The 243,287-nt window shown below is 39.8% G+C and overlaps 18 protein-coding genes, 1 long non-coding RNA gene and 1 other non-coding gene across 26 annotated transcripts; 10 read left to right on the top strand and 10 right to left on the bottom strand.

The window, feature by feature from the left end:
* The first annotated feature begins 3,112 nt into the window (after positions 1 to 3,112).
* LOC117303747 lies at positions 3,113 to 6,398 on the top strand. The gene is made up of 3 exons (XR_004520540.1): positions 3,113 to 3,150; positions 5,559 to 5,779; positions 6,363 to 6,398. It is a non-coding gene; the product is annotated as an uncharacterized LOC117303747 (long non-coding RNA).
* A 15,789-nt stretch (positions 6,399 to 22,187) lies between these two features.
* LOC117303746 (ankyrin repeat domain-containing protein 17-like) lies at positions 22,188 to 51,662 on the bottom strand. Of its 2 annotated transcripts, none has more exons than XM_033788066.1 (30): positions 51,342 to 51,662; positions 45,083 to 45,191; positions 44,306 to 44,471; positions 43,669 to 43,789; positions 42,473 to 42,620; positions 41,876 to 42,109; positions 41,179 to 41,321; positions 40,549 to 40,738; positions 39,631 to 39,822; positions 39,141 to 39,250; positions 38,394 to 38,481; positions 37,764 to 37,891; positions 36,888 to 37,125; positions 35,452 to 36,459; positions 34,596 to 34,934; positions 34,005 to 34,150; positions 33,388 to 33,530; positions 32,681 to 32,894; positions 31,741 to 31,978; positions 31,010 to 31,110; positions 30,281 to 30,493; positions 29,683 to 29,842; positions 29,034 to 29,327; positions 28,084 to 28,315; positions 27,621 to 27,770; positions 26,807 to 26,971; positions 24,342 to 26,062; positions 23,812 to 23,933; positions 23,094 to 23,246; positions 22,188 to 22,303 (listed from the first exon to the last, which is right to left on the bottom strand). In XM_033788066.1, exons 1-30 carry the CDS (start codon positions 51,525 to 51,527, stop codon positions 22,271 to 22,273), a joined length of 7,485 nt encoding a protein of 2,494 aa, XP_033643957.1. In that variant the 5' UTR covers positions 51,528 to 51,662; the 3' UTR covers positions 22,188 to 22,270. The 2 variants fall into 2 exon arrangements, with proteins under 2 accessions (XP_033643957.1, XP_033643958.1); XM_033788067.1 differs by having other exon boundaries at positions 44,306 to 44,468.
* Positions 51,663 to 52,154: 492 nt separating this feature from the next.
* Positions 52,155 to 52,227, bottom strand: Trnat-ugu. Its single transcript has one exon. It is a non-coding gene; the product is annotated as a tRNA-Thr (tRNA).
* A 3,291-nt stretch (positions 52,228 to 55,518) lies between these two features.
* LOC117304078 (eukaryotic translation initiation factor 4E-binding protein 2-like) lies at positions 55,519 to 58,096 on the bottom strand. The gene is made up of 3 exons (XM_033788572.1): positions 57,823 to 58,096; positions 56,659 to 56,832; positions 55,519 to 56,303 (listed from the first exon to the last, which is right to left on the bottom strand). The coding sequence occupies exons 1-3, from the start codon at positions 57,962 to 57,964 to the stop codon at positions 56,266 to 56,268; spliced, it is 354 nt and encodes a 117-aa protein (XP_033644463.1). The 5' UTR covers positions 57,965 to 58,096; the 3' UTR covers positions 55,519 to 56,265.
* A 3,319-nt stretch (positions 58,097 to 61,415) lies between these two features.
* Positions 61,416 to 74,635, bottom strand: LOC117303752 (wings apart-like protein homolog). The gene is made up of 16 exons (XM_033788078.1): positions 74,545 to 74,635; positions 72,223 to 73,450; positions 71,497 to 71,562; positions 70,328 to 70,549; positions 69,595 to 69,731; positions 68,958 to 69,069; positions 68,056 to 68,304; positions 67,457 to 67,568; positions 67,072 to 67,252; positions 66,537 to 66,685; positions 66,133 to 66,248; positions 65,359 to 65,514; positions 64,647 to 64,839; positions 63,844 to 63,932; positions 63,247 to 63,342; positions 61,416 to 62,669 (listed from the first exon to the last, which is right to left on the bottom strand). Exons 2-16 carry the CDS (start codon positions 73,366 to 73,368, stop codon positions 62,604 to 62,606), a joined length of 3,090 nt encoding a protein of 1,029 aa, XP_033643969.1. The 5' UTR covers positions 73,369 to 73,450; positions 74,545 to 74,635; the 3' UTR covers positions 61,416 to 62,603.
* A 3,135-nt stretch (positions 74,636 to 77,770) lies between these two features.
* On the top strand, positions 77,771 to 90,380 carry LOC117303625. Its single transcript, XM_033787841.1, has 14 exons — positions 77,771 to 77,813; positions 78,767 to 78,825; positions 82,276 to 82,402; positions 82,783 to 82,857; positions 82,969 to 83,057; positions 83,485 to 83,558; positions 83,866 to 84,038; positions 85,246 to 85,313; positions 87,092 to 87,169; positions 87,907 to 87,967; positions 88,290 to 88,404; positions 88,862 to 88,950; positions 89,433 to 89,498; positions 90,093 to 90,380. The coding sequence occupies exons 1-14, from the start codon at positions 77,796 to 77,798 to the stop codon at positions 90,378 to 90,380; spliced, it is 1,380 nt and encodes a 459-aa protein (XP_033643732.1). The 5' UTR covers positions 77,771 to 77,795.
* A 2,887-nt stretch (positions 90,381 to 93,267) lies between these two features.
* LOC117303872 (germ cell-less protein-like 1) lies at positions 93,268 to 103,071 on the bottom strand. 2 transcript variants are annotated; one of them, XM_033788273.1, is made up of 16 exons: positions 102,791 to 103,071; positions 101,616 to 101,739; positions 100,884 to 100,980; positions 100,305 to 100,402; positions 99,561 to 99,607; positions 99,161 to 99,226; positions 98,883 to 98,966; positions 98,496 to 98,580; positions 98,241 to 98,325; positions 97,976 to 98,107; positions 97,199 to 97,268; positions 96,365 to 96,446; positions 96,184 to 96,245; positions 95,580 to 95,663; positions 94,376 to 94,463; positions 93,268 to 93,625 (listed from the first exon to the last, which is right to left on the bottom strand). In XM_033788273.1, the coding sequence occupies exons 1-16, from the start codon at positions 102,919 to 102,921 to the stop codon at positions 93,473 to 93,475; spliced, it is 1,488 nt and encodes a 495-aa protein (XP_033644164.1). In that variant the 5' UTR covers positions 102,922 to 103,071; the 3' UTR covers positions 93,268 to 93,472. The 2 variants fall into 2 exon arrangements, with proteins under 2 accessions (XP_033644164.1, XP_033644165.1); XM_033788274.1 differs by having other exon boundaries at positions 98,883 to 98,948.
* Positions 103,072 to 105,630: 2,559 nt separating this feature from the next.
* On the top strand, positions 105,631 to 109,198 carry LOC117303939 (nodal homolog). Its single transcript, XM_033788405.1, has 2 exons — positions 105,631 to 106,027; positions 108,079 to 109,198. Exons 1-2 carry the CDS (start codon positions 105,631 to 105,633, stop codon positions 109,146 to 109,148), a joined length of 1,467 nt encoding a protein of 488 aa, XP_033644296.1. The 3' UTR covers positions 109,149 to 109,198.
* Positions 109,199 to 111,160: 1,962 nt separating this feature from the next.
* Positions 111,161 to 114,559, top strand: LOC117303728. Its single transcript, XM_033788030.1, has 5 exons — positions 111,161 to 111,230; positions 111,679 to 111,856; positions 112,103 to 112,394; positions 112,837 to 113,218; positions 113,977 to 114,559. The coding sequence occupies exons 2-5, from the start codon at positions 111,686 to 111,688 to the stop codon at positions 114,134 to 114,136; spliced, it is 1,005 nt and encodes a 334-aa protein (XP_033643921.1). The 5' UTR covers positions 111,161 to 111,230; positions 111,679 to 111,685; the 3' UTR covers positions 114,137 to 114,559.
* Positions 114,560 to 115,237: 678 nt separating this feature from the next.
* LOC117303729 lies at positions 115,238 to 116,549 on the top strand. Its single transcript, XM_033788031.1, has 2 exons — positions 115,238 to 115,460; positions 115,605 to 116,549. The coding sequence occupies exons 1-2, from the start codon at positions 115,388 to 115,390 to the stop codon at positions 115,988 to 115,990; spliced, it is 459 nt and encodes a 152-aa protein (XP_033643922.1). The 5' UTR covers positions 115,238 to 115,387; the 3' UTR covers positions 115,991 to 116,549.
* Positions 116,550 to 116,605: 56 nt separating this feature from the next.
* LOC117303727 (monocarboxylate transporter 5-like) lies at positions 116,606 to 129,798 on the top strand. The gene is made up of 6 exons (XM_033788029.1): positions 116,606 to 118,664; positions 120,710 to 121,015; positions 125,592 to 125,735; positions 125,866 to 126,726; positions 127,115 to 127,420; positions 127,800 to 129,798. Exons 2-6 carry the CDS (start codon positions 120,730 to 120,732, stop codon positions 127,976 to 127,978), a joined length of 1,776 nt encoding a protein of 591 aa, XP_033643920.1. The 5' UTR covers positions 116,606 to 118,664; positions 120,710 to 120,729; the 3' UTR covers positions 127,979 to 129,798.
* Positions 129,799 to 130,525: 727 nt separating this feature from the next.
* Positions 130,526 to 140,766, bottom strand: LOC117303866 (monocarboxylate transporter 12-like). Of its 5 annotated transcripts, none has more exons than XM_033788260.1 (6): positions 140,360 to 140,766; positions 136,359 to 136,495; positions 135,641 to 136,030; positions 132,914 to 133,057; positions 131,354 to 132,307; positions 130,526 to 131,013 (listed from the first exon to the last, which is right to left on the bottom strand). In XM_033788260.1, the coding sequence occupies exons 3-6, from the start codon at positions 135,924 to 135,926 to the stop codon at positions 130,853 to 130,855; spliced, it is 1,545 nt and encodes a 514-aa protein (XP_033644151.1). In that variant the 5' UTR covers positions 135,927 to 136,030; positions 136,359 to 136,495; positions 140,360 to 140,766; the 3' UTR covers positions 130,526 to 130,852. The 5 variants fall into 5 exon arrangements, with proteins under 5 accessions (XP_033644151.1, XP_033644154.1, XP_033644152.1 ...); XM_033788263.1 differs by lacking the exon at positions 140,360 to 140,766 and adding an exon at positions 137,045 to 137,060; XM_033788261.1 differs by lacking the exon at positions 136,359 to 136,495.
* Positions 140,767 to 143,594: 2,828 nt separating this feature from the next.
* On the bottom strand, positions 143,595 to 151,667 carry LOC117303697 (ubiquitin-conjugating enzyme E2-17 kDa). Its single transcript, XM_033787967.1, has 6 exons — positions 151,528 to 151,667; positions 149,078 to 149,141; positions 147,203 to 147,234; positions 146,663 to 146,740; positions 145,855 to 145,960; positions 143,595 to 145,162 (listed from the first exon to the last, which is right to left on the bottom strand). Exons 1-6 carry the CDS (start codon positions 151,549 to 151,551, stop codon positions 145,023 to 145,025), a joined length of 444 nt encoding a protein of 147 aa, XP_033643858.1. The 5' UTR covers positions 151,552 to 151,667; the 3' UTR covers positions 143,595 to 145,022.
* A 1,768-nt stretch (positions 151,668 to 153,435) lies between these two features.
* LOC117303938 (carbohydrate sulfotransferase 3-like) lies at positions 153,436 to 154,468 on the bottom strand. The gene is made up of 2 exons (XM_033788404.1): positions 153,617 to 154,468; positions 153,436 to 153,489 (listed from the first exon to the last, which is right to left on the bottom strand). The coding sequence occupies exons 1-2, from the start codon at positions 154,466 to 154,468 to the stop codon at positions 153,436 to 153,438; spliced, it is 906 nt and encodes a 301-aa protein (XP_033644295.1).
* Positions 154,469 to 160,457: 5,989 nt separating this feature from the next.
* On the top strand, positions 160,458 to 174,162 carry LOC117303937 (cadherin EGF LAG seven-pass G-type receptor 2-like). Its single transcript, XM_033788403.1, has 23 exons — positions 160,458 to 160,570; positions 161,100 to 161,224; positions 162,084 to 162,152; positions 163,018 to 163,113; positions 163,622 to 163,723; positions 164,167 to 164,304; positions 164,722 to 164,938; positions 165,462 to 165,571; positions 165,869 to 166,057; positions 166,516 to 166,662; positions 167,095 to 167,238; positions 167,745 to 167,941; positions 168,297 to 168,423; positions 169,018 to 169,094; positions 169,536 to 169,632; positions 169,863 to 169,985; positions 170,354 to 170,443; positions 171,183 to 171,284; positions 171,539 to 171,722; positions 172,192 to 172,292; positions 172,654 to 172,791; positions 173,376 to 173,475; positions 173,831 to 174,162. Exons 2-23 carry the CDS (start codon positions 161,207 to 161,209, stop codon positions 174,160 to 174,162), a joined length of 2,898 nt encoding a protein of 965 aa, XP_033644294.1. The 5' UTR covers positions 160,458 to 160,570; positions 161,100 to 161,206.
* Positions 174,163 to 174,429: 267 nt separating this feature from the next.
* On the top strand, positions 174,430 to 189,906 carry LOC117304055 (protocadherin Fat 4-like). The gene is made up of 21 exons (XM_033788541.1): positions 174,430 to 174,578; positions 175,079 to 175,292; positions 175,691 to 175,896; positions 176,350 to 176,526; positions 176,859 to 176,960; positions 177,809 to 177,947; positions 178,679 to 178,962; positions 179,443 to 179,601; positions 179,900 to 180,027; positions 180,513 to 180,628; positions 181,194 to 181,394; positions 181,799 to 181,965; positions 182,101 to 182,346; positions 182,759 to 182,847; positions 183,402 to 183,515; positions 183,922 to 183,993; positions 184,686 to 184,880; positions 185,937 to 186,080; positions 186,727 to 186,818; positions 187,018 to 187,100; positions 187,752 to 189,906. Exons 1-21 carry the CDS (start codon positions 174,462 to 174,464, stop codon positions 188,457 to 188,459), a joined length of 3,753 nt encoding a protein of 1,250 aa, XP_033644432.1. The 5' UTR covers positions 174,430 to 174,461; the 3' UTR covers positions 188,460 to 189,906.
* Positions 189,907 to 194,046: 4,140 nt separating this feature from the next.
* Positions 194,047 to 201,439, bottom strand: LOC117304080 (cytochrome P450 2C15-like). Its single transcript, XM_033788577.1, has 3 exons — positions 200,845 to 201,439; positions 196,376 to 197,323; positions 194,047 to 195,228 (listed from the first exon to the last, which is right to left on the bottom strand). Exons 1-3 carry the CDS (start codon positions 201,227 to 201,229, stop codon positions 195,047 to 195,049), a joined length of 1,515 nt encoding a protein of 504 aa, XP_033644468.1. The 5' UTR covers positions 201,230 to 201,439; the 3' UTR covers positions 194,047 to 195,046.
* Positions 201,440 to 203,700: 2,261 nt separating this feature from the next.
* Positions 203,701 to 224,113, bottom strand: LOC117303672 (protein transport protein Sec24A-like). The gene is made up of 22 exons (XM_033787929.1): positions 223,703 to 224,113; positions 222,497 to 223,111; positions 217,768 to 217,869; positions 216,806 to 217,446; positions 216,192 to 216,367; positions 215,662 to 215,764; positions 215,041 to 215,167; positions 214,328 to 214,437; positions 213,924 to 214,155; positions 213,390 to 213,445; positions 213,128 to 213,229; positions 212,409 to 212,513; positions 211,874 to 211,997; positions 211,481 to 211,639; positions 211,116 to 211,289; positions 210,544 to 210,654; positions 209,998 to 210,176; positions 209,194 to 209,331; positions 208,438 to 208,635; positions 207,778 to 207,881; positions 207,051 to 207,197; positions 203,701 to 206,960 (listed from the first exon to the last, which is right to left on the bottom strand). Exons 1-21 carry the CDS (start codon positions 223,812 to 223,814, stop codon positions 207,086 to 207,088), a joined length of 3,780 nt encoding a protein of 1,259 aa, XP_033643820.1. The 5' UTR covers positions 223,815 to 224,113; the 3' UTR covers positions 203,701 to 206,960; positions 207,051 to 207,085.
* Positions 224,114 to 224,984: 871 nt separating this feature from the next.
* Positions 224,985 to 232,133, top strand: LOC117303847 (GTP-binding protein SAR1b-like). The gene is made up of 6 exons (XM_033788236.1): positions 224,985 to 225,122; positions 225,802 to 225,867; positions 226,534 to 226,653; positions 227,050 to 227,219; positions 228,676 to 228,807; positions 229,875 to 232,133. Exons 2-6 carry the CDS (start codon positions 225,825 to 225,827, stop codon positions 229,986 to 229,988), a joined length of 579 nt encoding a protein of 192 aa, XP_033644127.1. The 5' UTR covers positions 224,985 to 225,122; positions 225,802 to 225,824; the 3' UTR covers positions 229,989 to 232,133.
* Positions 232,134 to 233,209: 1,076 nt separating this feature from the next.
* Positions 233,210 to 242,520, top strand: LOC117303886 (DNA polymerase beta-like). The gene is made up of 9 exons (XM_033788325.1): positions 233,210 to 233,385; positions 234,272 to 234,396; positions 234,794 to 234,927; positions 235,230 to 235,279; positions 235,774 to 235,825; positions 236,543 to 236,741; positions 239,021 to 239,107; positions 239,588 to 239,795; positions 240,115 to 242,520. The coding sequence occupies exons 1-9, from the start codon at positions 233,322 to 233,324 to the stop codon at positions 240,207 to 240,209; spliced, it is 1,014 nt and encodes a 337-aa protein (XP_033644216.1). The 5' UTR covers positions 233,210 to 233,321; the 3' UTR covers positions 240,210 to 242,520.
* Positions 242,521 to 243,287: the final 767 nt, after the last annotated feature.

The raw sequence follows: 243,287 nt of genomic DNA, 5'->3' as shown, positions 1-243,287 counted from the left end.
ATGGCCCCCTGGACTTGTGCGTTATTTATAAAATGGGTAGGCGGGGTCGGAACGTATCTAGGGGGGGGGGGGCTGATGCATGATCGCAACATACTTTGAATATTATATTAAATACATTAATGCAAATTCAGCTCAATGACTTTGACTCTGATGATGTAAATGACATGTGACTGATAATTTGTAGTTTACAAAAAAAGTTGAATATTTTTTTTAGTATAAAGAAAAATATTTATAAATAAAATAGTAGACATAGTTTTCAATATTAATTTTGTAATTTACATTATAATCGGCCTACTACTAGGCCTGTCTGTAAGATTAATGATTACCTTTTATATCATCCTTTGTAATGATTGCATCCCGGTGGCTCATCCGCTGTTGTTTAGTAATGTTATAATTTATAAAAAATATATACAAAATAAATAAAATTATCTTTTTTAATTGTGGTAAAAAAAACTAAAAGAAATACCCTTGGTACAACCACTTTTTCATTCGATATGAAATATTATAGTATCTAATTTACCTCAATGAGATATCCCTTTGTTTGTAAAAATGAGTGAAAAAGTGATGGCGCCATACGGAAAGTCATCCCCATTGACTGTCTGACTTACTTTTTTGGAAATGAATGTTTCAGATTTTCAAATCTTATGATGAGGCATGGTCTGTGCTGTGCAACCTGCCGCTGCCGGGTACTCATGATTTCAAAATCGACCAACACAATTTAAAATAACCTTCCTTTCATTCACAGATTTTCAACAAAATGTAACACTTGTGTAAAGTTGTGTTTATTAATATATTATCAGTGAATATTTTGATCTTTGTATCACTCAGTGGTGACCGCATATATCACTATCATTAGCACAGACAGCATATTTTTGAATGAATGAAAAGTCACTTTTTGTCTTCCTTCTCATTACAGAGCTGCATTACATGGTGTGGTCTATCATTCATACCTGTGTCTCAACTCTCGCAAGAATGTTGAAGGTCGTTACATGGTTACAGCCAGAAAGACCTAGGACCACTGGTGAGTGAAACACTGGACTTTTAGGCCAAGTTAAAAAAAGAAACATGTTTTTAGCGTCCCCGCCCGCTTCCTTTTTACATGCCGCCTCCTTTTTAATTTGTTACATTTTTTTATATATTTTTTTATGCACCTTAAAAAAAAATTACGCAATTTTTTTTTAAATGGTATTTTTAAACGTTCTCAGCTAAAACAATCTGAATGTCTTGACCAATACGTTTCATTTATGTATTGTGTGTTTGAGCAGTAGAAAAAACAATGGATATTTGACACTTTAAAAAGAATGGTGCCCATCTTGAAATAAAAAATAAAAAGCCCCTCCTCCTTCCCTTTTTTTGAGAAACCCGGATGCTAAACATGTTTCTTTTTTTACTCGGCCTTATCTTAGGAAATGTCCAAATTGTTTAGGTTTATATCTTGATGTTTACATACAGAAATGTTCGTACTTTATGTTGTTTATTTGTCTATACTACAACCACCAAAACATTTTGTTTGTATTTTTTTCTGTCAGAGGTTTCATTATTTATATTTAACTGTGAATTAATAAAAAAGAAGATGTACAAATAAAATCTGTGAAAAGGGTTCACCACCCACAGCGAAACCTCTGGCAATTTCTAAAATTGGTTTATGAAAAAGATGCACAATAGATGAAATTTATCTGGTGGTTTATTTCATATGGTTTCTTTTGAAGAATATAAGCCCCAAAATATTTAGGTTTACCATTTTATTTTATTTCAGGAAAGAAACAAAAACAAATCAGTTTAAAGTGTTTGCTACCTGTAGGGGAACCTCTGGTCAATATTATGAAATTGTTTGAAAGATAAATGCACAATTTTGGTTTGAATAAAAGGTGGTTTATCATTTCGTAAATTTTGAGAAAAAAAAGCAACCCTAAATTTCTTTGTTTGTACTTGTTATTTTATTTCAGAGGTTTTTTCCCTCTGAAAAAAGCAAAAATCAGTGATAAAGGTTTGCAAACCGTAGGGAAAGCTCTGGCCAATGTTTTAACTGCGTTTAATTGAAAAAAGGAACCAACACTTCATTTTAACTGGCGATTTGTTTTATAATTTGGTAATTTTTGAAAATTACCCTCCCCCCTCCCCAAATATTTGGCTAGAAATAGTTTTGTTTTATTTCAGAGGTTTTATATTTAACACTGAAGAGCAAACTTCAGTGATATGGGTTCGCAACCCATAGGGAAACCTCTGGCCAATTTTTTAACTGTTAATTGAAATTTTTGCCACTTCATATTTATTAGGTAATTTATCATTTGGTAAGTTTTGAAAAACAAGCCCCCAAATATTTGGTTTTGTATTTTTAACTCTGCACACAGAAGAGCAAAAATTCAGTGACAAAGGGTTCGCCACCCGTGTGGAAACCCCTGGCCAATTTTTTAACTGTGTTTGATTGAAAATTGCGCCACTTCAAATTGAAAGTTGACATTTGGTAAATTTTGAAAAATAACGTAAGCCCCCCAAATATTTTGATATACTTTGTTTCGTTTCAGAGGTTTTATATTTTACCTGTGGAAAAAATCAGTGACAAAGGGTTCGCCACCCGTAAGGAAACCCCTGGCCAATTTTTTAACTGTGTTTGATTGAAAATTGCGCCACTTCAAATTGAAAGTTGACATTTGGTAAATTTTTGAAAAATAACGTAAGCCCCCCAAATATTTTGATATACTTTGTTTCGTTTCAGAGGTTTTATATTTTACCTGTGGAAAAAATCAGTGACAAAGGGTTCGCCACCCGTAAGGAAACCCCTGGCCAATTTTTTTGAAATGTTTTGGAAAAAGCAAACCTTATTGATGTATCGAAATCTTTACCTCGGATGGATTCATCGCTACTGTGACAGTGTTTTGCTTCTTTCTGTTTTCTCAGCAAGTAGAACCAGTAGACCTATTTTGCTGAAACTTTCACAGTTTTATTTCATCTTAGGCGCTTTATCACAAATTTGTTTTTTCAATGCTTGGTTATTTTTCATCACTTCTTAATTTCATTTTTGTATCTGGTCTGGTTTCAGATTGACAGGGCATGTGCCAAGCGCGATCACGATGGGCTTCATTTCCACACCAGGCAAACACGATCAGCTGATGAAGGACAAACCGTCTTCTATTTCTGCCCATCATGCAAGTAAGTTAATCACTACTTAAGCCTGGTTCCTTTTTCCTGCATATGAAAAGTGAATTTTGGCGACACAGCCCTGTTTTCTTAGGGAATGTTTCGAAGGGGTTGAACACAGTTCAAAATTTGCTTCGCATTCGCAGGAAGTATGAACCGGGCTTTAGGCTTGTAGACCCTTTTAGGTTTAACATACAGTTTCCATAGATTGCACAGGGGTTAGTAGGTACCTGTGAGGGCTGAGATGGTTCTTGTGATTTATTTAGCTTGGTCACTACATATTTGGCTGCACAGGCAGTTTATTCCCAAGGGAGCTGAGTTGGTTTGATGATTGAAATAAATGGCCTAGTGATCAGGGGTAACACTGTTGATGAGCCACGAGCGTCACTGAATTACGGATTTCAGTGCTACATGAGGATTAGTACAAGCAGAAATTCACTGTTTACATGACATGTGTGTAAAGCACAATATGGTTACAAGTGTAGCATTCAGCAAATCTGTGGTGGACTTCACAAAGAGTTAAGACTAGTCTTATCATGAGTTAAGACAAGTTACTCGTCCAACTTAGGACTAGCATTAAGTTTTTAATATCCCCTGGGACTAGTCCTAAGTTAGGCTTTGTGAAATTGACCCCAGGATGGTTAGGGTAAAAATTCATTTTTTATGTAAAAGCAATTTTTTATTTATTTACAGGCATCAAGAGATTGAGAACTCCTGAAGAGAATCAACATCTTTGGATCGGCCTACACTGAGAGGAACTCAAGGCAATAGCTCACTGGAACAAGGAGATGAAATCGACGACGGCGACAACAAAGACGACCACCTGATGCCAGAGAGATGTCTTACTGATGAGGAGGCCGATGTTTTAACTGTGTTTATTAATTGAAAAATGCGCCACTTCAAATTAGGTGATTTATCATTTGGTAAGTTTTGCACAAGTCCCCAAATATTTGGTTTTATATATTTAACTCTGAAAACAGAAGAGCAAAAATTCAGTGACAAAGGGTTCGCCACCCGTAGGGAAACCCCTGGACAATTTTTTAACTGTGTTTGATTGAAAATTGCGCCACTTCAAACTTGAAGTTGACATTTGGTAAATTTTGAAAAATAACGTACGCCCCCAAAATATTTTGATGTACAAATAGGCTCGTTTTATTTCAGAGGTTTTATATTTTACCTGTGAAAACAGAGGAGCAAAAATCAGTGACAAAGGGTTCGCCACCCGTAAGGAAACCCCTGGCCATTTTTTTTTAAATGTTCGGAAAAATCAAACGTAATTTGTTGATGTATCAAAATCTTTACCTCGGAGGGATTCATCGCTACTGTGACAAGGTTTTGCTTCTTTCTGTTTTTTCAGCAAGTAGAACCAGTAGACCTTTTTTTTGCTGAAACTTTCAAAGTTTTATTTCATCTTTCTATATTTTGTCCATTAATCATTGACAAAAAACAACAACTTATGGCCCAACCTTTTAGGCGTATTATCACACTTTTGTTTTTTTCAGTGCTTGGTTATTTTTCAACCACTTCTTAATTTCATTTTTGTATCTGGTCTGGTTTCAGATTGACAGGGCATGTGCCAAGTGCGGTCACGATGGACTTCATTTCCACACCAGACAAACACGATCAGCTGATGAAGGACAAACCGTTTTCTTTTTCTGCCCATCATGCAAGTAAGTTAAGGCCTACTTAAGCCTGGTTCATTCTTCCTGCAAATGCACAGTGAATTTTGGCGACACAGCCCTGTTTTCTTAGGGAATGTTTCGAAGGGGTTGTGACACAGTTCAACTGTTGCAAGTTAGTGACAACAAAATTTGCTTCGCATTCGCAGGAAGTATGAACCGGGCTTTAGGCTTGTAGACCCTTTTAGGTTTAACATACAGTTTCCATAGATTGTACAGGGGTTAGTAGGTACCTGTGAGGGCAGAGATGGTTCTTGTGATTTATTTAGCTTGGTCACTACATATTTGGCTGCACAGGCAGTTTATTCCCAAGGGAGCTGAGTTGGTTTGATGAATGAAATAAATGGCCTAGTGATCAGGGGTAACATTGTTGAAGAGCCATGAGCGTCACTGAATTGCGGATTTCAGTGCTACATGAGGATTAGTACAAGCAGAAATTCACTGTTTACATGACATGTGTGTAAGCACAATATGGTTACAAGTGTAGCATTCAGCAAAACAGAAACAAACAAAACATGCAATTGGATCTTGAAGGATCTGCGGTGGACTTCACAAAGAGTTAAGACTAGTCTTATCTTAAGTTAAGACAAGTTACTCGTCCAACTTGGGACTAGCATTAAGTTTGTCCTAAGTTAGGACCAGTCCTAACTCTTTGTGAAATTGACCCAAGGATGGTTAGGGTCAAAGGTTCATTTTTTATGTAAAAGTAATTTTTTATTTTTTTTTATATTTTATTTACAGGCATCAAGAGATTGAGTACTCCTGAAGAGAATCAACATCTTTTGATCGGTATACACTGAGAAGAACTCGAGGCAATAGCTCACTGGAACAAGGAGATGAAATCGACAACAAAGACTACCACCTGATGCCAGAGAGATGTCTTACTGATGAGGAAGCCGATGTTTTAACTGTGTGTATTAATTGAAAAATGCGCCACTTCATATTAGGTGATTTATCATTTGGTAAGTTTTGGACAAGCCCCCAAATATTTGGTTTTATATTTTTAACTTTGAAAACAGAAGAGCAAAAATTCAGTGACAAAGGGTTCGCCACCCGTAAGGAAACCCCTGGACAATTTTTTAACTGTGTTTGATTGAAAATTGCGCCACTTCAAACTTAAAGTTGACATTTGGTAAATTTTTAAAAATAACGTACGCCCCCAAAATATTTTGATGTACAAATAGGCTCGTTTTATTTCAGAGGTTTTATATTTTACCTGTGAAAACAGGAGCAAAAATCAGTGACAAAGGGTTCGCCACCCGTAAGGAAACCCCTGGCCATTTTTCTTTTTAAATGTTTGGACAAAAACGAACGTAATTTGTTGATGTATCAAAATCTTTACCTCGGATGAATTCATAGCTACTGTGACAGGGTTTGCTTCTTTCTGTTTTCTCAGCAAGTAGAACCAGTAGACCCATTTTGCTGAAACTTTCACTGTTTTATTTGATCTTTCTAACTCTTTGTGAAATTGACCCCAGGATGATTAGGGTCAAAGGTTCATTTTTAATGTAAAAGTAAATTTTTATTAATTTTTTTGATTTACAGGCATCAAGAGATTGAGTACTCTTGAAGAGAATCAACATCTTCGGATCGTTCTACACTGAGAGGAACTCAAGGCAAGAGCTCACTGGAACAAGGAGATGAAATCATCACCGAAGACGACAACAACGACGACCACCTGATGCCAGAGAGATATCTTACTGATGAGGAGGCCGAGCGTCCATCCCAGTATGGGTACTTAAATAAGATAAGGATCCTTTATCAATGACAGTGCCATCAGGATTGTCTCAAGAAACAAAATGAGGCTTGACATCCAAATTTAGTCTGGTTCCTTTTTTCAAACTTTGAGAGTTTCAAGCGGGTTTTGATCGGTACACAGGAACCAGACGAAATGGCCGAACTGTGGTAAAAGTGTTTTTAAACTGTCAGTGTTTGCTTACATTAGTTTGTGTTAGATAACACCTAAGCAGATCCTTGCCATTTGATTGGAGGAGTGTCCGTCATGTGTTGGCAAATAAAAGTACTATTGCACGCTACGGTCACTCAGCGTGCATTTTTGTTCCATCCGAAAAGTACTATTGCACGCTGAGGAGCAAAAAACATCACCGCGTGCGCGTGTCTTTGGTAACGCAGCAGTGTTACTGCAAGGCACATTACTAGCATTCGGTTTCTGCGTGTCCCAAAACAGCTGTACAGAACGCATTGTCAAACAGGCCGACCCAAAAGAAACGGGTGTAATTTCACAATTAGAAATTGTAGGCCTACGCTTTGTTTATGAAAGTTGTATCTTCCAATCAAAATGACAAAGATCTACTTGGACAATATATTAAACAAATAATGAATGTTTTTCATTCGTGCAAGGGTGCAAATACTCATGCTGTATAGCTTGTTTCAAAAAACGAGTATCTAAAATTTAATTGTTTACCTTCATGAATTGTTGTTATTGATCGATCCTCCCCTTACCCCTGGGGTGGGTTGATCGATTGAAAGAACGAACGAGGCATAATATTTGTGTATTTTACATAAATTGTCTTAAAGGCAGTGGACACTATTGGTAATTACTCAAAGTTAATTATTATCATAAAACCTTTCTTGGTAATAACGAGTTATCGGGAGAGGTTGATAGTATAAAACATTTTGAGAAACGGCTCTCTCTGAAGTGACTTAGTTTTCGAGAAAGAAGTAATTTTCCACGAATTTGATTTCGAGACCTCAGATTTAGAATTTGAAGTCTCGAAATCAAGCATCTGAAAGCACACAACTTCGTGTGACCATGGTGCGAGAAGGGCGTTTTTTTCTCTTTTGTTAATATCTCACAATTTTGACAATCGATTGAGCTCAAATTTTCACAGATTTGTTATTTTATGCATATGTTGAGATACATCAACTGTGAAGACTAGTCTTTGACAGGTACCAATAGTGTCCAGTGTTTTTGATACATTTTATCGAAACATTCCCACGAAACGAGTTCACAATACTTCGTACAAAATGCATACATTTTTCATATAGACCTTTCACTTTACTTTCCAAAATACGGAATTTTTTTCTTTTTTTTCTTTTTTCAAAACTCTCTTGGCAAATGTTTTTTCCCCTCATACTTTTAAAACTTTGCTTGCTTTAAAAACTCTTCTTTTCTAGATTTTCCCAGAGTTGGAATATCTTAAATCGGTTTAGGAAAACAAAAAATTCTGTAAAATTTGCTTGTGACTCAAATTGTGGGAGTGCTTCTGGTTCTATATATCTATAATTTGATGATTGTAAAGCCAAGTACAACTTGCACGCACTCAAGACAATTAATGCAACCAAAACACATCCTAAAGTTGTATTCTTCTTGGGACCAATCTTCATGACATACGAGTACGTCATCAATTTAACCAAATTTACTCATTTTAAGCACGACATGTTTGGATAAATGTGATGCACACCTGTCCAAACTTAAAATGAAATTAATTGAAAGTACAATATCTTTTACGAAACAGTCACATTTGAAAATGTTGTTTTTTCTTCTTTGCATTGCTGTGACAGTAATAATTAACAGTTCTAAATTTCATTGATTTTTTTTTGGCATCAGCTGATGAAAAAAAAAATCTTATTTCAGAGATAAATTTTATTTCAACTCAAGGATGGTAAATGTTGTACATGTACTTGGCTGTTTTTATAATTTGAAAAATTATGTCTTAAATTATTTGGTGACCATTCATTAAATGCTGTAGAAAGCACCACTGAACTGTAGAAGCAGCAGAGTTGTGCAAACGTGTGTGCCGGTTGGTGTGGCCAACTACTATCTGGAATGTGTGGCGACCTAATGATCCAAGAGTTAATGGTTGGGTAAGCATTTTATTAAGTGAAATCTTGTTAATGTGGCACTGGTAGTCTGTCTTACCGGTGTCCTACCTTACATGATTGACAAACTATTTCAACTTTCTCGATCTCCGACAAAAATACAAAACCTAAGAAAGAAAGGATTTGGTTGCCTGTTGAAGTCTTTGGGGGCCTGTATCAAAAGTGTCAAGGACTGAGGACCATAGCACTTTTTTTCACATTTTTTACCTGATCATTTTGTTATCCTAAGTTGGTACCCGTCTCTCTATACTGTTCCTGTGTAAATGGGTCTACTTTTTGATCAACCTTTTCTGCAACCGGACATCCTCTTCTGATCTGAGGGAGACTCTGGACCTGACGGATGACGGAGACTTCTACCCAGATGTTGGTGCGAGGGTCGGAGAAACGAGATTCTGAACATGGCTATTCACATTTCAATCAGGTACTCAGGCTTTTACATTGGTTTCACTTGTGTTAAGAAGTTTTGACTGTATCAAAAGGAGATATCAAAGATGACAATGGGATTGTGTAGGAAGTAAACAGGGTGCTTTATTGTAGAAGAAACATCGTTGCTTAGAAAGATGCTGTTGTGCATTATGTTATTGTAGGTTTTACTTACACTCCTTCGTAAGTTAGAATAGTGTTAAGATTTCCGAGTTAGTTAAAACCCCTGTTGAACTGGTTGACGTTAGTTATTCAGTCTATGACGTTAACAATTGGTCTATTTCAGCGACCAATTAACTAGGTTGTGCGTTGTAGGTTTTGAGTGGTCAGCTCTATGACAGATTCTACAGTAGGTATGTTAACGACAATCAGTTGAGGAAATGATTTACAAATGATGTTGACCAATGGACATTGCTTTTTTTAATACATTTTTCATAACCGTAGTAATTTAGCTGCAGTAGTTGTTTTCAATCCTTTAGGGTATTAATTATTGATAATTGTGAACAATTTCTACAACTAGTTAACCCTTTTCCAGCTGAACATGGTGACGACACACAAGTTTTCTACAAAAACTCACAAAATTTGTAAAGTTCAGCCGCAATGTTGGAATCTTGTTTCTCTGATCAGCACATCATCATCTGGGTTGAAGTCTTAGTTATTCAGGCTGTTAAAGTGACAAAGACACTTGGTCATTAATTATTTTGACAGGTTCTGAAAAGAGTAGGCAAGTTTATGATATTAAACCCGTAGAACTGTTGGGAACAAATGCAAGCTACTAGTTTTTGTCAGTATAACAATTGTATTTTGTGTTTGTTAAGATCTCTTTGAAACAAAACAAATTTTGTGCGATGTCCATCAATTATTTTAATTCTTTTATGGTAAACATGAGAATGTCTCAACATGTACAACAGCAAAGTGCACAATGGATCAAACTAGGTGTTTATTAGCGTATTAGCAGTATTAGTGTAGACTTATTCAGTTAAATAACCTCAGAACAAACATAGTAATTTGTCACATGGCTAGGTAGTTTAAGGAAAAGGGAGCATACACACTAGTCCAATATTAGTGTAGAATTATTAAACATATAACTTCAAAACGTTTAGTTATTTCTCAATTCGCTTGTTAGATTGATTTTGTTATGAATATTATGCCAAAAAGAAACAGCAGGAATAGGTTTTCTAAATAAGACGTCGCTTTGTTACTTTACTCATGCACTGTTTGCAGAATCACAGGTGTCTTACTAGATGGAAATACACCAAGTTATCAGTGATTTTCCGACACCGACGTCCGACTAATTTTTATGCAAAAAATTGTAATTTATAATTGGTACGAAATCATTAGCATGCAGTGGTTGGTTTGCAGATTTACATGAAGTTAATCAGTAGGAGTAGTTGTTGATCCTAGATTTTCAATACTTAATTGGGACTTCATCAGCAATTTGTAGTTCCGTAGGATTTGAAACTTTGTTGTACTTAGGAGTTTAGAATTTGTTTAGAGATAGGTTAGGTTTATTTAAGAGGTTTTTTTTCTCAGTCTAGTTATCCTCCATAAACCCAATGTCATCTACAATATCTCCTGTTATGATACTCAATGCAATGAAAATGCAAATCTGATGTTTTCGTACAACCTCACTTTTGACTTTGAAATTTGACTTTATTTATTTGACTGCGTTTGAACATGTAATCACACACACTGTTAAAATGTTGCGATGTTTTAACAAATCCAAAACTTATGATTGATTTGAAACAAAATTTATGCAGAAGTGTAGTACTTCTAATGCAAGTGAAACCAATACATTCCTGAGTATGCTGTTAATATTGAAAAGAACATGCGTATTTTAGTGTTGTTTTTTGTGCTCGTCACAAAAATTAACAAAATTGTTCAAGTTCAGCCGCCATGTTGGAATCTTGTTTCTCTGATCAGCGCATCATCATCTGGGTTGAAGTCTTCGTTATTCTGATGGTACAGGACTCAATCGGTGACGGAGTGGAAACGTCCTTTTACACTTCAACCAAAATTCAAACTTGAAACTTGACTCCAAGAACTTAGCGACGTGTTTGCCCGAACAGGGGGAGACGTCCGATGGTACACTTGATACAGATTCATCAAACACTTTAACGGGCAACAGAATCCTTTCGACTTATGTTTTGGACTTTGAAAAAAAATCTTTAGTTTGTTTTTGGCTTCGGACTTTAAAAAAACCCAATCTTTTTAGTTTGTCAATCATGTAAGGCAGGACTTTGGTAAAACAGACTATCAATGAAACATTAACTTGATTTAACTTAATAAAATGCTTTCCTTCCATTAATACTTAGATCATTAAGTCGCTTCACTTTCTAGATAGTAGTTGGCCACACCAACTGGTACACACGTTTGCGCAACTCTGCTGCTTCTACAGTTCAGTGGTGCTTAAAAAATCAAAAAAATGCCTTAAAAATTGCCTTTTTTATATAGACTAAGTCAGCCAAAAATATTTCTCGTGCCGTTGTACGGTTCGAAATTAACTGCGTAAAAAGTTTGGCCCTACCCCCCCTATTATTAAAATCATGATCAACCAAATGCACCCCCTATAGGGGTGCAGAAGAGACTGTATCCCATAGTAATGTACACCAACATGTAATCAACTAGAAATTTGCACATGACACTTATACAAGGCGTCAAATTCAAATTACCATTAGATTATATAGCTAGGTACATCAAAATGGAATGCAGCCCCTTATTAAAGGTATCGTCTTATAGCTTGTTGTGACTTTAAATAACAATAAAATGGAGTTCCATTGTGGACTTAGTCATTTTTTGACCAAAACACTAGCCATTGTTTGTACTTAGTAATTTTTTGAGCAGAAACTCATAGTCAATGTTTGTACTTAGTCTTTTTTTGTACTTAGTCATTTTTTGACAAAAACACTTAGTAATTATTGACTTTCTGTGTCCTTTTGTGGACTTAGTCATTTTTTGACCAAAAACACTAGCCATTGTTTGTACTTAGTAATTTTTTGAGCAGAAACTCATAGTCAATGTTTGGACTTATTTTTTTTTTGGACTTAGTCATTTTTTGACAAAAACACTTAGTAATTATTGACCTTTTGTGGACTTAGTCATTTTTTGACCAAAAACACTAGCCATTGATTGTACTTAGTAATTTTTTGAGCAGAAACTCATAGTCAATGTTTGTACTTAGTCTTTTTTTGACTTCAAAAACTTTCCAAGATTTAGATTATAAAGTCACGGAACAAGCTATAAGATGCGGCCTTTACAGAAGATACAACATTGGTAGTTACGCTATTGTAAATTTTGGTAAGCATGCAAGTAAACATTCATCTAATGTCCACTTGATGTAAAAACTGTTTTGAGATAAACAATTAATAAAGAAATTTGTTTTGAAACCTGCAAGTTTTAGATAATGTTTTTTGTGTCCAAATTTGTGCACTCTATATGCAGTATATGACTACCAATGTTGTACCTTCTTTATAAGTAAGAAATGCAACCTGTAAACCATAAAGGAGTCAAATTTAATTAGATTTGTTTGAAAATAAACAAACAAAAACGCTTTGATTCTTGGAATATTCTGAAAAAGCACAAACAATTATTTTACAAGTTTGTGGAAACCAAATAGTTTATGTTTTCATGAGACTATTTTTTGTTTTGCCATGTGGACTCCTTTTGGAAAAACAGGTTACATTTCTTCCTTGGTTGATCATTTATATTTCTTAGCTATGGTTGTCATTTGCCAGCTGATGTTTCTTCTCGGATAAATTCTTAACTGGTTAGGGGGGGTTTAAGTTTAATTTTGGAACTATACACATTTTCAATACTTTTAATAAAGACAAGTATGAATTGAAAGCTGTATTTGATTTTACAAATACAATTTTTGAATTGTGGCACTTGACAAGTGCATTAAAAAAAAATGACATTTTGAAATAATTTCAATGAGGTTTAAGTAATTTTACATCAACTGGCACATTTCTAACCATCAATTTAAGCAACTATCAAAATGAATAGTAAGGAAGCAACAGGAGTGCAAAAGCACCCCTAAAACAAAAATTGTTTTAATTAAAACATTCCGGAAACATAACATACATCTTAGTCATAATCAAGCTCTTGAGGTAGGGGTGGGTGGGGGTTAATGTCTAACAGTGTGGATGCACTAACTGCTGTTTTTGTTTTCTTTCTTTTGAAAACATGAGTTTGTTCAAATAAAGTCTTGAAAATTCAAATAAACAGTCTAGTCTGGTTTGCTTATTATTTTCTGATGAATCATAATATTTGGACAATTATTGGTTCTATGAATGACTTTGGTGATCCCCTATTCCTCTTCTAGGCGTTGATGAACTAATTAAAAGTAACTTTTAGAAAATAATAAAGATTGGGGATACTTTTGGTAGTTATCAAACACCCGTCTCATCACTTGGTGTGCCTCAATAAATGCATAAATAACAAACCAGAGAAAGTTTTGGCTCAAATGGTCATCAAAGTTGAAAACAAAATATGAAAGGAAATCTACATTCCATGCATAAAATTGTGTGCTTTCAGATGCATGAGAAAGGCTTCATGCCTGAAGCCTTTCTCAGATTAAACTTTTTGAAAAAAATTACCACTACTAAAACTACATTTTACTTTAAAGGGTGTTTTTCCGACAGTTTTTCCGACAACATTGTTTTAACATCAACATGGCCAGTGCTCTATCGTTTTCATGGTAATTAATGTTTGGAGTAACTACCAAGTACACCTAGTTAATAGGATGCATTCAAAATTATAAAGCTAATTTTTTTCTCAACATCCTGGGGGGGGGGGGGGGGGGCTTAGAGTTACATATTATTCATGAACAGTAATTCCATGTTTGCAAGTACAGAAATACAGTGTAATCGTTCCTTTTGGTGAACTAGAATCAGTTGCAAAACTCAAAAAAATGCTCATTCACAATATTAGGTAATGACCTCAAGGGTAGTTTAGTATCGAATTGACGATGCTTGGCCTGTAATACAGGCATTATGTTTGGCTCTTTAGGGAAAAGTATGAACATTTCATCGAGAAGAAGGGCTCACCTAAATGAAAGTGTTTAATAGAAATTTAACGGATTCTTCGGAGGCCCCACAAAAAAGGAGAAGTCATAAATAATGTGGGTCTTAGGAGAAAAAAAAATACGAGATAATTTTGGGCAAATGTGTTGGTATAAATTATTTTGGCCCTACAGCTAGTAATAGAAATATACATTTTGGTTTCCTTACAGAACGGTTGAGGCTCGTACCTCAGTGACTGCTGTTGTGGCTGGAAAGACTGCTGAGATGTAGGGAGAGGCAGCATACACTTCTGATGAAAGGGAAACATTCAGATTCCACGAACTCTGAAAAAGAACAAAATTATAGTTAGGGTATGGATGTAAATTAGTGTTCATACATAATGAGGGGATATAGAAAGTATAAGGCATTGGGAAATTTTACTTCAGGACAGCATGTTCAGGGGGCCTTTAAATTGTCTCAACATATACATGACATGTACAGTACCTCATGTCATCAAATCTAATTCCCAACACACAAGAAAACAATTCAAAGAAAAATATGTGCGCCCTGTGAAGCTACTCTAAACACTTGCATTGAACTTGAAGGAATTGGAGAAACAAAAAACGTGTAGTGCAAAGTGTTAGAATTCATCAGCAAAATCGATGTGGGTCAATGTTTCAACAAAAATATCCGTCCCTAACAATATTTTCCTCACTTGTATTGAGCGAGAATTCAGTGGTTTAATCAATTTTAACACAATCTACGTTTCTTCGATTTGTCTTGGGTTATATCATTGACATTTAGCTGACAATAGTTTGACTGTATTGCCCGAGACAATCTTGTCTTATAACCCCCTCAAATTTCCTCTTTTGCATCAACACATGAATCACTTACCTGATTAAGAAGATTCTATGAACATCCGTGCGGTTATCATCGTGGAAGTTGTTAAATTTTGATGTGTAAAATGTGACAGAAAATCTGCTTTTCCTCCACACACACGTCGAGCAATCGCCTTTGAACACACGATGCCCGCGCTCAGAACCAAAATGGCCGCGAGGAGTTAAGGGGTGCATCAACCTCGTTCCAAGGGGTGATCGATATCGCCATCTTTTCCCAGCATGCCTTGCTCGATGTGCATGCGCGTGACCGTAGTACGAACGGCATCCTTTTATTGGCCGAAATTTGAAAGGATCATAGGGGGTGAGGCCAGCACTTTTATCAATTGCCTATTTTTTTGTTAAGGTGCGATGTTGTGCTCTTCATGATGCAGTAGGCTTTTTTGAAGCCTTTTTTTTATTGAATAGAAGCCAATAATAATATTTCAAGCAATAATTTCAGAAGTTGCTATTTTGTTTTTTACTTGAAAGAAAAACAAAACCCACACAAAATTCAAAAATACAATCTGCCCCTGCCTCCTGCAGATCTTAGCTGCGAGTAAGGGGATAACTTTCCGTATGGCGCCACCACCTTTTCACTCATTTTTACCGAAAAGGATATCTCAATGAGGTAAATTAGATACTATATTATTTCATATCAAATGAAAAAGTGGTGGCGCCATACGGAAACTTTTCCGAGTAAGGCCGTGGATGTTTATTTTCCCAAATTATTATTATTATAGCCTTGTGTAATTGTTCAGTTTTGGTCTAGAAATGTGTACAAGCCTTTAAGAGTCAGTTCAGGTAAATAATTGACATAGTTGCTCACGGTCAAAAAATTAATTTTTTTTTATACTTTGTGGGTGGAAGGGCCTTGGGGTGCAAGTAAACAAAATTGCATTTTCAATTCTATATATAGCCCGTTGCCATGGTTACGGCTCATTTTGTTTTTTGGCCATTTTAGGCCGATTTTGGGGTCTGAAAAACTGGTTTTTAGCTCATATTTACAACTCCACCCCACCAAAATGCAAAATTATTTCAAAAAACCTTTTATATCACTACAAAGTATCATCCTTGGCCTTCCTTGAAAAAAAAAATTATTGCTTTAAATATCACCCTTGTGCTATTTTTGCATCATGCATTACAGTATGTTTTTAGAACTTGCAAAATCGACATTTTTACCCTATTTTTGGACCCCAAAATGTCAACTTGCCAGGGGTCTCAGAAAATTTTCCTTTCGGCTGTGATTAGGGCCAACATTGGTCTTTCCCTATCTGGTGTCAAAAACTTGGGCAATTGTATCCTGTTGTGACAGTACTGCCTCAAAACTAGACTTTTTTCCAAAAAACGTGAAAAGGGTCTTTTCACATAATATCGACATACGTGTCCATGGTAAAAAAAAAGGAATATTTTTCTTATACTTTGTGGATGGTAGGGACTTGGGGTCCAAATAAAATGCATTTACATTTCAAATCATAATATAACACGTTGCCATGGTAACAGTTCATTTGTGTTTAGGCCACTTTAGGCCGATTTTGGGGTCTGAAAAACTTTTTTTTTAAGTTAATATTTACAACTCCACCCCACCAAAAAACAAAAATATTTCATAAAACCTTTTACATCACTACAAAGTATCATCCTTGGCTTTACTTGAGACAAAAAAATATTGCTATAAATTTTACCCTTGTGCTATTTTTAGAACGTGCATTAGAATATGTTTTTTTGAACTTGCAAAATCAACATTTTTACCATATTTTTTGCCCTCAAAATTTCAGGGGTCTCAGAATATTTTCCTTTCGGTTTTGATCAGGGCCACAATTTGTCTTTTTATTTCTGGTAAGAAAAACTCGGGCAATTGTATCCTGATGTAACAGAACTGTCTCAAAAATAAACCCTTTTCCCCGAAAACATAGAGAAATGCATTTTGAAATATTTGCTTCATTTTGAATTTATAACATGAAGAAGTTAGAAATAATTCCATCAATCTGGCAGCTTTTCATAAGCACTCTGTAGGCTTAGTGCATTACCAAACATTGATCAGGACTTGTTGATGACCTAAATCTTAGAATTTGCCCCGCCCCGACTCGGCCCAATCATATTTCTTGACATTGCATAAAAAAAACAAAGTTCTGTGAACAGCGCCTCTTTTTTGAAAGTCACATTTTTTAATTCCCCTTGCACATAAAGAAAGTTTGTATTGTCTTAATTGTTTATTGGTTCTCAGAATATTTCCCTTTTGGTTGTGATTGGGCTATCATTATGGTTTGCATGTCTGCTGGGGAGAAACAGTTTCGTTTATTGTATCCTGTTGTGACACTTCTGCCTCAAACATGGTAATTTTTCCAAAAACAATAAAAATGCATTTTGAAGTTATCCCTTAGTTTGAATTGATAAAAAACAAAAACGAGCATGCTTGTTAAAAAAATATGGCACTGTTTCCATGCTCTTTAAGTAACATATAAAAAGTTCATAACCATGCGTTGCCACTGAGAGTTCTTGTTTTGTCATGACTACTTTACCTAGTTGTACAGGTATGATTCACATTGCAAGATGAGAAGTAGTGCGATGAGCATTCTTTACTATTCTTGTCTATAGATGGCCTTATAATATTCTTCTTGGTCCCCTGCCCGCTACCAAACTAAACATTTTCATCCCTATCAGAACAAAGAGGCTCTAAAAGTGAGCAAGTACTGTGTCCAAAGTATCTAAATGGCCATTCACCTGCTTTGGCCTTCTGTAAGCAGTTCCCCCATCCATGGTGGGGTTCCTTTCAATTGTACTGTTGCAAACAATAAAAGAGTTGGTTTATTTAACGTGATAAACAATTCAGCAGGTAATGTTTGACAATGTTTTTTGTTGATCGTTCTCTCAGAGACATATATAATAATTATGAACTAGTAAGATAGTGAATGGAACAAATAATCAAACTAGCCTGAATAAACTTTTGTCACTGCAAATGCATCTTACTTATTTATGTTGAGCAGGTGCAAGTATTTACAACTTCTTTCAATGTTGTTCCATTAAAGGAACACGTTGCCTTGGATCGGTCGAGTTGGTCTTTGAAAAGCGTTTGTAAACGTTTATTACAAAATGCATATGATTAGAAAGATATTTTAAAAGTAGAATATAATGCTCCACACAAGTATCACTCAAAAACATCTTTCTAACCATGCATTTTATAACAAACGGTTACAAACGCATTTCAAATACCAACTTGACCGATCCCAGGCAACGTGTTCCTTTTAAATGATCTCTTACGCTCATCTTGCAAATCGTTAGAATCATTGTTTTTAATAAGATCTTGGCAAACTTTTCCAACACTTTTAAGCGGGCTTTTCAATTTCCCACATTTGTGTTGGACATGATTGGATGCTCAAAACCATCTGCCTCAAGCACAGAAACTACATTGTTTATGATCTCTATCTCTATGAAAAGTTTTACATTTGGTAGCAGGCAGGGACCAAGGAGAGTAGGCCCTGTATTACAGACAACTTGTAAAGAATGCTCATCGTACTCTACTTGCAATGGGAATCATACCTGTAAAATAGGTAAAGTAGCCAAATCAAGAACTCTCAGTGGCAAAGCATTGGTTATGGTTTGGTTGGATACCATTATGTTTAAATAAAAACTTTGTATTCATTACTCAAAGGGCATGGAAACAGTGCCAGATTTTTAACAAGCATGCATTGTTTTTGGAAAAATTACTATACTTAAGGCATGATCAGTCACAACAAGATACAATAAACACAGTGTTTCTACACAGAAGAAATGAAAATACCAATAACAACCGAAAGGGAACACTTTCAAAAAAAGAGGCGCTATTCACAAAACATTGTTTTATGCAATGTCAAGAAATATGATTGGGGCTGGGCCGGGCAAATTCTAAAATTAAGGTCATCAACAGTTCCTGATCAATGTTGGGTAATCCACTAAGCCTATAGAGTGCTTAGGAAAAGCTGCAAGATTGATAGAATTATTACTTTTTAATGTTATAAATTCAATATGAAGAAAAAACAATTCAAAATGCATTGTTCTGTTTGGGGAAAAAAGTCTATTTTGGAGACAGTACTGTTAACATCAGGATATACTTGCCCAAGTTTTTCTTACCAGAAATAAAAAGACAAATTTTGGCCCTGATCAAACCCGAAAGGAAAATATTCTGAGACCCCTGAAAAAATGAAATTTTGAGGGCAAAAAATATGGTAAAAATGTTGATTTTGCAAGTTCAAAAAAACATATTCTAATGCACGTTCTAAAAATAGCACAAGGGTAAAATTTATAGCAATATTTTTTTGTCTCAAGTAAAGCCAAGGATGATACTTTGTACTAAAAGGTTTTATGAAATATTTTAGTTTTTTGGTGGGGTGGAGTTGTAAATATTAACTTAAAAAAAAAGTTGTTCAGACCCCAAAATCGGCCTAAAGTGGCCTAAACACAAATGAACTGTTACCATGGCAACGTGTTATACTATGATTTGAAATGTAAATGCTGTTTATTTGGACCCCAAGTCCCTACCATCCACAAAGTATAAGAAAAATATTCCTTTTTTTTTTTACCATGGACACGTATGTCGATATTATGTGAAAAGACCCTTAAAAAGGCATTTTTCACGTTTTTTGGAAAAAAGTCTAGTTTTGAGGTAGTACTGTCACAACAGGATACAATTGCCCAAGTTTTTGACACCAGATATGGAAAGACCAATGTTGGCCCTAATCACAGCCGAAAGGAAAATTTTCTGAGACCCCTGGCAAGTTGACATTTTGGGGTCCAAAAATAGGGTAAAAATGTCGATTTTGCAAGTTCCAAAAACATACTGTAATGCATGATGCAAAAATAGCACAAGGGTGATATTTAAAGCAATTATTTTTTTTCTCAAGGAAGGCCAAGGATGATACTTTGTAGTGATATAAAAGTTTTTTTGAAATAATTATGCATTTTGGTGGGATGGAGTCGTAAATATGAGCTAAAAACCAGTTTTTCAGACCCCAAAATCGGCCTAAAATGGCCAAAAAACAAAATGAGCCGTAACCATGGCAACGGGCTATATATAGAATTGAAAATGCAATTTTGTTTACTTGCACCCCAAGGCCCTTCCACCCACAAAGTATAAAACAAAATCATTTTTTGACCGTGAGCAACTATGTCAATTATTTACCTGAACTGACTCTTAACAATTGTCTGTAGGCTTTAGCCTTGTGTACTTTTTGTTGCCTGAAAATGTGTACACGGCCTTGTGTACTTAAATTACAAGGCTGAAAATAAGTACAAGGCTGAAAATAATTACAAGGCTGTTGTGTACTTAGCAAATTTTGCCTAAAAATGTGTACCTACAAGGCTTATAATTATAATTATGGACTTGTGTACTTCTTGAATTTTACCTAAAAATCTGACGAGGCTAAAACCTTGTGTACAAGGCCTTGTGTCAAATTTTGCAATTCTTAATTAAAACACAACACTGAAATGGTAAAGAAAATAAGCACAAGGTCAAACATGGGTCATAGGTCAAACAGGCTCACTGACCTCAATTTAATGCTGTGCCTTCTTGAAAAGCATAATACATGCCAACATCGAAGCGGGGAGTCTCGCTTTGTTATACAATGTAATTCACGAACCAATCACAACGCTAGTATCCCAAGAATGCTCTCGTACTAGTGACGTACATATTCAAAAGCATCTCTTGACATTTTTCTTTAAAGTCCACAAAAAATTTTAACAGAAAAAGACAAAATCTTACCACAGTGAAACGGATTAAACCTTTTACTGTGGTTTTTGTCAAGAATTGTCCTCTTTTTCTTCTTCCTGCTTTACTTCTGTATTGCATCAAAACAATAAAGTAAATTGACACATAAATGGCATCTCTTCAATCGAGATGATATTAATTTTTTTGGAATCACAGTGGCTTGCGTCTCACTATAACAATACCATCAATCAACAAAATTACTCTAACTTGCCTCGCGTCAAAAACAAACCCCTACAACATACATTATGGAATGCCTCTCCTTCAATATGCTTTCAAGCAATTATAGGATGGTCTCATTCACATAATAAGGGGGTTGACATTTTACAAGAAGGCAGTCTTTTATATTATCCTTTCGATAGTCTAATTCAGAAACGGAAATCCAAGTCACATTTAATATTTGCCCCCGATACTCAAACTCTCTCTCTCTCTCGCTCTCCCGGGGGACAAAGGTCAACATTGATCAAAACTCCTTAATAATAGAAGCAAAACAAAATGATTTCTACAGATACTGGTTCTACATTTTTGGGAGGGGGGAGGGGAGTAAAGACTATTAAAGATTTCTGATTCTAGAAAGATCTCAATTGTGAAAATTACTTTAACTTGTTAAATGGTGTCACGTTCAATTAAAACCTGTCCGCTAAAAGTTTACTCACTGAATCAGTAGTAAATTAGGGGGTCTTTAAGGTTGGATGGCATGTCGGGTACCCTGTCTCAGATGGTCCTGTGGACTACATTTTAAGATTAGGGTACCTGTCTAATGCCAAAGGTCAGTACACCCTGTATTGCAAAAAAACATCTTCACCGCAGTTAAACCAAATATAATGTATAGGCTAGTTGGAAAAAAACAGTCTGATAACCTACGTTGTTCTGAGAAGCAATGTTTCTTTACTGCATAGGTATACCAGGAACCAGACAAAAATGGCTGCTTTATAGGAAAGTCTACATGGTCATTTAAAATCCATGGGAATTGTGTGGGATTTAAAATAAAAGAGTAAAAAATAAACATCACAAAAGGCGTTGGCTCATTAATTTGGGCATCACTGAAATTCCAAATATTTCCCAAAGAGAGATATTGTTTTAGTTGCCGACATCTACGAAACGTAAAAAATACAAGAAGAAATAACAAAAAGGTTAACTGTATTCCAGATAAGAGTTTGATTAAAATTGAGACTGATTACAGATTTAACGTTAAAAAAATGATAAACATTACCACGTATGGGGGGAAAAGTTTTTGCCACGATTCCAAACTGATCATACTTTAGGGTATAAACATAATAATTCCTACGATTTTTGTGTGGCTTCTACCATTTTAATCCAACATACTTAGATTTATGTTATTTAGAAAAAAATACACCGAAATTTGTCCCGAATTTGTTTTCAAAACCTTGCTTTGAAATTAATTTTATTTTGAAATTGGGGGGGGGGAGACCTACACTACACTACAGCAATACAGGGTGACTGAAGATTTGAAAATGGGGGGGGGGGGGGGGGGGGGGTTTACCGCACTCGTACACCCGGGCTTAATAATGAAACAGCGCCCTCGGTGGCGGCAGATGGTGATGGTGCCTCATGTCACATAGCAGACTGGCTCCAAGCTCCCCAAACCTACGAGAATAAAACGGGAAACCAAACCAGGGGTTGAAAATTTATACAAGAAATACCTGATCCATTAATTTCACCAAAACTTAAAAATCTAATCCAGATCCAGAATACAAACTGTAAATGTTACCCCAGGTTTTGTTTAACAACACAACTAGGTAGGCAAAGAGTATCTATCTAAAAACAGTAGTGGACTATATTGAATGGTCAGACAACAGGAGGGTTGTACCTGGACTGTGTGGTTGCATTCACTGCATTATATTATAATTTGGCAGGCTGGCATGGTTATTTAATGATTAAAACCACAATGATGGTCAGACAGTAGGAAAGTTGACTGTGTACTGTTAAGATGCATTCACCACACAATACCACATTGCAGGCAAGTGTAGTTTATCAGTTAAAACCAGTGGATGATATTGAATGGTCAGACAGTAAGAGGGTTGACTGTGTACTGTGTTATCATCCGCCAGCACATGATAATGCTGGCTGGCATAGTTTATCTACCATTTAAAACCAGTGGATGACATTGAATGGTCAGACAGTAAGAGGGTTGACTGTGTACTGTGTTCCACCAGCACATGATAATGCTGGCTGGCATAGTTTATCTACCATTTAAAACCACAGTAGATGATATTGAATGGTCAGACAGTAGGAGGGTTGACTGTGTCCTGTGTAGATGCATTCACCACATGATATCATATAGCAGGTTGGCGTAGTTATCATACGAAACACATTGGATGAAATTGAATGGTCACACAGTAGGAGGGTTAACAAAGCAGCATGAAACTAAACCCACCTTAGGATTGGTTCCATCCAGCTGTAGATTAGAGCTGGGATTCCATAATGCCTCGTCCATCCCGCGACCCCTGACCCCACCTCCGACATCCCCCATGGCCATGTTGTGGTGTAACCCTCGCTGCATAGGCTCTTCAAATGGACTCACAGGTGCCTGAAAAAAAAAAAGACAAACAAATTACACCCAGGTCTCGACTGACAGCCGAAACCAAATTTGCAATCCACACCAAACCCCAAACTGTTGGACTTTGATGGTCAGTTGACCTTGTGGTTTATTATTTGATATCTGAAATATAAAAGTTGCATTCCCTTTATGGTGATCCTCTGGCTGCCGCTTCCAAGGTTGTATCGTAAACTTGGGTGATCCCTATATGGCTTCGACTGGCAACCCCCCCAAAAAGATGTTGACAGAATAGGGAGACTTTGAAAAATGTGGTTTATTATTTGAAAATTTTTCCTTTTCAATTACTTTTATTATATTTTCACTAAATTTAACTTAAAAAGGTGACATTTGACCTTGTTAAATTTGCATAAAGGTTGCATGGGTTAGGGGTTAGTTTTGATTCATTCTGTTGGACTCTAATTACTTCAGAGGGTGTTGCGGCCTGCTCCATTGACTTGTTTTACTAGTGCAGTCCCGAGTCAAACAGAAACAAACAAGAGCATGCAGTTGGATTTTGATGGGTTGGGGGTTTAGTTTGATGATAAAGACCACATACCATGTGCATCTGGTAGGCGTCATCTCTTTGGTTTCCTTCATGGGGGAAGTTGGGCATTCCGTTGGCCGTGGCACCAGGGAGGTCCTCAAGGTTCGGGCTTTGTATCCAGTCACCGCCACTCCCTGTAAAAAAAAAAAAGCATTTAGAATAATCAGAGCGTGTGTATATCTAGCAGGCCTTGAACGCCACTCTTGAAGGGGCTCATTAATTTTCCCTCGGGTCAGGGCACTGTTTTATTTTTTTCAGGTTTTCAGATACAGTTTTCTTGAATATGACTTGATTTCAGAGGAACAAACTTCACATGATTTCAAATTACATACACATTTTGCTTAATCGCAAAAAATAGATTGCTAGCAAGTATGGTTGTTCAAATCTACTTCAGTAATTATCAAGTTGAAGCCAGCTCAGTAAGTTTAATCGAGCTGATACCTTACTTACTTCTAGACCACTGAGCTAGCAGTTTGAAGGAAGTTTTGTCGTGATAAGAAAGGTGATTTTGTTTTTTTCATTTGAAATGAAAGCAAACTCACCAGGTGTGTAAGCCCAGATGCTGTTTCCTGCAGGACCCACAGCATTGCCAAGATCACCAACAGGTACCCCGACAAAGTTCACCGGTGTCTTGCGTTGGCCTCGACTCCGCTCGTTGCCGATGGGGATTGGAAGCCGCCGATCCTGGCCAATGGCTGCCGGTGGTTGCTGCTGCTGCGGCTGATCAGTTGCCATGGTAACAGGGCTTGGCGTGGTGGCTGCAGAACGTGGCGACGCCCCGGGTGAGATCGGAGAGCTGCTGCTGGACATCATGGTGTTAGGCGGTGTCGGGGAGGGGGCAGGATTGGCGATTGGGGTAAACTGACGTGCGTTGGCGTTCAGAGTTGAACCAATAGGAGAAGGGTAGTCGGACTGCTCCGGGGGTAGGTTCTGGTTGATGTTGACCCCAAACTGCTGGCCGGAGGTGAAGTTGGAATTACTTGGGTTGGTGGTTGGGTAGTTGTGAGGGAAAAACGGGTTGGGGATTGATGAGGAGGGTTGCTGCTGCTGTTGGAGTGGAGGGGTTGGGTTGACGTGGGAGTTTCGGTTGTACCCAGGCGCTTTGGACATCTCAACATTGGGTGGGGACGGGGGGCGAAATTCACCGTTTGCTTCAGACCTGTTGGGGTGCTGAGTCACCCCGGTGCCCCAGAACCCGGTGCTGTGTGACTGGGTGAAGAAGTTATAGTTGGTGTGGGACTGGGAGGAGGTGGCGGTTGAGGCCGAGGATGAAGGAGTCACAGGACGGGGTCCCTGGGTCATCTGCTGCTGTTGTTGCTGCTGCTGCAGCTGCTGCTGCTGTTGTTGTTGAACTTGCTGCTGGTAGGATGCCTGGGTGGGGTTAGGCTGTCGCAGTTGCTGTGGTCTTACTGTCCCTCCCGACTTAGTTGTCGTAGTAGTGAAAGAAGACTGTGTCTGAGAGGCGACTGTGACTAACCCCTGTGGTCGGGTACTTGCCATCTTGCTGTCGGAAATCTTTGAGGCGAACGAGGCTGAAGACGGGGGCGTAGTCGAGTAGCTATTCGGCTGTCTAGCATTAGGGATCTGGGGGTACTCCGCATTAGTTACCGGCGCAGGGGTCGCTGCACTAGTAGATGGTACAGGAGGGAAAAGCTGCCTTGCTGCTGATCGAGGGGACGCACCAGCCGTGTTGGTTGTCGTCACCGACCCCGCAGAAGGGCTTCCCCCGCCAGTGGTGGTGGCTGTTGGGAAGCGCTGCCCTGGTAGACTCGGACGCCTTGGTACACCGACCCCAGGCACCACATTCCGGACATGGATTGCACCCCAGCCTGAGATAGTACCTGCAGCTTGGGCGAGTGGGAACCCGCCCTGGAACTGGGCTAAGGAGGGCCCCGGCGCTCGAAACTGCAAAGGCTGCTGCAGGGCGTTTGCAAAGACTGCCTGGGAGAACTGGGCGTGGTGGGCAGCACTGTTCTGGATGGACAGCGTTGGACGGACAACCCCTGCGGAACCTTTGGGATCGATGGCTATACCCTTGAGGCTAGTCACCGACACCTTGACCGAGGTGGTGGTGGACACTGTGGCCACCGTCTTGGTCGCTGAGTGGGAATTGGAGACGCTGAAGGTCACCGAGTTGACTGAAGACTGATGGGAAGAGGTGACCTTTTTGACCTTAGGGAGGATGTCGGCGATGTCACGGTCGGGGTCTTTGATTAGAGCGGCGATGAGCTGGTGGGCTTGACGAGTGGCATCAGCAGAACCCCTAAGATACAAGATAGAATCACATAATCAGAAAACTTGCATATAATGTTTGGGAAAGGTACATTATTGGTATTTTTTTTACAAGGAAGACAAGACAGAACATCAGAAAAATTCCACATATTAAACATCCAAGAGGGAAGGTACATCATTCGTCTTAAATGCAATATACCTCTGGTTTTTGGAACCGTTCGACTGTTTTATTCCTTTATAAATGTAGATGTATACAATTAAAGTAACATGTGAAAAATTCAATTCAAAAGGTGGTCACTTTTAAGATATCGCTGAAAATCTGGAATGAATATGTCCTTGAAGAAAGAATAATCCCTACTAGAAATAAAACAATCTGAGAAAAGTAACTGACAGTAATGCTTCTCAGATTCACAGCATCTTGTAAACACTTATACAAGGTGCTACATAAATGGTCTCATAATTCAAGACATAGCTCTGCTTATCCTGTTGAAAAACAAATAATGAGAGCTCTGATACGGCCTTATAGACCATATTGGATTTGATGTCACCGTTTAAATATCTGCCCTACAACATGGCGTCTGTGCACAAGTGCGTGTGTGTGTGCGTGCATGTGTTGTAGAAATCAAACCGGGAATGTTGGGTGCTGTGCGCTTCATTGATGTACGGGTTTGGACGTGCATACGATTTGCCCTACAAGATGGCGACTTTCATAGCAAAAAGGGGGTTATTCAATACGGTCTATAGATGAGATATGAGAATCCAGAATCATAATTACTTGATATTGATCGTCCTCTCTCCACCCTTATTCTGCCGGTCTACGTCAATATGCGCTCCAGTCACCTCCCTTATGGCGTTGATGTTACAACCTCCTCGACCAATCAGGCGACTGATCGCTGAGGCAGGAACGTTGACCTTCTTGGACCTGAACGACGAGAAGGACCTGCAAGAGTGATAGGAAAGAAGACGAAATAAGAACAAGGACACTTAACAACTTGAAGGTAATGGACACTAGTGGTAATTACTCAAAGTAAAAACTTTAAGCATAACAAAATTACTTGGTAACGAGCAATGGAGAGCTGTGTAGTAAAAAACATTGTGAGAAACGGCTCCCTTTGAAGTAACATAGTTTTTTAGAAAGAGATAATTTCTCACTCAAATAATAAAATACTTCAGGCCCAAAGCATCTTTTAGGCATCTATTAAAGCAAACAAAATTCTGCAACAAGTGTTTTTTTTCTTCTTTCATTATTCTCTTGCAACTTCGATGACCAATCGAGTCCCCATTTTCACAGATTTGTAATTTTATGCACCAAAGGTTTCCATCGTTTCAAAGGTACGGTCATAGAATGGTATTAGGACCTTGTCAAAATAAGTCCTGCCGTCGATTACACAAAGAGTTAGGACTCGTCTTATCTCGAGTTAGGACGACTAACTCGTCCTAACTTAGGATTAATCTTAAGGTCTGCATGCTACAGTGCAGGGTTGGGAACGCGTCGTAAGTCAGAAGATTAATCCCAAGTTAGGAAGAGTTTTGTGACATCGACGGCAGGACAGTTGAGGGGGTTGGCGGAGAGGGGGTCTTTGTTTTACCTTCTAACAACTTCCTTCCATCCTTCGTCTCTTTTCTGTCCCCTCTTTGGGCTAGCTCCAGTTCCCGATGGATTCTTCAGACCTGACTGTGAGCCTCCGGTATCTCCACTGCCGCCCCTTGGTGAGTTCTTGGTGCTATTGCTGTGGTCGCTGCAGAGAAAGGGCAGAGAATAATAATAATTTTATAATACTTGGGGAGGTAGTGCTTTCTGCTCTACCGACCAGGCTACGGACTGATGATACCCAAGCCTACATCCGTATGGACTGTAAAAGGGGTAACCCTGTTTCAAACACACCAGGGCTTAAGTCTGGTGCTCTTATCCACTAGGCAACAACACGCCAACCATTTTTAAACAAATTTTTCACATTAGGCTGCCTTGACACTATATAGTTCAGATTGAAGAGGTCTACTCATTCCAATCCGCAGACAATGCCCATAGTTTGAGTAGCAGATAATACTTACGATGGGTGGTCAGCATGCTTGCTGTCCTTTCCCCCCTTCTTCCGTCTCTCCTTGTCACGCCCCTTATCTCTCTCTCTCTCCTTCTTGGGTGCTCCGCCCTCCTTCCCGTCGAAGTCGTCCAGCTCCCCCATGTTCCGCACTCTCTTACGACTCTCCAGCTCGCTGCCATCCTGGCCTCGGGACTTTGCACGGGCTCGGACTCGCTCCTTCCTGGAATCACTGGCGCTTGAAACTAAAAAAAAAATTTAAAAGACGAGAGAGGAGTTTACAAATTGGAAAGTCGTGGCGACACCCGACAACAATCTGAACTGGACGATAATCATTCTCTCAATAAACACTATAGTTTGCAGTGCGGCCTTCCATGGCAAAACAGCCTGCCTCAAATATTTTGGTTTCTTATATAAGATTATTTCTTGGTAAATTAAGGGGCGTTTTTCCATTTCAAGTTTTCATAGGCATACAATGTGTCCTATCTCAATTTTTTTGTTTACACTTTCCCCCCGTTTTATGGCAAAACAGATTATCTCTGTACTTGCTTTTCTAAAACATTTCAATCAGTATGCTCTAATTGTCCTCAGGAGAATGTAACAATACATTGTTTTCTTCTTTTTATCAAATAAAGAATGAATTAATAATAATAATAATAATAAAAATCTATATAGCGACCATCCATATAAACATGATCCTGGGCCCTGAACAATTAAAACTATTAAAATCTATACAGTTAAAACACCCAAGAGAAAATACAGTAAACATGTTATAAATGCAGATTTTTTACAAAACAATCAATATTTAAAAACAATGAGAATAAACCCTAGTTAAAAGCTGGAATTGCTACAGAGAATATAAAAAATATGCACATGTACTTGTACTTAGTGGTTTAAAAAAGCATGCTTTAAAAGATTCCTCTTTGAATTGAAATTGAACTGAATTGAAAATTTAAATTGTACCTGGTTCTTTAGGTACCATCGACGCTGCAGCCAGCGAAGCGATCGCCTTCGACGCGGCGTCCAACACCATCGCCGGAGACGCCTTGCTAACAATGTTGCTGCTGCTACTGCTGTTGTTGCTGTTGCCTGTATTGCTGCTGCTGTTGCTGACGATACTGCTGCAGGTGGTCTTGGTGTTCTTGCCCTTCTTGGGTCCGGCCATGGTGGTGATGGCCGGGGTGTCGGTGGTGCGGACTTTACCGATGGTAGTAGTAGTGGTGGCTGAAGGGGGATCCAAAGGTACTGGCTCGTCAACTACAACAGAAAAAGAGATTGTTTTCAGTTTCATCAGGTGAAAATCTATTGGTAAATTATCCCTCTGTCCCAATGCTCTTCCCGTCCCGGCAAACTCCAACAAGGGAATATAAACCCCAAGCTGGCAACAGCCAATTTCTCTCATACAAACAAAGGGATATGATTATGAATTGCACAAATCCCCAAAATTGTTATTCAGTAACTAAGCTTTTTTTCAGTCAGTGTATACAGTTGTATCCGCAAGTTTGCTATTATTTATAGCTTATTATTACTACATGTCTAGTTATTGTTCTTCTTTTCTCACTATGGAGCGTTGGAATACTTAATGCCTAGTTATTGTTCTTCTTATACTCACTATCGAGCGTTGGACTGGGTGTACTGTCTTCTCTCTCCTGGTCTTGATCCATATCTGGATCGGGGTCGTCAGGAAGATCCTTCTGCTGCTTCTCCTTGCGCTTCTTCTTCTTCTTCTCACGGCGCTTAGCAGCCTGGGCCTTGCGACTCTCCTCTCGGGACTAGACAAAGAACAAACAAGTCAATCAGTTAAACTTTTCAATCCCTTTAAGTAACCCCTGGTTCTTACCGAAATTGCATATTGAACACTTGAATATATCAAAATTACACACGCTTTAGTACTCAAATTTAGAAGAGACTTTGTTGAAGACAAATGTTGGTCTTTTTTCTCTTTGGCCGTCTGTCTTGTCCTAGGGCTGATTTCTACAAGTAACGACTCCATACTCCTCTTTGTACTATACTGTTTGAATTGACTCCAGAAATTGGTTATTTTACATTATTTTTAATTGCTACATTATTTTCTCATGTATTAGAGTATGGAAACGTTTTGAGTCAACATAGTTAGGAAGAATGAAAAACACAGAGACACGATCACAATATGTTGATTATGTACTCAGGACCAATTAGAGGAACCAAGAAAGAAATCAATGAAATCGTACCTTTTCCGACTCTAACTCCTCCAGGAGGTTGTTGGCGTTCTTGTTGGCCTCGGCGGCTTGGCGATCTTTGGCAGCCACGATGATCTCCATACACTGGTGACACTTCTTCAGGAGCTCCTTGTCCGAGATGGTGGCGATGTACCTCATGCATTCGGCATCGGACGGGAACTGGTTGACGTGGCGGACCATCCAGCGTACAACCTTCACGTGACCCTGTTGAGAAGAGATAATAATACAAGGTTCTTATGAAGCACTTTATCACCCCTTAGGGGCGCATCAAAGCTCTCAATATTTTGTCCAGCAAAGTATATGGGACTACTTTTTGAAGTATGAGGCCTATTCCTTTAAAGTACCATGTACTGGTTAACAAGGTGCTGTTGCGCAATAGGCTGATGATCAAAACAGGAACACCAGGGCGAACCTGTTCTCTTTTCAATAAGTGCACCGTTTTTTCATGATTGCTTGGTCATAAAACTTGTATCCTTAAGCTTCGTCCTTCAGAAGGGCAGAGAGCCGTAGGTCTTGTGTTTTGTGTAATAAGGCTTGTAAAAGAACCCAGTTACACCTAACGCTAAGAAAAGGGGTTGGACCTGGTGTTTTGGCAGCACCGTCTATACAATTTTAAGGTACTAAATACATTGGGGATTTTTGGCTAGTACAGTGACTTAGTTCGCTATTTCCTGGCTTCACAACCAGAATGACTCGATGAAATCGAAATGAAAGATTTACCTTTCTGAATGCAGCCATCAAGCAGGACACCTTGCGGTTGTCTTGGCTGTCAATGTCTGCTCCAGCGTGGACCAGTCGTTGCACAACGTCTAGATGCCCGCCTGGTGATAAAAAAAATAACCATCAGCACTCAGGGCTCGCAATTGAAGGAAAAATTCGAAGGAAAAATTCGCAGGACTTGCAGCTCAGAAACTTTACTGGACCGGGATTTAGTTACCATGACCAGAATCAACATCAGAAGAGACTAGAATCAAAATGAGCACTCGGTTTTATCATCGAAACTGTTTCATTTGAACCCTTTGTAAAAATCCTTTCAGATCATGGTATTCCGTGTGTAAAAACACCAATGTGTTTATCGCGAAACAGAAGGTCGCCTTTACTGTGTACATGTGCGCATGGTATGTGGTACGTACGATACAGTCTGTCCCACACAGTGAAAAGGCACCTACTCGCACACGCATTGGTGAAAGGACTTCCGACCTTTTTAACCATTAAAGGTGGACAGGGTAATTTTTCTCATAGGGGGAGCATAAGCTATTTTTAAACTTTCGCAGCTTGAGGTCATGCCCAAACTTTGGCTGTTTGGTGCATTTTAATCGCGTGCTTTGAGCTCTTGTCAAACTATGAGGGTTGTTGCGTGCGATATGTGGGGCAATAGGCAGGGAGTCTGCGTGCGGTATGAGTGCTAAAGGATTAAAGACTTTCAGAAGGCATCCATGACAGGAACTTACCATTACATGCCAGCCAGAGAGGCGAGTTACCCTTCTTGTTTTTCACATCCACAGCAGCCATGTGCTCCAGAAGGAGCTCCACAAAGCGGTAGTGGCCCTTGTCAGCTGCGATGGTCAGGGCTGTGTCTCGGGACGACGGTACAGGGGCTGCGTTGACGTCTGCCCCCTTGTCGATGAGGACCGCTCCTACGTCTGCGTAGCCGCCCGACGCTGCCTCCATGAGAGGTGTCAAGCCGGTCTGGGGGGGTTTAGAAACAATTTGGTTTTGAGTTTCAAGACATGGAATAAGTGTAAAGACATCACCTTAGGGTTGTGACTTGGATCACTGGTTTGGTACCTCATAGGTATTGTACACTAGTCAAACTATCTTCCAAGGAGGCCCAGCGGGCAACTTAAAAAACTCAGCAAGTTTTGTTTTACTTGTGAAAATATCCAACAAAATTCACTTGTACAACTCATACTGCTCATCAAATATAAATCTGAATGGAAATTTATGCTTGTCAGGGGAAACACTATACATGTAGCACAAGGGCTTAAAGGCAGTGGACACTATTGGTAATTACTCAAAATAATTATTAGCATAAAACCTTACTTGGTAATGAGTAATGGGGAGAGGTTGATAGTATAAAACATTGTGAGAAACGGCTCCCTCTGAAGTGACGTAGTTTTCGAGAAAGAAGTAATTTTCCACGAATTTGATTTCGAGACCTCAAGTTTAGAATTTGAGGTCTCGAAATCAAGCATCTGAAAGCACACAACTTCGTGTGACAAGGGTGTTTTTTTCTTTCATTATTATCTCGCAACTTCGATGACCAATTGAGCCCAAATTTCCACAGGTTTGTTATTTTATGCATATGTTAAGATTTACACCAAGTGAGAAGACTTGTCTTTGACAATTACCAAACGTGTACCTTCCCTTTAAAAACTGCTGCCTATTTACCTTAGCCCTATGCTCTACATTGGCCTTCCGATCCACCAGTAGGCTAACGACCTCGGTGCGGCCCTGGAAGCACGCTAGCGTCAGCGCCGTGTTGCGATTGGTCTCGATCTGAGCGTTGATGTCACTGCCCATGTCCAGTAGCAGTTTGACCGCTGCCGTGTGGCCGTTCATTGCCGCCAACATTAGAGGTGAAATGCCAAGTTTACTTCCAGTTCTGAAATTGTGAAAAACGCTCATTTAGTCAGAAATGTTTACCTATGAATAAATGGTTCAGACCTAGGTTCAATTTTACTGTTAAAGGTAGGGTCATATCATTGGCAAGTGCTAAAAAAATCAAGAACTTGAAAGACGTAAAAAAGACTTGAAAACTGGGTATTGCAGATTCAAAATAATACACTTGAATCTGAGAAACCATTAATACATGAATCTTTTCTCAGATATCTGATGGTTGGTGTCCATTCAGGAATGGTGCAGCCACAGATGGGGTTGGTACCCGCTGTCACCTCGCTAAACGTGGATGGATACAACATTCTTGTGAAACTACAGTGACAGTTTTTTTGCTGTTTCCCAAAAAGTAGGCACTCTGTTCAGCTGAAACTTTCACATGTGACTTCTATCCTTCTTGATTAAACTAAATGTTTCAAAATTCTTGTGAGAAGACAGAGTTTGTTTGGTTTGATTCAGGGAAGAAGTATCTGAAGATTTACCTTGAATTTATTTCGGCTCCGTATCTCAGGAGGAGTTTGATGATGCTGACGAAACCACCAGAAGCAGCCAGACTGAGAGGGGTGTAGTCAGAGACGTTACGATGCTCCTTGTTGGCTCCTCGGGCTAGCAACAGGTCCACCACCTGAAAACAAAACCACCGCTCACAAATTACTCACAGTTACGAAAAATGTATCTGACAAACTTTTTATGTCACTTTCTCTTGACTGACTCACAGGACAACTCAACCTGTATGAAATTTTCTAAGTGGAGGCGGAGACTCTGCAGTGCACTCGCAGTATACAATGAATGCAGCCGCAAGTGGAGGAGACTTTGGTAGTGCACAAACAGTACACATTGAACGCAGCCATATGTGATATTAAATTTTTCACTCAATGTGGTGTTACTGAAAACCAAATAAAACTATACCTTTGTTTTTGTGGGGCGAACTGTCTGATTTGTGCGCAAATCAGCATGAAATGCTACATGTAGTTTGTGCATAGGGAGAGCCCTGGGTTCACATACTGGCAAGTGTTTTGCCAACTGTATAATTATTGCGGCTCTGGAAGAGTGTGGGATGAGGGATGACTGTCAGCATCCCCGAAGTATCTTGGCTTACCTCATAGCGACCTCCAGAGCAGGCAAGAGACAACGGGGTATCCTTGGTCCGTTCAGACTGGGCTTCGATGTCACAGCCTTGGTTGATCAGGATCTCTACCGTCTTGCAGTGACCAGCCGTTGCAGCTAAGATGAGTGGGGTGAAACCTGGTGGGAGAGAGAGAAGGGCAGGACAGTCGGTTTTAAAATACTGCTAGAAACTGATGAGTCATGGCCGAGATTTCAAGAAACAATTCCCTTCAAAGAAATATGGTTTCAAAGACAAATCAGCATGAAAGTGATGAACTATTAAAATTACATTTTTAAAATGATAAACAAAGTTTAACCCTTTCATGCACCCTTTACTTTAGTGATATTGGTCATATGTACACATTAATTGTTAACTTGTTTTTTGCAAGTGGCGACCCAACAAAAAAAAAAGTTCACAACAGGACCCTCAAGTGAACTCTTTCCCATTCTAAAGACTAGCTGACTGTTTGATCTACTTTTCTGAAAGGATTTTTAAAGCCAGTCGCTAGCCACCAGTAAACACATGAAAGAGTTAACCTTCCTTTTTGCTCAAGTAGCCGTTTTGAGATCTGTCTCGGCTCACCTTTCTTGTCCCGGTGTTCCATGTTAGCGCTCTTCTCCAAGAGCATCTGGACAAGCTCATCGTGACCGCCGGCACAGGCCACCGTCAACGCCGTGTCGTGGTTGCTCTCCGTCTGGGCGTCAACCTCGACTGGGGGGTGGGGCGTGAAGGGGGGCGTATAGTAGATGTGGGGCGAAGAGGGCGATGGGTGGTGGACTGCGTCCGGGTTGGGGACAGCGGCAGTGGTGGTGAGAGTAAGGGGCGAGGTGACACGGCAGGAGAGGGAAGAGGAGCCACACTGGGTGCCGACTGACTGGGTCTGCGGTGGGGCCTTCCAGGGCTTCGGGGGTAGCTCCGGTCCTGAAAAGGTTCAAGGCAAGGTCTCGTTAAAGTCAAGCTTTTAAAAACTCATGACTGGTATAGGCAGTAACTTGGTTCAATACTCAAGACACTTTAGAAACTGAAATATTCCTGAAAGGGGCTGCAAGGTTAAATTGTCTTGAGATGCACTCACTTTTCAATGGATAGGTTACTCATGAAGATAGGCACAACATTACAAGTGTCTTAACCTATTAACCTCATACTAAAATGGTGTCAAGTCAAATGTCTTCTTTATCTAAAATTCTTAGCAAAATTTGAAACATGACGTCATCATACTTCAAAAACAAATTGGTCTTTACAAATCAAAATGGAACTTTTTTTGTGTCAGTCAACAGGTCAAATCACATACTATTTTGATTGAAAAATCGGTGAGAAAAAAAGATTTAGGTGTTAAATGTATTCAAATTTCAGGCATACACTAAAACTTTAAACAACCAGAGATGAGAAATTAGTAATTACAAATAGGACTAAAGAGAGCAAGGGGGTTAGAACGTACGTGCTGGTGTTTCTGAGGTTTCAGCGAGTGCACACATCGGGGACGCTACGAACAACCCATCTTGGGCTTCCTCACCAACGCCACTCTCTCGTTCCTGAGAGAGAACATCAGCGCTAGCTAGCCTGTCGACAGCCGCGGTGGTAGACCCTGTGACAGAGGCACCGACAGTCGAGAATGGACAATCCTCTCCGGAGATTAGAAGACTTTGGACATCGGGTAAGGAGGCTGTGGACAAAGGAGCCATCTGGCTGCTTGCATCTTTAGTGAGGGGTGCTGCATGAGAGTGATTTTTGGCATCGAAGGGGGAGGATGCTTCTAGCTTCGGGGAATGTCCTTCCTGCGGGTCTCTGGGAGAGGTTTGGTCGCGACGACCGAGAGGAGGGGAACCTGATAAGCGACTCGCTGAGGGTAGGCTTGGAGTTGGGGTTTGAGACTCGGCTTCCATACCCTGGGCGGACAATCTCTGCTCAGGGAGGTTGGGACTTCGGATGGGGACCTCCTCATTACACTGGTTGAGTTTGATCTCCCGGAGATCAAGAGCTGAATCATCGATGTCCGTTGCTAAGACTTCCTCGCCCAGAGAGCCGGGAGTCTCGTCCCGTAGCCCTTTGGGAGACTTGTTATTGTTGGCTTCACCACTCAGGCGAGACGCGACGTCGTCGGGAGTTGCTTCGGGATGCGGTACGGCGACCCACTCGCCAGAAGCTTCGCCAGGGTCCGCCGTGGTGGAGTCGACCGCCTCCGCCGTGCCGTCCTTCTGGATGAAGTCCCACTCGATCTTCTGCAACTCTCGGAACTGCTTCTGCTTCTCCAGGAGCTGCTCCTTGGCGATTTGGACGTCGGGATGAGGCTTCTGCCCGGAGTTTGGGAGCTGGTTGGTTGGCGAGGCACCTGGGAGGATCCCCATCCCTGAGTCATCGTCCAGGGATGCATTGCTTGGGATTCTTTGGTGCGTGGGATCTCGAGATAGTGCCGAGGGATCAGTTACTTGCGCAAGTAAAAGGGAACCTGCAAGCATGACCAGCAAACAATTTATAAGTGACTATGTTGTGCTGTTTGTTTTGTGTGCTACGGATTAGACAATTCAAATCAATTCAAAGTGCAGGAGATCCATTTTATATTATCATCATCGTATTGATTTTACTGAAGTATTTTAGTGAATGCAATAAGACATCTGCTCTAGCAATGCAACAGTCATGAGTTCGAAACCCAACCAAGTGATTTGCCTGTGTTTTATTTGTTCACAGAACTCAGGAACTAAGTATACAGTGCTTTATGAACATCAATGTAAGGGTACAAACAAATTATAATAGAAGACCTCTTCATTTGTTATTCTATTTTTTTGGTGTGGGGGTCGTTGATGTGAAGGGTTGGGTATAAGAGTGGGAGTGGGTGACTCTGCTTTGGGGGAAGTGGACAGACACAGCAATACATACCCTGGGGTTGAGACATCAACACCTCGTCCGGGTGCTTATCGGGCTTCTGAGGTGGCACCACCGTCGGGAGAGCCTGCGTGGGTACCCTGGACACCTCTCCCTGCTCGGGCGTAGGGGGCGTCACCGTACCCTCCAGGGGTACAGGCGGGGTGTGCATATTATTGGGGTAGTTGAGGATGAGGGACATGACCCCGGAGTGGCCCCCTTTGGCAGCTTCAATCAGACAGGTTGAGTTGTCCTGCGAGAAAGTCAAGAAACAAAATTACGTTAACAATTGAAAAAAAAAAACTTAAACAATTATGACAGTTGTGCACACATGTTTTCTCAAGTGTCCTCTCGAAGGAAGACAAAGCAACAAAAGTGATTGTCAATAATCACAACATACCTTTGGAAATTAAAATAAATGCCTCATGTTACCAACATGTCTTTTCTACCTAAATCCCTTTGTAAAACCTGGTATTTCAGGTTTAAAAACACCAATAAGTTTATCTTGAAACAAGGGAAGGCCAGTGCACAGGATGAGCCAACCGGCCACTAGCCTCAACGTCTGACGTCATTCTTCGAGGCTCGTGAATAACGCGGGAGACCGGGCTCAAAACCGGCGTGTAGTTTGACCTCTGACCTCTGTCGTTTCACATATAGATACGCAGTCAAATTCCATTGCGGACTTGAGAGCAGTGACTATTTGGGCATCTATGTCACTGCACGTGCATTGTATCCAATGGGAATCACTGGATCTAGCGGCAGGGACCTGTCTTTATCCTTGCGGATAAAGACAAGGGCCCAGTCTAACCGGCCACCTCCTTTGACCTCTACGCGAGGGCGCCCTACTCATATGTGAATAAGGTTAATTTATGAAATGAAAACTGTTCTCACCTTCAGCTTATGAGAGGGGTTGGAGCCATGTTCCAGGAGTAGCTCTACCACGTTGAGGTGTCCACCGGCGCATGCCAGGGATAATACTGTGTGGTCATTGTTTGACGTCGCACGATTTACCTCAGCTCCTGTTGACAGGTGAAAAAGACAATATGTTTAAAGGTTTTATACATGATTTGTATCAATTAAAAACACTATTGTTTACTTTTGGAATGACAGCTTGCACTGATTATGAAGTTCATACTGTATTAAATGTGGTAGCATTTTCCATAGAATAATATAATTGTGATTTTTTGTTTAAAACTTTTGAAACAAGGACATACGTTAATTTCCATCTATTAAAAGATCATAAGTGCGTCAACACATTTCTGTTAAGTGAGAAGTGATTCTTTAGAAAAAATTTCATTGCCTTTCTCAGTTATTCCTATAATGTTAAGGTGTGGGATACAATCTTTGGAAACGTTTTCATAAAGTCGTATCTTTATAAATTATTCCAAAAAGTACAAAAAGTAAATTTTAAAAAAAAATATTTGAAGTAGTGGCTGTATTTCTCTGATCGACAAAACACCATCTTGATTGTAAGATATTCTAGATGTGGCAACGGGATGATGTGGATTGACCTTTACTGACCTTTGCTGATGAGATACTGCACAGTGCAAAAGTGGCCGGCCCTGGCTGCCTTCATTAAGGGTGTACGACCCCCTTCAGATTCATGCTCCTGCGGATTTAAAGACAAGAGTTTGTTTAGTTCCTTGAATTCTTAATCAAGAATTACCAGTAGAATAAGATTGTTGAAAACCAGCAGACTAATTTACTTTGATCTCATAACAAAGTTGTAAGACATTGGGTGCATATTGGCAGCCATAACCAAATAACTGTTAAGGTCATTGACCAGTGATTAACCAGTGGCCAATTCAACCGAAACAGTAATTGGTTATAACCACCAAAACTCACACATATAGGCCATTTTCTTTTAACATCTTCCTTGTCCTCGACAAGTCTTGTGCATGGTGGTCACTAAGGCACCTTATCAAAACTTTCCCCGGACAACTTGTGGAAGGGTTTTCCCAAAACCATTTGGGAACAACTGCTGGCTCCCAGTAGATAGCAAATCTAAGTGCGTGCGGTTTAACCAACATTTAAACAAATGGTACATAGAACTTTCCTGAAAACTTTCCTGGAGTTTATACAGAATGCACAATACTTTGTTGAGGGACAACAAATTAGCTCCGGTAAAACTTTTCCGCAAGTTATCCGGGAAAAGTTTAGATAAAGTGCCTAAAATATAACGTCACGTCAAAAGCAGGGTTCACTTCATTTCAAATAAATTTTAGTTTTAAGGATTATAAGACTATACCATGTGTTTTTAAAACTCACCAAGTCTGCCCATGCAGCCAGAAGCACATCAGCAACATCAGTGTGGCCATTCTCGCATGCGTAGGTGAGAGCAGTGTCCCCAGTGGCTGTGATCGCACGTACGTTAGCATCTGAAAGTAGAGACACAAAGATTTAAGTGTTAATGGTTTAACACAGCAATGGTAGACGAACTGACAAAATAGTCACAAACAGTGTTCATGTTTTGTATGATCAACTACATACATGAAACAACAAACCTGTGGAAATTCGTCGTTTACCGGTTGTGTGAGTCTGGACAAAATAGTGAAAAACCCATGCAAAATTTTCAGCATGTCAACACATTGTATTTAATTTGGGTTGTAATAAACAACATGTCATACAATCGTTAACTGCCGTGTAGCAAGGGATAACAACCTAGGAAGCGGTAGCCAGGGGATCATCTTTAGAGGATGCGACTTTTTATGTCAGATATCAAATAAAAAGGAACTAAATACAACTAAATTTGACGCACTTTTACTGAGCAGGAATTTGACCAGTTCTACGTGTCCTTCTTGGGCAGCTTCCATCAGAGGGGTCGAACAACCTAGCTCGATATCGGCCTCGACGTCAATTAGGAACTTGGCAACGTCCAGAAAGCCACCGCAACAGGCTAGGGTGAGGGCGGTCTCCTGGGTTTCTTCAGTTTGCGCGTTGATGTTGGCACCTGTTGGAGATAATAATAATAATTAGATTAATAATTAGAATAATAATAATAACGATAATAAACTGCACTTATATAACACCTCACACAAATGACCGAAGCACTTTACAAAAGAAATTAGAAAACATTAATTGAAGAGTTGTTTTCATGAGGTGCAGTTTTGATGTCGTTTGCCAAATTGTTTCCAGCGGTCAAAAATGTGAGAATGAGGAAGAATGAGACGTAGAGCTGGAGTGGAGGGTACGGCGAGGATGAAGGAGTTCTTGAAGATAATGGGATGCAGATTGGATGAGGGGTTTGTATGTCTGTAGGAGTTATTTGAATTCTATTCGTCTGGAGACAGGTAACCAATGAAGGGTACAGGGTTTTGGGGTGATATGCCGGCGGGGTGACTTCTACTTGGCCATGACAATAATCAAACTTAAAAGCCAGGCATGCAACTGCCCATTGAAAAAAAAAAAAAGGACAATTTTCGAGGGCACAACGCAAGTGCAGAGCGAGGCAGCCGAAACGCCACGGGACATGAGACCCACAATGGTACCCTAGAAAATGTTGAGGTTTATTATGCTCTAAGGTGTATTGTTAGCATGTACTGGGCTTATTTTACATTATTGTAGTTGTACATTGTTGTTGCCAGGCATATACTAGCGCCGATCATTTTTTTTTGGACTCAGAATTTCGCGGAAACGCAGAAGAGTTTAGCAGGAGTTCGGCAAACATCTTAGTTACCTTTAGCAAGAAGCAGAGCAACCATCTCCTCATGGCCTTCCCTAGCTGCCTCCATGAGCGGCGTGTAACCCTCATCATTCACCTCCTCGATGTTAGCACCTCGCTCAATCAGGAGATCGGCTAGCTTGGTGTGACCTCCGCAGGCTGCGAGGGTCAGGGGGGACTCAAAGCTATCAGCTGGCATGTTCACCTTTGAAGGAATAACAACAATTTTGTATATAATAGTCTTGCAAGGGAGGATCTTTTTTGGAAATGTAAGATCAGGGAAGCCATCGAGATACACACCTAGCCAGTGTCAAGCCAGTTTCTCTGCTTAAGCATCTCAATGAAAATTGCCCTAGAGAAAAATTTCATAGAGCTGCTTAAACAGAAAATATTGCCTAAAAATTTTCTGCTAAGCAGAAACGAGCAGGAGACCAGTCATAAATTGTACACGCAACATTGTAGTTTGGCTGGTAACCTTATTCTAGTAAGCAAAATTGTGCTGCGCTTAGCGACTTTTTCTGCTTAATCAGCTCCATGAAATTGGGCCCTAATCACAGCTGAGGTTTTTCTTCGAAGCCAACAACCATCTACAGAGCTGAAATAATTTCATTGCGCTGTTCAAAACTACCAGACAAACAAACAAACCTGCGCGCCGTGGTCGAGCAGAAGGCGCGCCACCTCTACGTGGCCGTCCATGGAGGCCTCCATGAGGGCGGTGTGCATCTCGTCCGTCTTGTGTTCGTGGTCGGCACCAGCTTCAAGTAGAAACTGCACCATCTGAAGATGCCCTGTGAAGTAAGAAAAGCGGAATTTAAGTCAACAGCACAACTAAGATCAGCGAGCAACTGTAACTTCACCAAAAAAGAGAAAATTACAAAATTTCAAACGATTTTGTATAGTATCTTTCAATTTCGAATGGTAAAACTGAGAACAAAAAAAGAGAGAAAATCAGCTGATCCGAGGAAAACTTGCATGCCTGTAAGACTTTTATAAGCTTTGCTTGGTTTAAAAGATGCCAAGAATCTAGTTAGCATTCTGTTCTGTGTGATAAGCCAAGGACTCCAAGGAAAGTGAACTTAATCACTATACTACATGTAGCCAAGAACCAAATGGAGAAAAGACAAGGAAGGAAGTTTCAGACTTAGGTGTGGGACAAAAAAAACAAGACCTTTTCCAGGGGAATCCCATGCAATCATCTAGTGCCCCAACAGGATTCGAACCAGGGTCCCAGAGGTGGAAAGATACCAACACACCAACCCAACCACCCAAACTATTGCTTATCGAGCAAAAATACATTAACATAAATTTATTTTCACTTGTTACCCAAAACCCACAAACATACCTTTATAACATGCCAGCGTCAGCGCGCTTTCTTTAAACTCATTAGAATGGGTGTTGATCCCGGCGCCCCGTTCCAGGAGGACCTTCGCGATGCCAACGTGTCCGCTACTAGCCGCCTCCATCAACGGCGTGTGCCCGTTCTCGTTATGGTCTTCGATGTTGGCGGCGGTGTCCAGGAGAACTTTGACGGCTTCTTCGTGTCCACCGCTGCAGGCGTACATCAAGGGGGTGTTTCCTGTTTGACGAAAAAAGTAATTATTATTTCCAAAATACCAGGCCTGATACTTCATGGAGGCAACGAAGGCGATATCCCTGCCCCCTGGTCATTGCCTTGGTGCCCTTAAAATGCTCAAGTAAAAATATACAATTTTCTCTTAGGAAGCCTTTTTACCAAGGAGAAAATGCCTAAAAATGTTGGGTTTTTTTTGCTGTCAGAAACGGGCATCAAATTTTGTCTTCGTTGGATACTGTTGGAAAGTTCTTTTTCTACTATATTTCCACATGTATTACAAATAAGAGTTGCTTTATTTTGTGTATGCAGGTTATACATAGGACATGTTTCTCATTTGTGGCAAAATTGTCTTTTGTGAGTTTCTACCTGCTGAGGATTGAGCGTTGACATCAGCCCCGTAGTCAATCAACAACTTGACGATGTCTACGTGACCAGCACTAGCAGCTTCCATGAGTGGTGTGCAGTCGCCCTTACTGCCTCGGTCCTCCACGTTGGCGTTCATCTTCAGCAAAACCTTAATAAATACAAACAAAATTTACAATTGTCACAGGATCTGGTTGAGCATGAAACGGAATAACCCCAGTGTTCATGTAATTGTAAAATAAACACTTCTTTACCATGTCTATCGGTGGCGCTCATCTTCAGAAAAACCCAAACGAATATAAACAAAATCATCGACTGTCGAAGGATCTTGGCCCAAATTCATGGCTGTGCTTTTAGTGAGGGAAACATTGGCAGAGAGTTCTGCACTTACGTTAAGTGTATTTCACGGGTTAGCAGGGAACTTTTGCTTGTTACTAGGCATACTTCAGTTGTGTTCGCAGTAACTGAGCAAATGCTTGCCCCTAATCATAACTGTCTCTATAGTCTGAGTATTTTAAAATTAAGAAGTGTGAGTAAGCAAGTCATTGTGTCTGACGTCAATCAAAAGACGATGTGACTTCTGACGTCACTCAATAACCATAACATGATTCGCGGGCATACCGCCGGGCAAAACCTTTGTGTTTTGGCTGCCAGCTAGAAAGTACATGCAATCTTACCATGTACATGTGACTACGATCAGAAGGCGAAACATGACGTATACGGTGTTTTGCCCGGCGAAACATGATGTATACGGTGTTTTGTCAACAGAGGGCAGTTTGAATGTAAACGTAGGTCACATCGTCTATACTAAATGGCAGATGGCTGAAAGTCGTTGCTGTGAGCTTATGAGAGCAATGGAACAATGGTCCCACACAGAAATTCTGTGTTCAACGTGTACCCTCCAAAAGGGAACTTTTTACCATAAAAAATGATAGAGCAACAATAGACCGTATTGAATAACCCCTTTTTTGCTATGAAAGTCGCCATCTTGTAGGGCAAACCGTATGCGCGTCCAAATACAGACATCAATAAAGCACGCAGCATTCCCAGTTTGATTTCTTAGGCCCCTGCACGCACACACGCATGCACACGCGTACAGACGCCATGTTGTAGGGCAGTTATTTGAACTGTGACGTCATATTCAATACGGCCTATAGCAGGTCCCCATAATCCAGACCCGTAAGGTTGTCTGGACGTACCTGTGCTAGCTCAAAGTATCCCCCTGAGCAGGCCAAGGAGAGTAGACTCTCCCCTTCCTCCGTCGTCTCATTGATGCTCTTGAGAGCTGCAGGATCATCTTCCGCATCGGCGTACGCTTGTCTGCAAGAAAGAAAAAAAGACGAGAACATTTAAACAAGTGTCTTCCAGAAGTGGTTCTGTAGTGAAAATAGTAGCGACATATATTGGTGTTGTAACTGTTTTGGTTTTGTATTTGTGCCCCACCAGAAACAATTCATGCAGGAATCGCTTCTCAGATTTCTAAAGGATCTGTTTCCGAATGCTGCGACAAGAGTTTCTGTTCCCGAATGCTGCGACAAGGGTTGCGGTTAGAACCCGCTGTCTCACCTTGAAAAACATGGATGGTTTGACGTTTGAAATACAGTTTGTTTCTGTTTTCTCAGCAAGTGGGCACTGACACCTGACTTTTATTGTTTCTTTCCTTATAATGTTACCAATAAATCAGCATTCAATGACAAAAACTTATCTCTGACCCAACCTTTAGGCCTATCTCCTGATTTCTGAAATCTAATCAATTGAGTTTTTAAATTTTTTTTAACTTTTAATCTGATGTAGTCCTCATTGCTTTCTTTCACGCATCGCGTCCTTCAAACTTACCCATCTGCGCCCTGGTTGGCCAAGTTGCCCGCATTCTCCGACCGCATACGATAGAGGGCAGCCTCCGCCTCATCCAAGGCGGAGCTGACCGATGACGTTAGTTTCCCCAGGATTTCAGGGTCAGTGAAGGCTTTGCCATCGGCGGTGGTCAGTTTGTCTATCCCTGCTGGAGAAAGAGGTGGCAACGAGAAAGAAACAAGTGAATTTGGGAAAATATAAAAAAATTAATAATACACTGTTTTTTTTGCCCAGGCATAGTTTCATAGAGCTGCTTAAGTAAACTTGTCAAGCACCAAAATAAGCTTAGCACAACAGAACCATGCTAACCAGATTAAGGCTATCAGCCAAACATGTACACATGTACAACTTGTACAACTGTTATCCTGCTAATTTCCGCTTAGCTGACAACTTTTAAGCAATATTTTGCACTTAAAGCAACTCTATGAAATTAGGCTTGGTGCCCCATTAAAACATTCCCATATACGTTAAGATTTTAATCATGCAAGTGCCCTTTCTACAATGAAAGACCCCTCTCAGCCCCGGGCCCAATTTCATAAAGCATGAAAGCACAAAAACTTGCTAAGCACAGAAAAATATTAATGCTCAGCAGAAACTGGTTACCAGCCAAAAGTCCATAGAGTTTACATTGTTGTGACTGGTGACCCATCCATTTCTCGCTTAGCATAGAAATTTGCTAAGCAGTATTTTCTGCATAACAACCTGATAAAATTGGCCCTTATCATCGTGTTGGTCTGGAATACTTTGTTAATAACTCACCCGCAGCCTCTAGCAGCGCTTCCAATGTTTCTGGATCCACTGCCCTCAGGTCCGGGTTCCCGGAGCTGTCAAAGTGTAGCTCTTCTTGATCCAGAATGAAGGATTCAACCTGAAAAAGATTAGAAGGGTGAAGAAAAAGAAGATTAATCTAAACTTCTATGCACTTTTATTCATCCCGGCTCCGAAACTTCTCAAGTTAGCTGGCGGCCACAGGGCTCGGGATTAGGGGGAAAGTTTGGTGTGTGCAATTTTATCAGCAAAATGGTGATTGCATGTCAAATGATGTTTTCAATATTTTGCAATTATTTCAAGGTTTCTGTTCGATTTTTTTTTCTTTCTTAAGTATCCCTACATAAATAAATAATTTGTTTAATGTCAATTTTTAATGTTATCTTTATACCACCAAAACAAGATGGATAGGATTTTGAGATGTAACTTGATTTTACACAGTTTGCCAAGGTAATACATGTTCATTTACACTATGGGGCCAATGGCCAGGCAAACATGCATACATAAAAAGGCTGTCCAGCTGCAGCATGCCAGAGTCAAGGTCCAACAAGTTCAGGCATGTGTCATTAAAGGGCCTTCACAAGTTAGCAGTCACCCCCCCCCTCCATTTTTGTTAAGGTTGTTTAAAAACGTGTGTAAAGCTTCCAGTGGTAGGGTCCAGGGCTTGAATTTGGGTAGAAAATTGACATGTATTCAATTGAAAAAGACAAAACTACAAGGCTACTGGCTTGTCTAGTTTTGAGCTAACTGGGTTTAATTTTAAGACCTGGGGTCATCCTTTGGTTTTTGTATAAGAAAATTTTCAAGAAAGACCAAGCATGACATGTCGGGAAAAGTAGGAATTTTCTATTGAGTACGAAGGCTGACCTACATGAACACGCATAAATTAACCGTTCTTAAAAACCAACCTGAACCTGTTTTTCAATCGAGTACAAACAATGTGGGATTCAGAGATATTTAATATAATGACATAAATTCTATTCTATCTTTCTTGACAATTTTACCAATAAATCAGCACTATAATGACCAACACAAAACAATGCCCCCTTCTTTTAGAAAACTAAGCAAGACTAGGGTTGTCTTCAATCAATTTAAACACCAAAATAAGCTATTAAGAAACCTTTTAAAACAAATTGTAATTTCACTTCAATGAATTTTGGATCTTGTCACTGACCAAAGGTCAACACTCCCTTGAGCCATGTGTTGTTGGTTGATAAGTTCATGGTCAATAATCCCAATGCCTATGGTCAACAGATTGCTGGTGCAGAGAGCATTGTTTATTATAATGCCATGTGCAGCACAGAGCAGGAAGTCAACATGACTGGTAAACATAGCTAGCCAGGAGTACATGACTCATACTGCTAGCATTCATTCATGAATACTACATGATTGTTACTGCAACACCCCAGCCATGCATCTGTGCATACAGCAATTATCACCCCTAAACTGGTACAACATGTAAATCTTAAAGGATTTGGTTACCTTTTCAAAATGTTCATAGATTTACATCAAACTTAAAGGGTTTGAAGATAATGATAGTGGAAAGCTTCCCTTCAAACATTACTTACTGAGGTGCTGTAGTTTTTGAGAAACGAGTTTAACAATGTCATGAAAATACGTTTGTAAATGCTTAAAATAATGTTCGTCTCATGAGACAAAAATTATTTTCATGACATTGTTTGGCTCATTTCTCAAAAACTACAGCACCTCAGCAAGTAATATTTTCGGGGAAGCTTTCTACTATCATTATCTTCAAACTGAGTAAGTTTAATGTAAATCTGTGGACATTGTGTTTTTTGTCCTACAAAAAGTACATAGACCCTTTAAAGGCAAAGTATACCTTTGGTTTTTGAACTGTTTGATTGTTTTAATCCTATATAAATACGTATGTAGTTCTTACATTGCGTGTACAAAATAAAACTAACATCTGAAAATTGACGTCACATTTTTTAGATAATCGCAAAACAAAAAAACTGAAGAGAAAATTTCCATGCAGGAGAAATAATCCCATAAATCTATCGTGTTTAATTTACGAATAACTTAAAATTCATTGAACAAAACAAACATTTCGACATATTTGATCCTACATGTACCAAGCTTTTACACAGTGGCTTAAAAGCTTGGTGCGTGCATGGAGGTAGAATAGATTCATAGAGTGAGAAATACTCAAAAATTCATGCACAATTTGTTTCTTTGCATTTGTTCTTCTTCAGTGTTGTGAGGGTTGGTGTCTATTCACAACGGCTGCGGCCAGAGATGTGATTGGTACCCGCTGTCACCTCCCTTAATACCATGGATGGATTCCACATTGTTCAGAAAACACCTCAACAGTTTGTCTCTGTTTTCTCAGCAACTGGACACTGAATGTAGCTGAAGAAAGCTTCACAGGTGACTTTTACCATGCTTTTACTAAGTATCTGGATCTATTAACTTGCCTATAAATCAGCATTACATTGACAGTCTGACCTTTGACTGAGGACACTGGACAGGAATATTTGGAAAACGATCACAAACGTCCGGTGGAAGCTGTTGGAATGAATTAATGACATTGAAAAAACACAATCTACAAGCCCCCCCCCCCTTTAAAATGGCCTTTAGCGTTATACACTTGGCTGCAAGATGAGCAGTAGTGAATGTTTATTTTGTACGACCAACGGTTTTGGTATAACAAGCACATGTGGGTGACTGGTGTGTTTATTGTCCACATAATCAACCGTGGGTATGTAAAGTGTGCCAGAGAGTAGAGACCTTCCACCTTGCTCTATGGGAACAGGAAGTGTGCTTGGGAAGGCTTATAACCTCTCGCAGAGATCATGCAGAGACTGGTGCCAGCAATTACGCTCTTAATTCACACATTTTTTAATTGTTGGTGGGTGTCAAAGGTTAGTGCACCCCAATGAAAACAGGAGGACCCAATTTTATAGAGTTGCTCAAGTAAACAAATATTACAAATTGTCTGCTGAGCAGAAATAAGCAGGATACCAGTCACAAATTGTACATGTGGCATGGTAGTTTGGCTGGTAACCTTATTCTGGTAAGCATAATTTTGATGTACTTGGCTACCTTTTGTAGTTTTTGTATGTAATTGGGCCCAGATTTAGTTTCATGACTGACTTCATGTTAAGGGTCAAAGACCTTGCTCTATTATGTAACATTTTCAGAAGTTCGCCCTGGTTTAAAACTGGAGCTCTATGTCTCCCCCCCCCCCCCCCACGCCCCTATTTCACTCTTAAGATGACTGGGAAAATGTTGGAAACTGTAAATGACCCAATGCAAGTTTTGTATCATGTATGTACTGTACATCAGGCCTGGAATTAGGCACAGGTCATGTAGGCCATGGCCTCCGTTCCCCCCTGGTCTTGGCCTTGGTGCCCCTTCAAACGTTTCCCATTGACATTAAAATTTTACAATGGAAGTGCCAATTGCCAAAATAAAATAGCCTTGTCCTTTTTGAAGATGAAACTCCAGGGCTGACATGTAGTCAAGGGGCCGATTTAACGAAACTTTACGCAACTGCGTAAGTCCAAGTGCTCCAAGTGGACAAGGCGCAAGTGGACAAGGCGCAAGTGGACTTACGCAGTTGCGTAAAGTTTCGTGAAATCGGCTGCAGGACTTCTAGTCATGGCCTTGTTGTCTTCATCGATTGTCGCGTACATTTATGGTTTCCAAAGCGTGTCTCCCTTTAACCGGAAAAGTGGCATCACCCATGGACTGTGATTGAGAGCCTACGCTTTCTACTGTAAATACACTGTTCAGGATGTGCATCTAGGTGGACTTCAGTACAGTGCGAGACATTCACCATGTACTTCACAAAATGTACAAGAAGATACTTGCACCTGCACAAACAAAAATCCCTGCCCTGACTTCAATGCTATGCCATTTAAAAGCGTGTATATTGTACAGTACGCAGGGGGCCCACTGTACGACACATTTTGTTGTATTTCCTCAGACAGTGCGCATGATGATACAAATAAATAATTCACAAACCATAACAGGAGTGCCTCTTATGTGTAAATGACATCTTATTGTAGTAATTATTATTTGGATCAGCTTGACTACAGACAGTTGGGATCAGCTCGACTAGAGTTGGGATCGGCCCAACTATAGTTGGGATCAGCTCAGCTATAGTTGGGATCGACCCAACTATAGATTGGATCAGCTCTCCTATAATCTGTACTATAGTTTGGATCCACCCAACTATTGTTTGAATCAGCTAAACTATAGTTGGGATTGGCCCAACTATAGATTGGATCAGCACTACTAGGGCCTAGAGTTGGGATCGGCCCAACTATAGTTGGGATCAGCTCCACTATAGTTTGGATCAACCCAACTATTGTTGGGATCAGCTAAACTATAGTTGGAATTGGCCCAACTAGATTGGGTCAGCTCTACTATAGTTTGGATCAGCCTAACTATTGTTGGGATCAGCTCAATCATAGTTGTGAGTAGCTCACTTAAATGGGATATGGGGAGGTATCAATGTATTTGGTTTGTAGTAACACTACAAGTAAGTGATGAGGCTACTGGTTGGTTCCAGGCTCCTCTAAATCTCCTAGTCAAGCTTTTTAACCTGCACCCAAGTTTTTGTTGGATTTTGTCAACTTATTGTGCTTTTATCTGCACTTTGTCTATTTTCTTTCTTCACTTGCACCTTACGGCTGTGACGCCACGCTGCACCCATCCCAGTTTAGCCAAATTTACGTTGCAAAGGGATCACACTACTCAAGACTCATGTGAATAGTTGTTATCAGCTCAACTATAGTTGGGATCAGCTCAAGTGGGATGAGTCTTTATTTTGTGAGGAATATGAGTGTGTTTAACATTCAAGAGAACAATTAAAGGTTTCCTAACTGCCTGTGCGGTGCTGAGTTGCTTGTAAATGAGCTATTTTGAAGAAGTTTATGTCTCCAGGATTGCCTGTAATGTCAAATTATAAAACAGTCGTGTGCGTTGAAGGAGACCCTAACAAAAAGTTATCCTAGAAAGGACAAGCAATGAATATGCAACAATGTGTTTCAAGACGACCGGGTGTGAAAGTTTGATCGGTTTTCTGCCATCCGAAAGTCATCATAGGAAGATTACATTCTGCATGGGAACGGAAAACATGTCCTTGGGGCAATTCCTTTTGTTCTTGGAGAAAAGTACTTTGTTCGCCCCTAAGAAGGGCGTAACCTTACACCTTTTTTTCTGGCACATTGCGAAAGATACCTACAGATAGTGAAAATGAAGCAAATCTTTCATGAACAGTATAAAAATTTAACATCCATTCAGGTATTAATATCAACTGAATCAGAACATTATTTTAGAAAATCTTGTGTACCATTTCCCATCATATATTTTTTTCTGTAAATGGCTAATGAATGGCAAAAAAAAGGATTAAACTTTCACACACAGTTATCTTGAAACATAATCGTCTTAAGGTCGACCACCACTTCTTCACTCATTATGATTCAACCAAAACAAAGACATATCGTTGTCAAAGTCGCACTAGCACCGAGTGTGTTACTACATTTCTATCCGAGTAAAAAACATGGCACTGCGGCTTATTGCTGAGTAATTATTGATGACATGTTTTTAAAGGTTTATTCAAAAATTACCACGTAAGTCTCATCAAAATCAGATACTCGTACAGTTGACTCTACTAGCTAGTCTCATTACTCATCAGAGGTTGCAGGGGGGACTCACCCAAGCAATGGCCGGCCAAGTCACTTAAGTTAAGTTCTAACAAGGAATAAGTACATCAAAACAACGAAACGGGGTAGTAGAAAATGAGATTTGGGACTTCCGAATGTACCCTTTATTTAATAAACAGAACTACAGTTTTCTCTATATCAAGTGTCGACTGTAATAAAGAATCCCATCATTTGATTAGGTCTTTAGGAACAAAATACTACTAGGAGTAGGATAGTATGAATTTTGTGTCAATTTGTTGTCGAAGAATTTAAAAGTAAAAATGCAGAAATATACGTGCGTTCAATTGTAAACGCTCCTAGTGTAAAGAAACTGACTCTTTTAGAACACCACTATATACATGTAACTTTTTTTAAACTCAGATTTTAGACTCGGTAATTGCAGTGTGATCTGTGTTTTGTTGAGTGTGACTGAGAGCATGCAGAAACGAATTCAATTTTCAAAGTTAAAATATTCACAGATAAAATATCACATTTTCGTCTCGAAAAGGGACATAAATTTATTTGTTAAAGAGCACAATATCCTGACCACACTGTGTTCTAAATATTCGTTCACTTACTTCTGAAACTTCTCCTTCTTCGCTCCCAGATAAATCAGAAATTAAATCCTGCTGAAATGGTGCGAGCAACTGCGCCTTTTCTAATCTCTCCAGTGCAGTCACTGGGGCTGGATGGACCTTCGGAGTCTCGCCAATTTTACCATCTTTTCGGATGACTGCAACCTTTTTCTGCCCACCATTCTGCATTTTCTGTTAGTCAACTTACATGAGTACTCTTCTAGAAATTTATAGCGAGACATAAACTGCAAAAGATGGTATATTTGCGGTGTCTTTTGATGGTAACAATTGTAATTAGTACTACACGTCGCCCGCCATACTGGATTTTAGTTGAACATGTCCCGGATGTTACCTTTCATTACATATCAGCGCATGCATGTGGTGTATGGCCTATGCGCAGACCGAATATATTGGCACTAGTCGATACTGTAAATATTCATTATCGATTTATTTTTAATCTGCATGGAAATCGTCTTTTTAATGAACTCTTCTTTTTTTAATAAGCATTCCAGTCTTTTAGCTATTGCTTGAGGTTGATATTTCTTCAGTTCTGATACAACTGTCCCCAAAATTCCTACATTTTACTGGATCAAATAATTCGATAGTATAATTTCAATATCGAGGGGATAAACAGTACCAGCAGATCACTTAGCTACCGGCGGCTGGGGTGGCTATGAAAAAGGCCTTCTGATTGAATAATTTACATTTTTGTGGGAAAGAAGTCTCTTTTATACTCGTCTGTTAGTTCGTGTAATAATCTAGAAAGAAATGCAGTTGAAATGCTATTTCTAAAAAGAAGAAAAAGAAAAAAAAGGTAGCCCCCAGTGAGAGTTGAACTCACGACCCCTGGTTTACAAGACCAGTGCTCTAACCACTGAGCTATGGAGGCTTTCACGTCTACGCAGCAAATTTGTTACAATTTATTTACAAATAATTAAATTCACCACCCTCAACATTCTTCTCGTGTCGTGTAACGTACACAGACACCGACAACCTGCACGAGAGTGTAACACTCGCCCGGCTTCATATTCTAAGGAATAGGCCTACCGAAGTCCAAATCTGATTAAGCGTTTCTGAATACTTTTATGCAGCGCACGCGTTGTCGACTCACGTAAACAACGCCCTCTTTTGGTGGAATTAATTATCATGAAGTTAAAAAGCACATGGTGCATGAGTGGTGTGGTGTGGTTATGTTGCAACAATCGATTTGTGTTATTTTCATTTTGGAATAATGTGTCATTGTTCGTTTTACGGGTGGCCATATTCCCAGTTTGTCCTTGCTCTATGATTGAAGCAAAGCGTACTTTAGTTTATTATTAAGCAAATAGTTTTTATGATAATTTTCGCTGGCCGGCCTCCCAAGAACTGGAATGGAGGTTCTACCTCCATGCATAAACCATGAACTTGGGCAATGACCTCTGTTGCCCTAGTCTTGGCCTCTGTGAACCCCTTCAAAGGATTCCCATAGACTTCAAGATTTACCAACCGCAGTACCCTTTTGAACAGTTAAAAATGCCCTTTTACGCTCAAAGACGACATTGCATGGCAGTATCCTTACCAATGCTTTATGCGCAAACAAAAATTGAGGAACTGCACCAAGAACAAAGATATTTGGTTCAAATCCCTTGTCAAATAATTATTCTCCCCTTGTCAAACTCTACTTTTCACTAGATATTTGATATTTTACCCCCCTCCCCCCACATGGAGGAAGAAAATATATTACAAAATGACTCTCTTCTTTTAACTAGAAGATCTATCTCATTTGTTTGTTATGCTAGTACTCTTTGATACTCAATGTATAAATACCAGACTTAAATTCAACATTATTTTGTCACACATAATTTCAATTAAACAGTGGCTAATAATCAATTGAAAACCACAAGGAAACCACCTGACATGTCAGTCATGAGTTTTGGACTGATCTTCCCCGTGTCATGAGATCTCAGCAAACCCCCGCAAGGGGATCTAAACACCAAGCTGGCAAGAGCCAATCTCTCTCAGACAAACATTGGTTTAACATCCTTGATTAATTGCACAAATCAATACTAAACTCTATTCATTCTGAAATCAGTGGTTAGCTTGCTAGGATTCGAACCCACAACCTAGTGATTGCAAGTCATGCAATATAACCACTGGCCAGAGTCAAGTTTGAGCCCTGGGACCCGCAACAGTACAAACCGAGGTTAAAGAATCTTAGAGGACACTTTGAAAGTTTATGTACCCGTTCTTTCTTTATTGAGTATTTTGGGGATAAAGTGTCACTATCATACAGCAACTTCAGATGAAGAAAAAAAAAAGAGAGAAAGATCTGAAAAAGGGGTGAATCGATGACCAAATAAAAAAACAATGTTATTTACATCAATTAGTAAGTAAATCAACCACAAAATAAAGTACACAAACCATACAATGGTTTTTCAATATTGTTGATGCATTTCAATAGGGGGGGTTTGTTTCCAAGAAAACGGGAATACCTTTTTAACAATATGAATAAATCGGAGCCCTTTTGTAAAAATGTGTTGAATGCAAAATAAATTAATTTATCTAGACATGATTATATTTATTATCATCGATGGAACAAAAAGCCCTCGGGGTCAGGGAGGTCAAGTGTATACATAGCTTTTTCTCTCAAATAACTTCAACAAATGTTGAGAATTAAAAGCAAAGCAAAGACACAATTGTGTTAGACGAGACCGATCAAACAACAATGCATAGATAGTGGACAACGATAACGCAGTGTCCACCACAAGGTGTATTTCTAATTGTAATGCTGAAATGAATACGCCACCTTCCATGGTAGTTAAACAAATTTATGACAAATGTTTTCCACCATTCTGTTTGAGGCAAAATACAACCGTCGATTTCTCAAACCTCTTCCTAACTTAAGACTAATCTTAACCCTGCACTGTAGCATGCAGACCTTAAGATTAATCCTAAGTTGCGACGAGTTATAAGACGAGTCCTAACTCTTTGTGAAATCGACGGCAGTTCTTTAGAACTGCTCTATTGTTTTAATCCTATATAAATCAAGGCATATACAACTAACCTGTGAACCTTTCATTTCAAAAGGTGGTGGCATTTTTGGGATACCTCAAACAGTGGACAGAGAATAATACATTAGTATACACAATCTCTCAGATTGAAATATCTTTGAATCCGTCTCTCTGAAAGCCATATTCCTTTGAAGGGAAATAGTGGAAAACATTTGTCATTATGAACAGTGTTTCTCATTTATAGGTAAGTTTTTATGGTAATTTGTTTATGGGAGCAATTACCAAAGGTATACCCGCCCTATAATAGAGAATTTGAAAACATTTCAAGAGTTTAAGGGACACAAGGTCTGATTTAAAGTGGGTTTTTTTTTTGCAGGGCACACTACTCTCAAGAGTTTTAATTTGTTAAACCTCTGCTAATATTGGCTGGTTCTTTACAGCAATTGCGGGAACCAAAATTAATTTCAGGTTTTTTGTTGCATATTTCCTTGGAGCAAAACAATAATAATTTAAATCCTGAGAATTTTCCAAAGATGGATATATTTTGTATCCTAGTTTAAATATTTCAAAGAGTCGTTCTCGAAGGCCGATAGTTTAGCATTTGAGAAAGACTCTGCTATGGGTTGAGATCTCATGAGACTAACTACTTTCCACATACCTTTTGGTTGGTAAGCAATTTGAAAACAGCTAATTCTTCTTCTAAGTTTTAGCACTTAAGAAGGGATTCCAAAATTATTTAGTTGCCTTTTACTTTTGTGATTTTTCGTAAGGGAAGACACTTTTTGGATCCTCAGTCAAAAGCTTCTCCAAGGTTGTGAATTTGCCACAAAAAAAAAAAAAAAAAAAAAAAAAATCAGCTGTTACAACCTTTGCATGAATTCAAAGTGATTGAGCTTAACTAGCAATAAACATCCCTGGGTCTTAATGACATTTTGTATTTCTAAGACCACAGAAATGTTTGGATTTCTTACGGTTGGATAAGCGACGTAACCACTCCTTTCAGAATTGAATTGAATGGGAGACTTTGCAACGTTAGGTGGCAGCAGGTAAATTACCAGGTAAATTTCCATTGTTTACGTAGTCCTGAGCATGCGCACATTACCAAGAACAATCAATTTTACCTGGTAAGTCTGCTGCCACCAAGCGTCCCAAAAGTCTCCCACTATACTTTGGTTTACTTGGCCTTAATACAAGTGCAATCATCTAGCTGCAATAAACATTTCTTTCTGTTTTGACCCCAAAAATGGCATGCTAGATTATTGCAGTTAAACCCTTCATTTCTTTCCATTTTTCATTGTGACGCATCAAGACTTTTGATCAGAAAAATAGTAATGAATCTTTCCAGAGCTGTCTTGCAAGTGCAGCAAAGGGAGAAATAAAAACAATGCACAAAATATTTAGACCCTTTCTATTTATGAGATTTTGGTTGAATTCTGTTGAAGATTTCACCATCGTGAATGCACATTGCCGTGTCGAAAAATGATGCAACAGAAAATGGAAGAATTCTTTGACTACAAGTTGAGCTGTTATAGTTTCCCTTGTCCTTGGAATTTACCAAGCAAAACAACGACAAATCCGAGACCACAAACATTGTCCGAACATGCCTTAGGACATTAAATCTGTCCAAATGGCAGTCCAAGTTGCTTTGCCAACACTTTTTGAAGAGAGAAAACAAAAAAAAGTAAACAAAACACATCTTGAGTTACTTGAACTTGCTATGCATTCTTGCCGATACAGACGCCGTCTTTTGAGAAGTAACTCGTTGCTTGCGTTATTGCACCATCTTATTTTGGTTTACATGTTCCTGTTCTGCGATTGTTTTTTTGTAATTTTTTTTCTTTTTCTCTAGTTATGGCCAAACCTGACTGGCCATTGATTCCCCCACACGAGGGCGGTAGACTACCTGATGAATTAAACGCACCGGGTCAACGACGGGCTCAGATGTCCATCTCAAACTGGGGCTCTTCTGCATCAGCTGGATAAAAGAAAAAACAAAGTGTTCATCAATATTTGCTCACTCACTCCAACAATTGTAGATCTTTAAATATCAATTTATTTTTCCCTTAAATTTCATATGAACAGAATTTGACTGAAATTATTCACACTAACTGCAGTCCCAGGAGGAAATGCACGACCATGTCCCTGGTCTTGGTTTTGCACCTCTGCCTTCGATCAACTTTAATATTTTCCAATGTAAGTGCCCATTCCCATTTTTATCTTGATTTCTTTTCTACATAGCTCTTTACCATGAGTGGCTTTTAGTGACTGTTTGGGCCAAACTTGCAAACGGAAATAATTTATAAATAAATTTAAAAACAATCAATATTTACCACCAGCTGCTACTTCTTTGTTGTTACTCGGGGCAGCTTGACCGTTAGTCTTGACCCCGGCATCACCTTTGACTGTGACCCCTGGGATGATGGGAAGATTGACCGGAGGTGTCCTGGCCAATGGCGAGTCTCGCAGATTCAGTAGAAACTGACGTTCATAAATTATGCGAGTTCCTGTGGAAAAATGCGAAGAAAAAATATTCAACATTTGCAACATTTTTACTTTGAGCGGCCTTGTTCACCCTCCTTCAATGAGTTTCAACTCATACATGTATTTGAGTTTCAAAATCCAGTTATGATTGCTTCACAAAAGACATAGACCCTACCTAGACCCAAAAACCAAAGCAGTTATAAAAACGAATGGCATTCACAATATAGTTGTATACTACTTCTACCTTAGCAGTGCAGTTGGCTTGCATTATTTGCGCAAAGTTTTTGTTTTTCTCGGGGGGGGGGGAAGTTTTATCACTTTTCATCTAACAGCAATATTTTCTTTATTATTTTAATGGGATAGTTAGTTACAAAGTCTTAATAAATAATAAATAAGCCCTTGGCTTGCCCTTGCAAGTTGCATTTGTAATTATTGCCTAGACTACTTACTAGCACACACAGTGTAGCACTAGCAGACCTGGCTATCTTCATAATTATTAATAATTAAATAAATTGTATATCCCATCATCTATACATTTCAAATTCAAGAAAATTTTAAAAATATAAATTGATATTGTCAAACTCAAAAGTTGATGCTTGCTTTCCCTAATTTGAGGGGATGAAATTGCTTCAGAATCAGCATCTACATACATACATTTATACAACAATATGTGATTTCATCATCATGCCGTGCATTAAACGCTAGAGTACACACTAGACAACCGCCCATAAACCTCCACACACCGACTGTTCAAAATGGGCAATCCACAACGTGCACGCGTGATACACAGACAATATCAAAACATACACACAACAGCACAGCCACAACAAATTTGCCATTTTTAAAAGCACTATTTACGTTTCTTGCGTCAACAGAAAACTGACAGTTTTAACAAGACCTCATAAGAAATGTATTTGTTTCATTGCTAAAGCATGTTCTAGTGTATAAATAAGTAAAAGAAAACGGGGAGGTGCATGACTTTGTTTTGGGGTTTTGTTTGTTTTTAATTTTACCTCCGGGGGTCGTTCCAAAGACCGTGCCGCCTGGCGTTGTGCTGTAATCAGCGGGCATTTGGTTGGGGTCCGCCACCAACACTTTCCTCGTGGGAATTTCCTTCGTTCCGCTCATCTGGCGCGACGGTGCTGGGCCTGACATCGCTCCTGGGTTATTGAAGTGGCTTTTACAGCTTACAAAATTGGCAAACTACATTTATTTTGGGCTTAACCAGGGCAAAATTTGCTATGACGATGTTACGTTTTGTAGCCAGGCCCGCGTCACGAGTGGAAAGCAAGGGGAATCAGGCTATGGAGAGGTCAGAGTTGAATATCGTGACGTACCATGTTTTCCAAGGTGTGTCATAAATATTCATGAGCAAAAGATCACCGTTATAATGTTGCGGTTTGTTTACAAAAATAACCCCATGGACAAACTGTTGACATGATGAACATCGCAACGAAGGGTTAATTTCAGTCAGATGATGTTTATGCAGATAATTGTTGTTGTGTTCAAATTGTCCAAAGTTCACTTCAATAAATTTAATGGTCAATGGTAGTAGCCCTCTTAGCGTACGCCTAAAAAAGAGGGGCATTGTGTCAGAAAGGGCGGGGGGGGTGGGGGGGGGGAGGAGGAGATTGAGTGGTTGGACTTGCTTATGTTTGTACCTCTCAAATTTTGAACTTTTTGTTAAATCTCATATCCCTTTACTAGAGTGCGAAACAGGGGGGAGCGGTCACCAGAATAACAAACTATATACAAACAAACTTTTTTACAATTCCTATATTTGTTTCTTTATTTATCTGGAATTACTTTAGTTCTTAAAAGTTACATTTACAAGAATTTTGTTTAATCTATACATCACAATTACTTCCTTACCCCCCCCCCCCCCCCCCCCCCCCCCGAAGAAAAAAGAAACAAAATGAAACATTAAAAACATTCATAATAGCCACACTATATCTATTTAACCCAAATTTAAACAACTGTACATAAAATGTTTCCCAGTTATAAATAATTAACTTTAAACCAGAAACAACGAAATCCAAGCAACACGCAAGTTATCATTTTATAAACATGTGTGAACCAAATTTTGTTTTGCTGTAAAATTCAAAATGTCGCAAAAAATTACACACATAATTACATGTATTTGGGTTTAATTAACCAGGAATATGCAAACTACCTTAAAGGTGCACTCGTGCGCCTTAACTATTTCAATGACTAGCTAGCAAGAACAGTTAACTTGTCATTTCACTAGTGCATCGGCTTTTTTCTTGTCCATACTTTATATAAAGGGAAAGTATACCTTTGGTTTATAGAACTGTTTGATTGTTTTTAATCCTATATAAATGTAGATACATACAATAAAACTAGTGTGTTAACATTTCATTTCAAAAGGTTGTCATGTATTTGAGATAACGCCGAAAATCAGGAGTGGCTATAGCCATGTGAAAAGAATAATCCATATTTGAAATACAAAACCTCAGGGTACAATACGTTTCTCAGAGTGAGTTAAATGTTTTTGAACCCCCTTCCCCTAAAACCACATTCTTTTCAAGGGATTTATGTTTTTTTATAGATATACATTACTAACAGCTGCAATGCCTCTTAATAAGGAAGTTTTTATGGTCATTAATACTTGTAGTAATTATCAATGGTATACCATCTCTTTATATCTAACTCGCAAATGGCTTATTGTTTATACAGTTAGTTGTAGAATAGGTCAAAGTTCAGAATCACCAATGCACCAACTTGTTTTCCCCCAGCGAAACATCAACATGACAGAACCTTTAGGCAAGATAAATCACAACCACACAGTTGTTGCATTTTCTCTCAGTATATTTAGCCACAAAGTAAAGTCTGTCCCGAGCCAATATGGCTATAAATCAAACTGGTGTTTTTTATCCGGTTTCCTTTGCATTAAACGAGTGAGAATAGTTCTTTTCCCCCTGGACAGGATGCCAGTCCATCCCAGCTTACTCTCCTTTTGTACTCCTGGGTGGAGAGGAGAGAAGCAACTATGATAAAATGCCTTGCTTAAAGGACACAAATGTCATGATTGATCAGGCCAAGATGTGAACCCTGTAAATTACACCACCCTAGACGCTCAACCACAACACCCTCTATTTGGCAGCAAGATTATATTTAAACATTGAGAAACTGTCCTTTAAACTGCATGTTAATCTATATAAAAGGTTTGTTAAATTGCTCCATACTTGAAATTGGTGATGAAAATATAACAGGGCGAACTAACCGTGCAAATTCAAAAACATGAACTCTGAATGACACAAGCACAACAGTTGCTGGGATGCGGGACTCTTGGAACACTAGGTGGCAGCAGACTAACCAGGTAATCCATTGCTTTCGGTAATTTGCGCATTCACAAATTTACGCCAACAATAGAAAATTTAACTGGTAAGTCTGCTGCCACCAAGCATTCCAAAGTTTCCAATTGTATGTAAAGTCAGCGTCGCTACCATTGGCAGTGCGACGTATCGATACCTCTCGTCACTAATACCTGTTAGGGATGTGCTGAAAAATACGCTTAGTAAACGCTTGTAAAGGTATTTTGATGCAATTCGGTTTCAAATGAGTGATTCAGACTGGTGCCTTCAAAACAGTTGTTCCTATAATACATGATTGGAAGTCAGGGATACATTCATTTAATCTAAAAAATCAAATATTTAAAACACAACTAAAATGTACACAAAATATGATTTTAAAACCCCATAATTAGTGATTTGTTTCTTTACAAATATACATGTCAAAAATACTGACGAAAACCCAATTTCTGTTAACACACAAGTTGTAAAAACACAAACTCAATATAAGAGAAAGTTCATTTCTGTGTCGGATATTATGACAAGGCAATCTAAACTGTCTATACTATCATTAATTGTTAAAATTGTTGTCCAATAGTAGTGGAAGTTTATTCTGTGTTTTTTTTTGTGGTTGTTAAAAAACATTGAATTGTCAACTTTAAAACAAGGGTCTATTTTTAAACTTGTGAACGGGGTGAAGAGTTTTCCTGTGATATGTACCACGGCTTAAGCACATAGAGCTGCAGGCTTTTTTAGCTAAGCGTAACAAAATTGTGCTTACCAGAATGAAGTGACCAGCTAAAATACCATACCGCATGCACCATCTATGATGGGTATCCTGGTTATTATTGCTTAGCAGAAAAACATTCAAGCTATAATTTCTGCTTGAGCAGCTGTACGAAATTTGCCCAAGGTGGCATTTTTCAAGGCCTGATATTTGAGGCAAGGTCAGGCAAGGTCTTTACTTGAAGTGACCTCTACTGAAGGTCAAATTGCTGTGCCCTGCAAAGACTGAGGCAGCTGGCCTGGAACTTCATCGATGAGAGGGCAAGGCCATTCTCATTTTGCAAAGGGCACTTTTCACCGCTTGAAAAAACATTAAGTCTATATGGGAAACTTTTGAAGGATCACCAAGGTCAAGACCTGGGCCCAATTTCATTGCTCTGCTTACCGTAAGCACAGATTGGCGCTTAGCATGGAATTCTGTGCTTACGGCAAGCGAACTTCACAGGCTAGCGCGAATTTGAGCTTCTGTGCGTGCGTACTGAAGGTTACTAGGCATTCTACGCTTACAAGGCTAGCGCAGAAATTTGATGCTTGCACGTAAGCGGGGAATATGAGCCATGAAATTGGGCCCTGGGCGACCCTTCCATTGCAGAACAGCGTAACTAAAAAATCTAACTCTTAAAAATCCAGATTAAAACTATTAACAATTTTTAAAACTCATTAAAATTACACATTGCATCATCGAGTACATACAGATTAAATCAAATGAAAACAAAATTAAGAAAAATAAAAATTCATTCACCATAAAATGTTTTCTGTGCACCATGAATTACCATAATATCGCTTCAAATTAAAATTAAATTACTTCATTGTAGATATGTTGTCCAATTGTTCATACATTACTTGATCAACCTGATTTTCAATACTAACAAAACGACGATTTTTGTATAAACTCTCCCGGCAAGTTAAATTTGATAAAATTCCGCTTGCATTTTTTTTTAGACCACCAAAAAATGTTCATTCAAAATCTGCAATATTACCAATGATTTAAAAATAACACCAAAACCTGAAGAAATGCAGGCGTTGAAAGTTTGAAAAGTAAAACTTGCCATATTTGAGTAAATTTGCATACAAGTCCCGCCAACATAATTTTTTCCGCAGTGCAATATTTGAAAGTTGAGATTATTACCAATAGTCAAATCACGACTCCTTAAAAATATTGTTTATTATTTATGACAAGTTATGTACAATGAACGGTGAACTCGTTAAAATTATCAACATTCACTTTAAGCCAATTTACAAAAATAGAAGTTCCCTCCGGTAGAAAGATAATTTGCGACACACAGTATTTGAAACAAGCACACCACAGAGCACCCACTCTTGACAAACAGGCTTATTTCCCCCCTTTTGAGCCACATAGAACAGTCCATGGCTTCAAGAATTTTGCAAATGTGGGTTGAGCCATTTTGCTAAGAGGTTGGCTTCACTCTTCCCTCGATAGATATGGTTTCACCCAAACAGCAAATGGCGTCTTCCAAAACTTGTATCAATACACTACAAGATGGACTTTTTCATTTTGATTAAGGGTAAACAAATATTTCTCCTTTTGCCTCTCTGATGCATTCACTGCCGAAGGATATAAACAAAGTTCAGCTTTGTGCACGCAGATACATGTACATACACACCCCCTTCAACTGAAGTCAAATGATCCACATGACTGCCTAGGTGTTTAATTGAAGAGGAACATACCATTTTAATTAAAGGTGATCCAGTACCTCTATAATCTTTGATATGGATTTACTGCCCGTGTTGCCAGCTGCATTCTGTATGGAGTAAGAATAAAAAGAAGAACAAGTTTTAAAATACTACTAATAAAAACACAACGCTCTGTGCTCTAATCAGGAACGTCCTGCCAAAATTCAAAATTTTATTTAGAAGATTTGAAATTTTCATCAAGGATAAAGCACATTAATTTATTTTATCCCTACATGTTAGGCAAAACAGTGACAATCCTTTAATAGGCTAGATCTAGAGAAGTAGTCCCAGCCGACATTCTACCTTATGCCAAGGAAGTGGTAATAAAGTAAGACAATTCAATTCAGAACTGAGAAAGTTCTTTTCAGAACTGAGAAGTCTCTCAAAAATCCAAAAATCAACTACGCAGTAGTAGAAAATATAGCAAGACACTTCTCCCATGACCAAACTCTAACCGGCAAGTAGACACACACACACATGGTGTTACCACAAACCAAATATATATTGCAGTGCATATTCCCATCATGCGTCACTAAATCCTGAACAATAGTTCGTCAAAGCTTATTAGCCCAAGCCAAAATGGTCTTGGATGAAATTGGTTGGGGGTGAGTGACGTTTTCAAATTAACCATGAATCTCAGCTTACGGTGAGCTCAATGAAGGAGAGAAACTTCTGAAGCATCTGGACCATACAGGAGAACTCGCCCTCAGGAAGGAAGCTACGAACTCTAGTCACGTTCATCTGGGGGAAAAGAACATCAAATCAATTTAATCATTTAACAAACATTTCTTAGAGCAAAGCAAATAAACTTTTTCGAGAACCTTGTTCAAGACTACCTAGAGGACAAAGGTTACCAGCCAAAGTCATATTTGTAACTGGTTCACTGTTTATTTGTCCTTCCTTGGCAAAAAGTTGGAGGAGTTTAAACTCGAGCAGTTATTTGTTCCAAAAATCATGAAATATATTCTCTCTTATTATGAATTTCTCATTTGGATTTGTACGGTGTGTCTGCTTTCAATAGACCGATCCATTAGGCTCCGCCCACGGTGCACGTGTGAGCAAGAACATGTGAGCCTCTCCAATGCCAATCTGCAAAACTCTGTCAAGCATACCCCACCAAGTTTGACTTTATTTGTTGGACTTTTGGTGTGCAACCAGGGGTGTGATTGGTCAATATGCACTGGGGCGGAGCATAATGCATCGGTCTATTGCCAGATAGAAGAAGTGAAGGCTTCGACTCACATGATTGTTTTTGACGAGGCAACCGATGAGAAGCGCTGTGTAGGACGCTACGATGCTGTCCTCCATGTGCTTGCCTGCTGTATGCAGAACTGTAAAGGAGATAAGAAAAGGTGAATATCATCTTAGTAGGAATTCAAGTTTGCTCCAAAATGACACAGTACTTTTAAAAGAACCAGACCTTTCAAAAACAATTATTGTTTATTCTGCCATTTCTTAGAAACAGACATACAATGTATTTGCACTAACAACAACATTTTAAAGTGTGGGGGGGGAGGTGGCCTATATCTAGTTTGCCAGGATTATTTAAAAGTTACCCTGTCATTTTTCCTAAGTGTTAATAACTTGATGGCTCCACAAATAAAGATATTGACACCATAGGGAGACCGCCAACATAGGGCTAGATGGACAGCTCATTTAATAGAGCACAAGCATGTTAATCCGTAGGTCATTGATTAAAGTCCTGCTCTAATCAACAGGCATGCAACTGCCCGTTGAAAAAAAAAAGGTAAATTTTCAAAGGCACAACGCAAGTGCGGAGCGAGGCAGCCATAACGCCACGGGACATGATACCCACAATGGTACCCTAGAAAATATTGAGTTTTACTATGCTCTTAGGTGCATTGAGAGCATGTACTAGGCTTATTTTACATGATTGTAGTTGTACACTGTTGTTGCCAGGCATATTTTAGGCTAAAAAAAAAACCGTTTAAAAACGTGTTTTGAAGTTGTTTTGACGTTGTAGTTTTGACGTTGTAGGATATGGGAACATTGGGTATAACACATAAAAGGACCCTACCACGTACCTTTACTGACGGACCGTTTGATTTCTTCCTCGGTGAGCTCGTTGCTGCCTCCAGTGCCTGACGTCTCAATCTCTACCCACTCCAGGCCCGCCTGGGCCTCGCTAAGATCTTCCTCGTCGTCGTCTGGCTGCTCCTCGCCGGGTTCCGGTTCCCGTTCGGCGCGAGATGCTGCTCGATAGCGTTGCATAAATAACTGCCGAGATGAACAATTGATAAATCGATACATATAACACGTCAACAAGCAAAGAGTAATACATACATCCATATAGGGCATTTATATAGCGCCACTACGTCAAGAACACAGCGCATAAGATAGGATACAGAGAATGTTTGATACACTTCTTAAATGTTCGAAGAGAGTCTAGTAATTTCAGTGCAACAAGGTGCGTTCACACTCATATGGTTCTAGAAACACCAAAATAAAGTATAACCTTCAAAGATGGTTCAAACGTTCACATCTCACACCTTTGATTCAAGGAATAATTGAGAAAGACACAACCAGAATGTTTTAATAGATATTCAAATCCTACCCGAGTAGGGAAAAAAAACGAGTATACAGTGCTAACACACATCAGTGTTAGGGTAAAACCAACAATTAATTACCTTAATGTTGTTTCATTGTAAATGGTTGATCACATTAACAAAAACACTGTCAGCTCTACCAATCGTTTATAACGCCTATTAAATTTAACTTTGAAGTTTATTTTATTACCTGAGTGAGAGCTTCCAGTGAGCAGACTTCCCCAACGGTGGTGAATTTCTTACTGTCATCAGCTTGGACATCGTAGGAATAGTTTGTCTTTGTGTTAGTGAGAATCTTAGCATTGCCCGGACAGTGTTCCACAAGGTTGATCAAGACTCCCAGACTCTGTGGACAAGGTAAGAGAATTTCCAATTCATAAAGCCACAAAAACTTGCTAAGCACAGATCAATATTGCTTTAGCAGGAACAGAGTACCGGCCCACATTTTTTAAAGTTAAGCTTGGGCATTGTAGGAGCAATGTAGCTAATGTATCGGTGACATTTTACAGTATACTTCCAAATTAGCTGAGATGGTTTAAGGAATATGGTTAGCAGCGAAAGATTGCATGAGTTCCATCTCCGCTCAACTCTGTCCATGAATGGGAGCCATTCCACAGAAAAAAACAACGCTAGCAAAATTGTTGCCCATGGAAGCCCAATTGATAATATTTCTTCAAGTTGGAATCATCAAAGCCCAATTTCATATTTCTGCTTACCATAAGCAAAGAATCAGCGCCTACAGACACAGGGAATTCCCGCTTACGTCAAGCGTGTTTCACAGGTTACCAGTGGAATTTCTGCTTGTGTGCGTACATGGTCAAAATTACTAGGCTTTCTTCGCTGACACAGCTTGCGTAGAACTTGAAAGTAAGCAGAGCCATGAATTCCGGCCGAGAAACTTAAACTAAGAAAGGTCAACGATCATGGCTATTACCAGTATGGGAGGTTAAAGATCATGACTTACCAATACAAGGAGGTCAAAGCGTTGGTCGTGGGCGATATGTTGAGCTACTTGGAGTACACAGATGAGGATATTGCTGATCAGACCTGACTGCTCCCCGACTTTCATACTTCCCCATTCTGGTCAAAGTTCAAAGTTCAAAGTTCAAAGTTCAAGTTAATTTTTTGAGGAATGATTTAAAACACAATTTGACTTGGACTCAACAGTTACACGTTGAGTTGGTGTTTAATGAACTAATTGCTGTAAAGCGCATCAAGACTTCTGTGTGATGCGCTATTGTAAGAAGTGTACTGTTATTACTATCATAAGAAGAGATTTGTGCCCAGAATAGACTCTACTTTTTGAAACTCGGTTTTACTTGGGAAAACTTCATGGCATAATAAGAGATGAACCCGGTTTTTGTTTACCGTTGTCGTGGGTAATGTTTAGGAGGACTCTCAACAACGCCAGAAGGCACAATCTCATTTTCCCGCCGGGCGTCTTCTCCTTGCCAATCCGGACTGTCCTCTCTTGTTCACTGAATCTCTCAACTCGCTGGCAACACAAAGGTACCATGCTGTAAGTAAAAGAAGACAAAACAAATTTGTAAGTGCTAGGAAATTGGCCCAATGACCAGGGATGGATTTCAAAAAGAGTTAAGACAAGTTTTATCTCGAGTTAGGATGAGTTACTCACATAGCCTTAAGTTTTTTATATCTCCTAGGGCTAGACCTAAGTTAGGACTAGTCCTAAGTTCTTAGTGAAATCAACCCCACGGCACTATTGTAAAAAAACATTGATACATTATTTGAAAATGGGAGATATAGGAGCTAGTTATTATTATCACACACACAGTAGGACTCCCCATAATGTCGAGACTAAACAATATCTCCACAATCTCCCTGCAGGAAGTCTAGGTTCTTTTGTTCGAAACAGTAGGTAATGCGATCAAATGTTACTCACCATGCGAAGGCCTTGACTAAGCTGCAGTCGTTGAGCTCCAGGAGGTATTGCTGGTTCTCTGTGTTTAAGAAAGTGACGTTCTCCAAGACTCGTAAACATCCACTCAATCTCTCAATTAGGTCTAGGTTAGGGGTGTCTGCTCCAGGCTCCAGAGCAGCGAGTTTCTCATGAACTCCGATGACTTCAGTAAGGGAGGGGAAGGAAATATTAGTGTGGGGGTAATAATAATAATTAATAATTCATTCCCGCACAATATCACAATACAAAGACCTCAAAACCTTCCAAAATGCTCCAAAGGAGAGTTTTGCCAATTTTCCCTTGTTCGGACTCTTTGTATCAGGGTAATGATACAATGAGTAGGAGGGTTAATCAATGAGAATGTTACCTGTGTCTGCTATATGGTCCAGTCCACCAACTAGACGAAGTTCTTCTTTGAACCACTCTCCGGCACGTCTTGAAGTTAACGATAATAAAGATTCCATGGCCAGATATTCACTCTGCAAGATCCAAAACACACAAGTGCAACAATTTTACAAAGTGAAACTTTTTGGTAATCGTGGTCCGCTGCCCAAATCAAAACATCTGAGGACCGTTCAGAATTCACTCCCAGTGGTCCAGCTGAGTAGACTTATATTAGAGAGCACCGCTGTTTCATTTGACAAGTGAAAAGGTTTACAAACTGTTGAAATGACAAGCTAACTGGTCATGCTGGCCAGTCACTAAAAAGCAGTGTTTTAACCAAGTCATTTTTGCTCAAGTCAAGTCAAGTCAAGTCACAAGTAATTTTTCCCCTAGCCAAGTCAAATCGCAATTCAATGAAATTGGCAACTGAAGTCTAAGTCAGCGACTCAAGTCAACAAAATTGCTAAAAAGGTCAGGGGCAAACCCTGCACTCAGGTGGGCCAAACATTTTGGCCATGACTGCGGACCACCACCTCAAGGCAGATGGGTTCTAAAACTCAAGTTAGGATTTAAGTCTCTTACCGATAATCCATCCAAGTCAAGATCCTTCGCCATGCTGCACGTATTCGGGACTTCTTCCAGCACGCTGCGCATCTTCTCCTTCGTCCGGTCGTAGTCCTGCCGCTGCGTTTCGCTCCACTCGTCCGACGCAATCTCTGACTCGACGCTGAGCAGTCTTATGAGGAGGTCCAGACTGTCTCGATCCAGGTCCATGTTAAGGCGATCTCGGCTGAGCATGTACATCAGTCCAGCTGTGCAAAAGGCTAAGCTCTGCAAAAATGACAAGTCGAGAGAAATAACAGCCAAGCATGTAACTGTAGTTCATCAAGAGGTCCGACTGGTTAGTTCAGTTTTAGAAAGCGTTCCTATTTAATATCAAATATGGCCACAGGAAGAGGCTGGTGGACTAGTAAAACAACACGCTACATGTACACGGCCCTGCTGGCTAGTCTACCAAAAAGATAAAACACAAACAAACTTTGGTCGGAGCACAGTTTCAAAATAAAAGTTGGTGATCAAGAACAAAGGCTCATCCGATTGAAACTTATTTATTTACGGATTGGACGGAGTCCATTTTTGATTTAAATAAACTATTATCATGTCTGTTGAGTTGATTTTGTTTTGTTTTAACAAGAGCAGGACTTGGACCTGTGATCTCTAGATTACTGTGTCGTGCTCCACCAACTGAGCTATGTAGCCCTAATGTTGGCATTCTACCTATTTTGTTATTATATCTGTCGGGGCGCCATTCAGAAGCCATCCAACCTGTAAGCACCGTGTAACCAGGAATCACAACTCAGTTTAACGTTACAACCTGGGAAGTGGCAGCCAAGGGATCACCTTATGGGGGATGCAACTTGTCATTTCAAATATCAAAACATAAACCACCAGGCAAACGTTATGTCGTTACGATTGATATTTACCGGGTAGTGATCTGCATCCCTGAGGGCAGCAAACAGCTTGCTGATGGTGCCGTGGGCTCGTAGATGTAGCCGGAATGCTGGAACAGCGCATTTCTCCACCAAACTGATAGTGCTGATGGAACAAAACGGGGAAAGTATAAAACACTAACACGACAGACCCGTTGCATGTGATCGTACAAACTCAAACAGTGCCCACAGTGAAGTCAAGGACGACCTTTGATGTAACGAGCATGTTACAAGGGCCCAATGCTCTAAGCCTGAACAAACAAAAACTACCAAGAACAGAAAAGTATTGCTTAACAGAAACAGATTGCCCGCCAAAAATGACATTAAGTTTACATTGTTATGACTGGTACCCCACTCAATTTTTGCTTAGCAAAGAAATTTTTCAATCCTTTTTTTCTGCCCCAACAGCTTTATTAAGTTGTTTGTTCTTAGTGTTGATGGCATGTATAATGGACAGGAGCTGGCCAAAATCCATCAAAATGGTCCAAACGATTGAATTTTGAATAGAGCCATTACTGACCTCATGCTAAGACTAGGTGGTTTGGGGCTACAGTACCAAATCCATCACTTTAGGCCAAACGAAGCAATGAATTCTGGAGAATTTGGGGGGGCGGTACAGATGTATACATACCTGAGACAACGTGTAGACGTAGATGCGATCGGCTCTAAACCATCACGTAGGTATTCAATATCATCGGAATATTGTTGGCTCTCGCCGGATTCCTGGCACTGTGTAGCTTGCTTGACGTGCTGGACGACTGTGTACAACTATAAATGACGTACAATCGGAAATCAATTTGCAACTTGTCAACCCTCCTACTATGTGGCCATTCAATCTGTTGTTGTTTTGAATGATTGATAGATGCACTGTGCCAGCCTGCATTATGATATGGTGAATGCATTTACACAGTACACAGTCAACCCCTCCTACTGTCTGACCACTCAGTCTCACCCGACATGGAGTGGGTTTGAGGACTGGTTTTGAGAAGTAGGTTTGAGGAATGTATTTGAGGAATGGATTGAGGAATGGGTTAAAGGAATGGGTTTAGAAATGGGTTTAGGAATGGGTTTAAGTGGGTTTGGGTTTGAGCAATTGGTTTAAGGAATGGGTTAGAGTGGGCTTGGGTTTGAGGAATGGGTTTTATTAATGGGTTTAAGTGGGTTTGGGATTGAGGAATGGGTTTAAGGAATGGGTTAGAGTGGGCTTGGATTTGAGGAATGGGTTTTAGGAATGGGTTTAAGTGGGTTTGAGGAATGGGTTTAAGGAATGGGTTTAAGTGGGCTAAGGTTTGAGGAATGGGTTAAAGTCGGCTTGGGTTTGAAGAATGGGTTTAAGGAATTGGCTCTCCATCAGCGTCACTTACCCCTTTCTCCTGCTTGTCACATTTCAAAGAGGTCACAATGGAATGGTTGACCTTCGTAGGGTAGGTGACCTGCCGGGTCAGCCCCTTCGCCCCCTGCTTGATCCCAAATCTGGCACCCTGACTGCCGTAACCACTCGTTGATGCACGATTCGCGGGATCTGACTGGTGTTTTCGCAGCGAAGGCTGAGCTTTTCCAGGCTGGTTTTCCACACTTGCATTTTTCTGTAAAAAAAAAAGAAAATGGTTAAAGGCAAAGTATACAATTTTTTTTTTTAATCGTTTCAGATATTGCGGAAAAATTTGGAGCGTTTTTGTCCTTGCAGGAAGATTAATCCCCGATAGGAACACACAATGTGAGAAATATTACTGACAGTAACACTTCTTTGATTCAAATATTGGGGCATAGAGACTGGTCTTTTTGAATTACTTCAAAGTGAAATGTTTTTCAAAATGAACTTGGTTCACCCCTAGTGATCCTGTTTCGAATGGCTGCATATTGTGCCACAGCATCTTATAAACCATTACATGGTGTCAAATAAAGGACGAAGGTCTCACACTTCATACTGAACTTGTATTATCGAATATCGCGATACTAATTTGGATATGATTTCGATATCGGATCGATTTGGTTTTAATCGAAATATCGCTATATATCGCAATCGATATCGCAATCGCAATCGCAATAACGCGATGTATTTCCTAGCTGAGACATCTTACACCCCATAGGTTTGGAGTAAAACCAGCAGAATAGGTCATTAGAACACCTCTCTTATGCTATGACTGTCTCTTCTACAACTTTCACTGGGAGTTTAAAGACGGATGATGTCAAACTTAATCAATCGCGATTATATCGAATATCACGATATATTGTCGGCGATATATCGTGAATAAAATAAATCGATATCGCCCAAGCTTACTTCATACCTTGCCTGGGCTGATATTTCAGAGAGGCAATGAAGGCGATTGTCTCCACGCCCCCTCATCAATGCCTTCCTGCCTTTGAAATGCCCCTTTGAAATTTACAATTTCCCTTTACCAAAGACAAAATGCCTTGGTGCCCTTGCCCTTGTAAAAACAAAGCACACAGGCCTGCCTGGCAGAAACAAATTACTGAGCGCTTTGATAGGCTGGTCGGGTGTGACAAACACTTGTTTTCATGGTGTACCTACCTGAGCGTCTTCTGGACTCGTTGGTGCATTCCATGAGCGTGCATTGTAACGAGCTTTAGCTGGAGACTACAAAATGGAACAAGCGATAAAATATTAACGAAATTGTGAAATCAAAAATGGCTGAATAATTATGATTTATTTTCTTCAGGCTTTGAGTTTCTAAGGGCCATTGCCTTTAATGCTCTGGTATTGTTGTTGCCCCTTCACAAAATGTTTTTATTTTCTTTCAACCACAACCCGTCAAAATCCAACTTTAAGTAAAAAGCACCTTCACCGCTTGATGTTAAATTCATAATAACACAGAACACAAACATACAAAAACAATTTTTGCTAACCAAGAACCATAAGTATAAACAATTTAACATCTGGACTTTGATAAAATTCAAAGCTGCCATTATCTTGTAATCAGGGAGATTTTGTGCATCAATCAGCAAGACAATTAGAACTGCATCCAACAAAATGGGGACACAATTGAAAGATTGGTTTATTTTCAGGTAATTTTCTGCACAATCAGGGAGAGTTGTCAGATCCTGCCATCTGTGGACATCACCATAGTGTTAGCAAGAGGGGTGTCTGAGTGTCTTTTGGACATGATGTTCTTTATTTTGGCACCCTGTTTTATCTGTCATTTATGTACTGTGAACAATTTAGACACCCAGTTTTTAAATTTCTAGCAAATTTGGACACCCTTTTACCAAATCCTTTTACCTTGGATATAATCATTACCTTTTTTGGGCTGTTGAAAATTTTCTTAACTGCCGGATTTTTGTCTCTCCCCTTGGTGGGATTTAGAACGGGCCGCTCCTCCTCCTCGTCTTCCTCTTCACCGCTGTCCGTGAAGTCAAATTCATCTTTAGAAGAGTTTGTGACTGACGGAGCTTTCTGGTTGCCGGGTTTTGGTGCGCCACCGGTCAGATCTAAGTTGAAGGATTGACTCTGAGGGGTGAAACTGTTCAAGGTGTTGGAGAGAGTCTGGGATCTAGACTGCTGGGGGTTGTCTCCATCCGAGAGCAGCAGAACATTGTCTTCGTCGCTGGAGGCAACGTGCGAGGTTATTGAATTAAGGATATCCCCTGAGGAAAGATCGCTCGAGTGTCCCGTGCTGTTCAGACTATAGAGGGCGCTGCTCGCTTCCGAGGAATTACTGACCTGAGAGAGGTAGTCCACAGAGTTTGTTGAGGCAGGCTTGGTGTGCGGCCTGATCCCCATGCTATTCAAGGCAGCGGATGGCAGCGTTCTAATTGCATCGTGGGGTTTAGGGAGAGTTCCAGTTTGTCTCTGAGCAGGCGTCGAGTCGTTATTGCCCAGTTTCTTTGCGAAACGCAGGATGGAAGATTGCTTCTTTGTTCGATCAACCGCTCCTGCCGCCGTCGTAGACTTCGTCGACCCGGATGATCTGGTTTGAATCTTACTCTCCGCCAGTGCCTGGGCGCTGCTTGCCCTCGTTTGACGGAGAGCGGGCTGCGTGTCCATTCCAGTGAATTTGTTTTGCGCTGCCATCGGAACGGCACGAGTGTCATTTCTCTTGATCGGTGACCGAGAAGCATCATCGTCGCTACTGAAACTAAAGGGGTCGTCACTTCCGCTATCCAAACGCCTCCTCTTCGGGCTGCTCAACGGGTCCGTTTGCTCCGAGTTGTTCCTGGAAGTCCGCACTGTCTGTACTCCGGCAGAGTTTCCCGCCATCTGTTTCCCAACTGCGTTATGGGCCTTCATCGGGGATGCTTTATTGGGTGATGCTTTTGAAGGGGAGGATCTGGTCGAGGGTCGTCGTCGAGTGTTAGAGTCAGTCAAGAGTTCATCGAATTGCTGATTGGAAATCAAGCCTGCACGAAGTGTACGGCTGTATGTTTTTGTACCATACCTGGGCATAGTGGTTTATAACGCACTCTTAAAGAAGTCTCTTGTGCAAACTGGGAGAGAGAACTTAGTAAGATGTTTGCTTTCTGCAATTCTGCACGACAAAAAGGTAAATAATGAAAAGAGTTGTTAAAGTCAGGTTAGCTCAGTGGTTTCCCTCAGTGGTTTCCCTCAGTGGTTTCCCTCAGTGGTTTCCCTCAGCGGTTTCCCTCCGTGGATTCTAATTATCTATTGACAAAATCTCATTTGGAATTTTAAAAAAAAAAAAAAAAAAGAGGGGTAGCTTAACAAATTATTGGTTTTTATTGGCCTAATCAATTAGAATTATAACTTATTAATTTAAACATAAAGGAACCATAAATTAAACAGTAAAAGTAAAATGTATTTTTTGAGACAAATGTTCGGGAGACAGATAATCCCACATGACTTAGCCAACAACAAGCAAGAAAGAGATGTGTTAACATCAAATAATGTCTTTCAATTAAAAAAGCAGAAAAACAAATTACCATTTTGGCCTTTTTTTATATTTTGAATTAATGTTCAAAACTATGTTTTTTTTTATGATGTGTCATAATTTGTTGGACAAGATGGATTAAATAATTTGCTGATGATTGCAGGCCTCAAAATTAAATTACCCATCAATCATTGCCCTTGGCACCCACACATCAATTCATTCACTGTCGTGGTGGTGCTCGGTGCTTGTTCTGTGGTGGTGCCCTTTGCAAGGTTCCAATCAATATATTTGTATACAAAATAATTTTGAATTGTCCTCACCGGGCTCATCTGATTCTGAGAACTAGAGTTGAAATTAGAATAGAAATAAGCGCCAGAGAATGTGTGACTGTGCTGTGAAAGTGTGAGTGTGACTAGTGAGTGAGGCCTGCTGGTCTGTTGATGATGTAATGGATGAACAAAATGTTTAAATTCGCCTTTCTGGTGACAGTTTGTCAGGGTATTTATATTGCTACGGTCAGGTGGTCCATGGTCCACGGAGGGAGGATCCGACGCACTCGGACTACGGTCGGACGGTTTAAAACTCGCACCGTTGAGTGTGGACGAGATCCCTCGCAAGTTTTCCAACAACAATTGCAGTTAAATATACAAATAATTGCACTGTTTCACACGAAATACTAAATCAGGCTCATCTAACAAAGTCCCCTGGAAAAAGTGACTTCAAAAAATGCTTACCTCAGGTTGCAACTACAACATGCAACTCGAAATATACGGAAAAGTTTAACTTCCTTTGTACAAAAAAACATCGGCCGCGATCAACATGCAATCTTCGCCATTTTGAATGAGTTCCATCGAGAACGCATGCGCCGATCTGTTGACGTGGGCACAAAATGACCAACAGAGGGCGCCCTCATTTCTTGACCACGAGAGACGTGTAGCCTGAACATCCTGCGTCCGATCACACTATACGAGGCTACGAGTGACGTAACTTTTCACTAAAGTTCAAATAATGGGCTGATAGGATAACAGTTTCTAGGACTTGGCCAGTGCTTACATATAACAAAACAATAAGCACAAAGCGATTGCGTAGCGTAGAGGAGCTGCTGGACCCTCCTCGTGGTGCGCCAGTGTGCTCCTTAAAGATTAAGTCACGAAATACCGTCAAGGACCCACTTCCCGAGAATGATGGAGGACTTTCTTCTCATAGCCGAAGACACCAACCACTCGAAAGTGATTCTGAGGGATTAAACGATTTCCTTAATCCGTTCTGAGGGTCAGGGATTACGGCTGATTTAAGCTCACCATTTCATTGAAGTTATTAGTGTAGCAGGTCTTTTTGGTGTATCATTGGAGATTATTTATATTTACTGACCGTTGCTAAGCTAAAATTGGGGCCGGGTTTATTCATGCCACAAGTGATCCTCCCCCTTCTACCTCAATCCCAAGTCATTGAGCCCCCCCCCCCCCCCCCCACCACAATCTCAGGGTTGTTGAAACCACCAGTTATTTTCAGAACCCGTACCCCCAAACACTAAATTCATGAGAGTTTATTTCGTCGTGTTGAAACCTTGATACGGAGCTCTGGAAGTGCCATCCAGGTTGTTGGGTTTATGGGATATTAACTACTGAATGGTGACACCACCATCGACGCAAGTTGACGACATCCTGAGAAGTGAGATGGTTTATTTCGGGACGATAGCCTGAAACACTTAATTTTGTGTTATTAAGGTGACAATAATTGGTTTTCCCGGCCAATAAACAACAATCCATTCATGTTAACACCTGCATGCTCGTACTATTTCATTTCAATTTTTTTGTAAATTAAAACATTTATTTTTTGAATGGAAGGCATTCGGTACAGGTGCTTCATCCGTCCACAGTCACACCGAAGGTTGTCCCTTGACCCCAATAATTAATACTCCCACCACGCAAAGTTTCAAATCCTAAACACAGGCAGGCCACAAACTATATGGAAGACCTTATTAGGGCTACCTTCATGTGCCATGGGAGACACGCATTGCCTGTCACCTTAATTGAATTATTTAATTGCATTGTTAAACCGAAACTCAAAGGCAGTAGACACTATTGGTAATTGTCAAAGACTAGCCTTCACAGTTGGTGCATCTCAACATAACAAACCTGTGAAAGTTTGAGCTCAATCGGTCAGCAAAGTTGCGAGATAATAATGAATGAAAAAACTCCCTTGTCACCTGAAGTTGTGTGCGTTTAGATGGTTGATTTCAAGACCTCAAGTTCTAAATCTGAGGTCTCGAAATCAAATTCGTGGAAAATTACTTCTTTCTCGAAAACTATGGCACTTCAGAGGGAGCCGTTTCTCACAATGTTTTATACTACCAACCTCTCCCCATTACTTGTCACCAAGAAATGTTTTATGATAATAATTATTTTGAGTAATTACCAATAGTGTCCACTGCCTTTAAAACTGACAAAGCTGTTGACGTTTGTGATCGATCGGCTATCTGGATCACGAGAACACAAACTACAGAAATATTTCAAGGGATGTCTTCTACTATCATCATCATTAGACTGCGTAAGTTTTATGTAAATCTGCGATCTTAGACGAGTTTTGTTCTTACCAGTTCTGTAATGTTCCTTTAAAGGCACTGGACACCTTTGGTAATTGTCAAAGACCGAACTTCACACTCGGTGTATTACAACATATGCATCGAAAATAACCTGTGAAAATTTGAACTCAATTGGTCATCAAAATTGTGAGAGAACAATTGAAGCAGAAAAAATACACCCTTGTCGCACAAGTTGTCTGCTTTCAAATGCTTGATTTCGAGACCTCGGCTGAGGCCTCGAAATTCAAATATTATTTGAGTGCGAAATTACTTCTTTCCCAAAAACTTCAGAGGGAGCTGTTTCTCACAATGTTTTATACTATCAACAGCTCTTTATATTGCTCGTTACAAAATAAGATTGTATGTTAACAATGTTGAGTTTTACCAAGTGTCAAGGGGTGGATTTCACAAAGGTAGTCCTAACTTAGGACTAGTCCTAGGCAATGCTAAGAGATAGGACTTGTCCTAAGTTAGGACCAGTAATGTATTCTAACTTAGGACTGGTCCTATCTCTTATCATTTGCTAGGACTAGTCCTAAGTTAGGACTACCTTTGTGAAATCCACCCCAGTGCCTTTAATGGAATAGTAATAGCAATGATGTGGTAAAATGTTACAGGGCAACATCCCAAAGGCCCGATGTCTATAAATAAATCATCTCTATCATCTATCAGGGTTTCAATAAACTGTCAGCCCATTAACAAAGAGTACTGATTTAGGCCCCAGGGCATTCTGTTGTGTCCAAACCCGGTTACAGGTTGCGTAATGACGACTGGTCGTCTAAAAACACGGAACAATAATAATACGCCCCGTGAAGACCTTTGTGTTTGCGATGTCCACCAGTTCAATCAATCCTGTTGACCGACAGGAGCGCTTTCGCACCCCGGTCTGAGTTTGTGAGGTGATGGTATAATTGGGATGGTTATCCCTGCGTTCTAGAGGGAAAATTAGGAGGATTTTGTTTCTGTGTGAGAGGAAAATCTTGGATATTTATTGTTCATCTTCAGTGATGGAAAATGTTCAATTTTACGCGTCTATGAGCTCAGTTGAGGAACAAAGCTAATTCCGAAGAGTTGTTCAGTTGCTAGCCTGGCTTAGAGTAAAGAGAACTCCGGACAGTGGCGACGTGCTGATGGTGTCATGCAAACTTTCAGGAAGTACTACAAAATAACTGGAGCAAAACCGGACCTTGTGCTAAGATCTTGGAATACTAAATACTAAATATGAATTGATCAAGAAGCTAGCCCAAATAGTGACTGTTGAAATCTAAGTAGGCCGCGCGAGCCATCGGACGCGACGCCCAAAGGACGACCCCTTGTGGACGAAACTTCTGCTGTGAATTTGTACCAAATCAAAATATCTCTCCATAAAAAACGACTTGCGTTAGAAACCAACAGTGAACGATGATGACGCCTAAACAAGTAAGTTTTCCATGTCAAATTCTTAAAACCATTGAACACTTTCGGTAAACAGTATTGTCCAAGGCCCACACTTCGTGTATCACAACTTATATATTAACAAACGTGTAAAAATTTAGGCTCAATCGGTCATCGGAGTCGGGAGAAAATAACCAGAAAACCCACCCTTGTTTCCGCACGCTTCGCCGTGTCTTGACATGTGTTTAAAATAAATCCGTAATTCTCGATATCGAGAATCGATAATTGTTTTAATGTTTTCCCCAAAAAAGTAAAGCATTTCATGGACTAATATTTTAAGAGAAGTCTTTCACCATTACCTTCTGTAAACCCAGTAGGTTATTAATTTGTAAATCTGTGAACTTTTTGGGGTTCTGTTTCGAAAGTGTCCAATGGCTTTAAAGGGCCCCGTCACACGAGGCAAGTAAGTTTTATAGACAACTTGGAGGCAATCAACTGCAGTGTCATACTGCACGACCACTTCTTGGCATGGTAGACATGAGTCATAATTATGTTTGCAAACAGTGTCTTTACGTTTCCCAGACTAGTGTGAGCATCAAAATTGAATTGCACTTTCTCTAAGGAGATTGTTGCTTGTAAATTGCTTCGTGTGTTACAAGGGGCTATAACGAAACTCAGACCTTGCTCTAAAGGCCCAGACTTTTTAGCGACTCTTGCACGATTTCAACGACTCTTGCACGATTTCAACTCTTGTTAGTTTGTCAAATCATATGCATACTCTCCGGTTGTTTACCTATCACTTTAGTTGTGCTTTTGTGTTTTTTGTTTTTTACTTGAGAATTAATACGCTGCTATAGGGGCCGAGGTATGAGGTCAAAATCGTTTTTCATTGATATGCCCAAAATCGGTAATTAGTTTGGTTGGTAAGCAATTTGCAAACGACCATGGAGCAATAAATCAAAGTTTTTAGACGCATTTTCAACTTGTTTTTCTTTCAGGCACGATGGAAGTTCATCCGAGCAGTGCGTATGATCATCATGCAAATTACCCTCAACAAGTAAGTACACTTTATTGTATTATAAATGAATGGTGACAGTTTTATTTGTTTAAATACAAGCTTTAATTTATGCCTTCACTTTGCATATTTTGTGATTTGATCGGTTGGTGAAGTGCGTTGTATAAGGGGTTCGAAAGAGGACAAGTTGTAGCCGTGGTTCGAAAACGCCATCCAACGAGTTTCAAACCGTCCGTTTGAAAGAATTGCACTGCACGTGCTCTGCATTGCAAATTGCCCTGTGTTTATGGGTTTTGTGTCAAAGCGCTATTTTAGTCTAAAAAAGTCTGTTTCGCTCAACTGACGAGGACATTATTTTGAAGTTGACAATGTGTATACATTCCTAGTTAGTAAATAAATAATAGTGATCTTTCCTCGCCTTCCACGGGACCCTTGAATCCCGCCGGAGCAATACGTGGATTTGGGTTTTCAGTCTCTAACAGCGTTGTTTTTCCCTGGAATAATTCTCTGAGGTTTTCCTCACTAAAACTGAAACTTCATCCAGTGCCTTGTCTCCATTTGCTTCTAAAGTTCAATTAATGATAGGCAGATAACTTGTATTTGGTAGCCATGGTTACTGCGAAGCCACAAAAGTACTCTTTCAACACCATGACATCGGGCTATATTCACACAACAAAATGTTCAGTGTTTCGTGTTAAGTCTTCGTTTGTACTGTCGCAGTCTTTCTTCCTCTGCTTGCCTCTGCACGGAAGAAAATCTTGGAGTGTTATATTCATAGAATTCTAAGGTGGAGTTGGGACGTCATTATACATATTATTGCACCCATTACAAATCGATCAAGCACTCCTCGACAAGCAAGGCAAACAAATCAAAGTTATCGATGGCAGAAACAAGTTTCACATAAGCACAAATAAGACGGGCACCAGTCAAACCAAACGCAGAATACTGTTGGTTTTGGCTGGTATGCGTCGGTGTATATATCCCATCTGGACTGTAAGTACGCTGGAAGGCCACTCGAAAGCCCAAGTAAATACTTCAACATTTTGTTGGCTTCTGGTAAAATCAACATTTTTCATGGACACTCTTGCAAATGTACCTTGTTTAAAAGATTGTGTTCGTGAGTGGGAATGCAGGCATGAGCTTGCCCTAAAACGACTGACTGATGGCTAGTGTTGGTGAGCCATGGTTTATATCGATGGTTTTATACTTTGAAAACAGAAAAGAAAAACAGGGAAGAAAAACAGAGGACTTCATGGGGATGTCAAGGAAGTTCGCGAATCCCTTTTAGGCTACCATCCATTTTTATTTTCAGACGACCTGCTTAAAAGGAAAAACTCTTGTAGCAACCTGGAATGGGCTTTAGGATACTTTTGGTAATTGCCAAAGACCAGTATCCCCACTTGGTGTATCCCATGATGCTTAAAATAACAAACCTGTGAAAATTTGGGCTCAACTGTGGTCATCGTAGTTGCAAGATTTAAAGAAGAAAAAAAAAATTGCAAAAAATTACCTCAGAGTCTGTCTCTAATGCTAAAACTAAGTTGCTTCAAAGGGTGTCACTTCTAAAAATGTTGTTTTTTAATACCAATAGCTTTTCAGTGCTCTTTACCAAGTAAGTTTACATGGTCAAACATTTTTGGAGTAACTACCAAAGGTATACCCCCTTTAAGAACGTCAAACTGTTTGTGTGTGAAAACCCAATCTGACTTTAGAATCTCCAAATCAATTTCGCAGGCCGAATACTTCCGTTTTTCTGAACCAAGTGTGAGATCCAGGCGACAATGACAAGAATGACTTCTCGCAGAGTTTCTTTTTGTGTGTTGTGACTTTTTTGTTGACAACTTTACTTTTGCCACTTGCTTGAGAAAAATTCTAAAGACCGCCAGGTCGATGGAACACATTCTCCTCAGTCCGCAACACTTGTATGTTTTCACCACGGTGTAAGGCATGCTTACTGGCGATAGAGGAGGAATTCTTTGTCCTGTTTTGTAAAATTGTTCTGGTGGTGACTTTAGAGTGCACGCAAGGGTTCGTTAATTCTTTGATAACAGTTAAACAGGGATGGACAAAGGGCGTTAGTTGTGGCTGTTGGTGCGAGGGCTAACGTTTTCAGTTGCGGTACAGAAACTTTGAGGTGACTTTTAGAAAATGACTTCACAGAAGATTATTAGAAAGACTCTTCTTGGGTCGAAACGTCAGGCCATTAACAATTTTTGTGTGTATATTTGTAACAATTTTTTTGTTTGCATTTATACCGTAGGTCATTTTGGTTGTAAAGTTGTTTGCAATATAATTGGCGACAATCTCGCTGTAAAACACAAGCATTGTCCTTCCTTTTGAAGGTCAAAGGACAAAAACACCCGAGATGTTTCCACTCGGAAAAATACATAAAATGATTAGCCTCATAAATAGGGTAAAGTTTCAAGGATACAAAGTAGAATGGCCCTATTTATTGGCCTTATATGAAATAAGGCACCATAATATGGCATGGGTAATATTATGTTTTAATTGTACGCAACACCAGTTCATTTTGTTGTTGCTCCTGAATTGTGGAACAAGCTGCCGTGTGCTATCAGGGAAGTGGCATCTACTGCGCTGCGACCTTCCAGCGCCAGTTTAAAACTCACCCTTTTCCCAGCTTGTGATTTGATGAAATGTGTTTTATTTTGTTATTTCCTGTTTAAAACCTGTTGTTGATTGCTAGGCGCTGTGTTCTTTATAGAGCGCCATTATGTCCCATAGGCCCCCTATAGGTTTTCACGGCTAAGTCTCGAAATCAAATTCGTGCAAAATTACTTCTTTCTCGAAAACTACTTCACTTTAGAGGGAGCAGTTTCTCACAATGTTTTATACTATCAACAGCTCCCCATTACTCATTACCAAGAAAGGTTTTAGGCTAATAATTATTTTGAGTAATTACCAATAGTGTCCACTGCCTTTAACACCGGGGCAATTTCGTTTGAAAATGTATGCTCTGTTGAATCAACATCCAACAGTCAAAAGGAGTAAGTTCTATCATTACAATTTCAACAGTTTGACATTCACTGGTCAAAATAAGATAATTACTTTTAACAAGGCCGTAAGACTCATTCAATTTTGTAAAAGCAGCACCCCAGCAGCAAGAGCTGGTCAACCATTCCATTTTATCAAATGTAAATATCATGCCTGATACTTCACGAAGGCAAAGAAGGCGATTGCCTCCATGCCCTCTGGTCATTGCCTTGGTGCCCTTGAAATGTCATTGCCTTTGTGTACTTGAAATGCTCCAGTAGAAATTTACAATTTCCTAATAAGGGTGCCCTAAACCGAGGAGAAAATGCCTTGGTGCCCTTGCCCTTTCAAAAACAAAGCATGCAGGCCTGAAACAGGTAGTATAAATTCAAGAACTAAAGAAAGGTCACAGTACGGTCTTGAATGTCTACAAATGTAATAGAATGACTGAAATGCCCATTTGCAATACTTTGATTTTTGTTTTGTTTATTTGATTCACAGAGCGACGGCCGATGTCGAAGAGGAAGACCAGATCCTCTCGTTTAACTCCCACTCCTCAGGGACAGATGGCACTGGAACAATCGAACAACTCACTTTCGATAAGAAATACTTCCGAGCCAAACGAGAGGTAAGGAACACTTTGCTATCAAAGATACTTAACCATATATTGCTTCTCTTAACCCAGGTGTCAAATGGGAACATGCGATGGTGTTGTGTTGGATTAACTCCTTACCACTAATAAGCAACAGCGTGAGGTTGTTACTCGGTCCCAGGGAATTCAACCAGTTTGGAACATTTGAGATGCTTATAAAGCACAACAAAACTATGCTTACCAGAATAAGGTTACCAGCCAAAATACCATGTCACACGCACCATCTTTGATTGGTATCCTGCTAGTTTTTGCTTAAAACAAAACTGTTTAGCAAAATTTTCTGTCGCAAATGAGTAGGTCACGCACTTGAATAGTTAACAAAATATCTTCATTAATTGCTTGTCTTAATTTCTCAGACCCGCATCACACAAGACGTGAAGAACTTTCTCAGCATTGAGCCCGAGGACCGCAAGCCATCTCAGCTCAAATTGGTAAGGATGAAGTCTTTTCCATTCAGGCCTTCAATGAGTACGAAAAAACAAACCGCATCTTTTATGCACAATTTCCCTTAAACATGCTATCTGATATTTTCCCCCTCTCAGGCTCTGCACGGTCTCCAGTCAATCTCCTCATTTGCAGAGTACCCTCTTCACATCCAAGAGAAACTTGTCCGCGTTGCGTTCTTCTACAAGTAGGTTACATCCCTATGTTCCGACACCCCTTTAGCCCTCTTCACACCATATTTCTTATCCCCGGTGAATACAGCCCAGGGGAGGTCCTCTTTCACACTGTTCCTGCCTAAGTGCCTATTCCACACAGTTCCGGCTGCACGTTTCAAGAATACCCCAGGGTTTTATCGCTTATTCCTACTACAGAGCAGAGCTATTCCCTGTGGTTTGCCCAGACCGGAGGCAGACCGGAGGTAAAGCCCTCATAGTATGAAAAGGACGTCTGTTAGCCCCCAGTAGTGTGAAAAAGGCCTCATGTTCCGACACCCCTATAATTTGGCACCCCTATAAATTGGCAGTCCCAAAATCCAACACCCCTATGTTCCTGCACCTCTACGTGTTCCAAAACCCCTTGGTTTAACGTTGGTTTGGTTTAATTCTCTCTTACAGCATACCAGCAAAGAGAGTTATTATCCGTCAAGGTCAAAAGGCAGAGATCTTCTATTTCTTGATTACTGGATCGGGTAAGAACTGTTCATTAGATCTGATTAGATCAACCTTAAGCTGCTTTAATATACTAACACACACTAAGGAAACAATCCAACATAAATCCGTCTCAGCCTGCGTAGGTTCCATTTATACACCTGGGTCAAGAGAAGCAATTTATGGTTAATTGCTTTATGAAAGCATGCAGCTATGAAAGGTAATCAAACCCCAACTCTGAAGAGTCCACTGCCCTAGACCGATCAGCCACGACCTGACTCTACCCCTACTCATTACACCATCTTCCCTCTTGGATTGAGATAACCATAAAATATTTGCTTCCTCCAGCTGTTGTGACACGTTCAGATGCAGACCGCATCACCAAGGAGCCATGTACCAAAGTGATACAGATCCTCCGCAAAGGCGAGTGCTTCGGAGAGCCAGAATTGCTCCACAATATCAAACGGACGAGCACCATCACTGCTGAGGTGCCTTGTGAGCTTATTGCTATTGAAATGGAGGTAGGTTGGTGCCTAGACTTGGCAAAAGTCTGAACTTTCTCATCCCTATACTTTAGCAGTCAGAAGTAAAGTGAGATCAATTGAAGAAGAGGTTCTTTTGCACTTCTTCCCTCAGTTGAAAGATTTTCTGGCAACTAATCTGTGCTGTGATTGTTACTTCTGTAGTTTAAAGCCATTGGACCCTTTTGGTTCAGAAAACATTCACAGATTTACAAATAACTTACAGGGTTTACAGAAGGTAGTGGTGAAAGACTTCTCTTGAAATATTATTCTATGAAATGCTTTCCTTTTTGAGAAAACAGTAAAACAATATCAATTCTCGATATCGAGAATTACGGATTTGTTTTAAACACATGTCATGACACGGCGAAAAGTGGGGATACAAGGGTGGGTTTTCCCGTTATTTTCTCCCGACTACGATGACCGATTGAGCCTAAATTTTCACAGGTTTGTTATTTTATATAGAAGTTGTGATACACAAGGTGTGGGCCTTGGACAATACTGTGGCGAAAGGGTCCAACATGTCCAATGGCTTCAAAGTAGCTTCACAAGTATTTTGATTTCATTGATTAATTCCGGTTGTGAAGTCAGGGACTCTCAGAAAATCAAACTTAATCGCTGTACTAGCCAAGAACCCAACGGAGAGAAGACAAGGAAGGAAGTTTCAGTTTTTGATGTGGGTAGATCCAGGGGTAAAGCATCCCAAGTGTGAACGGGTCGGCCGTCATTCCTACGGGGAATGGAGTAGTGTTAAAAGGGCTTAAAGGAACACATTGCCTTAGTTCGGTCGAGTTGGTGTCTGAAAAGCGTTTGTAACCGTTTTTAATAAAATGCGTATGGGTAGAAAGATGTTTTAAAAGTAGAATACAATGATACAGACAAACACGCCTCGAAATTGCACGGTTTTCCTTTTACCTCGTCGACTACCACGGCCTGCCATTTATGGGAGTCAAATTTTTAACTCCCATAAATGGCCGACCGTGTTAGTTCGCTAAGTAAAAGGAAAACCACGCAATTTCAAGGCAAATTTGTGTGGATCATTGTATTCTACTTTTCAAACATCTTTCCAACCATATGCATTTTATAACAAACAGTTACAATCGCTTTTTATAGACCAACTCGTCCGATCCAAGGCAACGTGTTCCTTTAAAAGTATCGAACAAGCAGAACCCTTGATCTTTCATTTCACCTTACTCCTTCATGACAGGATTTCTTTGATATGTTCATGGGAGATGGAGATCATGGCAAGGAAATGGAACACATCAAATTCTTGAGGTAAGAAGCAGAACTTACTTCCAGAGCCATATAAGCTCTGAAAAAGTGTCTCTTATTGCCCTACCCATCAAGGGAACTCGGCAAACACCCACAAGGGGATATAAACACCAAGCTGGGAACAGCCAACTACTCTCATACACACATTGGGTTAACGTCTTTGATTATTATAAGATTCAAACAATCAAGAAATTGTGATTGAGTAACTAGAAGACAATACTTATTCAAGTCATTTTGAAATCAGGGGTTAGCTTGGTAAGGATTCGAACCCACAACTTTCTAAATGCAAGCTCTGCAGTCTAACCACTGGACAACAGTGACACTGTCAAGGCCGGTTTATAATCGGTCGCGCGATGGTCGCGCGGCGGAAATCTTAAGCGCAATCCTGAGGCTGAGGCCTAAAAACCGTGTCTTTTTATGATCGCGTGTCTAGATTTCCGACGCCCGACCATCGCGCGACCGACTATAACTCGACCTTAAGGCCCAGTTCGAAACGGCGATTTCGGCTACAGCTACTGCTGGATCAGCGCGTCTGCCAGAATTGGAAAATAGGCAGACACACCGCTCTCACAACCAATTCTTATACAGCGCATTTTACAATAACCTATCAATGCTCTTTACATTAGTGCCCAGGGGTCGATTTCACAAAGAGTTAGGACTCGTCTTATCTTGAGTTAGGACGAGTAACTCATCTTAACTTAGGATTAATCTTAAGGTCTGCATGCTACAGTGCAGGGTTTTGGACTTGCCCTAAGTCCTAAGATTAGTCTTAAGTTAGGAAGAGTTTTGTGAAATCGACGGCTGGTCATAGGGCCAATAACATCCCTTTTTTTAATGTTTCTCAGCTCCCTTGGGAGTATACAACCTGGGCAACAGTTTATATCGCTCCAAAGGCTTTTTCATTCACAATATCTACCTCTACCCTCGCAGGTACCCATTCATACCCCTGGGTGAAGAGAAGCAATTATAGTAAAGTATCTTGCTCAAGGACACAAGTGTCATGACCGGGATTCGAACCCACACTCCGGTGAATTAGCACCAGAACTTGTGTTCGACGCTCTTAACCACTCGGCCATGACACTCTAGTTGTAGCTGTAGCTGAAGACACCATTTAAGACGCATCCTTACACTGAGGGAACTTACTAAATCGTCTTCATCCTCTTGCCTTGTCTTGTGCCTCTCGCTATGTAATTCCTCTGTCTTCCAGCTCTGTATATCACAGTCATGCTTCAGGTAGTCTTTGGTCTGCAAAATCAATTGATGATAGCAAAGTTATAGTCTTTGAGGTAAATGGGTACCTGTGAGGGCAGAGTTGGTTCTTGTGATTGATTAGCTTTGATTGCGCTACTCATTTGGCGGCACAGGCTATATACTCCCCAGGGAGCTGAAATGGTTTAAGGAATGATTTTAAGGCCCAGTGACCAGGGGTAAGCGCCATGAGCGTCGCTGCATGATGGACAGCGCTATATAAGAAGCCACTATTATTATTATTATTATATCAAATAAATCAATTCAATATAAACCACCAGGGAAACTGACTGTGTAAATTTTTGAAATGATTTTTGGGGTTGAACAAAGAGTTGACTAGAGTGGGATTCGAACCAACGACCTCCGGATTAACGTGCTGGCGCTCTACCAACTGAGCTATCTAGCCCTATGTTGCCTAGTTTGTCCCTATTTTGTCAATATCTTTGTTCAGGGGTGCCAGTCAGAAGCCGTTCAACAGTTAACAGCCAAAATAGGGCTTTAACGCCTTGTGTGAACTTTTCTTGTTGTTTTAGGTTATTGCCTTTGCTAAAGGGATGGCCAGTGCGCAAACTGAATGAACATCCACAAATGGGACTCTTCCACTTTTTCAAGTAGGTATAATTTATTGGCCAATCGAAGGCAATGCTTTCCCTTAAAGGGAAGGTACACATTTGGAAGACCAGTCATCTCACTTGGTGTATCCCATCATAACCATAAAATAACAAGCCTGTGAAAATTTGGGCCCAATCCGTCACCAAAGTTGCGAGAAAACTATGAAAGAAAAAAACACCCTTGTTGGACGAATTTGTGTGCTTTCAGATAAGAATAAAAGACTTCTAGCTAGAAGTCTTTTATTATTTTAGTGAGAAATCACCTCTTTCTCAAAAACTACGTTACTTCAGAGGGAGTCGTTTCCCACAATGTTTTATACTATCAACATCTCTCCAATGGTCATTACCAAGTCAGTTTTTCAGTTAATATTTGTCCTGAGTAATTACCAAACGTGTACCTTCCCTTTAAGACTGCCAGTTTTTTTAAATTTTGTATATTTCTGGTAGTGAAACCAAGGATGCCTCAAAAGTGAACTTAATCACCGTAGCTCGCAAGCCTGAGGAAACCTGTAAACAAAGGTGCTTGCTGTGCGACCCAGAAACATAGCGGTTAACCCTTTACTCTTCCACAAAAAGTGTTCTGGGTTCTTTCCCGTGCAATACCATTCTTTGAACACAAGACCTACGGCTTAACATCCCATCTGATGGACAAAGCATTTACTGTTAAGTATCTTGCTCACAATTAAACTAATTATATTAAAAAACTATTATTCAAATCATCTTAATATAATTCTCAGACGGGGTGCAGTCATAACAAAAGATAGCAACAACTCCGACTGGATCTATATCGTCAAGTCGGTAAGTTCAAACTATTTACACAAAATTATTTGGGGTTAAAAACAGAAAATTGTACTAGAGAGGGATGCATGAACAAGCAACTCCCAGAAAACTCCCCGGTACGTTCGAATAGCTTTGACGGGGCTCACCCGGGTCAGCCCCCAGGGCCCTGCTTGTGGAGTAGGTCACTTAGGGGTGACCTGAGGTGCATGCCGCCACCACGAGAGGGCGAGTGTGATCATTCGATTAGCTCTTGTCAGGGGCTCACCCAAGTGAGCACTGCGGGGTCGACCCAGGGAAGCTTATCGAACGCACCCTAAATCTTACTCATTGCTTTTGCTAGGGGTCTTGTCAGGTTATAAAGGAGTTATCCGAGGCGAGACCCATCCAGCGTCGGAGTAGCACCTGCCTCGATCCAAACATGAACGAGAAATTTGCACCCAATGGACTCAATGTTGGTAAGTAGCCATTAAATATTCAAAGGTGAGGGTCTGAGAGTCATGCAGGGCTTGACAAGGGCCGAGCGAGGCAAGTGATTTTAGCGTTGGGCCAGTACACTCACAACCGGACTGTTGGTCTTATGTTTTTCAATTGAATAATAATAGGCTGCCTCATTCCACAAAATGTTGGCTATGAATCTGATAAATACTTTTCTTTTCCGTTGAGTTGTGGTTAGGGATTAAAAGAATGTTATTGCCCCAGTGACCAGGGCACTACTTATGTGAAGCGCACTGACACGGTTATTGTAAATTGTGCAATAACTTGTTATTAGTGTTAACAAAATGTTAGCTCCAAGCCCTGTAGTCTTGTGAATTTGCCCCCAAATTCAAGCCCTGGCGTTGCTAAGGAATGCACTTGATTCCAATTTAAACTAACCAGGTATTTTTTCGGTTTTTTTCTTCTTCATTGTTACAGCACCAAAGATAGACAATGGAAGGCGTCGATCATCAGTTAATCCACTAGACATGAGCAATATGAAAGTTCCATCATTTGATGACACCAAGGTATTCATTTCACATTTCGTTTTTCAAGTTTAAAGTTCAGTCAAAATCTCAAAATCTAGGCTGTTTTGATTGAATAGCATTGAAGACTACTAGATTTTTGTGACTTTTTTAACCGTTGTGTATTTTTTAAAAACCATATTGCTATTTTTGCTCATTTTTTTAAAATCCTGCATTTTAATGTTTTTCTTGACTGTACAGCGCTTTGAAATAGTGTTAAAGCGCTTTATAAATGCATTTAAGTTAAGTTAGGTTAAGACAGGAATGAACCAAAACATCCCTTTACAAAAATGTAAAGACTATTTTTTCAACTCTTTAGATGTTATGGATGCTGACAAATGTTGCACTGGAAGGGTATTGAATAAAATGGCAATTTACATCATTTTGACGAGAGGACTTTTTTCCATTCACATGCGGACTCTATCTTTTCCTACAGGCCTGCACATATTATCTAGTGTAATCTTTGTGTATCTTTATACCCACAGTCTCAAAATGGTGACAAGAAAGTTGTCTTTGTTCAACTTGACATGCTGCTTTCTAAAGACGTATTTGTAAGTATCTCAAACAGACTGTGCAAGTCTTGGTACAGGGACCAAGGGTTTGATTATTTTGTTTCCTTTGCACAGACAAAAAAATTAATGTGACAACCAGAGATTGGTGTTGGTGTATTGAGTTTGGAATACTTCTTAAGGTTTTGAGAGAGCAGAATTACCTTTTGCAAACTGCTTACCGACCTATGGTATAAATGCACAAAATTGTTGACAACACAAATGATAATACAATTATCAGGTAGACTGGTGTAAACAAACGTAGTCAAGTGGAAAGAGATGAAAACAGAGACAGAAAAAGCACACAGAAAAAGCACACAGAAAAAGCAAAGGATGAACATTGATGAGTGTGACAAAGAGGCAGGGCTGTAATAATTTTTGAAGACCTATTTTTTAATAAAAATAATGTAATTTAACAATAAGTTTCAACTTTTGGTAATTGCAAAGACCAGTGTCCTTCCTTTTTGTATCCAAACATATCTACAAAACAGAAGTTTTTATGGTCATTAACTTGTTGAGTAGTTACCAAAAGTACACACTGACTTTAGGAAGATCAGAAAGAAACTTACTCAGATCTTCTGTTCTCCATGAATTCAGGGACTGCCTTTCCTTTGCTCCGAGGCCGGGATCACCGACGCTAAGCAGCCCAGTCTCAGCTTGGTCAGCCGCGGTGCCGAGGTCGTCATGCTGAGCAAACGTTTCTTCCTGGAGCACGCCAACCAGTTTGTGATCCGCCACCTCAAGGAGATCGTCCGGCCATACCCGATGCAGGAGACGCTACAGAAGCACCTGCAGGCCCACACCGACTGGCAACACTTCAAGCAGAAAACCATGTCCAATGCAGTGACGGGCGTCAGACGCAAGTCGGTCACACAACCGCCATGAGGTTATGTCTATCACCTGTCGAGGGTGCTCTTCACATGGCTCACTTGAGCGTATCACTGATCTGAGTGAGATAGTGGCTAACACCCGGTTCAGACAGATGTTCTAGAGTCGCACCAAACCATTGAATTAAAAAGGACATGTTGCCTTAGATCGGCGAGTTGGTCTATGAAAAGCGTTTGTAACCGCTTGTGATGAAATGCATATAAATATGTTTTAAAAGTAGAATATAATAATCCACACAAAATATGCCTGGAAATTGTGTGATTTTTCTTTTACTTTGCGAACTAACTCAAAAATTTTGAGGCATATTTGTGTGAATTATTATATTCTACTTTTAAAACGTCTTTCTAATCATATGCATTTTATAAAAAGCAGGAACAAATGCTTTTCAAAGACCAACTCGCCCGATCCAAGACAATGTGTCCATTTAAGTACATGAAAAGTTTGACATCTGAAAATAGTTCAGCCGCGACTGGACATGCTTGAAGTCGAAAGATCGACTGTTGTAGTCGTTCGGCGTGACCCTTGAGCGCCTGTCTGAATCCAGTGTTAAATATCACAACTGCTAACAGTCAGCAGTGATGACCATGTATAAAACATTCTTTGAGTTTTTGTACAAAGTTGATTGACGATATTATGATATTATTTTAAGAGCATTCTTTATAACAAATTTGTGAAAAATTGTGACAATCTGATATTTCTTTGTATTATTATTTGTATAGCAGTTTTGATAAATCCTGGATTGGAAAATTTTGCTGAATATGTTAACGAAAATTGCAAGCATGAAGAGGACATTAACTTTCAATTTTTTTTTTTTATCCTAAAAATAAAGTCAGAATTTTTAAAAATGCTTTCTTGCTCCGGAAGAATAATAATACGGACTAGTCTCATTAAAGGGTAACCATATTTTTGGTATTCACTCTTAAAATTAATGGCAATAAAAGTGTTTGGTAATGATAGAAGCCATCAGCAGCTTTCGATAGTATGAGGCTTTTTTTAAAAAACATTTCACTTCAATTTATGTGGTTTTGACAAGTTTTTATGTCTCAAAGTTTGAAACTGAGAAGTGTTACTCTTAATAGCGTTTCTCAACAGCTATACAGTGCTTCTTAATAAGTATGTTTTTAATGGTCGTTAATTTTTTGAGTGATTATCAAAGATCCTTAAAGACACGAGACATTATTGGTAATTGTCAAAGACCAGTCTTCTCACTTGGTGTATCTCAACATAGGCACAAAATAACGAATCTGTGAAAATTTAAGCTCAATTGGTCGTCGAGTTGCGAGATAATAATGAAAGAAAAAAACACCCTTGTCACATGAAGTTTGGTGCTTTCAGATGCTTGATTTCGGGACCTCAAGTTCTAAATCTGAGGTCTCTAAATCAAATTCGTGGAAAATTACTTCTTTCTCGAAAACTACGTTACTTCAGAGGGAGCCGTTTCTCACAATGTTTTATACTATCAACCTCTCCCTATTATTCATTACCAAGAAAGGTTTTATGCTAATAATTATTTTGAGTAATTACCAATAGTGTCTATGCCTTTAAACTCTAAAAGTGTGACCGTCAATTGAATAATGTAACTAACTATTTTTATATCAACAAGATTGTATAAACAAAATTCAGATGTTTTTTTGTTTTGTGGGGAAAAACCTCTGAAATAATTGTTCTTTTTATTCCCATGGAGAAAAAATATTTACAAATTATTTACATGTTATTTTTGTACAAATAAATATTGCATGAACTCCTTACAATAAAACAAAAACACTTTGACAATCAAAATTGAGCTGTCTCGTCATATCAAAACTAGGGTCGGAAGCCTGAAAGAAATCTTAAAAGGTTTAAGTAAATAAAAAAAAACTAATTGTAACAAACCACTTAGGTTCTTTGGCTCTTTAAACAAAAAAGGCTCTTCTTTGGCTCTTTTAAAGGGAAGGTACACATTTGGTAATTGTCAAAGACCAGTCTTCTCACTTGGTGTTTCCCAACATAAGCATAAAATAACAAGCCTGTGAAAATTTGGGCTCAATTGGTCATCAAAGTTGCGAGAAAATAATGAGAGAAACAACACCCTTGTTGGACGAATTTGTATGCTTTCAGATAGGAATAAAAGACTTCTAGCTAGAAGTCTTTTATTATTTTAATGAGAAATTACCTCTTTCTCAAAAACTACGTTACTTCAGAGGGAGTCGTTTCCCACAATATTTTATACTATCAGCAGCTCTCCAATGCTCGTTACCAAGTCAGTTTTTAAGTTAATAGTTGTTTTGAGTAATTACCAAACGTGTACCTTCCCTTTAAAGCAAGTTTCAATCAATTATTTTCTGAAACATTTTTGTGAATATCCTGAACAAACTCCTGATAATCTTCCGTTAAAGAGGAAGGAAAATGACAAATCTACAACCTCACGTAAAAATGGTGTAAATTGCCATTGTATTCACCGGTAACCCATCCAATGCAAAGTTTGTCAATATCCAACACATCTGATGACCTCGTTCTGATAAAATTGGGTCTCTACATTTTTTTACGAGGATGTTTTTGTTCTCGACTGGCTGTCAATAATATTAATTCAAAACAATCAAATTTCTAGTCACTTCTTAATACTTCTTTGTTTATCCGGCCCATAAGAGAAACAAAATTAAATAAATAGATTTTATATCTATCTAAGTTCTTGAGTTGTTCTCATCGCCATTTGTTTGAAACTAGAAAAAATTTCCATGAATTTATTGAAACACAAATATTGAGATGAATTCATTTTGACTCAGGACTATAGCCAGAGAACATTGGAGTAGTAAAAATTGTTTGCAACACATTTGGAAAACTACATCCCCCCCTCTCCCCGCCCCCCCCCCCAAAAAAAAAAAAAAAAAAAAAAAAACACCACCAACATGATGAAGACAAAACCTTGATGAAAAAAAAAAATTAAATTAAAAAATCTTGCCCCAAAAATTCTCCCTTAGTGATGAAAATCCAGGGCCGCACATGACATGACCTGAGAAAGTAAAGGCCCCAGAAATTTCTCCCTAATCGGATGAAAAATTCAGTGCCGTACATAAGCCTAACCTGAGAAAGTAATCTATTACGTCTTACATTTACAATTCCTCTTCTCTGATATTTGGCCCGTCCGGTGCGTTGGGTAGACCCTCCACCGATTCCTCCTTTCCAGGCGGTGTCGCGCATAACATGTTGACGCTTATCCGCATTGGGAAAGGGGCGTGTCTATCCACCGTTAGCACCACTGCTTCCTGATTGGACGGAAACAAAGTTGAAAAGAAATGGTGGTGTTAATATCACTCCAAAAAAAAAAGGGGGAATAGAGGTGTGTTCCCCTCTGTGCATGGAGGTCAATATTGTAAGTGAGTGGCCAGGTCGGTTTTTAGAGGTTGAGATAGTCTGTAAAAATGGAAGTTTGTTTGAGAGCGTACCACATTCACTATCTTACGGAGACCGAGAATTAAACAAAAAAGGGAAAATAAAAGGTCTCCATCGAGGAATTCTAGGGGCTGGCTGGGGGGGGGGAGTGCTCCACAAGAAACTCTGTAAACAAAGTCTATGAGGTACAGTACAGCCCGGTTCATACTTCCTGCCAATGCGAATCCGATACGAATGTTGACATCACAAATTCACAACGAAATTCGCACTAAGTTGAGTTGTGCTCAACTGTCTTGCGAGTATCGCAGCGAAAGAGGGGTTGTGACGTCAAATTCACATCAAAATGGCATCGCATTCACATTCTCAGGAAGTATGAACCGGGCTTGAAGGTATGCGGCAAACCCATGTAATGATAATCTCTAAATGAGTTGGGGTGGTTCTAAAAAAAGAATCGTTGGTTTCAACTCGCGTTTCAATCAGTATGCTCTGATTGTCATCTGGAGAAGGTCTGTGAGGAAATGTTGAGCAAAGGAACAAAAGAAAACTCCACAGTGATGCAAACTATTTAAGAATGTGTACATTGTGACTTTTGTGTATTTTCACAGATGTTTTTTTTTTTTTACCTCGTCTTTATTGAGTTTCAGCACTTTGAGATCACTCTTCTTTAAATACATGACATGCCCCTGTCCATCGTAGGAAACTACACGCACTCTGCAATCAATCAATCAATCAAAGAATACAATCTAGTGTGATTTGCGTTAACACCATGTTCATTCTCTAAATGAGCTGTGGTGGTTCTGAAAAGAACCAGTGGCCAGTTTACCGAATGCAAAAAAATTCTGAATAAAGGCTGGTGGGTCTCGGTCCCCCTTATTCTGACACCCGCAGCTGATTTCACGAAACGCTGGGATTGATCCTATCTCGAGTTAGGATGAGTAACTCGTCCTAACTTAGGATTGATCTTAAGGTCTGCATGCTTACAGTGCAGGGTTGGGACTCGGCCTAAGTCCTAAGATTAATCTTAAGTTAGGAAGAGTTTGGTGAAAGCGATGATCGGTGTCACAGGGAAATCGTTTCCCTCAGAGACTCTGTCCTCCATGAGGGAAATAAGCTATCGGAAGAAGTTTGTACCCAGTTCACCATATGGGGGAACAGAATCTCCTGCCACACCGGAACCCTCCAGATAATGCAATTTAGGTGTGTATTTCACAAAGAGTTAAAGATGCTATGTCAGATTTTTGGCCCCAAACATTAAAAAATAGATTTTTTTGAGTGAATGTTATTTCAAAGAGTATCACCCGCTCTAACGAAAAAAAAGTTTAACTTTTACTTTTAATGGTCAGGAACCATGACAAAAATTTAAAACGTTTCTTATAAAACACATAAGAATTGGTCACGTGATACATTGCCGACAAAAACTAATTTTGAGCACTTTATTTCACTGCTACTAATAATTGGCGGACTTTTTCGAGCAATGGCTCAAATGAAAGTGTGTAACTTTCTCGACCCCCATCAAAATACCTATAGAATTTTAAATCAAAATTTTGGGGTCAAATCGGCCAAAAATCTGACATAGCATCTTTAATCGTAGTCCTATCTCGAGTTAGGACAAGTTTCTCGTCCTCACTTAGTTTTAATATCTCCTAGGACTAGTCCTAAACTGGTCCCAGGAGATTTACAAACTGTGAGCATCACCAGAAACTCTGAAAGCTCATGGAAGTTTTGAAAAAAATCCTGAAATCATGAACAAATCTTGAGAAATCACACGCCCATGTGGTTCAAAAACTCTCAACAGAGATCATCAACTTGATTTGAATGCAGCTTTACCTGAACATAATATTTCTTGAGTTTTGCAGACTGACGCTAGCTACCACTGGGTGTGTGATGGTGTTACGACGAAATATCAGTAATCTGCAATGAAAAACAGAGAAACAAAGTTATATACGGGGTGTTTGGCCAAGCAGATAAAGGTTACCCAAAGTGCCAGTGCCTTACAATGTTTGTAGGGTTCTTGGCTAAATTTTGCTTAGCAGGGATTTTGTCAGGTACATTATCTGGGCCCAATGTCATGGCTCTGCTTACCATTTAAGCAAAGAATCGGCGCTTGCAGAAGCGGCAAATTCTGTGCTTATGTCAAGCTACGCTTACACAGTTAGCGCAGAAATTGGCGCTTGCTTGAAGCGGAGAATGGTGATCGTAAGTGCAGAATTAGGCGAGTAAGCAGAGCAATGAAATTTGGCCCTGCCAAAACAAGCTTGTTTATACACAATTTAATCAGCCAGTCAAACTGCACAGCACCAAGCTGGGTGCACTGGCACAGGGTAGCCTTTAGTAATCAGAGAACTGTGTGCTTTTCAGCAAGTAAAGCCATGTCTCATTTGAAATTGGAAATGACAAGATAGCTGCTATCAATTTGGGGAAAGACACTGACCTGTTGGCAAATGTGAAGAGTACGTCCATTCCGTAGTTGTATCCAGTCCAACGCCAGCAATACTGTTCATGATAGAATCAAATGAATAGTTATAAAAAGAAAATTGGCCTCGTAACCAACTTTAGCTCACATAAGTCAGTGTTGAAATTGTCATTATAGAAAATAAATATCCAAATCTTACATCTGTTTCTCTTGCGATGACCCTACCGCATCGTAACGATTGCTGGTCGAAGACTTCAGGGGACACTGTCTCTTCGGTCGGGCTGATGGTTTTAATTGAAAACGGCATCATCAATCAATCATCCATTAATCAATCAATATTCATTTATTTCCATACTAAAAAAAAGGTAAAAAATATGAAACATTTCAATTGAAAACAGCATCATCAATCATTCATCCATTAATCAATAAATATTCATTTATTTCCATACTAAAAAAAAGGTAAAAAATATGAAACATTTCAATTGAAAACAGCATCATCAATCAATCATCCATTAATCAATCAATATTCATTTATTTCCATACTAAAAAAAAGGTAAAAAATATGAAACATTTCAATTGAAAACAGCATCATCAATCAATCATCCATTAATCAATCAATATTCATTTATTTCCATACTAAAAAAAAGGTAAAAAATATGAAACATTACGTGAGTCACCCTTTAAATGCAGACCCGATTTTGCCTATGACAAACTCGGGTCCGTACTTACTGGTTTGGGAATGCTGAAAAAAAAACGTTCATGAGGCGTAAATATTTGGTTGAGGGTGTCACTGCATTTGAGTTTACTGACACAAACCAAACCTCACAGGTACGTATTTATTATGTGAAGTATTGGGAAAGGATGTAAAATGTTATAATGAACGTGTTTTGTTAATCATAAAAAAATCAATCAAACATCTCTTTAGAAGAGGAGTAAGGCGGCTTGTGGGTCAGAATCGCTTTTTGGTGGGCATTATTTGCTTTTTCAATCAAAATTTAGGAAAATGTTTTTCAATCTCTTTGTGTTAACTTACCCTTGGCTCTGGCCCTGCTCCAGGCACAGCATTGTTTGCCATTGTAGTTGATACACCGGTAGTAACCATTCTGAAAAAGGCATATAACAAAAAGGGTTAATATAATAACATTAAAGATCATAATTAAACAACATAGCAGGAAGATAGTTGCAAGGTGTACTCACCATACCAGGTACATCCATACAAATACTCCTTCTACCCTCGATCCATCCAACTATGGAACCAGCTCCCAGCAGCCACTGTGATGTCTCCTTCAATAGCAGCATTCAAGGAAACTGCCCTACCAGCTATTAGAGGGATGAGTCTACCAGTGGGCTCACATCTCCTCTAAATCATCCGTCAGTTTTTACGCACCCTAAGTTATCGTCTTTTGTTATCAGTCTTTTTGTCTTGTCGACACCTTACCTTCACCTTATTTCTTATGCACTTTGCCTGTGACGTCACTTCTGCACCATCCTAGTACAACTATAGATAGCTGAATAAGGATTCCACCATTGAAGATTGAAGGCATTGTCTCAAACATTATGTGAAGACAAACTGTGGGCCTCCCACCAAAACTTGTGTGTTCTTGAGCAAGGCACTTTATCATAATTGCTTCTCTCCACCCAGTAGTAATAATGGGGGGAATAGAAATAGTCGTTTAATGTCAAGGAAACCTGATGTAAACACCGGCCTAATGAGCTGTATGCCCTTTGGACAGACTTTACGTTTTTAAGATTGATGCTACAACTCCGCACTAAGCGGAAATGTAACACTTTGAGCATGATGTCTTCATACCTTTGTGCATGATGTGATCCTTCTCAATGTGTTTACTCGCTGACAGGTCGTTGATGATGTGCTGAAGACGAACTCCCTGGAATAATGACTCAAACTTCTGTCCTCTCTCCGTTTGTAAGAATGTTCCTGGCTCTGGAAGAAATACCGAAGGGTAGTTCAGGGGTAAAGCAATCAAAGTGTAAAAAGGCTAGCAGTTATTCTCTCAAGGAATAGAGTAGTGTGAAAAGGGGCTTTAGAATCATTGAAAATTACTGGAAACACTTACTGTAAGATCTGAAGAAGACGTCTGCGTCTTTGCTGAGGTTTTTGAAGTTGCCGTTCCAAGATGGCACAAGTTTCAAAAATACAAACTGAAAAAAAAACCAAACAAAAAATTAAATAAATCATTCAATAGTTGCATATTTTTTGTACAAAAGATTCCAAATAATTTCTTTATTTTTTTGGGTCATTTGTGGTCTCCCTTGGAAAGTTGAAACTCGACAGATGTTTTTGATTGGTCAGATTTGTAATTTTTGTTTACCTTTTTCACCATCGAGTAAACATCCATCTCAACTTGGAGTACAAATAGATCCGGTGACCTGATGACTTGCTCAAATAACTCAAGGCTGTCAAAACAGAGTAGGGGGAAAAAGGCAAAATTTAGTACTTTAAAGCCAGCATCACGCCCAAATAATTCAAAAGCCATCTCATGTAACAATCTTTGTGTTGGACAACTAAAAAAATTTACTTGAACCTGCAACTCCAGATTAATATGCTAGTGCTTTACCAACTATATTGGTTGTGAATATCTTTGTTCGGAGGGGCTAGAAATTTTATACACCAGGGTCATGTATTTTGTTTTTCTTTTTGCTAGGTAAAAATGAGCCATGTTTCTTTTCTTGAAACTATGTGACAACTTTACACTAACCTTAACTCTCTAAGCAGTGACGACCTTTGCATGTCCATCAGGTTCTGTTCCAGCCAGGTGACGCAACTGAAAAAAATCAACAAACTTGAAGGGTTCACCTTTAGAGACCATAGCGAACACAGCGGCTTGTACTAAAATGCTAATAGCGGTCGTAAGGTTTGACACTAAAGGGTCTCTTGACTTCCAGCGCATTATGTCGCTCCTAACTGTTTCAAAAAGTTGGTTCAGCGCGATTCCAAAGCGCCTTTCTGAAATGGATGTTGATTATATTTACTTACTTGTTAGTGACTGCTTCCAGGCCATAGGCTGAGGCAGAAGTGTGGTAACAGCAAACAGTCTTAGTGCTACAGGGATGAAAGGAGAACAAACAGCAGATAAAAGTCTTAGTAAACATAAATGTAATATGGGGCCGAAGCTTTTAAAATAGAGCCAGACAGACAGAGAAACAAAACAAACAGACGGACTGACATGCATACAAAAGGACAGAGGCAAATGGGAAGAAAAAAAACAGGGTATATCCCATCGTAATTAGGTAAATGCTGTGAAGTTAAAGGACTGAGGGGTACGATTGTGGTTCAAAGATAGCCTAGTTTGAATGAAAAACATATTCACCACGTGGAGGTGCAGCATGATTATTCATACAAGCTACAAACTACATATTCATGATATGTTAATTACCTTATTGTGTCAGTCATGATGTCAGCACACTGGCAAATAAGTCCATCCTTAAAAGAAACCCAAACAATAACTGTAAATGTTTTGGTTTTAAAGGGTCTGGGTACTTTTTGTAGGACACAAAACACAATGTCCACAGATTTACATTAAACTCACACAGTTTGAAGATAATGATGGTAGAAAGATTCCCTTAAAATATTACTTGCTGAGGTGCTGTAAGATTTGAGAAATAAGTAAAAGAAGCGTGAACACGAAAAATGAGACCAAAGTTATTTTAGCATGTGAAAGGTATTTTCGTGACATTGTTCTACTACCAGTTCAAACTGTGTAAATTTGATGTAAATTTAGGGACAGTGTGTTTTGTGTTACAAAAAGTACCCAAATCCTTTAAAGGGAAGGTAGACATTTGGTTAGAAGCCTGCAGCAGCGTTTTGAGAATCATTTCACTTCAAATTAACGCGGTTATGTAAAAAGATTTCAGTTCATTATTTATGCCCCAAATTTTAATTTGTGATGCGTTACTGTCAGCTTACACTTCTCAGAGTGTGTTTTCCTATTACGGATTATAATTCCTGCGTGGACATCCCACTCTGGATTTTCAGCAATATCTCAAAAACAAAAAAAACATTTGAAAATGAAATGAATTTTTCAAAGGTTAGTTTTAGTGTGTACATCTTCATTGAAAATACGATTTAACAATCGAACGCTTTTAAACACCACAGATTTACTTTGCCTTTAAAGACTTACCAGTTGTAGGAGGGAGGCAGCTGCAAGAATGGGTACCACTTTTGCCGGTTCCAACATCACGTCGTCTCGATACAACGATCCTAAGGCAACCTCTAGAGCTATGGGAAAAAAACAATTATAAAATGAATTTACTATTCCACTTATCTCTCCTTGAGAAACTCATGTGAAAATATTGCTTAACAATTTTCTGCTAAGCAGAAATGAGCAGGATAACAGTCAAAAATTGTCCTTGTGACATAGTAGTTTGGCTGGTAACCTTATTCTGGTAAGCAAAATGTTTTGTGCTTAAGCAGCTCTATGAAATTGGGTCCAGGGCTTAATAGCTGCTCAAGCACAACAAGTAGCTAAGCAAAGCAAAAGTATGCTTTACCAGGATAAGGCTACCAGCCAAAATAGCATATCACATGTACTATCTGTAGTTGGGTATCTTGCTTAACTTTTTCTTTTAACAGAATTTTCTGCTTATAAAAGCAGCTCTATGAAATTGAGCCCTGGGGCCATTTTTGTAGACCTGCATCAAGGAGAAATTAGTGAAACCAAAAATGAGTGAAACCAAAAATGAATTTTGGTCATTCTTACCTCCGATATCAATGGTATTGTCCGGAATATTCATCACAATTTCATTCAGGTTGGACTCCTTCCATGATCCGCTGAACATACTCGCAAAGTAGCTTGACTACACCGGGGAAAAAAAATCACAAACACAAAAATTGTACTTTCTTTCCTTTTCCAACGATGCAAAAGTTTAATCCATCAAGTAATTGTTTAAATCCATCATGGAAGTGTCGTGGCCGAGCGGTGTTTCTGATCAGCAGGGTGTGGGTTCGAATCCCCAGCCGTGACACTTGTGTCCTTGAGCAAGACACTTAGCCATAGATTCGTCCTTCAGATGGACGTAAAGCCGTTGGTCCCATGTGTTGTGTAACGCATGTAAAAGAACCCAGTGCACTTATCGAAAAGAGAAGGGGCTCGCCCCGATGTTCCTGGCTGTGGCTGCTGTATGCGCCGTAGCACCTTGTAAACCCTTATAAGGTGCTAACTAATTGTGTCTCAGAGTTCATCACTGCAATAACCTATCTTTCTGAAAGTTTGTATATACTCAGCGCCTTGAGTACCTTGTTTGGTAGATACGTGCGCTATATAAGACTTCGATATTATTATTATTATTATTATTATTATTATTATTAATTGACCAGATATCGGGTAAGCTGCACTGTGCAGTTTGCACTAATACCATGCATGCATAGAAATGACCCAAGACACCCACATACATTGCTGTGGTTCTCTGTGTTTTTGCGCAATGAGACCAACCTGACATAAGTAGATCTTGTGAAGGTACCATTCCTTTCCTAGAGCAAATATTGTGATATCGGAGTTCTCTCCATTGACGAACAGTGTGTCATAGATGTACTTTGAGGTAGACTTTAGCTTCTTCCTGAATCATACAAGAAAACAGGTTAAAAACATAGTTACTTATAGTTACTTTGCGAGTATGTTCAGCGTCAGTCTCCTGACAATGACTAGAGCAAGCTAGTCGAAACGTTGACCCCAATTCCGTAATACCATTACCAGGGCGGATGGTATTACTAATAGTTATAAAGCGGGACAGTTCTTTTCAGAACTGAGAAGTCTCCTGAACCTCCGATTATCTACTCCGAGGCAGTAGAATAAAACAAGACAGTTCTCTAAGAACAAACTCTACCTGGCAAGTAGATACACACAGGGTGTTACCGCAAACAAAATATACATTGATACCTCACCATGCAATGCCTCAAATCCTATATACTTATTATAGATGGTTTGCAAAATTTCTAAAAGAACAAAGAAGTCACATTTAACTTAAAAGGGACACATTGCCTTTGCATTGGGGTGTTCTGGGCTGTTATTATAGGGAATTTAAAGTAAGTTGGAAAGATACTTTGAAAGTACAATTTAATTATTATTCACACAAATTTTAATTTCAACTAACACTACAGTAGTCTACAGTAGTTACGCTCCATAATTTTGCAGAGTTAAACTTTTGGATGATTTACAAATTTTCATTTGGCATCTCGAAAAGTCAATCAAACAACACTCAATTTTGCTAATTAAATTTACACATATATTTTCGTTTTAACATTTTACATTTTTCCGACCAATTCTCACAACACAAGTAAGTAGTATTCAAGAAGGGAAACAAAGTCCAACATCCATTAAAAAATAAGAAATAAAATAAATCCCTTCAAAATGTGGTGGCAGAAAACGGGAAATTAATTAATAGATAAAAAAATTTAAAAAATGAGTGAGTTGACCCATGGAGGAATAAATAATTTATTCCTCCATGGTAGGCCTAATTCCTCTTTAATTTTTAACTGTTAAAAAAAAAAGTGTGGTTGTTGGGTGCGGATATTTTCCCGAAAGTTAAATAACACAAACATGAGTAACCGAATGGGTTTTTCAATTTGGAAGTTATTTAAATCCCAAATTTAAAACTAAACGGCACAAACCTCTGCGGTGTTCTCATCATTTCGTCTTCTTCACTATCATCATCACTATCATCATCCCGTCCCCTCTTCCGTTTTTTGGGACTAGCTTTTCCTCCACCAAAAAATCTTCCCGTAGACACATATCCACCCATAACCCCTCCTTCTGACCTGACCAACGAGCAAGCGCTTGGCTTTTAATAAAGCAATATAGAAAAATTCAACTACTTCACTCTGTAAACCCGAATTTCTTGCCGATTTTTACGGAGCGGTTTTGTGTTGTTGTTCGTTCCATGTACGCCGCCATGTTGTTTCCGCCCTCCAGTTCAAAAATAAGTGGCAAAACGTTGAGGGCGCGCTCTGCTTGACGAGAAAGGGGGGGGGGGGTGTCCGGGGGGGGGGGACGACGACACACAGAATCTCCTGCAACAACGGCCGTATAGGGCCAGCTATTTATTGATTAGGATGTTTAGCCAAGTCGAATTTTTAATACGATTTAAAATGGTCAAGTAATTAACACATTCTTTCAAATCGTCTTATCAATTGTAGTTCTCTTGCTTAGCACCTTGGGTTTAAAAGTGTGGCGGCAGCTTGTCTTGTGGCCGGATTTAAACTTGATAAAGGCCCCGGATGTCATATCTGAAAGCATTCTGCCATGTTCGATTTCTAACGATCTGTCAGCTCATAATTATTGCGTTAAAGGCAGCGGACACTATTGGTAATTACTCAAAATAAACAAAATTACTTGTTATTATCTCGCAACTTCGACGACCAAAATTAGTTCAAATTTTCACAGGTTTGTTTTTTTGTGCATTTATGTTGAGATACAACAAGTGAGAAGACTGGTCTTTGACAATTACTTATAGTGTCCGGTGTCTTTAAAAGCATGAGATACTTCAGGTAATTGTGGAGACTATAGAGTATCATTACTCGGAGGATTCAAACATAGAGAGAGGGCATGCATAAACCATGCAGTACCCTCCCTAGGTGAATCAACGTTACAAATAAAATAAGAAACCTGTCAATATTTTGGCTCGGCAATTGGCTATCGAAGTTGCAAGAAATTGAACACTCTTGTTTTGCTGAGTTGCTTGCATTCAGATGCACGACACAGGCTGAAACCTGAAGCCTTTTCCATGTTGATTCAATTTGTGGATGATGCTCTCTCTCTCTAAAACTGTAACTACTTTGATTCCATGATACTCTCTAAATGTAAAAGAGTGAAAAACACCACTCTTTACATTTCGAGCTGTCCCTCATATTATATGGCTCTTCAAAAATAGTGGTGGTTGTTTCACTCTTTTAGAGGGGTTTCACTCCAGGGCAGAGTGAAAAATCACTCAAAAAGATGCAAACTTCAATCTAAAAGAGTGGAAGACCACTCCAAAAAGAGTTGTCCTTCGTATGGCTCTTCAAAGAGTGCTTTTTCACTCTTTTACATTCAGAGAGTACGGTCATCCACAGCCCTATTATGACTCTTCCTCTGTGCTGTAGTATAAAACGAAAGTGTAAGGCCGCCTGCCAGGGCTACGGTCATCCAGCGCTTTTCCTGCGAGAAATTAGAACTATTTAGCTCAGTTTCAAACTGTAGTTGCCGTGGCCCGATGTTTTGACGGTTGAACAGCTCAAGTTGATCGGGGAGTCCCTGGACCTGTCGAGTTACTGCCCTCTCATAACATGAGGGGACAAAATTCTCCCTGCATATAGGAAAGTATTTATTTCAGAGTGATATGTCACCCCAAATTCTTCAAAATGGAAGTCATCAACCCCCAGGTCATTAATGCGCAACATTTTTTACAACCGTTTTATTGGGGCTCTCAAGTCGGTCTAATAGAATATTTTGAGGGACACTCCACTGTTTTTCTCTCTATTTAGGGCAGTGCACATTTTAGGCCAAGGTCTTGGCCCAATTTCATAGAGCTGTTAAGCAGAAAATACTGCTTGACAAAATGTATTTGCCAAGCAAACATTGAGAGGGGCACCAGCCACAACAACACAAACTGAATGTAGTTTTGTCTGACAACCTGTTTATACTAAGCAGTACTATTTTTGTGCTGAGCAAGTTTTACAGGCTTAATGAAATTGGGCCCAGGTCGATCCTAACAAGACACGTTGGGATGGGAGGAGAGGCTAGTAGTGGGCAACCACACACCTCAGTGAATTCGTTGAAAGAGCTCCCAGACACTCTAAGTAGGTAGAGCTCCAGTACTGGCCCAGGTCTTGGGCCTCTCCGGGCAAGTGTGTTCTTGTCTGGTTCATCTCCACGGCCTGTGGTCACACCCACTGGTCACCAACAAACACAACAATACCGTGCAAAACCGCGAGCTCCCCAGCAAAGGGGCTACCGGTCACAGTTTGGACGACTCCCAACAAAAGAGTCATCAAGCTGGGCCTCTTTGATTCAATTAGGAGACCATCTCCAACGGTGAAAAGATAGCCCCACTTGTCGTGTTCACTCTAATGTGTATGGCACACGACCCCAATTGGGTTTCCAAAACGGCTTTGTGACAGTTTGAGACAAGTCCAGACACACACTCTTTGCAGCGTGGCCCAGTGAGGAGAAAAACAATGGAAAAAGAAAACACAGTTTTGATAAATAACCAGACAGTATTGTTCCCGCCAAAAACTTGAAAACCAAGATGCCTTTTTTACACGCCCCTTTTGTTAGCACTCTCGATATAAGTCCCCACCCTCAGCCAGAAGTGGTACTTTCCGATTTCTAAATCCGAAGAGAACACCTTCTTGCTATAACCTAATCTCCTCCTGAGGCAATTAACTAAGATTTGTTGTTAAAGTCAACAAGGCTTCTGAGTTGTCAGTATAGTCAGTCCTAGCTCAAAGTATAAGTTCATCGACACCCGGTCATGGCTTACTCCGTGAGGATTCTCAAGGGGGCGTCCGCTCCGCACTGCCCGGTCATCATCTTCCTCCTCACGCTCCTGATGATGACACCCTGCCGGACTTTTGATGCAACGTTTCTGGAGCACCCAGCAGTTGCAGATGCCCTCTCCAACCAGCGCTTCCAGAGGGATGCCCCGATGACCGCGAGGCTGAGAGACTTTGAAGGGGATTTGGAATTCCTGACCTCTTTTGAACTCAAGAATGAACAGCATTTTGCCCAGAATCTCACTTCCCCGGTGTACATGATGGACCTCTACACCTCCATGGAGACAGGGGAGGATCGCGTCCATCCATCAGCAGAGGAAGTTGAGGCGATCGTCGATTCAGACACAGTCCGGAGTTTTGCTGCTGATATTAAAGGTAAGAAACTTTTCTTTCATTCAAACATTTTAGAAGCTTGTTCAGAAATTCAAAATCACTCCTAGCGAACCAGAGCCGAGAGTGAAATTTCAGGGGGCACATAACGTGCACACCTGCAATTAAAACTGTATTTTCTCGATTGCATTTTGAGCCTCTTTTGATGGATACTTTTCGTCACACTGTATTTTACTATTCTTTTAAGAATATACTTAAGGGTATTTTCATTTAACAAATATTGTTACACAACTGGTTCTTTTCAGGACCACCACAACCCCTGCAAAAAGGTTGTTGTCGCAAACCGTCTATTATAAACTTAAGGTGGCAAGAAAAGTGACAAATTCATCAGCCAAATTCATTTTAATTCAAATCAATCACTTGCAAAAAAAATATGTATTATGTACCTTATGACCCAATTGTTAAAATTAAAAACAAACAAATTACTCTAATGAGAGAGCCATCTACTACAACAAAAATATTTTGATTTCATTTTGTTTTATTGTATATACTTTTAAGATAAGATGAGAACAAAAAAACAACAGAATTTTCAAAACTGTTGTCAAAATAATGAATTAACTGAGAGAAAACAATGATTTCTAAATTTGGTTTTATCATTATACCAAAAAAAGTATACCTATTTCATAGCAAGATTGCAAATTCTCAAGCATAATTTTAATTGGTTTTTATACTTTCCAAACTAAGTCAATGCTTTTATAGTTTTTAAGGCATTGCATGGTGAGTTATTCAATTATTTGCCGGTTGGCTGTAAGAAATCGGGCTGTAACACCACGTTTATATGAATAGCTTATTTTGCTGTGTAGATTTTGTTCTTCTGTATTCAACAGTGACAATGTAGCTCTAATTCTAATATCATAAATGGCACCAGGCTGTCTTTTCCTCCAAGCCTCGGTTTGGTTAAATTGAATCAAATAGAACAACATCCAGAATTGCCGCACCATGATATAGGTCAATGGCGTTTTGTGTACATAGTGTATACATACAAACTCGCCCCATTGTCCATGGTGATGTACCGTACATGACCACTTGACGTATATTATGCCAAACTCAAACACCAATTAGGCCGTCTGCAAACTCGCTAAATGATTTCAGCCAATAAGACCCATTAGCAGCAGAGGGCTAATTATCCCTTTGCCGGCACAAACCAAAGGGACCAATCCGTTTTTTGACATCATGTTTTGCAAGGACTTAATCCTAGAGAAACATACCCACTTACCTAGAGTGCATGCTTATACTCTATACATCATTGTTATTTTAAGTAAACGGTATTCAAAAAACCTCTTGAAGAAAGTCAGAAGGGAAATTGATCTAAAATGAAGTCCACTTAGGCACAAGATTATCCTGAAACTTAATTAACAGATTACAAAGTTGTGCCTCTCATGCCTTAGCACTCTAAGTCAGCTTATTCTAAATTTCAAGTGTAAACTCATGAAGTGTTACGGGCTGGTTTTTCTTCGAGTTTTATCGCATAACAAAGTTTTCTTGACGAATGTAAATTACATGAACATTTGGATGGTAGTCTGTTTTTCAGCAGTATTTTTCTGTGCTTTGCGGTATTGGGTAGAAAACCAAGTGCACCCTTTTGTATGCGATAATGTGGAAGCAAAACCAGTCGATTTTGCAAAGCACAGAAAATGACCGCTGAGAAAAAACAGACTACCAGCCAAACGGTCATGTAATAATACACTGGTCATTGCTGGTTCCTTGCTTGGGTTTGCTCACAACTCTCGGGGAAGGACGTGTACTGTAGCTGTCTAAGCAAAACCACTAATTAGTTAGCAACTCTCTAAAAATAAAAATACACCTTTACCGCATCTTTCAATCCATGAGTCCAATTCAATTGCATTTCTCATTCACTTAAAAGGATCAGCCAAAGAAACAGTACTCCCAGTTTTGTTATAATTATTGATATATAGCAAAAATCCAACAATTATTTTTACTACATTGTTGACATTAATTCCATCTGGTATGAAGGATTGATAGTGTACAATGAAATAACTAATGAAATGCTTTTATCTTTTCATTCTACTTTTCAGAATCCAACTCAACCCCAGCAGGCAACTTCACCAGTGTGTGGACAGCCAACTTTCGGGTAACTTCCATCAAGGACACAGAGCGAGTGCGCATGGCCGAACTTCGAGTCGTTATGGGCCGCACCTTGAGCCAGTCAACCCTAGAGGTCGCCCTTCACCACTGGGCTCCCGCTCCCTGCCCACGTGACCCGAGGCTGTTCGAGTGCTTCTCGAAGCAGCTTCTCATCTCCCGGATGTTGCCGACCCATCGCCACGACGACTACGACGGAAGTGAGGTGTTTGACGTCACGGAGGGATTACGTCACTGGTTCCGTGAGGACAATTTTCTGCGCGGGAAATACGAACTTGAGATCCGCACAGTGAGTGATGGTGCGGAGAGCTCGGAGGACTCGGTGAACTCTTTCTCAGACGAAGCAGAGCTCTCTTCGTTTTCATCGCTTTCATCATCTTCATCCTCGTTCTCACTGTTCGACGACGAAGCGACCGGCTCTGGTGAGATCCCACAGAGAGAGGAAACTGTCGACAGCACCGGTGGATTAGAGGATGTCACGCTGGTAGTCTTCTCACGTGCACTGCAGCCGGTCAACATCATCGACGACGCTCAGAGCTCAGTCAAAGTCCGCACTCAACGGGGCGCATCATCACGCAAGAACAAGAAGGAGAAGAAACATCACTACAGCTCAGCAAACAAGGCGGAACAGGAACGACTAATCCAGGAGAAACTACTACGTGAGATCATAGCTCAGAGCCGGGACGCCGGAACCTGTAGGAGAGTCAAGATGGATGTGGACTTCTACACCAGTGGCTGGGCCAGCTGGATCGTCTACCCGAAACGATTCAATGCGTACAGGTGCGCCGGGAGATGTGCCGGACCGCTCGGATCCGCGGATAATCCGAGCAACCACGCCATTATGCAGAACATGGTGCGGTCGACAGGGAGACCGGACATGGCGCCGGAACCGTGCTGTGTTCCGACTAAGTTATCTGCGTTGAGTATGATCTACCTGGAGCACGGGAACATTGTTATGAAACATCACGAGGACATGGTGGTTGAGGAATGTGGTTGCCGTTAAAAAAACTTTTGGTTCATGTTTTCTTAAAGGTGCTATATGAACACGTTTAGTAATTGTCAAAGACCAGTAATGTATTCTCACTTGATGTATCCCAACATGCATGAAATTAAACTTATCTGTGAAAAATGTTGACTCAATAAGTTGCAAGAGAATAATGGAAGAATACAAATTCATAGGAAAAATGTTTCTGGTATTAACTTTAGTTTCTACTAAGCTTTCAGACTAAACATTTTTTAACAATGACGATTATTGTTATCCTTATCCACCCTGTATAATATCTTTAAAAATTCTGCAAAAAACTTTAATAATTTCTCAAGTTGCGAATGTATTCATATAAAAGTGCGCACAAATTTGAAGATCTGACAAATTTATTTAAACTTGAATTTTTAAGAGCAAAAAACAACAATAATAACGATTAATACATTTATTAAATGTAATAAAAAAAACCGATACTAACTTAAAATTTCCAATAAAGATATGATTACTTACATTATTATTCAAAATTGAATTTTGATTATTGCAAATTGAAACATTGATAAGCAAAAGGTTTCCCTTAAATTCTATAAAGTTATACAATTTCTTATCAAATTAGAATGATCTGTCATCACAATATTTCCGATTAAAATCTCTGGGCATGTGCCAACCAATTGTAAAAATGTAATATATCCGAAAAGAGTAATTATGTATGATAAATAATAATGTGATTTTTATTTCTTCAGAATTGATATGTATGCATGATTTGGTTATTAAATAATGTTAACAGTTACAACTTGTGTTGACTTTATTTCATTTAAGCCTTATCGTTTCTGTTACTCGGGGGGGGGGGGGGGTAAGATATCGCGGTTCAGAAGATAGTAAACATTAAGTTGTATGTGGCCGCCCATAAAAATGCAGCGTCTGCGTAATATTTGTCCTCCATTGTTTTGACCGGTACATGTACATGTGAATTTACTAAAAATCTCCATGTGAAATGAATGCGAGGTCAAAGATACATCTGGCAGCATCCGGTCATCCTTTTTTGATACACCGCAACGAGGGGTTTTGCACTGTAACACACCCAATTCCGATCTCGAGTGCAGACTACGTTTCTATAACGCCGTTTTGTACACCTCGCCCCTCGCAACGTAGTCTCCTACTCAAGCAATGAATAGACCGTCATCACGCTGACACCATCTTAGTCGTGTTCCCTGTTTCCATGAATGCTAATATTCATTGCATAAACATGGCACCAGACTATTATTTCGTCCAGCCTCAGTTTGGTAACAATGATATGGAATGGAGTAAAATCAAGATGGCGACACCGTAATGAATGTCTAATGGTAAAAAGTATAAAACCCCTCACTGTTAAAAAAAGAAAAAAAAAAAAAAAAGCATCCCTAGGCTGGTATAATATGGCGTGCCACGAAGTGTGACGCCAGACGTTTAGCCTCTGTTTGTATAAACCGATGTAAAGGTCGTTGTAAGACAATTATGAACTTGTGTAACTGTTTAATTAGTCCGGTTCAAGTGTCTGAATCCAAAGTGCAAGCATTACAATCGGTACCGAGTGTATTAAGTGCAGAGGTTTATTTATGTAGTATTGGATTCACACACGCGGTCTTAACATGGCGTCTACTGTTGCCAGGGTCTCTGTGAGACCGTATTTATCCATTACCCATTATGATGTTTGGAGAGTTTAGAGTGGACTTTAAAAGCTATTAACTCCTGGCAAATATGGGAGGGAATAGACTATGAAGTGGCCACGTGATAGTCAAAGGTAGGAATAGTTTATTTTTTTAGGGAAGGTTGATTTTCAATGTTCAAAATGCGACACGACACGTAGTAGACATTACACTGCGTTGTCTGTTTTTCTCCCCCAGTGTTCTGTTTAACCTTGGTTTAACTCATAAAACTGAAATGTTTACTTTACTTGGAGAGCGTTCGTTTCGTTACAAGTAGTTTATGTGTTGATGATCAACCACTATTTTAAAACGAGCTGTGGAAATCACAGCAACTCCTAAACGTCAGTTGTGCTTTTCGCCTTAAAGCCACAGTCGTCATTTTCGAGTTTTTCCTGCCGGCGAGCGATTTACACATCTAGGGGTGAGTGTTGATACAAAACAGCTTAGAAATTAAGCTGAGAGATTTGAATCTGTGTTCTTTTCTTTGTTACCATTTTTCAGCTGTGAAGTTTCAAATATTGACCTTATTATGAACTAAGTTCCGAAACGTGAATTCTCATCAAACTATAGCGTACTTGCAAACTTGTCCACGTAATTTGGTAATTTCTTTTAATGAAAAGATGACAATTTAATTTCCTCGATGGTGTAAACTTTTGAAGCTAGAAAAAGAGTTGCCGCAAAATGTTTGTTATTTTGGTTTAGGCTGTTATTACGGGACCATACTAGAGTGGTTTAGTTCATTGGTTTCGAAAAGGTGAGAATGTAAACAATGGAAGTTGACCTGGTAAGTCTACTGCCACCTAGCGTTCCAAAGTATCTTAGTTGGTATGCTTCTACCGGCTAACTATCTTTTACTGACTTATTTATAGTAGGACAATGACCAGCGAGGCCTCCCCGTGGGAATTGACTCCCAAAGGTCTGACGTCATTCGTGTCCACCCATCTACGCCACGGGGACCATTTTGCAGACGAGGTTGCACAGGTGCTTCGCAACCTCGTTCTCTACATCACGAAACAGGCATCGTACTCTATTGCCAGGACCTCCGTGGTAAGGAATTATGGTTCTCCAAAGTGTAATGACCCGGGGAGTCATATTCATTGATATCCCAAACTGGACTGTTCCACGTGATCTAAAAGGGGTGTTTAGGTGGCAAAAACTATTAGCACATAAGTATCCCATGTCCATTTATACAGACTTACCTAGATCCAACCCTTTGATAAGTGGAGCCGTCTGTTCGTGCATACAACAGGCTTATTTGACATTGTGTTAATTAAATCATTCCTTCTTCGGCAGAGTGGTGACCTCGTTTCGGGAACGACCTCGACACAAGAGGATGTCGAGTTCCAACTTTCCCTCTACCTGTCAGATTTCCGGAGTATTGGAGACTACCGTAAGGGAATCCAGGCTGTACTGGCTCAAACAAGAGATCTCCTGAAGGCCGGAGGCGTACATGACGCGGTGAGACTGCGGGGGCAGGAGAGCCTAAAGGACGGGGCAGTTCAAGTCAGGATCATGGTAAATAACGAGTGGTATGACGGAACGGTCATGCCGGCTGTGGACCTCATCGGAGCGAATCCAAGTAAATGTGAGTCTGCCTTTATATTGTTTCATTACAGAGACATCATTTCGTACACCAGTAAATAGTTGTTGATTTGGAACAAAGACACATTTTGACTTGAAAGGGATTGGAACCTGCGACGTCCAGACGTCAATGAGCGTCAATCCTGGTTAGTTCTGAACCACTGCAACATGCATGTCATGTTATGCTCCAGCCAAACATGGCGGCTCCTAGCACAGGCTACGTGCGTCACTCATAACAACCAATAAACTTGAGCAAGTCCCACATCATGACAAATGGGGTAAAATTTGAATTAAATATCAACTCCTCCTGAAGACGAGCAGAGTATACTGTCGAGACCACACCGGCTATTTTCAGAGCCAACAATCCCACAAAAAGAGAAACATGGGTGAACCCGAAAGTTTACTATTAATGTCTAGTCTCTTCATATATCCTTTCATTTCAACAGCTGTTAAAGAAACAATGTACCGCCAGTTCATGCAGGACACGGATAAGCTTCCCTACCAGGCAACCTTGGGTGACATCCGCCATCGTTTCAACCAGAGCCTTCCCCAAAATGTAAAAGATTTGATTCTGATGATCAAGTGCTGGAGGTGGAATCGGCTCAGACTCCGAAGGGATAAACCCAACGGTCGGTTCTTTGAGTTGTTCGTTGTCCACTGTTGGGAGGGGAGTGGTGCCGGGGAGGGGTTCGGGCTTGCTGCCGGGCTGAAGGAGGTTCTACTCCTGCTGAGTGACTGGAAGAATATCAAGATCACCTGGGATGAGAGTGAACGGCGGGCCTACCCGAGACGAGTATCAGATGAAAAATGGCGAAAGATTCTTGCAAGGTTTAAAAAACATTTTTTTTAACACAAATTACTATGAGCAGGAAAACTCACATGTTTTTAAGGTGTTGAAAATATTGTTTTCGAAAGCTCACAAGGGTAAGGGGTGAACTCAATAAATCCATGCTAAAAATGTGCATAGTACAAATGAGTTGAAATAGCTGTCTGTCCCTTAAAAAAAACTCTGAGATCTACCCCCTTTTAGATGTGTAGAATGGTCCAAAGTCTAGGATATCAATGAATATGACTCCCCATGTCATTTAACTTTGAGGCATGGCTTAGTCATCAAATTGAGAACAAAATGGTTTATTGGTAAAAAATGTTTTAACCACATCGTTGTGGTACCCGCTGCCAAAACATAGGATTCGAACTGCCTCTAGCAACCGGGCAAACCTCGGTAGTCTAGTTGGTAAAACACTGCTCTAGAATTGCAAGGGTCGTGGGTTCGAATCCCACCCGAGTAACATGCCTGTGATATTTGGTCACATGACTCGGGAAAGTACTGAGTATACAGTGCTAACACACATCGGTGTATGGGTAAAAACCAAAAGATTAATACACATAAACAATAAAAGTAACAATTTGAGACCCGTCCCCTTATGGATATGTGGAGAGGTCCAGTCTAGCATGTAAAGGAATATGACTCTACCAACACAGTACACTTTGGATGAATGGCTTTACTCTATACAGTCCACCCCCATCCCATTTTTCATTTTTTAAGTAACCATAATGGCTGTGTGTCTTGTTTTGATTTTTTATAGCAAAGACTACGACGAGCCGTTTGCTTTGGACCCCATTGACCCCTACCCTGAATACTGTGAAGGGGTCAAGATATTCACGTGGGACGATATTTCACGCACTGTGCGGGAAACGCTCCTGGAGCCCTTATTCCAAGCCCTGCCAGCGGATTCAAAATGGTGACTTCAAGAAGAGACAAATGGGTTTTGATTCAAGGATCGAAATTGGAGGAAAATAAAAGGAGAGGATGCCTTTGGAAATTACTCCTTAGACTTATACATTTTATTGCAAATTTTGTATGCACAGGACCGCTTCTGATTATTTTGTTGAAAAACAACCCCATGAGAACGCCAGTTTTAGAAAAGGATATCATTTTGTTTCATCTCAAAATTCGAATCTGTATCAGACATCTGAAAGCACACAATGTTTAAATGCAACATGATGGTTCTTGTTTTCTTTTATTAATAACTTATTGCAATTTCGATGATCAATTGGGCCCAGAACATCACAGGTTTGCATATTTTATGCATTCAAATGTTGGTATAGGCCAACACCAAGTAAGTATAAAAGTCTTTGACATTTACCAAAATGTCATATCAATTATCAAATATGAATACAAAACAGACCCCGCATGTTCTTCGCCCTTTGAACTCAGCTGGCCCTTCGAGTTATGAATATTCATCATGCATGCATTTTGCTCTGCTATCATTGGCTGTTGAACGACTTGGAGACTCTTTTGTTTTTTAATTGGCCACTCTCCAACAAAGGGGTACTAATTGAGCCTATTGTTCATTAAAATGATGGCTGATTTCTACTTTACGTTTCAACGAGTCCTTTCCAACTCAAGGACTCGATCAACAGCGCAGCGATGAAAACAGATTCCCACAAAGTTCTGATTCAATTTGAATGCACTTGATGATTAAACTGTTCGCTGAAGTACTGTTATGATAAACTGTGTAATATAGTTCACCAATCCTCAATCAGCATTGTACACCATGAAACTACTCGTCGTGTGCCTTGTCTTCGTGTGGAAGATGGTAGGTACTTTACAGTCAGCTCAACTTTCATGCGCAAGGCTGCAGCAACCCCATCTTTGGAAGCAACATGGCGGTTCGTGCTACCTGTTTCTGGACGCGAGGATAGCTCGCGGGCCCGCCATAGGCCCTTTTCGAAACCGCGGCTTCGGCTCCGGATTCGGCTCAGGCTAGATTGGCCCCGCGACTGTTTTGACATTTTGAGCGTGCTTTGCGTGTACGTGATCAGGGCTTCAGACGGCCTGAAGCCGAATCCAAAACCGTGGTTTCGAAAGGGGCCATAGATTTCTGCCGGTCAAAGTGTGCCGAGTTATCAACCTCGACTACTGAACTAGAGAATGAACTAATATGGCACTTGTTTAAAGACGGGGTCGATCCAGATTTTAACTACAGCAAGAGAATGTGGCTTGGGTGTAACAACACCAACGGAGCATGGGTGTGTCTGGGTCATACACCCGGGATGAAATACCGCAATGGGAGACTTTCTGGGACGATAGAGGGCAGCAGACTTACCGGGTAAATCCATTGTTCTCAGAATTATGCGCATGTTCAGAACTACGTAAACAATGGAAACTTACCCGGTATGTCTGCTGCCACCTAGCGTTGGAAAGTCTCCTATTGGTTGGATGGTGTTGAACCCTCTACTGAAAATGCGTGCACGGTAATGAGGCACACGGACGGGACATGGGAAGGGCCGCAATGCGATGTAAAATACCCCAAATTCACACTCTGCAAGACACCGGCTACTGCTGGACCAATCTCACCCATAACTCTTAGATGTACCTCGATGCCTAAACCTAGCGGACTCTGCCCCGACCCGATCCACACCGTGAAAGTAACGAGCCCAATGCAGTGTTGCCTGGCGTGCGCAAAGGAGTGTAGCTGCCGTTCTTTCAGCCTAACTCACTCACTTGACTGCCAGATGAACCCGGGTAAGATCAACGGTGCGATTACTACCTGGAGAAATCAGACGTCGTGTGAATACTACGAGTATGAGATGTGAGGTTAATTCATCAGTTGAAAACATGACTTTAATTGAAACTATTGCCGAATAACTGTATGTATATAAAGACAGTGAGAGTAAACATATTGCGATCGTGGCATTCCGAGCATGTTACTGCACTTGATTGGGAGGCGTTTGGTCGGTCATTTTTGAAAGTTCTTTTCAGTATGCGCGTGCTCAGATGATCTACACGTGCAATACTGAGAATGTGCCGAAAAAAGACAGTTATCATCATTTACTGCAATTGTTATATTAAACTGCGAGTATGATGTCTTTTATCAAAACACTCGACTTCAAGGTTTCTTTTTATGTGATGGAAACATTTTAATGAATCTGCTACATCGTCCGTCTCTAACGAACACTTGAAGACGACTTAAAAGGAGAGTTTGTATCCGATAAAAGTACTCCAAAAGATTCTGGCCATTAAAATTTACTAGGTAAAGAGCATTGGAGAGCTGGTGATAGTATAAAATACACCATTCGAAATTACCCTCGTTAACGTCGTGAACTAACACGATACGCCATTTTGTGGAGTCAAATTTTAGACTCCACGAAAAGGCCGACCTTGTTAGTTCGCAAATAAAACTTAAACCCACGCAATTTCGAGGCATGTGTTATTACTACTGTGATAAACATCTTTCTAACCATAATGCATTTCATAACAAACGGTTTCAAAGTGAATGCTTTTCACAGACAAACTCGCCCGATCCAAGACAGTCCCTTAAATGTATAGTTTTAGAGAAAGGGGTAATGTTTCACCCTCAAATTTGAATTAGAGAACATGAAGCCATTCTCAGACATTTTGTAACCCCCCCCCCCTCCCCTTGCCCTACTCTTGTGATGCACCAAGTTAGGATACTGGTCTTTGACAATTACCAACGGTATACACTGCCTTTAAAATGTAGTCATACTAAATTACAGTCGATAACAACACACGCGCTTCCGTACAATTTGACGGTTGTTTTTCTTCTCTAAGGCAAAATGATTGCTTTGGGTTTTGCTTGTTTGTTTTAGCCCTTTGAATTATGAACCCACATCGTGATTGCAATCAATGTATTTCGCTGTGTTTCCATTGGCTGTTGAACAACATGGAGACTCCTTTACTTTTCATTTCCCAACAATTGGTCACTCTCCAACTCTGATTGCGCCATTAGTTTGGAACGCAAAGGGCAGTCAGAGCTGCTGTTACATCAGAACGATGACTGGTCTTCTACTTGACGTTTCTACGAGTCCTTTCCAATTAATGTACAACACATCACGAATGGTCAACAGCGCAGCGATGCACTGAATCTCCCCAAATTCTGATAACTTGAATATCTTTCAGAATGATGCTGAAACTGTTCACTGAAGAACTGTGATAAACTCTGTAAGATAGTTCCCCAATCCTCAAACAACATTGTACATAATGAAACTACTCGTGTGATTTGTATTCGTATGGAAGATTGTAGATACTTTACAATCAGCTCAACTTTTATGCGCAAGGCTGCAGCAACCCCATCTTTGGAAGCAACGCAGCGGTTCGTGCTACCTGTTTCTGGACTCGAAGCTAGCTCGTGGGCCCGCTGTAGAACTCTGCCGGTCCAAGTGTGCCGAGTTAACAGCCCCGACGACCGACGAAGAGAATGAAATAGCATGGGGTGTGTTCAAAGACGCTGTGGGTGGGAAAGAGCAGGGTGTGACCAAAATGTGGCTTGGGTGTAACAACACCAACGGAGCATGGGTGTGTCTGGGTGATACACCCGGGAAGAAGTACCGCAATTGGTGGAATTGAGTCGACCCCGAAACTGAAAATACGTGTGCGGTAATGAGGCACTCAGACGGGAAATGGTATGGAGCTGTGTGCGATAAAGATAACTTCCCGAAACACACCCTATGCGAGGCACCGGCTACTGTTGGACCATTCGCCCTTTTAGATGTACCTCGATGCCGAAACCCAGTGGACTCTGCCCCGACCCGATCCACACCGTGAAAGTAACGAGTCGGAAGCAGTGTTGCCTGGCGTGCGCAAAGGAGTGTAGCTGCCGTTCTTTCAGCCTTACCAACACCCTGGACTGCCAGATGAACCCGTGTAAGATCAACGATGCGAGTACTACCTTGAAAAATCAGACGTCGTGTGAATACTACGAGTATGAGATGTGAGGTTTATTCATCAGTTGAAAACATGACTTTAGTTTATATGATCAAAGCACAACAGTTAGCCAAATTCACCTCCTCCTCCCGCCGGCTTCCCCGTGATGCAAGCGAACTGTGACCATAGAGCAACTTTGACCGTGTGTCTCAACTTGCTGATCAATTCCGTCACGTGTTTAGAAAGCGATGGCAGGAAAGTGATTGCACAATAAAGCTGGCCTTGGCCCGCAATTGATGACTCCAGTGAACCATGGATGGCGGGGGGCCAGGCGAGGGAAATAAAATCACTTATGCAGTACACCAATTGTCAATAAATAACATGTACAGTGGCGATATTTGCTTGCTGCGTTGGTACGATCCATTGCGTGTAGGACCTTACTATATTCCCATAGTCTTCATGGTATTGTTTTATTGTGGTTCAGACATTACTCAGAGGTAGGCAGACAGAGGGCATTGGGGTTAGCTGCCTTGTGTTTACGGAGGGAGATTGAGCAACATGGTCGCTTGTGCCATTATGCTCTCACTATATTGATTTTCTGTGATGGTAAGTACGTCTGTCTCAGTGGCAGTAGAATAGAAACGAGTCGGCAATTTTGCCTATGGTGTTGGTATAACAGAATAGTATTGTACAGTATCACTTGTTGTTATAGGTACCAGTCACTTTGACTTCTGTTTGCTGATGGGGCGTTAATGTGCTACGGTTAGAGAATTATGTTTTCTGTATTTCCGTTATTATTATTTACAGATGTCAATGTTGTCTATTTATATTGTTAGCTGTTCATGTACAACAGCTACTAACGTAGCAAAATCAGAATTGCAACTATTATTTGGGGTTTTTATGACAAAATGACATAGTTATGACATGTTGTTATGTCTTGCTCTATGGTCATATATACAGTGAAGGACACAGACAAATCTAGCACTGGGATGTTGACATAATGAGGTGTATAAGTGACACAAAATGTTAAAGACAGTGGACACTATTGGTAATTACTCAAAATAATTATTCACATACAACCGTACTTGGTGACGAGTAATGGGGAGAGGTTGATAGTACAAAACATTGTGAGAAACGGCTCCCTCTGACATAGTTTTCGAGAAAGAAGTAATTTTCAACGAATTTGATTTCGAAACCTCAGATTTAGAATTTGAGGTCTCGAAATCAAGCATCAGAAAGCACACAACTTCGTGTGACAAGGGTGTTTTTTCTTTCATTATTATCTCGCAACTTTGACCACCGATTGAGCTCAAATTTTCACAGGTTTGTTATTTTATGCATATGTTCAGATACACCAACTGTAAAGACTGATCTTTGACAATTACCTATAGTGTCCAGTGTCTTTAAACAACCTTTTAGGTTTCAAACCACTGACTTGCCACGGCATGCGTAACTTTCTGTTCAAGGACTGTGTGTGTAAACATGGAGGAAGAATTAATGTGGATTGTAGATTTTACTTCGGTAGAAGTGACGTAAAAAAAAAAAAAGTTGGTAAAGAACTGGCCTGGAAGGGATTGTTTGCTTTTTCTCAAAACGGACACGAACTGCTTTTGTTCATCGGGTTAAGAGGGCGCGGTGGACCAGTGGTGTCGTGAACAAGTCACCGTGTTGTTTAACTGTATTGGAGGAGTATATGCCTACTTCTAATGCACTTGGTTAGTATGAGCTGCTGTATTTTGGTGGTAATTTTGTCAGAGTTAATTAAATTAATTAAGTTTGTTACCAAAGAGCTGCTTTTTTATGGCAATTTGACTTGATTTGGAGCCCGTGGTAAGTTGAATTTCCAAAAGATCTGAAGAGATGTACTTTTTGTGGTATAATCAAACTTATGTGTTTTTAGGGCCCGCAGTAACGTCGATTTTGTGGTAATTTGACTTGCTAAAGCCCGCGGTAAAGTTCTATTTTCAACGATTACTTTACCACGGAGCTGTATTTTTTACTTGAGTTGGAGCCAGTTGTAGGTTGTGTTTTTAACGGCGATTTTACCATAAAACTGTGGTTGACTAGAGTTAGGACTTGCTATTTGCTGTATTTTAAACGCCTTTTACTATAGAGCTTAAAGGCAGTGGACACTTTTGGTAATTACTCAAAATAATTATAAGCATAAAACCTTATTTGGTAACGAGTAATGGGGAGCTGTCTCGAAATCAAGCATCAGAAAGCACACAACTTCATGTGACAAGGGTGTTTTTTTTCCTTCATAGTTATACCGCAACTCCGACGACCAATCGAGCTCAAATTTTAACAGGTTTGTTATTTTATGCATAATGTTGAGATACACCAAGGGAGAAGACTGGTCTTTGACAACTATACCAATAGTGTCCAGTGTCTTTAATTACTATGGTCTTTTGGCTTGAGTAGGGCCCGTGGTAAGTTGTGTTTTCAACGTCTTTGGCCTAAGAGTGTATTTGTTGTGATCTTTTGACATCTGTCAAATTTTGACGAAATAAAGAAAAACTAATTTGAGGCATTTTGGGTGCGGATCATTATTCTACAACGTGTATTCCTTTAAAGGTTGATTCGATGCCCTTCAAAATGGTCATGAAAGAACATTATGTAAATAAAATTAATAACATAAAAATTATACGCAGATCCACTGGCACTTGAGGGGATGGGCGAGATAGCGACACCAAGTCGACACCGTTTGAAGAACCAACAATCTACCCGCCGGACAAAGCACGGCAAAGATGACAGTAGCAACTCCGTGGCTGGTTACTACCCGGAGGGGGGATGGGGCTACGTGGTCGTCGTGGCAGCCTTCTTTGCCCTTATGACCCAGATGGGGATAATCGTCTCCATGGGGGTGTATCTAGAACACATCGAGAAGGAGTTTCACGCTGGGGCTGGGATCGGCGGTTGGATTTCCAGCGGGTGTTTCGCTGTCCTTGCGTTGTCATGTGAGTTTTCATCATTCATTCATTCATTCAAACAACCAGTCAAAAGTTTTTACCCTTTTTTTCTCGAAGGCTATTTTTGCATTTATAAAAACGCGACCATTAAATGTCAACATGTTAGTTGTATTGTACACATCTAGACATGCATTATATCGATTTAACCCCTTAAAGTTTGGTAATTGTAAAATTCCAGTTCCTTTGTCGCACAAGTTAGGTGCTTTCAGATGCCTTAAAATCGAGACCTCAGCTGAGGTCTCGAATTCAATTCAATTATTTTAGTGAGAAATTATTTCTGCCTTTAAAACAATCGAATGGCTCCAAAAACAAAGGTATACACTTTGATGCATTTAAGGGCCCCCTGGTGTGATATTTAGGGCTATTGGCTTTACGGAAACTTGTTTCCTTATGGTGAAAGAAACTACCGGAAATAACACGGGTTGGAAAAATAGTTATTGCATTGAGGCCTGATGGGTGTCACACGATGTCGAGGTGACTCACGTGCGACCCCAGTGTTTTTTTTCCTTGGTTGAGAAAGAAAAACTAAACTGTCACTAATTTGTTCACACTTTCCTTGGAGCGTGGACAGGTAGGAAATGCTTGGAGGTTAACTAGACGCTTTTACAACTATCACCTCTTGCACATGCGTAGTTTTTTTTCTGCATTAGGTGTGCAGTTGGTGATCTCCTACGTAGCTTCCACTGCACTGCAAAAACGTTGGTCAAATCATTTGTTGGGCAAAGTAACTTCAACAATTATTGGTCGATAATTGTCCAACAAAACCAATAATTGGTGTTGTTGGGCAAACATTTTGTTTGCCATTTTTTTTTTTTTAAAGTGGAACAAAAGTTGGGCAAGTGTTGGGCAAATAATTCGTAATCTGAATTTATCATAACTGTTGGTTACACTTTTGCTTATTTATTGGGCAACTTTTTTGGTAATTTTAATTAAATTCGATTGTTGGTAAAAGTGATGCACATTAGTTGGTCAAAATAATCCGATCATGCGCACTACGATTAAAGAGTTGGCCAAAAGTTGGGCAAGGTATGAAAAAACATAACGATATTTTCCAACATGGCGAGTGGAGGAGTGGCTGTGACGAGCGGGGTTTTCCAGTAGATATAGATCAAATTTGAAGGTTAGTTTTTAACTAAATATGAAGTTGTGTTTTCTATTCAGTCGTACATAGTCGTGACAGTTGCAGAGGGGAGCAAGAAAGTGACACTACTGTTGAATTAGTTTCAGTTTTTAGTTTAAGTTTTAACATGCCATTATGTGCAACGACGGTTGTGGCATGTATGCGTGTGCTTGCGCTGCAACTGTCACGACTGTGTACAACAACTGAACAGGAACCAAACTGTTTAGTTAAAAACCAACCTTCCGTAGCATCTACAAACCACTGAGCACCCTCTCGATTTTGAAAGAGATGCCAAGGTCACATCTCACTACCGTTTGCCATCGTGGAAAAGATATCTTCTATGCCTGGTTGTATGACGTATCACAAAAGAAACTGTAAATCAAAGGGTTAAATATATTCACCATTTGTTGGATAACACCGAAAAAGGTTAAATCATTAATAAAATCATCGCCCAATAAGTGGGTTATTGATAATGTATTAAATACCCGAGAAAATGGGTAAACAAAAAAAATTACCCAACTGTTGGTAACCAAAATATACCCAACTATTGATTACCCAACTATTATTATTATTAATTATTTGGCAATCAGAGTGCCTAACTTTGATGGGTAATATTTTGCCCATAAATTGGAGTTCACTATTCGCCCTTAATTGGGTAAAAAGTTGGGTATTTTTTAACCAAATTTCTTTACAGTGTGCCAGTTTCAAAACAACAAAACAATATGCATTACATGTAATAGATGTTATATTTGCATCGGGGATAAAGAATATTAATATTGATATGCTTACTAAGATATGGCTACCAGCCGAAATGCCATTTAACATGTACAACCTGTGACTGGTATACTGCCAATGTTTGCTTAGTAGAAACTTTGTAAGCAATATATTCCTGCTTAACGCAGCTCTATGAAATTGGGCCCGTTGTTACAGTCACCTGTTGCGGTAACGCCTTTTTTTCGAGACAAGATGGATGATCCCTTAATGATGCCTAAACCTTGCGCAAATTATTACCTGTAGCAAAGTAGGCCTTAACATTTAGCAAAGTATTACATTTAGCAAAGTATACCTTTGGCAAAGTATTACCTTTAGCAAAGTAGACCTAAACCTTTAGCAAAGTATACTTTTTAGAAAAATGTATACCTTTGGCAAAGATACCTTTTAGAAAAATGTATACCTTTGGCAAAGTATACCTTTAACAACGTAGGCCTAAACCTTTAGCAAAGTATACCGTTTAGCAAAGTACAGCTTTGGTTGCCCTTTTGGTACTTTTTCGATTGTTTTGATCCCTAAAATGTAGATGCATACAATAAAACTAACATGAAAAATAATCCCTATCTGATATATTTCAACCAAGAAAACTGTAGGCGTCAAACCAACAGTTTTATTGTGGCCATTAATTTTAAGAGTGAATACCAAACTTAAGCCTAATTCCCTTTTACGACTTTTTTAAAATATTGTATTCGAGTATATGCAGTTGTAGTTCGACCTAGCACTGAAACGATGATGTGACGCATTGGTCATTTTCAAAGACCATTTATTCACACTTGATGGAAACGTAATCGGTCTACTGAGCTTGAAATAACAAGCCTGTGGAAGTTTAAAGGCACTATGGACACTATTGGTAATAATTGTTAGCATAAAAAACTTACTTGGTAACGAACACTTGAGAGCTCTTGATAGTATTAAACATTGTGAGAAACGGCTTCCTCTGAAGTAACGTGGTTTTTGAGAGACAAAAATTAATTTCTCACGAAACTGAATTGTAGACCCCATACAGCTGAGGTATCGAATTCAAGCATTATGAAAGCACACATCTTATGCGACCAGGGTATTTTTTTCATCCATCATTCTCTCTCGCATCTTCGACGGCCAAATGAGTTCAAATTTTCACAGGTTTGTTATTTTATGCATATAGTTTGAGATACAAGTGAGAAGATTGGTCTAAGACAATATAACCAAAGGTGTCCAGTGCCTTCAAGTGTCTGTGTACGTTTGGTAATGACTGTTTGAACGGGCTAAAACACCTCTAACCAAGCATCGAGAAAGGACATGCTCCCAGGCAACATTTCATTTTGGTAGGTTGACAACCAAATACACCGAAAATGTGTGTATAAGCACTGTAAACTCAGTACTTTTCGGATTTCTGGATTTTTTTACAGGCATAAACAAAATTATTAGAAATTGCCTGTGTATTCAAGTGGCAGGCAACACAACAATAAAAACCGAAATGGCTGTCTTCAGAAAAGGTCTGATTTTCTAACATTAAGTAGAATAAAAACAAGACCGCACGCTCAACGATTTGTACGTTTATCAAATAATAAGCAGTTTCCGTATTTTAAAAATAATTTGGAACTTACTGAAACTTGCAATGATGCTAGTTGGTTTCGTCGGGCTGTGGCATGGAGCTATGTGTCATTAGATTCGTTGACGGAACATAAGTCAACTAAAAAGTACAAAATAGAACGAAGGATACAAAAAGTCTTGCCGCTGTCGCTTCTTGTGCAGAAATGATTTGGGCCAAGCGCTGCCAATGCAGGATAGCTCAACACCACACCCTTAAACGCCTCAGCGAACTGCAAGTATTCTGTTGAGTCGGTTACTTATAAAGGAAGGAATGCGTAACATGAATGCAAGGGTCGCGGCTTCGAATCCCACCAGTACCCGAGTAATTTGCCTGTGATATTTTTCACAAGAATCGGGAAAGTCTTTACTGAGTATGCTAACACACATCGGTGTATGGGTACAAACCAAATGAATATTCGTTAGCCCCGATGCAAATTTGACATCTAGTATAGTCAATTGACTATAGGTGTTTTCAAGTCAGTGTAGATTTTCGGAATTCAAGAGACCTCTATAAATTTCTTTAAAAAACTCTTCTGCCTAACAACCCTAACCCTAACCCTAACCCTAACCCTAACCAACACGATTCCTTCTCCGGAAGTTGTTAACCACCACTACCTGGGCGTACCATAATATTATACGCCTTTCTTTATATTTATGCATGAGGTACGTCACAATGCTAATCCAAAACGAGGCGCAGCCACTGCAAGTGATGGGGGACGTGAGCCCATAGCGTCATTTTGGGTGAGAATTATGACGTCATGCATAACTATTAAGAGAGGCAGAATGGTAGGAAGCCGTGCCGGGACTACAGCTTTCACTTTTAGTTGATTGAGGGACATCCTACTAACTTTACTTCCGCCGAGTAAGTTCCTAATGGGGGAGCTTGGGACGCTAGGTGGCAGCAGACTTACCAGGTAAATTTCCATTGTTTACGTAGTTCTGAGCGTGCGCATATGCCCGAGAACAATGGATTTTACCTGGTAGGTATGCTGCCACCTACGTCTCAACTCAACTGGGAAGGAACTCCTCTGGCCCCTCGAGTCCTCGCCAATGCAACGGGTCAAATCCCAAACTTGTATTTCTTGTTATTCTCACCCACAGCACCAATTGCTGGACACACCATGCAGCATATCGGATGTAGAGCCACGGCGATGATAGGGGGCGCTATCATGTGTTCAGGGTTCGTCTGTGGGATGTTTGCAAGCTCTGTCCTACAGCTGTTTATGTTTGCCGACGTCGTAGCAGGTAAACAAAAGGCCTAAAGCTAGTTTAAAATTTCATTTGCTTGTTTGTCGCTACTCGGCACCTCTAGCTGAAAGCACTGTTTTGCTGAGACGGTAAAGTTTCTCCGTTTAATACTTGATTTTTCATACAGGTTTTGGTGGCTCGTTGACGCACATCTCGGCAACGGTCGTGGTTGGTCAATACTTCAACAGACACTACGCCTTGGCGAACTGTTTCGCGTACACGGGGCAGGGGATCGGCATTATGATTTTCCCGCCCATTCTCCAAACGTTGATACAGACGTACGGCTGGCGCGGCTGTATGCTTATACAGGGCGCCCTCACTCTGCACATATCAGTAGCAGCGTCTCTGTACAGACCAGTTCGGAAGCCTAGCGATCGTGTCAACAACAACCAGTCGCAACTTCAAAGGCTGAGAGACACGCGAAAAGACGTTGACTGTACAGCAGAAGAAGTATCCGAAAAGAATCGAACCTCAAACAGTCGTCCGTCAGATTATATGTTAGATAAAAGCGACCAGACTACATTCACCGACGAATTTGACGACCCACCGAGGGCTGTTCCAGGAGGAGAGACGCCAACCAGCAGGTTTGCGGACGAGGTTGTACAGACTGATTTTCCTGACGAACCCGTCGAATCAAACACCGTGTCCGATGACACTTCCGGGTCCACCACTGCGTCATCTGTTGACTCGATCGTACATCTAACAGAAGTCGGTGTTCAGACGAAGTTCACCAGTGAGGAAAATCTGGCTAGGTTCCTCGCGAAGGAAGACCAATTCCTGGACGGTGGGAGTCGTGGGCCTTGGCAGTGTCTCCGGAGACTGTGCCGGCAGAAGTGTGGCGGTGTGTCGGCGGCGTCCTTGGTCTTCATCTACGCCGTGTTTGTCTTCGAGACCTTCGGCTACGGTGGGTTCTTCGCTCATATCGTCGCGAAGGGTGGCGAGATTAGCGGGACCGAAGGCCAAGCCACATGGGCTCTGTCAATCTTTGGTATGTTCTTATAAACTTGTTCTCTGTGCTGTTTAGCAAGTTTAACTTGTTCCTTGTCTGTTTGTTTTCAAAGTTATTTGTTAGTCGTAGTTCAAGTCGGTTTTCCAGCAAACATGAATGTACAAGGCCAATGCCGGTGTGGCAGGAGATTCTGCCACCCAATAGGGCGAACTGTGTACAAACTTCTTCTGATAGCGCCCTCTTTTGAATCATTCTCCATCACGTTTTTATCCCACAAGGGGGGGGGGGGGCGGATTCTGTACCCCACATGGGGAAATTAACATGTGCTAAGGAGAAGGATTCAAATGAAGGCGCCATGAGTGATTGTCACACTGATTGGAAACCAATTGGACTAAACTCTGTATGTTCTTGTTATGTTCTTTTACAGGCGTAGGTAGTTTAACTGGCAGAATTACACACGGATGGATTCTAGACCGTAAAATCCTCTCACCGCGAACAGTCAACGCCCTGTCCCTGGTCATCTCCGGGGGTGCGTCCGTTCTAGTCGCCGTCGTAGACACCATGCCCGGAGTTCTAGCCGGAGCGTTCTTTGCCGGTCTCGGCAGTGGGTGGTACCTGCCGCTGCAGCAGGTTCTACTGAGGAATGTCGTGGGGCAGTCCAGGCTACATCTTGCGTATGGTTACGGATTGGTGTTTGAGGGGATCGGGTCGCTTGCTGGGGGCTTTGTTATAGGTAAGCCGATGTTGATAACTAACAGTAAATATTTTTTTGAAGGGCCTTTTTGTCACACGAGGCAACTTTGAGACAACCAACTGCAGTGCATGCACAAGGACCACTTTTGGAGCACACGGGTCATTTTCAAACAATGTATTTCATTCATTCCTCAAAGACAAACATATGCACTTGGAAATGGCTTTTCTTCTTAAAAAAAAACGCCCGTGTTGGTATCACGTGTCCACAAGAAAAAGGTCACGGATGCTACATCCGTATCTTCCTGCTATTGATGAAGACTGTAGTTTCGGCCGAAAATTACAGATACGGAAATATTTCCTTTTATTTTGATCAAAGATTAAAACACTAACTGTATTATATTGGCGATGTTATTTTGAAGGTTATATTCGTGACGTCACCGGAAACTACGTCCTGGCCTACTGCTTTCTTGGTTTCGTCTTCATGCTCGGCGTGGCGGTATTCATAATGGACTGTTTCTTTGAGAAGAAACGATCGTCCGTACAGGACTTGCGCGTCGATCTCAAGTCGGAGCAGCCTACACGTGAAACAGTGGTTTGAGTACACGGCTGTTTCATGTTTTGATATCTACCCAAACACAAAATAATAGGGCAAGTCGGATGGTCGGAGCAACCTGCACGTAGAATAGTGGTTTGAGTGCACGGCTGTTTAATGTTTTGGGAGCAGCCTGTCAATGTAACAGTTGTATAAGTACACGGATGTTTCATGTCTTGGGAGCAGCCTGCCAATGAAACAGTGGTTTGAGTACACGGCTGTTTCATGTTTTGATATATACACCAACACAAAATAATAGGGCAAGTCGGAGCAGCCTGCACATGAAATAGTGGTTTGAGTACACGGCTGTTTCATGTTTTGATATCTACACAAACACAACAAAAGACAAGTTCGAGTAGCGACCATTTTGTCAACCCCGAGTCAGTGAGCATGGTTACTATGCATGCAGTCTGGGCACAAGGCAAAATCGCCCAACGGCGAACAATGGTCAACTATGTCCCGCAATCGAACTTGCTCTATAACTTACAACTACATATAAATCCGGGAGCAGTGACCCCTTGTGTTTATTTTGCGCTATTGAAACCCCTAAGTTGGGGTTTAATAGATGTGCGTGTTTTTAACTTGGCCTTGTCATGTCGCAATATTATTCACTAAGTGCCTTTAAATTTTACAAACTTCACGACCTAACCACAATAATGGTGTTTGAGTTCTATATGCAAGTTTATGTTTCTAAAGCGAGGCTGAACGTTTTATAGGCTCGGATTCTCCTTATAATAATGTTAGTAACTTAACCCCATTTATGCAATGAACTCAAACTGAGGCTGACTATAAATAGGCAGGGTGCAGGGTCCTTTCTTGATAATATTACAAACATTACTCCAATGTTCACGGTGTCGGCCTACGCATTCTTAAAGGTGCAATTCGAAGTTAAGGCCTTCAGTAATCCATTTTAAAAAGGAAATGACTTGAATGAGATTTTCTGAAAAGGCGGCACTAAACAAGTGTACGGTTATTTTTCTCTTTTGATTATTATTTTCTACGTTTTAAGACATCTGTCCAACCGTATTTATTTCGAAGCTTTTAAATGCTTTAAAGCGCTCAAAGCGCACACCTCTTTCTAAAAAAAAACTACGTTACTTCTTTAAAGGGAGCCGTTTCTCATACACATTGCTCCCGACAAAGTAAGTTTGTAATGCAAACAATTATTTTGAGTAATTTCCAATAGTGTCAAGTGCCTTTAACATATTTTCCAATACCTTTTTTAAAATGTCATGTTACCGAGGCTGAATATACCCTTTATTAGGACGTGCCTTAAGTTGTTATTAGTCATCTTTTTTGAGCGATAACAACATCAGGCAAAATAAAATCAAACAGTCTTCGGAGTTTAGTGTAATTATTATTTTTTTAACCATAAAAAGAGCCTCTTAAAAAATAATTTATAAGGAGAATACAATATTAATTTTAACTACATAATGTATTTTAAACGTTAAAAGGCAAACAAGAATTGCTTGCCTGTTATGCACAACTTTATGCACAATTTCTTTTTATGAATTTAATATACACGAAACAGTATCGTCCACCAACACCTGTATATACCTGTATGGACAAGTCACCCACATGTTTATTTTATAAACTCGCATACATTTCAAAATGTTTTTATAGATGTTAGTTCAAAGTTATATATCAGAAAAGTGGTATTTTTTTATATCAGGAAAGTGGTATTTGTTTGATACATAATTACATTATACACCATGTGTAATAGAGATTTATTATTATTGCTGACAAACTTCTCTCACCATGTTTTGTATCTTTCATAAAAAGTGTTTAATAATATACAATATAATAACATATTTAGAAGCCAACTATTTGCTGTGTAAATTTGTTCTTTGTAAAGTTGTCTTGCTATTTATTCCACTGCCACGGAGTAGATTTCTAAATTCGGGAGACTACTAAGTTCTAAAGCAAACTGTCTTGCCTATTAACTGCTACTTGGGCAGGAGGTATGAACTCGGTTAGGATTACTTCTTTAGCTTTTAGTTAGACTTGATTCAAGTCCCGTTCTCGTGCAAGAGGTCCCTAGCATACCCGCAGTCATATAGCTATCAGTAGTCCCGCATGCGGAACAGGTTTGGGGGGGGGGGGGGAATGCAGAGCAGTTTTCTAGCGATGGCACGGAATCGGGATTTTAGTCAAGTCTAGCTTTTTGTGGATCGAGGAGACTTCTCGTTTACATTAACTTTACTGCCGCGGAGTGAGTTCTTAATACATGTATTGGTCTCAATATTTCGACTAGCCTGCTTAAAGGCAGTGGACACTATTGGTAATTACTCAAAATAATTGTCAGCATAAAACCTCACTTGAGAAACGGCTCCCTCTGAAGTGACGTAGTTTTCGAGAGAGAATGATTTTTTTTTCACGAATTTGATTACGAAACTTCAGATTTAGAATTTGAGGTCTCGAAATCAACAATCTAAAAGCACACAACGTCGTGTGACAAGAGTGTTTTTTTCTTTCATAGTTATCTCGCAACACCGACGACCAATCGAGCTAAGGTTTTCACAGGTTTGTTATTTTATGCATAATTATGTTCAGATACACCAAGTGAGAAGACTGGTCTTTGACAATTACCACAATTACCATTAGTGTCCAGTGTCTTTAAGGGAATTCAAGAAGGCATCAGTGTAGAGTCATATAAGGGCGTGGCACTTGGGCCTCGGATGGAGTTATTATGTCCTGAAAACATTAATGACTGCATGGGGCGTGGCACCGGGGCCTTTTGGGAAGTTATTATGTCTGAAAACAATTACTGTCTCGCCAGTAATGTGCAAACACTGAAAAGGGCGTGGCACTTGGGCGTGGTAGGAAGTTCTTATCTTCTGATAAAATTAATAACTGTTATCAACCGTACTGCACACGCCCTCAGATGGGCGTGGCACCTGGACCTGGTAGGTGGCGGTGTCTGTACTCTTGGTGCCAGTAAACGAATGACTGTAAGAGAGAAGATAGAGCAGCTATGGCGAAGAACCCACTGATTAGATAAAACGGTACATCGTAACTTCCCGTTGCATCCCTTAAAGCACCTGACGATAGTACAAAACATACAAGAACAAACCATAGTAAATTTAGTGATTTTTATTTAGGCTAAATTATGTTACTTAAACAAAACAGCCCTGTGTGACGACAGCTTTTGCTAAGCCACGTGGCCCTTCCATGGCAAACAGCCTCTAACTCGAAAAATGAAAAATTTGACAAAGGCATCATCATAAAACGTGAAGTATGTAAAAAAGAAGCCGTGATGGGACATACACACAAAAATACATAGCATGCCTTTGAAACTTTGAAATTGACAAACAAAAAACGCCCTCAATTAATTTACCCAGAAATTATCTTATATCATTTCTTTTTTAAAAGATAACTTACCAGTGACATATCCTCCCATTGTTGAGCCGATGCCCGAGCAGAATAAAGAGAACCCGAACGCAGAGCTCAGGTACGTGATACCAACCAGGTCTCGTAGAATAACGGCTACCAGCGAGAAACAAATACCACAGCACAACCCAACAGTCGTTGCTGATGCCATCATTCCACCAACTGTGGTGTTTTGTGGTATCAGTGCGGCAGTGAGTGCACACACCACAAGGGCCAATGTGAACAACCGCGAGGGCGTGATGGGTTTCCATGTGAGGAACCAACTGTGGGCAACTCGACCCATGAAGCTGCCTATACCAAGGCACGAGAGTAGCAGCGATGCCTGCCAGTCTGTAACACCGGACGAGATGGCCTGATTGACGAGATGAACTGATACGCTGGAGTAACCGGCAGTGTGGAAAAAACAAACACTGTACACGGCAAGGACGGCTGGAGGGTGAGTATGGCTCACGGAAAACCGAAAGCGCCTCCAAAGACTCGGGGCCGACTTGATGGACAAGTCGTCCTGATAGTTTACACTGCCCTTTAAGTAATCCCTCGGTTGAGTCTCACTGCATTCTTCAGCAGTGCTTCTTGTGTCATCAGAATATCCATCACTACTACAGCTTTCTTTACTCTCCCCACCACCGGTAAAACTTGTGAATTTCCTCCCCACGACACCTCCCCGTACGGCAAGGGATTTGCGATGAAGAACGTTCGATTTAAACCTCGACGCTGGCCGCACGAGGGCGCCCAACACTAACACATTTGAGAGGATAGCGGCCTCGATGACTAGACTCCCCCTCCAGCCGTAAGTGTCGTTGAGGTATTGGACCAAAGGTGGGAAGACGAAGACACCGGCCCCGGGACCCGAATACGCCATGCCATTGGCTACCGTGTAATGTCTGCTGTAGTATTTACCGATGACGACAACGGTTGCTACGTGAATCATTGACGCACCGAGACCTGTGTAAAACAAAACACCAAACGTTTTTGACTGATTTTGGCGGGAAAAATTGATCATAGCAGGAAATTATGCAGTGAGAAGAGCTTAACTGAAGTACATTGTACTGTGCCGTTTGTTTTCAGAGCTTGATGAATTACAAAAAACAGGCGTGCCCCTAGACGCGTTTTTGATACCGTCGAAAATCAGGAGCAAAAAAAGTCCACGCCGGAGGAATAATCCCTTATAGGAATACATCTGAGAAGCACAATCTGAGAAGACTTTTTTTGAATGCTGATCCATCGGGGCAATCATTTTCAAACGAAATTTAGTTAGCCGGTTGTTAAATTGAGGAGTTTGTTGTTGTTGTTGTTGTTGTTGTTGTTGTTGTTGTTGTTGCTGACATTCGCCAGAAAAACCTATATTACATAGTGGCAGCGGTGGGCTTCCAACCCAAACCACCAAAACAGAACACATAACATACCTATGGTATTTTTACAGGAACTTTGCTGTAGGTGATCGTTTACATACGACAATAAGTTGTGATTGTTAGCGTTCTGTCGATAAGCAGTACAATTTGGCGTATTTTCTACACTCGTTTTTTTCTCGAAACAATTTATTGTATTTACCTGCCACGAGACCCAGACAGAAGAAGAGATGTAGGACGGTGGTTGCGAACGACGCCGAGACGGTACCACATCCCATGAGAATTCCCCCAAGCATGATGGAACGTCGACACCCAATACGCTTCACCACGAAACTACCAATTGGTCCTTCGAAGAAAAATAATGTTTGCGTTTTCATTGTGTACATTTATTTTGAATCAAACTTTTCATTTCATTTCATTTATTCTGAATGTGAAGGCTGGTGTAGGGACTGAAAACCAATAGTGCCCATCCCACGGCGGGATTCGAACCGGGGTCCAAGACGTGGAAGTCGAGAAAAGGTACCTTTACAGTTCATCCTGGTTTTCACGGAAGCCACAGATGCCTCGGTCTTGGCATTGTGCCTCTTAAAACGTTAAAGACTTTAATATTATTTTTGCAATGGGGATGCCTTTCGCAAAATGAAAATGGCCTTGCCCTCTTAAAGATGAGGTTACAGGCCTGGAATTTCGAGTTTATTCAGGCCTGGGCCACCGATGCCAGTGCCTCTGGTGCCTCTGTTGCCCTTGGTCTCGACCCAGTTGCAAAACTTTGCCATACTGTATTTGAAGATTTTGCAATGGAACTGCTCTTTGCAGAACGAAACATAAAACGGCCTTCCCCCGCAAAGTTAAATTCCGAGGCTAAACAAACATTAACTTAGGTTCCCATATTCGGTCAGGGATAAGCCCAACACAATAATTATCTGTTTATTTTATATTTATTTCTCTGGCCTTGGACAATGGAATGTTGAAGTTCAAAATACGAACAATTGTATCAGTGTTTTGTTTGTGATATACGTTTCATTGTTTAAACAACCTTTTGGGTACAGTGTGGCAAGGGGATTTTTTTTTTATCTTCAACAAAATGTGACCCACACGTACACCATTAGTCTTGTCTAGAAACCCTTTTACGCAAGCACCACGCTTTTAATTCACCATGGTAGCATGAACCGCACGTTTAACGACGAACTGCACTGTACTTCGTGCAGGGGGTACCTAATATACAGTAAATGTATACTGTGGCGGCTTCGTTGTACGAGGTTGAATAAAAAACCTGTTTCGACCCCACGGTATCCTGCATAGGCCTACTGCAGTACCTTCACCTGGACCGCTGGGATGGGCTAATCAATTTGGTCAGATTCTTGCCCAGGATGTACGTCATGCGTGCAGTGTATTTCTATGGTTGCAGCATGAGTGTGATGCGTGATGTGACTAGACTGAGCATTTTCTGGACAGACCAATGAGCGTGCTTGATACGTTTGCCCATCCCCAGCGCATTTAAGGCAAGGCGCTGGGGACGAGCGAATTCAGTGCCGTGCCACTACTGTTGTTCATGCGCGGTGAATTCAAAGCGGGTGCATGCTTAAAAGAGGCTTGAGACAAGGCTAGTATACCATGAACTTAGTCCCCATAAAGCAAACAAATGCAATCAAATTCATCTTTATTACTAACTGTCACCTGTTTCTTGCGGTTTGGGGTCACGTTGAACCCACATTTTCTCTTTTAAATGGAAAACAGCCCAGGGGAGGCCCTGGGAGTTTGTTAACCCCCCACGGTTTATACCCCAACACACTTTGAGTTGACATGTTCAAAATATTTGAACATAAATTGAGAACAGATAATTAATATAACTTTCTGTTTCAACAAATACTAACAAATTCAAAATAATAACAAATACAAATTTGCATGATTTGCGAAACGAAAGTGGTTATTTTGAAGTCTAAAAATACAGAATTCTTTGCTTATGATTCATTCGTTTATTAATTTCACAGGTAAAAATTTAAGAACAGACAATAAGAATAGTAAAGAAAACATTACATGCACATACATTAGGAGAGAGAGAGAAAAAAAGTAAACTAAATTACTATCGAGTTAATCTCCTGATGCCACAATTTAAGAAGAAACAATAAAGGACATAACAGATGGACATTATTAAAACATGGCATACAGTACAAAAATTTAGAACTATATACAAGCAACAAAGTATGCTTGTGATCTTAGCAATGCGTCATGCATGGTTATTCATGGTTTTGGTGCAGTTTTAATATCGTGACGAAGAAAACTGAACAATTCTAAAACCCTTCACCCTGTCCGTCATGCTCTCATCACATACACCTGTTCTTCTTGTGGCTTTGCCCCTCCCCCCCCCCCCAAACAAATTTTTTGCACATTACGTCTCAAACGTTCTACCTTTCAACTATTCTCACTCGACATGTTGATAAATTACACGGCAGTTTAAACGGCGTATGGCTTCTGACTGGAGTGGGACCCCTGAAATTTTACCGAAACGATAGTATAGGAAGACCGGAGGGCTAGATACCTCAGTTTGTAGAGCGCCGCGGTACTTCATATCACCAGGGGTCGTTGGTTCAAATCCCTGGCTACACACGGCAGTTAATGGTTTTATGGCTTCTGAATGACACCCCTGAACAAAGATACTAATGACAAAGTATATAGGGAGACCGCCAACAGGGCTAGATAGCTCTGTTAGAAGAGCGCCGCCACGTTAAATCCGGAGGTCGCACGTTCAACCCCCACTCTTGCAAATTATTTTATTTTGTGCAACCCCAAATCTTCATAAAAATAATATAGAATGCCCTGATTCATTGAGTGCCGATGTTTTGCTAAGAGTTTGCAAAGCTTTGGTCCCCTCTTTCTATAACTTTGATGAAAACCTGACTGGAAGAAGATAAGAAGAAACAAACCTCACCTGCAAAACTCTCCACGCTGACTCCCGAGCTGGCAACCCAGCCAAGCTCCCCGGATCCGAAGCTAAACTCCCGCAGGAATATCGGTACGAACATGCCCAGTGTGCCGAGGACTCCCGTACTCAGAAGTAAGGTCATAAACGAAGCGAAGACCACTACCCGGCCCCATCGCACCGTACCCCGGCCGCTGGTCGAGAGCGAGCCGCACCGCTTTGCGACGGACGGCTTTCTCCCGTACGTCCAGGTCTCGGTGACATTATTTCGCTTCTGAATAACAATTGTTTCCATATTCGGGTATTATAGTCTCTGTTGTTGATCGTCAATAGCCTACATGGAGGTAGATGCGGCACAGGCTGGTGTAGGACCCAGTTATTTTGGCGATCTGTGAGGTTCTAAAGAAGAGAGAAAAATGAATGTTCCAGTGAATTTTAGAGTTAAGACTAGTCTTCTCTCGAGTAAGGCCTTAAGTTTGTAATAGCTCATATGACTAGTCCTGATACATGTAGTCCTAAATATTTGTGAAATCGACCCCTGATTATGGCTTGAGGAATAGTTAAACCAACAGATCAAAGTTGGTGGTGTGTAATGTTTATGTTTAAATTTTTTATCTTCAATGTGTGTTTTACTATTACACAAAGGAGTCGGTCGCGACCGACTCCTTGCTCCGTGGTGCAGCAAATACAATCAAGTGCAATGATGGGTAAAAGAAGACTTGTACACGTATCCACCCTGCTGAGTGTTCAAGGCGCAGAGTGTGATTGGTTACCGGTTAATATTGTATCACACAAACATCCGGCTCTGAAGTAGACTTTCACAGTCCCTCCCAGTCGATGTTGCGCCCTCTAACGGTGATTATACTACAAAAGAAAACAGCGTCTCAAACCATGGAGGAAGAACCCCCTCCATGCTCAAACCAGGGCCCAATTTCACAGAGCTGCTAAGCACAAAAATTTGCTTAGCATGAAATTTCTTCCTTGATAAAAACAGGATTACCAACAAAATTTCCATTTGTTGCATATTTCTTGTTACTGGTATTCAGCTGTTGTTTGCTTATCTTGAAAATCATGTGAAAATTTAGTTGGTAATCCTGTTGTTATCAAGGAAGAAGTTTCGTGCTAAGCAAATTGTTGTGCTTAGCAGCTCTATGAAATTGGGCCCTGGACTATACATGTATACTTCTTGGGTATAAAGTTTGCCACACTCACAAAGGAAAATACATTTACAGCCGTCTATGCACTGCATGCGGTCCTTACACAATAAACTGCTGATAACATGAAAACTGGCAGAGCAATGGGAGATAGTCGAACCATGGTCGAACGCTGGCTGGCGCAGACCTACCAGGGAAAGTTTCTTGTTTACGCAGTTCTGAACATGCGCACATTACCGAAAGAAAAAAAAAGATTTACCTTTTAAATTAAAGTCAGCCTTTACTCGTGTAGTTCCATTGTGTAGGCCTACGGGTAAATTGTCATTAATTTCCAGAGTCATTACCAAACATGAAATATACAGGACCCTCGAAAAAACCACAACTGAATGGTATGACCATTCATGGATCATCCAAGAGGAAAATGACTAATAACTGTTTTGTCTATGCCTTCTCCTTTAACCCACATAAATAGCATCCTTTTTAGTCTGCCCAATTTGAGGAATAGATAACCTTTTCTCCCTCTTCCAATATTTAATTTTCTGTGCGTTTCAAACCCCTTTGCGTTTGTTCAAGCCCCTTCCCTCCACCCCTCTTGTGTGACGCTTCTGCCTACCTAGCCCATGCTCCCCCGCCACCATCTTTATTCACACATTTCCACTTCAATGCATCCGTTACGCTTGTTTACTTGTTTGTGTGTGTTGAGTTGTCATTTAGCCTTCATTCAAGACCCCCACGTATCAAAGACTCTGCTAAAGGGTAGAAAACCTCAGGCTCAGAAACACATACTTGTTTACATTATAATACCATTATAAAAATAGACGGGTCGTTTGCAACAGCTTATACAAAATGTTCCAACTTAATGTTTCCGTACATTAAATAACCCTATTTTATGTGTTTGCTTCGGCATGCCCCCCCCCCCAATGAACATGGCTGGTTGGTTACGCCCCTGGGAGGGTACAATCTTACTTCTCGGGACACAAAGGAACAGTTGAATACAATGGAGCTTTGGCTAATAGCTCCATTGGTAACCTACATAGCTCAATGGATGGCTGCACCATGGAGGTAGAAATGGAGCTACCTCCATGGAGAAAGGAAAAGGAAACCTTCCTCCATAGTCTCTGTCCTTTCTCTAGTGGTTGCACCCACCTTCTTGAAAGTTGCTGGAAATACATTTTAGTTTTTTGCATCAAGGCTTTTGTTTTTACCCTTATACACCGACGTGTATTAAAGCACTTAATACCTTTTCCAGAGTTCTGTGAAGAAACAAAATCCACAGGCTAGAAATAGTTGTCGTATACTAGCCACTACAAACATAATCTTTAATTTTGACATCCAGAACATAATTGCAACGATAAGGGTTCATCGGGTGAAGGCTGCATATGTCTCATAAACCATGCATAAACCATTGCTCTAAGCATAAACCATAGGGTACGGCATGACCTTCTGAATGACACCCATCACCCCTTGGGATTTTTCTCTGTGCAAACCGTTACTCTGTGCAAACAGAGAGCAAGGACCAGAGTGCAATAACAGTTGTCATAATGTTCTTCAGCTATTATAGCAACTAGTATACGTTATGTGGGGAACGTTGAAGGGATTGTATTAGTGTTCGAAGCTTAGCGTGGTGTGATTGTGAAGAAAATAAGTAGCTAAAAAGTTTTCTCCTTAGTTGGACGAGCAGATTATACTGTTCGAAACGTCGAGACCAGTGACCGGCTCTTTTCAGAGCCAACACTCACTCAAAAGAGATTTTACACATGGTTGTACCCGAAGGTCTACTATTTATATTTAGTTAATATTATTCATATTTAAATGTATAAATTTATATGTAAAGTTACTCTGGAATTGTAGGTTATACGTTTGGTAATTAAAACTATCTGTAGATGTAAATATAACAGCTGTTTGTTTCAGTCCTATCTTTCTATTGTTGATGGTCCTATTTATAGTACGTGTAGATAATTATACAGTGCATAAAACCGTAGAAAAATGACAGTAAATCTAACCTTTGAAACTTTAATTAGAAAAAGTTGTAAAGATTTCCAAATGTTACCGAAAACCTTGAAGCTTGAGCGGTATTAAATTAATGTCCAAGCAGGAAGAACTATGTGAGTGGGATACGCTACATGAGAAGCGTTACTACAGTGGCGCTTCTCAGATTTACTTTTTGGAGGGGATAACAAGTGTATTTTCCATAACTGCAGTACTCTGGTGTTTCTTATCAGCAGAGTGTGGGTTCGAATCCCCAGCCGTGACACTCGTGTCCTAAAGCAAGACACTTAACCATTGCTTCGTGCTTCGGATGGGACGTAAAGCCGTTGGTCCCATGTGTTGTGTATATATAACGCATGTAAAAGAACCCAGTGCACTTATCTAAAAGAGAAGGGGTTCGCCCCGGTGTTCCTGGCTGTGGCTGATATAAGCACCGTTGCATCTTGTTTGTAAACCATTATAAGGTGCTAAAAAAATGGGTCTCAGAATTCATCACTGCAATAACCTATCTTTCTGAAAGTTTGAATCTCAGCGCTTTGAGTACCTTGTTTGGTAGATACGTGCGCTAAGACTTCGATATTATTATTATTACTCGCTGCTCGAAGTGAAAAGTTTCAATGTATATATTTATCGTATCCAAAGCTAGCGGCTGTAGGCTATGACTATCTTCTTTTCTGACCAAAGTTGCCATTAATTTTCAGTGTCATTACCACATGTCTGTTGGGCACTGGAGCTTTGTAAAGCGTAAGGTAGGAAAGTTCATTTTCAAAGCACAATTTCACCGTTCCCGCAATATCTTTTAAACACATCAGGGCATGCCCGGTCACACCACTAATTAGTTAAGTTAAGTTTAGTTTATTTTTTTGTACATTATGCATATTAGAGTGATTTATGACACATCAAAATACACTGTGCATGTGGGGTGACAAAGGGAAACCCAAAACACAGGCACGCATGTAGGCCCACAGGGGGACCCTTGATCTGTTCCTTGCTCTAATGATCACACATAACCAGACAAAGACAACAGCAAAATTGCAAAATAAATTCAAAATACAACTGTAGAAAACATTCATAAGTATATAGTCAATAATATAGTAAACATGGTGAACAATATGTGTCTCTTTTATGTCAAGCAGGTATGAAATCATTTTGGTCAATCGCTAATCAGCTAGCTGAGGCACTTGACACTACAACAATATTGTTAGCATATACACTTACTTTTTAAACAACGGATCGAGAGCTGTTGATAGATTAAATTAGTGTGATGAACGGCTCCCTCTCTGATGAATCGTGTTTTTCGTTTTTAAGAGGTAATTTCTCAATCAAAATTATTATATAATTATACACAACTTTTATTATGCATCCGGAAAGCACGCAAAGTAATGCAACATTACAAGGGTTTTTTTTTCTTACATTATTTACATTATTCTGTTGCAAATTCAGTGACCAAGGCAGTTGAGTGTCAAACTTTTCACAGGGTTGTTATTGTAATGCCTATGTTGGGACATGGAGGTAGAGCCTATACACCAAGTGAGAATATTGGTTTGTATACAATTCATCAAACGGAAGGTAATAATTTACTTACCAGTGTTCAGATCATGTTGGAGGTGCACAGATCAACGAGAAAGGACAGAGATCAAACTAGAAACAATTGATATTGTCCTCGCCTCTCTGCACCGCTGTTCGAACATGTAGCCTACTTCGTGTTTACACATGGAAGACTTCGATCACGTACTACAATACAATGTCACTCACATTATTCACTCGCAATTAGGGGATTGATTGTATTCTAATCGTAAATAATAGTTATCATCTCTACCTCCATTCTATATGCTACGTCCTGTTGCAGTGGGGCCTACTAAACAAAATATATGTTTTACCATGGAGGTGGTTTTACTAACTTTTTTGCTTTGAAGTTTGCACATCCGAGAAAAAACCTGATGATGTAGCCATTTCGTTACCGTCTGATCCTTGCACTCGAACAGAGCTAGTTTTCAGGGTTATCTCCTACTAACTGGGCAATGCACAGTCGTTTGTTTTGCCTTATAGGGCATGTTGGTGCACGTGAGCAAATACAGCCAGCTGTTTCGTGGTCGAACAGGGACAATGCTAAGCCTAGTGTATTGCACAATGGGAACTTACAACGGAGGTGTACTATTAATGAAAATACAAAGTCTACTGACCTGCGCTGGGCCCATATTAGTAGAATGGTAGAAAACATCTGCTTAGCAAGGTCCTTTGCAATAAGAAGCAAGTAACAGTCTTTCGTGTTCTGCAAGTTTCATGTGCATGCTTGCACCCCTCGTTATGGAATTTGGCTTATAACCAGTTTTGTTAAGCAAGTTTTTCTTTTGCTAAGCAAGTTTTTTGCTAAATGAAATTCGGCCCAGGCCAGTTCATTTTATAATACTATCGAGGTGCTTAAAGCAGAACAAATTGCTTTAAAACAAATTCCCAAGGACCTTGAACACCCCCCCCCCCGTGATCCCTGATGAAAAAGAAAAACATGATCTGAAATATTATCTAGTTCATTTGAGACAATACTTTGTTTTTCAGTGCATACTATGTTGGTAAAAAACGATAGAATGGCCCCTAAACCAGCTCACAGGAAATAGTATACTATCTGAGAGTGGACGAGAATTGCATCACGCAAAGATATAAACAAGGCCACGTAAACACAAGGACAAAATTAAATCAACCTAGACACAAGAGGGCGGTATGATGGACGAAAAGAAGTAGTCTTTTGACGAGCCGCCGTCGGGCTGTCCAAGCTCCTGGCTTCCTTTATAGTAGAATCTTGCCGCTGGAGCTGGAGACGAGGCCATTCAATGGGGTTATTTAAATACATTCCGTATGGGCTAGTTTAAAGTTTTTCTCGAAAACTATGGCACTTCAGAGGGAGCCGTTTCTCACAATGTTTTATACCATAATAGGTTTTATGCTAATAATTATTTTGAGTAATTACCAAGTGTCCACTGCCTTTAACATCTATATTTACAAAAACCCAAGTATACATTCCCTTTTGAGTAAACAAACAACAAGCCAAAGCAAACGACCACGCACAAAATTCCATTTGTAGTTTTTTTTTATGTTACATTTATTTTTTTAAATTTTTTGGATAATGGGTCACGTGCATTCATATAATCTACGCAAGATAGTAACCCAAAAGACTAATTAATAGTGGTACTGGTACATTCAATAAACACGCATATCGCATAACAGTGCACATAAACAATAAGAATCACCCATTAAAGTCATTATAGCAATCCTGGACGGCCAAAACCTGCATACAGTGGCCACCCAACCTGTTTAAAGAGGCCAGGGCCCAAGTTCATGGCTCTGCTTAACCGCGAGTTCTGTGCTTAAGTTCATCATTCATCGCTTACTGAACAAGCGCCAAGCGCTAGCAAGCTGTGTAAGCCAAGACTGCCTTGTAATGTATTGTGCAAACACGCACAAGCAAAACTACCCTGCTAACCCGTGAAATATGCTTGATGTACATGTAAGCGTGGAATTCCCTGCGTCCGTAAGCATTGAATCTTTGCTTACAGTAAGCAGAGCAATGAAATTGGGCCCTAAGGAGGCCTTTCAGCATGACAAACAACTTTTATCACTTTGGGTAAGTTTTTATCAAAACCGACATCCATTTCAGGAGTATTGTTTAACGGCCGGTGATCTTGTTGTTTAACCTGGATCGGCCATTTAATTGTTTCTGTATTGAAAAACACTGAATCCATATCGAGGCTTGGAGGTGACCCAAAACCTAAACACAATTTCTGCCCGATTGTTCACAATGACCAAAACGGTCTTTGTGGCCATTGTAACAGGTTTGACTGAGTAACAATTTTTTTAAAAGCCAAGTTTAGAAAGCCACACTTAAACCCTACTGATATTACAGGGCCTAATTTCATAAAGCCTGTAAGCACAAAAGCTTGCTAAGAACATAAAAGTCTCGCTTGGGCAGAAACAGGCTGCTTAACAGCTTTATGAAATTGGGCCCGGTCTTCCGTTGCCTTAATTTCTCTAGGAAAACAAAAACAGAATTTGGGACTAAAAATTTTCAAAGCCATGGGGACGAAAGTCTTCAATTTGTTGTGGTCACAAGTAAAACGCAACCAGCAAAACCACTCAACACATTAATTATTCTCTATGGTTTTCCCACAGTAAGCACCAGCTGGAAAAAAACACAACAAATTTTGCTGGGTGCAATTTCCATTTTTATCAGGGCACAGAGAGCAATATAATTCATTTTCATAGAGTATGAATGCCTTTTCGCGTGCTTACAGTTAACAGCGCTACGAAATGGAAATTCGCACAGTAAGCACAAAATCGGCTGCTGAGCAGCTCTACAAAATTGGGCTCCAGATGATGACAGGAGTGAAACTGGGCTTTAAAAACTTTCGCCCCCAAACAGCAAATCTAAGAAAATTGTTAAGCAACTTGGAATTTCTGATCTAAGATCCATAGATTTTAAAGCAAGCCAGCATAAAGGCTGTAAACACCATTTTGGAAAAGTTCGGCTTAATTTTAAAAAGACGAACGAGGACACCTTTTGAAATTAATGTGGTCCTAAACCTGATTCATAATTCCTGGGAATGCTTCGTAAGAAGAAAATTTTGGAAAAACAACGCATCCAGATTGTTGCATTACCAAATTTTGCTTTGCATTTGTCGGGTGAGAAGTTCAGCCGTGCTTTACTGAGATATTTGATTTACACGATTACACTTACTGAACACAATCAACATGAGAATAGATTGTCTTTTCTTTAAACGGTGTATAAAGCCTCAAGTTGGTGAAAGATGCATCCTAAAAACAAAATGTGGTGTCTTTGTGTTTTATTTTTTAACATTACTTTGAAACTATTAAAATATGAAACATTTTGTTGCCGGAAATATGAACCGCACTCATTTGTTTGTTTCCTAGGTGTTGTCTTTTGTTTATAATGATGCTGGAATTTGAGATGATGTGAGTGACATGGATTTAAATTGAGGCATGTAAGTTTACTGACCCGACACTAAAACCACTGGTCTAGGGTCTGCCGTCCAGTGTATTTTTCCTTGTTCCCTCTTATGAAATAAAACGTGGAAAAACAAGGTTCCCTGAAACAAAGACCCCGCAAGCAACAAAATCTTAATCATATTTCCAGCAACAGAATAATAACACCTGCTAACAATTCTTGTACGAACAAACAAATTTGTATGATACATTTTGGAGGGGGGGGGGGAGAGAATTTTTTTTTTTTGGGGGGGGGGGGTCACCTTTAGAAAGTGCTAATAACTGTCATCGTTAGAAATAAATATATCCAGATGGCATACATTTACGGTACTGAATTACAAGAAAGAAAATTAACAACACGCTAGTGAGGGTTGTATCCATTTTTGCCTTTGTTTGAAAAACTTCCAGGGATCACTTTTCCACTATCATGAAACGCAACTCTTAAGGATTTGAATTTGGCTTTGGGGGAGGGGGGGGGTAGAAAAAAAAAGAATAAAATAAAAATAAATAGATACGTACATTAAATGTACCTACTTGTATATCAAATCAGTGAAACGACTCTTTGTTCCTCTGAGCTAAGTATAAATTTTTGTTAAGAAGGACATAAGAGATGTGTTTATCAGTCGAGGGGGAAAAGAAGGCAAAACAGAAGAAAATTATAATTAACAAAAACAAACTTTTTGTACAAACAATGTTTAGTTTGATAACGAAGTTGATCAATTTGGAGCGAGTAGAACCCAATGTTGATGCAGTACTCATAATGTATACCAACCTTGGTGGTCGGGGAGGGGTGAAACTATTTAAACTTGTAACAGTCCTCCACTTATGCTACATCCAATGTACAGTTTAATGGTATATTATGTTTTTAGTCTTGGGTTGGGAGTTTGATGCAAGTTTAATTCCAAAACCCCAACTCATATAAGTACGTCTCCCATCCATCCCCTTTCAGGGGTTGTGTGCACTGACAATCATCTCCAAGAAAAAAGCGATGACATATTTTTTACACATATAAAAAAAAGATTACCTGGGTACTTCAAACAACAAAATTGTCAAGTTATCAAAATCATAGCAAAACAGATCATTGTGTGATTGGTAATAAAGCAACTGTCAAAAACAATAACACAGATTTGTTTTTAAGTTGGAGGTGCAATTGACAGGTTGCGACTGCAAAGGGTTTGGCAGTCTCCGACTTTGAACGTATTAGAGGGGAGGGGGGAGGGGGTAGTGGGAGCTTGTGTGGGGGAGGGGGTTCATCACATAGCATACTTTCTTGTCCACTCCTTGGCTACATCTTTGTATTTTGATAAGTCCGTCTTGTATGTGCGAGCGATGTCCGGTACCAAGGGGTCGTCTGGATTGGGGTCGTTCAGGAGTGAGCAGATTGACAGTAACACTGTGGAGGAATAGAAAGTGTAGACCGCTGTTACTAAGCATGTCTCGAATTGGAGGGTTTTGTAAGATTCAGTCACAAACGATGTCTTGAATTTGCCTGGTTGCAAAGCACAGTTACAAAGCATGTATTGTATTGATAGCTCAGTAGGCAGAGCACAGACAGGTTAATCTGAAGGTTTTTGGTTCAAACCCCGCTCCACTTAATTTTTCTTTGTTCAACCCCAAACTACAATAGAAGTAGCCAAGCAGATAAAAACACCAGAATCAAGCTCTGGTGTTTCTGATCAGCAAAATAGGTGTTTGAGACCCACTCAGAGGTAGCCCGGGAAAAGGTGGACGGAAGATATCAAGCACTTTTGCGAAGAGGCTGACACACCATCTGTGGCAGCAGCAAGACATCTAGCAAGCAACAGAGACCTATGGAGACTTATTGGCCCTTTTCGAAACCCCAGCTTCGGCTTTGGATTCGGCTTGAGACTCTGTTCTCTCGTCTGAATCGCGTATACCCAAAGTACGCGCAATTGTCAAAACAACCGGTAGGGCCAAGGTAGCCGAATCCAAAGCCAAATCCAGTCGTTTCGAAAAGGGCCACAGTGGTTGGGAAGCCATCTCCGGGACCAGCCTCAGGAGGATGGCTATGATGATGGTTATGATTATCATTATTTCATGGGAATAATGTTCAGTGGTAATTACCTTTCGAGATCGTGAGTGCCGGCGACCACTGTGACCTGAGGATGTCTAGACAAATACTACCATTGCTGTTTATATTTGGATGGTATATTTTTGTTGTAAAGGCCACCTTGACAGACAAAGAAAAAAAAAGGAATAAATGAAATTGTTACTTCATGCATATCAAGAGGTTTCTAACACCATTGGCTTCTTGACAGTTGCGTAATTAAGGGGGGGGGGGCAACATCTTACAAGAAAATATTCGAGGGGGAACCAAGGCCAAGACCAGGGCAACACAGGGCATTGCATCTAGGCAACTCCAAACACGTCATTTCCACAACAACTCAGACGTTTACCAGGAGTATTGATTCCAATTGGGACCAATTTCATAGAGCTGCTTAAGCAGAGAATAGAACTTAACAATTGTCTACTTAGCAGAAATGAGCAGGATACCAATCACACATTGAACCTAATGACATGGTAGTTTGGCTGGTAACCTTGTTCTGGTAAGCATAATCTTGTTGTGCTTAGCTACTTTTGGGGCTTAAGCACCTCTATCAAACTTGGGCCCTGGTGAATGAAAAAATATGAAACAGCTAGGAGCGACTGGACGCTTTAAAAGTCGCAATATTGACTGAAGTAATTTGGAACGACCCTGAAGCGCTTTGGTTTCAGACGTCGATCTTGTCATGAGCCGAGCCAATGTAAATGTTATGTAATGTTCGCCTGTCTGAAAACAAAATTTATTTGGGTCAACCTAGAGTCGCTTCTAATCTATTTGGCTTGGCGCTACTCTGGCGCAGTGCGCCTGTCTAAAACGGGCGTAACTTACCTTGGGTGGTTTAAAGGGATAATCTGTAGGAAAGTGTATGGTCAGAAAGAAAACACCTCCTTGGAAGGGACTGTCGGGCTGCGGAAAGAGAACGAAATTAATAAGGTTAGGAAACACAAAATATACCCAGACGACCCTCTGGTGTCTTTGAAGAAGAAAAAGTTAGATTAGACTGGTCCCCTGTCTCTATCCGCAAGTATAAAGGAAGCATAGAGTTATATATAAAGAACTAGAGGGCGCACTGGCTTATATACGCAACCCGTCATGCGCATAGGCGGCCGATTTCTAAGTTGACAAAACAGCGTCACGTAGCGTTCAATAAACACAAACTCCAATGTGTACTGCATATTCAAGGTGCGTACAGAATGTCGTGCGCGTGACTCCTTGCGGTCCCATCGCGTTTGTGCAAGAAGCATCACCAGTGCGCCCTCTAATTGTTATATATAACTCTATGGAAGGAAGGCACTAGTCTTTACGGGCCCTTTGATGGATTGAAATGGATTGATGCTCATTAAGTAGATAAATCTCTATTGTACTTACCGGACCCATTATAGTCGCTTGCCAGTGAAACACTGCAGAAAGAGAGGGGGAAAAAACAAAAAAACAAAAGGCAAATTATTGTTTTGTTTGTCAACAGGAATTTGTAACTTGTAAACACAACAGTAAAACTATTGGTGGGATACACGTTTTCTTTCATATTGTTCCCTAAGTTTATATAGAGTATACCTTTGGTTTATAGAATCATTCGTTTGTTTAAATCCTACAAAAATGTAGATACACTTTATGTACACGTACATGTAGTACTTTTCATCCTTTTCATGTAAACATTAAAATAAACAGCCAGGTTGCTGATGTTGAACCAGCCCGCTGGCCTACTAAAAGCGTGTTCCATTGGACTTTTTCTTCCTACCGCTGCAACGTTAGTATGAGGAAATTGATAGTTTCTACTGGAGCATTTCAAGGGCACCAAGGCAATGACCAGGGCCCAATTTCATAGAGCTGCTAAGCACAAAAATTTGCTTAGCATGAAATTTCTGCCTCGATAAAAACAGATTTACCAACCAAATTTCCACATGATTTTCAGGATGACCTAACATCAGCTGAATACCAGTATTAAAACAAGCAATATGCAACAAATGGAAACTTTGTTGGTAATCGTGTTGTTATCAAGGAAGAAGTTTCATGCTAAGCCAATTTTTGTGCTTAGCAGCTCTGTGAAATTGGGCCCAGGGGGCATGGAGGCAATCGCCTGTGTTGCCTCTGGGAAGTATCAGGCCTGCAGTGTTGATTGCTGAACTTCTGAAGTAAGTCTTATAACTTTTGTCATTTGATGAAACAGATAATATAAACAGAGAATATTTTTCCTTGAGGATCTACACTTCCTGTTTTGATAGTTGATCTGGAAAAAACAGGGAGTTTTACTTTCAAGGTATATAAAGCACCAAAAAACAAAAACCGAAAAACGTAATATAATAATTACTTTTGATTTTTAGGTTAATACAGAGCTACAAACGTTTAGTACATGAATCAGGGAAGTATTTAGAAATTACACTCATGGACAAAGTTTCCATATAATCAGGGAGATTAAAAAAATTGATCATCACATCATTTAACAAAATATTAACAAATTGATGTAATTCTGTGTTGATTGCAACTTTGATCGCGATTTAAAAAAATCAGAAACTTGCACATGATGCTAAAATTCATCCAAGTTTTTTACTATTGAGGTGGCAAATAAATAAATAATAAATAATAATAATAAGACTTGTAATGCGCACGTATCCACCCTGCTGGGTGTTCAAGGCACAGTGAATATAGACAAAGCAGACCTATACAAACAGCTCCAGAGCCAGACTTTATTCTCTCATTTCATGCATGTATAATTAAGATTAGCACGAACAATAGCAAGTTTTTTCTTTTAACCAATTCGGTCAAAGGTTCACAAATCTTTTTGTGCGATTACAATATTATCAAAATAATACCAAGTAAACATTACATTCTGCTTAATTTGAAACTGAAATTTAGTTTTTCGTTCAGCATTACTAGGCCGACTTCATTTTTAGGTCTAAATGAAGCTTCCCAAGGTTGACCTTGTGATGACACAAAAGCTTGGAGTGTCATGAAAACAAATAAGACCACCTGACTCAAGCTCTGGTGCTCTGATCAGCAGAGAGTGGGTTCGAGTCCCGGTCGGGACGCTTGTGTACTTAAAGCAAGACACTTAACCATTATTGCTGCATAAGGAAGGGATTTAAAAGTACTCCCCAACTGTTTTCACTCGCAATAGGGGACTGCTAATTTCAAAACCTGGTGGGTCTTAGACTCCATCTTAGGTCAAGCTCTTGTTCTCAGTTGTCTGTCTCGGACTTCCACATCTCAAGAAATCTGTAAGACTTAAAACCAAATAAAACTTACTATCATCTCCTACTGGACCAGCTGAACACTGAGCTGGAGGGTCACGCCCTAAATCTTGAAGTTCCTGAAAAGAAAGAAAGCAGAAACGGACATTGGGTTAGTTTCAAGGGATACTGAGCAGGATTTGTGCTTAACTTTTCCAGTGACTAGCCAGAAGTACCAGTTAGCATGTCATTTCACTCTGTCAGTTTTTTTCACTAGTCCATATTGCATAATATATAGGGATGCTTTTCAACAGCCCCAGTAGTTAGACTGCAGGACTTGCCATCACAAGGTCATGGGTTTGAATCCCCCGAGGAACCACGGAGTTCTCACTTAGAATATGTATTGTTGCTATGTAGTTTCTGAATCACAATTTCCTGATTTGTGCTACTTATAATCATAGACGTTTATAACCAATGTTTGTTTGATTTTATAAGAGAGTTTGGTGTTTATGTTCCCTTGTGGAAGTATAACAAGCTCTCATGATAGGAAGAACATATAAACTAACAAACAAACAACAAACAAACACTAAACTAGCCAGCCAGACCACTTGCAGTGAATTTTAACTGGTCCACAGGCATTTAAACTGCCGTTTGGCCAGAAGACTACTGTTGAGGAAGAACCTTGGATGGTGAGTAGGCCTGGCTGGGCGACTAGTGAAATTTACTACCCATCCCGTCTAGTCGACGTCTACACGGTTCAGTGACCCCGTTGGCCTGATGATGCGCTCAGGATACATGTAGGATGCGAAACTGTCAGAATAACTACATTGTAAGTCTGCGCCTTGAACACCCAGCAGGGTGGATACGTGCGCATTACAAGACTTATTATTATTATTTATTAAGTCCAGTTGTCCCGATTATAACAATACTAATGACCGTCTAGTGGTGCTTCAATTAGTCAAGACTTCAACAAACTATAAGCAACAAGGTTGAGGATTGCTGTTGGCCGAAGCTGGCAAATATGTTGAGATTTTTTTTCTTTCTTCAGAACAAAGCCATATGGTTTTAAGAAAGAGGGATTCAAAAACATTTCAATCTGAGAAACTGATGAAACTGTGTATTAAGCTTGGGCGATATCGATTTATTTTATTCACGATATATCGCCGACAATATATGGCGATAATCGATATAATCGCGATTAATGAAATTTGACATCATCAGTCTTCAAACTCCAAGTGAAAGTTGTAGAAGAGACAGTCCTAGCATAAGAGAGGTGTTCTAATGACCTATTCTTCTGGTTTTACTCCAAACCTATGGGGTGCAAGATGTCTCAGCTAGCAAAAACATCGCGATATTTAATCGATATATTGATATATCGCGATATATCGATATTTCGATTAAAACCAAATCCATCCGATATCGAAATCGTGTCCAAATTAATATCGCGATATTCGATAATATCGTGATATCGCCCAAGCTTACTGTGTATTCCAATTGCGGATTATTCTTCATGTGTTGACAACTAGCACGCTCCAGATTTTAAATGGGGAAATATAGTCCACCATCCATAAATTGTTTGTTTGTTTTTATATATTCATTTACTATAGTTACAAAGTAGCAGTCGGATTTGAAATGTTTCCTATGTTAGGCTAAAGATAGAGGTCATGGCTTCCATTTTTCAGAGTTGGAAGTTGGACATTGTGTAGACTGTAAAAGCGATAATCAGCCAGCGGGATAATGCGAGGTTTAGATTAACGCAACTATTCATCGCAATGTGGATCTGCAATTGATATACGAGTTGATTATGTTGTTGAGGGGACCAAATTTTAACGCACAGAAAATCATTATCATGTCCATACTGTTTTTTACTTCAGTTATTTTACTTTAAAAAACACAATTCCATTATCAAAATGATGACTGGGTTTCCCCCATTATGACTCATCATATATTTGAATAGTTATTAATTTTAGTGATTAAAAACAAAGGATAACTTTCCGTATGGCGCCACCACTTTTTCACTCATTTTTACAAAAAGGGATATCTCATTGAGGTAAATAAGACACTATATTATTTCATATTGAATGAAAAAGTGGTGGCGCCATACGGAAACTTTTCCAAAACAAAACAAAATTCCGAAATGAACTTTCTTTTCACATCACCACACTGTTTCACAAATCACACAACAGGCACACAGTTATCCCGAAAATCACACACATTCCTTCAAACATGGAAGACTTGGCATGATAATACAGACGAATACCGAACCATTTTCATTCAAGAAATGTCTTTAAACCATCATTCACTTTTCCAAGAACAATTATGTTGAAATACTTGAACAATGACTGACACAGGGCGGGCATTATTTTCTACACCGTCATGCGCCATGCATGCCAAAGCAATACCGCATACCGGGCGGCATTTTGGATTTTTTTTACGGCCATTGCTGATCGGAACAGCATAACGTTGACCAAATAACCCCGGTAAATCTGTCATTTATAGCCGAAACATGAACCATTAAACAATTACCTTGGTTATTCTCTTCAACGCCATATCTGTTAAATGTGTTTATATTTGTGTAGAAGTATCTAAAGGGATGGAACAATGGTGATTTCAACTTCCTTCTCCGGTTGTCTTTCGTCCTTTTTTCACAGTTTTTGCATGCCTCTGTCGTGTCAAGGATCGACTAACCGATTTCGATGTACGTAGGCAAATACAAATTTGATTTCTGCAGAAAAAGTATCGACTCTTGCGCGGCATTCAACAACGAACATCTATTAAATTAATTAAATTTCACCAACAAATTTAGTATAATGAGCAAGTGACTTTTTAATAAAACAATTCCCCATGTGCATTTCCATTTAAACATGTTCTTATTACATATATAAATAGATAAACAATTAATTAAATATGGATAACAAATTATACTTTATACATGTTAAATTTTAAATGATATAAAGCAAAAAGCTAAAAGCTTATAAAAAAATAAAAAAATAAATGTGTGAGTTCTAGAATAATTTTAAATAGTTTTAATACCAGAAGAACAATTATTTTGTTTTAACTTCTGCTTTGTTGTTATAGAAAACCAATACAATTTCTTGAAATTACATTTATTAAATGCTTACAATACAAAATAAATTATCACAGAAAGTAAATTCTCTCTTTTAATAACATGACTTCACGTGCACATTTCCAAATCATCTTTACTTTGTTGTTATTTTTGTTACAAAAGCAAAGTTACGTATTAGAAAAAGCTATGAACTTAGTTGTCAGTATTGCTTTGTCGTATTATCGGTTTGTGGTATCGAATAATGTGATTCCGCGAACCGCTGAGTAACCCAAATGTAAATATTCATGAGATACGTATCAGTCACATTTCCATGACGTCACTGATTATAACGGTTGTTGTCGACAGAGGGCGTCCATTGAGGGAGTTGTGCAGACTGGAACTAAACGGTTAATGATTGTTCTAATGTGCATTTCGTTATCCTCAGTCTCAGATAGTTAGTCTGGCACAGGAGCTGTAAAAAAAAAAGTTAAATAAAAGAGAGTGTGGTTACCACACTGTCCGAAAAAAATAAACAAAAATATTGAAGGATTTATTCAATCCAATATTATTTAACTGCATGTGCAATATTAATGTCCTCCAGATAGTATTGCACAGAGGACTTAATAGAATGCGACACCGGCCGGAGTGACAGGAAATTCTTCGGAGATTATGTCCCCTAGAATGGCAAACTGTGGGTGCGTTCGATTAGCATCCCAGGGTCCACCCCGGTGTGTGGCGTTTTCTTTTTCCAGGACGAACGTGTGCAGATAATTACCCACGTTCGTCCTGGAATTAAAACCCGCCACACACTGGGGTCGACCCAGGGAAGCTAAACGAACGCACCCAATGTAAAAACTACGTCTAATAGCGCCCTCTTTTGAATTGCCTCCTCCACCCCATTTTAATTTCCCATTGGGGGACAGTACGACCGGTGCATGAGATTCTGCCCCCCCCCCCCCCGCGGCCGGAGATAATCTGTCCCCTATTAACTGTGTACAAACTTCTTCTGCTAGCGCCCTCTTTTGGAAATTCCTCCTTCAGCCCATACATTTCCCAATATGGGGAACGAATCTCCGGCGGACCGAATTGCCCCCAATCTTGGCTTCGATTGCGGTAGTGAAGGTGGAAGGTGAAGATGGACGGACGAGAGGATGACCTTTAGCTGGATGAAGGCCCGGCCTCTTTGGCGTTATTCACGAGCCTCGAAGTTTGACGTCAGATGTTAAGGCTATGAATACATGTTTAAAACCACAACCAAGAATGTTTTAGATGATTAATAACTGCTGCGTCACCGATAAGAGGCAAAGACATATTTCTGAGATAGACTTCATCTTTCACTTGGAAATAGCCCATCCTTATCATCATGTCACGACATTGTCCAACGCCCTCTATCTCCTTGGCGAGGCAAAAGGGCAAAGTGCGCCGCCACCGTTGGTACACTGCTGTGGAGTTGCGAGATGTGGAGTACAACCCCTTCTCGTTGCCACAATTTGTGTTGAGCTCAATCCATTCCAGCACCGACGCTGATGGCACTTCTGTTTTATTTATAAATCGGTATAGTCTCTGTACAGTCGTTAATGGGTCTACAGCTGCGTCTTCATACCGTACGAAAATGTAGTTTTGTTTTAGCGTCGGGTTACGCGATCCAATCTCGAAGTTCTGCCAGTTGTACTTGCAGTAGATGGATAGAAACTCACGTGATCTGTTCGGGAGGATTCGGGATGTGTTGGCGAAGGAGGCCGAAGATAAACGCTTGTGAGTCAAGGCGAGGAATCGTGACGCAATCATGGGACGTGGGTCGCGTACCAAGTGCACCACTCGCAGATTGAGTGCGTTACGCTCGGCGATGGGAAGCACCAGACTCATATCCGGGATGCGTATTGTTTTGATGGCAATGTATCTGCTGGACTGACACACAACCCTTGCAACATTCTCTGTTATGGTGCACGTTCCTTGAAGCAAATTCTCCTGGCAGTATTCATACAATCTTGGCGCCATTTTCAAAAGTTTATCAGCCGGTAACTTCGAGAGCCACCGGAGATAAAAATGGAGGTTGGTGAAATCACACCTGAACAGATCTTGAATCATTCTCAAGAGAACGTTCTCTACAAGTTGCTTTCCTCCTCTGATGTGATTGAGACGCTTTCCAAGGTCCATTCCAGGCTCGAAGAGATAGAACACATCTCGGTTATTAGCGAAGAGCTCGCCAACGAAAGACGACCCTGTCCGTAAACTGGCCAAGATTAGAATGCAAGTTTTTCCTTTTGGAGGCGTCTCCGAAGCGCAGAGATTCCCGTCAATAGACCCAGTGCCTTTAGGAGGAAATTTCAAAATCGGCGGGTGAAGGATTAATGTTCCGAGGATAATCCAAATTGCGGAAGACAGAGCGAAGCCGATGAAGAAAGAACCCCGATACGGCATGGTTGCTCACTGCTGTTGTGACAATACTAGCTAACCAAAAGTTTGACTGTGGGCTGTTGCTTTGCTCAGAGTTCCCGAGACAACACAGCTTACTACTCTAGCTATTATAGAAAACAGGTGAACGTGTCTACATCAGGTTGCTGACAAAGACCCCGGGCCTGTTCCTCCCCAAAGGAAACGTCTTGCTTAAAATCTTATTGGAAGTCATCTTCCGACATTGACAATCTTGTCCACTTTGTTTCTGAAATATTCAAAAAGTGAGATCGTTTTTTCCAAGTTTGATCGCAAACTTAATTTTCCCCTTTAAGTAATCCATACCTAATTTCGATGCACGAGTTGTCTTCCGGAAGCTGTCATATCCTTTATGTAAAATTGTTCAGACAACTTGTGGGGAGATTTTTGAGGTATGGCCAAGCATGAGTCATAATAGGTTTATTTCAGGAGAATGATGAGATGCACACTGAACGTAGTCAAGTCAAGAGCCTTTCCCACACCTTAGACTTGGTTTCAAGTCTGTTATCGTAGTTTTAGTCTACCCGATAGCCATAGACCTTATCGCAAATACCAATGCGCAAGCGCAGACTGTTGAATGAGGTGCATTGTGGGATATATATGGATCAAATTTGGATACCAGCTAGACCACAATGCACCTAATTCCAAGCTTTACGCGCGCGCCCCGGTATTTGCGAAAAGGTCTATTATCTTATGCTTTGAAATAGCGCCCTCTTGTTGATAAACCTCCGTCTCACCAATAACCTACGATCACATAAATCGCAAGTTTGGGCGTGTGATAGCTAATCTGTGTGGGCGGCAATATATAACCACAACCTCAGCACTTAAAATCAAGTCTACCCAATGCTCAGCTTGCACCCGGCTCCGGATTGGCATTAGACTTGATTCCAAGTATGTGGTCGTGGTTTTGTGTCTAACCCGTGGAGCATGGTGTGGTTGAGAGCAAATCGATTTACTAGCCGCGATCTTGAAACCAAGTCTATCTTGAGCTCAGATTTACTGCAATGTACCTTTTTACGGTGTTTCCAGAACACCAGTCAGGGCTGAATATTGAACAGGGTGTTTTGTATCCATACTAATCTTGTTTGATACCTTTAAGAACCAAGCCATTGTTTGTTTTGTATTAATCTACATTGGGTTGGTCCAATGTACTCAATTAATTAAAATTAATTACAAACTTGGATTTAATTAAGTTGTAACCGTCTTTACTTATGCGGCAGACAGGAATACTTATTAAGTGTAGTTTTTTTTCTAATGGTCAACAATGACTATGCAAATATTCACTCAATTCACCTGACGCAATAAAAATAAAATAAAAATATTTTGTTGGGTGCGCCATTTTGGGACAGTCGAATTCACCCCGTGGAATGCAGTGTCAGATTTAGCCTGAACATCTGACGTCACATTTCAAGGCTCGTGAATACACTTCAAATACCAGTCTTTAGCGCCTGCCAGCTGTACCTTTGACCTTCTCTCATCCATCCATCCATCCATCCATTCAACCAAACTTTGTCATTCAAACAGCATAGGGGCCTACAAACATTTAGCATAATTAAACGCAGCAGCAGACAATCGAAAATACAGTTAACTGCTGGCGTATGTAGCTGAAAAACTACGTCACTTCGGAGCTGACCAATCATAACACAGAAATTGAAAGCTACTGCAAGTTCATCCGCTGAACTCATTTGGGCCTGTGTATAAGACCATAGAGCAATGATAAGACTAAGTGCCTGTTTTGCTGATAAGGACAGGGGACCAGTCTACAGACGAGCTGTTAGTGACGTCACGGAGGGTCTATTATGGGTGCGTTCGTTTAGCTTCCCTGGGTCTACCCCGCGGTGCTCACTCGGGTGAGCCCCTGACAAGAGCTAAACGAACGACCACTCACCGCTCTCGTAGTGACGTCGTTTACCTGGGGCCAGCCCCCAAGTGACCCATTCCACAAGCAGGGCACTGGGGGCTGACCTGGGTGAGCCCCTGGAATGACGTCAACAGCTATTTGAACGCACCGGGGCAGACCGGGGATGACCCATGGAAGCTAAACGAACGCACCCTATTATGCATCAGACATAATTATGCCCATTTCGAAACCATGGCTTGTGCTCAGGCTAGTTTGGTCCCGACTGAAATTGACAAAATAATGCGCGTGTTCTGCGCACGTGCTCTCACGGCTACAGAAGAGAGGACGGAGCCCGAAGCCGAATCCAAAGCCGAAGCCGTGGCTTCGAAAAGGGCCATACTCTCCACACAAAAACAACCAGAATGGCACCATATAATATACACTGTGAACCTTCTTTGGTACATTTTAATTGAATTGGAAACACGACCTGAATATAAACAGACAGATCGCATGTGCAATTAAGAACTCACGCGGCACAAATTGCACACCGGTTGCGTGATATCAAATAGCATTTGAAAATGCAGGTATAAGCACAACACCTTTTAAAGGTCCGTTCGGTGAAGAAGTTTGTAAAATTCGCGGGACAAAAAAACATTATCAGAAGAGAACCTTACAGATTATCAAGAAAGAACCTTCCCGATTATCGAGAAATAATATCAAATGATTATCAGTAAAGAACCTCTAATCTCAGATTATCAAGAAAGACTATCCCATGATCCGGAAAGAACCTATTAATTATGTTTTACTTGTATAATTAAAAAGGAATGAGTATTATTACAGACAGCTTACCAGTCGTTGAGTTTAAAGGGAGGGTCTATGACTTTGGTAATTCGAACTATTCTCTAAAAATGAATGACCATGAAAACTTTCTTGGTATAGACTTAAAAAAAAACGCGGAAAGCTGGTGGTTATAAAACCGACCCCATCTTTATTGATGGTTTTAGAGAAAGGTGATTTTTTTATCAACAATTTCGAAAATGAGAAAGGCTTTGCAATGAAGCCATTTTCGGACATCTGAAAGTTCAAAATTTGCATAAAGGGTAGTCTTTCCTTTCATATAATATTATTAAGTTGCAACTTCGATGAGCAATTAATAAGCCCCAGTGCAAGAGTGAGAACACTGGTCTTTACCAAGAGCCTGCCTTTAAGGGTTTGTTTGCTGTGCACAATGTCACAGAAACTGCAGAGTAACTCTGAGTAATTACCAATAGTGTCCAGTGCCTTTAAACTAAAAAACCTCCCACACCATCATGCATGTGGGTGTAGTTCGGAAACACCAGACCAAGAGGGTCAACTTCCAATATTTATCAGTTGTTCTGATCGTTTTTATCGCGGGAGCTGGTGTTCATAAACGATACTAAATAAATACCCCATGTTTGTTCCATGGACTGGCGACATTGGACCCAACCCAGACGCAGGTAGAAATGTAAGTAGTATACATGACATTCATTTGCATACCGCACTACTCTTGTTGTATTGTACACTATTCGTTGATGCGTACATCACCAAACCTGGAGTTACCATTGTCTTAAAAACGTAAGTACGATAGGAACGTTGTTTTAAAGCTAGCACCAATAATTATTGTATAACAGATTGTTGACTCTTAATGCAGAGTATACTTTGTTTCGAAAGGTGGTTGAGTTGTTGAGATATTGAAGACAATTTGGAATGGCTATGTCTATGCATGAAGAATTGTCCGTAAAAAGAATACAGGAGAAACGTTTTATGCATGACAAATTAATTTGTTTGGGATTGACATGTGTTCAGATGGAAACGCTTTGGAATCCCTCTGTTTCAAACCACATTCCTTTTAAAGGCAGTGGACACTATTGGTAGTTACTCAAAATAATTATTAGCATAAAACCTTTCTTGGTGACGGGTAATGGGGAGAGGTTGGTGGTATAAAAAACTTAAAGACCTACAATAAAACTAGCCTGTCAAAGTTTAATTTCAAAATGGTGGTAGAATTTTTGAGATGGCTGAAATCCGAAGTGAGGCAGGAAGAATACTCCGTAACTGGAATACACGCTTCTCAGATTCAAATTTCGGGGATCATGAAAACTGATTCTTTTCCATTACCACATTACTTCAAAGTAAAAAACATAACGCAAGAAGTTATATTATTGTCATCAATTTTAAGAGACTGATTACCAAATATCCTTTCCTTTGATAGACCTACTCTATGTAAAAAAGTTGTATAACTTACTCAAATTCAATCTTTGTTATTTTATGCAATGATTACAATGAAAATGCACTAGATTTGAAAAGTTTTATTATTTCCCCCCACAGAGTTAAAGAGTTTCAAACTACGCCAATGTGAAGACTCGTTCTTCAAAAGAAAATAATATGAACATCTCAACAGAGTTGTTGTTGACGCTGATAATTCTGGCTTCAACTCTGCAAGTCATTCATACAGGTATTGTCACGCGGGTATAAATAGGTTAATACTGTTCTTTCTCGAGTCCAAGTTGCTGTTTAATTTTTATTTTTGTATGTAAACCTACCTGAGTTTATTTTTAAAACCTGAGATTAATTAGTTCTTTTGCCTGTCAATATTGCGATGTCCTAGATTTTGGTAGTCCTAATGGCGGTTTCGGTTTGAAACTTCTTGTACCCTTCAGTTTTTAATCATTTTCGTATTTTTATTTTATTTTTTTATTTTGGTGTTTTATATTAATATAATTGTTTTCGTGTATTGTTAAAGGCAGTGGACACTATTGGTAATTACTCAATATAATTATCAGTAAGCTTAAAACCTTACTTGGTAACGAGTAACGGGGAGAGGTTGATAGTAGCAAACAAAACATTGTGAGAAACGGCTCCCTCTGAAGCAACGAAGTTTTCGAGAAAGAAGTATTTTTCCACGAATTAAATGTCGAAACCTCAGAGTTAGATTTTGAGGTCTCGAAATCAAGCATTTGAAAACACACAACTTCGTGTGTCAGGGGGTGTTCTTTCTTTCACTATTATCTCGCAACTTCGACAATCATTTGAGCTAAAATTTCCACAGGTTTGTTATTTTATGCATAATTATGTTGAGATACACCAAGTGAGAAGTTGACAATGACCAACTGTGCCACGTGTCTTTAACTCTTTGAAATGTGTTATTCTCTTTGTATTTTTGACTGCAATTCGGCCTATGGCTATTGTAAAAAAAAAAAAACTTTTCAAATAAAAATCAAACCATGAACATAATATTAAATTTTGTGCTGTTTAGAGTGCATCTTTCAGTGTGGTTCTGCGGCATGTGGTGCGCCGTTTGTCGAGCGTAATTTTTACGAGGAAACTTCACCAGGTAAAACCACTCAACCATCAAAACCAATGAACAGAGCCCAATTTTCATAGCACTACTTAATAACGGTAAGCAAGTTTTCGTGCTTACTATAGCAGAAAAATTGCTAAGGTGCAAGCGTATTTCACAGAGTATCAAACAAATTGGGCGGCCCATGACCGTGGGTTGGTTTGTGACGTCATTTATTTTCGTGCAGTGAGCACCGGAAGGTTAGCATGCTTTTTTGTGTGCTTACGGTTAGCAGCGCTATGGAATAATTCAAGGAATAAATTTATAGAAATCGCACATGAAGCACCGAATCAGCCGCTAAGCAGCGCTATGAAAGTGGGCCCTGTTGATTAATGTCTCCTTTTCAAACAAGCTTTACATACTTAAGGCAAAGAACCTTTGGTTTTTGGAACAGTTTTTTTAAAAATGCTATGTAAACAATTCATTTCAAAATAATATTATGTTCACCGTTCTTTAGAAAACCCAGAGTTCATGTTCCCGATGCAAAAATAAATCCTCTACTCGAACAGAAAAACCACAATCTGAGAAGAAGCGTTAGTGTTTCCGCGTTCGGATTCAAATTTTGGGGTATAACAACAGACAGGCCTACCTTTTTACATAACCACATAACGTCGAAGTTCTTGCGCAAAAAAACCGCAGGCGCCAAGCTTGCCTGAGCCGAGTCTGGAGCCAAAACAGTGGTTTCGAAAAGGGCCTAATGCTTTAGTACACGTGTGTCACTAGAGGGCGGTATATAAGATGAGCGGTACTTGTCTATTTTGTTTACAAACATCAAAGTCTGTGTGTGTCCGAATGATTTGGTAGCAAACTTCGTACAAAAGTAATGAAATGATGTACAGAACCCGATGAAGTCGACGATTCTATGTGATTCCATGGTGACTTTATTCAGGTAACAGTTATCTTGGGGTAAAAGACTAGCGATTGGCAAATTCGGTGATGCTTTGCACAAGAAAAACCTGCGCCTGCGGCGACTTGCAGCCTGGAATTTCATCTTTGTTTTGAATAATGAAGGAAGGACACGGGCAAGGCAATTTAATTTTCATTTTGCATGAGGGCACTTTCTAATTTATAAAGAATGGGAAAACTTTTGGGGACAGTTTCCGTATAGCGCCGACACTTTTTCATTCGAAATAAAATAATATAGTATCTAATTTACCTGATTGATATATCACTTTTTGTAAAAATGAGTGAAAAAGTGGTGGCGCCATACGGAAAGTTATCCACTTTTGAAGGGGCAACATGCTGGGCAGGCCAAGAAACGAAGGCCAAATTTCATCATTGGGATGCGCTATTTATTTAATTAACTCAATTGATTGTTACTAGGGCTAGGGGCCTATTATATCTATAATTAAATTAGGCTATTTTTAATAATGTTATTAATGGTGAGCATTTTTATGATCTGGATCATGCATAATTAGGTCGTGTTTACACCGCTGTAGTTGACTCGGGGGCCATTACCTCAGAATGCATATCAGAATGTGGATACTATAACCTGAATAATGAGAGCGTCACCTTTGTAGGTGAGATGCCGGACATGGAAGACGTAAGTAAAAACATTGTCATTTAATTTTAATTTTAAACTTAAAAATAAATTAAAGGCACTGGACACCTTTGGGGAGTTTGGTAACTACTCAAATTGATTGTTAGCATAAACTCTTACTTGGTAACAAGCAATGGAGAGCTGTTGATAGTGTAAAACATTTGTGAGAAATGGCTCCTTCTGTCTGAAGTTACGTAATTTTTAAGAAAGAAGTAAATTTTAAGACTTCAGAATTAGATTTTGATGTCCCAAAATATAACATCTGAAAGCACACAACTTTTTGTGACAAGGGTGTTTTTTTCTTCCATTATTATCTTGCAACTTCGACGACCAATTGAGTTCAAATTTTCACAGGTTTGTTATTTTGTGTATATGTTGGGATACACCAAGTGAGAAGACTGGTCTTTGACAATTACCAATGGGGTTGGCGTAGACCTATACCAACATTTATGCATGAAATAACAAACCTGTGAAAATTTGGACTTTATTGGTCATCAAATTTGCAACACCATGACCCTTGTTGCATTACTCTGTGTGCTTTCAGATGCACAATAAAAGGCTTCAGCTGAACTCTTTAATTATTAAGTTGAGTGAGAAATTACCTTTTTTTTCGCTCAAAAACTCCATTACTTCAGAGGGAGTCGTTTCTCACAATGTTTTACACTATCAACTGCTCCCCCATTGCTTGTTACCAAGTAAGTTTTTATGCTAACCTTTATTTTGAGTAATTACCAATAGTGTCCGCTGCCTTTAAAGTTGTTTTGACTAATGTGTGTTATGGGGGGGGGGGGTACACTGGTCAGTATGTGTTTGTCATCGGTACATGTAGCCCTAATAAGTTATCTTTCTTCCTTTCTTCCAGTTTCCCAGCGGTAAAAATAAATTGCCTTTTGGTGTAATTGAGTTCAGCTGCACACCTGCTGGAGGAACCGTAAGTGTCCTAAAACGTTTCCCAGTCAGAAATGACAAAAATCAAGGTCTTGCACTGGGACCTGACACGATGGGTCAAAATTACGCAGAATTTAAGTTAAATCCCATTTTGTAGATTCAGTGCCACCAATCTAAGTTGTCTATTCCGAGGCATTTTTAAAAGCAAAGTGAAGGAAAAATTGAAGACAAAATAGTTCACAGAATTTCATGTGGAGATGAAAAAGTGCAATGGACTAAAATCTAATTCTGAGGTCTCGAAACCAAATTCGTTGAAAACTACGTTATTTCTTACAATGTTTAATACTATAAACAGCTCTCCTTTGCTTGTTACCAAGTAATTTTTATGCCAAAAATACTTTTGAGTAATTACCAATAGTGTCCAGTGCCTTTAAACTTTAAAGCCCTGATCATACTTCCTGCAAATAAAAAGCGACAATTTACATCACAAATTCGCAACGGATAATTCACCACAGTTGAGCTGTTCTCAACTTTTTGCGAATTACCGCAGCAAAAACAGCTACATGTATGTGGCATCAATATTCAAGTGGTCGCCAAACGTGTTAAGAGCCGACCAGGTCTGTTTGAGCAGTTAAACACAAAAGGAGAAAGGTTGTCTAATTGGGTCTGACCTGATCAATTCTGACATAGAACTTGCGCTGTCACAGTGAAAATTTGAACTCAACTGGTTGTGGAAGTTGCGAGATAATAATGGAAGAAAATCGCCCTTGTTACACAAAGTTGGGTGTTTCAGATGCTTGATTTTGAGACCTCAAAATTGTAATTCTGAGGTCACGAACGCAACATTTTTACTATTGTTTTTTTTTTATTTGACAGTGAATTATTCATAATTTCTTTTCTTTGATCAGGAGCAAAAGCTGACCCTGATCGTATCAACACTCAACACCAACGATAACAAAGCAACATTCGTCGGGAAGACAGAGTACGAAGCAACCATACCAGAGGTAAGGTTTTTATTCAGTGCTCCTCTTTATTCCAACACTCTCCTGTTCAGGGGACCCCTTCTTGATTAAAGGATAACATTGCCTTGGATCGGACGATTTGGTCTATAAAAAGCGTTTGTAACTGTTTTGTTATAAAATGCATATGGTTGGAAAGATGTTTTAAAAGTAGAAAACAATGAACCATACAAAATATATGCCTAGAAACTTCGTGGTTTGCCTTTTACTGTGCAAACTAATACGGTCATGAATGGCCGACCGTGTTTGTTGACGAGGTAAGAGGAAAACCGTGCAGTTTCCAGGCATGTTTGTGTGGATCATTGTATTATACTAGTCTAGAAACCCAATATGGTCCAGTGTCCCGGACAGTACAGTGACTGCAGAAGATACGGGGGGCATCTGGTGGCAAGACCATACCAACGGTGAACGTGCTAAAACCTACTCATTTTCTTATATATGAGTTCCACTGGATTATAATAATTATTGTTGTTGTTTTTCTTTCTATCCACAGTTGGCGAGGCCGGGAGTTCTTCTCGACTTCGGCGATATCATACTGATGAAGGACATGGATCGCCTGCGGAAGGAACTTACCTACAACTTGATAACGGAAGAAGTAAGAAACTTTATTTATAAAGTCGGAAGTGTTTGAAAAAAAAGCCTATAGTTCCAGTGGATTATCATTGCTCTTCGAACGTTGTCACATATTGAAGGCGATCATGGACAGGAAAGCTCCTAAAATTTAAGAAAGGTGCTAAAATAACACATCCTTTATGTCTGGCAACTCACACCTGTTATCTCCATGTAATTCCTATTCGGCATGAGTATGTATGAAGTATTATAGACTGTTTGCATTGATGTCATCCAGCCGCCAACTTAGAGGTAAAACGATGACAAAACAATAAAAATACACAGATTTGAACGCACAAGGCACAGGTTTGGCCAATAAATGGCTGCTTTTTTTACCTCTAGTTGAGGGCATCTTACTGATATGCTATCATGTGCATAAGGTCTATAGTAATAAAAGCTTATTAGCAATTTTATTTAAAACTATTTCAGGACGTGCCGTTTGAGGTCAGCCACCTAGACGATAGTTTTACTGCCGATGGTAGAATCGAGTTCGAAGTGAAGGTAAAAAATCCTCCGGCCGTCGACTTTGAGCGAATCCGACAGTACAACTTGACTCTGGCTGTTACGGTAAGTTTGCTGGGGGGGGGGGTGGGGTAGAGAGGGAGGGGACTCAAGCAAAATGACCGAGGTTCTTGAAAATGTGCCCTAGGGTTTTCGTTTTTTTTTATTTTTATTGAAACAAGAATCATTTGAAAGTGTTACTCAACACAAAACATGTAAAGGCATTAATCAACAAATTTTTTGATGGGTCAGGGGGGAGCTGTCTAGTCAATCGGACCTAAATTCTGGTGTTTAAGTAGGAGAGGGCGGGTTTGAATCTTGCTCATGACACCATTTCCTGCAAAACATATTGTTCGAAATATCCAGACCACACCACCTCTTTTTCAGAGCCAACACAAAAGAGATTTACTCGTAGTTGTACCCGCAAGTTTACTATTTATTTGTAGTTTCTTCACACTTGGCTTGTTTTTTTAATTTTCACAGGACGCCCAAGATGGAGTCTTCAAAGACCACATTTCATCAGTCACGTTGATTATTACTGTTGAGGATCTCGACGACAAAGACCCAGTCTTCACCCATCTGAATTACGCAGCAACCATAGAAGAAGGGACTGTGGGAGACCTCACCGTGATGCCAGCCGACATCTGTGCCTACGACCAAGATCTGGGCCTGAATGTTGCTGTAACCTACAGCATAACAGGTATTTATAATATATATTTGGTTTGTGGTGACACCATGTGTATGATTATGTGCCAGGTAGAGTTTGTTCTGTAGAGAATTGTCTGGCTATGTTTTTCGCATTTAAAGAACCAAACACAATCGCAGCACCATGGATGTGGAATCATCTTCCTCAGAACATCAGGCAATCTACTTCATTAACCAATTTCAAAACTTTGTGTAAGTCTGCCCTTTTTTGGTGAAAGCCTACTGTACAACGCTATTGGTGGATTGGCGCCGTATAAATTTAACCATTGATTGATTGATTGATGTTTTGATTGATTGATTGTTTGATTGACTTCTTTTGACTTTTCAAAGCAGACACTTTATTCATACAGAAAATATACAGAATTTACAAAAAACATAGAAAACTGAAAAGTTACATCAGTAATAGACAAGAAAAAGTGTTACAAAAAATAGGTCAGTAGCTGGGATTTGATTGATTGATTGATTGATTAATTTGATTGATTGATCAAGTTGTTTGTTGTTTTTCTTCCGTGTGTCAGACATTGTAGGGGATTGTCCAGCTGACAGTCTTGAAATCGACGCCTATACAGGAGTCATCAGCGTCAACGACACGCGGCTGAAAGCTGGGCAGTGCATCATTGAACTAACGGTACATATTATTATAGCTTGTTTAATTTGTACAATCTAATTATTTACTTTGTAAACTTATTTAAAGTGTCTGTACCTTTGGTAATTACTCTAATTAATGACAGCCCAAATCAGCGAAGTGTAGCCCTCAATTTAAAGTGGCCATCCAACCCTGCGATGTTAGGCGATTTCTTATTTAAAAGAAGAAAAAATGATTCCTACAATTAGTTTTAGATTAAAAAAAACTTAATAATTTCTTCCAAAGACCAACATTATCCTCTCCCAACTAAACTAAATTGTGATTTCTTGTAATTTTTAGGCGAGACAGGTTGACGATGATCAGCGTAGCGCAAGGGCCACTCTGACCCTTACCATCAGCGACATTGACACTAATTGTCCAGGCTTTGCTGTCACCGAGTTGACCGGTAGAGTAGACCCAGAAGATGCCTTCGTCTACGAGGCTGACGGAGTGGACAAGTTGCTCCTAGAAGTCACTGACGACGATGCGGTAATTCTTCTTTCACTACTTTGAGTCACCCATTAAAAGCAGACCCGAGTTTGCTAAAAGCCCTTTTCACACCACTTGTAAATTGAAAGATATATATTCAGCTGCCAATGTTTTGTTTCATTTCATCCTATCTTTCAGTTTGGTAAGACAGTAGTTTTCAAGTTGAACTATTGTAACGAAAATACACTCAACTGTAAATTATGTTACAATCTACACAAAAGTGTACACTTCGGCGGTAAGCAGAGCCATGAAATTGGGTCCTGACTGCATGGGTTTTTCCGCTGACTGGGTGAAATAATTCTCTTGGGTTTTCCTCCGACATTAAAACCCACACTTTTCTCTTCGGCTTCTTTTCATTGGGTTCTTGATTAAAATCATATTTCTGAAGGTCCTCGGCTTCACAATATGAAATGAAATGAAATGTAATGAAATGATGATGAATTTCTATTGATTTGCAGACTTTTTCAGGGAACCTAACTCTTCATGATTTGGATGAGCATCCGTTCAGACTTGCGACGGAGGGAACTGAACAAGGGGCCCCCACCCTGTACTTCAATGTAACTGGCTCGCCGGTACTGACCATCAACCAAACCTACAACCTACAGGTATTTATTTGTTATCTATTTATTTATTTATTTAATAATAAATAATAAAGAATATTTATAGGGCGCCAAAATCCACCAAAATGAGGTGCTCAAGGCGCACAGGAGGGGGAACCACACACAGCAAGGAAAATAAGACAAATAGACCAATTACACATAAGCGAGAGTAAACAATGTGGTTTTCAACTTAACCTTGAAAGTATTGAGATTGGAAATATTGCTGATTTTAAGAGGTTAGTCATTCCAGAGTGTGGGTCCAGCATGGGAAAATGACCATGACTTGCTACTCTTAGTAACCTACAAAGAAATTATTTGGGTTTAAAAACACAGAACATGGTCGGTAGTATCACAAAGTATGCTTTTAAAATAATACAAACCTAGTCTAGCCAGTCTAGTCAATTGATCCCAATGAAAAGACTGTTTTTTTTTTTAAAGGTCACTGTTTCGGCATCAGACAACTGCACCGTGGAGCGAGCATCAGTAAAAATTACGGTTCAAAACCTCGCCCCGCGGTTTAATCAGGAGAGGTACGACACCGAAATCACAGAAGGTTACGTAAGCATAGACCCCATAGAAACAGTAAGTTCAGTTTTTAGAGGAGTAATATAATTTAATCTAATTGAATCATTTATCAACATTACATTAAAGACACTGGACACGTTTGGTAATTGTCAAAGACCAGTCTTCTCACTTGGTGTATCTCAACATATGCATTAAATAACAAACCTGTGAAAATTTGAGCTCAATTGGGCGTCAAAGTTGCGAGATAATGAATAATGAAAGAAAAAACACCCTTGTCACACAAAGTTGTGTGCTTTTAGATGGTGGATTTCGAGACCTCAAATTCTAAATCTGAGGTCTCGAAATCAAATTCGTTGAAAATTACTTCTTTCTCAAAAACTACGTCACTTCAGAGGGAGCTGTTTCTCACAATTTGTTATACTATCAACCTCTCCCCATTACTCGTTACCAAGTAAAGTTTTATGCTAATAAATATTTTGAGAAATTACCAATAGTAACCACTGCCTTTAAGGTCATTAATTTTTCTCGATGTAATAACCAAAGATGTACCTTCCCTTTAACAGGTCTTTGCCGTGTCTCTTGGCGCGCCAAATAAAATCAGTTACTTCCTGAAGTCAGCCACAAACGGCGGAGAGGGTTTCTTCAAAGTCGATCGGAATTCTGGCGAGATATTTCTGACATCTGTTGAAGTGGACGCCGAGCGAGTAGAGGAATTTATTCTATTTATTGAGGCAATGGACCGGTCCTGGGAGCCCAGTCGGTAATTCTTATAAAAATAATTCTGGGGGTGTTTTCCCAAAACATTTAAAATGTACCCAGTCAGTCTCCCTTGTGGTTTATTTTTTGATGTCCTACAAACAGAATCATTACATTTATATGGCACTATGCATAGACGGTTGTCTTCAACATTTCACCGTTTCCTGATTTTTGCCAAACGAAAAATTGTTAGTGGCCTGCTGTTTCGACCCTAGCAGAGTCTTTTTTGCAGGCTAAGTTAGAAAGATTCTAGCTTCCGGGCACTAACTAATTTGTTTGCATTCATATCGTTTATCCCTTTGGATGGCAACAACTAATTCTGGTTTTTTGCTTTTTTTTAAAACTCCTTTTTATTTCAGCGTCTCCTTTGCGTATGTTTTCGTAACGGTAAATGACTCCAATGATAACGCCCCTGTCTTCGAAGACACTCCTTATGAAGAAGTGATTCCTGAAAGCGGATATAACGACCCAATTTTTACTGTCAAGGTATGTCCCATAAGACAAAAATGAGCTTCTGTATCTGTTTCTGTATAATTACAGTGGCAACAAAAGTTGTCCGAAAACACATCACACCAGCTTGTGCACAATGTGTGGATGGGCTGTTTTAGATATTCAGTGAGGCCTTTTTCCTTAAATTTGCACTGTGATTCAATGAAAACGAATTTATTGGGCAAAACATTTGACAGGCACTGGACACTATCGGACACTCAAAATAATTGTTAGCATAAAAGCTTACTTGGTAACGAGCAATAGAGAGTAATTTGTGCTAATGTTGGGATACACCAGTGCCATTAATGGTTCATTATAAGAAACTGTTGCCCTATCCCCTTGATGGAATGAAGAAATTTAATTTGGTGGAACTTAATTGGTGTTTTCTTCATGACCTAGTTGGACATCATGCCACACAATTTTTTGAACAACAAACTTATTCCCATACTCCAGTTCTCAGCGAACACACCAAACTAATCTGTGAAAATGTCATCAAATTCAACTTATCTACCTTTTAATTCTACGCCCCGATCTTCTTCCTCTTAGTTTTTACTTTTAGTGATAATTTTCAATTTGTAAACTTTCACCCAGGCTTTAGATGCTGACGCAAGTGATGTCCTACAGTATTCGCTGTTAACTGAAAACTCTCCATTTAAAATCAATATTGAGTAAGTAAATTGACAGGCTGCTTGTGTTTTCCCTGATATAACCCTCTGGGGTTTTCCTTCCTCACATCGAAAACTGAAACTTCCTTCTTCGTCAGTTTTTTGGCTCTCTTTTTCTCTCTCTCTAGTCGACCCAGGTCGGAATCATGTTGAGGCTCGCCCATCCCTGTCTATCTCTCATTAGGTTGGGAAGATCAGCTGGAAGCACCCCAATGTCCCTAGCAACTACATCTGTATAACTGTCTTCCCCTGTTTCTCCTTCCATGTTTTGGTGACCAGTTTTTGGCTTGTACTGTGTTTAAGTTCACTCTCTGAGGGGCCTATGCTTCACAAGCAGAATGATCCTTTGATTTTGCTCTCATGTTTGATCTTTTTACAAAACAAATCTTTTTAATAAAGTCTGTGGTAAGATTGATTAATTTGCATAATTATTCATTTATACAGAGGTGGCTTGTCCGTGGTTGGTGTGCTCGATGTGGACAATGTTACTGACAGCCAATCAGAATACATTCTGGTTGTTTCTGTTTCTGACGGCGAGAACGTAAGTAACAACAATGGAAGAAAATGGAAAACAAATTGTTGTAGATTCTCTGAAATGTACGGCCCCCCGGGTTGGTGGGCCGGATCCATACTTCATGTTTTGCTTAGCAAAAAAATATTATGAAATGGTTTTTATAAAATTAGGTCCATGCAACAAAGTTATTAATCTAGATTATTAGAAAAATTATTGTTGATATTTGTTTTGATAAAATTATTTTTTTGGTACGACAGGATGTTTCGGTGAACGTGACCATCTCAGTTATGGATGTGAATGATAACCCACCCATGTTTGATGAGGACGATTATATTTGGGAGCTGCCGGAAGGAGAACCATTGACCAATGAAACATTTGAGGTCAGGAATTGTTTTATTATTTTTTCTTATTGTCATTGTCGAGCGGATGATGGTACCGGAGTCAAGCTCTGGTGTTTCTGATTGGTAGAGTGTGGGTTAGAGTCCCGTTTGTGTTACTTGTGTCCTTAAAGCAGTGGACACTAGTGGTAACTACTCAAAATATTTGTTGGCATAAAAACTTACTTGGTAACAAGCAATGGTTGATAGTATAAAGCATTGTGAGAAACGGCTCCCTCTAAAGTACCGGTAATGAGTTTTGAGAAAGAAGTAATTTCTCACTATAAAATATTTGAATTGATTTCGAGACCTCAGCTGAAGAAATAAAAATAGATAAGTCTAACTTAAATTTGTTTTACTATTACGACCAGGTCACGGTGACGGATAAAGATATCGATGCAAACATATCATTCTCTTTGGAGGAAGGATCGGACGACAGATTTCAACTTCTCGACAGCAAGGTAAACAGTAGAGGAATTGCGTAACAAAATTTGTTAACTCTTGGTCAAAATTTTTGTTTAAAGGCAAAGTATATCTTTAGTTTTAGGAACTTTTGATTGTTTTAATCCTATATATATATAGACGATGTGGATGACCAGTGACATCACATGTTTACAAAAGAGCCACCAAGCCTGGACTTCCTGCAGGCATGATTTGTACACAGCACAATGGAAGAAAACATAAAATCTTATACTTATACATGGTCTATACACATTTGGTGTTACCACAATCAATACCTTGCCATGCAATGCCTCAAATCACATATATGTATAAATGTAGATTAGATACAATAAAATCAACCTGTGAAAATTTCATACCAAAAGGTGGTAACGTTTTTTGATATATCGCTGAAAATCTAGAGTGGTTATGTCCAACAGGATTGATATATAGGGTGCGTTCGATTTGCTTCCCGGGGTCGACCCCAGTCTGCTCCCGGTACGTTTGAATAGCTTTGACGTCATTCCAGGGGCTCACCCGGGTCAGCCCCCAGTACCCTGCTTGTGGAGTGGGTCACTTGGCGCTGGCCCGAGGTGCATGGCGTCACCACGAGAGGGTGAGTGATCGTTCGATTAGCTCTTGTCAGGTGCTCACTCGATTGAGCACCGAAGGGTCGACACAGGGAAGCTAAGCGAACGCACCCATTATAAGAAAAATTGTTTTCTGCTAGTCTTAATCATTTTCAACATCCTACCATTTCAGTTCGGAGAGATCACAGTTGACGGCACTTTTGACCGAGAGACCAAAGAAGAGATCATGTTGGTAGTTATAGCAACGGATGGTAAATTTACATCGGAAACAACAGTAAGAAAAAAACTTATTTGCATAAGTTTAAAATGCTTGATTTCTCAAAAAAAAAAGTATTTGAAAACTAATTTTAAAAGGTTATTAGGGCGTGTCCAGAATGGCGATTTCAGCTACAGCTAGATCAGCGCGTCTGCAGGTGTTGACGAATAGGGAGATGCGCCGATCAATTCGTAGCTGTAGCCGGAGTCACCGTTTCAGCCGCGGCCTTAGACTTTAAAAGAGTTGTACCCTGACTTCTCTATACCTTCCAGGTCATTGTGAACGTAACAGACATCAATGATAACAACCCAGAGTTTATTGTAAGCTCCAGCACCAGTCTAGAAGTGGCTGAAAACGCAGTGATTGGAACTTCAGTGTTTGTGTTCATGGTAATTGATGCTGATGAGCCGGGCACCGATAACACTCAAATTATGCTGGTGATCCAAAATGAAACAGGTAAGAAAAAACTTGCGTTTTGATCATTTGTTGCCGATGCCCTTTTATAATGACCAACGGCTTTACGTCCCATCTGGATGAAGCAGTGGTCAAGTGTTTTTTCTTAAGGACACAAGAGTCACAACTTGGATTCGAACCGACACTCTGCTGAATAAGAAACACCAGAGCTTGACTCCAGTGAGCTTGACTGTCTGCCAAGCTGTCTGCCAAGCTGTCTGCCAGAACAGATAGTGAGAGTGAGACACTAAAGCTTTTAGAGAAATGAATCACACAAAAAAAGCTTAGAAAAAAGTATCACACACTCGAATAGAAAAAGACAATTTTATCCATGTTAAAAATTTGTGGGTGTTTTTTTTGGGGGGGGGGGGTGTGGAGGCTTACCACTGGACGCAAAGAAAAATCTCCTTGACTTTAAAATTCTTAAAATATAAATCTTTGTTCTTAAAATTGCTATTCAATTACATTTCAGATTTTGGAGTTAAAGTTGCCGACGATGGTGACGGCTACCAGCTTTTTGTCAATGGTACCCTAGACAGGGAGACCAGGGAAACGTATGAGATGTCAATTGTGGTGAGTTGTTACAAATCAACTACACTGTAACTGACAAAATGTTAGCGATGTCAATTTACCGCCTTCACTTTAGTTGTATAAACATTATTATTATTTATATATAATATTCATATTTTTGTTTGTTTAATTTTTTATTCATTATTTTCTTGATCTGTCCTCGACTGTCTTTGACTTAAATAATTGTACTTAAATTGTTTTCTTCCTATTCTCCTTTTTTTATACCAATATGGAAATAATTATGATTGAATTGAGTCGAGTTGAATGTCGGGGCGTTTTGCGATAATTATACAGAAAAAACGGTTTCAAAGGGTGGAGTTATTACCAAAATTTCCTTTTTATATCAAACGTTAACATTTTACAGGCAAGCAATCCTGGTTTTCCTGAGGTTAGCGCCACGTTGAATGTGACTGTTACACTGCTAGATGTAAACGACAACGCTCCTGAGTTTCTTGTCACTGACGAGGACATCGCATTGGAAACAGCAGCAACATTTGATCTTGTACGTATAATTTGGTTTTTTACCTTTCCCAATTACTCCCAAGAAAGAAAATGCTCAGGCAAATCACCCGAGTGAGATTCGAACCCACACCCATTGCTCCAGCAGAAAATATTTCTGCTTAGCAGAAAATATTTCTGCTTAGCAGAAATCAACAGGATACCAGTCACAAATTGTACATGTGACATAGTATTTTGGCTGGTAACCCTGTTCTAGTAAGCATAATATTCTTGTTGTGCTTAGCTAATTTGTATGCCTAAAGCAGCTGTATGAAATTGGTCCCAGAAGCATTTTTGAAACAATATCTGCTCCTTAGGAGTGAGTCTAAAGTCCTGAAAAGCCAAGTTGCCAGACAACACAACCATTTTCACAAGAGGCACTTCTTTAAAAAGAGTCTTTGGACATTATTATTTACATCAACATTTCCCTAAGTTTCAAGTGAGGGTACTATTGTGGCTTTTTTTACCTGGGGGGGATGCGGGGGGGGGGGAGGGCACGATATCAAAAATTCAAATAATCAATTAATATCCAAACGGTGCATGAAAGAGTAAAGTTTATTTTTCTCTCTCACTGTTTTTTTTTTTCAGATTGCAAATCTGTCCGTCATAGACAGGGACAAAGAACCAAGTTATTTCAAGTTTTCTTCAAGCGGTGAAGACAGTGATTTGTTCTTCGTGTCTCCGACAGGTATGAAACTGAATGTTTTTTTGTTGTTGCCCTTACATGGATGAGTCTAAAGCCCTGTATACTTGGTACTTTCTCAGAGTTTGGTAAAAAAAAAAGAGAGAGATAGAGTCAGAAAGCACACAGTAAAAAACAAGGTGGTAAACAATTTTTTTTATATTTTTTTTTATGCAAGTCGCCTGACACACATGGCCTGAAGTTGTGGGCTACAAGGTGTGGGCTACAAATATTTTTGTCCAGAGGCCGTTGCCACCTACTCCTAGTTCTTGTTTCATCTGTGATGTGATGTTTCATCACATTGAACACCACATAAATAAATTAATAACCTTTTGTTAAAAATTCCTTTCAATAACTATAGACGAAGGCTGCTTAGTGTTCCTTAAATCCAAGTTGGAGCTGTCCAGTGAGCAATACATCCTGGACATCACGGTCTGGAACCCAGACTCACCGGAACTGAAGGGAGACCATAGCACCATTCGCTTGAGATTTTTCTACGGCGAGTTACCATGCTTTGAGATTGTCCCCAAAGATCCCGAAGTTACGCTGGTGAATCCCGGAGACACAGAATTTGTTGTTTTGACAATGGGCGTGAACATCAGCGACTGCAGTGACCCATCTGCTGAGTCTGACATCATGTATAATGTTACAAGAGCCACGTATAAAAAAGGTGAATGGTTTTTATTATTTTGAAGCCAATAAACCTAATGTATACCGTTGGTTTTTGGAACCATTTTGATTGTTTTTAAATACAAAAATTGCCAAGGAAGGAAATAGCCGGGCACCAGGCACAGCAATGTGAAAATCCCGTAGCATTATGACTGGTAACCTATTTCTGCTAAAGCTCGAATTCACTGTGTGTTATTACATTTAAATGACCAACTTTAATTGTTCCCTGCTGATTTTACTTATTATTAAAAGTTTGATTTTAATTTCTTTAAGATTTGGACGCGCTTTACGCTGACGACACTGATGATGTTTCAATCGATGAGATGACAGGAGTCTTATCTCTGACGTCACCATCGCCAGGACTTTACGTCGTCTTAGTTGAAGCTTACAATAGCTCAGAGGTTGATATTCCGACATTAACCATAAGAATGTACTCTACGGTAGGTGAACAGTTTGAGTTATCAAAAGAACATTATTATAAACGATATTTTGTACTGGGTATGATACTAGACATGCTAGACTAATAATAATATTAATACTAGCTTCTTTAGTGCTCGCCTCAAATCCATCATTCAGTGACGCACATGGCGCTTCAGCTTCAGCATTCAGTATGAGACATGTTCCGTCACAAGCACCATGTAATGGTTTACAAGGTGCTATGGCGCAAAGAAATGCAGCAAATCAAACCGGGAACACCGGGGCGGACGCCTTCACTATACGATAAGTGCACCGGGTTCCTTACTGGCAGCTCAGGGCTGTATATTGTGAAATGCGCTATATAAGAATTGGTTATTATTATTATTATTATTATTTTACACATCACACTGGACCAATGGCCTTTTGTCCCATCTGAAAGCTCCATTAAATAAAGAGACTATAATAAAAACATCCTTTTCATCTGACAACTAACACCTGTTATCTCCATGTAATTCCTTTAAAGGTTGAAGTCCGACTAACTGAAGTAGCTAATAATCCACCGATGTTCACAGCACCAGAGTTTACAATTCCGACTCGAATACTTCCAGTGGAGAGTGGAACGGAGCTGTGGGATTTTGGTCAGAACGTAACCGATGCGGATTCGCCGGCCTTTGGAAACGGAGAACTGCTCTTTTTTATTGACGGAGTCGAGTGCTACGGCGGTTGTGACGCATCAGGTAAGGATTTTTTTCAGAACAGAGGGATGAGAAATGTCACACTTTTTATCTGAATTTAGACTTTTTGAGTCGGCCTGATGAAGAAAATCAGCTGTTATTTTGTCAAATCTTTTGCTAAGCAAACATTATAATAGTAAGTAGGATTGGAAACTTTGCATGGTGGAAATATGATATGGAAAGGTTTGCGGTAACACCATGTAATGACTATCTCTAAATGAGTTGGGGTGAAAACCTTTCCATATTATATTTCCTATAAACCTGTGGACATTGTGTTTTTTGTCCGACAAAAAGTACATACACCCTTTAACAGCTTGATGAAATTGGGCCCAGCCCCTGTGACGATATAGGTAATTTCTTATAAGAAAAACTAAAGAAAAAAAGTATCTTTCCTTTTCCAGATGTTTTTAACATGACCGCCGACGGGAAGCTTATTCTTGCCAAGGATCTGACAACCATCCGGACTGTGAACCTAACCATCAGAGTGCAGGACCGTGCGGTAGAGCCTCTCAATGATACAGCTCCTGTGAGTCTGGGTTTCAGACCGGCCAGCACGGGTCCACCTATGTTTGTCGATGAATGCGAAACCCCTATTCTTATACAAGAGGTAAAAACAAAAAAAATCTGGTAACTAATAGTTTGAAATCTGGTAACCAATGTTTTGAAATCTGGTAACCAATAGTAAGAAATCTGGCAACCAATGGTTAGAAATCGGGTAACCAATGGTTATTGGTAAAAATATTAAAACCTATAGGTTAGAGATCGGGTAATCAATGGTTTGAAATCTGGTTACCAATAGTAAGAAATCTGGTAACCAATGATTATTGGTTAGAAATATTGTGAGGATGTAATGGTGAGAAATGTGGTAATCGACGGTTAGAAGTCTAGTAACCAGTGGCAAGAAATCTGGTAATCAATGGTTTATGAGAAGTCTGCTGGTAACTAATGGTAAGAAATCCAGTCACTCTAGATACAAAGTAACTGGTCAAGGGATTTAGACTTTGGAATAGAACTAAGAAAACGAGAACTCTAAATCTCATTCATAATATTTTATTTGTAGGAGAGTGATGAAGTGGATATGTTGGTTTGCGATCTTAGAGCGGTATCAGGCGATGATTTACCGGTGATTTATGGCTTCAAAGGAGATGAACCTGGCAATTTTACTATCAACTCGGCAACTGGAAAAATCTTCACCACGAGGGCTTTTGACTATGACGATTCCGACAGGCAGTTTGAGGTGAGTTTTGTTGTCTTATAAGGCAGTAGACACTATTGGTAATTACTCAAAATAATTATTAGCATATAATTATTAGCATAAAACTATACTTGGTGACAAGTAATGGGGAGAGGTTGATGGTATAAAATATTGTGAGAATTGGCTCCCTCTGACGTGACATAGTTTTCGGGAAAGAAGTAATTTTTCACGAATTTGATTTTGTGACCTCAGATTTACAGCGGTGTAAGGTTAAAAACAAAAATATTAGCAACATTTCTTTTTTTAAATTAATTCCTGCATCTTTTAAAAGTGGTTTTTAGAAAATTGAGGATTGCAGTATTTTTCTTCCACAGCTTCTAGTGTTTGCAAGAACGTATGACACAAGCCAAGAGAGATTCACAGTGGTTAATGTACAAATTGTTGATATCAACGACCATGCCCCAGAGTTCCTACAGGTAAATTGACATGTTTTTATAAAGACAATATTTTTTCAAAGGCAGACAGGCGTGTATAAAAACTTGTAATGGTGTGTCGTTGCGTAGCGGATAAGAATACTGAGCTGAAACTCTGGTGTTTATGATCAGCAGAGTGTGGGTTCAAGTCCCAGTCATGACACTGGTGTCCTGAAACAAGACATTATAGCCGCTTCCATCAGATGGGACGTAACGCCGTAGTGTTGTGTTATGCACGTAAAAGAACCCAGTGCTTTTATCGTAAAGAGAAGGGGTACTTTGCCGTGGTGTACCTGGTTCTGTAGGCAGCATAGTGTATCACAACACCTGGTAAATCATTACATGGTGCTATGTAAAGGAATAGGAGACTTTCCAACGCTAGGTGGCAGCAGACATACCGGGTAAACTTCCATTGTTTACGTAGTTCTGAACATGCGCATGATTCTGAGAACAATGGATTTACCCGGGAAGTCTGCTGCCCTCTATCGTCCCAGAAAGTCTCCCATTGGTCTCGTACTTCAAAAATGTAGCTTCACAATACCTTGCGGGAAAAATACTTAATGCCGAAGTGCCTGGGGTGACAGCGGCGCGAGTGACAGGTTTGAGCGCTATAAGAAGCCTTGGTACATGTACATCTCAAAGTCGATTGTATTTCACGGTGCAATGCCCTCTTGTTATAACATGGACATAACATGGATGGTACACAATACAGAATGTAAGTGTGCAATAATGATGCTTTCGGAAAATATAAAATATTTTGTACATGATATACGACCTTGGTACTGAAAGAGTTGACCATAAGTCTTAATATGTCTTTTCTTTTTTCGTTGATCTTGGTTTTCGTCCGTTAGGATTCGTATCAATTTGAGTTGGATGAAGATTTGAACAGTGCCTGTCAGAATGGCTCAATGCCCCCTGGAGAATGGCTTGTGAAGGCGACGGACGACGACTCAACATTGATAAATCAGAGAGTAGAATACTCCATCGTTGGTATGTGAACTAGGAAATAAATTAAATAAGCCACCTTAAACCCTCTGAGTAGAGCAGGTTATTTGATCATTGAGACCATTTAAGAACTCACTACCCATCAGTGACGTTAAAATCGAGAAATCCCCTCAATCCATTAAGCGAGAGTAGTAGTCCTTAGTACCGATTAGGTAGTACTTAATCAGCAGGACTGTTCTTCTTAGAACTAAATAGTCTCCCAAAGTCCAAAATCTACTCTGTGGCAGTAGAAAAACTGTTCGGCTAACATTCACACTGTTCCCTCCTAGGTTTATATTCCAAAGGGTCCCTGCAGCACGTTTCAAGAATACTCTGGGGTCTGCCCAGGGTAGATCAGGGGTAGAGCGATCCAAGTGCGAAAGGGCCGAGCATTATTTCCTGGGGTTGACGCAGGGGAATAGAGTAGTGTGGAATTAGGGCTATTAAACCCCGGATAGGCTCACTTCTCTCCGATTTCTTCTGTTTACTGACGATGACTAGAGCAAAGCTAAAGTAGTAGTCCCAGGTAGTAGTTAAAAAGCAGGACAGTTCTTTTCAGAACTGAGAAGTCTCCCCAATTCTAAAAAACTACTCCGCGGTAGTAGAATATAGAGTAAGACAGTTCTCTAAAGGACAAAATCTACCTTGCAAGGAGACACACACATGGTGTTACCACAAACAAAATATATACCAATTTCTTGTTATCCTTTGAAAAATATATGCGGGGTTTTTTTCAGGAGGAAGTGAAGATTTTACGATTGACACGACCACCGGGAAGATCAGTAAATTACGATGCATCAACGCAGAGAACTACACTTCAGACGTTATCACGTTAATCATCAACGCGACCAATCCGGATGCGATTCTCCAGCCAATGGGTTCCACCAGTGTCTCGTTTGTCATACGCGATCTAAACGACAACGCTCCGAGCTTTGACGAGGCCAGTTACGTACCAGTATGGGTGCCGTATTTGATGTCGGACAACTTCATCAAGAGTGTTGTAGCACAAGATGAAGACGTGGTAAATTTGAGTAATGTTTTCATTGCAAAAAGAAGTAGTCATAGTCTGACGTTTTGACCCTGGCAGAGTCTTTCTCGTAGGCTAAATGACAACACAACACACGGGGTGTCATGGCCGAGCGGATAATAAGAGCACCGAACTCAAGCTCTGGTGTTTATGTTCAGCAGAGTGTGGGTTTGAGTCCTGGTTTGTGGGTTTTAAGTAATGTGGTAATTGAGAAAGAGGTAATGCAGATCTGCAATATGTGAAACTGTGAAAGACTTTAGGCCTGAAGCTTTTCTCAGGCTTCTTTTTATCTCTCGAAATTGTCTTGCAAATTTGATGATCAATCGAGCCCAAATTTTCATAGATTTTTTATTTTATGCATATGTTGGGATACACCAAGTGAGAATACTGGTCTTTGACAATTACCAATAGTGTCCAGTGCCGTTATTAGTGTCATTAACATTTATTTTGTGATTCTTGTTTTCAATATTTCAGAGTGAGTATAACAGTGGTGTAACGTATTCCTTCGCTACTGATCAAGATTTGAATGTCTACCGGTACTTCACAATCGGTGAAACGACTGGGGAGATACGAACGACGAATGTTACGGGGTATAATACCGAGGAGCTGTTTGGAGACGACAATGAAATAACGGTACATTAGGGAGAAATAATGTTTTATTTTAATTTTAAAGGGTTGGGGTACTTTTTGTAGCACAAAACAAAATGTTCACAGATTTACATTGAACTTACACGGTTTGAAGATAATGATAGTAGAAAGCTTCCCTTATAATATAACTTGCTGAGGTGCTGTAGTTTTTGAGAAATGAGTAAAACAATGTCATAAAACAGTTTTCGTCTCAGTGCATGCAGTGAGACGAAAATTGCTTTGTCATGTAAATGATGCTTTTTTATGTTCACTAATGAAGTTTTCTTGTCTTATTTGTCCTTAGATTATCGTTAATGCTCGTGATAACGGATCCCCACCCAGGGAAGCAGACCCACAGGGTATCGTGGCCGTTCTTTATGATCCCAACAACTTGAATGAACCCTACTTTCCTGAGAAAGACCGGGAGCAAGAGTAAGTTTTGTGGCGTGACGTGGCCAAGCGGTTTTAATTAGCATTAGACTCAAGCTCTGTTTTTTCTATTCAGTAGAATTAAGGTTTCAGACCCAGTCTTACGTGTCGTGGTCGAGCTGTGAAGAGCATGGGACTCAAGCTCTGGTTTTTCTGAACAACAGAGTGAGGCTTTTGGGTCTCGGTAATTTTCACAGATTTGTTATTTTATGATGTTGGGATACAGCTATTGAGAACACTGGTCTTTGAAAATTACCAAAGGTGTTTAGTGCCGTTAAATATGTGCTGTAGTTGCACTTTTAAATACAAAATTAGTAATTTTTTGTGAACGGAGCTCATTCTAATTGCAGCAGTACTTGCACCAGAATTTGTTTTCCTTTGACGGAAAATTTCATTGTTGATACAAATTCTGTTCTACCTTTTGGCTGTAAAATAATTTTCCTAAACCAGTAACATTTAAATCAAAATTTTTCTTGTGTCATGTGTAGGATCTCTCCACCAGAAAATGCTGAGAATTGGTGTGATGAATTCACGCCTCCGTATATTACATCGTCACCAGAGATCGTCGTGTTGTATTCGATTATAGACGTTGTTCCAAGTAATGGTAAGAAAGTAGAAATTAGAGTGAACGAGGGGTTGTGATTAGGGGATGGATTAGGGAAGGCCTGTATGTTTCATTGTTGAAAGGGCAAGGACACCAAGGCATTTAAAACAGGTTTTTTTTATTTGAGTTATTTGTAAAGCGCTTAGAGGTTACTTTATATTAGGCACTATATAAATCAAATATATTATTATTATTTTTTTCTCCTCGGTAAAGGGCACCCTATGAGGAAATTTAAAATTTCTACTGGAGCATTTCAAGGGCACCAAGGCAATGAACAGGGGGCATGGAGGCAATCACCTTCATGAAGTATGAGGCCTGTTGGGGGATGGAGGGGGGGGGCAGGTTTCCGAGTAGGATCCTGGTTCGAAATCCCACCGGGGGATCTATAAATGTGGATCAGGTTTTCAGTCCAAATCTGACAGGGGTTTTCGTCTCACATCAGAAACTGAAACTTCCGTCCTTGTCTTCTCTTATCGAATCAAACGATGGATTATCAAAACAAATCACTGATCACACCTTTTCCCAAATTTGTAAATTAAATCATGTATTTTACTTAAACATTTAGACACCTCAACTTTCTTCCTGCCCGCAATCGATCAACCTAAGCTCTGCTCTTCAAAGACCTTCGATAGAGAACAGATTAGTGAATACGTCATCACTATCAAAGCTATGTCTTGTAACGAGACGGAAGAAGACTGCAGTGTTTCCATCGCAAGAGCAGGTCTGAGAGACAGAGCAAGACGCTTCAGTCTGGAAGCAGTGGAAGGTAGTACATTTATTTTAAATTTAAAGGCACTGGACACCTTTGGTAATTGTCAAAGGCCAGTATTCTCAATTGGTGTATCCTATCATATTTGCATAAAATAACAAACCTGTGGAAATTTTGACTCAGTTGGTCATCGAAGTTGCAAGAGAATGATGAAAGAACAAACAGCCTTGTTGCACAATAATGTGTGTGCTTTCAGATGCCTAATTAAAGGCTTCGGGCCTGAAGTCCTTTATTATTTGAATGATAGATTAATAAAAAGAATTTAATATTACAAAACAAAATCTAGAAGAAATTCCACCCGAACTCTGCAAAATCTTTTGCCAGTTTGGGTGTTGATGAGTAGCAGTTTTAAAGATTTTTCTTGATTTTTTTTTATTTTTGTTGGAAATTATGTTCCATAGCAAACTCTGGAAATGCAGATTTCAGTGTAGTGGTCATCACACTCCGTGTTGAAGATGTCTCTGACGCGACACCAGAGTTTGACAAAGACTTCATCGAGGGCGCCAACAAGTTCATCATCGCAGTGCCAGATAACACTCCATATGGGCAGATCATCTTCCAGGCTAAGGTAGGGTCTATGAATATTCATCTACGAACCCTTATTAATTTTTATGAGAGCCAATAGAAAATCCAAAACCCATGGCAAAACTGCTTTAAAAAAAAAATTACATAATTAAACTTTTTGTTTTTTAAATTATTGCAGGCAACAGATGATGATGCGCAATCACGTCTGAACTACAGTATCGAGTACGATGATCACAGCTCAACGCCAAACTTTGTCATGGACGACTTGACGGGAAGACTAGCAATCCAAGACAGGGTGGAGTCCTACCTGAGTGATGTGACCTTTGACCTGAACGAGGAGCAGGCAGCCTATGTGGTCACTTTGAAGGTCAACGATGACTTGACGAATCAAAGTTACAAAGCCTCGTCCGAGGTGGAGGCTAAGGTTGGTGTCTTGTACCTTGATTATTGTAAATTATACTCTACATTATACCCTGTACCTAATTGTACCTTGTACCCTGTACCTAGTTGTTTCTTGTACCCTGTACCTTTTACCTAATTGTACCTTGTACCCTGTACCTAGTTGTTTCTCGTACCCTGTACCTTTTACCTAATTGTACCTTGTACCCTGTACCCTGTACCTAGTTGTTTCTCGTACCCTGTACCTTTAACCTAATTGTACCTTGTACCTAGTTGTTTCACGTACCCTGTACCTTTTACCTAATTGTACCTTGATATACGGTGTACCTGTACCTAGACGATTGTAATATTCCTTGTACCTTAATGTTCCTTGTACCTTCTATTCCTTCACCTTGTACATCCATTTAAGTGCCCTCTGGCTTTCATTGTTTGTATAGATTAAGCTGCTGTTCATCTATGAATATGCCATCCTCGTGATCGACAAAAAACCAACGGATGTGAGCATCGAAAGTGCCGCTTTAGTTGAGTAAGTATAACTCTTTCAGAACTGAATATAATTTGTGTTTACCCTTTCGCCAATGTGTATTTAGCTCTGTGTATTCGGAACATTCCATGGAGAGTTGTTCATAATATAAAACAGTGTGAGAAACAGCTTCCTCTGAAGTAGCGTAGTAATTTCGAAAGAGGTAATTTTTCACTCAAATAATTAGAAGACTTCTGGCCTGTGTGCAGCAAGGTTTTTTTTCTTTCATTATTCTCTTGCAACTTCGATGACCAATTGAGTCAAAACTTTCACAGATTTGTTATTTTATGCATATGTTGTGGTATACAAAGTGAGAACAGTGGTCTTTGACAACTACCAAATGTGTCCAGTGGTGGATTTCACACGGAGTAAAGACTAGTCTTATCTCAACTAGCCATCTAAGTTTTAGCTCCTAGGACTAGTCCTTACCTAACTCTTTGTGAAATCGACCCCAGTGCCTTTAATCAATAGAGTTTTACCTACCGACGTAGACATTTTCTGGCCTTTTTTCGATTTCAACTTCAATTTTTTTGTTTCTCCCCTTTTTTTCCACCCAGATGTCTCTCGGATGAGCTTGGGTTGACGCTTGTAGTCGACAGCATAGAGGCCCACGTCATCTTACCAAGAAAAGTGTTCTTCACATACAGCCCAATCGAGATCGACCAAAAAAGGTACTAAAAATTCTGAACATCCAACAGGAATAATAATAATAATAATTTATTTATTTATTTCAACAAAACCTCAACAAACTGAGAAGATAAAAATACATCATATTTACAATAAAAGGTACATAAACTTGTAATTAAGAAAACAGGATAACCCTGACACTCATTGACGCCCCCCAGACCATCTTGACAAAGTATGAAACACAAGGATTGTCAGAACAATCTGAGCAGCTGACCAAAAGTGCCAGATATGTTGAATCAGAGGGAGATCGCCAACTTTAGGTCTGGATAGCAAGGTTGAAAGAGTGCCGGCACGTTAATCTGGAGGTCGTTTGTTTAAGTCACGGTCCAGTAAATTCTGTCTTTGTTCAAACCCAAAACTAAAAACCTTTTTGTTTCTTGTCCGTTGCAGAACTGATGTATGGGTTCATATGATCGACACAAAGGATGGTGTGAAATTTGTGAAGTACTGGGATTTCAAAAAGTAAGTGAAGTATTATTCTTTTCTCAAGGTCACAGACAGGAGTCGACCTGCTTGTAGCACTTGGTGGGCAAGTAGTTTGAACATGTGATGGTCATGTGTTCGAATCCGACTTGAGGCGTCTTTGAAAAAGTGGCGCGTCATGGCTGAGCGGTTAAGAGTACCAGACTCAAGCTCTGATGTATCTGATCAGTAGAGTGTGGCTTCCAAGCCCTGACGTGGCACTTTAACCCCTTACCCTTACAGACCAAAGCGTCCAGAAACAGAGGGAAATTTTACAAGTCTCTACCTCACCTTAAAATGTTGTAAAATGTTGATTTATTTGATACTCTTTCAGAGTGAAGTCTGAAATTTTGTAACATTATTGATTTTCGCAACAAATACCACTTAAAAGGTATCAAAAACAGTAGTTTTCTACACCGATTTAACCTGAAGTTTTAGAGTAATATTTTGTTCCCAATTTTCACACTCTACTGGAAAGTCATCAAAACACAAAACCAAAATTTATCTTTCAGCCCCTGTTTAAAACGGGCATGGAACTTTTCAATTGATTTCTTCTTTTTCTTTTCAAAACAGTGCCATAGAAAACTGAAAAACACTGTACAAAAGTAAATTGACCATTTCCTCTTTTCGTGCAATTAGAAAGTTGAAAGTCTGTTAAAAGCGTCTGGATTTTGCGTCTTCATTTTTTACAGAATGTGGGATTCCAACAAAGGGAAGAGTAAGTGTTTCTCAACCGACGTAACCCTTCGTCCGCCGCAGCCTCACTCCGTCGTAGCAGAGCAGTTTGACGAGTCGATGATTGCGTCCTTTGCATTACTCGTCATGGCTAGCTTTATAGGAGTCTCTACAGTCCTGATGATGGTGGCTATCCTCTACATGTGGCACAAGTGAGTAACTAAACACTCATAACTCATTTAAAAAATCTGAGACATAATAGAAAACAGCCGTTGATTTCACCAAATTCTTCCTAACTTAGGATTAATCACACGACTTAGGACAAGTTAAGTTCCGTAACCATATACGTTAGGACGCATTTAACCCATCCCAAGTTAGGACGGGTCCTTCCTAACTCGAGATATGATTAATTCTAGCAGTTTTGTGAAATCAGCTGCTGGGCCTATTTCATAGAGCTGCTTAAAGGCGCTGGACACGTTTGGGAAAATGTGCATGAAATAACAAACCTGTAAACATTTTGCAAGAAAATAAAGGGAAAAACACCCTTTCAGATGTCTGAAACAAAGGCATGACTGCCCCTTCCCAGGTTGTATCGTAAACTTTGGTTTGATCCCTTGCTATGTACATGGCAATACATGGTTGTATGGCTTCTGACTGGCAGCCCCTGAACAAACATATTGACAAAATGAGGAAACTGCCAGCTAAAGGGCTGGGTAGCTCAGTTGTTGAGCACAGTCAGGTTAATCCGAAGGTCAATGGTTTGAGTAAATTTTCTAAGTTCATAGCTATATCATTTAAAGGCAGTGGACACTATTGGTAATTGTAAAAATAATTATTGCCATAAAACCTTTCTTGGTGACGAGTAATGGGGAGAGGTTGATGGTATAAAACACTGTGAGAAACGGCTCCCTGAAGTGCCATAGTTTTTGAGAAAGAAGTAATTTTCCACGAATTTGATTTCGAGGCCTCAGATATAGAACTTGAGGTCTGGAAATCAACCACCTAAACACACACAACTTCCTGTGACAAGGGTTATTTTTCTTTCATTATTATCTCGCAACTTCGATGACCGATTAAGCTCAAATTTTCACAGGTTTGTTACTTTATGCATATGTTGAGATACACCAAGTGAGAAGACTGGTCTTTGACAATTACCAATAGTGTCCACTGTCTTTAAGAATCTACGCCGTCAGTTTCTCTTGGGGTTATGTCTTGAGTTCTTGATGGTAGTACCTATGTCAATTTTGGTACAATTTCTTTTATTGTAGCGTGAAACTTCAAGGTGGTCGTCAGATTTCTCGTAGATTGGACATGTTGATGTTGACTGAGAACGATCAACTCTCGACCCAGTACAGTGGAGTCGATAACCAGGGTTATGAACCGGACTTTGTGGTAGAGGCGACTACTTCAATGTAAGTCAGTTAGGATGGAAAGTTGTTTCTTGAAGGGGTGGGTTTACGGTTGGGATAGGGTTTGGGATAAGGGTAACGGTTGGGGCTAGGGTTAGGGCTGGAGTTGGGGTTTGTGTTGGGGCTAGGGTTGGTGTTGATGCTTGGGCTAGGGTTGGGCTAGGCCTAGGGTTGGGAAGTGAGTTAGGGCCAGGGTTGGGGTTAGGGGTAGGGGTAGGGTGTAGAGGCTAGGGTTAGGGTGGGGTAGAGTTTTGCTCAAGTTAGGGCGGACAGTTGGAGTTATTGTTTGATGCAGTCGGTTAGGGTTCTAGTTGGTGTTGGGGTTTGGGGATATGGTTGAAGTTAGGGTTAGAATCGGGGAAGGGTTAGAGTTAGAGCTTGAGATAGGGTTAAAGAAAGTGTTTGAAAATTATGGTTCCTGTAGTGGCACAATCCATGATCTTGAAATATGGTGCACGCTTTACTGGAAATTCATAATCAATTAAAAGTAAAGTTTATAGGCTACCAACTGCAGCCAGCATCTCAGTACAGGTTTTATAAGGTTGGCAGTTTCCTAATTTTTTTTTATGGGGAAAACAACATGTACGTTGATGTCTTTACAAGCATTCAGTGATTGTTTTCTACTATTTGCTTTCTTCTTTAAAACCAGTAAAGAGCAGGACGTTAAGGTTGATGTTGGAGAACAAGCCAATCTTGAAGCTGCAGGGATGTCTGCGGAACCTATTGAACCAGTATATGCTAGTAAGTCTTTGGGGTTGAACAAAGAAAAATAGACTGGTTCAAATCCTGCTCCTGTCAATTTTTCTTAATTCAGGTCATAATTATTTACACCAGTCTGTTTCCTTAGTGGTTTATAACTTGATATTTTCAACTAAATTAAGAAATTGTAACTTTACACAGATCTTAAATTTTTGTTTTACATTGTCAATCTTGTTTTCAGACGTAGCAAAGGTATCTATTCAAGCTTTACAGAGCGAGCCAAAGTCGGCGCTTACCAAAGGTCCCGAACACTACGAGTCACAGGTAAGTGTCTCCACGCTAGATGGCTTAGGTGCTTGAGCACTCAGACATTAAACTGGAGGTCCCTGGTTCAAATCCCACTCCAGACCTGTACTTTGTCTTTGTCGACTTAGTTTGTCATCACTGATTAGTAAGTGAACTGACAATGACTAGAGCAAGCTAGTCGAAACGTTGAGACCAATCCAAGAACCGACTCCACGGTAGTGCATTTAATTACGATCCTATAAGCTTAAGTAGTAGTCCCAGCCAATTTTCTATACCTTCCGCACAGGTAGTAGTTAAATAGAAGGACAGTTCTATTCAGAACTGAGAAGTCTCCTGAACATCCGATAAATCTATTCCGCGGTAGTAGAATATAGAAAGACAGTTCTCTTAAGAACAAACTCTACCTGGCAAGTAGATACACACATGGTGTTACCGCAAACCAAACATTATTGTTGTCTAGTTACTGAACCCAAATATTTTGATTTTTGCAATTCATAATTCATAATCATAGGCCTCAAACCAATGTTTGTGTGGAAGAGATTGGCTGTTGCCAGCTTGGTGTTTAAGACCCCCTTGTAGGAGTTTGCCAAGTTTTTTTGATGGGAAGATCATCTAAAATAAACAGGCATAAAATAATGGGTTACTTAATTTTTTAATGTTTACATGCAGGAAGTGGTATTTGACTTCCCCTACGAGGAGGAGTCAGACACGGATACTGGGGTGGCGGACTTTGCTCGCATTCGCACCCAAGCATACCCGGACAATAAGGAGCCAAGCCCTGATCCGGCAAGCGTGGAGATTGTCAACGAGCAGCCGGACAAACTCGATAATGCTGACAGTAGCGGAGCAGCTCTGATGGTTTCAGCTGAGCAGCAAGACAAGAGTGATGCTCAGGAGACGACCAAAGATCCAACAGAAGCACCTTCAACTGAGATACCAACGGGAGACGTAGCAGAGGAGCCTGTCCAAGATCTGTGCCCACTGCAACCAGAAGACGTCAGCAAGGAGCTCTCAAAAGAGCAGGCTTCAGGCTCAGAATCAGATTCAAAGCAAGAGGCATTCGATGACTTGCCACTACCTCCGCCCCCACCACCAACCCCTGGTGAGGTTTCAGCCGATAGCGAGCCAGCCACCCCCAAGTTGGATCCTAAACAAGCCACCAAGGAGCTCGACAATGACATCCCCTTTCCGCCACCGCCTCCTGAAGTACTCTCCAACAGCAACGAGAAAAATAAGAGTACGCCGTCCACTCCTCGATCCGCTCACTCTGAAGGTCACAGCAGTTCTCAGAGCCCATCCGAGGGTACGCCATTGACCGACTTCGAAAACGGTGAGATCCCAGATTTCCTTGAAAATATAGAGATCACCAAACTGTAATTCTGCTTTCCTCTAAAATCCATCCCCCTCTCGCAGCCGATTTCACGGAACGCTAGGATTAATCCTACCTCGAGTTAGCATGAGTAACTAGTCCTAACTTAGGATTAATCTTTTAGGTTTACATGTTACAAGGTTGGGACTCGTCCTTAGTCCTACCATTTTAATCCTATCTCGAGTTAGTATAAAAAACTGGTCCTAACGTAGGATTAATCTTAAGGTTTACATGTTACAAGGCTGGGACTCGTCCTAAGTCCTACGATTTATCCTATCTCGAGTTAGTATGAGAAACTGGTCCTAACTTAGGATTAATCTTAAGGTTGACATGTTACAGTTTAAGGCTGGGACTCATCCTAAGTCCTACGATTAATCCTATCTCGAGTTAGTATGAGTAACTGGTACTGACGTAGGACTAATCTAAAGGTTGACATGTTACAGTTTAAGGCTGGGACTCATCCTAAGTTCTACGATTAGTTATAAGTTAGGAAGAGTTTAGTGAAATCGACGGCAGGTTTGCAAACTGTTATCATGCATGATATTCTTCCTACTTTAGTCTGTTTCCCGATTTTTTTTACCCATGGGTCATATCAGAATAATCATCCATAATAATGCCTTTAAAGTCTGTTCGGGCTTGTAATTGCATCATGTGTACATTTTAAGCAAGCCTTTGTACCAAATATCATGAGTGTTTTAAAAGATGTTTGTAGATACACCACTGCTGAGCGGGGTGAAAAAGTGTCTTTAGTGTTTCACCATCAATTGTGCCTTTAACTAAAAGTTAGGTAAACAAAGTGCCTGTTTTTATAAAGTGATTTTCAAACTGTAGAGCTGAAAACTCAATGCAAAATATTCAAGCTATTTGTTCCATTATATCTTATACATTACTGATTACTGATTGGTATTACAATTAATTTTTGTGGAATTATTGCAAAAGTTACATTTTATGGATGAAAAATGAAATGTCTGCAACAAATTTTAAAACTTGATGTAATTTGTAAAAAAAAAAGAAAAATGTTTGCCAAATATTATTTTAGTCACTGCCTGGTGGAAATAATACCTCGTGGAAACAATACGAATACAAGACCATTATGTTTGCTGTTTGCCATTTTTTTAGTGCCATTTGTAGCTTTTAAAGAACTGCATGTATGTTGCCAAATTTTGATCGTACAAAAAAGTATGTGTAAGTTTTGAGTTGTTTTTGGCATAAGTAGTATCTGTTTGCAAACTATTCCCGATTGTTATTTTGTTGTAGTTCTTGAAAGAACAGTACCGTAACCACATAATATTGCAGCTACATTAGTTTAATTTTGCCTTTTGTTGAGTTGGAAAGTATGTGATTTTCTGACTAGTTGATCTATCTATTAAAGTCACTCGCAGTTGTTCTGAAATTGGAAACATTTGTCGCCTGTGTCACCTTATTGTTAACATACTTCTATAAAGGGTGTCAGAACATAGGGGTGTCAAGCCCGGTTCATACTTCCCGCGAGTGCGATGTTCATTTTACGTCACAACTCTGTTTTTGCTGTGATATCTGCAGAAAGTTTAGCATATTATTATTTTTGGGGTTGAACAAAGAATTGACTAGAGTGGGATTCGAACCAACGACCTCCGGATTAACGTGCCGGTTCGAATCCCACTCTAGTCAATTCTTTGTTCAACCCCAAAAATCATTTACAAATTTACCCAGTCAGTTTCCCTTGTGGTTTATATTGATATCTGAAACAAAAAGTCGCATCCCCTTAAGGTGATCCCCTAGCTGCCGCTTCCCAGGTTGTATCGTAATTTGGGTGTGATCCCTGGCTACACGGCAGTTAACGGTTGTATGGCTTCTGACTGGCACCCCCGAACAAAGATATTGACAAAATAGGGACACCGCCAATATAGGGCTAGATAGCTCAGTTGGTAGAGTGCCGGCACGTTAATCCGGAGGTCGTTGGTTCGAATCCCACTCTAGTCAATTCTTTGTTCAACCCCAAAAATCATTTACAAATTTACCCAGTCAGTTTCCCTTGTGGTTTATATTCATATTATTATTCGCGAACTATTAGTTGCAAATTTTTGACATCAACATTTGTATAGCATTTGCATTCGCAGGAAGTATGAACCAGGCTTCATCCAGCGAATACTGTGAGCGATTGTCCCTTTCTTTGCATCTTATGAAGTAGTTGTTAGTGTTACTATTAAAGAACAAACTCTACCTGGCAAGTAGATGAACACATGGTGTTACCACAAACCAAATATAATTGTTACTACAAAAGCTTGTGGAGTTTGTTTATGTAATTAGTTTGGTCTTTAAGTGCTACCACTCTCTTCCTTATTTCAGACTAGAAATCTTAAAAACTAAGTTGTTGCTCGACGTCTATTTTTTTCAGTACAGACACTTTATGTGGGAAAGAACTTGGAGATTACATGCATGTGGTACAAATTTGCTGTTTTTATTATAACTTTGAGGAAATCTGAGGGGATTTTAGTGTTTGTTTTAAGAGTTTTTACGTTAAAACATTACTTGTTGTATAAGTAAAACATTGTACAATGAAGGATTTGCCTTGGAATTGGTGCATTTGAAGTCAAAGAAGTCGCCAAAGTTACGCTGTTGTTGTTATGTTCTCCTTACGAATACAATACATATCTCGCCGGGTACCTCGGGACTTCGGCCTCTGGATGAGCGGTTACCACAGAGACCGGTGGGGCGGACTCGTTTCGGGTGAAATCTACCCCCAGGCGCCTAGCTTAATCACCCCCCCCCCCCCTCCCCCAACACAGGGCTGAGACTTCAATTAGTTCACACTTGACACTGATTAATATTCGGAATTGGGCTGGTTTATTGAATCACTACTGGCATTGATTAGGGTTCCTGATTAGGTGCTGAGGCTGATTGGTTGTTAAATGAGAGGCAATCTATAGAATCACTAGAACTTAGTAATTAATAATGAATGGACATCGGGACTGATATAATTTACGAGGTGCAGCTACTCACCCTAGTCCGGCGGCGCTTCCAATGCAACAATTTGGTCTATAACTTGCTCCCGGACAACTAAACAGAACAGCACCAAGCAGTAACACAGCCGGCAGCAGAAACAGCAGAGATACAGCAGCGACACTAAATGAACAGCGGGGAGGAGAGACAGACGGAGTGAGCACGTGCGACGCGCTTATATACCCGCGCGGGGTACCCGCAACGCTATCTGATGCACGGACAGCAGCCCGCGCACCAGCAAAAGGGAAATTCCCTCTCGCACGCAATGCATATTCCGCTACAATACGTATAGGAGCGTAAACAGTGTTATAAGTTTATTAGATGCATTTAGAAGTCGTTTTTAGATTAAAAACGTACTTTTCAGTTGATTTCTGTCAAGATTTGTTTTTGATTTGTTGCAATGGATCAGTCTTAGCAGTGTGAAGACGTTTTGAAGAGTTTTGAGGCATTTTAGTGATTTTATTTCCGAAATTTATTGAGTTTTTGCGGGTTTTTTTTACCGATTTTTACCAAAATTAACGAGCGGGTTTAAAATGAAAAAAAACATAAGGTGTTAGTCCAGCATTTTTATGATTTTGGGTAAAAAAATTCATAAAATGTAAGTCATCAAGCATTTTTATAAATATGGGGTCCAAAAATGAAAACAATTACACAAGGGACAAGTCCAACATTTTAAATCAAATTTTGGTAAAAAGTTTAATTAATTTTTTTTTTTTTTTAAATCGGGTCCAAAATTGAAAAAATTTCAGGGTAAACTAGTTTTTTTTTTCCTTCAAATTTGAAGGAAAAAGTGAGACAAAGACACAAGGGGTTAGGCCGATCTTTTATCAAATTCTGGTCCAAAAATGGAAAAAAAAAAGAAGGTAATTCCAACATTTGTATCAACTTAAGGTCCAGATAAAAATCACAAGGGGTAAGTCCAGCATTGCGAACAAATTGATGTCCTAAACTGAAAAAATAACAATGAGTATACATGCCAGCATTTATTTTTATTAAATTTAAGTCTAAAATTGAAAAAATCACAATGGAAAAGTCCATCATTTTTATTAAATTTAGGTCAAAAGTTGAAAAAAATATGAAGCATTTATGTTTAAAATTGATAAAAATGCTGGATTTACCCCCTTATGATGTTTGAAGAAAACAAAAAATCTCAAATTTTATAAAATTGCAGATCTTACCCCCTTGGGATTTCTTTCTTCAATTTTGGACCACAATTGTACAACCGTCCAACCCATTACAGACTCCTTTGTGATACACAGATCGCCAAATTGAACAATCCGTACATGGGCTCACAAGTCTGAAATCGGAATACCTTGCACTGTCGACCAATGACGTCACCAACGCACAGTTGAGCTTCCTACGTGAGCTGTATAGGGATTATTCAACCCAAGACTCAAGATGACGTCACATCTACTGTCAAGAACGGCCGTCCAGAGCTCCGACAAGATCATCTACCGCCCATCCACAGAGATGAACGCGTTCACTTCGCCTGTGTCCCATGGTCCATTCCAATCATCAAATCTTATCGTCATGATCATTCAACATTTCGCATATCATCTTCTTTAAATCATTTCGAAACCCGAAATGATGGACGTATTTCCTCCAAATAATCATGGAGGTAGAAATAGACCTCCATAAAAATAATGTTCTCATGGTTGTTTCATGGAGCAATAAACTAGAAGGAGTTAGAACGACCATTGTTTGCAATGCTTGGACATTCTTGTTTACATGCACTATCCCGTAGCAACAGATGTACTCTAACTCCTTCATAATGCTTCATTGTGATTTAAATTACTATGGTTAGTAGCTATTCAAGCTATTCCTTTAATGATAGCTTAAGCAGCACAGGCGCAAACCATTCAGATAGTGACGCAATAAATCGCCTAAGTGATTACGTCTTTCATCCCGTACCGCTAGACCTGAATACTTCGAATTCTTATCCTACAAAGGGGCCCGTGCCCACGCGCCTCAAAGCATTTTTCTGTGCCAGAGTAGTCACATAGATGTTCATCTACTGGGAGCTGATGGCTGGTGTCGCATGCAATTATGTCCTCTATGCAATACTATCCGGAGGACAGTATTGCATATGTAATAATGTCCGCCGGACGGTTTTGCATATGCAATCGTGTCCTCCCGGACGCTGCTGCATAATGCAATTGTGTCCGCCCGGACATACTTGCATATGCAGCTGTGTCCGCCCCCGTGCAAAACCGTCCTTGCAGTTAATTAAACGCCCTTGGTCGACGGAACACGTTCGCCATTTTTTTTACAAGCTTAAAGTGCATGTCATGAATGACATGGGAAATGTTCGGCCGTTCGCTGCAATCATAAAATACGTGAATATTCAGGCTGCATAATACGTAGGTTCAGTGCAAGGGCACGCTCGCTTACACCCGCACACACATCCCAGTCATGTACATGTCCGCCGGACGGTTTTTACATAGCCCCGGACACGATTGCATATGCAAAAGTGTCTGGAGCGGACAGTATTGCATGGCGGACACAATTGCATCGGACACCGGCCCTACGGATGACACTTGTATGATTCAAATTTGCTTTCCTTAATAGATCGAGACCGAAGGCAAATAAATACTATAAGCACACTTAAAAAACTGGTTTTCAGCAAAAGAAATTTAACAGTTTAATATGTACTCAATCTATAAGCATTAATTGCATTGAACTGACATTTTTTTTGCATTGTAGAAGTTATACTCTTGATTGCACTCGCACACAGATTGGAAGGAAAACAAATCAAAGAAATACAAAGATAAACAAATACATTATTACATGCTAAATTAATCTGTGATCTATCCAAACTATTGACTATATTAATTTTGGTTTTACCAAATAGCTTTATTGGTTTTACCTATAAACACCGATTTAGTGATACTTAGTAGGCATATTTTCCTAGTTCTATGAAGAAGAAAAAAATCACTGGGTATATATTACTTGGGTGGGATTCGAACCCACGACCTTTGCAATTCTATAGTAGTGTCTTACCGTAGAGGTAGAAAAAGAGGTCTCAACATCTTCAGATTTCCCATAAAATTATTCATAAATTAATGTTATCTCTCCTTCTTTACAAGATAAGGTCTTCCTGGCCAAAACAATCCATTATTAACACACATTCCAGTTCATGCGTTTTACCCTTATCCACTTAAATTTGCTTTTTTAGGTAGTGCATTCAATGTTTTCGTGTTTCTCATTCAGATTTGTTTTAGTCATAATATATTCAATTTATTGAACCATGACAGGCATTCAAGATTACCCTTTGGCCATTCTTAAACTGAACTTCTACTATCCTTATATACACTTACAGCAGCTCTTGTTGCTGGCTTTTACAAAACTTGATGAAACTTGCGGCCTTGTGAAATTGAAGGATCTTATTTTTGACAGTGAATGCTAAACTAGTGAACTTTAATTACTCCTTTGGGCTGTTTTTGTAAAAGCCAGCAGCAAGAGCTGCCAGTAAGTGAAAGGATAGTAGAAGTTTCAAACGAAAGTGAACGAGCAGAGTGTTATAATGACAATTTTCTTTGTTCAAATTGGCTGGGAAAATCTACAACAGTCCTAATAATTGATCCTTCTTGGATTTGACATTCAGTTTCCGGACTCAAAACCTTTTCACAGCGTGCAGGAAGTACTGGTCTGGTACCCTAGCGAAACTGCCACTTCCCTTGAAGGAAAGCGGCGGGGAGCAGTCTGCCTTCTGGAACGAAAACTTATGGAGTAGATGAGTCAGGAAGGTGTACATCTCCATACGGGCAAGATGGCGTCCGATGCAAACACGGTTTCCTGCAAAGCAACAATGACTACGATTTAAAGGCAGTGGACACTATTGGAAATTACTCAAAATAATTAGTGGCATAAAACCTGATTTGGTAATGAGTAATGGGGAGAGGTTGATGGTATAAAACATTGTGAGAAACGGATCCCTCTGTAGTGCCATAGTTTTCGAGAAAGAAGTAATTTTCCACGAATTTGATTTCGAGACCTCAGATTTAGAATTTGAAGTCTCGAAATCAGGCATGTGAAAGCACACAACTTCGTGTGTGACAAGGGTGTTTTTCTTACATTTTTATCTCGCAACTTCAACGACCGATTGAGCTCAAATGTTCACAGGTTTGTTATTTTATGCATATGTTGAGATACACCAAGTGAGAAGACTTGTCTTTGACAATTACTAATAGTGTCCAGTGTCTTCAAATAGCAGTATCTAAATTGGTTGAGTGTCGACACGTTAATTAGAACGTCTTCGGTTCATATCCCGCTGATTGTCTGTTTTCAACCCCAGATCAAAATGAATCACAGATGTATACAACCAAAGTTCTTAGTGCGAGTTTGCTTGCCCCTTTGGCCATTCCGAAAAAGACGAATCTTTATTAAATGAATATAATTCAATTCCTCTTCAAACAGATTGTGGGATGGAGGGAAATATGCATCAGGCAAGGAGTTTCAAAAAGAGGTGCAATATGCAAAATCTTTAAAATGGCAGCCATATTGGATTTATGCAAAGTAATCAGATTTCCACTACTTGGATTTTTGTGGATTTTTAAGATTTCATTCTGAGGATCTTAACAAAATGCACTGTGGTCAAATAAAAACTGTTGCAATTTGTTAGAGATTCCCCCACTCCCCCCCCCCCCCCCAAATAATAATAATAATAATAATTTAAAACATGTATTTTTCCTGAACTTTATGCGAAACAAAGAAATGGCAAAACAGGTACCAAATTATTGTGGTTGTGAACCTTGACCAAATAAATTTGTTTAATTTTTTACTGCATTTTTAGAGTGTTTATTGTATAGTATATAAATGTGTACTTTTTATTAGCTAGATCTGGGCGGGCACATCTTTGTTGATGACAGTTTTTTTTACTTTTGCCCTTCCCTGGGAGGCCTTTTTCCGAAGAATAAAAAAAAATAAAAAAATAGTGTCTTACCAGCACTGAACGACACCACTCCTTCAGCCCCTTTGACCTTGTCCTGTTCATCCAAGAATCTCCCAGGGTTGAACTTGAACGGTTCCTCCCACACCTTAGGGTTGTAGTGAATAGCCCACGTGTTTGGGATGACCGCTGTACGCGCTGGAATGGTGTATCCTCTGTACTTTGCATCGGCAGATGACATGTGCGCAACGCCGAGCGGGGCTACGGTACTCATGCGTTGCAGCTCTAGGAGAGTTGCTTGGGTGTACGGGAGCGACGCTTCATCCGAGAGCTTGGGCATTCGATCTTGCCCCACTACGCGGTCTAGCTCTTCCTGCACCCGGGCCTGGACGTCTGGGTGAGCTATCATGTAGAGAAGAGCCCAGCGTAGCGTCGTGGAGATGTTCTCCGTACCGGCGGAGAAGACGTGGATGAGAGTGTGGGTTAGGTTACCGTGGGAGAGATGTGTCAGCTCCTCGTTTGGGATCTCGGATAGGTAGGCGTCGGTGAAGTCTCTCGGGTCACCTGAAGGGTCGTGGCTGGCCTGGCGTTCACGGACGATCCGCTTCATATACCGCATCTCGGCGATGATGTTGTCACTGAGACGCTTCCCTTGGGTTAGCTTGAGGTGCTTCAAGATCGGGGTAGTCGGCATCGCGCCGGCCGTCCCCATGAGGTGCGTGATCTCTGCGATCATGTCCAGGAAATCCTGGTACTCGGCGTCGTTGTAGTCGTGCCTCCTGCTGTACAGCATCGATGTTATGATGTTGGAGACGCAGATCATCATGTGGTATTTGGGGTCGAAGGCCTTGCCGTCTAGCGCTTCGATCTCCCCCAGTAGCGCATTGGCTTCTTCAGAGAGCTTCTCCTCGTGGATGGCTTTTCCCGCACCGAGGCGGTCAAGGGTCTTGATCGTGAAGCGCCTCTGCTCCTTCCAACAATCCCCACTCGCAAAGGCGACACCTGGATATGGAAGAAAAACGAAAGACCATCTTTACCCCCTCTTGCGACATCACTAAATATATTTCCCTTGAAATCGGTACAAGGCCTTATACACACAATTTGTACAACCTTTGACCCGGCTGCCTCTCTGACGTCATTGTGTTTTACATGACTGTAAACTTGGTCACCTTTCATGTAATGTCACTAATCCGGCTGGCTAATCCAGTTGCTATTCCAGTCTTAAAAACCTCTCTATTTCATGGACTATAGTGAAAAAGCTGAAGTACTAAAATGATATACTGGTCCTCTGGCCGCCAGTCACTAAAAAGGTAAAGAGCAAACCCTGAACGTGTATAGAAAGAGCATTTGAAGTGTTTTGTCAAAGGAGCTTTAAACTTCACAGGAATTCACTCAAGAGTATATAGCAATAGCCGAATTGTTAGTTACGGATACGGCTATACCACTTAAGAGTGTTGCTGAGGCCCTTTTCGAAGTCCCGGCTTCGGTTCAAGATTCGGCTCAGGCTAGCTTGGCGCTGCAGTTGTTTTGACAAGTATTGCGCGTGCTTTGCGTATCATGCACTCAGGGCTTCAGACGAGAGGACGGAGCCTGAAGCCGAATCCAAAGCCGAAGCCGTGGTTTCGTAAAGGGCCTAAGAGCAGCTTGTGGCTGTTTTCGAAATCATAGCATGGCTTGGACTTCGTAAAATATTTAGAAAAATCAGAGCAGAACAGTCACTTATGGTTATAGCCAATCAGCGCTGACTCAGTGCTTCCTTTCCATGTCCAGGGTCTATACTAACGGGAGGTGTTGATGGCGCGCTGCCCCCCCCCCCCCCAAGCCAGGGTAGCGAGGCTGGAATCGGTCTATTTCAACGCTGCAGCGATCGCAGGAAAAATCTGTTCCGCGGCAGTACAATAACATGGCGAGACAAGTTCTCAAAAGACCATAATCTAGTATACAATATAGATTAATACCTCACCATGCAACGCCTCAATGTCTATGATCAAGCCACCTTGCGCTTACAGTCTGCCGTTTTGGTTTTTGTCCATGTGCCTGGTTGTGTTTTTTGTAAAGGTGTGCAATAGGTAACTACAGAGTCTATCCCTAATAGTATTGTATATACATTATACCAAAACGGACCAGCACAAAAGAACATCATGGCATTAATGAGTGCTATTGATCCATTTCAATTCGATTGAAGGTTTGTCCTCGAAAGTTCTTTCATGCATAAGTGTTCCTCTTGTTGGGTTTAATTGCATCAATGACGATGAGACATGGACGAACGAACCCCATATGCAGTTGTTTTTATAGCGCTGTATTAGCATTTCCCTAAAGAGAGCACTGTTTAGCAATTCTAAAATTAAAATTACAAAATAGCTGCGCCAAAAACCGTATCAAAGTCGATTAATGTCACACACATTACTGTTTTCAACCATAAGAAATTAGAAATAGTGTGTGACTCATTCAACAGATGCTTTGCATTGCATTGTGAACATAACATCATGTGGTTCTATTCGACCACCGGTTTTTCTAATTTCCCGTTATTTATGTACATTGTTTTGTTTATTCTCACTTAAATAGTGTCCTTCTTAGTCCCTTTTCCCCTCCCTTTTTACGAACCCCTGCTCTACACAATCGTTTGTTTATTTGTTTTGCACATTTTTGTGTTGTTGTTGTCCGCTTGTATTGTTTGTCTGTCTTTTTGTCCTAATAATAATAATAATAATATTTATTCGGGCAATCACATTCACAAGCACATGTACATACATTAAAAATATTTAAGAAAACAAAGTAAAACAACAGTGGGGTGCCCAGGAGAGCATAAAAGTTAAAAAAATAACTGTCACCAAAAGGCGTATTTCTCCTAAAACCCTAAAAAACATTAAGGTAAGAGGGGGCATATAAAAAAGCACAGAAGATAATACAAATCACTAAACAATTTAAAAAGGCAAACAGGCATAGACATACACAGATAAACACACATAAAATGATATACGTAAAAAAAGCAAGTCTATACATCAAAATGGTTTAAGAGCAATACAACGAAATTCCGATAAGGGGACACATATGAAATGACATTGTAAACAGGCAAGTAACTCTATCTAAGAGCAAAACTGCAGGGGGTGGAAAAATTGGAACAATATAACAAGAATTAAAAAGCATAGAACATGATACAAATCAAGGAACAAAAAAGGCAAACGAGCAAAACATGAACTTTAAGGCATCCCTCCTCAAGATCTCACAACCTCTTAAAGTTCTTGTTTATTATATATAAACAACAGCAACGACGACGATGAAAAACAACAACAACATCAACAACACTTGGTTCCGTTAAAGTCCAAAAGGGAAAAACTTTCTTGTCAGATTGTTTTTGTGTTGTCTAGGGACATCCAAAAAACGTCGCAGCAATTGAACTTTGAACAAATATTTGTAAATGCTGTGATAAAGACACCATTGTTCCATTCGGGTTGCCCTTGCTGGGTACCATACAAATATAGGCCTAGCTCAAATTTGACAACTCTGCTATGTGCAGACTCGAAAACAATAGACCTTCGATCGTTGATCAAAATTGTACTTTATTCCTATTCCTCAAAATATGGGTCAATGTCCCTTAGGTCGTCACTTACCGTTTTGATTATTTTAAAGGCAGTGGACACTATTGGTAATTACTAAAAATAATTGTTAGCATAAAAATTCACTTGGTAATGAGCAAGAGGGAGGTGTTGATATTATACAACATTGTGAGAAACGGCTCCCTCTGAAGTCACATAGTTATTTGAGAAAGAGGTAAATTCTCACTCAAATAATGAAAGACTTCAGACCTCAAGCCCTTATGTTATGCATCTGAAAGCACATAAAGTTGTGCAACAATGGTGTTTTTCTTTCATCTTGCAACTTGGATGGCCAATTGAGCAACATTTTTTGTTATTTTGTGCATATCTTGGGATTCACCAAGTAAGAATACTGGTCTTTGAAAATTACCAAACGTGCCTAATGCATTTAAAGGCAGTACACTCTTGGTAGTACTCGCCAAGTTAATTTCAATCAAAACTTATTTGTCACTGAAGAGCTATTGATTCAAGAAATGAGAAACCATCCCTTTGAAGTAGTTTAGTTGTAGAGAAAGAGTATAATTTCCACCCGAACATTTTGAATCTGAGAAAGACTTTAGGGATAGAGACTTTTCTAAGGCATCTTAAAGAGAACACAAATCTATGCAACAAGGGTTTTTTTCCCCCACTATTTTCTTGCAACAACAACGATCAATTGAGCCCAAAAGTTGTTTTTCTTTATGAACACAAAGTGGGGATGCGTGTCTCTGAGCAGCACACGCTTTAGGTTCCCCAAACGGGCTTGCGGTTTTCGCAAAACTGTTCACCTCCCCCCCCCCCCCCCCCCCCACACACACACGAAGCCATATTGGAAACCTGCATCAGCAACTCGATTGAAGATATTTTAACCATAATGTTGAACATAATAATTAATGTAAGGTGAATGCCTATATTTCGGTCTTTAAAAAAAATGGCTTCAATCTTTACCTTTTCCAAGGGACTGGTTATTAATCTTCATTCTCGGCCGGTCATTTAGTTCCTGCAGTTGATAGACCTCTTTGATAGTCTGTCCATCATTCAAGACAACGACCAGACGACCGAAAGCAGTGAAGCTGAATATCTTGCCGTATTTGGCGCCAAAATTCTCCAAGATCTCATGCCGCTGCAGACCAAAGAGCCACTCTACTAGGAGGAAGTACGGCACCATGCCGAAGTAGGGCAGTCCCCACGGCCCGGGAGGCAGGTCCGCACGACGGCGTCTCCACAAACCGTACGTCGCACAAAGCGAAATCGCAAACAGCAGCACAACATTGCGGCCTACCATTTGCTCGTACACGAAGCCAAGAACATACTCCATGTTTTCGAACAACATGGCGGCTCGAGGAATATACTTTTTTTTTATATAGATCACACACAACAATTATAGCCGACCTTACACAGATGTTCGTCTTTAAACCCAGTCTAACTTTGATTGTGATCTAGAGGACATAGTTTGTGTATATTTAAGATCAGCCAGCCTTCGCAAAAGGGGTCGACTGCACGTACATGTACTTTGGTCATAAACCGCTTTAACCGGCTGCAAAACTACAAATACAACATTCGCTGAATGACGTCAGAGCCTCATTAAAGAGACATAGTAGAGCGATTTCGAGAATAACCGGAACAAAAGTTAAGCTGTTCGTTATCAAAATATCGAAATAATTATGGCAAATCGGTACATGAGGATAATTTCGTGAGTCAAGAGAAATACCAAGAACATTTCATTTCTGCTTGTGAAAAAAAAGTATATATATATTTCTGGTAGCGAGGGTGTATCGTAGGTGAACTTGATCACTATAGGGCCTTGCGGCGCTCTATAATCTTTGCTAAAGCTGTGCTGGATTCTTTTGAACATGCAATACCGGTACCAAATCTAGTACAAATGCAGGACCTATGGCTTAATGTCCCATCCGAAAGACAAAGCAATTATGGGAGGTATCTTGCTCAAGGACACTAGTGTCAAGACCGGGACTCGAACCCACACTTTATTGATCAGAAACATCAGGGCTTGAGTCTGGTGCTTTTAACTGCTCGGCTGCGACACGCCGCGAATACTGGCAAATGCTCATAAAATAAACATGCATTAATAATATCAACCCCCAGCTTCGACGTTAGACCGCGCCTCAACAGTACTGATTGTTCGTGATTTGTGCTTGTTTGCTGCTTTGTTTGTTTATTTATTTAGATGATCTTACATTAAGTCTGTGATTATGAATTGCACATATCCATACATTGTGATTCCGAAACTAGACGACAATAAGGCATATAGTTATTGAGAAATCAGTGGTTAGCTTGGTAGGATTCGAACCCACAGCCTTGTGATTGCAATTCATGCAGTGGAACCACTGGTCCACAGTCTGCCCACGGTCTACCATTTGGGGAGACTGGTCATCGTGCGTGTGTGCGAGTATCTATATGTTGCCAAAAGTTCGAGAAGCGGCCTTCACTGCGTATCAACAGTTATTTGACAGTAGTGCTATCAAATTAATACCCATGATACTGATAAATAAAATCTATTATTCAAAGGGTTTAACATAATGATACTTCATTAAAAAGTTTAATATTTTTTCGAAAAGGCAATTTTGCCAAGTGGGTTGATATTATGTTTCTGGTGACTCAAGGCCGTCCATACAATGATCAATGTTTGTAAAACAAAAGAAATGTTTACTGAACTTTTCTATTGTAACGTCATAGCCCAAGGTTGGAAAACTATGGGAAGCCATAAATGCAAAGCAAAATCCGATTCTGTCCTCTTCCTTGCTCCCTCCATGGTTTGATTGAGTACTCCAGTTACGGGTTATTCTTCCTACTGCGTGGACTAAACGGCTCCGGATTTTCGGAGGTATCTGAACAATTTAAAATGAATGTTCACAGGTAATAGTTTTATTTTATTTTATAATCTAAATCTAAATAGGATAAAACAAATTGAACAATTCTAAAAAAAAAATTAAAAAAAAATATCTATGTTCTCTTTAATACAAGTTGAATGTTTTGTTAACAATCGGGCGGCCGTGCTAGCCAGCACGCTCTGTTTATTCAACAATACAAATGTATTAATAGCATGGCACAGCATTACAATAGGAATCGTGGGCGATGGCGTCAGATTACTTTGTTCCACGGAGTTATTGAACTTGCAGGCAAAGGACTCGTTCATATTTTATTGGTTGGTGCTCATTTCTATTTCTACCTCCACGCTCATACTATGGGTGCGTTTGATAAGGTCACTGGGTCTACCCCGCGGTGCTCACTCTGGTGAACTTCTGACAAGAGCTAAACGAACGATCACTCACCGCTCTCGTAGTGACGTCAGTACCTCGGGTCACCCCTGAGTGACCCACCCACAAGCAGGGCACTAGGGGCCGACCCGGGTGAGCCCCTGGAATGACGTCAAAGCTATTCGAACGCACCGGGGCAGACTGGGGTCGACCAAGGGAAGCTAAACGAACGCACACAATAGGATACATGTCTTCGTCATCGTCCACAATACATGCACTGGTCTAACAGGCCCAATGATTTCATTGGATACAATGAATTCGTGCAGTGACGTAAACTCGCAATATCTGTGTTATGATTGGTCCGTTTCAAAGTGACGTAGTTTGTCAGCTACACCTGCAGCATCTGGCAGGCATGCAAGGTCAGTATCTGGCGTTATGCACGGCTTCGAAATGTGAGGTCAGCTCTTCAGGCTATTCAACAACACAAGTTTTGTCCAAAGGGTTGGTGCTGCGAATTATTATGCAAGGTCAAAATACACACGTCTCATTCCTACAAATTAACTGACAAAAACATTAGAAATTGTTTCAGTATTTTCACAAACGCAAGAGCTCTTTATTTGTTCAGTAACTTTTCACAGGTTACTAGATGTAAATATATTTCTGTGAGGATAAGGGGTCACACAGGCCCATAATTGCAGAAATTACATACATTCGGTATTTGGTGTTTTCAAAACGTACCACCCAAGCTATTAATAAAAACGTTTATAATTTAATTAGACTCGAGATAGTCCTTTGAGCTTTCTATTCTATAACGTCTGCAGTATCCAAATACAATAATTTTAATTAAAAGTACTTATTTATTACAAGTTTAAATTAGTTCATCGATAGCCCTGATTTACATGAATCGGGCAACCTGTGCAAAAAAGAAGAAAATCTCACGAGAATTGCACATGTATATCATCAGAACGAGAACAAAAAATATGCAATGAGTTGAAAACAAACAAATCTGCTGTCAGCTTCCCTGCTCGTTTTAGGCAAAGAGTAGCCAGTTTTCATGCATTCGTGTTAAATTGTGTGCCTCTTCCGTTGAAACTGTCATTGACTGTCATTAACAATCATTGACTGTCATTAACAATCATGGACTGTCATTAACAATCATTGACTGTCACTCACAATCATCTACCGTTATTGACTGCCATTCACAGTTATCCACTGTCATTAACAGTCATTCACTGTCATTATACAACATTGTTAACTTAGAATTGCAAGGCATTCTTTTTTAGCCATGCTATAAATCAGAACAATTTCCGCAGAAAAGGGCACAACTAGGATTGCTGTGAAAAGTTTTTCGAGTGGATTCATCTTTTTTAAGCCTTTATGACGCGAGAGAACATTTTGCCGGCACATTCGGTCAAATACTGAACGACTGTTTTGACTTAAGAGCGAGACTGTGACGTTTCGCTACATGTTATTTGCAAAAAATGAGCGGGAATCAATTACGATATATTGATAAAAGAACTGTGACTTCTTAAAAGTAGGCAATTCTCTTTACAAAAACATTACTACAGAATTGACTGGAGTCCATGGCTTAATTTCACATAGCTGCTTAAGCATAAAAAGTTGCTAAGCACAACAAAGCTACGCTTACCAGAATAAGGTTACCAGCTAAAATACCATACGTCAAAATGTAACTGGGATCTTGCTTAGTTTTGCCTGCCAGAAAAAAATATCAAGCTATATTTTCTGCTTAAGCAGCTCTATGAAATAGGCCCTGGTGTGGAAAACAATAACTGCTTTGATGTCACATTCGAGAAGAAAAAAAAATGATGTGTGATTTAAAGAGCTTATATAATGACAATTTTGACTATTTACATAAATAACTTCATTAACTGGCACAACTTTCCAAAAGCAACCATGCATTGATTAATCAATTACCAAAAGAAAGAGGCTACAATAACACATCCTTTTCTTATGGCAACTAACACCTGTTATCTCCATGTATTTCCTTTTGCAAGCAGTGGACTTAATTGGATCATGCACAAATCAGAATAACTGCTCGGCCATTAAGTTTCATGACCCAACGTAAACACACCCACTGTAAAGTGAAAAGGATTCTACTTTCCGAGTTTTTAGCCAAAATCAGAAACTCTTGAATGGAGCTTTCTTGTAAAGACCATTTTAGCATCTACGAGTATCCTATTGTCGTTGAAGAAACTTTTCAGACCTTTCCTTTGTTTACAAATACTGGCCATCATTAGGTAAGGGCAGCCTCAAGCAGCACAAGTCTGCCTTTATAAATATAACATAGGGGCCTTAAAACCCCATGGTGGGAAGGAAATCTGTAATGCGTGTATTAGGCAGCCCAACTGATTTACCACTTACCAGTGCTGTTGATAGCATCAGTGTGGTAAATGATAAGTTGTACTTTATGGAAATTAAGGTTGCCCATACTTTTTGCCAAGGCCACACCGAGTGACTTTTGGCCGACGAGATTTCGGAACATGCCCTGATCCCTCCATGCCCCCTGTTCAACATTGCCTTGGTGCCCCTCGAAATGTTCAAGTGTCAGACCTGATATTTCACAGAGGCAATTGATGCAATTGTCTCCATGCCACCAACTGGTTGGTGGTTTGGGTTGGTTTGGGTTAACATTTGGGTAGAAGTGGGGTAGTGTGTGGGTGAGATAGATAAGGTTTGGGTAATGTTTGGGATAAGATGGGTGCATTTTGGATTATATAGGCAATGTTTGGGATGAGAAGGGCAATGTTTGGGATAAAATGGGTACATTTGGGCTCATATAGGCAATGTTTGGGATGAGAAGGGCAATGTTTGGGATATGATGGGTACAATTGGGATTAATATAGGCAATGGTTGGGATGAGAAGGGATAAGATCATTTTCAATACATTTTGGTTCATCAGTGGGGTACGGTTTTGGTTTGAATGATGAGGTAGGGGTAAAGGATTTTGCATATAACTTGGATAGGGTTTCAAATAGGTTGAGGTAGGGTAAGTTCTTAATTGGGAAGGGTTAAGTTTTGATAGTCAGGGGTTAAAGTAAAAATGAGGTTTAGAAATAGACAGTAAAAGACTGAAGTTTATATAATGGTAGATTGCCACCTTCTATTTTTAAGATAAAAACTTTAAGTATGCAACCCAAGTCAAGGTGTGGTTGTTTTGTACCTCATGAATTGTACATTACTTTTGATGTCAGGTAGCGTCACAATTGACAGGGGGGAGTTTGGAAAATTGCAAAACCCAAGCCTATAATAGTGAAATCAGTATTTTACTTCCAGCACGCAGAGACTGAGGTCGACCCTCCACTATCAATCGTGTGGTTTTGTAAGATGAATGCACCATGTCAACCAGCAATGCGTCATGTGGTGAATGCAAACTGTGCACAGAAAATCTCTGTCCAGTCATGCAACCTTTCAAAAGACAACATTGCCTCAGTTCGAACACCCTTTCACTTAACCCATGGACAGGGAAACTGTCAGATCTCTTTTCTAAGAGTTTGGGGAAAGGGGGGTTGGTGACACACTTCAATAAACCTTAAACCTGGGCAAAATTCATCAAATTGCTCTGCAAAATAACCTGCTTGAAACTTCGGGAGATGGAATTAAGGTATTAATGACAGTATACATGCTATGGTTATTTGGTAAGCTGGTAATCTGTCCAGGCTAAGCGTAGAATCTCTGTGCTTAGCAGATCCATGGGGTGAAGACTCATTGCATGCTATGGTTACTTGGTAAGCTGATAATCTGTCCGTGCTGAGCATAGAATCTCTCTGCTTAACAGACCCATGGAATGAAGACTCATTACATGCTATGGTTACTTGGTAAGCTGGCAATCTGTTCGTGCTAAGCATAGAATCTCTCTGCTTAACAGACCCATGGAATGAAGACTCATTACATGGTATGGTTACTTGGTAAGCTGGCAATCTGTTCGTGCTGTGCTTACATGAGATGAAGACTCGTTACTTGATCTCCTTTTGTAGGTGTTGCAAGAACTCATAGTATGACATGGAGGATTCCGTGCGATCCTGGGTCAAGTGTCGTAGGAATAAAGTACGCTTCTTACTGTCTTCCCTACAGAGAGAGAAAAAAAAAAAAAAAGAAGGAAATTAATTAAGACTTAGTTGAGTTTGGGACCAGTAAAGTGGGCCAAATTTCATGGCTCTGCATACCGCCCAATGCTGTGAATACGACTCCCATTATCTGCTTACTGTGCAAGCACTGAACTTCTGTGCTAGCTGTGTAAGTAAAGAATGCCTAGTAATAAAGAGTTAGCACACGTACTAGCAAAACATCTCGAGCTATCCTGTGAAATACGACTGACGTAAGCCCGTAATTCCCTGCTTAACGTAAGCGCTGATTCCTTGCTTATGGTAAGCAGAGCCATGCAATGGGGCCCCAGTGGTTTTTAAACAGAAAATCATCGGTGGAAAGTTGAGACTGGGCCCAATTTCATAACGCTGTTAGGCAGAACATACTGCTTAGCAACTTTCTTTGAGTGGGGCACCAGTTGCAACAATGAAAATTTTAAGGAACTTTGGCTGGTAACCAGTTTTTGTTAAGCAAGATTTGTCTGTGTTAAGCATGTTTTTACCTTATTTACTTAGGGGTGGGGTGTTGATGGGGTGTGATGAAGGGGGGGGGGAGTATTTACCTAATAATTTGGAGGGGTGCAGAGCACGACCGCTTATCTAATAACCACAGGATGAACGTCCTCAGTCGTTCTGAGGCTTGGTTGGCAAGCTCCGGTAAGTCCACCTGTTGGAGAAATGGAACATGCCAGTCAGTAATAAGCTGGAAGCATAATGGAATAGTCCATATACATGTACTAAGGACAGAAATACCTTGTAGGCCTAATCTACCAAACACTAATTAAAACATGGTTACTACAGTATGAAATAAATTCACTTACATCTACAGAAAATTAGAAAACTTTAATTACTGAAGGGAAAATGGAACAACCCATATTAAAATTTGGCATTCAAATGAAATGCTAAAACCTCACATGAAGAAAACAATTATAGTTAATCTGAATAATGTTAACATAATGACAACTTAGGAAGTAAATATACAAATCATTCTGTGAATATCCTTCACAAAATAACAAAATTTCAAAATACAAAAGGTCACCATTACCTGTCAAATGGGGAACAAATCATAGAAATTATTATGCAATATTTCATTTACAAATACCAGTATTTATATGGGCACACTGTTGCAAGTTAAATAATATTAAATAACAACAACACATCACCTACAAACAAAATGGACACTCCACTGTGGAGTCAAATCAGTAAAAGAGAATGGAACGTACCATTTCCTCGGGGATGGACTGGAAGTTAGGCACGTCAAGGATTTCCATACAGAATGAAATGGAGATCGCCCGGTTGACAAACAGGATCATGGCGTCTCCACAGTCCAGTAGGTAGGCTCCGTTACGCTCGATGTACTCAGAAGTTAGACCCAGGATCGGAGGCTGGGGGACTGACTGATCGTTGATGAGGATTGCACCCTGCATTAATCATAATAATCAATTTCTAATGACGATAATAATTGAGTGACTGTTTTTTTTAAAGTTCAGCCGTCGATTTCACCAAACTCTTCTTAACTTAGGATTAATCTTAGACTTTGGACGAGTTAAGTACGTATCCCAAGGCGTAGGACGCATTGAACCCATCCTAAGTTAACTCACCCTAACTCAAGATAGGATTAATCCTAGCGTTTTGTGACATCGGCTGCAGGAACATAACCCTATAACCCCCCAGGGTGATGTTTTTGAGGGTAACAACAGTTTTATACATACCAAAAAACATTGATTAACAAGAAGAGTTTACATGGTAGTAAATAGAAGCGTTGATAAATAATACATATATTTTGCCTCTCTTTCGGGAACACACATTTTTCATTAAAAGTCATACTAGTGAAGACGCTATGTTTTTTTTACAAATTTCAAGAGACATTCTGTGTCACAACTCAAAATATAATGCACACTCAATTAAAAATGTATTTCTGATCTAGTGATCCTATGTAACCAGAAACTAATTTTTTCCCCTTATTAAGTTCAGCCTACCTCATCTGACATGTTATGCACCGGGTACATGTTGGGATGAAGACGAAGCATGATGTATTGCAGAGGTTGACATTTGATCATCTCCATCGCATACACCCTCTCGTCCAGTCTGGTGCTCGAGCCCAGACGGAAGGCCACCTGAAAGACAAGATGTGATTGGCTTCGTTGGTTAAGGCTCTGGATATTCCAACCAATCGTATTGTCTGTTAGAGTTGTGGTACAAGTAGTTTTCTTTAGCTATGTTTTCTACTTATGTTATTTTGTTTTTCTTGTGCGGTGCTGTGTTCATTGTAGAGCGCCATAGAAATGTTTACTAATATTATTATATTATTACAAGAAAGTATCATTTACTTAACCCTCCTACTATCTGAATATTGAATATCATCCACTGTGATTGTGAATGATGGATAAAGTTTGCCAGCCAGCAGTATGATATCATGTGGTGATTGCATCTGCACAGTACACAGTAAACCCTCCTACTGTCTGACTATTAAATATCATTCACTGTGGCTTTGAAGGATCAATAAACTTAGCCAGCTCGAACTATGATATCATGTGGTGATTGCATTCTACAAAGTACACAGTCAACCCTCCTACCGTCTGACCATTCAATATCATTAACTGTGTCTTGTTTGATAGATAAACTATGCCAGAATGCAATATGATCTAATGTGGTAAATGCATCTACACAACACACAATTGCTCCACTATACAAAACCCTTGCAGTTGAAGAGTTTCGTAGGGTAAATCAACTCACTGACAAGTAGGAAAGTTTATCCATAAAATTGCAGTTGGAATTCTTACGTTTTTTAATGCAGCCAGTGTGTAAGATGGCAGCATGCGTAGCGACTGAGGGCACATCAACGTCCCAACGGTGTGACTGCTTGGTAGCGTCGCCTTGTACATCGACAGCGAATCTACGCAGACGTTGACCAACGCATCCCGAGCGTCTGACATGTTCGACGTCTGAGATTTGTCGACCGCTGAAAATAGGAAAGAGTAGATACTAGTCAACTCCAACACAATGAAGAGAGCATAAAATGCTTTTTCAATTCAATTCAATTCAATTAAAAAAAGGTTTATTGAAACATGTTTCATATTTAAAAAAAAAATGATACCTAAGCAGGGAATCGAACCACGGCGAGTGTTGAGAGACCAGCGCTTTACGCACAAGCAAACCATGGGACCCAAGAACTGAGGCAACCGTAAGGGAGGTAGAAAACAACCAAAACCTTTGCCGGGAATCAAACCAGGGTCACAGTGGTGAGAGGCCAGCGCTTTACGCACAAGCCAACCATGGGACCCAAGAACTGAGGCAACCGTAAGGGACAGAAGACAATCAAACCTTACCCATTCTGGTGAGTAATCCCATAATGCCTTGCTGATCCGCCCCTGCGATGATCTCCGTCATCTGATTGGACACTGGCAGGCACATGGTGTGAACACGAATCCGTCTCTCTCCTGAATCATTCATAAGGGGAGATAATTTGCATATCATTAGCATATCAAGTTTTCTTTCGTATGAATCAATGTAACCAAACAGAGGCTTGAATAACAAATAGTCTGGTCCTCTTGATTTCTATACATATCTATATGCATTACTCCTGAATACAGTGAAGTTAACAAATATGGTGGACAAAGTTGAGAGTCCTAACTGAAACTATGAAAAACAAAAATAGTCAGGCCCTTTTGAATCTCTTATTACCATAGCTACTGTATGCAGGGAACTTGACTAACATGGCTTCAGAATTTAGAGAGTCATCACTGAAACTAAGATAAACAAAAAATAGTCGGGCCCTCTAGATATCTAAACAAATCTGTATGTACTATAGCTAGTGTATACAGGGAACTTGTTTCTAAGAAATTGTGAGTGTATCATTGCTAGGGGGGTGTGAGGAACATGACCAAGAGCTGATACTGACCTTTACTGCTTGTGTAGAGCAACGCTGCTTGGAAAGATGCCACTGGGGAGTCATGAAGGCTTTCCTCGATGGAGACCTGCATAGCGAAGCCGGCGTCTGGGTTGATGTTGGGAAGGGAGAGGAGATCCGTCGACCGGACGAAGAAGTTCCCATGGAATGTGTGGATGCTCAAACCTTAACGGGTATGGAAATCGGGTTTAAGTAAGAACATGATCTTTCTGGGGTGGATTTCACACAAGAGTTAAACAAATCTTGTGAGGTTTTTTGTTGGAATACATCGAATAAACAAAGATTATTAAAACCAAAAATAAGACAAAAAAGGTTTAAAAAAAACCCAGTCAAATCTTGCGAGGTTTTCTTCTTACCTTTTGTGCATCTGATCCTCATCACTGCCTCAAACCCAATCTTTCTCGTCAGGTATCGCCGGAAGTCCTGGCCGAACCTCTCCACCTCTACGAGGTTCTGAGTGCTGTTGAACCCTGGGTAATAGTGCACGCTGCCGCCGGAGTATTTTGCGACACCAGCTACGCAGAATTTAGTAAAAAATGAAGAGGGCATGAACTTCATGGGTGACAAGAGGAGTAAGAGATTTTGTTATCAACGCCAATAAAATAAATGAAAGATGTCCAGGCATGTTACAAGACCAATCATTTTCCAGCAAGCTGACTAACCCTTCAAAACCATACAAGTAGACAGGTTTTGTAGGGTGGCACAACTGTGTCATGGTATACAATACAATACTAGTATTTTCCACTTACCTAGCGTTGCTACGTCTGTGTACTGCCCACTGAACAGGAAGATATCACATGCAATCTGCTGAGCTGAAAAATCCAAGGATAACTTCTTGTAAAAGTCAACCGCTGGACCGAGATTTGGCACATTCTGAAAGCAAAAGAACAGTTCATTTCCATGTATTAATTTTGGTTGTGATTCCGCATGATTCAAACTGGGATCCGGGAGGTGGAAGCGAGAAAGACACCACTATTACACCAACCCGAACACCCTAAACAGTTATACTTCAACTAACTTTCCAAAGCACATGGTCAACCTAAATCACACTGAAATGGTTTCCATTTTGCAGGAATGTGAGGGGCTCATGAAAAAAAAAAAAGGGAAACTTGTCAGGATTTTGGGCCAGCATTACGAGTCTGAATACTGCAGCGTAGACAAAACATAAACAAAAACATAGGCCTCAACTTTTACACTGTATTAATGTGTTGTTCGCCTTCATTTTCAAGATGTTTTTGTGGCATTCCTTAGTCTCACATTCCTGATTTTGAAAAGTGGACTTACTTTGGTTGAAGCTCTTTGGTTCGGATCTTCCCTGGACTTCAGAGCCCCCGCACCAAGAGAAGGTAAGCCTGACTGGAACACGGTCACACGACCCCCTGTTGGGCTCTGTCAGGGAAAACATAAAATAAGAATGATAATTATTACATATTTGGTTGCAGTAATACCATGTGTCTATCTACTTCCAAGGTCGATTTTGTTCTTTAGGGAACTATCTTGCTTTACATTCTGCTACCGCAGAGTAGATTTTCCAGAATTTGGGAGACTTCTCAGTTCTAACTTCACTATCGCGGAGTGAGTTCTTAAAGACCTGCTTGAACGAAAATGCTAATAAGTCGTGAACTTTGCTGAATTTCATTTGAAATGTTTTCAATGAATAAGGAAATCGAGTCATATGATGTGTAAAAAGACAATCATTTTTAATATCCTAATCCAGCGCTTTTCTGAGAGATTTGCAAATAGCTCCATTACGTAATTACTCTCAAAACGTCATAGTTGGGGAGCTCCAATTTGTAAAGCCACTTTGTTGCAGCGTGGAGGTATAACATTCCGCTCAGGTAGCTGTTTAAAGGACCGTTATTGGCCCAATGACCATGGCACTTATGTAAAGTATTTCATTGATACGGCATTGTAAAATGCGCAATATAACATATCTAAAAGCTAGTTATTATATTTATTAGTAGAGTTTGAAGATTATTGTTGTCGTTTTGCTATTTTCTTACCATGAGTTTGAGAGCTGCTTGTAAAGCTGGCCCCAGAGCTGTCTGCGTATTCTTGTTCCCCGTAAACATACTCGGCAGTTGATTTAGAAGCTCATCTATCAACTACAAACAGCAAAACACGAGAAGGAAAAAGTCAGTATTTAACAAAATACATGGATGAGAAAATTGTTTAACTTTTTTCCCCTGCAAAAGAGGGATCAATTTTAGGGGTCTTGTTAAAATTAATCTGAGGGTATGTTAAAACTAGTAGAAATTAACAAACCTCTCTGTTCTCTTGTACATTTACGAGCAAGTCGTTAGGACAGGGGAGGAATACATCTGCAAAAGAAAAAGATATATTTAAGTTTAGTTGTTGTCCAGGAATTACGCAAATGCAACATTATTCCCTTAGTTACTGGCTCCCTAGGCAATAAGCCATTTGCATGTTTAGATTTGAATAGTTTCTGGTACAACGACGTGCTTGATCACAAGTTGCCACTTGAAATTGAATTCCTCAGACTATAGAGACAGTTGCTATCTCACATGATTCGGGGCAAGCTTTTGCGTAGTTCTGTAAGAGACGGTGAACACCCATACAAAGTTCTGAATGAATTTGTATGGCACATGGTACCAGGGTCTGCTCATGTGATGGTTGCTATGCAAACGCTTGCCCTGAACCACTCGACATAGTTACTGTCTCTTTAGTCTGAGGAATTCAAATATATGCGTTGACTTGTGACTAAGCAAGTCATTGTACCAGCCATTATTGTCTCCATACAGTATCAAACCTGAGGGCAAATTCAGACAGGGTCCTTACCGTCGATATCAGAAACCACCATCATCTGCGGCCTAGTCATTCCCTCCTGTAGACTGTAGAAATGCAAGGTACTGTCGAAGGTGATGAAGCCGATCAGCGTCCTGGCGTCTCCCGGCATCTTATCCAGGCAGTCCATGAGATTCTGGCAGGCTATGGTCAGGTACCCTGACTCCACGGCGCTGAATGAGACATCGAGAACGAAGAGGTAGACAGCCGGCTGAGGTGGCCTCAACTATAGAAGGGAAGAAGAATCAGTTCTCAATGTTTTCACAATTAGTTACCGACCCCCCCTCACTGACGTAAAATGATCGGCCGAGGGTTGTGCATGACGGTATGAGAGACATCATGAGATGTATGCCATTCAATGACCAATTATTCCATTAATGATTATTTGACTTGCTCACCATGTATTCTGAAGGAGCGATGAACTCAATTGTGGCTGACTTAATCTCTGGTCTTCTCTCCGGTGAACCATAACTCTTGGTAACAGGGTCAAAGGTGAACTCTTCAGGTACTGTAAAGAAATAAAGAAATTTATCAAACTGGTGACATTTTTGTAGAGTTTTAAAAATAATTTTCATTTCTTAAAATGTACTGACCCATTTGCTTTAGTTTTCACAATTCAAATTTCACAATTCTCCTTTCTAACACAACGGATTATGCACAAATTTCCACAGGTTTATTTCATGTGTATAGTTGATCACACAAAACATGAACACTTTCTGCGATTATTTTGTCAGCTCTACCAATCCTGTATAATACCACCTATCATAAAAAATAGCCAGAGGGTCGTCTGTGTGTCATTTGGGCAGCCTGTTTTACATTTAGACACCCCGTTTTATCTATCATTTACATGTCTTTTAAGAGAGGATTTGGACACCAAGTTTTTAAATTTCCAGCAAATTTGAAAACCCTTTTAAATACCAAATCCTATTCAAAATTCAACGTTCAATAATCAATATTCAATATTCAACATTTAATATTCAATATCCAATACTCAATATTCAATATTCGACATTCAATATTCCATATTCAATATTCAATAATTATTCAATATTCAATATCCAATTCAATTAAATAAAAAACCTAAAACCTTGCCATCAAAAACAGTTCTTACAATCGTTTATCCTATAGCAGAGGTTGCACTTCCAGCGTCGCTGCTCGATGATTGTTACAAATGGGTTGATGTAGGTACGACAAGATCGACATCGCACAATAACGCTGGATTGAATTACTGGCAGATGCTGCAAAAAGAAACACACAAGACTTGCTGTAGTTAAAAAAAAATAATTAAACAAAATATCAAATGACCAGGGGTCGATTTCACAAAGAGTTAGGACTCGTTTTATCTCGAGTTAGGATTAATCTTAAGGTCTGCATGCTACAGTGCAGGGTTGGGAATCGTCTAAGTCCTAAGATTAGTCTTAAGTTAGGAAGAGTTTTGTGAAATCGACGGCTGGTCAGGGAACTTTGTAAGAATTGGCAGCTGAAGGTAAAAGTAGTACCTGTGGTGGTTGGAGTGCTTGGCACCACTCCGAAAGCACTGGGGAAACATCTGGACAAAATAGGGACAAACGTGAGGATGGATCGGTTACATATGGTGGCGCTTTTAGGAACAGCAAAGATCCTGGGAAAGACCCTAGAGATCTAAGGCTACAGGACGTAGAAAATCACATGCCTGCTAGACCTAAGGGGATATTTCCAGATTTTTACCAGAAAGGAAAGAGGCTGAACTTACCGAGAGATCCCTGAATGGGTGAATAAGAAGCCCTAGAGGCATGCGTGACTTTTGTAGAAGACCGTTCGTCTGTGGGATAGCGTTCAACGTACTCCGGAAGATGCTGCAAAAAGAACAGCATGGTTAATTTTGTTGTACATCTCTCATAATTTAACGACCTTCATGCCGCCTTTTTTGATTTTTTTTGCCCTGGTGCCCGATCTATTGGTATTGGTGCCCTCAAGAATTTGACTTGCTCCAAAAACAAGGTGGCCTTGCCCTGAAAAAAAAAAAAGTAATTCCAGGCCTGCTGTTGGTATTTCACTCCGGGCGAGTCAGCTATCAAGTCAGTCTTTGACATAAAAAATAAGTAATTCCAGGCCTGCTGTTGGTATTTCACTCCGGGCGAGTCAGCTATCAAGACAGTCTTTGACATCAAAAATAAGTAATTCCAGGCCTGCTGTTGGTATTTCACTCCGGGCGAGTCAGCTATCAAGTCAGTCTTTGACATCAAAAATTATCACAGATTCCTAAGGACAGGGTGAACTTACTCTGGGTCCACCTGGAGCTTCTGATAGTCCGGGCTGAGTCTACTCTTGGGTGGCTCTACGGGCGTGGTCTCCACGATGTGCCTCTGCTGTAGGAGATTCATGGGTCTCGTGTCCCCCTGCTGGACCTTTAAGTTACCCATAGAGGCGTTTATGTTGTTCATGGTGGGCTGACCCCCCTAAAATATCAATGAAAAAACAATAGTTTAAACATCATTAAACAACTGTCTTCTGCTTTTACCCAAATTTGATGGATTGGGATTTGTATTGCTAAAGCAACAGCTTGACATGGAGCCAGGCATAAGTAATGCTCTTGAGTACAGTTCCAATGGTCATCAAGATCATAGTTCACTAGAAAGAAATTAAGATGGAAAAAGGTGAGACTTAAGGACTTTACGAAAAGCAGACAGAGTATTAGATTCCCTAGATATGGGTTTTAAGGCATTGCATGTTGAGGTGTCAATATGTATACTCAGTTTGCGGTAACACCGTTTTCTGAGGCAGTCTCCCGATGATGACTAGACCAGGCAAACTTATAAAGTCTGAATTCGGATAAAAGTCAAAAATTTCTCATCCCTGTATTTAAAAAAAAAAAAAAACAGCGTTTGAATACTCACTGGTTGCTGCATGATGTTGTTCATTTTTGGGCCGGCTTGTCCGCCGTTCGGCTGCGGAGCCACCCCCGACCTCTGCATGGCATTGCCCATCATCCCTGGTGCGTTCTGCCCTCCTGGGGGAACGCTGCCTTGACTGACCGGGGGCGGTTGCTGATATGAAGCGGGTTGCGGGTACTGCCTCCTGCCTGATACTCCAGAAGATGAGGCCGAGGTGGGTGGCCCGCCCATTGAAGGTGCACCAAACGGGGGTCCCCCTTGCACTGGAGGGCCGCCAGAAGGTGGGCCACCCATATGCCCTCCACCCATTTGAGGACCACCTAGTGGGGGACCACTTGTTGGAGGTCCACCCATTTGAGGAGGGCCTGTCGGAGGTCCCCCCATTTGAGGTCCGCCCATTTGGGGTCCACCCATTTGGGGTCCACCCATTGGAGGAGCACCCATTTGGGGTCCACCCATTTGGGGTCCACCCATTTGGGGTCCACTCATTTGGGGAGCACCCATTTGGGGAGCACCCATTTGAGGAGCACCCGTTTGCGGGGCACCAAGCTGCGGCCCACTTAGTGGGGGGCCTCGGGAGGGTGCAGCTAGTGGGGATATTGGCAGCTGAGAACCTGCTGGTTGAGTCCCTGGTGTAGGAGGACCTATGGAGGGAAAAATTAATTTGGATTTGAAATTCAACATATCTTCTCTATAGAATCATATTTATCTGACACGAATCACTGCAAAAATTCAAATAATGTTTTAAAAATGCTGCGATTTTGTCAACAATGAAGTCGGCCAGGAAATGCCCTTAACACTAGCTTGTGTATTTTGTCTAGTTTAAAGTGCCAAGGAAAGATTGGCTAGTACACACCAATTCTCAACTTGCCCTGAGGGATACTTCAACTTCTGTGCGCATGCCCCTTATTTATCACTAAACAACCAATTGGTCCTTTTGCGAACTTGATCATTGTCTACTTTACCTTGGTAGAAATTTGAGGTGTAGGGCGTGCCTCCTTCTAGAGCATCGTATCTCATGGAAGGAACAGGTGAGGGTGCAGCTGAAGACCGGGCGGAAGGAGGACCTAAAGGAGAGTAGAAATAAAAAACTAAAGTCACTTTTTCGGCACCATTTGACATTTATTTGGAGGTACATTGGGACTATTGAAGTTCATGTGAGCATGTGTTACAGTCTAGGGCAAAGGGTTGGCACGCTTTTATAAACATGTAGCACCGCTCCATTTAAGTCCACAGAACTTTAACGATACCAACTGATCCATCAATGTGTATTTATTAAGCTCATTCTTTGCATTTTAATATTTGTCATATTCATAAAGGACTTTAAATTTCAATTGCCCGATGTACATCAGAAAATACAACAACAAAAATGATTTTTTTTAAGCCATCAGTTCAGTACATCGTGTAAACAGTGAAATGGTATTACGCTAGCCAACTCTTTCTGGCAAGCATAATTTTATTGTGCTTAGCTACATGAAGCTACAGTATTTTTAAAAAGCAGCTCTATGAAATTAGGCTCAATGTAGTCTTGGACTGATGACAACATCACAAGTAATGTCTGATAATGTAGCTGTAGCACTATTACCACCTGCAAGATGATTTGCAACACCCAAGCGCTTTGGTTAGCTTTCACTTGCTACAAATGGACAATTCAAAATATGTGAACGTGATAACCAAATGGTCTTAATCCCCAAGGGGAATTTCTTCATGAGATTTCAAGCCAATGTGATCATGAGAGAAAGTGATTACATTCATTTTAATGAACAAAATCCTGTGCAACAGTGAAAAATTTCCAATGCACAGCAGTGAATAATTTCCCTTGCATAGCAGAGCAAAATGCTATGCAAAATGTGATGCTACTCAAAAATCATCATTTTGCTACTCATTATTACCATTTTGTGTGCACAAAATCTGTTCAGTCGAAATATTTTGCAACGCAAATATTGCTGGATGAAATTGTTCCTTGCATAGCAAAATGTATCAGTTGCTACTCAAAATATCATAATTTGTCACTCACTTTTAACATCGAGTGTGCACATAAAAAAAATTCTTCAAACATTTTGTTTGAAGAAATCGATCCCTTGTAAACAATAAGCTCTAGAGGAATCTAACAATAACATCCACAGAATCAGGGATAAAGACAAACTATATCTACAGACAGAGCTAAATGAAATTAGACCAAATAAAAATATGTTTAGTGCCCCACCAACTTCCTTTTATTCCATCTTATAAAAATACATTTTAACGATCTAAGACAAAACAAAATTAATTTAAAAAAAAAAAAAAAAAAAAACTACCTATTTAAAAAAAATTAAAAGGCCCTCCACCTTCCTTTTTTCAAAAAGGCAAAACGTAATTTTTTTAATATATATATCATATATTATTATTTATTTTTTTTTTATGGGGGGGGGGGGGCTTGGAATGAGGTGCAATGGATTTCGTCCCCTATGATTATATCCTGCCATTTATAATTATAGTTTGGTGTCCATACATTGTCATTTGATCATGATAGGATACAGTATTGATTAGTCACAGTTGATTAATTGCAAAGTGCACCGAAGCAAAACACTCCAGACAGGCTAGTGGTCATTATCTAGGATTAGTCTGCACTATAATAATAGAACAGGTGACTGATTGGGGGAGATCTCATCTTTTAAAATACACTATCTGTCCTTTCTCTATGCTGCCTTCATGAAGCTATAAAAAGCTAAATGCTTCCACCTACTTGTTAGTTTCCCACTAAATTTCACTTGTTCACGTTGTTGAATTATCGTACCAATCAAGTGATAACCCACAAGGGAATTTACTGGGTAAAATTTTCATAATTTGGGGACAAATTTACTAGAGCAGGATTTAAACCAATAACCTTCGGATCAGTGTGCCTGTGATCTACCAAATCAGGAAGCTAACCCTCTGACTGGCAACCCCCAACAAAGATATTGAAAAAATACCCCGGGAGGTAGAGCGCCAGCACAATGATCTGGAGGTCATCGGTCCAAATCCCACTCTGGATTTAGTCAATTTCTATTTGTTCAACCCCAAATTAGTTGCTGAATCATTTGAGCAACTCATGGTCATAAAACTAATGAGTTCCCTCGTTTGGAAAATCACAAACAAACATTCAAACAGACAACCAAACATACAAACACAATAGATGTATCTAATTATAAATGCTCATTTTTCTTAGTACGTAGAGCACACATGTACATGTATGACACTCATACATTACAATGACTATTGCACAAAATAGTACTACCTACTTAAAATATAGACTGGAAATACAGCATGTAAGCTATCCAAATATAAATTAGATGGGCAAAGCACTTTTTAGAAAGGGCTTTTGAAGCATGCAAAGGGAACAATTTTCCAATTTGGAAAACGTATACATAGAAACAATGATGGGGATAAAGAACGAGACAAAAGACAAAGGTCTTTGTGGTGGAAAAGATTCAAGGTCTTTTGGTCATTACGCATTTACCTTAATCAATGACCTCATGGCAGAAATGCATTTCACTTTTAGATGATAATGTATTTGCATTTGGGTACATACAATAGGTTATCTCATCTGCTGGCATGGGTGAATTTTTTACGGCTTGAACATAGTCCCTTTAGCTTATTGAAAATGCTTCAATCCAGAATCAGTTATGAAAATGAAGGCCATTCCTTTCTCCAATGAAGGATTTGTTCATTCAACCCCCAATTTAGGAGCTACAGAGCTATGTACATTGTGTATGTTGGCAGACTGCCTGTGTATTTTTTTTTGTGAAAATATTATTATTACGGACAAAAATTAGGGAACAAGATCGTCAAAAAATGCAATTTTGCGAACTCCAATTCATTTTCTTTCTTTAATTATTACTTTTCTGCTTTGTAAATTGTGTACACAGTGTACATGTGAGGTAGCAAACAAACTTGGGAGCAACCTAAATTTTGGGTTGACGCGCCCAGCCAGCGATTGAAAAAAAAAGTAAAAAGGAAGACCCCTGGAAACTATCTAGCCCTCAAAAAATGAGTGAGTTATGGGAGTCAGATATGCACAGAGACATGTGATGAGACATGCAGAGAGACATGTGATGTTCTGTTGATTCATGAAGAAAACAATGTGAACAGCTAATATCAAAGCATACTGAAGGACAAAGCAAACAATAGCTGATGAGATTACTAAAAGCTACTACCACCACAACAGCCAGACGTCACACAGCGAAAGAATTTTGAAGCAGAAAGCAGACAAAAAATTAATCATTCGGAAAGGCAATACCTGAATCGCCCGGTGAATAACTCCCAACCTCGGCCGTTGGGGACGAGGACTGCAGCTGCAGTTTGGGCAACGGGAGCGAGCCCAAGGATCCAGTGGAGGGTGAACGTATCATGGAGGTGTACCTCGGCACCTGTAGGGCCTCGCCTTTTGGGTGTTTTTTTTTAAGGCGAACGGGCAAACAAGGAGGCGTCATAACAGAGCCGTGCAGGCAGATATTAAAACAGTAACCACAGAAAATAAACAAAAGGGGAGGGTATTGGATGCGTGTGAGTCAGGAAAATGGGTGTTAAAATACCATGGGTTTATGATTTTGCAGGTGAAATTAATTAGGGGGGGGGGTGCACAGGCAAAATTATATCAAGAGATTATCCAATGATCTATGATGAACTAGTTGCCGCCATCTTGTTTATGTCAGAGCAAACCAATGAATGGTTTTCGTTAAATAACTACATAGTACAAGTTATAGGCTCTGTGGGTCCTTTCTATGTATGTAGTTGTAGTTATTATGTCTAAGTCTTAGGGCCAATGTTATCCATACACAACAAAAATGCTTACAATGTGGCACAGAAAACTCTTGCTGAGCATACTGGGTGACCAGCCAAAATACCATGTGATGAAAAGTGCATAAACTGACTGGTTTCCTGACTTTTGCTTAGCACAAATTATTTCTCATGCAAGATTTCCTGCTTAAAAGCCGTTAGAATTAGTCCAGGTCAGAGCTTTGCCTATTTTATTTTGTCCGGGGGAGTTTTGGGGTGCTAGGTGGCAGCAGACTTACCAGGTAAATCCATTGCTCACAGCAATGTGCGCATGCTCAGAACTACATAAACAATGGATATTTATCGGTAAGTCTGCTGTCACCTAGTGTTCCAAAGTCTCCAATTGGTCAAAGTCAAACAGCCAGAGCCATACAAAAATCTCCATTTGGCTTTGGCTTAACAAGAACCCAGAATCATGTCTACTTAAGTAAATACCACACTCTGCACTAATGCTAAAAATAGAACCTCAATATGATGTCACGCAAGTTACTAAATGTAGGTCATTTTGATTTCACAAAGTGACATCAAACTTTGCTTAGCAGTCAAGATGGATTCACACTTAACATCAATCTTAGCTCTTTATGAAATCGGTCCAAGTCAAATTTTACTGACATACATTGCCAATCCATTGTCAGTGTTTTATATATTTACTAACGTCTACTGTGCTTTGATGCCTTGATCATGTGCCAGCGTGAGTGGTGGCAATTTTTCTGACATTCAGCAAAAGTCGCGTCATACACATTACTGGAGCCCCCCTCCCCACCACTCCTTCAATGATCACTAGCAAGGAATAAATGAGCAAGGCAGGGAACACACATTTTGGGGGGACTCCCTCCGAGGACACTCTGTCAGACATTCTTTTATCATCAAACTTGTTTTCTTCAACGACCTACTAACCTGATGAGTTGAAGCTTCGGTCTATCCCAGACCCATCGGGAGTTGAAGGTGAGTCCATGGAGACGGGAGGTGTGCCAGGACCTCCATACGACCCTGACCGACCATAGTTTCCAGGGCCGCCAGGCAGCGACCCACCAGGGAGGGGCATACTCGAGGGCGGTGCTGCCACTCTAGATGGGGGTCCAGATCCAGCGGAACTTGATGGCACAGCTTGGTGTGGTCCAGGATATGAGTTCACTGGCTGCGAGGGGCCAGAGTACTGATTCGGCATCGAGGGTGGGTTACCCGGCGGTCCCCTGCTGTTCGCAACAGGGTAACCAATCATCGGTGCCCCTCGACCACCCTGGGTTGAGTTCGCAGTACCAGTGGGTTGGTAACCACCCATTGAATGAGTTTGAGCTCTGCCCGAGTTAGCGTTAACCAAACCACTTCGATGGTCTATGGGCGAGGGTCGGTAGCCTGTAGTGCCAGTGGGAGGGTTGTTGGTAGGGTGAGCACCATTAGCAGTGTGTGGCGGACCTTGGTTGTAGCCCCTTGGTACGTTCATTCCAGATGGATTGTTGTAGTTCCCTGATGGGGTAGGTCCTCCTGGACCTGGGGGTCCCATTGATGGCCCTGTTTAAAAACAAAAATGTTTGCACCATAATATATAGTCAGGACTCATACCGACTGGACTTTGGTAATATTTCATTGGATAACTTTCCGAATGGCACCACTTTTTAACTAATTTTTTACAAAAAGGGATATCATTGAGTATTGAGTTTTCTTGAGGTAAATTAGTATTTCAGAACGAATGAAAAGTGGTTGCGCCATACGGAAACTTTTCCATTTCATTTACACACACAGGTGTTGGGAAAAACCAATTGTTAATTAAATCTTTAATTCAAGTGGACTTACGCAATAACCTTATAATAATTGCAGTCAGATTCTAACTCATCACCTTTTCTTTTAAATATTATTCTTCACTTGTCCTAAATTTGTTTATTTAAGAGTTGAGTGACCGCAGAAAGTCGTCTCACTCAGTCTGATAAAGGTTAACACTTTTTGTCAGTAAATTCAAATAACCAGCTGATAAAAAAAAGAGAAAAACAGATATTAAAAAATGTCCAGTCAAATTTAGAGCCCCCCCCCCCCCCGCCCCACAGAATGTAAATGTTGTTAATCATTTTAAAAATTAAAAATTGTTTGATTTCAATAACTACTCACTTGCAGATGGTGGTCCCATTCCACTAGAGATTCCTTGGGGAGGCGGACCAGAACCCGGGATTTTCATCGGCTGCTGGGCGTTTGCATAGGCATTTTGGCGAGAGTCCGCCATCTTGAATTGTGTCACTGAGTCACCGCTCACGAAAATTGCGTCATAAATCAGAAATTAACACTCGTTCAACGCGGCTACAACGCACAGTTCACAGCGACGAGTTGAAGATAACAGTCAGACTTGGGAATACCTGTAGAATGTGTGAACTTAAATTTACAGAATAAGATTTGCTGCCAGGCGAAACATTACGTAAATTAAAAGCATTGTCACGACCGAGAGTCAATGACAGTCGCCATTGTTGAAGATTCAGGAAAACCCATTTCGTAGACTAGCCAAAGGTGCATGCGTAAAATGATCACGTTTTCAACGTGGCACTTCCAAAAAATATCACGAAGTTAAAATTCTCGGGGGAGCTCGCCCTATGATCAAGGTGTAAAAACGCATTCAGAAACATGTCAAAAATACATCGCAAAAGTCAGTCTGAACATGGAATGAAGTTTTTTTAAATAAAGTTTCTATCGAGTCCCAGATTAAATTTATACCAAATAAGACTCAAGAGGTGATGTTAACAGAAGACCTTACTCTCTTTTCAAGTTTATGTGGGGGCAATCGAAACAACTAGACAACGTTTCGAGTATGGTCTTCATCAGAAGTGCCTATTATGAAAGCCGAGTGAGATCCTGCCGCCCCTCAAGGATTTGCGCTGCGCGTGGCCAGTTTGATTTAAAAAAAATAAAAAATAAATCAATGATTACCTAAAATAAAACATTCAGAAAGCATTTACTGTTTATTTCTCCCGTCCAACCCTTTTATTTATTAGGACAACATAAATCATCAAGTGCTTTCTCTTGCGTAAGTAGTGTTTCAACGGGGGGCGCCCTCAATAGCTAGCTGAAATCACCCGTAGTATTTCTTACTGTGGTTCCCATTTATCCGGCCAATTTTGACAGCCGAACTCGTCTTAAAATCTGCTGTGATTGGGCGTTCTCCTCCTTAAGGTTTAACACTTAATTATGCAAATACAACTTACAATTTTACTAATTTCATGAATTTGTTGACGCATTTCCCCTAACAATATTTTTAATTCTGTAAATACTTTTCTAAATGTTTTTGTTGTTGGTTTACAGATAATCTCGTGTTAAAAACGTATTTTAGTGTGAATGAAAATTGACCAATGAAACGCGTTGTTTAAAAACCATCTTCCGGTAAGTTTTGTGACGTAAAGTTAAATATGACCATTTTGGTGTGGATTCGTTCCTTGAACTGTAACAGATCGTCTTTTTCGAGGTGGAAATAACGCCATTCTTTGTGTTTTGGTTGTACAATAATTAATTAGTAAGGTAGTACTGGGTGGAATTCATTGAAAAGGTGAGTAATGAGATAAAACTGTTTTCAAAGGAGCTGTTAAAAGAGTTTTAGTGCTAGAATTTTGAGTGTTTTCTTCGCCTACCTTTTACAGATCAGCTGCTGCGCTGTGTACGTGTGTATGTGTATTCAATATTGACAAATGACATTGTCATTTGACAGTAAATTATGTTTGTAATTTTTGATCACATTGTTGTGATGTGAATGTGGTTTTGTTGCTGTTGTATTTAGGTTGTAAATAAGAAAATAGATATTATTGATTACCATCATTTGCCCATTGGCATTGCCGATCGATCACAATAAATTATAAATATAATTGTAAATTATAAAGTTTAAAATAGTAAAGAAAAAATTTGATAACTTTCCTTATGGCGCCACCACTTTTTCACTCATTTTTACAAAAAGGGATATATCAATCAGGTAAATTAGATACTATATTATTTTATTTCGAATGAAAAAGTGGTGGCGCCATACGGAAACTTTTTCAAAAAATTACGCAGTCTCACATGCCCACGATGATTCGTCTCGGCCTGGGGGGGGGGGGGATGCTATTAATATATATTGATTTATATAATTTATGTTCATGCTCTCATTCATGGCTTTACAAATCTATTGTTTATCATGTTTATATTTACTGCTTTAAAATTACTAAACTATTGTTTTATTGTTCTCTTTGTTGCAGAGTGTGACCATAAAAAAACCAAGATGTTTATTGTAAATTGGTTCACAGATTTTCTTAGTTATGTTGGTAAGTTAACAAAAGTCTAAATTAATGGAGTGTTTTAATTTATAAGACGTTACAAATTTAGTTTGCATTTGACTTTGAAGTTTTCATGAGAACATTAATTTCCATCTTGTTTTTAATAAACTGCATTTTCGGCAATATATGTCAAATAAGTTTGCTCCATTGCCTTACAATTACATATCTAATTTGAACAGTTCTTTGCCAACATAATGCCCACGTCTATTAATACTGTGCTCCCCTTTAAAAAATGTTAGGTGTATGTGTGCTAGCTAGAAGTACCAGCATGAAAAACAAATGTTGTTCCAGAATGGAAATAACCATCTGCCCATGCATAAAAAGTAACTAGCGTTTGGGCATTTGTAATAAATCCAATAGAAAAGATCAGGACTGCAATATCAGCCTCATGTACATATAACTGTAGATTTCTTAACTCTGTCTATTTTCATTTCTATTCTTTTTAGCCTTTGTGTACACCCACAATCATGGTTACACTCTTTGTTACAAAGACACAAAATGAAGAGTATTAAGTAACTCTTCGCAGATCTAGTGTTCGACAAACTCAAGCACAAGCTTTTATTCATCATTTACACAGCGCTTGTTTTTTAGACATAAATAGCATTGAGATAACCGCTAAACCTTGTTTAACATTTCCCTCCTTTGCTTGTCCAGGTCTATGGAAGAAAAGTGGCAAGCTTGTATTTCTTGGTCTAGACAATGCTGGGAAGACGACGTTACTACACATGCTGAAGGATGGCAGGATGGCACAGCATGTTCCAACGTTACATCCAAGTAAGTGTACTAACAGCCCTTTTCGAAACTAAGGCCAGAGGTCTATTTTCACAAAGAGTCAGGACTTGTTCTAACTTACGACCAGTCCATGCATGGTGAGTGTGACCGACTAATCGCTGCATGTCGGTAGTTTCTGCGTACTCCACACAAGGAGAGTGTGGAGATCATGATAGTCATTGTGTTGGCCTATACCCCAGGCCTGCATGCTTCATGTTTGATGGGGCAGATCACCATGGCATTTTCTCCTTGGTAAAGGGGGTACACTGTACCCCCATGAGGAAATTGGCAATGACCAGGGCAATGACCAAGGGGGCATGGAGAAAATCGCCTTTGTATACCCAATACATTCCACCATGTTTCTACGACTCATTCCATTGTTATTTCATTCAACCACAGCATCAGAATCGCTTAGTATGGGATCGATATCATTCACAACCTTTGACCTCGGAGGTCACTCCCAGGCACGTCGAGTGTGGAAGGACTACCTACCAGCGATTGACGGAATCGTTTTCCTCATAGACGCAGCAGATCCTCAAAGATTCGCAGAGGCCAAAGCAGAACTTGATGTAAGTCTTGGGTGTTGTCATGATCAAAGGCAAAGCAGGCCTGTGGTTGCACATGGAACTATGAACTATGAACTCTCAACAGTTACTGCATGCGCATGCCCTCCCCTCATAAAGAGCACATGCTGTAATTGCCTGACAGGGGAAAGTCCATAATTCTGTGCACAGCCAAATGCCTGCTTGTATTTATTGTTGTGCTCTAATTAAAGATCAGCTGGAGAGGAGAGCCTCTAGACAGGAACTGTGTTTCTTTAAGGCAATCCTTCGGGTTGCAGCTGTTTCTTTTTCCTTCCTCTGTATTTAAATTGCTCATTTTGCTGCATTTTTTAATGTTTTTACCTAATTAATGTGCATTATTGAACTTTAAGTAAAAAATATAAATATGTTGAGACAGCCCCTTTAACTTGTGAAACCACTGTTTGAGTGCTGATTGATTTTTTTTACAAAGTAAACATGTGAATATATGATATTGATACAGTTAATATTAATAAAAGAATTTCTCATGTAAATGTGCTGGTGGCTGTATTATGTGTAACTTGCTTTTGTACACGGGAAGATCCGGTTTGGTTTAAAGCTAAGGGCCACCAGCATTCTCCCTTAAAGGAACACGTTGCCTTGGATCGGTCGAGTTGGTCTTTGAAAAGCGTTCTGTAACCGTTTGTTACAAAATGCATATGGTTAGAAAGATATTGTAAAAGTAGAATACAATGATCTACACAAATTTGCCTCGAAATTGCGTGGATTTCTTTTAACCTCGTCGACTAACTCGGTCGGCCATTTATGGGAGTCAAAGTTTTGACTCCCATAAATGGCTGACCGTGATAGTTCGCGACGTAATAGGAAAACCGTGCAATTTTGAGTGATACTTGTGTGGATCATTATATTCTACTTTTAAAACATCTTTCTAACCATATGCATTTCATAACAAACGCTTTTAATAGACCAACTCGTCCGATCCAAGGCAACGTGTTCCTTTAACAGTGGTTCCCTGGCCAAAAATGTCAGCTGAAAGACCGGAGGACCAGTCAAAAGTCACTCCAACTGGTCCGGCTGGCAAGTTCAGTGTTAAATAGCATTCTTATTTCATTTGAAGTATTGACAAATCGACAAAGCTGAAGGAGTAATGAAATGACAAGCTAGCTGGTCCTGCTTGCTAGTCACTGAAAAAGTACAGAGCAAAACCTGTGTCCACCCTTCCAACGTGATTTCCCGGTTCAATTCCAACTGGGGGCACTATATGGAGTGTTGTTTTAGCCCCTGTCTGACAGCATGGGCTCTCCCAGAAAAAAATTCCTTGGGATTTTCCAGCACATTTTAAACTTAAACTTTCTGTCTTACCTCTTCTCATTTGGTTCTTGGCTAGTACACTGATTAAGTACGCTTTTCTGAAAGTCCTTGGCTTCACAACACGAATTAATAAATTAAATTAAATGTTAAAATTTTTCTTGATCCTTTCCAGGGTCTCATGACGGATGAGATGGTCGCTAACGCTCCCATCGTGATTCTGGGGAACAAAATTGACATGCCCACAGCTTGCAGTGAAGACCATATAAGGAATTGTTTCGGACTTATTCAACAGACAACAGGGAAGGTAAGCTGATCAAGCCCTATCTACAAATATGTCTTTTTTTTTTTTAAAGGCAGTGGACACTATTGGTAATTGTCAAAGACTAGCCTTCACAGTTCGTGTATCTCAACATATGCATAAAATAACAAACCTGTGAAAATTTGAGCTCAATCGGTCATCGAAGTTTCGAGATAGTAATGAAAGAAAAAAACACCCTTGTCACACGAAGTTGTGTGCGGTTAGATGGTTGATTTCGAGACATCTAATTCTAAATCTGAGGTCTTGAAATCAAACTCGTGGAAAATTACTTCTTTCTCGAAAACTATGGCACTTCAGAGGGAACCATTTCTCAGAATGTTTTATACCATCAACCTCTCCCCATTACTCATCACCAAGAAAGGTTTTATGCTAATAATTATTTTGAGTAATTACCAATAGTGTCCACTGCCTTTAAAGGGAACGTAAACCTTTGGTCTGTTGTTTTTATCCTACATCAATGTAGATATTAAACAAAAACAATAACCTGTGGTTGCGTTTTGGAGATGTCGCCATCTGGAGTGGTTATGTCCAATCTGGAAGAGTAAACCGTAATTGCTCAAATCAATAAGTTTTGATTCAGTGGCTAGATGACAGATACTTATTCTAGTCATTGTGAATTCAGCGGATAGCTTGGTAGGATTCGAACCCACAACCTTATGGTTACAAGTCCCTAAGGGACCGTTTACAGGAACACGTTGCCTTGGATTTGTTGAATTGGTCTTTGAAAAGCGTTTGTAACCGTTTGTTATAAAAAGCATATAATTAGAAATATATTCACAAAGTAGAATATAATGATCCACACAAGTATCACTCGAATTTGCTTGGTTTTCCTTTTACCTCGTCGACTAACACGGTCGGTCACGCAATTTCGAGGCAAATGTGTGTGGATCATTGTATTCTACTTAAAAAACTACTTTCTAACCATATCCATTGTATAGCAAACGGTTACAAATTCTTTCAAATCAAAGACTAACTCGGCCAATCCAAGGCAACGTATTCCTTTAATGTCAAACCTAAAGAAAGTCTTTTCTATTCTTTGTCTCGTTTAACAGGGAAATGTACCACAAAGAGATTTGCCAGGGCGCCCTCTGGAGTTGTTCATGTGCAGCGTTTTGAAGCAACAAGGTTACGGCGACGCCTTCAAATGGTTGGCGCAGTACATATAACACGCGGATCTAGGATTTAAGTAGTGGATTTTGTAAGTTAACCAATAAACTGTATGAACGGTAACAACCAGCGTGACCATAATTGGAGACTGTGCTTTGATGCTCGATGCTTCCGACAACTGTAGGTCTCCTGATTTCCCTGACAGCAACGTCGACTGGATCGGAGGGTCAACTTTAAAAACGGAACCAAGCTAAACAGTCTCTGTATTCTGATCAAAAGGTGCGGATTATTTACAAAAAAGACTGACTGAATAATTATATTTTAAAAAGCAAGAGGAGTGGCGGAAGGAAGATGATGTTCAACAAATTGGACAGTGGCGATCAACGAGTTTCCTGGAAATAATTTTGAATTGCCTGATAATTTCACCTCCCCCCCCCCTTAAATTATCTCTTCGTGTAACTTCAGACGGCGGGGATAACTTTCACACCAATCATTTTAATCGTCGTCTTGACTGCTTCTTGGCCTTAAATGCACTGCTCCGATCCTACCTTTTTTTAAAGCAAATCCGCTACAGAGATTTCGCACGTCGGATACGAATGTCTAAATGGAAGGTAACCCCGCCAGGGGCAAGTCTGCATGATGACACTTAACATGAAAAGTGCTTCCTTTGTTCAACTTGAAGTGATCCCCTATGAAGGCTTTGGATAGTTATCGACTTCTGAGCGGCCATCTAATTTGAACCAATCGCTACTTCTTCAGAAAGAAAATAATAATCATGTCGCCGTGCTATCTCCTGAGGAATTGATACAAGAAAAACGGCAGCATCTCATTAACACTCTAACATTTGTTGTCTAACAACACACTTCCTCCCTCTCTTTCTAGAAGTATGAGTTTCAAAACCAAATTTTAGTGGATGGAAAGATTTAACAGAGTAACAACGACGCCAGATGTGTGATCATTATTTTGTAGTTCCGATTAAATATATCCGAGCTGGATTCTATTTATACTGCAGATATATATGAATATCGACATTGTCAGTTAAGAATTAGACATAATTTTTTTGCTAAAAATGTGAAAAGCAACTTTCTTATGGATTCTTATTTTTACAGTACATTGTATCACTGTTGGTTTTTGATTGTTGGTAACATGCATCTGCAAAACTAGCTGCAGGCTTTGAAATAAACCACAGCACCCACAGCGATTGCAGTGGTGCCCTGTGCTTTTGTTTTGGTTTATTTTGGTGCCCTTTGCAAAGATCTAACACAAATTAAAATTGTCCTCAAAAAAGTGCCCCTTACATGTACCTGAGTAAAATTGCTGTGCCCCTTACAGAGCATTATTTCAAGGCATGTAGCTGGGATGAATAATAATAAAAAATATGTATGGTGTAGTTTGACAGTAAACACCTCTGCCAAACCACAGAAAAGTTGCACTCAATAGGAGAAAAAAAAGCTTCGAACAGCAGATACAGTTTACCAGCCAAAATTGCATGTAGTGTTAAATTTTGACTGGTACCCTGCAGTTTTTATCAGTGAAGATGTTTTTGTTTTGTTTTGGGGGAAGTGTTTTAAATTTCGGCATACATGTAGGCTCTTACTAAAACTGGGCCACTCGGCCAAATATTGTTAACAATAACAGTGAACTCATAATATTTGTACGTCTTTCGTTTTGTATGTGGTGTTCTATGCACTCTGTTTATCAGTGAAAAGTTCAGCATTTGTCATATTATCTTATTTACAATCAACTTGATTTTTTGGAAGCATCTGAATCTCAATTGTCCCCATTCTATCTTTATCCCGTACTTGGTACAAAGACAAACTTTTGGTAAAGTTGCATCAAAGTTCAACCTGTGTACAACTAATACTCGAAAGCGTGAAACAATGTTCACCAAGGTCAAGTAGGACATTTTATCAAAATATGTTTACTTTGACCTCCTTCACACCCAAATGTGGAAGTTTGCAAACTGTTTGACTAACCACCATTCGCAAGAATCATGTTAGTGCTAAAGATAACATAAACTGTAAACATTTGTTGACCTTATTAGGAACAACTAGGACAGTCATGTCAACAGGAAGAAACATCGCTTTGACCTTTAACCCTCATGATGTAACAGCTTTAAGAATTTGGGACCAGGGCCTAATTTCATAGCGCTGCTTAACGGTAAGCAAATTTGCGTGCTTACTGTAGCAGAGAATTGGGCGGCCATATTGCGTGTTTACCGTGGATTTGCATTGTGACGTCGTTTATTTTCACAGTAAGCACAACATCGGCTGCTAAGCAGCGCTGTGAAATTGGGCCCAGGTGAGCCCACTATTCCAATAGCTTTTAAAGAACAATTATTGGTTACTGTGAGCTTGATTGGCCTTATAAGTATTTATGTAGTCAACCCAAAATATATATAGAGTAGAATATTTTATATTTACAAGTAGGTATCAGTTATCAAGTTCGAAGTCCCAATTAAAAACCAAAGTATTGGAGGTTTATGATCAGCCATAATCAACAGGTTTGTCATACAGAGGAAAGAGAAAAAAGCATGCATGTGATGCCATCACTAAATGCATTTTGAGTCTGAGAACGGTTTTATTGTATGTATTTATTATTGTTATCATACATGTGGATCCAATTGTACTCATGAACTTTCATGTCAACAAAAGTGTTGGTTCTAAGTTCAGAACAGAAAATTCAACTGCCAGTACATGTCACTCAAACATTAATTAACATTAACAAGTGAAAAAAAACAGGGATATCTAAAATGCTTTTTAAAGTCTACTAAATTACTGTATTAGTTTGTTTTTGTTTTGATTTTTCTGAATTTTGCGTTATTTTTTCTTTTCTTAAAGTACATTTATTATTATTATGTATAATAACACAAATGGCATGTTGCCAATTCGGATTGGTATAATAAAATGTCAGTAATAATTATTGCAAATTATTTTGTTGTTTACTTTTATTGTTTGGTTGTTTGTGTGCATTTAGTTTGCAGAGCATATTATATATAATGTTGATCATTTTAAATAGTCGGTTTAGTCATAACATAATTATTGTCTAACCTCCGCCCCCCCCCCCCACCCGGCTTTACGAATTAATAATCCAAATTCCCCGCCCACCCGAGACCCAGCAAAGGCAAACAAAGGTTTTCCACCACAACAAATGTATAGCGCCCCCACGTGTTTGCCAATTATTTGTTACTCATTTGCATGTCTGGCAACCGGACTTCCTACCACCTAATAACAACATAATTGACTGCAGACACCAGACTAGTGAGACCGAAAGTTAAACAAAAAAAGTCTCGTGCGTCAAATTTTGTCAAATCTGGACGTGTTGAAGAAGGTTGTTGTCTGCGAGGTTAAAAAGTATCAAAATATCGTCAAAATATAATTTTCTGCTACAAAATGAGTAAACGCAAAGCTCCCCAGAACGAAAATCCAAACCAAGAACTGGTTGACGTCCTCTCAGGTATGTATTGACAAATTTTTCTTTCATTTATCAATCTTTTCTTTGTGCTTGTTGACTTTCGAGTTTCACCACTTCTGTCACTTTTTTTTATCGTCTGCTCGCTCAGTTTTACGTTGTACGTGTTTAACCTATTTCGTGAGAAAATTAATTTGGCGTTAAAATGTAACAAAACATTGAACATGAGTTGAGTGAAAGATGTGTATGTTGACATTGACATTCTTTTCTTTTGTTTCGTTAATTTTAATCAATTTTGTTTTGAATTCTTCTGATATGAATCTGAATCTGACTTTTTTTATTTTGAATTGTTAATAAAAGAATGAATGGAAAAGTTTCCGTATGGCGCCACCACTTTTTCATTCGATATGAAATATTATAGTATCTAATATACCTCAATGAGATATCCCTTTTTGTAAAAATAGGGTGCAATCCGAATGAATTGCACTTTGACTTGCACTTGCAGTTTGCACTTTTTTTGCAGTTGCACTCATATTATGCTCGCAAAGGTTTTAGTGTGGCGCCACCACTTTTTCATTAAATATGAAATAATATAGGTATAGTGTCTTATTTACCTCAAGAAGTCAATGAGATATCCCATTTGTGTATTTACTACTAGTAGCGTCATACAAAAAATTATCCGCCGACCTTTCACTGGTCAGTGTCGGTCTCACTTCAGCAGGGAAACATACAAAAAATTATCCGCCGACCTTTCACTGGTCAGTGTCGGTCTCACTTCAGCAGGGAAAACTTTTCGTATCCTGCCAGTGCCACCACTTTTTCACTCATCTTGTTACAAATAAAGCAAAGCCAAAAGTGTCAATAATATTCTCCACATGCAAGACATGTTTAAAAGTTTGTTGTATCAATAATACCAACTTGTATTTTGCAGAACTGGCAAACTATGAAAAGAATGTGACTAGACAGATGCATAAGTACAATGCTTATCGCAAAGCTGCCAGTATCATTGCTAAGCATCCAGAGAAAATAAAAAGTGGAAAAGATGCACAGAAACTGGTGAGTATAGCCGTCCCCATGGGTACACAAAATCTAAACTCGGGCCTGATACTTCACAGTGGCAACAGAGGCGATTGCCCCCATGCCCCTGGTCATTGCCTTGGTGTAGCCCTGAAATATTCCAGTAGAAATTAACTGTTTCCTCCACAATGCCCTCTACCAAGAAGAAAATGCCATGGTTCCTTTGCCCTTTCTTGCAGAAGACCGGGCAATGAGAGCCAACACTGAAGGGGGGGGGGGGCACTGGGGCCCCAACGAGATTTGGCTGGGATAGTAGCTCTAGCAATGCATAGGTCGTGAGTTTGAATCCTACCCGAATGATTTGCCTGTGGATGATACACACATCGATGTATGTAAGGGTAAAAGCAGATAATAAGATTGCTTTTTCCTATTTTAGAATGGAGTCGGAGATAAAATCGGCAAGAAGATTGATGAGATTTTGGCGACTGGAAAACTGCAGAAACTGGAGAAGATCCGAGCAGATGACACGAGTGTAGCTATTAATCTAATGACAAGGGTGACTGGGATTGGGTAAGTCTAAGTTGAGCAGGCATGGAATTTAATCTTTGAGGGAGGGCAGGACCATTTTCATGTTGCAAAGGGCACCATTTGGATAATCTTAAATGCAAGGGGGGCCAAGACCACGGCCAAGACCAGGCAACAGAGGCCATGGCAGAAACTGCAGAAAAGGGGGCACTTCAGACTAAATAATTTTTAAGGATGCTTATTGCAAAATGCTTGCTACCATACCATCTCAATATCAAGTAGGTTTTCAGATAAACATAACCAATTTCTTTGTCAATCATTGCATTTTTGTTAATATTTTATTGCAGACCAGCCGCTGCCAGAAAGTTGGTTGATGAAGGAATAACAACAATTGAAGGTAACTCATAAATTTGTATTTTATTTCATAGAATGTCAGTTGTTAATACCTTGTAGCCTGTGACACATTTGGTTGTCTCTGTACTAGTTTCTCCTGGAATGGAGGCCTGGATTTTCATCTTTGCGAGGGCAATGCCATTTTCATTTTACAAGGGCACTTCCACTAAAAAATCTTTATGTTCATGGGACACTTTTGCTCCAAGGCCAAGTCAAGTTAAAACCTACTTGGCACTATGTGGATTTCCCCTTGAATAATTCTCAGCGTTTTCCTCCCACATCTAAAACGAAAACCTCCCTTCATGTCTTCATCCCATTGGGTTCTTGCCTAGTACAGTGATAAAGAACACTTTTCTTAGAGTCCTTCGGGTTCACAACCAGTATTTATAAATGAAAAACATGAAATGAAAAAACCATCTCCCAGTTTCGCTCGACCCTCTATGCTGTGAGACTCTTTTGATTAATGTGGTGTACTTGTTTTGTCCGTTGCTTTAACAGAGTTGGCGAAACATCCGGATAAACTCAACCATCATCAGAAAATCGGACTCAGGTATGACGAGAAGCAACATTTCTTTTTATTTTAGAATTTTTGTAATTTCAGAAAAACACAATCTTTCCACCGATTTTTTAAAGACTCTGGACACTATCGGTAATTGTCAAAGACCAGTCTTCTCACTTGGTGTATCTCAACATATGCATAAAATAACAAACCTGTGAAAATTTGAGCTCAATCGGTCATCAAAGTTGCGAGATGATAATGAAAGAATAAAAAACCATTGTCACTCTAAGTTGTGTGCTTTCTGATGCTTGATTTCGAGACCTCAAATCCTAAATCCAAAAACTACTCCACTTCAGAGGGAGCCGTTTCTCACAATGTTTTATACTACCAACCTCTCCCTATTACTTGTGCTAACATTTATTTTGAGTAATTACCAATAGTGTCCACTGCTTTAAATGTTTAACGTAGTATCATTAGTTTCTTTTGTGCATCCGAATGTTTGAGTGGCCTGTCATGGCCAAGCAGTTAAGGGCAAAGGACTCAAATCTCTGTTTTTTTCCTCATCAGCAGAGGGTGGTTTCAGGTCATGGTTATGGCACTTGTGTCATTGAACTAAATACTTGCGTAATTGTTTCTTCACCATAGTTAGTTTAACGATTTTTTGCCACTTTACTGTTTCTTCACCATAACTACTTGACTGTACATGTATATTTGATAGCACCAAGTGAACCTTCAAAGACTTAAATATTTGCTCATTGACAACTGCAGACATTTTGAGGACTTTGAGACACGCATCCCCCGCCCCGAGATGGAGCAACTAGAAACATTTATCAAAGCGGAAATCCTGGATCTGGATCCTGACTACATTGCGACCATCTGCGGCAGCTACAGACGAGGCGCTGCCTCAAGTGGTGATATTGACATCTTACTCACACACCCCGAGTTCACTTCCAAAGATGAAAAACAGGTACCAGACCAAGCATTTTGATATTTTAACCTCAATGCAAGTATTAATCAAACTGATGCTTGATGGAAAAATAGTCTGGTCTCTGAAATTAGTGTCTTTGTAGCTACATTTTAAGTATTTAAATTTTGCCTTCATTTGTAAATTCTTTTCTTCAGTTCAACAGCTCTTCACATATTTAAATTGTATTTGATTGACATTTCATTTTGTTCTCTTGAAATGACTGACTTGCATTTGAAATATTTAAATTTATTCACTCAGCAACTCATTTTCAGGATGTATTTTGGATGAATTTGTATCTCATAATTTGCATTTTGTATCTTTTTTTATCAACTTCATTCACAAATTGCTCTCTTTGACTATCTTTGACAACTCTTTCGTCTTGATTCTTCCTCGTTTCTTTATTCCTTCCCTTATATTTGTTTCAACAAATTCAAATCTTGAAAATATTGTCTTGCTACTATATCTGCATTTTAACACTTTTAATTTTCTTTGCATTTATTTGTATTAATTCTTTTTTCCTTTCACCAGCTCAGTATGCTTCCCATTCCAATATGTTTTTAATAGATATTTGTTGACACTTTATCCAATATGTTTTGAATATATTTGCTGACACTTATCTTTTCTTGTGAAACGATTGACTTGTATTTCATTTTGCATTTTTGTGTACAAAGTGTATCAATAACATTCGTCAGATGAACAACTCATTTTCAATTCGTATGTCTGATGAATTTGTATCTGATTTGCATTTTGTCTTTTCAACTTTTGCCACAAGTCACTCTCTATGTAGACTCTTATTTCTTCCTTGTTCTTTGATACTACTCCTTTACCCTTTTTACCAATTCATCCCATGAAACAATGTTATTGCTATATCTGCATTTAAATATTGCATCCTTCAGTTCAACAATTCAAAAATGCGTCTCAACTGATTTTGTTGTGAAGTGGTATCTGATTTACATTTTATTTCTTCTCTGAAATAATTGATTTGAAGATGTTGTTTTGCTACTTTATTGACTTGAAATTAATTTTGCATTTATGTGTATCAATATCTTTCTTAAATTCAACAATTAATTTTCAGTATGTTTGACGAAATTGTATCTGATTTGCATATTGCTCTTTTTATCAACTTTACACTTCTTGTTTCTTCCTTGTTCTTTCGATCATTCCCCTATTACACTGTATCTAATGAAATGATTGCATTGCTATATCTGCATTTTCAATATTTCTTGCATTTCTTTGTACTCATTGTTTGTTTTCAGTTCAACAGCTCAGTATCATTTAAATATGTTTTAAATTTGCATCTGATTTGTATTTCATTTGTTTTCTCTTGAAATGATTGATGCATTTTGAATATTTAAATTTGCCATTTATGTTTGTTAAATTTTGCATTGATGATGTCTTTGTCCAAAAATACATTTTCCGTTCTCTTGTATCTTTTTTCTTTCTTTTTCTCATGAAATGATTTTCTTGCATTCAAATTATTTAAATTCTGCATTTATGCTGTCTTTATCCAACTTTGAGAAATCTTTTTACCTTGTCCCTTTTCTATCTGCTTCCTTTCATTAAATGATTGTCTTGCATACTTTAATATTTGAATATTGCACTTATGTGTGTTAAATTTCCATTTATACTGTGACATGTTGTTGACATGTTGTTTTTCCCTTGTACTTTTTTTTAATTCTTTTTCTATCTACTTATTCTCATGAAAAGCTTGTGTTATATTCTAAATATTTAAATATTGCATTTGTGTGTGTAAAAGTTTGCATTGATGTTGTCTTTATCAGTATGAATCACTTTTTGGACAATGTATTTTTCTTATCCTTTGGATCCTTTTCCTACATTCTTTTCTATACCTCTTCTCCAATGAAATGGTTTTGTTTCCTTTATCTGCATTTTGATTATTGAAATTAATTGCGTTTGTGTGTATCAATTTGTTCCAACTATTACCTCTGTACTGATATACTGCGTATTGTATACAAACGACATTACAATGATTTTATATTATTTGTCTCTAACAAAACCGTATTCAGAATCAAAACCCTATAGAATAATATCTCATTTATTTGATGTAACCTAAATATGAATAAAGTTGTGAGAATATGGTTAAATTAATGTGGGTCAAATAAATGTACAGAGCTTGAATATTTTGCTTTATTATTTAGGCCTATGTTAAGCTAGTCCTAGGCCTATACAAATAATTGTATGTGAAATGAATGTATTTTATTGAACTGATTGCATTTCTTTGAAGAGTACCCAGCTTTTTATTTTCTGTTTGTTTGCAGCCTGAGTTACTACTTTCTGTTGTGAAGCAGCTTGAGAAAGCTTTGTTTGTTACTGACACCATCTCGCTCGGAGAAACTAAATTCATGGTTGGTATTGAACTTCTAAAAGTGTTATTTAAAATGTAGTGTAGCTGAAAAAAATGCATCCCCTTTAGGTGATCCCTTGCAAGACACTTAACCAATATTGCGTCCATCGGATGGGATGTAAAGCCTTCCTGTGTGTTGTGAAATGCATGTAAAAGAACCCAGTGCACATATCAAAAAGTAGTTCCTGGTTTGATTGGCAGCATATTTCTCAACAGCACCTTGTAAACCATTACTTGGTGCAATGTAAGGGAGTTGGTATCATACTCCAAAAACAAAGCTCCACAATACCTTGCAGGAAAATATTGAATGTTGAACATGTTGAAGTGAGTGTCGACAGGAGCGCTATGAAAAAAAGCTACTCAGAAGCCATGTTAAATCTAGTCTGTAAACAGCGCCCTCTGTTGACGGGTGTAACACAGATATAGTGTTAGATTATTAATGAGTTGACAACTGTATTATTAATTTATTTTAACTGCTCAGGGTGTTTGCCAATTACCTAAGGCGGAAGACGACAAAGAAGACCATAGATTTCGTCGGATTGATATCCGAATCATCCCCAAGGACCAGTACTACTGCGGGACGCTGTACTTCACCGGCAGTGACATGTTCAATAAGGACATGAGAGCAAAGGCCATTGAAGCTGGTTTCACGCTCAATGAGTATACGATCAGACCTATGGGAAGTACAGGTGGGTACAAGGGAAAGAGGGTTGCAGAAACAAAAATGACTTTTCATAAATATATATATATATTTTTTTCTTGTGTCATGATTGTGCTGTCAGGAAAACAATATAAAAGTTTAATTCAGGACATGCTTACTTGTATTGATGGGTAGACATTAGCGAAGTTTCAATAGTTTTAGGCAGAAACACAACAAAGAACAACCTATTTATTTTTGTATTGTTTTTAATGTATTTTTGTTTGTTAAGAATGATGCCTTTTTTTAAATCGCCCAGTTTTATTGTCAGTTTCTGATTTATTATTGGAAATTGTTTTATTAATACCAAGGTATAATTGGAGAAGCACTGCCGGTGAATTGTGAGAAAGATGTCTTTGATGTCATCGGAATGAAATTTAAGAAACCATCTGAAAGAAACCTGTAGAGTCACGACATCACAGAAGCGTGAAAGGACTTGGAGAAGTCTATCAACGTACCTGTGATTGAGCTTTCAGGTCAGTGAGATGAGCTATCGGCTGACAATTGGAACTCGAGATGGACTAGGTAAACTCTATGAATTGCTCCCTGATTCTAATACCAGCCCTTTCAGGAATGCAAAAGGACTTGCCAAACCTGCCCATTTGGGAATGCCAAGTTTCATGATATTTTCATTTGAACTCAAATTAAATAGCAACTTGTTTGTTTTTGTTAGTGCCTGAACTTGTTTTAATATTATTAGGCACTTGCCCAAACACCAATGTGTTCTTAGCTCTGTATACATTGTACTTTGTATATCCTGTGAAAACAAATTTGGTACCCACTGCTAAAATGTAAGATTCAAAGTGTCCTGTCGATAGGACAAGTTCGCTGGTCTTCTGGTAAGATATCTGCTCTAGAATTGCAAGGGTGATAGGTTCAGATCCCAACTGAGTATATTCCTTTGGGGTTTTTCACAGGAATCTGGGCAAGTGTCTTAACACATCAGTGTTTGGATAAAAACACATGATATCATTGAAAACATTTTACTAAAAACATGTTACAGTCTAGGTAATTTTCTATAGTTTTTCTGTAACACTACTGTTGATGGGGCGGTTCATTTAAACACAGTTAACTCAGAAAATTGCTTGAACTCTTAAATAGTATATTTTTTTTCTTCTTTTTTCAATTGAAACGAAATTGTTGTACCTGCTCATAAATGTTTATATTTGTATCTTAGGTAAGAAAATAAAAGTTTTTAAAAACAACCCCGTAACATTTTTAAAAGACGCTATAATATGACTTTGTATTATTCATGTTATGTATCAATTCAGTAGATTGTCCCATCTGAGCTTTTGTTGGAACCCCTTGAAGTATTGACAATACTCACCGTTTGGGAAAGTCTACTTTGTAGATTCCTTTTTATTTTTTCACAGGACTCCGGGAAAGTGTCTTAACACACATCAGTGTTTGGATAAAAACACAAATAATATCGTATGTTTACTTAGAAGTTTAGAAGGGAAAATACGTGAAGGAAGATCAAGACAGTGGGGAAAACACAGCAAATCATTTTTCCGAAATATCTTTTTATTTTCAATCTTGTGCTGTAATAAGTACTAGTTCAAATATCCACCCATTATCATGGCCCATCCATCGAAATAAGAAAATTCCCTAACTCAAACGGCGAAATGGTACAGTCAACAAACGCATAATATTTTTACATAATTATTATGTGACTGATACACAAATTAGCCTAAACCATCCATACATAATAAGTGAACATACATTATTATATAATTTTATCTGATCTAAAAGTCTTAAACATTTACAGAAACAACTTTAAAATTTTAAGTGAAATTAGAATTTACATTGAATATCGTGCTGTTAAATATCATCATCTTTTTCTCAACGTACTCACCGTGTGCATCCACTTTTAAAGACAGACATAACGTTTACACAAGCCCTCTACACGTGATTGTTTGTAAGTCCAAAATATTACTTATTTACAATGTACAAGTATCTAATATTCTTCCTGTGTTTAATCTGTTTCTGATCCTTTTTTGCCCTCTAAAAATTAGTAAGACGGTCTCGAAAGGAGGTGTCATAATGTATAGATCCTACATTATGGCACTAAGCTTTGCTCTGGTGGTATGACTAGTACGAGTTTCACGATGGGAAAATAACATGGCTGATCTATGCTAGTTAAGTTAATTTGAAATTGGACATTGAACGTTCACATAGGTTTATACGGCGAATAATATGTACATTTTATTTCGATAATTGGCCATTGGACAATCACCTGTAGGTTTATACAGCGAATGTCCAATCTTCAAAATGAAAAAAAAGAGACATCCACTGACCAACTACGTGAATGCCTAGAATAGGAAAAAAACCATGAAGGTAGAAATGGAAAAAAAACAAGTAGACATTTGCTGTACAAACCTATGGGATTGTTAAGATGTCTTTTATACACTTTAACTTAAATGTCATGCCTGATTTAGCTTTAAAGTGGCACTCTCTCCTCAGTGGCTTAGCCGCAGACTCTCATTGTGTGCTTGTGCACGGAGCAAGTTGGAATCGAACCATTCATGTTTGCATTTTCGATCTCAGTGGGGTGGGTGTTCTATGTTTGGGGGAGGGGCTACCGCCCCAGCCCTATATACCTTGGATAGACTACTGGTATGTGCATAAAGTACTTGGGAAGGCTTATGACTAAATGGTGGAATTTTATACGACGATATACGGGGGTGAAACTAGCCAATTACCAAATCTAAACGTGGCTAAAATCCAATGACAATTTTAAAAAAAAACATTGGAGAATATACATGTGTACTGTTTTAAAAAGGGAGTAGTATGCCCCCCAAATAAGAGAAATTCGTGATTTTTTTTTTAATATTAATAAAAACTAGGGCTATAGTTAGGTGTAGGTACAATTTAACCCACATTCCATTCTAGTTAACATCATAGCATCAGTGTTTTTATAATTAATAGAAAACAACATTGCCTTCACATTGTTATTAGATTTATGCTAAGTGCGCTTGTGGCGTTAAGCCGCGTAGAGTGGAGCATTTGTCTAAACCAGGCTCTTCGGCCAGTTGCCTCAACCATGCCCCTGATTATTGACTCGATGCCCTTTTGAAAAGTCTCAGTGGAAATTTAGACTCATAGATGTTCCTCTAAGGAAAATTGTCGTGGTTTTATAATTAACTTGGAACATGCACTCTCAAAACGCATGGTTCCAATTTTACCCGGATTCCGGGTTAAAATTAACCCGGATTCCGGCTTGTAATGTTGACTTAATTTCCGGTTTTATGGGTCACTTTCCAGGTCAGATTGACCTGGTCCAGGTCAGATTGACCTGGAAAGTTGTTACAATGAGGATGTTGAGGATGAGGATGTTGCCTTTTTCTGATTTTTGTTTTGTTTTACTGTTTCCTGACTCATAAGCCCTACTGACCGATAGACCCCGGATCCGGGTAATGCTTTACTTGAAAGTGTTAAAGACAGTGGACACTATTGGTAATTGTCAAAGACCAGTCTTCTCACT

This window comes from Asterias rubens, chromosome 20 (assembly GCF_902459465.1).
Source record: "Asterias rubens chromosome 20, eAstRub1.3, whole genome shotgun sequence".
Classification (NCBI taxonomy): Eukaryota; Metazoa; Echinodermata; class Asteroidea; order Forcipulatida; family Asteriidae; genus Asterias; species Asterias rubens.
This window is presented reverse-complemented; position numbering and strand designations above follow the sequence as displayed.

Excerpts from the sequence above, each read along its gene's own strand:
- LOC117303746 (XM_033788066.1), bottom strand. The coding sequence starts at position 51,527 with ATGCAGAATGGTGGGCAGAAAAAGGTTGCAGTCATCCGAAAAGATGGT. Across the intron at positions 42,110-42,472 it reads CAACGCTCAATCCTCAGCAG|GAAACACCCCCTTGATGTAC; the intron begins GTAGAAACTCAC and ends TTCGTCAAACAG. Across the intron at positions 29,843-30,280 it reads AGGAGTTAGAGTCGGAAAAG|TCCCGAGAGGAGAGTCGCAA; the intron begins GTACGATTTCAT and ends TTCTTTGTCTAG.
- LOC117304078 (XM_033788572.1), bottom strand. The coding sequence starts at position 57,964 with ATGTCAGGCCCAGCACCGTCGCGCCAGATGAGCGGAACGAAGGAAATT. Across the intron at positions 56,833-57,822 it reads CTTTGGAACGACCCCCGGAG|GAACTCGCATAATTTATGAA; the intron begins GTAAAATTAAAA and ends ATTTTTCCACAG. Across the intron at positions 56,304-56,658 it reads CAAAGAAGTAGCAGCTGGTG|CTGATGCAGAAGAGCCCCAG; the intron begins GTAAATATTGAT and ends TCTTTTATCCAG.
- LOC117303752 (XM_033788078.1), bottom strand. The coding sequence starts at position 73,368 with ATGCCCAGGTATGGTACAAAAACATACAGCCGTACACTTCGTGCAGGC. Across the intron at positions 70,550-71,496 it reads CGAGTCCAGAAGACGCTCAG|AAAAATGCAAGTGTGGAAAA; the intron begins GTAGGTACACCA and ends TTTTTTTTACAG. Across the intron at positions 63,343-63,843 it reads GCCTCGTCAAAAACAATCAT|ATGAACGTGACTAGAGTTCG; the intron begins GTGAGTCGAAGC and ends CTTTTCCCCCAG.
- LOC117303625 (XM_033787841.1), top strand. Across the intron at positions 87,170-87,906 it reads GGACTCTTCCACTTTTTCAA|ACGGGGTGCAGTCATAACAA; the intron begins GTAGGTATAATT and ends TATAATTCTCAG. Across the intron at positions 89,499-90,092 it reads TGCTTTCTAAAGACGTATTT|GGACTGCCTTTCCTTTGCTC; the intron begins GTAAGTATCTCA and ends CCATGAATTCAG.
- LOC117303872 (XM_033788273.1), bottom strand. The coding sequence starts at position 102,921 with ATGGGTGGATATGTGTCTACGGGAAGATTTTTTGGTGGAGGAAAAGCT. Across the intron at positions 101,740-102,790 it reads ATGATGAGAACACCGCAGAG|GAAGAAGCTAAAGTCTACCT; the intron begins GTTTGTGCCGTT and ends TGTATGATTCAG. Across the intron at positions 93,626-94,375 it reads TGAAACTCAATAAAGACGAG|GAAGCAGTGGTGCTAACGGT; the intron begins GTAAAAAAAAAA and ends CCGTCCAATCAG.
- LOC117303939 (XM_033788405.1), top strand. The coding sequence starts at position 105,631 with ATGGCTTACTCCGTGAGGATTCTCAAGGGGGCGTCCGCTCCGCACTGC. Across the intron at positions 106,028-108,078 it reads TTTTGCTGCTGATATTAAAG|AATCCAACTCAACCCCAGCA; the intron begins GTAAGAAACTTT and ends TCTACTTTTCAG.
- LOC117303728 (XM_033788030.1), top strand. The coding sequence starts at position 111,686 with ATGACCAGCGAGGCCTCCCCGTGGGAATTGACTCCCAAAGGTCTGACG. Across the intron at positions 112,395-112,836 it reads CGGAGCGAATCCAAGTAAAT|CTGTTAAAGAAACAATGTAC; the intron begins GTGAGTCTGCCT and ends TCATTTCAACAG. Across the intron at positions 113,219-113,976 it reads TGGCGAAAGATTCTTGCAAG|CAAAGACTACGACGAGCCGT; the intron begins GTTTAAAAAACA and ends GATTTTTTATAG.
- LOC117303729 (XM_033788031.1), top strand. The coding sequence starts at position 115,388 with ATGTGGCTTGGGTGTAACAACACCAACGGAGCATGGGTGTGTCTGGGT. Across the intron at positions 115,461-115,604 it reads ACCCGGGATGAAATACCGCA|ATTGGTTGGATGGTGTTGAA; the intron begins ATGGGAGACTTT and ends GGAAAGTCTCCT.
- LOC117303727 (XM_033788029.1), top strand. The coding sequence starts at position 120,730 with ATGGGCGAGATAGCGACACCAAGTCGACACCGTTTGAAGAACCAACAA. Across the intron at positions 121,016-125,591 it reads CGCTGTCCTTGCGTTGTCAT|CACCAATTGCTGGACACACC; the intron begins GTGAGTTTTCAT and ends TCTCACCCACAG. Across the intron at positions 127,421-127,799 it reads TGCTGGGGGCTTTGTTATAG|GTTATATTCGTGACGTCACC; the intron begins GTAAGCCGATGT and ends GTTATTTTGAAG.
- LOC117303866 (XM_033788260.1), bottom strand. The coding sequence starts at position 135,926 with ATGGAAACAATTGTTATTCAGAAGCGAAATAATGTCACCGAGACCTGG. Across the intron at positions 133,058-135,640 it reads CAGCGTGGAGAGTTTTGCAG|GACCAATTGGTAGTTTCGTG; the intron begins GTGAGGTTTGTT and ends TTTTCTTCGAAG. Across the intron at positions 131,014-131,353 it reads AATGGGAGGATATGTCACTG|GTGCTTTAAGGGATGCAACG; the intron begins GTAAGTTATCTT and ends TACTATCGTCAG.
- LOC117303697 (XM_033787967.1), bottom strand. The coding sequence starts at position 151,551 with ATGGCGTTGAAGAGAATAACCAAG. Across the intron at positions 146,741-147,202 it reads AAGCGACTATAATGGGTCCG|CCCGACAGTCCCTTCCAAGG; the intron begins GTAAGTACAATA and ends CTCTTTCCGCAG. Across the intron at positions 145,163-145,854 it reads GGCACTCACGATCTCGAAAG|TGTTACTGTCAATCTGCTCA; the intron begins GTAATTACCACT and ends ATTCCTCCACAG.
- LOC117303938 (XM_033788404.1), bottom strand. The coding sequence starts at position 154,468 with ATGCCGTATCGGGGTTCTTTCTTCATCGGCTTCGCTCTGTCTTCCGCA. Across the intron at positions 153,490-153,616 it reads CTGTAGACCCATTAACGACT|CAGTGTACCAACGGTGGCGG; the intron begins GTACAGAGACTA and ends GCAACTCCACAG.
- LOC117303937 (XM_033788403.1), top strand. Across the intron at positions 164,939-165,461 it reads TGTAACCTACAGCATAACAG|ACATTGTAGGGGATTGTCCA; the intron begins GTATTTATAATA and ends TCCGTGTGTCAG. Across the intron at positions 170,444-171,182 it reads TTCAACTTCTCGACAGCAAG|TTCGGAGAGATCACAGTTGA; the intron begins GTAAACAGTAGA and ends CTACCATTTCAG.
- LOC117304055 (XM_033788541.1), top strand. The coding sequence starts at position 174,462 with ATGACAGGAGTCTTATCTCTGACGTCACCATCGCCAGGACTTTACGTC. Across the intron at positions 177,948-178,678 it reads AGTAGAATACTCCATCGTTG|GAGGAAGTGAAGATTTTACG; the intron begins GTATGTGAACTA and ends GGTTTTTTTCAG. Across the intron at positions 184,881-185,936 it reads ATCCTCTACATGTGGCACAA|CGTGAAACTTCAAGGTGGTC; the intron begins GTGAGTAACTAA and ends CTTTTATTGTAG.
- LOC117304080 (XM_033788577.1), bottom strand. The coding sequence starts at position 201,229 with ATGTTGTTCGAAAACATGGAGTATGTTCTTGGCTTCGTGTACGAGCAA. Across the intron at positions 197,324-200,844 it reads TAACCAGTCCCTTGGAAAAG|GTGTCGCCTTTGCGAGTGGG; the intron begins GTAAAGATTGAA and ends TTCCATATCCAG. Across the intron at positions 195,229-196,375 it reads AGTGGTGTCGTTCAGTGCTG|GAAACCGTGTTTGCATCGGA; the intron begins GTAAGACACTAT and ends GTTGCTTTGCAG.
- LOC117303672 (XM_033787929.1), bottom strand. The coding sequence starts at position 223,814 with ATGGCGGACTCTCGCCAAAATGCCTATGCAAACGCCCAGCAGCCGATG. Across the intron at positions 215,168-215,661 it reads ACCCATTCAGGGATCTCTCG|CATCTGCCAGTAATTCAATC; the intron begins GTAAGTTCAGCC and ends TTCTTTTTGCAG. Across the intron at positions 214,156-214,327 it reads TCGCTCCTTCAGAATACATG|TTGAGGCCACCTCAGCCGGC; the intron begins GTGAGCAAGTCA and ends TCCCTTCTATAG.
- LOC117303847 (XM_033788236.1), top strand. The coding sequence starts at position 225,825 with ATGTTTATTGTAAATTGGTTCACAGATTTTCTTAGTTATGTTG. Across the intron at positions 225,868-226,533 it reads AGATTTTCTTAGTTATGTTG|GTCTATGGAAGAAAAGTGGC; the intron begins GTAAGTTAACAA and ends TTGCTTGTCCAG. Across the intron at positions 228,808-229,874 it reads TTCAACAGACAACAGGGAAG|GGAAATGTACCACAAAGAGA; the intron begins GTAAGCTGATCA and ends CTCGTTTAACAG.
- LOC117303886 (XM_033788325.1), top strand. The coding sequence starts at position 233,322 with ATGAGTAAACGCAAAGCTCCCCAGAACGAAAATCCAAACCAAGAACTG. Across the intron at positions 233,386-234,271 it reads ACTGGTTGACGTCCTCTCAG|AACTGGCAAACTATGAAAAG; the intron begins GTATGTATTGAC and ends TGTATTTTGCAG. Across the intron at positions 236,742-239,020 it reads CTTCCAAAGATGAAAAACAG|CCTGAGTTACTACTTTCTGT; the intron begins GTACCAGACCAA and ends GTTTGTTTGCAG.